The 254,826-nt window shown below is 35.0% G+C and overlaps 21 protein-coding genes and 2 pseudogenes across 23 annotated transcripts; 17 read left to right on the plus strand and 6 right to left on the minus strand.

Annotated features, from left to right (window-relative positions):
• The first annotated feature begins 15,277 nt into the window (after positions 1 to 15,277).
• On the plus strand, positions 15,278 to 16,748 carry LOC136813273 (ferrochelatase, mitochondrial-like). Its single transcript, XM_067069783.1, has one exon. It carries the CDS (start codon positions 15,290 to 15,292, stop codon positions 16,496 to 16,498), a length of 1,209 nt encoding a protein of 402 aa, XP_066925884.1. The 5' UTR covers positions 15,278 to 15,289; the 3' UTR covers positions 16,499 to 16,748.
• Positions 16,749 to 17,004: 256 nt separating this feature from the next.
• LOC136813274 (LON peptidase N-terminal domain and RING finger protein 3-like) lies at positions 17,005 to 48,964 on the plus strand. Its single transcript, XM_067069784.1, has 21 exons — positions 17,005 to 17,161; positions 17,318 to 17,367; positions 17,531 to 17,566; positions 18,493 to 18,618; positions 18,986 to 19,135; positions 19,769 to 19,854; positions 20,030 to 20,086; positions 20,633 to 20,794; positions 38,181 to 38,848; positions 39,748 to 39,866; positions 41,323 to 41,445; positions 41,702 to 41,819; positions 42,208 to 42,295; positions 42,486 to 42,600; positions 42,774 to 42,794; positions 43,027 to 43,127; positions 44,601 to 44,768; positions 44,899 to 44,995; positions 45,399 to 45,477; positions 47,975 to 48,051; positions 48,530 to 48,964. Exons 1-21 carry the CDS (start codon positions 17,071 to 17,073, stop codon positions 48,743 to 48,745), a joined length of 2,748 nt encoding a protein of 915 aa, XP_066925885.1. The 5' UTR covers positions 17,005 to 17,070; the 3' UTR covers positions 48,746 to 48,964.
• LOC136813275 (DNA damage-regulated autophagy modulator protein 1-like) lies at positions 24,487 to 25,974 on the minus strand. Its single transcript, XM_067069785.1, has 2 exons — positions 25,364 to 25,974; positions 24,487 to 25,126 (listed from the first exon to the last, which is right to left on the minus strand). Exons 1-2 carry the CDS (start codon positions 25,724 to 25,726, stop codon positions 24,647 to 24,649), a joined length of 843 nt encoding a protein of 280 aa, XP_066925886.1. The 5' UTR covers positions 25,727 to 25,974; the 3' UTR covers positions 24,487 to 24,646.
• A 12,846-nt stretch (positions 48,965 to 61,810) lies between the features above and the next one.
• On the plus strand, positions 61,811 to 72,904 carry LOC136813276 (cyclin-dependent kinase-like 1). Its single transcript, XM_067069787.1, has 10 exons — positions 61,811 to 62,194; positions 62,604 to 62,798; positions 63,014 to 63,104; positions 63,587 to 63,677; positions 63,934 to 64,046; positions 64,519 to 64,655; positions 69,375 to 70,009; positions 70,304 to 70,566; positions 70,850 to 70,965; positions 71,553 to 72,904. Exons 1-10 carry the CDS (start codon positions 62,027 to 62,029, stop codon positions 71,601 to 71,603), a joined length of 1,860 nt encoding a protein of 619 aa, XP_066925888.1. The 5' UTR covers positions 61,811 to 62,026; the 3' UTR covers positions 71,604 to 72,904.
• On the minus strand, positions 64,672 to 65,479 carry LOC136813233 (solute carrier family 22 member 3-like; annotated as a pseudogene).
• LOC136813278 (uncharacterized) lies at positions 65,594 to 66,642 on the plus strand. Its single transcript, XM_067069789.1, has one exon. The coding sequence runs from the start codon at positions 65,673 to 65,675 to the stop codon at positions 66,570 to 66,572; it is 900 nt and encodes a 299-aa protein (XP_066925890.1). The 5' UTR covers positions 65,594 to 65,672; the 3' UTR covers positions 66,573 to 66,642.
• On the minus strand, positions 66,704 to 68,441 carry LOC136813277 (uncharacterized). The gene is made up of 2 exons (XM_067069788.1): positions 68,266 to 68,441; positions 66,704 to 67,945 (listed from the first exon to the last, which is right to left on the minus strand). The coding sequence occupies exons 1-2, from the start codon at positions 68,277 to 68,279 to the stop codon at positions 67,234 to 67,236; spliced, it is 726 nt and encodes a 241-aa protein (XP_066925889.1). The 5' UTR covers positions 68,280 to 68,441; the 3' UTR covers positions 66,704 to 67,233.
• A 1,864-nt stretch (positions 72,905 to 74,768) lies between the features above and the next one.
• On the plus strand, positions 74,769 to 94,582 carry LOC136813280 (septin-11-like). The gene is made up of 14 exons (XM_067069792.1): positions 74,769 to 74,917; positions 80,067 to 80,181; positions 80,358 to 80,417; positions 80,582 to 80,635; positions 80,843 to 80,924; positions 90,862 to 91,002; positions 91,458 to 91,503; positions 91,617 to 91,688; positions 91,932 to 92,021; positions 92,424 to 92,520; positions 92,720 to 92,873; positions 93,035 to 93,167; positions 93,502 to 93,579; positions 93,814 to 94,582. The coding sequence occupies exons 1-14, from the start codon at positions 74,885 to 74,887 to the stop codon at positions 93,910 to 93,912; spliced, it is 1,254 nt and encodes a 417-aa protein (XP_066925893.1). The 5' UTR covers positions 74,769 to 74,884; the 3' UTR covers positions 93,913 to 94,582.
• On the minus strand, positions 84,488 to 89,694 carry LOC136813279 (uncharacterized). 2 transcript variants are annotated; one of them, XM_067069790.1, is made up of 4 exons: positions 89,519 to 89,656; positions 89,240 to 89,323; positions 85,062 to 86,264; positions 84,488 to 84,632 (listed from the first exon to the last, which is right to left on the minus strand). In XM_067069790.1, the coding sequence occupies exons 1-4, from the start codon at positions 89,571 to 89,573 to the stop codon at positions 84,562 to 84,564; spliced, it is 1,413 nt and encodes a 470-aa protein (XP_066925891.1). In that variant the 5' UTR covers positions 89,574 to 89,656; the 3' UTR covers positions 84,488 to 84,561. The 2 variants fall into 2 exon arrangements, with proteins under 2 accessions (XP_066925891.1, XP_066925892.1); XM_067069791.1 differs by lacking the exon at positions 84,488 to 84,632 and having other exon boundaries at positions 84,890 to 86,264; positions 89,519 to 89,694.
• A 2,328-nt stretch (positions 94,583 to 96,910) lies between the features above and the next one.
• Positions 96,911 to 100,051, minus strand: LOC136813281 (protein downstream neighbor of Son-like). Its single transcript, XM_067069793.1, has 3 exons — positions 99,164 to 100,051; positions 98,342 to 98,784; positions 96,911 to 97,807 (listed from the first exon to the last, which is right to left on the minus strand). Exons 1-3 carry the CDS (start codon positions 100,023 to 100,025, stop codon positions 97,505 to 97,507), a joined length of 1,608 nt encoding a protein of 535 aa, XP_066925894.1. The 5' UTR covers positions 100,026 to 100,051; the 3' UTR covers positions 96,911 to 97,504.
• Positions 100,052 to 105,114: 5,063 nt separating this feature from the next.
• On the plus strand, positions 105,115 to 111,057 carry LOC136813290 (syntenin-1-like). The gene is made up of 6 exons (XM_067069805.1): positions 105,115 to 105,303; positions 108,548 to 108,628; positions 108,854 to 108,943; positions 109,294 to 109,806; positions 110,020 to 110,111; positions 110,685 to 111,057. The coding sequence occupies exons 1-6, from the start codon at positions 105,259 to 105,261 to the stop codon at positions 110,737 to 110,739; spliced, it is 876 nt and encodes a 291-aa protein (XP_066925906.1). The 5' UTR covers positions 105,115 to 105,258; the 3' UTR covers positions 110,740 to 111,057.
• A 4,864-nt stretch (positions 111,058 to 115,921) lies between these two features.
• On the plus strand, positions 115,922 to 145,754 carry LOC136813245 (dual specificity protein phosphatase 16-like). Its single transcript, XM_067069758.1, has 5 exons — positions 115,922 to 115,975; positions 129,047 to 129,413; positions 144,181 to 144,516; positions 144,786 to 144,899; positions 144,957 to 145,754. Exons 1-5 carry the CDS (start codon positions 115,937 to 115,939, stop codon positions 145,661 to 145,663), a joined length of 1,563 nt encoding a protein of 520 aa, XP_066925859.1. The 5' UTR covers positions 115,922 to 115,936; the 3' UTR covers positions 145,664 to 145,754.
• Positions 145,755 to 149,609: 3,855 nt separating this feature from the next.
• LOC136813283 (uncharacterized) lies at positions 149,610 to 153,233 on the plus strand. Its single transcript, XM_067069794.1, has 7 exons — positions 149,610 to 149,690; positions 149,869 to 150,169; positions 150,409 to 150,537; positions 150,654 to 150,836; positions 151,518 to 151,691; positions 151,988 to 152,255; positions 152,946 to 153,233. The coding sequence occupies exons 2-7, from the start codon at positions 149,870 to 149,872 to the stop codon at positions 153,134 to 153,136; spliced, it is 1,245 nt and encodes a 414-aa protein (XP_066925895.1). The 5' UTR covers positions 149,610 to 149,690; position 149,869; the 3' UTR covers positions 153,137 to 153,233.
• Positions 153,234 to 158,255: 5,022 nt separating this feature from the next.
• LOC136813288 (uncharacterized) lies at positions 158,256 to 163,174 on the plus strand. Its single transcript, XM_067069803.1, has 10 exons — positions 158,256 to 158,347; positions 158,518 to 158,817; positions 158,971 to 159,153; positions 159,701 to 159,883; positions 160,249 to 160,422; positions 160,805 to 161,084; positions 161,306 to 161,581; positions 161,811 to 162,074; positions 162,380 to 162,631; positions 162,902 to 163,174. The coding sequence occupies exons 2-10, from the start codon at positions 158,518 to 158,520 to the stop codon at positions 163,093 to 163,095; spliced, it is 2,106 nt and encodes a 701-aa protein (XP_066925904.1). The 5' UTR covers positions 158,256 to 158,347; the 3' UTR covers positions 163,096 to 163,174.
• A 72-nt stretch (positions 163,175 to 163,246) lies between these two features.
• On the minus strand, positions 163,247 to 164,551 carry LOC136813291 (uncharacterized). Its single transcript, XM_067069806.1, has 3 exons — positions 164,309 to 164,551; positions 163,808 to 163,982; positions 163,247 to 163,418 (listed from the first exon to the last, which is right to left on the minus strand). The coding sequence occupies exons 1-3, from the start codon at positions 164,505 to 164,507 to the stop codon at positions 163,406 to 163,408; spliced, it is 387 nt and encodes a 128-aa protein (XP_066925907.1). The 5' UTR covers positions 164,508 to 164,551; the 3' UTR covers positions 163,247 to 163,405.
• A 1,821-nt stretch (positions 164,552 to 166,372) lies between these two features.
• On the plus strand, positions 166,373 to 168,446 carry LOC136813293 (glutamic acid-rich protein-like). Its single transcript, XM_067069807.1, has 5 exons — positions 166,373 to 166,593; positions 166,864 to 167,100; positions 167,465 to 167,710; positions 167,849 to 167,984; positions 168,274 to 168,446. Exons 1-5 carry the CDS (start codon positions 166,449 to 166,451, stop codon positions 168,287 to 168,289), a joined length of 780 nt encoding a protein of 259 aa, XP_066925908.1. The 5' UTR covers positions 166,373 to 166,448; the 3' UTR covers positions 168,290 to 168,446.
• Positions 168,447 to 175,682: 7,236 nt separating this feature from the next.
• LOC136813294 (NAD-dependent protein deacetylase sirtuin-1-like) lies at positions 175,683 to 189,919 on the plus strand. Its single transcript, XM_067069808.1, has 11 exons — positions 175,683 to 175,838; positions 180,751 to 180,836; positions 181,041 to 181,196; positions 182,082 to 182,234; positions 182,384 to 182,531; positions 182,828 to 182,907; positions 186,554 to 186,623; positions 187,433 to 187,500; positions 187,766 to 187,826; positions 188,228 to 188,749; positions 189,020 to 189,919. The coding sequence occupies exons 1-11, from the start codon at positions 175,715 to 175,717 to the stop codon at positions 189,739 to 189,741; spliced, it is 2,190 nt and encodes a 729-aa protein (XP_066925909.1). The 5' UTR covers positions 175,683 to 175,714; the 3' UTR covers positions 189,742 to 189,919.
• A 6,311-nt stretch (positions 189,920 to 196,230) lies between these two features.
• LOC136813295 (fibroblast growth factor receptor 2-like) lies at positions 196,231 to 204,218 on the plus strand. Its single transcript, XM_067069809.1, has 12 exons — positions 196,231 to 196,372; positions 196,518 to 196,844; positions 197,098 to 197,373; positions 197,600 to 197,781; positions 197,929 to 198,073; positions 198,357 to 198,511; positions 198,955 to 199,249; positions 200,053 to 200,354; positions 202,077 to 202,270; positions 202,458 to 202,698; positions 202,965 to 203,167; positions 203,365 to 204,218. Exons 1-12 carry the CDS (start codon positions 196,303 to 196,305, stop codon positions 203,453 to 203,455), a joined length of 2,481 nt encoding a protein of 826 aa, XP_066925910.1. The 5' UTR covers positions 196,231 to 196,302; the 3' UTR covers positions 203,456 to 204,218.
• Positions 204,219 to 206,549: 2,331 nt separating this feature from the next.
• On the plus strand, positions 206,550 to 218,186 carry LOC136813297 (G/T mismatch-specific thymine DNA glycosylase-like). Of its 2 annotated transcripts, none has more exons than XM_067069811.1 (2): positions 206,550 to 206,697; positions 217,133 to 218,185. In XM_067069811.1, exon 2 carries the CDS (start codon positions 217,139 to 217,141, stop codon positions 217,886 to 217,888), a length of 750 nt encoding a protein of 249 aa, XP_066925912.1. In that variant the 5' UTR covers positions 206,550 to 206,697; positions 217,133 to 217,138; the 3' UTR covers positions 217,889 to 218,185. The 2 variants fall into 2 exon arrangements, with proteins under 2 accessions (XP_066925912.1, XP_066925913.1); XM_067069812.1 differs by lacking the exon at positions 206,550 to 206,697 and adding an exon at positions 206,762 to 206,897 and having other exon boundaries at positions 217,133 to 218,186.
• Positions 213,340 to 216,905, plus strand: LOC136813296 (b(0,+)-type amino acid transporter 1 pseudogene; annotated as a pseudogene).
• Positions 218,187 to 218,917: 731 nt separating the features above from the next.
• Positions 218,918 to 219,849, plus strand: LOC136813299 (methenyltetrahydrofolate synthase domain-containing protein-like). Its single transcript, XM_067069814.1, has one exon. It carries the CDS (start codon positions 218,925 to 218,927, stop codon positions 219,813 to 219,815), a length of 891 nt encoding a protein of 296 aa, XP_066925915.1. The 5' UTR covers positions 218,918 to 218,924; the 3' UTR covers positions 219,816 to 219,849.
• Positions 219,850 to 223,954: 4,105 nt separating this feature from the next.
• On the plus strand, positions 223,955 to 226,214 carry LOC136813300 (uncharacterized). The gene is made up of 2 exons (XM_067069815.1): positions 223,955 to 224,591; positions 225,761 to 226,214. Exons 1-2 carry the CDS (start codon positions 224,043 to 224,045, stop codon positions 226,070 to 226,072), a joined length of 861 nt encoding a protein of 286 aa, XP_066925916.1. The 5' UTR covers positions 223,955 to 224,042; the 3' UTR covers positions 226,073 to 226,214.
• A 389-nt stretch (positions 226,215 to 226,603) lies between these two features.
• LOC136813298 (endothelin-converting enzyme homolog) lies at positions 226,604 to 243,821 on the plus strand. Its single transcript, XM_067069813.1, has 17 exons — positions 226,604 to 227,419; positions 227,798 to 227,860; positions 228,046 to 228,162; positions 228,388 to 228,468; positions 228,927 to 229,057; positions 229,282 to 229,504; positions 229,804 to 229,905; positions 230,818 to 230,895; positions 236,471 to 236,574; positions 237,078 to 237,136; positions 237,881 to 237,935; positions 238,230 to 238,297; positions 238,538 to 238,668; positions 239,032 to 239,097; positions 242,574 to 242,675; positions 242,889 to 242,965; positions 243,340 to 243,821. Exons 1-17 carry the CDS (start codon positions 226,688 to 226,690, stop codon positions 243,437 to 243,439), a joined length of 2,289 nt encoding a protein of 762 aa, XP_066925914.1. The 5' UTR covers positions 226,604 to 226,687; the 3' UTR covers positions 243,440 to 243,821.
• Positions 243,822 to 254,826: the final 11,005 nt, after the last annotated feature.

The following is a 254,826-nucleotide window of genomic DNA, read 5'->3' on the forward strand; positions in this document are numbered from 1 at the left end:
AGCTAGTCATCAAACTAAAATCAGACTAAGAACAAGCAGACTTGTAGCTATAGACTAAATTATTTCAATGTCATGGACAACATTTTTATTGTCATAAAAAGCCATTTTATTTCAGACAGACCTAATTCTCAGACTTCACCTAGCATGGTCAAAAATAAGAAGGAAAAATATAAAAAATGATAACTGTTGTATAATTGTATGCTTAGTAACATAAGCAAAATTTTTGAGTTAATATGGGAGTTACCTGAGCTGCAAGTTTAAATGTCATCCTATTTAGTCGATGTTTTCTCTTCTTAATTTGATCATGTAAAGCCCTGGGATTATGGTATTCTCGAACTCCCAGAGTTGTACCACACGGATCCAACTGATCGAGTGTTTGTCCAGCTAAAAGGAAAGGAAACCTTACAATTTCAATCATTTTTTTGAATTTCAACACCTGGTATAGTACACCTGGTAGTGATAATACTATTTCAAACAAATCATCATTAATAATATCTAAGGTATCATATCCTCTGGAAATAATAGACAAACCATTGATTTACAAAAGTTTTTGGTGCTTCTATTTCCATGAGAGTTTTCAAAATTGTTTTGTATACTCACAAATGAAATAGAGCTTTCTATCCAAAGCACATCAGATTAATACTGAAGAAATGGACTTCATCTTCCTTATTCTTTGAGTTTATAAAATGAACGGTTTGTACAATGCTCCATCAGATACCAAACACCTGACCTTCAAACTCAATATAATTCCAAAACTTTAACAGCTCCCAGATTACAGGAAATAACTCATCACTTGAAGCAGATGCAGTAGGGAAAAAACAAAAACAAAAGTAAATCCAGTGTAGATACCTCGTAAGTAGTACAATAAAAGCTAAAACATGTGAGGCCGATTGTCTTGCTTGTTGGCCCTCCTCATAACATTGCCTTTCCAACTTACAGATTTCCTCATTTATTTCACCCAATAACAAAATAAAAAGTCTTCAGCATCAATAACAATAATTAGACAAGCCACACGGTCTCTTTAATATTGTGAAATTTTCTCTCCATCAACAAAATCTGCGAAACCACCAGTATCAATATATACCTGGTGTTGCTTTAACACGCTGAGTTGAGTTATGCTTGACTTTCTATTTCTTCCTACTTTTTCAGCTTGGGTGCTTCTGGGTGCCTTTCAACGCTGATTCAAACTTCGTACAAACAACTCTACACTTTTCACAGATTTTCTCAGGATGAAAATCAACAGATTCATTAGTATACAGTGCTGCAAATAACGGCCGGTGACCGGTAATTACCGGTCATTTCGTAGTTTCTACCGGCCATTCTGAAGCTCAGTTTTTCATTTTGTCCGGTTAAAATTTGAAGATTAGAGGCTTAGATTGATACTTAATAGCGCTTCTATTTAAAGGAGGAACAGCTTTTAAATTAAAATAGGTGTTTAGTCAATCTAATAATCCAATAAGTCAATCTGTAAAATAAATGACTACAAAGATGCTCGTTACATTCGAAAAATTACCGGCCAACTGAAATTGCCTTATTTGCAGCACTGAATAACATCAACTCTCAAAGCATTGAAAGCATCAAAAGAAGTTGCCTCTTTAAGTTTTCTACGGTCTTACTTTTTATGATGAATTGGCTTATCATGCACCGGCCGCATAATAATCTACACTACGTTTTTACTAAGCCAAACCAAAGGGTAGGTTTGTTCGATGAAATTCAAATTCTTCTAAGAAGAAGAAGACTTCCATCTCTTCCTTCAGTAATAAAAAAAACAAATCAAGAAGCAAACTTTTCGAAATTCACTGCCAGAGTGAAAGACAACAAGAACCTGAACCTAGTCAGTCGAGTTGAGTACATGAAAAATGGGCTGAACTCAAAGAGCCAGACCACAGTGAAAAGAGCCAGACCACACTAGAAACTTCAGATATACATACCTCAAGGCATCCTCTACCAAGGAAAATTATTTCCTATTTGAGAAAAAATGTCCATCTTTTCGATTTCGAGTGATTTCCATCAGTTGGTGCTGTTAGCTACTCAACAAGACAGGCCATCTTTCTTCGATGATAATTTCACTGTATCCTTGATCAAAACGTAAACAAATCATTTGATTGGTTGAAATAAATATATCCCAAAGCATTTGAGATGTTTCAAACAATGTAGTACTTGCTGTAGACGTTGTTTTAGTCATAACTCGAATAGACATAACAAAAATAACAGCAGAAAAATCACCGCTTCGACCCGCCATGTTTGCTTCCTTCTCGATTGGCGGCATAACACAGCTCGCGTCAAAGGCGATTTTTCTTTGTTGCAAAACAAAGGAAATTGAATAGAAAACAAGAGTCGCCCGGCTTTAAAGCAGTTGCGTGCAACCTCCTCTATTTTCTATCTCTTTGATCGAAACAACAAATGCTGTTTACTCGTGCACTTTTGCTATGGTTGTTATAATAGATTGAGTAGTGATTCACGAGGTCCGTCTTGTAAGCCTCCTATTATATTAGAAATATGTCGTTCTTTATTGTCGTTTTTTCGTTTTTTGCCGTAATTTGTCGTTTTTTGTCGTTTTTATTCGTTTCTCGTTTTTTTCTTCGTTCTTTCATAGTCTCTTTATGGTGGTCTCATTTTGGCACTTCCACTCCCTCTCCTCTGGACCATCTGAATGCTTGATGTCATTTTATTAATTTATCGAACATTTCAAACAACTCCGAAAATAGTTTTAACGCTAGACTTAGGACCTAGAATCCAAAAGTTCAAAAATAGTCCAATAAGGCTCAGAATATAGCCCGCCCCCCGGAGAGAGCGGAAGTCTGCCAACCCATCCCAAATTGAAATATTTGATTAAATTAAACTTTAATAAGAATAGTGTACTTTGGATGAGGGTCAAATATTGTTAAGAAAGTTCCAAAATTGAGGTAAAGAAATCTTTTATTTTTTTAAAGTGGGCGCTGGGCGAAAGGCAAGAGACGCGTTTGGTTTTGATTTCAATGCCCCCTCGCTTTTTTACACCTTTTAGAATTTGCAGTTTTCAGCCAAAAAAGAGAAAATTTACCCAAAAATTCCTTATTTATGCGCTTCTTTTTTTCGCTCTCGCGCGTTTTTTTCATTTCCGCCCTCCTATTGGCCGCCCTTTTTAATAAAACTTCCTCTTAAAATTTTCCGCTGGAGTCGTTCGCTTCGCTGTTTGCACCTCCTTTTTTTATGTACTAAACTTTAAAAGAACACGTCATTGGCTCAAGCAACGATCAGCCAAAACCATCCACATCGAGCAACGGTTTTAAAAAGTTTCAGCAAGTTTGACGTTTGACAGACCACAGAACAGATGTTGCTAGACCGTGTCGACGTATCGGTTTAAGACTCTACTCTACTGGTGTATTTTGCCAACCTCTTCTCCAAAAGAGTCAGCATGACATGACATTTGACTTTTTATGTAACATTACAGCATAGTTGATTGAAGATATCGTTATATATGTAAGAGTTTGTTTGTTTCCCACTTTGTCTGTGTCATCAACACTGTACTGTTCAAACCTTTTGCTTGGTAATTTTTAGATAAGATGCATGTTCATGTAACAATTTAAAATGTACCTGAATCTGATCTGTGCATAAAGTGGGCTGATTTTTCCTAATAACATTTATAAAAATTTAGTATTTTCTTTGTATTTATTTCTACAATCAGACAATTTCTTCTGACGTTATACTTGGTGAAAAACAGAGTAATAAAATTGGAGAAATGCAATGAACTGCCTGCCTCCTGATGAATGTTCAAGTTATAAAAAAGAGAGTAGATAGTACCGTGAGCGTGAGATCAGGTAACTTACATCAGTATAGTGGAGGCTAACATGCATAGCCCTCAAATGACTGACCTGGCTGTTCATTAAAATATAAAGTTAAATCAAAACAAAAATGGTAGAGTAGAGTTGCGAGCGGAGCTGCATACCGTCTAATAAATCTTACAAACCGATAGTAATCGAATTAATCGAAGAATAATCGAATTAATCGAAGAATAATCGAATTAATCGAAGAATAATCGAATTAATCGAAGAGTAATCAAATTAATCAAAGAGTAATCAAAGGGTCTTCGAACATTCATCGAACGGTAATCAAAGAAGATGCAGATATTCTGAGGCTGGTGAGTATTCGATTATTTCAAAATTTTGGTGTAATCGATAAGTCATCATTTGATGACGTTCGATTATATTCGATTATTATCGATTATAATCGAACGTTGGGAACATTTGATTAGTAGCGTCTGGACTTGGTCTAATGTCAACATCCCTCGTATAAATTCGACACCCTTTTCTAGAGCTGAAAATAATAGAAAGGTAGAAACTATTTTTCTTTGCTTAGAGGTAGCTAAGAGAGGATAAATTCTTTTTCAATGACCAATTCCAATTTTCATATTATTCCTATCTCTAAAGAAGGGTGTCGAAATTAGAAGACGGATGTTGAGATTAGACCAACTTACAATAGTTCATTTGTTTTGAAACTTTGCTGCTTTGAATGGTCAGTCATTTGATGGCTATGCAAGTTTGCCTCCACCGATGCAAGTTACCCAACTTCACGATACCACATGATTTTACTTTTAATTAATCTCGTGATGTGACTAAATTTCAATTGAATAGAGCATAGTCATTATAAAAAACCCTGATCTGGCAATGTTATTTTAGCTTTTTGTTCAATTTTCTTTTGTTACAAACAAAAGACAAGTTGCGATTTACTACATACTTTTTGATCACGTTACCAAAATCTCCTCTTGGGATTGGTTGATTCTCTAATCATATGATCAAAATGTTTGCAAAATAAATCGATTTTGGTACATAAGCTCTATCTTTTAACAATAAAAAGAGACAAAAGCCTTCTAGACCAGTGTTTTTATAATGACTATGAATAGAGAGAGAGATCATGGTAGTCAGCAAACCGCAATGAGAGCTTTGTTGAATACTTACCCCTTTTACTTTTAGGCGAAGGCAACAGTCTATTTTTGCATAAACTAATTACAGTACTCCATACTTCAGTGAATGCAAGTAAAACAAGCGGGAAACTAGATATTACCTATAAATGAAAGTTAAAGGAATATTTGGCGAGTTACTGCAGCCGCAATAAAAAAAATCAAAACAGCGCTCATCAAAAATTACGTTCACATCTTGTTTTAACGTTTTTTGCCTAGACGATGTAGCAAGCATAGTAAGTATAAGCAGACTGTGTCTTTAATTGGTTCTAAAAAAATTCTGCGTTGGTAGAAATTTCTCCAACTTTCAACAATGATAGAACAAACCTATTTAAACAAAATTAACCAGCGCATTTCTTTTCTTTTTCCTTCTTCATCTTCAATAAAGGACTCAAAGTGAAACAGAATTAAGCACATAGGATATTCTTATAACCGTAAAATGCTGTTTGCTGTTCTTTATACTGTAGTGGAGTGCATGACATAACTCGCACGGCAACAAACTGTTGGCTGATCATATTAGAGAGTTTCCGCAGTCACAACCGCAACTGCAACAGCAACATGAAAACATCAAATTCACACCTTTGAGTTGAACGGCAAATCACTCATTTTGGCGTTGTCAGACAATGTGAGATTTCTACATAGAAATCAACATAAAAGCAAAAAGTAAGACATTTTTGAAAAAATATTTCAGAATCTTTAAACTTTTTATCATTTTTAAAGCTTTTTTTCTTGTGTTATATGCGTGTAAGTTTCAAGTATTGAATTTTTGAAATCCTGATTTTAAGTTTGTACAGTTTGTTACTAATAACATTACAAAATAATTCTGATCATTACAATATTTTTAGTTTGCATTGAAAGAGAAAAGCTTTGGGATTTACTATTTTTTGTTACTTTAAAAAAAATGATAAATTGTGAAAAATAATTGATTGAAAAATAATTGATTGAAAAATAATCAAAAATGAACAACAAAGGGAATGCTGATTTTTTTAACACCTAAATGCAATTTCACATGTTTTCACGTTGCTGTTGCAGTTGCCATTGTGACTGCGGAAACTCTCTATTGGGCGTTACCATCCTCAAAGCAGTGAGCGCCTTTATCATCCCACAACTCTGTCCACCATTTTAAATGACATAGTGTCCTCCAGGGTTTGTTCCCCCCACCAAATTCTTGATTTTTTTAAATCTCGCCCCTCTTTTTTTTTCCCCTATGACTTTTCGGTTTTTTAGTTTCCCCCCCTCTTTTTTGCTTTCCCCCCAGAAAGTTCTGAAAATATCAGTTGCCCCCATATATAAATTTCTCAAATTTCAACCCGACACAAACGTAAAATTTTGCTGCAAAAGGAATACTAGACAAAATAGAATCATGATCTAATCACATGATATCATGTGGACTGACCTTGGTTGCTGAGATAAAGTTGAAGTCATTTCATACTTCCCCCCACCACCAAATTTGCCAACTATCAATGTTTTCCCCCCTCTCCCCCCCTTTACTATTCAAATTTTCATTTTCCCCCCTATCACCCATTCAAAATTGGAAAGTTGGTTCCCCCCCCTTTATAAAGGGGGGGGGGACTACGGACCCTACGGACTGTGCATTTACAACATTGGTTGCCGAACCATTCCAAGTATCCAAGTATTCCAAGTATCAATGCTCCTATAGTAAAGTGAATTTAAGTTTGGTATCCTCTAATGCCGTCTTCAGCGAAATTCCTCTTTAATTCCTCTTCGATTTCGAAGGACAAGTTTCTGACATAGGAAGATTTATCATAGACATTAAGATGTTTATATACTTCCATCATGTCCCTTTTTTTACACCTGATCTTGTGGCTGGGTAGGTTCATGGCTTGTAAAGGTTCTTCATATGAATGGTTTCTATAACCACCAACAAGTCTTGTGGCCTTACCTTGGATACTTTCAATTGCATCAGAGTGTTTCATCAGCCCTGGATACCAAACTACTTGCGCATACTCAAGGGGAGGTCTCACAAATGCAATGAAAAGTGTGCGGAGCATCTCGGGAGAAAGGTAGTCAAAGCTTATGTTAATCAATCCAACAATCGATTTAGCCTTCTTGATCTTGGTGTAGATGTGCTCTTCGAAATTCAATTCACTATCAATAATCACCCCAAGATCCTTCTCTTGATTGACATGTTCTAGGACAGGGCCAGCAATCTTGTAAGGATGTGCATGTTGAATGTTCCAGAATTTCCCTAGTGTCAACACATGACACTTGTCAGGATGGAATTTCAACAACTAGTCATCAGACTACTTTTCAATTGCCTCAATAGCGTGCTGAAGTCTAATTGCATCTTCAGCGTTATTTATTTCTTCAACCAGCTTTGTGTCATCGGCAAAGAGGATTATTTCTGAGTTGATGACTTTAGCTGGATCATTGATGTAAATAACAAAAAGGAGTGAACCTAAGACACTTTCTTGTGGTACGCCACTATGCACCTGGCAATTCTTAGATAACTTTCTATTGACCTTCACATATTGGTAACGATTGGACAAAAATGCTTTCATCCAACCAAGTACCCTTCCTCTGATACCATACACTTCGAGTTTTCTTAGTAATCTGCAATGTGGAACGGTGTCAAATGCCTTTGTGAAGTCAAAATAGATTACGTCAACAACCTTATCATTGGATATTGAGTCTGCACTTTTGTGTGTCTAAGTAGTGAAGTAGTTGTTTCACTGTCAATCGCTTACCCATGAACCCATTTTATTTAGTTGATAGCAATTTCTCATTCTTAAGGTGCTCTATTATTTGTTTCTTTAGGATTTTTTCCATTACACTACACGCAACTGATGTTAAACAAACGGGTCTGTAGTTTTCTGCAAGGTGCAGTCTTCCAATCATCAGGTAGCTTACTTTCTACAAAGGACTTGGCCATGATAGTATGTAAAGGACCGGCTATGTAAAAGGCCACCTGAAGGACAGCTTTTTCAGCATGACTGAGTGAATCTCATCAGGTCCTAGCGATTTATTAGGATTCAAACCTTTCAGTTCCTTTCTGACCATGTCGATTGTTAGATCGAATGCTACATTTGTGTCTGTTCGTGATGGAAACTCAGGTAGTGATCCAGCAGTTTCATTCGTAAAAACACTGCAAAACCTGATCCTGTAGGATGTCAGCTTTATCCTCATTAGTAAAACGAAGTGATGATTTATCATTTGGATCAAGGAGAAGAGGGGAAATTCCCAATTTGGTCTTCATTGAGTTGCGGATATGCTTCCAAAATTTCTTACGGCTTCTTTTTGCTTGACCACAAATTCGTTCTTGTAGTCTTCTTCTTTCTCGTCTGATCTTTCCTGTAACCTTGTTATGTTTCTTGCAGCTTAGCGTAAATAGCTCTATTTCTCTGTTCCAAAGTTGTACCTATTGATCTTACCCATTTGCAATAAAGGCGACGTTTTTCCTTTAAGCTTTGTTGAATATCTTGATCAATTGCAAAACTTCCCTTTTTTCCGTAAGCATGTTTTCTCTTCGTACTAGGAACGTATCGATTCCTAAGCTCAAATAATCTATCTCGCAACATCTTCCAGCAATCATTTACGTTTGCATTATCTGCTTTTTGATGGAAAGATGTCCTTTCATTGCTTCAAAATTTGCCTTATGTAGTTACAGTTTTCATAAATGCTGTTTTAAAGTAACATTCGAACGTAAATGATAGAACACTGTGATCACTTTTATGAAGTGGTGAAAGGTAGGTTATGTTGCTAAACCTGGCGTATCGGTACCTTCAGCTCTCGTTGGTTCATCGACCTGTTGGTAAAAGAAGGAGTCTCTTAAAGCTCCGAGAAATTGTTTGTCTTCCTTCGTGTCATCGTGAGGAGTTGACCAATTTTCCCAATTGATATCTTTATAGTTGAAGTCTCCAACGATACACTTATGACTGTATTTCTTATTCATTGCTATTTCCTTCAGAAGAAGATTAAGTGCTGTATTGTTTTTTTGCTGATGTTGGCGTGTTGATTGGACTTCTATACATACATCCGAAAAGCAAAGAATCGGCTCCTTTGAGTTTGATTGCCAGCAAGCATACCTCCTGAAATTCACTATTGGGTGTCACTTCGACTACATTTTTGATTGATTTATGCGTTAAAACGATGATTCCAGGTCCAACATTATTTAAGGCATTTGTTTCGTAGGGTTGGGAGTAGCCTTCAATGTGGTATGAGACGTTCTTTTTTCAAATGTTTCGGTTTTACTTCACAAATTGCAATGATATAGGGTTTTTCTTTTGAACTCACTTCATTTAGTTCTCTTTTCTTTATTTTAGTTAGTTGGTCTGCATTAGAATATAGTATGTTAAGTACTATTAAGTATAGTATATAGTACTATTAAGCATGATTATGCATGACATCACTTTAATGATTGGGAGAATTCATGGCTGGAACCCCCCTGGCTGCAGGGGGGGGGCTAAAAGGTCGAGCAGCGATTGGTACCTGATTTTAGCCTGTGGCTAGGGGGGACTAACCATGTTAGGGGTCACCTAAATTTTTTCAGATGGACCTGGGGGCTACATTCTATGTTTGGTGATTGAATTATAAGCAGCCTACCAGACCATAGGTTGGCATTCCTCAACTTATATTTTAATCTAAGCAATGCTCAAAAACTGACAATTTGGTATCTAATATATTATCTGTAGTGCCGTAGCATGGGGGGGGGCAAGGGGAACTATAACCCTAATAATTTTTTCAAAAATGGCTATTTTGCAAAGTTTTTCTTTTTGAATTTGTCATAATTGTCTTATAAGTGCATGCTTTGAGTGCATTTTCAAGCAATCTAGAGCTCAAATTTTCAAAATTTTCCCCCTTGGGCCAAACCATGGTTGGCCCTCGCGGTATCACTAAACTTCAGCCCCCTAATATGAAAATGCTTCCTACGGCACTGATCTGTAAAAATTCTTTAATCATTTTGCATTTACTCAGATAAAAAATCTGTCGGCAAGGGATCTGCATCCTGACTTGATAATCTGGCAGTAACCTTTCAGTACTTAACTTATCTCTAATTTCTTAGGGCATTTATTCTATTTAGCAATAAGCTAAACTAACTGTTGTATTTGTTTGATAGTTTGAGAAGGATTTTCGAAAGAATTTGACGTGTCATTGGCTTAGGGGTCACCAAAAGTATTTGGCAACCAGGGGTTACCTAAATCTTAGGGGTCACCTGAATTCTTAGGGGGCACCTAAAACCTGCTGCCAAGCCATGGAATTTCTTTTGATTTAACTTTGTATTTTGATGAGGGCTATGCAAGTTTCCCTCCACTGATGTAAGTTTTCCCGCCTTCACGGTATGCAGGAAACTGATTCAATAGGTTGTTGCATTCTCCCAAATGACTATGCTTTAGCTTGAACTAAGGCTGCCATCACAAAACTTGTGTTCCAGCCATCTGACCCACTGATAATTTTTCTTAATTTTCCAATTCTTTTGAGTCGGAAAGTCACAAAATTATCTGATTTTTATCCAATTGAATTGGCAATCCCATCCTTCACTTACACCCGCCATCTTTACTTCGAATTCAAAATATGATAATAATATAATATCTGATAATTATTCCTGTCTCTAAAGAAGGGTGCTGGAATAATAAGGGATGTCAATATTAGACCAACTGAGGGTATAATTTGTATCTGTTTTACACCTCAAAATTTGTCTGTCTGTCGTCTGTTACCAGCTTTTCCTAGGATAATTTTGTCTTATTTGAGCATTGGAAGGGGATCACTATCCCCTATCCCCTTTCAAAATTTGATGGAACAGAACCCCCCTCAAAATCAGGGTGTCATCGGGATTTTTTTCCCATTTTCAAGACAATATACACCACTCATCTATATATTAATAGCGGTGCTTTGTCTGTGTGTCACCACTTTCGTTTTCGCTTTGTTTGTGTTTCAAAATTATGACTTTTAGTCTCTTGCTCCACAAATTTGTTCTATTGGATTCGCGCCATTTGCAAAAGATTGAATAGAGCTTGGTTTAGACTTTATTCAGCCTTTGTTTTGAAATTTAAGGCCCATCTACATTTAGTGATTTTAATTTCTGCCCAGACTTGCCTTTTTCTCTCTTCTTTTGTTTTAAATGTTTTCGAATGTATTTAACGATCGTATTTATTAATGACATTCAATTCTTTTCAAAACAAAACAATCTCATTTCATAGAAAAGAATATTTCAAAAAAGTAAAGTAAATCAAAACATAAAAATCAAAAAGTTTGTGGACAAAAACAGCATTCAAAGGGCGATATAAAGCATAAGAAAAAATTAGTTCACTTCTTTCTTCTTATAAAAATATTCAAGTCGTCGTTACTGTTAAAAAGTGTGTAGTCATTTTTTATGTTTAAATTCGAAAAGTTATGACAATGGTTTAAAAAAGCAACTTAGAATTGCCTAATTTTTTTTTTATCTGATAAAAACAAGGCCAAAAAAAAAGGTGTTGTTTCGGGAAACGCGGGTGACGAAAAAAAAACTCACCCGGTCGCCCGCAAAATTTTTTTTTTTACATTTTTTGGATTTTGGAGGGGGAGAGAAATTAAGAAAGAACAAGAATGTGTGATTTGTTTTTTTTTCCTTTGCAGAAAAAAAACTTTATGCGTTTCAAAAGACAAAAATCATTAAGTTTTTGAGCGTAAAATATCCTATTGTAAAATACGAAATACTAGAAAAAAAATAACACAGCTTTTATCTGAAAGATTGCCCTGGGTGGGAAAACTACTTGTACAACCTTTATGTTTTTAAAACACTACACTTCCATCATGGTATGAGATCGATAGACAGTCAAACGTTTTTCATTATTTCAAAATAAAAAAGAAAGGAAAAATCTATTGACGTTACCAGGGGGGGGTACATGTTCAGTGTAGTAACCCATGGGGTAATAATCAGATTTTCGGTAATTTAAAAAAAATCTGGGACCACCACCCTTTTTCAGTACCATGTACTAAAAAAGGGTGGTGGCCCCAGAATTTTTTTAAATAGTACTACTAGTTTTTTCTTGGATTTTTTTAAGGGAACCACCCCTTTTACTACCATGTAGTAACTATTACCATCAATTCAAATCCGTATACCACCCTTTAGTACCTTGTAGTAGATATCACCGCCCATATAAATCCCTATACCACCCTTTTAGTAACCTTTAGTAGCTATCACCACCCATTTCAATCCTCATACCACCCTTTTAATACCCTTTAGTGGCTACCATCACCTATTTTGAATCTTCACAACACCCTTTTAATACGCTGCAGGAAACTAACCACATCTGTACCATTTACTTTGTCTTTATTTTAACACAATTAACCATTCTTTCTGGTTCTTTTGAAAAAGTACTGAAAACCAATAACAAATATAGCCATTGATACTAACCATGATTTTTTTTCTAAAATTTTGGGTTAGAAAAGCTTTCGCAGGCTCCTTGAACCTACATAAACCTATTGAAAAGTGAAAACAGAAAACTGAAAGATTTCTTACTTAAAAGTATAAGGGGAATTGGGGAGGATCAAAAAGAATAGTAAGTTATTGTAAGTTGGGGTACAACTCCCTTGTCAGGCAGTTTACTAAGCAATGAACAGAGTTTGAAAGAAGTTTCGTTATATCAATATAGAGTTTTTTTGAGTTACATAGATGATTTCGTTTGTTTACAAGTCAAGGTTTGTCTCGACCCTCAATACTCTCCACTTCTTTGGCTACCATTATGAAAAACAATAACAAAAATACACACGGCACCGATTTATGTAAACATTCGAAATTCGAATATTTCAAACATTCGAAATTGAAAGCATAACAAAAAGAAATTAAGAGAAAAATAAACAAAGAAAGAAAGAAAGAAAGATTTTAGTTATGGCACATGCAGTACAGTGCAGTACGATAAAATACAACTGGCAGTTTTTCGATTTAGTTTGATCAAATCTAGCTGAATTGATACATTGTACTATCCTTTAAAACTAAATTTTACTTTGGTACCACCCAATTTAGTACATGGTAGTAAGTTTTTCGGGGATTTTTTTCAGGGGACCACCCTTTTTACTACCATGTATTAAATAGAAATAACTTCGAAAAACCACCACCCCACCAGCCTGACGTCACAAAAATTAAAAAAAATCTACTTTCGTCTTTTCTTTATATATACATGTTATTTTACTCTTTTACACAAAAGAGGTCTTTAATTGATGAACAGGAACTTCCGTTTTCGTTTAGTTGTTTGAAATCTTTAGTTAAAAATTTTTTTTTTCCTCAACTCCAACCCAAAAAAAATAATTTTTTTTTAGCGGCCGGGTGACTCTTGAAAAATAGTTCACCCGGTCGATTTCCGGAAACAAAACTTCTTTTTTTTTGGCCCAAAGAGTTGCAATATTCTTTGTGACCTTCCCACTTTTTCCTGAAAAATTGTCATTTAAACTGGACAGCATACTTTAGCCATACAAACTTTTGCCAGCAGAAACTTTCGCGATTATGGAGAATTTTGGCCCTTTTTCGCTGAGTAAATGTCTTTAAAAATTCTAGGAAGGGCCATTCGCGAAAGTTTATGCTCGCGAAAAATTCTTGACAAAATAGAAAATTTGTAAAACTTCAAACTTTGAATAAAATGTAACTTTTATGGCGCTTTTTGGCCTGCTAAAAAACTAATAATAATAAGTCAAAGGACAAATGTTTCAAGCCAATCCAAGAAGTATTTGTCCCTCTAAGCCATTTTTTCATGTGAAAATTCTCAATTTTACGTCTTGATTCGCGAAAAATATTTTCCGATAAATTCGCGAAAGTAAATGTTGTGAATTTCGCAATTTTTCGTCCTCGCAAAAGTTTGTACGCCTAAAGTATTTAAAGCGAGCGAAGCGAGAAAAATAGCTACCTGCAGAGTCGTTTCAAACGACACTGGTACAGTAAACGATGCTCTTTCTGATAACTTTTGACTTAAACAAAAAATTATGTCACGGGGGACAGTACACAATCCAAATATGGTTAAAAGATAAGACACCTGGGGAAGGTTAGAGTTTAAACGTTGTAGAGATTTCTTTTTTTCATTTGATCGCTTTTTTGAGCCAGCTTCAAAATCCAAAGGACTTTTAGTGCGTTCAGCTACAGCTACAGCTTAACCGGCGCCGGGTACCGGCTAGTATTAAATAAAAAATGATATCATATTCATTCTTGAAGGTGCTTTTGAGTCTATTTGCATTTGCAGTATCCGTATTGAAAATTGGTTAAAATTAAAATATTTTATAGGATTTTAACCCAGTCCAAGACTACAAAAATAGAAATTTAGAAAGATGGGTTCAAAGAACTTATTGCTAACGCTTGATAAAAGGGGGGGGATGCAAACTTGGTTGTTACTCTGAAAGTATTAGTCCTAGATAAGAGATCTAATCTTTTCATATTTGTTATCAAAGTGTAACCTTACAGTTACACAAAATTTATTACTTTTACCTGAATTTTAGTATATGTTTCTAAAGTTTATTTTGAAGGTGTCCCGTAAATACCTCGAAATTTGGGGGGTAATTATGGGACACCCTTGGGGAAAATACGGGACAGGTATAGAATGTTACTGAGCAATCTAGATATCTTTCCAAAAGGTCATGATATTTGAGGTTTTGCATCCACTGAGTGACTTGAAGTCCAAGTGCTATCATTTATTAAAGGACTTTCAAATTAGTGATATGGTTCCATTTTTACAGCAGCTTTTCTCCCTTTTGGGGTAGTAATGGGACACTTCAATCAATAATGTTTGTTTACAACAATCTAAACCAATTGAAGTATAGAGATTAGGTGCCTTGATTGATTTCAAAGCATAATATTTTGATGAATTCAGTCAAAATATAATCAAAGTGATTGCAGCTCTTCCTGAAACTAATTCTTGAAATGTTCTTTCTAACACTACGCAAATTGATTTTTATGGTGACTTGCAAAACTTTTTTGTTGAAACACCAAAATAATATGTTTTAAAAACTAACTAGACTATTTTTAAATAGCTAGTTAAGGAATCCTTCAAAATCCTCTCCATCTGAATCCAAATTTATAAAAATAGCACCATTTTTAGGGATTTCCCATATTTACCCCTTCATTTTAACTATCCTGTAACTACCTCAGATGACTATATTTTGAATTCTGTTTTTACTGAAAGAATAATTTTGTCCTTTTTGATATTTTATAGTGACATACTTGACTTTTGAAAAATTGAAAAAAGTGATTTTGCTCATAACAACAAAGGAATTTCGCCCTCTCGGCCCTGCTAAGATTAAAAAAAGGTAAGCTCAAGTAGGGTTTATGAAAACCATGCAAAATGCAGTTGAAATAAGATGCGGCACCTGTCCCAAGAGAAAACTAACATACAACCATTTATTTTCTATTTTTTTTAGGTTAATAGATAAATGAAAATGTCTTTGGCTATAAGGAAAGCAAACTCCTTACAGATTCTTCGAAAATCATTTACTTCACAAGCTCAAAGGTCACTTTCAGTAAATTCTGCATTATTATCAAATGATAAAACAGATGTGAAACCAAAAACTGGTATACTAATGTTGAATATGGGAGGTCCATCTACATTAGATGAGGTTGGAGAATTTTTAAGTAGACTTTTCCATGACAAGGACCTTATTCCATTACCTGCTCAAAAGCAATTAGCACCTTTCATTGCAGCAAGGAGAACACCTAAAATCATTGAACAATATCGTAAGATTGGAGGTGGCTCTCCTATTAGAATGTGGTCAGAATTGCAAGGTGAGAGAATGGTGGAGATATTGGATAAAATATCCCCTGAAACTGCACCTCATAAATCTTATGTAGGTTTCAGATATGCCAATCCACTAACTGAGGATGCTTTATCACAAATGGAGAGAGATGGAATCGAAAGAGCAATAGCTTTTACCCAATATCCACAGTATTCATGCTCTACAACAGGGAGCAGTCTGAATGCAATGTATAGATATTACAATAAATTGAATGTTCCCTCCAAAATCGACTGGTCTGTTATCGATAGGTGGCCAACTCATCCAGGCTTGATTCAAGCTTTTGCTCAAACCATTACAGACGAGTTAGAAAAATTTCCACCTGAAGTAAAAGATGATGTTGTCATCATTTTCTCAGCGCATTCTTTACCAATGTCTGTGGTGAACAGAGGAGACCCGTACCCTCAAGAAGTTGCTGCAACTGTACAGAGAGTGATGGAGATGCTAGGTTTCTCTCATACTTACCGATTATGTTGGCAATCTAAGGTTGGTCCACTCCCTTGGTTAGGTCCTCAAACTGATGATGCAATCAAAGGCTTAGCTGAGAATGGAAATAAAAATCTTTTGTTGGTACCAATCGCTTTTACTTCTGATCATATCGAGACTTTGCATGAGCTTGATTTAGAATATGCAGAGGAATTGGCTGAAGAAGTTGGTGTAGAAAACATCAGGCGATCCAATGCAATGAATGATAATACAATCTTTATTCAAGCAATGGCTGATCTTGTTCGTAGCCATATCAAATCTGGAGATGCTTGCTCTAAACAACTAGGCTTACGATGCCCAATGTGTGTCAATGCAACTTGTGGACAAACCAAAAAGTTCTTCAAAAATAGGGGACAAATGGATTAAAAACACATTGCAATTTAAATGATGGGTTTTTAGATATTTTGCTAGATGAATACATTTTTACAACATATTTCATTCAAAATACAAACTTTTTTATTTTTAAGCCCAAAAGCAAAAATGTACATAGAATTAGCTAACATACTTATTTTTTGGATTTTGCGGGTGTTTGTGACAGTTTATTTTTATTAATAGCCTAGTGCTATATTTATGATAAGAACAGTATTACGAAAGGAAAGATTTATCTTCAACGGAATTTTACGTCTCTGAGACTTTCTTTAAGATCCTTTACTAAATGAAAGCCCTTTTTAAAATTATTTAGATTATCAAGGATGATAAAATGAAAGATTTTTTCTTGTTTTTTTTTTCTTGCCTTCTTTTTCAACATCAATATGGGCCTTATGAACATTAGCGTTAAGAAATCTATTTAAAATTTCACTGAATATCATGACATTTCTCCTGAAATCAAACTTAAAATAACTCTTAAACTTAAATATTTTTCAAACTTTAGAGTCTAAAAAGAAAAACAATGTAATAACTATACAATCATCTTAACTTCTGTTCGATGCAATGTGAAAATGGGGCAATTAATGTGTTGTCAGTATGTTGGCAAATCAGTCACCGTCAATGGGACAACATATTCAGTTGATAAAACCATCGGAGAAGGAGGTACTAAGATTCCAAAGTTTGTTTATCGAGCCACAATGAAAAGAGAATTTTTTCCATCTTTGGAGATTGATTTGTATTTGTTATGATCATTGTGAAAAACTTTTTTTTATATATAATAATCCTTTCGTAATATTGATTTCTCTCATTTCACTTCAGCTTTCTCATTTGTTCAGCTAATGTCCAAAGGCTCCAAAAAGTACGCTTTGGTAAGTTCTTCCGTTAAACGGCTTACAATGGTGTGAATTTTGAATTCTAATGCTGTTCATTCTCATTTATCAACATATAAATCCAAATTGCTATACTAATACCCTGTTCCATATCTTGGATACTCCAGTTAGGTCTCTAATACAATTTTTTGTTTGTTTTTAGAAACGTGTTTTGATTCAACTACCGGAACACAATGAGGTACCAAAAATCTTTCAAATGAAAAGCTAATTAGAGCTAGCATTCATCTTGCACATTCTCAAGTTATCTATTATTGCAAAAGCTCTTTTAACCCTATTAGCCCCAAAGGGGGGGGGGGTAGAATCTACCACGCTGGAGTTCTTTTGTTTATATCTCGGAGAAAAATTTTTCAAACGACTTGAAACTTTCTGACTTTTAATAAAATCTTATTAAGAGTACTTGTACAAAATTTTAGGGTCATAGGTTGTCCAGATCAGGTTTTATGACTTTATTGTGAAACATGACATAAAACCCAGCTAAAATCCTTAAAACTCAAAATTTTAAAGTGCTGATAACTTCTAAACTATTTATTCAATCATTTTCAAATTTTGCCACGTGATAGGCATTGATAATACAAATTTAAAAAATCTAAAGAAAATTTTTGAAAATGATGACGTCATTTATGACGTCATCAAATTTTGAAAATTTTACTCATCTTCAGCATAGATTTTAAGAAAAAATCTTCATGGAAATTGCAAAACAGGCAATTATGTTAAAGAACAGTCTTTTACCTTTCAGAATCTTCAAACAGAATCGAAATATCTTTATTGGTTCGACTGTATATAATAGACATTTTTGGTAAACCATATATTTGGGCTTTTTTCCGACAGGTGGAAATTTTGTGATGACGTCATCAGTTTTTGAATGACGTCATCAATTTTTTTTTCTTCCTGGAAAATTGTATCATGATGGAGAACATCTGTACCAAATTTCATGGCCATAGCTCTTCTAGATCGAAAATAATCGAGTGTGGTAGATTCTACCCCCCCCCTGGGGATACAAAAGTCAAAAAAGCTTGAGGCTAATAGGGTTAAAGGAAGATTCGTGGAAACATAAGCCATTTATATTTAAATCCTGTCCTAATGCCATTTTTCTTCCATCTTCAGATGGTTGGTAGAGAAACCAAAGCTCACAGAGCAATCAACAATCGCTATGTGATGCCATTAATTGACTCAGAAGTTGTAACCAAGAGTAACATGAAAGAAGCAAGGCTCCTCTTCCCATACCATCGAGTAAGAAAAGTGTACAAAGATATTAGTAGCCCCATCGTTTAGTCTTACTACGGGTCTTGAATATTTGAATAAATAGAACTTTTATTTTGATTTGTGCTTGATAATCTATTTTACTGGCCAAATAAAGTTTATTTCTTATTGATACAGTAGAGTCCTTATAACTCGAATGTCTTCTTAACTCGAACAAGTTTTCTTGTCCCTTCAGTTAAGAATGCCTTATAAACCTTACTTCATAATTCGAAATTTAATTAACTCGAACAAATTTGTGTTCAAGTTATGGAGACTCTTCCACTGTATATCAATATCTTTAATCCTTAAATTCTAGGTTTCCAGTATTATTAAATGTCCCTCATTATCCTCTTTTCAGTTAGGATCAGTTCAAGAAATGATTGAGGTTGCCCAGATCTCTAAGAATCCAATTGCAGAAAAAGAAATTCTTCAAATTTTTAAAACGCTGTGCGAGGGTGTTTTAGCCTTTCACAAACTTGACCCTCCTCTTGCGCATCGTGATATCAAGGTAGGTTTTTTATGACTAAGTAACTTTGATTAGTGTAAGCTTTTTTTTCTTTATATTGACCTACCTTAAGTGGATAAATTTTGGCGTGGATTTAATTTGGCGAATGACCAAAATACGATTTTCTGTGGGGATTTAATTTGGCGATCGATCAATTTCGTAAAATTTGGCGGGGATTTAATTCGGCGAATTGGAAATTTTGTCACACCGAAATGGGTGAAAATTACTCAAAAATATACTAAAAAGTTGTGATTTTTCACATAATTTTCCTTTTGTTAAATTTGGCGGGGATTTAATTTGGCGGATTGCCGAATTTGGAAATTTTGGCGAGGATTTAATTTGGCGAATTTTGCCAAAATTTGCCAAACTCGCCAAATTTAATCCCCGCCAAAATTTATCCACTTAAGGTATTCCAAGGAGTTTTCTCCTTATTGATGACGATACTATAATCTTTTTAGCGCTAATATACCAATATAGGTTCAAAGTACAGGCGCCCTCCAATTTAAAAATATTTGAAATGGTAATTTGCTCGGAAAACCTTACCTTGAAAACATTGAAGCATGAATCTCATAGCGTGTGATAGCGTCCATTTTAGAGTTTGGTTAAAATAATTCACTTAGGACTATTTCTCTTTAGCCACATAACATGTTGATCATTGAGCGTGGTGCCATTCTGATGGATCTGGGAAGCGTTCGTCCCGCTCGTGTGCCAATTTCATCAAGGTATACAATCGCATTACCTCTCATTTGCCACTTCGAGATGCTTCGAATTAATCTTCAAATTTCTTTTGTGTACTTTTATTGTGGAAGACATGTTTCGTACTCGCCCTCCTGGCTCAGACTGGTACTCTTACAAGGAAGATTTAGCTATTAATCCCTCGCTTTTCATTCTTTTTAGAAAAGAAGCATTGGCTTTGCAAGAGTCGGCTGCTCAAGAATGTACAGCTGCTTTCAGGTATTCTCAAAAGAAATGACAATTAAAGGAAAGATTTGCAATATCTTCTCCTCGAATGAAAAAAATCGTCCCCCTCCAAGTTTTGTCTTGCCTCGAGGATGCTTAACTAGCTGTAGTACGCATAAAATTTACGCGTAAATGACCACGCTGACCGAATGCTGAAGGTACATTTTTTACGCGTAATTTATGCATATTGGCCAATACGCATAAATTACCTTTCTATAGCAAGTCCTGTCCTTTAGAATCGTAGTACAGCTTTTCGTGTTACATTTGGCTACATACTTGTAACAAGTTCTACATGGCTCCTTATTTCATCACTTGACTGCCATAGATCCTTTCCAGCGAGTGCACAAACTCCGAGAAAAAATTCTTCCTTTCCATACAGTATTATAGCTGTTATTTCATGATGAGATAACTGATATGTGATAATGTTAGCATCTGTAAACTAACGTTCTTCAGTTTTTCTCTTCTAACCTCACATTCGCTTAAATATATTAATCCATTCAATTGTTTCTTCATTCAGATTAATGATTCTTGTTGTTGTAGAGCACCGGAGTTGTTCGAAGTTCCCTCCGAATGTATGATCAACGAGAAGACAGATGTGTGGTCTTTAGGGTGTACCTTGTTTGCTTTGTGTTATGGTGAGAGTCCGTGTGATGGAAGTGCATTGTCCGCTGTCAATCCTCAAATCAAAGTCATCGAAGGAAAGTAAGTCCACTTTACATTATTTGTTTCGAAGCTTAGATTACATGTTTACTTATTGAATTTGTTATCTATTCATGATATGCACCACTGGAGAGTTCTTCTGAGAACTTTTAAAATTTTCCACCCAATACGTCACTTAAAAAATAGAAAATGACGTATTGCTGAAACAAAAACAGAAAAGTTGCATAATTTCGTGAAGTCATTGCAGTGGTGCATATCATGAATAACTTACAAAGTTTTTCTTTAATATTCATGATATGCACCATTGCAATGTCTTCTGGCATTACATCACGGACCCAATAGCTGATTGGTTGTAAGTGACGTAAAGTCAGTCAACACGTCACTTTCAACCAATCAGCTGTTGGGTCCGTGGAAGACATTGCAATGGTGCATATCGTGAATTGCCAAGTGGTCTTTGATGCTAGAATGAACAGCATAATCTTTTTTTGGTTGTGTAGTTTACATTGAATCGGTCTAAATTTATGATTGTTGAGCGAAGAGTGAAACGGAAACAGGTTTAATAGAGAAAGCGAGTCACCAAGAGTCACAAAGTCTGAAGTATTTTAATGATGTTCAAGATAGTAAAGACTGCAGCAAAGATTTCTCGGTGGCAGAAAATTCCTAGGTTAGTAAGTTATATCATATTTTGTTTAGATTTGTGCGTTTGTTTTGTTCATTGCGTGGTAATTTCTCTTTATATCATCAACAATACAAAGTAGTAGGGTATGGTACAGCCTACACTTAAAATTACCTTAATTACGATAATTAGATAACGCGAAATGTGGATGATGAATTTTACATTTTAATTTTTTCAGATATTCGATGGACTTGCACAAGTTGATTTTCGCCATGCTCAAAGTAGAACCAGAAGAACGACCTTACGTAGAAGATGTATTATCAATTTTGAATGAGATGCAGCCAAACCTATAAAGACATTAGCCCGGAGTAGAGAAAAATGTTATCTTGGAAATACCATTCAGATTATAGGCTGATTTTTTGCGTACTGAGACTGCATCATGATGAAACTATTGATACGTCTAGATCTAAAGACAATTCAGCTAGGAATTATCACGTCGACGCCTTTTAATTTTAAAGACTTTGAATTTGATGCGTACATCGCATTCAATTTTAGGATTTTTTAAATTTTGTTCTCAGCTAGATTTTTATTTTATTGCTATTTGTCAAGATCTATCATATTGACTCTTTTCCGTCATACCCTCTGCGATACACCTTCTTCTCACAGACCCGGTAGGATTTTTTTTACCCTGGGGGTAAAGATAATGGACTGATTCTCGACGGGAATTAATCCACATGTTTTATATGGCTGTTGATTTGAATTCAATTGTTTAATAGTCAGAAAATTCAGTGGAAATGGAAAAAATGACACAATATTTTGCAGTGAGGATTTTTTTATTGAGGAACATTGAAACGTCATTTTCCACTGATATTTTAGTCAATTTTTCCAGTGGGAGGGGTTCCAGTGGATCTGTGAGAAGGGGTGTTGCTAGAGAATGAGAACACAAGAAATCTATGTGAGCAAACCTTTTTTTGAAGCCATCTTGTCAATAATAGTATTGTGTAGTTTTTCATCCATTCATTCTTAAGTTTTTCTCGCCTACTGATGGTTTCAGTGGAAAGCAGATGATGAGAAATTTTTTATTCTGAATCTTTGTTCAATCGTCACCAGACTTATTTATTTGAAAACTAATTTTTTACAAAAATTTATATTATTATTTTCAAAACTTTAGAATATCTCTTTTATTTTAAAGGGGAAATACTAATCAAATTTCTACATAAAGAATCGATCACTATCTTGATTAATCAATGAAACTGTCATTCTGTGGCATCGTCATTCCTTGTCTATAATGTGGCTTTGTTACAGTATTTAAATATGAAATCCCATGGCATTGGGCAAAGTTTAAAACATGCTATAAAAATATTTTAAGTTCAAGATATTTTATTGAAATTACGTAATGTTTCTTCTACTTTTTATGTAGCGAAAACTTTTGATCACGTGACAAATATTACGCGTCATTCTTCATTTTCGAATAAATTTCGTTTTGCGTATATCAATGACATTTTGTGTTCATGTAGCTGATCCTTCAAGTCGCCAATGTACATAAACTGTTCTTGTATCAAACCCTTATATTTCAAAATTTCCATACTGATATCGTCCATTTTGCTATCTATTGTCAACTCATGCTCAAAGTGTTGTTTCAAATCAAGGTTTAGGTTTTGTAATTTGTCTCTAAGAATTGTGTTATATTTATCTTTCGTTAAGGCTTGTTTGATTTGTCCCTGTTCTTCACCACTTGAATCCAGTAGGAAAGCACATGATTTCATTTTCTCTTGTAATTCTTTGTATTCACCTCGTAGCTCTGTAATTTTGTATTTCATTTCTTTAACTCTCTCTTCCTTCTTTTCTATAATGATTAATTTTTCCTCAGCCATCGTCTTAAGGTCTCGGTAGTGATCAACCTTACTCAAAGATTTCCCTTGGTCTTTATCAAATGACATTTCGAAGGTCTTTTTGGTAATGATAGCAAACGATTCTGTTGATCTATCATTCCCTATTCAACCAGTCTTTTTAACAAATATTTCAACTTCAAGTACATTTTCTTGATATCTGCTAAAATCATTAAATAATTTCAGTTGAATTCCCTGTACAATTATCAACCGGATTCTCTGATTACTCTTTCAAACTATAGATGTTTTTCATATTTTGTTAAGTTACGTAACTTTCACCATTTCATTATGGAAGCAATCGCATGACGTATTCTTCTACAGGGTGTCCGGAAAAAAAGTATCAAGTCGTGCTACTTCGATAGAAAGAAAGTTCTTGTGTGTGTTTCACTAAATTTACAATGTTTATCAAAGTTTCTATCTGTGTCATATTAATTATCACGAGACATCTTTTATAAATAACTTTTACAAAAAACAATTCTCAATAACTTAAACGTCATGAAAATTGTAAAGAAAATTAATTATTTTTCATCATGACTGTTGTAAAAACAATTATTGTATTATGATACTTTCTTACATTTTATTAAACACAGGCAACAACCTTCTACTCAGAATCATGTTCGAATATTTTTTTTCCCTGTATAATGGCAGAAATAACGTAACTTAATAAAACATGAAAAACTACTATCCATGTTACAGCGTATTTTGGTTTTACTCAACCGTCATAAGATTGGGCAAAGGATACACGTTAACAATTCATTCCGCCTAAAAAATCACCAGTGAAGCCTTAGCTTTACAGGTTCTTATTGTTATGAGAATAAACTCGATAAAAAATTGGCTAAAAGCTAAAGGATTTACATAATACAGAATCAAATGAGATCTCTGGCAATTACAGATACCTTTTACGATAGCGAATTTCGTTAGATATTTTAACCCCCATTTATATTACACTGAAATAAATTCTGAAAATACTCAATAAAATATCAATTTACAATAGATTTATGGTAAAATATGTAAGTAGTATTTTCTCTGCCCAAACTGATGATGTTCGAAACTGAATCTCCACTCTGGAATCTTGTTCTCACCCACTTTTGGATTACTGTTGCTCAATAATTTGCTGATAAATTGCTGGCAATTCTGTTTGTGCGAGAGTTTTTTGTTACTGTAACTTCCTCCATTGATCCAAATTCTTGAGGACGAGGTTAAAATCTTTCGTTTGTTAACTTCATCTATTTGTTCTCCCACCGTTAATTAATAATCTTTCGGTGTTTTTTGTGGCAGTTCGTTGTCAGTCGAGAGGTTCACCTCTTTGGATCGGTCATGTTGAAGGGCCCTGATGCACGACCTGTGTGCGATTCACTCGTTTACCCTAATGGTCCTTACCAGACCTATCTATCTTTTAGCTTCGTCATCATACAGATTCAATTTCATTTCTTCGTACTCTCCAATGCCATCATACGAAATAATGGTGGGTGATTTCTCTTGACAATCGATCAACATAATCACTTGTTGAAATTCATCAAAAAATGTCAAACTCGACCCCATGATAATGAGAAAAGCTAACCATTCTGAGGCGTTACTGACCACGTGTAAAGTATAACCCTCGTCACCGGGCTGTAGATTTGCCAATGAATTATAATATTGATGATGCTTGCGGAAGCTATATGATGATATAGCGGCTGTCACGAAGTATACACCAGAGCAAAGAGATAAACAGAATGTCAAAAAGAATCTCAAATGACAAAGCCATGAGGAGTAGAGACCGTATAAGGCTGTCTTGAAACTGATGTATGTTTGTAACCAGAAGTAAATGGAGGTGAACGTGAAGAAGATGACTGCTCCAGCATCGTGCACTTCCAAAAGGTAGAATTCCTATAAGAAGATTGAGAAATTTGTTTTTGAGTAAGTCTAATGTTAATATCTCTGTGGTTGAGAATTTATTTTGGAGTCATGGTGCTTGAAGGTTTGACTTGGGGACTTGTGTGCAAAGGGTAAGGCTAGCTAGTGTCACGAAAAATATCCCAAAAAATAATTAAGATCGAAACAATAGAGTTTTTTAGGAAATCTTGAGGAATTTCTAATATGGGACACTCTGTATGTTGGACTTACTTTTCTTGCTTGGATATTTGCAACCAGGAGTGCACCACCCAAGCTGACAATTGAAACCACCAAAGAAAACTGGTTATACCGGTATATCAATTCTCTATTCTCTCCACAATGTCTTGCTTGGTGTTGACATTGAAAATAGCGTGTGAAATAGTTGGATGCTGCTAATATTATAGAGACGTTCATTAGTAAGGAGAATATGTTAGATTCAGGAATATTTGATCCGGTGGCACTGATTGACGGTAGGAAAGGATAAACGTGGTTTTCCATTACAGCCATTATGTAAGATACAGCTAGTGCAGCTATGGTGAAAAAACTCCATAATACTGGCAAATAACCCAATCCGAAACTGCAATCAAAAACCATGGTTGTTAAGTATCGTAGTTAAGAACTTACAAGTTCTTTTGTTGATATATTAGAATTGATTTCTCCAGCATCTTTCTTTTTGCTCTTTCTCGTCAACCTGGTTTGTTTTCCAGTACCAATTTCTTCTTCACTTTTTGTGTTTGTCTCTCAAAAAGAAGCGAAACGAGACACCTAAATGATTTTGAGCTTCGACAAGATTCGAGTTCCCTTTCTTTGTGTTTTGATTAATTTCTTTTACTGGTTAACTGATAAATTGAATTTCTTGGTCCCAAAAAAAGGAACACGAAGGAAGAATTTTCAGTAAACGTATCCTGTATGATTGAAAATGCAGAAAAGGAAGAAAAGAAAAGAGAAAAGAAAAGAAAGAAGAGAGAGAGATAACAAGTTTCTCCGATTTTATTTTCTTTCATGCAACGCAAACTAATTTCCTTTGACGAAGAAGAAATTTTCATTTTCATTCTCATTATTCCCAATTTTGTTCATTACCCTTCGTTTTGATTCAAACAGAAAAATTTGAAGAAAGGAATGAAATTTTTCTCTATGAAAGAAACTATTCAACTACCCTCCATCCAAACCCTCAAAAACCCCAATCTCGCGTCTGGAGAAAAGCCGCGATTAATTTTCTTTATTTTTTTATTTCAGCCCGATATTAAACATCTGCCCGATGAGTACTCTCCTCCCTATCCAGTTAAACAAACGCCTCTTACTTTTTATTGATTGAAATATTTTTTTAAATCTTTCGCTCGCCCGTAAACCTTGTAACCAAAATATTCTGCTAAATACTACTTTACAAAGCAAAGCTGTTTTTTAGAAAAAGAAATTGATGGAATTCCGGTCATCATGGTCTGACGATGTTTGTGTACCTCCTCCAATAATGTGATGTGCGTTCGAAGCAGAACAAAACATAAAATCTTACCCGGCGAAGTCTATAAAGAGGCTTTTCAGTTTCAAATTCTGCATAATTCACCAACATTTTAAGAACGTCTCAGACGAAAAAACCTTGCTTTGGCCACTGCATAATGCCGAAATGAACGTTAAATGAACATTAAAATAACACTGGGTAGTTGCTGGGATTGTTGGATCGTTGGATGTTATTTTATTGTTGTGAATATTAATTAGATCATATTTCTGTCAGTCGCAGTGGAAGCAGTTAAACAGGAATACAAAACCTGTTCCGTCTAAGTTCTAGATCGCTATCCGTGACCCTCTCCTATTCTAGTATTACACATATTACCAATCATAACCACACCTAATGTCTTAACCAATAGAGGGGGTTTGCGATTTCCGAAATACTGAATAATTTTGCTAAAATTTCCGAGATTCTGTAAAAAATACTTGCAATTCCGATACCGAATTTTTGGGTATTTTTCCTCGTTTTGACTATAATTTTTCATCAAATTTGATTTTTCATATATGAATTCCAAAAAAGGGGGATAGATACTTTATAATACCAAATTTCCGAAGCAAAATTTTCCGATACCGAAACAATTTCAGCATTCCGAAATAGCGAAGGAAAAAGGGTCGATTTCTACAATTCCGAAATACCGTACGCCCCACCACACAGAGAATAGAAAGAGACATTTGTCTTTTTTATTTAGGAGAAAAACTTGTCTTCCTTCTTATCTATATTTCATTTCGCTCTTTCATGCTGGTATACCAGTGTTATGTCTCAGTGTTAAATTTATTCAACAACACTGTTTGAAAAAAAGCACAACAATATCTCCCTTCTCCCAATAGTTTTTTTATGTAACCACTATGAATTTTGATGAAATCAAAGATAAAGATCTATTTCTAGAGAAAACCAGATTTTGAAGTTGCTTCGTATGTCTTCCTTTGATTTTTTAATTAATACATTACCAGCAATATTCGAATGTTCCCCAAACATTGAATTGTTATAAAATCGACTCGGGGACACAGAAAACTAAGGGGTGAAATTGGGAAAACGGAAGAATGGGTCTTAATCGAAAAAGTAAATCTGCCTTCCTCTCTAAGCCTGCTCCTCTATCATTTTTATTTATTTTCCACCTGTACCATATAGCCTTGTTTTTTAAATATATTTAATGAAAATCTTTATCGATTGTTTTCATTCTCTTTATCTAAAAAAAAGGCGAATATTTCGATTGATATATTTTTCAAAAATTGAATCAACATAATATAAATCGTAAAAATACTCAAACTTTTTGCAAAGGGCTGTAAGATCATGAACATCGCAAATCTTTTAACAACAGTATCCCTTCATTGAAAGAAGGCTCTTAGCGTAATGCCTTTTCTGCATCTCAAAGCTCACAGGGGCTACAAACTACACGCTTTTTTTATAAGAATGTTGTAAATCCATTTCATCATGGATATTCTTAACTTTTTTGGGAAAATCATCCTGAAATATTCTTACAGCATTCTTAGGTTAGGATCCTAATTCAGACTAGATTTAACATTTAGTACATGTGTCTCAAGGAACCTTACTTAGGGGTAATTGGTAATTTATAATTGAAAATGCTCTAAAAATGGCATTCTTAGCTTGAGTAGCCAAACTCCACGATGGTGATATTCTTAGCACTCACTATTCTTATTTTTTTGGCCATTTTCATCATTGACATTCTTATAAAGTGTATTCTTATTAAAAAAAACGTGTATTTTAGAAAAGGTACCAACTCACGAAATTTCAAGGGGCTATCAAATCATTAAAAGAAAAACTTAGCTTTCTCTTCCTCTGAAATCCAACGTCTGTAAAGACTGTATGGTTGGATTTGAAGAAAAAAAATTCCGCCCTAAACCCCCCTCCCTCAAGGATGACAACAACAAAAAACACGCAACACAAGCGACCTACCAGTACCACCAATTTGAACCACTCTCGAATCAGATTGCTAGACCATTTTTTTAGAAATCTTAGTGTGAAGAATCTAAAACCTTTTGGAACTTGTTATATAACATCAAAGGTTCCAGAAAAGTTTTCCATTCTGGCCATTTTCTATCCACTTACTCGTTTCCAGGTCTTGAACCTCAACAAAAATGGTCATGTTATTAACGTTGGATCGGAAATTTGATGTGGATTTGAAAAAAGGTTTATCTCATAGGGTGAGCAATATGTTGTCATCAGAATCATTTGAGAGTCTTTGATCTTGCCGCGAATTCGAGATCAATTGTTTGATGGTTAACAAAAACTTAATCAAACACTTTTTTTTCTTCTTTTTCTTTTTTTTTCCTTTTTTCCGGAAAATTTTTCATCGTGTCAATGCAAAATTTTTAAATAAGAGAAAAATCGAATTGGACCGGTGTGCCCTGGCCTTCTCTGTCAGTTTGCAGAGTATGGCAAAGCTGCACTCGACTTTGGAGAAAGACTTTGGATTCAGCGGATCTGTGTCATCCTTCCGATATTTCAGTAACATCTGAAAACGGGGGACCGGAATACGGATTTGCAGAAATGCCGAAATCGAATAAATATTTTCTCTATGAAAACTTGACCTCTGGGTACCCAGGGTAAGTTAAATCTTTAAGGAGGTTTGGGTTTGATTACAATCTTTTTTTATGAGCATATGGGAAAATCCGGTCGAGGCTCAATATGCTTAGCCAAATCTCATTTTCAGCCTAAATTTATGCTTATTTATTTGCTTAGACTTCGATTTATTAATTTTCTTTGGATTTATGATGGTTTCGACACATTGATTCGGCTCAAAGAATGAAAATTATCTTTGTAATTTGGCGCAGCAGGCGAAAATCTTTGGTCTAAGAAAGCTCAAACAGCTTTAAAACTAACCCTAAACAGGTCAGCGTTTTAGAAAAGCAGCACGATTTTTTTTTGTATTTCAGCTTGGAGGTATGCTTAGCAGTATGCTTATTTTTTTACCGAATTTGAGCCCAAGTATGCTTATAAACGTTATGCTTATATAAAAGAAAGAGTTAAACAGTTGAGCCCGAATGACATTTGGACACCCCCATCTAACAGACCCGGTAAGATCAAAGGGGACAAAGGAGATTTTCCTGCGAAATTTTAAACACCGCAAATAATTTTTAAGCGCGTTAAGCTACAGCTAGAAAGTAAAGTTTTAACAGGAGACTTAAGACTTACGACCTTAGGATCTCAGGATTTAAAAGCTCAAATTTGCTCCAATTAATTAGGCTTGGAATATAGCCTAGAAGCCACCGAACCTCTCCAAAATCGAAATATTCAATAAAAGCAAGTGGAAGTGCTAAAATAACAATTCTCGCCCGAACTTTAAACGTCAAATACACGAAAATTTCAATATATTTTGACCATGATTGCGGCTAGGTCGCGATATAAGTGTGTCTGAAAATGTCGTTGCTATTGTAGGGGGCGGGTGTTTTGGTGGGCGGCCGCCAATCCGCCGCATGAAATTCGATTTTCATAATGTAGAAAGGGCTTTATTTTTTTGTTTATGTTTTATGTTGCGTAAGGATCATTTGCCAGGCTAGTCAAAAGTGAAAGTTGTGTAACTTCAGGTAACTTGAAGACCAAACATGAAAGAAAAGTTCATTGTAGAGCAAAAGTGAAGGCTTATAGAAGTGAATTCATCAAATTCCTTCTGGAAAGTTACACAAGATTAAACACAACATAACATAGGATATTAGAGATTTTTTATAAAGAATGATTTGCTGAAGTAAAGTTGACAAATGGATTCCTGGGCGCTGGAAAGACAGTAAGTTTTATAATAATAAGTTACATTAAATTTTTTTTTCCCCAAACGACTGTACGACACTGCTCTTTTTCTTTTTGGACCTACGTGGGAGGTCCTTTAAATTATCTTAAGTCTATACCGTGAGATTGGGTAACTTGCATCAGTGGAGGCTAACATGCATAGCCCTCAACAGTATAGACCTAACTCTTCATACAAAAATTACGGGAAACACATATTTGGACTTTGAACCCTATGCTGCACTCAAGCACTTGAGCCAAAATCCCGCAAAGGCGGGACAAAAATCAGTTTTTCGAAGTTTGCAAAAAAACGCCACATAGAAGATCTTTCAAATTCAGTATGTGAATAGGGCAGTAAAAAATACAACTTTTCTATTTTTCCTTTTTTTTGCAAAAGTTCTAGGAATGAAAATAAAGGGATAATGATAATTGAATACTATCCATTGATGATCCGCGGCACTATCGTAAAGCTAGAATCACTTCGCGTACACTTCGCTTGAGAAAATGATTGACAGATTGAAGTTTTTCATCCCCGCGGCGCGCGCCGCGCGGGAGCTCGGGCGCTATGCAAGAGTTCTCGGCTCAATCCTCGGACCGCGCTAAAATGGTAAACTGAGCTGTGATAGATCATTTCGATGGAAGTTGTTGGAATGTTTACAAGGCTCTTGACAGAAAATCGTTTGTTTTATTGTCAATGATGACAGTGTGGTTATTAATTTTGTTAGATCTGACAAATTGATGTTTGTAAGTGCACTTTATAGTTTTGATTCCCATTGAAGAATCATATTCTGGTTTTCATGTTATTAGATGCTGTTTAGAGCTTTAGGTCTACACTGCTCAAATGAAAGACCTGTCTGGTCATTAAAATAAAAATGGTAGAGTAGAGCTGCGAGCGGAGCTGCGTAGTTGTATTTTAATGACCAGCCAGTCATTCATTTGAGGGCTATGCATGCCTCCACTGATGCAAGTCACCCAATCTCACGGCATATTTTCGTGGGTACTTAATTTTATTGGATGCAAAACCTTTTACGAGCAAGTAAACAATTGTTCTTAAAAGGGCGTGGCCAGTGGATTGTTATTGTTTCAAAAATAAAGAAAAAATTCAAAATGTCTGTGACCAACATTTTGATATGTTTCTTAGGGTGTTGATTCCAAATTTGAATGTTACCAAGCTTGAAAACCCCCAGTTTTTGCGTAATACACCTTCCCCGTAATTCAAAGTTCTCAGAAATGGCCCGGGAAAATGTGCGCTCCACCGTTGTGTAAAAAAAGTGTTTTTGCCTGCGACGGGTTAGGGAAAGTGGGATTTGAGCCTCTAACTTTTGACAGCGATCTTCTTTTGGCAAAATATTTTCAGGGTGGTATATGAATAGATTGAACATACTAAAATTTGAGGGGATTTTGTTCGACAGAGCTTAAGCAGGGGTGTATCTAGGATTTTTAGGATACGCTGCAAAAAAGATTCAGCTATATATAGTGATTCAGCTATATATAGTGTCTAAGGAGGGCCCACCATGGTTGGGCCGGACGGGCTAGAAAATTATTTGAATTTCGACCCTCTAGATTGGCTAAAACAGCCACCATTTTATGCCCAATGTACCATGAACCAGAAATAAAGAATTAAAATTCATTTCATTTAAACACAAAATGAAGCTGGTAAAACTAAGATAGTTTTTTGGGCTAAAGAGTTTTAAAAACCAAAAAAGAGTGGCCTCTAAAATATGGAAAAAATGAAGGAAAGAGAAAGGAGGTGTAAAACATTAGCAATTCATTATATCAATGACAAAAATCATAACTATCTTTACACAAAAAAGTGAAAAATGATATCAAAATAATACATTAGCACACAAAAAATTATAAATTATACAAAAATCTTTATCTGATCGTGATAATAGCATTAACAATAATAATAATATTTACCAAACTGTCTAAAAATTTTTAATATAATTTTGATTCTTACTATGTCAAATTTATTTATCTTATTGCTGCCAAAAGGTGACTTAATAATTTTAAGCAGATTAATAATAATAGCCTTTTGCCATTTCAAATGAAAATTTAGAGAAAAAGAGCAAAACTATTTTATTCAGACTGCTCAAGAAAAGAGTATTTCATTAGAAAATTGATTAATGTGATGCATTAAAGTATCCAAAACTAGAATTTGTACTGAAGCTGAAATCTCTATAGTTGGTTCATCTTGAAATTGTAGTCTAGCCCCATTCTGGTGTCTCGTTTGGAACTGTTTACCAAATCAAGCAGGGAATCCTGTACCAGGGGTAAAAAGCCCCCAATCCGAATTGAAAACAAACCATATGTCATCAGAAACTCATTTATTCATTATGTACATAATGCAGCATGGTTATTTTTGGTATCAAAATTCAGTTGTTGTGTTATAAATTTTATACTTTATATATACATTTATGCATCCAAATTCATTTGCATTGGCAATTATACATGTCAAAATCAAATCAAGATGTACTTTCATGGCTGGAACCCCCCCTGGCCGTAGGGGGGGCTAAAAGGTCGAGCAGCAATTGGTAGCTGATTTTTTACTGTGGCTAGGGGGGACTAACCATGTTAGGGGTCACCTAATTTTTCAGATGGACCTGGGGGGCTAGATTCTATATTTGGTGATTGAATTATATAAGCAGCCTACCAGACCATAGGTTGGCACTTTCTCATCTTATATTTTAATCTAAGCAATGCTCAAAAACTGACAATTTGGTATCTAATATATTATCTGCAGTGCCGTAGCAACTGGGGGGGGGGCTATGCCCCCAATAATATTTTAAAAAAATGGTTATTTTGCAAAATGCAAAGTTTTTCTTTTTTAATTTGTGATAATTGTCTTATAAGTGCATGTTTTGACTGCATTTTCAAGCAATCTAGAGCTCAAATTTTCAAAATTTCCCCCCTCGGGCCAAACCATGGTTGGCCCTCGCGGTGTCACCAAACTTCAGCCCCCCTAATATGAAAATGCTTCTTACGGCACTGATCTGTAAAAATTCTTTAATCCTGTTGCATTTACTTAGATAAAAAATCTGTCTGGCTAGGGATCTGCACCCTGACTTACAAAACCTTTATAATGTGTAGCATGAACCTTCAGTAGTTAGCTTATCTCTTATTTCTTAGGGCATTTATTCTATTTAGCAATAAGCTAAACTAACTGTTGTATTTGCTTGATTGTTTGAAAAGGATTTTCGAAAAAATTTGACGTGTCATTGGCTTAGGGGTCACCTAAAATATTTGGCAACCAGGGGTTACCTAAATCTTAGGGGTCACCTGAATTCTTAGGGGGCACCTAAAACCTGCTGCCAAGCCATGTACTTTCCAGAGATGATTTACATGACAAATATTGATATCCAGTTTACAGGAAAAATTTTGAATCCAAAAACTTTCAAGAAACTAAATGTTAGGTACACATCATCATTTTGATTGAATTATTCCATTCTGATGTTTCCTTAAAGTTAAATATGGTTCCACTCATCTTATTATAGCAGACTTTGTCAGTGTTTACAAAGATTTCGTACCAACCACGTGAAGGTGCAAAATAATCCATTGGTCTAGGGGCTACTGGACAGTATGATGGCCACTAACCTGAAAGTATATAATGAAGAGAGAATTAGGATCTTTGCAAGCTACACCTACATTAACAAACACAAAACAACAAAATTTAAGTCAAACGACAACTGGACAACCAATGAAATTAATCTTATATAATAACCGGCTGACTGTGGGTAACCGCCAATCGCAATTTGCGACAAAATAGATAAAATCAGGACTGTCTATTCTGTTTTTTCTTCTCCAAGCATCTAAAGCCATTTGACGAGTCTTGACTTTTCACGTTTTGACACTAACAGTCATCAAATCCCGGGCAAACCCTGCATTTTGACCTCATCCAGGTCTTTCTGCAAAACTTTGCAGGGTGCAGGCCTGCAAAACTCTTTTGTACACAAAATCTAAAATACAGACTCGAATTCACACTTCTTGTAACGCGACTTGATAAACAGTTTTCTTATATTTACCGCGGACTTTAAGTCAGTAAAATAAATCTAATGAGTACTACTACTACTACTACTCCAGGTAGGCTAAAAACAAGCTGCGACAAAAAAGACTCCAGAGCATACCCTGCGAGTGCATGTTTTGCAGGGGTGTCGCACCGCCCCTGCTTAAGAAAAGCTAAAAAAAGCAACTTTCCCTTAGGGAACGCAGGCAAAAACAGGTTTGTTTACCTCCAGAGACCAAACGGTGGAGAGCATCAAAATAATGCATGCGCATTAGTTTTACAAATTACGGGAAAGGTGTATATATTTGCGATTTTTTGCGTTTTTAGGTAAAATTGTAAGCCCTGAAAATTTGTGATTTTTGGGGGGTCTTCAAAATCAAAAAAGACCTATACCACGTGATAGAGCTCTTCAAACTGAGCAAAAACATGTATGATCAAAGTCTCAACTTTTCTAGATCAAAAGTTATAGACAATTTTATGGTAAAAAATTGATTGAAAACAGGGAATTTCCCCACAATTTGCATAATTTATGCAAAATTTTAGCATTTTTTTACCACAAAAACGCCCATAACTTTTGATGCGTGCTGACAGTTAAGACAGTTTTTATATTCAAGATTATGGGATTTCCAGTGTGTGGTCGATTTTACTTTCGTTTTCAATAGTTTTCATTTTCGATTTCAAGCAACATCTTAGCAACAGGGTGCTTGCCCATAGTTACAGGGGTTTGTTAAAAAAATCAAGTATAGAAAATTTTCCGAATCCCACATTTTCAATGAAAAATTAAACTTTTGTTTGTGTTTAATTTTTTTGCACTCTTTAAAATGAAAATATTTAAGATTTTAAAAGCTCTTCTTTTGTTACCGCACTTTGTTGACAATCTAACACTCGCATCAAACTTCCGCATTATTCAGTTAATCAAAGATGAGAAATAGTATAATAAATTGAAGCAAATAAAAGAGGTGTTATAAAGGGTGAGATTTTACAGCCGCCCATCGTTCAAGGCACTTAGATGCTACGGGTGCCCATAAGAAGGGCCGTGTGAAATGGGGCAATCTCATTGATGGAAATTTGATAGACAGTCCACAAATGAGCGCCAGGAAGTAATCAGTAAAAGAGACCACTTTCGTTTTTGTTGCAGATTTTGATATAAACTTCTCACAGGGATTACTTATCAGCTGTGTCAACTTGTCAGCATTGTATTGTTGCAAAGGGAAAGATTTAAGAGGTAAGACTAGCCAATTTTCTAATCCTGATATAGGAGTTGAAGTCTAGCCTGCCTGAGCTGACAATTGCTTAGGCAACCATCAACAATATGTTCTGTCCATGTTGCCTGACAGACTCACCTTCAAAACATAAATACCGAGTCAGCCCAGTTGCAATAATGTCAGAAATTTTTTCGAAAGAACAAGATTTGCTACTGACCGACCAACCGACTGGATTTTGGGATGTTTTATGATGCAAACAGAACATATTACCGATATACACCTTACATAGTTGACACATTGTACACATTGACAAAAGTATTCCCAATGCAATATTAAAATCTGCAATAAAAACAAAAGTGGTCTCTTCTTCTCGGTGTCCGGACAATTCCCCCCTGGTGAATTCCCCCGGTGAATTCCCCCCCAGTAAATTCCCCCCCCCAGTAAATTCCCCCTGGTGAATTCCCCCCCCAGAAAATTCCCACCCGGTGAATTCCCCCCTCGTGAATTCCCACCCATATATTTTCATATGTGTTTTTAAGTATCGAAATCATGGACTGTAACCCGGGGGGTACTAGGGTTGGCAAATGAGAGGTATGTGCAAACAGGACCTCCAAAAACCAACCCTTAGAGAGACTGATTTTTGCTGAAAAGGTGACCCTTAGAGAGACTTTTTGAAATTTTTTTTTTTGATTTTTGAAAAAAGTCATACCCCTACAGTACAGAGACTTTATTACAATTTTTTCTCAGGAAATCAAAAAATTTCGTAAAAATCCTCAATTTTCCGACCCTTAGAGAGACTAATTTAAAACTTTCAATCAAAACAAACCTCCAATTTTAGGTTCAAGGATTTTTACATGATAGTCTACAAAGTTTTAAGAATCACAACGCCCATTTTTTTTATTCTGAGAAAAGAACTGAAAGATTTTTACATGATAGTCGTGTACACAGATTTTTATATAATAAATAGTAAAATCGCTTATTTCAAATTACTGTACATGATTTTTTAGTTCACCAGGGGGGAATTCACCGGGTGGGAATTTTTCGGGGGGGGGGGATTCACCAGGGGGAATTCACTGGGGGGAATTCACCAGGGGGAATTGTCTGGGAATCCTTCTTCTCAGTGGCTCCTGTATGGCGCTCCATCAGAAAGTCTTTTTCAACCAATGAGATTGCCGTGTATGATGTAGGTTAATGTCTGGTCCTAACATCTGGCGCTAATGGCTTTTCGGCACCTTGGATGACGAGCAGTTGTATAACTTTATTTGTTTCAATCCTTGATTATGAGGGTCTGAATTTTTCTTATCTTTAGTTCTCAAAGGAAAGCAGGAATTTGATTTGAACGTTTCTTTTCAAAGAATCCTGATTGTATAAAGGCTTTACCTTAATTTGGTTGGACACTTCTTTTTAAAATATCACACAACAGTCATTTTTCCCACCTATGGCTTTTCTTTTTGATCTATTATTGGTTTCTTTTGTTGATTACATGCGTAATCGATGACTTGCACGTCATTTCTTGAAATGGAAACGCACGATAACACACCTCTATTTTTTGTATGTTCCTGTAATTCAAACTCAAAATTAGTCCCCTCAGAAGCTGTAATTCAAATCTTTCTCTAATTCAAAGAAAATTTTTGGTCGCATGAGTCAACTGTAATTATTCCTTTCCAACATTATAATGTAGATATCAGTTGACACAAAATTTTCAGATAATTATTCCCCATGCAAACGGCTATTCCATTTATAAACTGGTGGATTATATATATAGCTCAAATTTGGCTAAATTTTCTCAGCACTGTAAGGGTCTGGTTTTGAGACCCTATTTCTTTTTGTAATTATGATGGTCATTTTCAAATCAGTTGCCTCCATAAAATAGTCTCATTTTGGCAAAAACTTGTCCCCAGGCCAGTCTGGGCCTAAAAAAATAAGAATTTTCAAAAGAATTCCACCAATCTGAAGAGGCAGGTGTGTCAAATTTCAGCCAAATCTGACTATTTTTGAAGGTATCACCTGGGCTGCTCTTGACAGTTTTAACAAAAAAGGTTTTGAAAATAGTAGTATTTTTTTTAAATGGTCTTATTAGATTAGACAGGAGAACAAGCAACAAGCAGATACAAAACCTCCTGAATTTTTTTAATGAAATTGTTATCTAGCTTCAATAACTACCATAAAAAACTAAAGTTTATTATTATTATTATTATTATTATCATCAAACTTTAAAATCCTACATGAGCGATTGCTGTTAATCATCTAGCTGTCCAAATAAAATTTGGAAGTTTTTTGCTCCAGATCATGTCATCATGGCATGTCATCATGTAGTCTTAAGCTTAAATGTTTTAATTTTTTACAAAATAATATTTTACTTTAAATAATCTTTAAGACATTTCTTCATTACAATAAGAAAATTAGACATAGGAAAAGCGTTTGTTACACCAAAGTTACAAAATATAAATATTAGAAATAACTTGCATAATATCAAATGGGAAATCTCACTTGAATTCGTTCTCTTTGTTACAAGACTTTTGTAATATAATGAAGGGTCAAATTAATATTTTTTCCTTGTACCCTATGTATGAAATTTATATTCACTTCTTTTTGTAGACTGGTAGATGAGGATAATCCATTAAAAACTGTCAGTGTTGACTTCATGCATAATGAATTCGCAATGAAAAAAGAGAGGATGGTCGTGTTGAACGAAGAAGACGTTTCATTCATGGATGACGATTCAAACCCTCAATTTTTAGTTGATCCTGCAAAGATGGAAGAAGTATGGAACCAATTTCAAGTGATTGCTTCAGAGCTGGAATATGAATATGCTTCTAAAGACTTCTTTTCAAAAATGATTGATTTTTTTGTTGATAGTTTGAGATCAACTAAGAAGACAGAGTTCCCTCACCTCACCGAAGATAAAAAAAACGTCGGAGAATTTTTTATATGTGAAATCTGTATAGACTTATTCATTGATCCAGTAACTCTCAGCTGTGGTCATACGTTTTGTAAAAAATGTATACAAAAGAGAGAAACACAGCTTCACCGTGAACTTTGTTTAAAATGTGACCAAAGTAACTTGAAATTGGCAAGGTGGAAAAACTTCTTTCGGAGATCTGAACTAGAAAAGTACGGGGTTAATGTTTTAGTGAATACAATAGTCAAAGACAATTATCCAAATGAATTGAAAGCTATTCGATTGAGACTGGATGGGAATACATTTTTCGGCAGCCAAGATTTCAAGAAAGCTGAAGCCCATTACGAGGAAGCCATCAAAATAAGTAAGTCGCTTTGTATTTTTACGGTATCGCTAATTCTAATGTGATAATGGTTTTGGAGAAATTTCAAGAGGCATGAGAGAAGGAAATATTTTTTTCCTTTGTCTAAAAGTGCTGTGTAAGCAAATGATGGGAGATGAGTTGAATGATTTCTTTTAAGTGGTACTTGTAAAATCTGTATGTGCGTGTATATTTTATGATGCAACCTACATTATAATATCGAACTCCGTTTTTGGGAACTACCTTTTAAAATTAGCCAAATCCGTTCGTTGGAAATTGTTCCTTTCTTTTTTTTCTAAGAATTTGGGAGTTTGACAATCCTTAAATACAAGGCACTGGGACATGATCTGCTTCTTTATGATTCTTTAGAAAATAGTTTTGAAATCATAATTCTAACAAACTTTTGATCTCTTTGACCCTTGTAGAAATTTTTTGACTTTGTTTGGTAACTTCTAAATGTTGAATGCATATTATTGAAGTGATGTAACCAAACGAAGAGGGTTCTCTTAAAGATAAAACCACCTTTCATCATAGGTTAATCTAACAATTCTCACAATTGATATTTCTAAAAGGTTATCTTTTAAAGTCACTTGAAAATGTCTGCACGCCATGGTTTTATGTATGGTTACATAACTTTGTCATAGATTTGTTTACGTTTTCCTACAATCTATTTTTACAGTATCACGTAATCATGGACCTCTCATAGGAAAATACTTGACAGTATTTGACCACAAAACGAGCTCTGGACACGTCACATCCACTTACATGTCTGTTAAAGGATAAGGCCTCTGTTACATTATGATTATGAAACTCTCTCGTTTAATTACCATGGAATGTTATTATTAATTTTCTAAGGGTGGCCAGCAGAGTTTCCACCAATTTATAATAAAGTTTCATTCTAGGCCCGAGAAGTTTCTTGAGCTGGTCCAACCTTTCACAGGCCAAACACTCGCAACAACTCTTTGCAGACTCCTTGATTGCTGCACAAAGGTCCATCAAAATCAGTCCAAAATGGGCAAAGGTATAACCATAACTTCACACAATAATGATGAAATACCTTACCACGTTCAATCTTTAACCCATCTGAAACGACCTTGCTTTAACGTTCTATTTAACGTTTTAAAGACGTTAAAAGTGTTAGATGGACGTTGAAATAACACTGTGTTCAAGTTTGGAACTTGCATTATCATAATGGTTCTAGGAAAATTGCCCCCGAGAAAATTGCCCCCCGGAAAACTGCCCCCGGAAAACTGCCCCCCGGAAAATTGCCCCCTAGGAAAACTGCCCCCTAGGAAAACTGCCCCCCCAGAAAATTGCCCCCCAGAAAATTAACCCCTAGGAAAATTGCCCCCCGGAAAATTGCCCCCCCGCCATCTTTTTTTCCACTTTTTTATAAAGTCCAATGAAACTTCAAATGGCCATTGTAGCTGTAAAATTAAGTAGTTTTGAATTACTCTTAGGGTTCCTAGTAAACGGGGGTCAGCGGGGGTGGATTGGAAAAAAGGCTATAACAGCATAATCCGTACAAAAAAGAAGTTTCAGATTCCGAAAAATTGATAAGCGTTGATAATTTCAGGGGTTATTTAGCCAAGAAAACTGAAATTTTAATTTTGGTGGGAACTTATTTTGGCGAGTTAGTAAAAATTAGTTCCCTTAACTTAAGATAGCACGGATAGGGCGCTTAGGGTTAAGAAATGGGGAAAGATTTTTTTGAAAGTGATTTTATTACTCGACTATCTTTCTCCACCTCATACAAAACTTGTAAAAGTCGTTTTTGAGGCGTCTTTTTTCTTTAAGAAAAAACTAAAAACTAAAACATGCAAAGCAGATCAATGGTCAGCGTGAGGAATATAGTAAGAATGAAGTTATCCATTCCATATGACCAAGAAATTTTGTAAAACCATAAAGAAAATACTTGAATAGCGAAAGAAATACAGTTATAAAACACATTGAAATTGACTATCGCTAAACAGAGAAAACGCTTTCTCTGTATTCCATGGTTAAACCACATTATTCCTTATAAAAAGCGTCAACTTAATGAAAATTACGGCTGCAACCTGCAACCGTTGGACCAAAATATAGCCCCAAAATATTCTAGATCTCTTAATCCGTTAAGATGCGATCACGTAAAATTGCGTAATCCATAATCTCCCAAATGTTGAAAATTGAGTTAGATTTAGTTTCGAAAAATGGAAAAATAGGGGGCAATTTTCCGGGGGGCAATTTTTCCTAGGGGGCAATTTTCTGGGGGGCAATTTTCTGGGGCAATTTTCCTAGGGGGCAATTTTCCGGGGGGCCGTTTTCCGGGGGGGGCAATTTTCCGGGGGGCAGTTTTCCGGGGGGCAGTTTTCTCGGGGGCAATTTTCCTGACACCTATCATAATGAATATAGAAATGTTCGATATTTATTCGCACTTCGTTTATATCATTTTGGGAAACTGGTTTTTATGTGATTATTATGTTATTGTTTATTTTCAGGGTTATTATCGAGAAGGAATGGCATATAAAGGCCTCTCCAATCATTTAGCCAGTTCGTTCTCATTTTTCAAGTATCTAGTTATCGAGCCTGAAAGTTCAACTGTGAAAGAACTCTTCTCCGAGGTGATTATTTTTGCTTGATTGCAGTTGGTTTTTCTTGTGTGATCGCATTTAAATCTCTCTCTAATTCGAACAATGTTCATCTCTATTTCAAGATCGAATAAGCGAGACTAATTCTGTAAAGAAGTATGTACATACGAACAATGTTTTGTAAAGTTAGTTCTGCTTTCACATGTAAAAAGAAAATAGTAATTGGTTACTTATAAAATTTAAGTTTCTTAAATCATGTTTATTGTCTTAATGTGTTGTTGTTTTGTAGAGCTTATCAAAACTGTTGAAAGAATGCGAAGATAGTCACCAACACCAGGAGGCTTTTGAGCGTCTAATGAAAACTGTTTTGCAAAAAGGATTCGAATTCATTTTGTCTGAATCATCAGGTAAAAGTAACTTTATACAAAACACGAAATACATTTTTTCTTGACATTTCTTGACGAGAGAGTGAGAGTCTAAATTGACAAATTTTTGATTTCCTTGCTTATTTTAAATTGACTTTTCATATTATCTTACTTGTGTAATTAGGCCTTTAAGCACCTCAGAGCATCGTTAAGTTTTTTATAATTAAGTGTTATTATCGGCGAATCTAGACCTCCCAACATGCGTCTCTCAACCTGATCTATGAGAATAGTTTCAGTAATTGCTTTCTGGTTAATGACAGTCCAAACCGCAATATTAATATACTCTTAGACCAATTTTATAATCGATGCAAGGCTACTGTCATAGGAAAATTCTGTTCGCTTTTTAACGATATCTTTTTTCTTTCAATAGCCGATGGTGCACGGTATGAATTGAATATAGCTGACAAAACCACTTCAGACTCTTTAAAAAGTCGATTCACGTGTGCATTATGCTGCAGGTAACACATCTGATCTGTTTATCACGTGATCATTTCAGCAGGAAATTTACCTAATAAGAAATTTGAATTGGAAACGTATAAAACTAATGTAAAAAATCAAATCATTTCTGATTTATTAACCCTTGTCATTGAAACGAAGGTTTTATCTACCCCTCAGAACTAAAATAAATCTTTTCGTATAATATTTCAGGGTTTATTACGCTGCGACGACGACGCCATGCGGCCATACGTTTTGCTCTCTATGTTTGGAACGATCGTTAGACTACAATACCGTCTGTTCGATATGCCGTACACCAATTGGAGATGTAAGCTCCTTCATTATACATCACTATTTTATGTTACACTGTTTATTACCTTTATCTTAAGTACATTCTTTCCCAGTTTGGGTATTTTAGTTTAGCTCACAAGTTATATCTGGTATACTGTACGTCTTTCAAGGGCGAGCTCTATATTGATTTTCTTTTTATTTCATTTTCAGCTCATCACTATAAAACCAAAGGTAAGTGGTTTTCAAATCTGTTTTTCCAATTTCAGTGTCGATCTAGCATTGCGAATGATTGTAATGCAGTTACATTCTGTCTACTACGGAAACGTCGATAGTTGATGGATCCGAGTGTTTCTATCTAGTTTGATTCTCCAGGTTTGAATAAATAATGGAAGATCTTACAATCGAGCAATTTGGTTAAAATTTAAGAAAGGTTATTTTAGAATCCATTTCTTTTCCATTACAGCCCGTCGACGTGATAGTTGATATGATGGTGAGAACATGTTGGCCGGCTGAGTACGAACAATCTAAGCAAGCTGCCATTTCGGAGTCTACTACCTTGAAATTGTAAGTTAAAATTTTTTTTATAACGCATTCCAATGGAAACCCACTAAACTATAAAGCAGGATGTCTTATCATGAAAAATTTAATCTTACTCGAATTTTGGCCGCAGTGCTTGATGCGAATTGTGATGGTTATGCCACGACCAAAAAAAAGTATTGTCTCGTGATACGAGATGACTTCTTCTAGTGTGTAAAGGGCTTTAAGTCAAGAGAAGATCGGCCGACCAAAAAGCATAAATTACTTCTTTGAAATTCCTTTAGTTCATCTTGTTACATAATTTGTGTATGGTATATTTCAAACATAGACATGTCGCTTTTTAATCTAAATATTTCCTTCCCTCTATTTGTCATTTTTTTCAAAACGTTTAACTTACGTAACTATATAAAATGATATGAGTACAGTATCACTTTAAAAATCTTGTAAGTTTACACTATAAACTTATTTTTCTTGGAAACTTTTCAAGAGATCCTCTTCTCATTAAGTTGCGCAATTTTTTGCTTATAATGGAGATTTAACCTCAGTGATATTAAGTTATGTAAGAATCTTTCATGAATTGTAATGACGATGATTATATTTTATGTTTCATAAATATAAAACAGTACATCTAACATATTCTTTCTTTCTTACATAATCTAAGACGATTTCTCTCTTGTCACGGAATAATCACTCAATCTTTTGAAATGTTCCTTTTCTAGAGCTTTTTTTGCATTGCACATACTTCTATAAACCATCTTATGTTATGAAGTAATTATTTTTCCCTTCCTAGCTCCCTTATGTTTTAAACCTTTAAGCTAATCCGTTTCCTTTATTGTGAAATTTTCATTCATTTTTTTATAAGAACAATTTTATGAGAACAACGAGGCTCAATAAGGCCGAAAACGATACTTTAGAACAATGCTTAGCCTGAAAATGTAAGGGTGCAAAGCCTGAAAACCTAAAAAATCGCTCTTGAGGCTCAAAGTGCCAAAACGAGAAAATCCGAAATATTTCTTGTTTCTTATATAAAAAAGTGTATTTATGATCGATTTTAAAATTTCATTTTCCAAGAGGCAAGGTGCATGACCATAAGATATTTTTACTTTGAGCGACCTTTCTCCATGATTACGAAATCTCTAATATAATATGATCAAACTTCAGGATACTCCCCTAATATTTAAATCTTCAATGTTGGCAAAGCCCCTTCCCCCTTGGTGCGAATGCAACATAATGAAATCCCGGTCTCATTGTCCCTGGTGAAATTTTGATTACGACTACAACGAAAATCGCTTGTTCAGTTTACGGGGATTTTAGATTCTATTCTTTTAAACTCAAAAATCTAGTGAGAATTCACAAAATTTTTAAACTTTCCATGGGAATGAGAGGGTAGTTTTCAAACAGGATATGTTCTCACAGTTTGTCGGCACTTGGTATGTGCCACTACAGGGGTGTTCTAAAGTTCGTCTCGATTTTGAACCAGTATTCTCTCTCTTTCACCAGTGAGAGCGACAATATTGTAACGACACCCGTCTTTGTGTGTATGGCAACATTTCCAATGTTGGAATGCCCGTTGCACGTCTTCGAACCACGTTACAAGTTGATGATGAGGAGATGTCTAGATTCCCCTCAACGATCTTTCGGAATGTGCATATATGATGAAGCTAATGGGTAGGCAGAATTTCTTTTATTATTAAAGAACATCCTTTAACCTCAATGTAACTAGTTTTGGTATTCGGAAATTGAGTTCAGTTTCAAGGACATGTTCTTCATCTAATAGTGCAATGTCTTTTTTTTTCAGTTTCAAAGAATATGGAGTTATGTTAGAGATGCAAGATCACCAGCTGTTAGACGATGGTAGGATGCTTGTAAATAGTATTGGTGGTAGAAGATTCAAGGTATGAATTGTTGTGTAAACCCTCCCCCCCCCCAATAAAAGTAAACGACCGATCGTACGTGGGCCCTTAAGGGTCCTTTTTCCCAAAGTGCACTGTGAGGGTCTAAATGAGCAAAAACGAGAATAAGTGCACTCTAAGTGTCTAAAATTTGAGAAATCTGACCATATTTTGCCTTAAAATAGTCAAAGATTTTCAAATACACTCAAAGTAAGGGTAGATTTTACGCCCGAATTTACTCTGATTTTGGACCGCATTACGGTCGTAAATCTTTGTTGGGATATGACTTCAGTTTGGACAAGTTGCCCAAACGAATGAATCAAAATAAGTCAGCCAGAAAAATTCCAAATTTGTTTATATTTTTATATTTTTTTAAACCGTTCATAATTTTCTTCATACTTGACAGGTTTTGGAAAAAGGTTCGCGGGATGGATACTCTACAGCCAAAGTTCAATTACTTTACGATCAGCCTGTCGAAGTCAATGGTAATTTCTTTAAACTTAAACTTTGAGATGGTGTTGTTTCACACCTTTTTATTTCCAATTGCAGATCATAGAATTCGGCTTGACTCGCCAAGTAATAAAGTCTGTCTCAATATAATCTTCAACGGAAACAAAAAAGGCTCTACCTCCTGAAAGAATTCAAATGTAATGGTTTGGTGCTTGTTGAAAAGATTAACATGTGTGTAATTTATTACCAAAAAGGAAAAAAAATTCAAAAAAGATATGAAAATGAAGATTTAAAATGAAGAACAAAAAAGCAACTTTTTTTATAATTATACTATAGTTTTCATTTTCGCACGAGCGATTCTTTGATCTAAGAAAAATTATTCTATCGGAAGATTTAGCCCATAGTTAATCTCTGACTGACTTCCTAAACAATAAAAAGGAGCCCCTGTTCTCGCCAACTAGGGAATAGTTTTAAGCTGTATTTTTTGACTCAATAAATATTTTTTAAATATTTTTTCGCTTTTATGACGTTCAAAGACTAAAGAGTTTCTGATACAAAGATGAAACTTACAGCACTATTCTGCAAGAAGTTCATTTTTGGACCTACCCCGGTGGGGTGGAGGTCCTATAAATTGACCCGTGTTCGTTAGTTAGTTAGTTAGTTACCAACTTTTCTCGAGATTGGCTCATTCAATTTTTCTGATTTTTTGCACAAAGGTGCATTACTATAAACCCTCGAATGTGACGGAGCCCGATTTTCGAAAAAAAAATTTTTCCGGCCGGTAGAACCGGAAATGTCCCGAAAAAAGCGGTTTTTTGAGATTTTCTCGAGATTTTATCATTAGTTTTTTGCGATTTTTTGCACATAGATGCACATTAGTACTGCCGAAAAGGTGTCGAAAACCGTTTGCCGAAAAAATTTTTTCCGGTCTGTAGAACCGGAAATGTGCCGGAATCGTCGCTTTTTCACATTTCCGTCACATTTTTTCAACTTATTTAATTGTTTCTTTACAGAAAAATGTCTTTATGATGATGCCCAAAACTTAGCATCGTTTGATTTCCAAAAAAATCATCCTTTGAGGGAACTCCTTAAAAATCGCCGGAACAGCCGAAAACCGGCGTAAAACGGTTTTTCCTTCTTTTTTCAACGTATACTCAACAGATTTTCATGATTTTTTGCACAATGATGTAAAATGGCAATGCCCAAAATGTGACAGAGCCCAATTTTCGAAAAAGAAATTTTTCTGGCCGGCCTGTAGAACCGGAAATGTCCCGAAAAAAGCGGTTTTTTGAGATTTTCTCGAGATTTTATCATTAGTTTTTTGCGATTTTTTGCACATAGATGCACATCAGTACTGCCGAAAAGGTGTCGAAAACCGTTTGCCGAAAAAAAATTTTTTCCGGTCTGTAGAACCGGAAATGTGCCGGAAATCGTCGTTTTTTTCACATTTCCGTCACATTTTTTTCAACTTATTTAATTGTTTCTTTACAGAAAAAATGTTCTTTATGATGATGCCCAAAACTTAGCATCGTGTGATTTCCAAAAAAAAATCATCCTTTGAATCCGGAACTCCTCCTTAAAAATCGCCGGAACAGCCGAAAACCGGCGTAAAACGGTTTTCCTTCATCTTTTCAACTTATACTCGACAGATTTTCATAATTTTTTGCACAATGATGTAAAATGGCAATGCCCAAAATGTGACAGAGCCCAATTTTCGAAAAAGAAATTTTTCCGGCCGCTAGAACCGGAAATGTCCCGAAAAAAGCGGTTTTTTGAGATTTTCTCGAGATTTTCTCATTAGTTTTTTGCGATTTTTTGCACATAGATGCACATTAGTACTACCGAAAAGGTGTTTCTTAATTGCTTTCTCCGTTCCAATAGATATATAAATCGAAATTTAAAATTATACATTACTTCCATTAAATTCTAATTATTCGTTTTATAAATAGGTAGGTCCATTAAAGTATTACTTGTCTTCTCCATTTTTCATCTTCATTTTTGAATTTTTTGAATTTTGATAGTATTCCACTTGGGAATATACCTTTTTTACGGGATCTACAATCGGTGCCATAACATATTGGCACTTTTGGCTAATTTACCATTTTTCGAAAATTGAAGTTCGAGCGAGAATGTCAATTCCAGGCCTTCAACTTGATTTCAACGATTATTTCGATCTGGGAGGGATTTATTGGTTTCTAGGCTATATTTCAAGCCCTACTGTGCCATTTTTGAACTTTTGGATCCTCAGAACCTAAGGTCCTAAGTCTTAAGTCTAGCGTTAAAACTCAGAGTTAAAATTCTACCCTTCCAACCTACTTTAGAGCACTTGCAAATCGATTGTGGTTTCAAAACACCCCGGTGGATTTCCTTTTTGTGCCAAGTATTTCGTAACCGATTGTAGTTCAAATTCTATAAAAAATTATAGCCTTTTTGTCTCCGCTGCAGATTATGTTGAGATAGACAGACATAGGTAGGTCGATGACTATATTATATGCTTGATATTTTTCTGTGACCTATATTTTTGCCTTTTAGAAGAATTGAAAGACTTGGAAAACACAGTTTACACTGAAAGTAAATCCTTCTTCAATATGTTACCTACAGTCATCAAGGTAATATAACCAAATAGTATCAATCTCTCTTCACATTATCATGATATCTTTGTATCAATTAAAAAGGAATACATATATGTATATACCTTATGTATTTAGCTGAGACCCCTCTTTAAACGTTTTAAACGTTGCCTCTTCCAAACCCTTAGAAGGAGGAGTTCAGAAATGTTGATGTCTTTCTCAGCGATCTAAAAACAAGTAGATGTAGTGAGTTTTTTGAATAGAGGTCAATTTCAGGCTACGACTTTCCTATCGACTTTTCCAATAGAGATTCGTTACATTACGAGTGTATGAATAAAACCAGTAACCCATGCAATGTTGTCATACACCCCATAAATTTCTAAAGGTCTACGTACGTCTAAGGTCTACGGTACGGAGACATTCAACATAACTCAAAATGTGAATCTACGTTGATGCTCTAAAGAAAGAATAAATATTACACTATCTACTATACCATACAAATTGTTTTGTTGTTTAGCATACAATTCGCATGAAATATGGTGACCTTCCTGAACAGAATCAGAATGAATTGACCAGTGAACATGGTCCAAAATGGATCTGGTTCATGATTCGCTTGATGGTACACAGCGATGATGATGCACTCGCTGCGCTGCAATGTCAAAATGTGACGGAAAGATTAGAGCTTGTTCGCAATCATATTGTTGCCACGCGTGAGAGGATGAATGCTCCATGAGAGAGAGAGGTTTACTGGAGAGTTACCTTCTGGAAGGAGTTGAAATTATTTGGTGAGAAGGACAGCTGGTTCGAAGACCTTCATTAACTTTGGAGAAATCTACTTTAAAAATGACTTAATTTATTAAATGGTTTAAATGAATTAATAGTTAAGTTAAAATCATCAGAATTTATAATTTTATTTGAATCTATGGTATCGAAAAACCACCAAGAAAAACCACAAAGAAAATTTGGAACCTGGTTAACCTGGGATTGCAAAGCAAGAATATCGTACAACGATTGCAACGTGAACATACTACAAATTTTACAAATTCTCGAGGGAAGAACCTTTTGTGTTACCTATTTAACTAAAAGTCTTGAAACAATCATGATCTCTGTCTCGAGGGAGTATTATTTTTGTACTTTTCATTACTCCCTTACTTGTGTAAATCTTGTAAATAGTCATTAATAGTTTCTTAAAATTGGAATTTTTATTTTTTTGAAAAAAATATTGATTTTTGTGCCAAATTCAGCGATTTTGTTAGACCATGTCATTCCAAATGCTTGCCTTTGCTAGACGGTTTTTTCTCTCCACGGTAGCGTCTAGTTCTAGCGAACAAGCGAAAAAGGCTTTAAAGAATTTTTTCCCGAAGATTATAGTGGGAACTCACAAGCTTAAAAACCCTATTCTTTGTTTGTTTGTTTTAATTATGAAAAATCATCTTATCTTCCTATCCGATGAGACTTTTTTATGGCGAGGATCGTGAAACTAAACTAACTATTGTTTTTAAATTCCAGACGGATAAAAAAAGCATTAAAGATATAACCGAGAAATGGGGGCATGGTACGAGTTTGCATAACTTTTGCCATTATGCACCAACCCCCAAGGGCTATTTTACGGCAGTTTTCCTAATTGTGACGAAAGAATATGATATATGTTCTAGTTCTAATAAGCGATAGCATGACGACGTTCCAGATACCTGTTTCTTGCATACGTGAATATTCACATTTTTCCTCGATGATAAACGGTCATCTACTCAGAAGTTAAAGTTAACGATCCCCAGAGGGGGTGGGGCGATTTTTGTTTTTTGGACAATTTCAGGGTGAAAATTTGAAAACAACTTAATATTTCGTCTACTTTTCCGCTTTAGTTATTTTCGCCACTTTTCAGCTCGGAATTAAGAAAAATTCTGACAGGGGGTCAAATTTACTAAACAAAACATTTATCTGACAGGGTCCACTTTTCGAACTCCAGCGGCACTTCCCCGCCGCCGAACGAAACTCCTGGGTAGGAAATGAAGCCACGAAAAAGGAGCCAGGCTGAAGGTCTTTTAGCTTTCGAGTCGGAAAAAGTTGTCGGGGACCAACGCGAGAAGACCAAAACAAACATGGCGGACAAAAATCAGGGTAATCTGTTCATTTTTTTTAGTTTTTTTAAAACTGTTTCTTCTGTTGTTGTTTTTTTGCAGGATACATTTTGTTGTTGAGTATGAGCTTTTTTATAAAGTATTCTATATTGTTGATTACAATGTATAGCAATGTGCCCTCCCGGTTATTACCATAATGGCTTGTTGATTAGAGATGGGCGGGATAGGGGCAGTGTGGTGGTATAGGACCCTGCCGACGCACCGGACTGTCCACTGTATTTGTCCGGTGGCAAAAAGTATCCTTTCGCTACACCGGACGCAATAAGTCCGGTGTCAGTCCGGTGTTGCATACAGGGAATTTTGGACGCCGGACATTTATTAAACAAAAAATAAGAAACACCGCACCGGACGCACCGGACTGGTCATGTCCGGTGTTTTGATTGTCCGGTGGGAAAAAATATCTTTCTCCGACACCGGACATCCAACTTCCTTAAGTCCGGTGTAGAAATTGTCCGGTGGTAAAAAAAATTCTCATTTTACACCGGACTTTCGCGTGTCCGGTGTTCGTTAAGTCCGGTGCGTCGGCAGGGTCCTGGTGGTATTAGCCTAGCCCAGTCGTCCAGATAGATAGCTAAGCTAAAAAGGCTTCTTTGTTTTTGGTGATTTCTCATGCTGCATCATTTGAGGCGTTTGATAGCAAGTCTCTGAATAGTTGTTTAGGAGAATGCAGCAGTCTATTGAATAACAAATTACTCCATATAACATTATCTCCCTCAGCAGTAAAAACAGGATAAATGGGCTATTCCAAAAAAAAATTGTACAGGGGGTATTGACAAACTTTTTTCACTATAAATCCCCTGGAAATTAGGAGTCGACACCCCTGGAAAGTGAAATTTTGTGAAAAAGAGCCTGGAAAGTGACAGGACCCTCCGTGACGCCCGTACAGCCCGGCCCGTTCATTTGTACACTGGCTGTACGACGGGTCGCTATTAATTCCCCCAGAAAAACGCCATCACCTTTGATAAAATTTTGTTGAATCGCACTGCCGACGCAACGCCCACTCTGCGAATCGAGACACACAACCCACCCTTGTACTTTATGTGTTGTGTACAAACTTTTTAAATTTTGTGAAAGTAACCTTCATAGAATATACAACTCAGGATTATGGATATGTTTTTCTTCTAGATTTATACTTATTTTCGATTGATCTTAACAGGACCATACTACGGGCGTGTATGGGCGTTCAAAGATATAAATTTAAAGTACCACCCGTACATAGTACGGGCTGTACGGGCGTAAATGGAAATCATATCCTCTGTGTCGCCCGTACACACCCGTACATGTACGGGCGTCACGGAGGGTCCTAAAGTGACTATTGATGCCAGTTTAGGAGGAGAGAACCGCCTGGAAACCTTTAATAACCCCCTTGGAAAATCTGAAAATGACCAAAAGCCCCTTGGAAAATCAAGGCTCAGACCCCCTTGGAAAAGTTTGTCAATATCCCTGTATGGTTTAAAAATGGAATAGCCGATTGATCTTGTCCCTCTAGCACTACTCTCTTTAGGAACATTTGGCGAGTTCCTGTAAATGGCCGCAATCAAAAAAATTATAACATCACTCATTAAAAAACTATATTCGTGTGTTTTCGCACTTTTTCTAAGCCTAGACGATGTAGTAAACATAGTAAGTATAAGCACACTGTGCTTCTAATTGGCTGAAATTTTTTTTGCGTCAGAAAAACTTTTTCAAACTTTCAGCAATGATTGACCAAACTGTTACAAAGAAAATTGTCCAGCGCATTTTTTATCTTCTTACCTTCTTCATTTTCAATGAAGCACTCGAAGTTTACTGAAGGTAAGCACATATAAGATATTCTTATAATTAATGATATTCATTGAAACATGCTTCGTTAAGAACGCTGCAGTGGAGTGCATGACGTAACTCATGCGGCAACTAACTCGCCTTCTGTTGGAAGATCATATTGAGCGTTTTGGCGTTACCACCCTCGAAGCAGCGGGCGCGTTTGTCTTCCCGCAGCTATTTCCGCTATTTTAGATAGCCTTAACAATAGATCCAAAAGGGCGCCATTATCTTGGAAGATAACTTGTTTTGGTCTCCGGCTTTGGGAAGTAGCAATGTTTTTGGTTGTTTTCGATGGAAAATGGTAAGAAACTTAAGATTACAAGTGGCATTTAGTTTTTGCTGGCTTATAGAATGGCAGGATCCTGGATGGTTTGCCTAACTGTCTTAAAGCTCTAAAACAGCATCTAATAACATGAAAACCAGAATATGATTCTTCAATGGGAATCAAAACTATAAAGTGCACTTACAAACATCAATATGTCAAATCTAACAAAATTAATAACGGCATTGTCATCATTGACAATAAAACAAAGGATTTTCTGTCAAGAGCCTTGTAAACATTCCAACAACTTCCATCGAAATGATCTATCACAGCTTGGTCTATCAGCTTTACAATAGTGCTGCAAATTATCAGTGGATAGTATTCAATTATCATTATCCCTTAATTTTCATTCCTAAAACTTTTGCAAAAAAAAGGAAAAATAGAAAAGTTGTATTTTTTACTGCTCTATTCGCATACTGAATTTGAAAGATCTTCTATGTGGCGTTTTTTTGCAAACTTAAAAAAACTGATTTTTGTCCCGCTTTTGCTGGACTTTAGCTTAAGTGTTTGCCTGCAGCATAGGGTACAAAGTCCAAATATGCGTTTCCTGTAATTTTTGTATGAAGAGTTCGGTCTATACTGTCTAGGTAACTCTGACAGTCTAAACTTAAACTTCTATATCAGGATTAGAAACTAGGCTAGTCTTACCTCTTTTATCTTTTCCTTTACAACAATACAACGCTGACAAGCTGACATAGCACATGTGTACATGTACATTGACAAGTAATCCCTGAGAGAAGTTTTTATAGAAATCTACAACAAACAGTTAACTTGTACTGATTGCTTCCCAGCGCTCCTTCGCAGCTGTATATCAAATTTTGACCAATGAGGATGCCGCATTTCAAATGGCCCTTCTTTAGGCACCGTTGGCCTTTCAGTGCCTTGCACAACGAATGGCCGTAAAATCCCATCCTTCATATATTTGTTTCAATCCACGGTTTAGGCTATTTCCCATCTTCAATTTACTGAAGAAAGCGGGAATTTGATGCGAGAGTTGTCAACAAAGTGCTGTAAAAAATCATTGCATTGAATAAAAGAAGAACTTAAAATCTTAAATATTTTCATTTTCAAGAATAGGTGCAAAAAAGTGAAACATAGAAAAGTTCCATTTTTCATTGCATTAATCGAAATGGGGGATTTGGAAAATGTTCTATGTTTAGTTTTTTGCACAAATCCCTGTAACTATGGGCGAGTACCCCGTTGCTAAGATGTTGGCTTGAAATCGAAAATGAAACCACTCAAAACGAAAGTAAAATCGCTCCGTACTCGAAATCCCGTAATCTTGATATACGAGTTTAAGTCTATACTGTCTGATGTGTTGTAAAAGACAAATCCAATAAGATGTTGTAGATATTTTGAATTGATTTTGGTGAGTTCCCCCCCATGCCTAGAATGAAAATTTTCCATTCCCCCCTCCCTCGTTCCCCCCCCCTGGCTTCAAAAAAAATTCTTTCCCCCCTATATGTCCTTTTGACCTCAAAACCCATTCCCCCCCCCTGAATCCAGGGGGGGGAGGACACTATGAATTATTTATCCGAAAACCCCAAAAAATGTAATGAAAAAGTATAAAGCTTACAACTGACTCCTGTGCTGTGGTTTACTTTTTTCCAACCTTGCAACCCTTCAGACTGTCATGGCGAAGACAACTAAGTTGTCTTCTAAGCCTTTTGTACCAACTTTCTGGATTTAAAATCCAGCTAAAATCAACTCGATTTGCCTGTCAAATGTCTAATTCAAACATTACACATTTGGTTGTGATTATGGGATGATTAAAGTTTGATCGATAAACTTGGTTGAAGTATCAAACAGTATAGACCTAACTCTTCATACAAAAGTTACAGGAAACACATATTTGGACTTTGTACCCTATGCTGCACGCAAGGACTTAAGCTAAAGTCCAGCAAAAGCGGGACAAAAATCAGTTTTTTAAGTTTGCAAAAAAACGCCACATAGAAGATCTTTCAAATTCAGTATGTGAATAGAGCAGTAAAAAATACAACTTTTCTATTTTTCCTTTTTTTTGAAAAAGGTCTAGGAATGAAAATAAAGGGATAATGATAATCGAATACTATTCACTGATGATTCAGAAGATGATTGACAGATTATAGTTTTTCACCCGCGCGAGAGCTTGTCTGCGTTCTGCGGACATTCTCGGCTCGATTCTCGGACTGCGCTAAAAATGGTAGACATAGCTGTGACAGATCATTTCAATGGAAGTTGTTGAATAAATTGTCTAATGACCCGGCGTTTCATGCTGTCGAATATTTAGAGAGTAAACTGGAAAAAAAACTAGAAACCTACCGAACGCAAATCTTATCATCATTGAAAGAGGAATGTAAAAAATCGTATGCCGCAACCACCTCTGCCAATGTCCAAGGGCCTAATGACGATATCAAGACCGCTGTTAAAGAGGTCCACGAGGAGGAGGCAGCAGAAAAAAGGGAAAAGAACAGAAGATCAAAGAACATCATCCATGGTGTTGAGATCCAACGACAGATGATGCTACCAAAAAAGATGAAGCATGGGTGAAAACACTTATTGAAAAGCTCCACGTCAAAATTAACATCAAGTATATCTCAAGAATGGGTAAATCACTAGACGATAAAAAGCGTTCCCTCATTGTTACTCTGAACAGTGAGGAAGAGAAAATGAATGTTTTTGGAAATCTCCCTGTGCTAAAATGAATCGATGCCTATAAGGGGATCAGCATTTGCGAAGATCTAACTCAAGCTCAAAGAAAAAAGTACAAAGAGATGCTAAGGCACGAAATCAAAATGAAAAAGATGGAGTCTGGAGAGTGCGAGTTTTGCAAAAAATGGATTTCGGTGTAAAGAAGATAAACGCCAAATATCGGCGATAAACCAAACACGAAAAAAAGACGTAAAAAAGAAGAAAGACAAACAAACTAACGAACGAAAAAACCTTAACATACTATATACTAATGCAGACCAACTAACTAAAATAAAGAAAAGAGAACTAAATGAAGTGATTTCAAAAGAACAACCCGATATCATTGCAATTTGTGAAGTAAAACCGAAACATTCAAAAAAAGAACGTCTCATACAAGACTATCACATTGAAGGCTACTCCGAACCCTACGAAACAAATGCCTTAAATAATGTTGGACGTGGAATCATCGTTTTAACACATAAATAAATCGATCAAAAATGTGGTCGAAGTGACACCCAATAGTGAATTTCAGGCGGTATGCTTGCTGGAAATCAAACTCAAAGGAGCGGATTCTTTGCTTTTCGGATGTATGTATCGAAGTCCAACCATCAGCAAAAAACAATACAGCACTTAAAATCTTCTTCTGAAGGAAATGAATAAGAAATACAATCATAAGTGTATCGTTGGAGACTTCAACTATAAAGATATCAATTGGGAAAATTGGTCAACTGTTCACGATGACACAAAGGAAGACGAACAATTTCTCAAAGCTTTAAGAGACTCCTTCTTTTACCAACACGTCGATGAACCAACGAGAGCTAGAGGTACCGATACGCCATCACTTATTGACCTGATTCTGACAAATGAAGAAAGCCAGGTTATAGCAACATAACCTATCTTTCACCACTTCATAAAAGTGATCACAGTGTTCTATCATTTACGTTCGAATGTTGCGTTGAAACAGAATGCATTAAAAATAAAAATAGCCGTCCCCCCCCCGCTAATCAATTTTTCGAAAATTTTCCACCCAGGACATTCTTATTCCAACTCCCCCCCCCCCCGCTTATCAATTTTTGGGAAAATGTTTTTGAAAGTTCCGTTTTTTGTCCCAATTATGCTGTATTAGCCTCCTTTTCAAAAATTTTCCACCCAGGACATTTTTATTCCAACCCCCCCGCTTATTAAGTTTTGAGATTTTTTCCAACCCCCCCCCCCCGTTTATTCCAATCCCCCTGGCTATTAGGTACCCGAGAGTAGAAGAACGAATTTGTGGTCAAGCAAAAAGAAGCCCTAAGAAGTTTTTGAAAGCATATCCGGAACTCAATGAAAACCAAATCGGGAATTTCCCCTCTTCGCCTTGATCCAAATGATAAATCATCACTTCGTTTTACTGATGAGGATAAAGCTGACATCCTACAGGATCAGTTTTGCAGTGTTTTTACGAATGAACCTGCTGGATCACTACCTGAGTTTCCATTACAAACAGACACAGATGTAGCATTCGATCTAACAATCGACATATGGTCAGAAAGGAACTAAAAGGTTTGAATCCTAATAAATCGCTAGGACCTGATGACATTCACCCAGTCATGCTGAAAATGCTGGCCTTTTACATAGCCGGTCCTTTACATACTATCATGGCCAAGTCCTTCGTAGAAAGTAAACTACCTGATGATTGGAAAACTGCACATGTGTCCCCGATCTACAAGAAAGGAACAAAAAGAACCTTGCAGAAAATTACAGGTCCGTTAGTTTAAAATCAGTTGCGTGTAGAGTAATGGAAAGAATCCTAAAGAAACAAATAATGGAACACCTCACGAATGAGAAATTGCTATCAACCAAACAACATGGGTTCATGGGTAAGCGTTTGACAGTGACACAACTACTTCACTACTTAGACAAATGTGCGGACTCGATATCCAATGATAAGGTTGTTGACGTAATCTATTTCGACTTTGCAAAGGCATTTGACACCGTTCCACATCACAGATTACTAAGAAAACTCCAAGCGTATGGTATCAGAGGAAGGGTACTTGGTTGGATGAAAGCATTTTTGTCCGATTGTTACCAATATGTGAAGGTCAATAGAAAGTTATCTAAGAATTACCAGGTGCATAGTGGCGTACCACAAGGAAGTGTCTTAGGTCCACTCCTTTTTGTTATTTACATCAATGATCCAGCTAAAGTCATCAACTCAGAAATGTTCCTCTTTGCCGATGACACAAAGCTGGTTGAAGAAATAAATAACGCTGAAGATGCAATTAGACTTCAGCACGCTATTGAGGCAATTGAAAAGTGGTCTGATGACTAGTTGTTGAAATTCCATCCTGACAAGTGTCACGTGTTGACACTAGGGAAATTCTGGAACATTCAACATGCACATCCTTACGAGATCGCTGGCTCTGTCTTAGAACATGTTGATCAAGAGAAGGATCTTGGAGTGATTATTGATAGTGAATTGAATTTCGAAGAGCACATCTACACCAAGATCAAGAAGGCTAATTCGATCGTTGGATTGATTAACAGTAGCTTCGACTTCCTTTTCTCCTGAGATGCTCCGCACACTTTTCATTGCATTTGTGAGACCTCACCTTGAGTACGCGCAAGCAGTTTGGTCTCCACGGCTAATCAAACACTCTGATGCAATTGAAAGTGTCCAATGTAGGGCCACAAGACTTGTTGGTGGTTATAGAAACCATTCATTATGACGAACGTTTACAAGTCATGAACCTACCCAGCCTCAAGATCCGCCGTAGAAATGTTGTAAATGCGTCTGTAGGGAAATTCAAACTAGAATTGACAAACGAATGGAATGATAAGATCTATAAATTGTAAAGATGTAAGATTGTTTCAGAAAGGTCAATAGACCTGAGAAATACATTTCTATAAATGAAAAATTGAACCAAACCAATCTTTCAATAAAACTTCATTTTTCAAGCAGTTTCAAGGCTATATTTTCAAGCTTTCCAAAACTTTAAACTTGATTTAAGAGATTTTTTCTCAACTTCAGTTGAGCTAGAATCTGAGAATGTCTGTCTGTCTGTCAGTGTGTGTGTGTGTGTGTGTGTGTGTCTGTCACAAAAACTTTGGGGCAGGCTGGAGACTTCAAAAATGGTCCGATTGGGCTGAAATTTTGCTCACTTGATCCTTGGGCAAATTTCTGGGGTTTTTTTTTTCATTTTTTCAAAATTTTAATTTTTGGGGCCTGGGGACGAGTTTTTCGCCAAAACGAGGCTAAAACCCAAAATGCTATAATTTTTCTTAAGCCATTAAGTTTACAATTGGGCCTACGAATGATTTCAAAGATACTGAAGTTGAGTCAGTGCGGTTAGCACGTTCGACAGTATGTTAACCATATGGGGGAACCGCAAAATTGTCAAATAACTGGGGGAAAGCAAAAGAGAGGAGGGAACCAAAAAAGAAATTAAATATATTGGGTGGTAAAAAAAAGGGAGGGATCAAAAAAAATTTAGATTTTTAGTAGGGGGAACCAACCCAGGAGGACACTATGTATACATCATTACAACATTGGTCAACAGTCAATAATTGGAGATTTTATAATTTTCGTCTACTCCCTTGGTTCTATTGAATTTAATTTAATTTGAAATCAATAAAAAAGATTCTTATTTTGATTACTTTCTGCATCTTATGGAATATCATATTTATGCAACATCAGAATGCAATAAATATGGAGCAATAAAGGACTTGCAAACAGGGTGATAATTACTTGTGAATTCCTTCAAGTCTACCGAAATTCTCACAGAAAGTAATGTCTATCCCAAAGTAAATCAGTGTTGTGATGGAGTAGAATACTGTATATAAAAAGTCAACCATTTACGAAATGGCATTGGAAAGCTAACTGTATTTTATCTTGATGATGTCTCAGGGGTAGTAGTCTTGAAATTGCCCTGAAGGTACAAGGAATTATTATGTATTAGTTTTGTTGACTACTCCTATTGTGAAAAACATGTTTCTAGTGATGAATATTTCATGAGGTTAGGAAACAGTGTATAACTATATCAAAACAGTTTTAATATTCCTACTTCATGAAAATATTTATTCCTTTACTGTAGAATCTCCATTTATCATTTTAAAAACCATGTTGTTTCACTATTCATAATTTCCTCCTTTTTCCTTGTTTTTTGTTCTCATTCATTCATGATATCTTTAACCACAAGAATTTTGGAAGAATATTGTTCAGGATCACTTAGCCATGGTTTATAGGAATGTCTACTCGCTACATTGGGTAGTATATAATTCTAATATGGTGATGTTTTCAATTCCTCGTATTTTATCTCATTAATTTTGTCCATCATTTTAAAGTTAAGGATTTGGTAATGATATGTTGAACGGTGAAAAAGAATGCGGCTTTTATATTTTGATTTTTTTTTAAATTTACATAAAGTCTTTTTCAACATTCAAGTGAGTAGCAACTTTTCAAAAACTTTTGTTTTTTGAACATGATGTGTGGTGATTATTGTCACATGGAGAAGAGCAATTCAATAATCTTCATAAGTTGTTTCTTCTTCTTAAGAATGTATCGAAAGTTTGGAACTATCAATTATGTAGGAGAAACCTCTATTATTTGAAATTTGAATTATGTCCGCTGTTAATTTGCCAGGTCGAAATTAGTCGTAATAATAGTAATAATTTCTTTTAATTCGAGTTCTTCCTGGATTTGTATTCTGAAAAGTTTCTCTAAAATGTTTATCCTACATACAATACTAGCATGTGTGTTGTGATGTTGTTTGAGGGGCGTTGTAATCTTTTAGACTACCTTTGCCCATCCTACATACAATACTAGCATCTACTGATTTTAATAATAAAAGTGAAAACTAGAAATTTAATTTTATTCATTAATTGACGTTTTGGTGTCTTCTTTGTACCAGGTAATTACAAGTTATTAAATTTCACAAAGAAACGCATACATCTTAAATTTTAATGATTTACTGCTTTGTTTTATTCAAAGTTCTTCTTGGATTTGTGTTCTAAAAAGTTTGTCTAAAATGTTTATCCTACAATACTAGCAAGCATCATTTACTGCTTTGTTTTATTTAAGTTTCAATGAAAATCATGTTATTTTTTGTGTTCCAATGAAAAGAACCCCAAAGGAGAACCGTGGAGTCTCTATGAGGAACGGTCATATCTTTTTAAGTGGTTTTTATTCAAAGGGATTGGAAAATTGAAGTAACTGTTCCATCTTCTTTCATTCACATCAATCGAAACTTGAAATGGTCTTGTCAATGATTTATGAGCTATTGTTTATTTTTTGATTGTTATTCTTCATTTAGATCAAGATTGTTTTTATTTCTGCAATTTAAAGTTTCCTGTTTTCTCACATTATTGTGGAATTTGCTTGATTCGAATAAAATTTCACAAATTCTTATTATCTTGAACCTATACCTCATACCACGTTTATTATAATTCACCTTACAATAGAAAGATTACATTTAACAGGGAAGATTCACTTTCTTATGCTTTCGACATGAGAGATATTTTTTATGAAAAAATCACGTTTTCGAAACATTTCATTTCACATTTTTTTGTTCGAAAACAGCTTACATATTATTGATTTTTGAGAGGTCAGTCATTACTATTGTATTACATTAAGGACATGTTTTTTAATTCTTACCAAAATGACATTTTAAAAAATTCAAAATTTTGAAAAAAGCAATTTAGGGGTTCTTAATAGTAAAAAAGTGATTTTTTTATGATCACAGGACCTCAAAAATACTTTTTTCGAAATTCTAAACCGTTGTAGTGACCCGATATGAGCTACTTTTTAGCATTTGACACTATATTCTAAATTGCTAATTTTGTGCATATGAGCATGAACTTTCTTAATCTGACTGGAAAAAATGGTAATTGGATAGTTATTTTGAATGCAAATTGTTAAAGGGCCCAGATTTTTCCGTTCTATGGCCCTGTTTTGACCTAGTAATTAGCAACCCTATTTGAAAGAAAAGCTAATAATTTGCTCTAATTAAGGACCTTGGAACTTCAAAAGTGGTATATTTGAGTTTTCTACACACATGCTAATAGACTATGAAGATAAAACCAAGAATAAAAACCTCATATGGTTAAAAAAGAGCAAAAAATTAGCTTTATGGAAGAAATGCTAAATAATTGCTCATTTTGGGTCCATAACACAGTAGTTTTATTCTAAATTTATTAGAAGTTAGTTCCTGTAAACATTATAGAATAGAATTTCACTTAACAAAATGTAAGAAATTATAAAATGTTTCCAAATTTAATGACTAAAATAAGATATCATAGTTTCCAGAATTCGAAAATCGACTTAAGCTAAATTCTTGCTCGAAATTAAGCTTTTTATCAACAATTAAGGGTTGAATAAACATAATTGATCAAAATTAAAAGCCATACTGCAGTTATTTTTAGCATAGTGAGAGGTTTTCAAAAAGCAACAACCAGTGCTAATTATCTGCTCACAATTAGGCCCTACAACCATTTTAGATGCTAATCCATACGGGAAATTATTTATAAAAGGTGTATGGATGTCCCGGCAAAATTTCAGCTGCATAGCATTAGAACTGATAGAGTTATGTAGAGTTGAAGTTCAATGCTAATTTTTTGCTCATGCTAAAATGCTAAGTTTTAGCTCATTTTTTAGCCGCACTTTGAAATAGGATAACTTTAAGTAGAATTAGAATTGGAGCTAGATTTTTCAGTATGTTGTTCTTTGACTATTTTAAGATAACCACTATTATAAGATTATAAAATACAACTGGATACAAAAGCCGTATAAGGTTTTTTCCCAAAATGTCCATTTTGGCAGATTTTGGTAAGAATTAAAAAACATGTCCTTAATCGATGTTTAATTTTTCACGTTTTCATTTTCAGCAAAAGTAACAAAAATAATATTTTCGCCTTCTTTTTGGACTGTCAGAATGTGACAAAATAGAAATCGAATTTCGTCATATTATCAGTGTTGAAGAACGCGATATTAAATCATGTCATAATCTTAGTTTTACCAAAGGGAAGAATCTACCATCAAAATGTTCGAGATACCTTGTGGGTGATGAAAAAAGATTGAAAGTTAGAAATTATAGATTTAAACAATATGGAGCGTTACGAAAATATGGGCCTAGTTGGAGAAGGCTCATACGGAATGGTGTTGAAATGTAAGCATAAAGAAACAGATCAGGTTGTGGCTATCAAAAAGTTCTTGGAGTCTGAAGATGATAAAATGGTCAAAAAGATCGCTCTAAGAGAAATCAAAATGCTAAAGGTATTATTCTTTCATTTCATTTTCATTACTCGTTTTTATGTTTTAAACGCAAATAAATACCCTTAATCCAATTTTCTACATTCTTCTAGACGTCCTACAGAAATTTGCCCTTGTTGGGAAATACTGGGAAAGCTCTATTGTTTTCTGACGATTTTCTGATGATTTTCTGATATAAGAAATATTTCTGATAGTGTGTTCTGATAATGTAGAACACAAGGAAGAGGAAATTATTTATAGTGGCGATCCTTCAACTATTGAAAGGCCAACTTTTATAAACCAACAACAAAAATGGGAAAAATCCTATTTGGAAGGCCTTTGCCCATTATTTATTCACACATAAAATGTTTCTGCGTATCTGTATCCAGCTTACTAGATGTTATAACCAGAACCAACGCTTTAACCATTTTAGACGCTCCGGCACGAGAATCTTGTCAATCTTCTAGAAGTGTTTCGAAGGAAGAAGAAACTATTTCTTGTGTTTGAATTTGTTGATCGAACCATCTTGGACGATTTGGAGAGATTCCCTGATGGTTTACCGGATGGTGAAGTGAAGTCCATCTCTTTTCAAGTTCTGAGAGGACTAGAGTTTTGTCACAGCCATAATGTGAGATTAACCTATTTTCTTTTAAGTGCAAAAGTTGACAAAGAGAATTGCTTTTAAGTCTTTTAGAATCACCTTTTTGTAAGCTAATATACCACCAAAGCCTATTTTTATCTTATTTCCGGTGATTTTATAGTTCAGGCTAATTAATATACCTGTTTTTACCTTTGGTAATCAAACATGGGTTTTTCATTTTTAATCTTTTTTTCTCGTCCTAGGTAATTCACCGTGACGTGAAGCCGGAAAATATTTTGATTTCAAAGAGTGGTGTCGTCAAATTATGCGACTTTGGATTCGCTAGAACATTAGGTATATTAGGGCAAAGCTATAAAGTGTTGTATTTGATTTATGCACTTTAGTCAAAAATAATTTGATAGTTTTTTTCTATTTAAACATTTAACCTTAGCCCCGAAGAGATATCACAGCTATTGCCATTCAGTTGCAAGAGTTTGTGTCTAGGGGGTCGAGGGCGATTGCAAGTGAAGTCGACACAAAATAAATTCTATTGTTGATGTACGGCTCTATATCACCTTTGCCCACCTAAACAGACGGCGGTATTTTTGCGATCTTACCGTCTCTGAGCAAAGTGGAAGACAATTTTGGCTACATGTCAACTTTGGTTTATACCGTCTCCTTCGATTTGTCTTGATTACATAAAAACCCGCTTATTCTTTACACGAACCGTTATTTGTCCGAACATGTGAAAAGTATCGATTTTTCTTCTTAGATATGTTTGTGACATGGCAATGATAACTTTGTTATGAATAATTTATATTGCTTACTTGTTTTAGCCACAGGGCCTGGGGAGGTGTTTACAGATTATGTCGCAACTAGATGGTATCGTGCTCCTGAATTGCTCGTGGGAGATGTCAATTATGGAAAGTGAGAGAAAATTTTGTATTTCAACACGTGACTGAATATCGTCGTTTTTTTACATGAAATATGAATGACAGCTTTAACTAATGAACCTTTTCTAAAAACCAATTTTTTTAAAAACACCCTTCTTAGTTCATCTAATGCCACTAACAAAGAAAACCAAAAAGATATACCAATATGTCTAAGTAAAGTTTATCCGCGGGATCTTTAGGCAAGAAAGGACGTGTTTATTTGTAATGAAACCATTTTACTATTTTTCCAGGGCTGTTGATATTTGGGCGGTTGGTTGTTTGTTATTTGAAATGATAACTGGTGATCCATTATTCCCTGGAGACTCTGATATCGACCAACTTTTTCACATCACCAAGGCTCTTGGTAAGATACAAGCTGTTTTCTTCAAAATTTAACATGACTCATCAGTTCACGCAAAATCTATCCAGTTTAAGTATTCGTCTTGAAATTTTGCTTTTTACGGACATTTCATCGGAAAAAGAATCGAATATTTTAGTAGTGCGATGGATCAACCCATTCTTGTGTAAACTGAGGGGGCATCTTTCTAAAATTTGTATTTTGGCGCCCAAAAATAAGGAAAATGTCTTCAACACGGAAACTTTTTGAAATTTTTCCTAGTTTTGGCTAAAATCTTATAATAATTCTAGGGTCTAAAAAGCAGAGATTTGCCGAAAATAGCAATCAGATGCGCTTTTTGGCACCCCTTGTTATTGGCATTAAATTAGCTGCTCGCCACCAAGCCACTGGAATATTTCATAACAAATGTCGGTATACTAGGAAAACTTAAGATTGTTATCGAGGCCAGTTTTCTAAATGAAAGAATTTTTATCTACAGGAAACCTGTGTCAGAGACATAAAGATGTATTTCACAGGAACCCCTTATTCACTGGAATGAAATTACCAAATATACGTTTGGAAAAAGTTGGCAAGAAATTCGGAAATTTGTCAACCAATTTGAGTAACTTAATCACGGTAAGTGGGTCGTCTTTCAAACGTAAGTTACTTGGAAACTGAGCGATATGAGCATCTTACCAATCATTCCGAATGTCGTCCGAATAACACTGTAGCTCAAAGGGATGAATGCAACTGCGAGTGTTAAACCACCTGCTAAGAAAACAGCCACCATGGCAGTTTTCTGCCGTCCTGTCTTATTTTGAAAGTACACGGCCAGTAGTGAAGCAGGTAATTCAACAAAACTCCCCAAAGCAAAGCTGAGATACATAGATCCACCAAGATCACCAACACCTAATGAAATTCCCTAATAAACCATACCGTTAGTCATCCAAATCACACCCATTGGTAAAATCTTCCTCCTGGTTTCGCTCCTTTTGAACAACTCTATTGGATTGGTTTATTATGGGAAGTCGTATCTTGTTGCAAAGGAGCTATAGTAACATTCTCGTCCATTTCCTTCCCGTTCCATTTTGCTATTCTCTCAAACACTTGAAGAGCTTCTTCCATTCTATTCTTCAATCTTAACCAACGGATCGATTCTGGGAATAATTTCCAAAACAACATCAAAACAAAATAAGGAGCTGAACATACCACGTTTAAAGTCTTCCATCAGCGATCTGGGTACATAGTAAGCAATCAGCGGAAGTATACATAAAGCTGATGTGAATCCTGTCCATAGAATGATGCCAGCAAGGGGTCGTCGTCTGTGATGGTCATCAGCGAGCTTAAGCAAAGAGGACGGAGCGTTCTAGGACGGGTAAATTTGATGTTGACGTCGACGTCGACGCATTTAGAGCAAAATTCATTAAGCAAATTAATCTGTAACGCGCGCCAAAAATCATAACAAATATGGCGTCTTTTCGCGAAACAAGAGAGTTGTTGCTCTTAGCTTACAGTCAGAATCTTATTTCTGACGAAGAATTCCTGATTCTATTTGACCTTTATACAAGCAAAAATCCTGACTTTCCATTTTGGATTTACAACCCTTTCGATTTGTTGGTTGTGTCTGAAGCAGAATGCTGGGCTGAATTCAGAATGTACAGAAATGATGTTATCTTATTGAGAAATGTATTGAACATTCCAGACACTGTTAGATGTAAAAACAGAACAATTTGTCCAGGATTAGAAGCATTTTGCATGTTCCTGAGAAGATTTGCCTACCCATGCAGATATGGTGATATGATCCCACGTTTTGGTAGACCTGTACCTGAAATTTGCATGATAACAAATTACATTGTTGAGCATGTTTACAGCCAGTTTGGTAACAAACTAACCGACCTTAACCCAATAAATCAACCCTGGCTAAGTCCAGTCAAGCTTCAAGAGTATGCAGATGCTATCCATGCAAAAGGAGCAGCCCTTGAAAATTGCTGGGGCTTTGTGGATGGAACAGTTCGTCCTATCTGTAGACCAGGAGAGCATCAAAGAATCGTTTACAATGGACATAAAAGAGTTCATGCTCTCAAATTTCAAAGTGTAGTGGCTCCTAATGGACTGATAGCTAACCTTTATGGTCCCATGGAAGGAAGAAGACATGACTGTGCCCTATTAAACGCCTCTGGACTTTTACAAGATCTACAGAATTTTTCAAATGATGCTGCAGGCAACCCCCTTTGTATCTATGGTGATCCTGCTTATCCTATTAGGGCCCACTTAATTTCACCTTTCCAAGGAGCTCGATTAAATAATAACCAGAAAGCTTTCAACACATCAATGAGCACTTGCAGGATTTCAGTTGAATGGGTGTTTAATGACATTATCAATTATTTCAAATTTATGGATTTCAAGAAAAACCTCAAGATTGGCCTGAGTCCAATTGGAAAAATGTACATTGTTTGTGCTTTGCTACACAATGCAAGAAGTTGCTTTTATCCAAACAATACCTCAAAATATTTTGATGTTTTACCACCCACAGTCGAAAGCTATTTTGCTTAAATTATCAGAGACAAAATCAAATAAAATTTTGAGTAAACTGGAAGATTTGATCTTTTAAATCATGACTTTGGTAAAGTAACAAAAAACATTATAATTTAAGTGTAAATATGAAAAGTTTCAACATGTAAATAGTAAACTGTACTTTTGATGTCTGTAAAAAATATACAAAATAAGTCTTGATATCTGAATCATGACTTCAGGTAAAACATAAATTAATTTCAAAGTGTAAATAAATAACAAAATAGCCTTTCAAAGGTTTGTAAAAAAATCTAAAAAATAGATTTCGGAGCTGGTAGTATATACAAAGTTTTCTTTTTTCATAAACAAAAATAAAACAACTCACAGTTTCATGTAAAATGTCCAAGTATAGTCTTTCATATTTCAATTTCCAACAAAAATGTCAAAGATTGTAAACAAAATCAAAATAATCAGAAGTCTTTCATATTTTGTGAGTTTTTTCCAAAAAAATGTCAACGATTGTAAACAAAATCAAAATAATCAGAAGTCTTTCATATTTCGTGAGTTTTTTCCAACAAAAATGTCAACGATTGTAAACAAAATCAAAATAATCAGAAGTCTTTCATATTTCGTGAGTTTTTCCCAACAAAAATGTCAACAATTGTAAACAAAATCAACATTTTCGAGTCCAGTTAAGTCAAGTTCATTGGCCATTCTCACCTTTATCTGAATTTGTAAGTCTTTCGATGATGTTGAGTGTCATCTGTTGATTCTGTTGCATCTGATTTGACATCAGTGCAAACATGTTAATAAAATTATTTTGATCGTTTTGAATTTTAGTAGCTTCTAATTGAAGTCTTTGGTTTTGTACCTCAAGTTCTTTTTCTCGCATTTTTACATCAGCTTCAGATTTCTCTCTTAAGAAACAGACAGCATCACTCCCTGATGATCTTCTCTTTTTTAAAACCTCCTCGTCTGATGACTCACTTTTTCGTTTGAGGGTCTGGCTCTGAGATTCCATAGCCTTCTGACGAATGTCTTCTCCAAGTAACTTGTCTTTCTCGACATCTTTTGCAGCTTTTCCGCTTTCAGCGAGAATTCGAGTAAATTCATCAATTTGAAGACAAATCTCTTCGCATAGGACTTCTTTTTCTGTAGGGTCAGGGCTGATACCTGTGGCAGCAAGTTCAGCACGTTGAGTTTGACGGAAAGCGTGAATGAGTGCATTGGTCTTCTCACGAACTGCTCTGGTTGATGCTTTGTTATTAAATTGGTCTGATTTGTTTAAGTTGTCTGCAATTTGCTGCCACTTTTCCCCTCGTTTAGGGGTCTTTTCTTTGAATTGATGGGGTTGCGATACAAGAACTTCTCTCAATAACATGATTTCCTTCTCGTTAGTCCAAATCAGTGGTGAACTGTAAGAGAAAAAGAGAAAAATTTATTTTTCATTTGGAAAATCAAGAAACTGTGTGTAAACAAATTCAAAACCTATTGAATCTTATAAAACCCTCCCCAGATCAAAGGCAGACTGATCAAAAGTCGATTATAGATGTATTATAGTCTTTATTTGCACCAAATTGTAAAGATTTTTTGAGTTTTAAGAAGAAAAGTTCAAAACAAACATGTGTATCCCTCAACCTGTGTAAAAAATAGCCCACTTTCGAAATAAAAGCAAAATAAACACAAAGCAATGTGTAAAAGAGAGGATTATGTAGTAAAGCTTCATAAAACTTACCTTTTAACTGACATTTTGCAGGATTTTTAGAGATTTTCAACAGATTTTTTAACAAATTTTCAACAAGAATTTGGTGTCTTCTCTAGTACGTGATTTTGCTGTTTTGAAGTTCTCGAATCATCGTTGACGGCAAAATATCCAGGGAATCCCCGCATGAGAGAGCGAGCGGAAGCGTTGTTACCATAACAACGCCGTTCCAGAGCACTCCCGTACTCTTTGCTTAAGCTCGCTATCATAATAAGGCCAGGGATGAAGAACCCAACCTACGAATCGAAACAGAATAAACACGTAGACATTACCAATAAACGATGCTATACTGCTTGCTAACATGATGGAAAAATAAGAAATAAAAAGTGTCTTTTTGCGACCGTAGTTATCGGACACCCATCCCATGACCAATGCTCCCACCATGAAGAAAACCAATTCCAGAGCGAATTGAAATCTCCCATGCTCTCCAACAATTTTGAGTAATCATTCAACAGAAAGTTCTTTCTTGTTCGCAGGTGTTTCTTCAATGCTTATTTCCGCCATTTTGTATTTTGAACCTCAATTTATAGTCTGACAAAAAGTTCATTTTATGCGAACTGCAGAACTTGCAGAGAATAAATCATTCTATATATAATGGTGCCATTTGCAAAAGTACTCGACGAGTCTTGCTATTTTTTGCTCACCAGATGCCAGATCTCCTCGTTTCAGAATGTGGTGCTTACGTTGTGGGAAATTACTAACATGTGCAACATTGATCAGTCGATTCAAAAGAATAAAAACAGTTTATTTTTGTCTGTCCTGACAGTCGGATAGACTACCTGAATTATGCATCTAAAATTTTAAGTGACATGAACTTTATTTAATTGATCGATTTTCGTGACTTTTTGTCTTTCTTTCATAAGATCTTCTTTCAGGTTTCTCCCCTTCCTGCCCTTCCTTAATTTGCCTCAAATTAAGATCAAATGAATTAAAAAAACCTCATAATATTTATCACTTAACCCCTTGACTACATAGTATCTTCAAATTCAAGATAATAATTCTTTGCTCGTTCATCCAAACGCGTTGAAAAATAATATTTTACGGTATTTCCCTCTTAAATCTTCTTACTATTTGTATTTCAGGAATCGTTGTGTTTGGAAGTTCAAAAGAGGTTATCTTGCACCGAAATGATGAAGCACGCTTATTACCAAGAAAACGATTTCGCTACCAAATTCCTGGTGATTTTAAAAGAGAGAATTCAACGAGAGAGCTCTTCAAATCCATTTCTCAAATCCTTGGCTGCACAGAAACAAAGGCGACATTCGAACGCTCAATCGCAGCGAGATAAGCACTCACCTGGCACTAATAATACGAACAATAAAAACGTCAAACTCAAAGCCATACAAAATCATCAAAATGATAAGAATCTGAAAAGTGAAAACACCACAAAAGATAAGACTACGCCTTCTCAGCATTGTCCTGTCTTAGTGACTACAAGCTTGAAAACCGCTTCGAAAAAGACGCCTAGTCCGCGTAAAGCGAACGACATCGAAAATAACAATGAATTAAATCTAAAACACTCGAAGAACATTTCGAACGGTTTGAAACGGAATTCAGAATCGGATAAAGTTTTAAAGGATATGAGTAGATCTCAACTACGGAAGTCTGAAGGGAGTTCACCGGAAGTGAAAGGAGCCAGTCGAACCATTCTTGATGTCTCCATTAACCAACCTGGGAAAAACCTCCCGGAAATTTGCAGTTCTGTCAATATTAATCGGTAGGCCATGTTTTTTTTTTCATTAAACTTTCTAAATAAAATGTTTCTAATCATTTAACTTTTCTCGAATTCTGATAGTTTTGCTAAGTGAAAAGCTATTTTACTGCATTGTGACATCGTAGCAGCAAGGAAAATTAAAGTGGTTCAATTGTCGGATGTACTATTCGATTATTGAATTAAAAAATCTGATGTAATTTGGTGTAATGTAAACAGTCAAATGTATATAAATTAAGAAATCTACTCAAAGTCAAACGATGCTGTAGAGATTTGAAATTTATGTAATATAATTTCCAGGGCACGTGGCCATGACGTCATCAAACTTAAGAAAGGTGGCGGAGGAACCAGTCATGGTGGTGGTTCAAAGAAGAGCTCACTCAGTAGCAAACATATTGAACACGAGCCCACTGTACCTTTATATCCGGTTGCAGAAAAAGCCACCTTATTCACAGACAAGTCGAGTGAAGAAATCTTGAACAAGTGCAGTAAGAAGAAAGGAGGAGAGATTGGGTTGCCCAAAGTTTCCGGATTAGTTTTACCCATCGTCAAACAACAAGAATGTGAGTGGTGATATCTTCTTTTTCCAAAACTTGGGGGTGGCGGTAATCTTGCAAAATCTATCCGGTATTTCGGATTCCTAAAGTTGATTCGGTGTCTGTTATAGACCTATTTGTACGTCGAAATCACGCTAATGAGGAGATTTCATTATAATTTTTGGCAAAATGGCTAAACAAAAAAAGATAAATCGGAAAAAATTGGTAATGCAAACTTTTTTATCCTTAATTTCTAAAATCATGACGAAATTCTTTTACTGTATACTTTTTACTTGATTTTCATTCTTAGGTAAAACGAACAAAACAAGTCCGACCAGAGGAAGTCGTAAATTGACGGTCGCTCCAACCATACCACACATTCAAAACATCGATCCCTTTAGTATGCATTTTTCGCCCAGTAAAGAGGTTTGTTAAAGAATACACTGAAACTCCAACTTAAAAATTTATAACATTCAAACCTTCATGGAGCTATTTTATGACACAGGGCTAGTGATTAGACAGGGCTTACTTAGTGATCACACAGGGCTTGATTTACAGTTTAACATAATGTTAACATAATGATTAGTTTAAAGGGAATTTTAGATCAACACGATTGTGATTAGATCAGTGAAAGATTACAAATCCCTTCCTTCTAATGTTAATCGTTTTTTATAAACTTTTCGATCTTTTTATCATCCACATTCTTAAATTGTTCCTAGGTCTCGTTTTCTGGAAGAATATGTTAACATAAACCTTTTTACACTACAGTGTTACAAAATTGTGATACAAAGATTTGGAGTTTCAATCAAAGAAAATCATGAAACTCGTGGCGTTGCTAGAAAAGAATGTTTTGAAACAAAGTGAATGACGCAAATTCATAATTAACCTCAACAACATGACGTTTTTTCCTTCTTAAACCTAGGACATGATTCAGAGTCTTAAAAAAGTACGAACTACTAATTGTTCGTCCTTAGTTTTCATACCCAAATTTATTTCTCCCTTCTTTTTTTTAGCCAACAACTACAAGGAAATCGAGTCGTGACAATAACTTGCCAGCTGTTTGATGGTCCGTATACTTGATAGTTACTTATTCTAATACCAATCTAGAAATGTTCCTTTGAAATTCAAATAGCCCAAATATTTCACATCACAAATGAACCCTTTACTTGGTAACCTTCCAAAGGAACAATGGAATGTCTGACTTTTTGGGTTTAAATGTTATGTGAGAGCTAAGGTAAATCTGATTATATGATTAAGCAGAGTTTAAAAGCTTAAACTGGCCTAAAGGAACTGTTCAAATTTGTTCGATTTAGAAGATCATACTTGATTGGGTGTTCAACAATTTTACTATAAATGCTTATAGTTTACATATTGAGAATTATTTTGTATTTTTTTGTCCCTACAAATATGTATTCCAATTGTACATAAAAATGATAAGTAATTTTTAAATTAATCTAAATTTTGTCAATGGCGTTTTCTCTTAGAGTTATAGCCTTCAAGAACTAAATGCTCAGTTCTATAAAGGTATGATATAATTACTCATCTAGAAGTTCTATAGAACAATTTCAAATTAATTTGTGGTTAATTAAAGGGCACCACTTCGTCAATTATATGCTAATACCTTTCTATTGACTGGTAGTTACTTGTTATATCATAATCATTTGTTGTCAAGTCCAACTTCTCTTTAACTACCTTCGAAACTTCAAGCTATATTAGCTTTGCACTATAAATAGGACGTATATTTTGACTAAATTGAAAATTGAAAAGCCGCATTTAGAGTTGTTAATGTTGAAACCATGTTCCCTGGTTTACCGCAGCATAATATCTTATTACATAAGCCTTGTATAAGAATTTCTCTTAGAAAAATTTAAAGTATGGAACTATATATTTTTTTATTTCACAGTATTGCTTCTCTAGCTGGACTAAACATATAGTTGGTGCTTTTGCAAGATCAATGTTGCTGAGTGTTTATAAAATGTCATACTGTATTTGTTTATCGAAATGAGAGATAAATTAGCTGAATGATGATAAATTCTCAATTGGATAGGTCTGAAATTTTAAGTCTTCTTGTAAACTAAATCTTGTGAAAAGGCTATCTTTTTATACCCCACAATCTGTTAGTCAGCTCCATTATATACTATTTGGTTTTGCACCAAGACTTTCTTGAGAACTGTTTATCATTCCTCTAATTTTGTATATAGTGTATAAAGATTGTTCATTGTTATTTCCCATGATGCTAGCTTGTTCATAATATTATTCTGCTTAAACTATTTTACATTATTTTTTCTGCATTTTAACATTTTTATAAAGGTTCGAGTGGTATTTTAATTTGCATTCTAGTTATTATAATTTTTGTGTAAAAAAGCCTTTATTTTTTTCAGAACCATTTTGGTGTTTAGATTGTCTTTCGAAATTTATTCCCAGGACGTCATTCATTTGGAGTTAGACTAAAATTAACCCACACATGATATGGGAGTTATAGGTAATTATAACTATAATTTGGCTAAAATTTCATCCCCGGTGGGAAAAGATTGTACTCCGAAAAGATCCAGCCAGGAATCTTTGTACTGCGAACAATATGATTTATTTGAATCTATAGGTCATTTTAATTAGCATAATTTTCTAACTCATTTAATGTGTTACCGGGGGAGGGGCATACAATTCCTAAACGACCGCATGTGCCGCCGAAAATTTAACTTTCAAAATCGGAGCCTTGCAGTACATCTCTTGAAGTGAAAAGGTACTTTTACAGTGCATTTTACCGAAAGTTTCCTTACAGTATTGTTTGATTTTATATCTTATTTTCCTGAAGCCACCCAAAAATAAGCCTGTTATGTCGACACAATGTACAAAGCAAATCAAAATGGGTGCGAGTTAAAACTATAAAGATACATCAGATTTTTATTGTCAGGCTTGAAACTCAGCAGTCCCCAAAAACATCCTTATAGTGTATCCGTGTATCCAGACAAAAGAAGACCCTTGTAGTGCATTTTGAGGATCTCAAAAAACCTATCCTTAAGGGCGGCACATGCCGTGAGTCGGACCATATGAGCCCCCCCCCCCTGATGTGTTGCAGAGAGTGCACACTTGGTGCAATTTTCCTCTGTTACACTTGTGTGTGTATGTGCGGATGAGGGATTTCCTGATTTTTCGCGGGGATTTAATTTCGCGGATTAGGGTACAAATTAAAATCAAAAACATTGAAATAAAATTTTTCCAGGAAAATTAAGAATTCTTTTTCATGTAATAAGAGGGTGTTTTGGAATAGGGCGAGGAGATATATATTACAAAGAACACTGTTTGCAAATGCTGCTGCCAAAACAAAGCGTCCGAGTAAACCAGAAAACCCATCTGTTATCCCGAAGACATCTGATGCGCCTATTTTGATAGATTAGGAAGTTTTTTAACTTGTTAAAAGATGCAAAAGAGAGATAAATAAAATGACTTAAAATTGTTGTTTCGTTATTTTCACTCTTTCTTATCATTGAAAATAATAAATTCTTTTGTTTTCCGTTTTCCCTCCTTTTCTTACATATCCCTTTAAATGTTTAATTTCAAGCCAGTTGGATTACCCTCTTGCGTGCCCTCATGTAAAAAAAAAATAAAAAACGATAAAAATAGAAGTTTCGCGGATTGCAAAAAAAAAATCAAATTTTTCGCGGAAACTAATTTTCGCGGATGGGCCTTTTTCAAATTTCCAATGGGGCATATTTTCGCAGATGACACCCAAATCCGCGAAATCCGCGAAAATTAATCCCCGCGAAAATTTATCCCATTAAAGTAGCATGTAGTAATTTGCCAAAAAAAAATTGGCACGATAGCGTGATGGTGTTGAAAAGCAGTGTAAAAAACAGTACACGTTTTTTATAAGAATAAACTATAGAAAAACATAAGGCTCCGATGGCCAAGACATTAAGAACAAGTTAAGAACATTTTAAGAAGGTTTTTCCGGACTCTAAAACAACCGATTTCTTATCTTAGGAGGAAAATGGTAAAAATAGTCACACATAAAATGGTTGAAATGATAAGAGAAGAACATGTCAAGGACATTTTTAGGCTCAAAAAGTTAAGAACATCCGAAGGCTTCAAAAATTTTGGATGTTCTTATTAAAAAAAACATGTATAATATTTTTTCGACAAATAATTTTTCGGATTTTACAACAACTCAATAGAGGTCATGTAAACATTGGAACTCTTCGAAAATGTCTTGATGCGCATGCTCGAGTAACAAACCACAACAGGGCGGCCGAGTAGGAGGGCAACAGCGAGCGAAATAATTGTTTATAATTTTTGCTGTTCATTTTACATTTAAATTTTATACTTTAGCACTATCAAATTATAAAAAATGACTGGTGAAGTTGATGCACACAGGACCTTGGTAAGTTTCCATTCTAAAAGACCCATCAAAATACAAATTTGGTTTACATTTCAGGCCATATTTTTAAAAAGCAGGGCAAGTCAAAAGGGGGAATTTTTGTAGTGTTTTTCTCCAAAAAGGGCTGTTTTACTACTATTTAAATGATCACAAATAACTTATGTTTATATGATGGCGTGCCAAAGCGCAAATAAATACCGTGAGATCGGGTAACTTGCATCAATGGAGGCTAACATGCATGGTCGTGGCTTCTTTTCGTAAAGACGAAAGACAGATCTGGACTTATTTCGTACTTTCCAGTCTCTTGTTCGTAGTTTTTCTGACTTTCTGGTTCCATGTGATTTATTTTCTATGTTTTCTAACTTAATGAATGACTTACCGACAGATCGCCACCGGTGAGTTTCGAACCCACTAAATGCAAAGTTCCGATGTTTTGAAACCCAATGCCTTATCCACCACTGCGCCACGGTCACGGATTCATGCCAAGAGAGTGTTTCTGACGGCTATTCAGTGTAGACCTAAAGCTCTAAACCAGCATCTAATAACATGAAAACCAGAACATGATTCTTCAATGGGAATCAAAACTATAAAGTGCACTTACAAACATCAATTTGTCAGATCTAACAAAATTAATAACCGCACTGTCATCATTGACAATAAAACAAACAATTTTCTGTCAGGAGCCTTGTAAACATTACAACAACTTCCATCGAAATGATTTATCACAGCTTAGTCTACCATTTTTAGCACGTTCCGAGGATTGAGCCGAGTACGCTCCGCGAACTCCTGCGCGGGTGAAAAATTTCAATCTGTCAATCATTCTCTCAAGCGAAGAGTACGCGAAGCGATTCTAGCTTTACGATAGTGCCGTGGGTCATCAATGGATAGTATTCAATTATCATTATCCCTTTATTTTCATTCCTAGAACTTTTGCAAAAAAAATGAAAAATAGAAAAGTTGTATTTTTTACTGCTCTATTCACATACTGAATTTGAAAGATCTTCTATGTGGCGTTTTTTTGCAAACTTCAAAAACTGATTTTTGTCCCGCCTTTGCGGGACTTTGGCTTAAGTGCTTGAGTGCAGCATAGGGTACAAAGTCCAAACATGCGTTTCCCGTAATTTTTGTGTGAAGAGTTAGGTCTATACTGCTATTTATATTGTACAAACTGCAGACCAGACTATATTTAGAGAAAATCACAAAAGAGTGCTTGTTTCGAGCTCCAACCCTAACCCTAACTGATAATAACCAAATTCCTAGCCAATCTGATACGTAACCACACCCAAACCACACCCATACCCAACCCTACCAGGTCGTCTGCAGGTCCTGACACTATTCCTGCATGCCGGATCCGAAAAATAGATACATGTCTTTCGCTTTTACGAAGAAGCCTTCACCCAACATGCATAGCCCTCAAATGAATGACCTGGCTGGTCATCATTAAAATACAAAGTTAAATCAAAACAAAAATGGTAGAGAAGGCGCTGTGGTATAGTGGTCATTGACCTTGGTTACTGCACAGGCGACTGAGGTTCAATTCCCACTCGCAGCGGTTCACTTGGCAAGTGAATGAACCTTCGCCCAGGTCAACCCATGCCATGTGAGGGGAATTGGGTAGTCAGTCCAAGGTGCTGACGGGGCGCTCATTGAAAGCGTCAATAGTTGTGAAAATAGGCCTCAAAGCCTCCTGCAACTCAACCAAATAGAAATAGAGAGGAACCGCGTAGTTCATTTGTTTTGAAATTTTGCTGCTTTGATTGGTCAGTCATTTGATTGCTACCGTGAGTGGTCCTAAATCCGACAGCCCTGCCTAAGTCCGATGGTAGGGGGGGGTCAGTCGAAATTTCAAAATCATTTTCAAAATGTATGGGGTCTATCAAAGATACAAACTAAAATAAAAACAGACCTTTCGCTGTGACGCAACGAAGATACCAAAATGTCAACTAAACTGGGTGGGAGAATTTTTACACTGTTGCTTCTTTAAAAATCTTTTACAAAACATAATTTTTTATTCCAGACCCGATCAATCGAACTTGTCAAACCAATCAAACAATCCAACTAATCGAACTCCATCAAACGATTAAAGTTTGATTAAAAAAATTAATCGAACCTAATCAAAACTTTGGGTTATCCAACTGATCGAACCGCAACCCATTGATCAAACTTAATCGAACACTCACAATTTTGTTAAAAATCTTAGAGCTCGATTAATTTTTTAAATCAAACTTTAATCGTTCGATGGAGTTCGATTCGTTCGATTGTTCGATTGGTTCGACAAGTTTGATTGATCGGGTCTGGTTTATTGCCTCATGTCAGTTAGTCACACTAGAGCGTCCCGCCAAAATGCGTATCAAAGATTAATGCTGCGAAAGCGCTATACTTCTAAAGGGATTCATGGAAAAATAACCGGGTGCTTTTAAATGAAATTAACATTCTTAAAAACTATGAGAAATTGCCTAAAATTTGAGCCATAGATGAAATAATTTGAGCCAAGCCAACCTTGAGAACTAATTTGAAGATCAACTTCCAAAGAAAAAGATCTACGGAGGAGACGGAACCCACCTAGATCTGCGCACTGCCGGATAGGCTTTTTCCGGGAAATTTTGCCGGACCTCAAACACTGACCCATTTACATGTGCGGAATTGTTTTTACTTTAGTGTATAAACTAGGCCTTAAAAATGGAAGCGCTGTCTCGGGAATTGAATAACAAATTTTGGTTGGTTGATTTTGGCTGCTGCACGTTTTATTTTGTTTCAAACTTTCATGTTTTAATTAATTGTCTTGCCAACTTGATTCAGTTAACTCTCATCCTTGTTGTTGCAAATACATCCTGTAGATGACTGATGTTGTTTTTTCTGAAAGCTAGATTTCCTAGTGTGACTAACTGCATGTACAAGGTAATAAATGACAACAGCAGTAACAGTATCATAAAAAGTAATGAACTGATCCAGAAAAATACATTAATTGATATCTTGACATTATAGCCATCTTGTTAGATGTTGTTTTTCGAGAGTTCTTGCAATAGTTTATTGTTCAACTTGGAGAGGGAATGTTTGTAAACATAGAATTTTTTTTCATAACAGTTATTTGGGGGGTTGCATTTAGGCAGGGTTGTCGGATTTAGGACCACTCACGGTATGCAAGTTTCCCTTCACTGATGCAAGTTACCCGACTTCACGGTACTTCCTTTGATAAAACGACACTATCTTTGATAAAACAACACCATCTTTGATAAAACAACACTGTCTTTGATAAAACGACACCATCTTTGATAAAACGACACTATCTTTGATAAAACGACATTATTTTTGATAAAACAACACTATCTTTGATAAAACGACACTATCTTTGATTAAACGACACAGACGGGATAGATGGATCTCTTGAAAACAAAAGTGCCCAATAAATTAACCCATGTCCCTCCGTCTGTCCGTCCGTTCGTCCGTCCGTCCGTCCGTCCGTCCGTCCGTCCGTCCGTCCGTCCGTTCGTTCGTTCGTCCGTCCGTCCGTCCGTCCTTTTGTTACCAGCTTTTCTCAGGATTGGCTCATTAGTTTTTTCTGATTTTTTGCACAATGATGCAAAATGGCAATGCCCAGAACGCGACGGAGCCCGATTTTTGAGAAAAAATTTATTTGGGCAAATTTGGGCCAAAAACTACCTAAAAATAGGGTTTTTTTGGACTTTGTGCAAAATCCTGTCATTACTTTTTTCTGATTTTTTGTACAAAGATGGAGGGCAAGATTCTCTAAAGAATGGCTGAAGTGGTTTTTCCCGGAAAATTCTTATTCGCTTTAAAAAACGGATTTTCGTATTTTGGGGGAAATTCCCTTTAACCAAATAAGAAAATATAGCTTTTCTCAATGTTGACTCATAATTTTTTTCTGATTTTTTGCACAATGATGCAAAATGACAATGCCTAAAATGTGACGGAGCCCGATTTTCGAAAAAAAATATATTTGGGCAAATTTGGGCCAAAAACTACCTAAAAATAGGGTTTTTTGGGTCTGAACGGTTTAAGTGATTTTCGTATTTGGGGACATTCCTTTTTACCATTTTACATTATTCAACACACAAGCTTTATTTTTCCATTCTGAATTTTTGTACAATTATTGTCACTTTTTTCTTATTTTCATCTGATGTTAATCAGTAGGTAGGTCCATTCAGCATGTTGCTTGTTTCTCTTTCTTTCACATTGCTATAAGGAGACTTCATATAACAAACTTCATCTCTTTATGAGCACTACTTAAAGTAGATACAAAGGAAATTAACCAAAATAATCCCGATTTTAAGATCACTGTGCAAGGTAGAATAAACTAAACATAGAAAGGGGGTATTTTTTAACGCTATATAGGATCATGATGGGTTTTTTTTTCAATTATATGTTTATATATTTCTACCCAGCCCTGCTGCTATGTACGCACATCCTGTTGCTAAGACCTTTGCTTGAAATCGAAAGCAAAACCAAAATATTTAGCACAGTACTGCTGTTAGGGTACACTGCGAGCGTAATCTTGATAAATTAAAAAGTCCTGACTGAAGATAGTGTCCTTTAAAAAAAAGCATTATGTCCCCTTTGGCCCGTCATATCTGGTTGCGTTGTTTTTAAGATAAAAAAATTGAGTCTGTCGATGGGGTGTTAGCTTTTAAGTAAGTTTAACTCACAAGTAACCCCCTCTCCCCTTATCAATCAAATGGCAATAAAGAATTCGAAAGTTTTTTTTCAAGCAACCCTAATCGGATAAATACCAATAAAATATCACAATAAGAAACATAAATTTATTGCCTGCAAGTGCTCAAGTGCCGAGTCTATAATATATTAATTCCAGTGCTCAAACCTCTTAAAAAGGATCAAGAGCTAGGTATTTAAAAAAAGGTTAATATCAATTCAATGCCTGTTAAATTATTAATAGTTTTATTATAAAACTTTGAAACACAATTATTGGGACATTGAGGTGGTATGAATATAATTTGTTAAGTGCTACAAATTTATGTAGTGACCTAATTAATAATTGTTCAACATATAAAACTATGTACAACCAAACCAATCAACTAATGTAATCTAAAAATATTCAGTATGATATCATGTTGTTATATTAATTTTTAAGTGTTTTTCATTGTAGATCTGACTAAGGAGTCTATTTCCATTTTAGGGTCCAAATGGAAGAAGTTTACGCTTGACAGGTCATGTTGGTTTTGACAGTTTACCTGATCAATTGGTTAACAAATCAGTCAACTCTGGTTTCGCCTTCAATATATTATGTATAGGTAATTAAACTTTTATTATTTTAACTTTGATATCCTAGTAAATAAGTGAAAGACCAAAGAATTACAAATTTCTATTGTAATTTGTATATTTCATTAGGATTATTGACTGAACTTGGTGTAAAGATTTGAATGTCATGTTTTTGTAATAATGAAATTAACTTTTCTTTTCACTTTAGGTGAAACAGGTATAGGGAAATCAACATTAATGGATTCGCTATTCAAAAGGACGCTAGATGGTAAAAAGTTTTTTTATTTTGACCCATTTTTAATGAAGCTATATAAACCTGTTTTGGGAAAGAATGTCTCTGCCTTTCTCTCCCGACTCTTCGTTTTGGGTTTTCTTCAATAAATATGATTATAATGTCGTTTTTACTATTCTTTTATTCAATTTCTTCTTCAGGCCAACCTCACGAACACAGTACACCAGCAGTTGAAATTGCACATGTTACATATGGTAAGTAACTCGTCATAAAATAAGTGGAGAAATATTATATTCATCAATTCCAAATGTTTCTTGAATTTTGAAAATATTATCTTTGGCCAAAAGTTTAGTTGATTTGTCTAAAAAAATTAAAAAGTTAATTTTTTGACTTAACAAATAAATAACAATTATCTTCAAAAGGTCAACAAAAGGGTTAACAAAAATACTCTTCTTTTGTAGATCTTAAAGAATCAAACGTCTCATTAAAATTGACCATTGTTGAGACTGTTGGATACGGAGATCAAATCAATAAAGAAGACAGGTATGTTGTTGTAGCCATTAACACTTAGATTAATTCTTGATTAGCTTCGTCATATTTAACTTCCTTGAGAATTTCTCTCGCTTAGCATCGCCCATCCAAAATAAAGCGTAGTTAATTGTTGGAAAATCTAACCAATGTAAAAATTTTCAAAGCTATGCCAATTTTTTATTCTCTGCATAATAGTAACTAGGCTTGTTAAAGAACTAACATTATATAATTATATGTACGATTGAAAAAGGCAGATTATTGGGTTTCAATTGATAGCAGAAAAAAGGACTTCATTCTTGTTACACCAGGCAAGATTTAGATTTGATGTATCGCCGGATAGGATCGCATGTGATATTTTATTTTGTGAAAATGATATTGTATTTACATTGTTTGGCTTGAAAAATTAACACAGATGAAATTTAGAAAGTCATCTTTGTGGAAATGTCTAAAAATTGAAACTTCAGAATCTTTCAAAGAGAAACACTGGATAGGAAAAATATTCTTAAAACGTCAATTTCAAAAAGTAATATTTTGTTAAAGGAGTAAACGAAGTATTCCTTCTCTTAGCCCAACTTTTCAGTCTACTTGGGTTACTATTGATGTAAAGTTCACAGGCTGCAATAACCAGGAAGTAGCTTATTCAGAGAGCAACGTCGTTAATAGGGAAGAGGCTTCAGTTAATATTGATATATAATTGCTCGTCAAAATTTCTTTTAGTGGACCACGCTGTCAGCATCTTGTAAAAATTTCAAAGATTTAGTTAGGGAAGATCCAAAGTTTTAAAAAGTGTAATTGATTTTCATTTTCAGTTTAGTTTTTCCTATCAAATATGAATTTATATGTTAAATCATTACAACTCAAAGTTGAAATAATTGAAATCTGAGCCTCGGTTATCATTTTATTCATTTTCCATCTTCCGCTCCGTAATATTTGATCTTGTCACCGTGAACCTCATTTACAAAAATCTTTGTTCATAAATTCGAAAATCTCGTCAGGAGAGATTGTATTCTTGATTTCGTTATTATTACAATCGGTGATGGCCTTCCTCTTTGGATTGTTTTCATCTATTCCCAACCCATAAACCTGTTGCTTCTTCATAAATTCTTCACGGTCATTGCACAAACCATTTTTATTGGCGAAGTAATCTACTTCACTGAAAACATAAACAAATAGATTCTCTTTGTGGTTGGCCGTACCTCCGTAATAGAATGGGTGGTACCAAGAGTTTTCCACTTTGATATGTTTCGATAGAGGTTGTAAGTGCTTCAGTGTTAGCCACCAATCGAAGGTAAACATTTCAACGAATTCATAGAAAATGAGCTCCAGAGGTGCAGAGCCAGTCGTTTGCCTTCTTTTGTTTTCATCACCTACGATTTTAAAAGCCATCGGTAGAAACAACTCGTTCATTTTGTGTAACGCGATGTGAATCTGTTTGACATGCCTCAAACAGGTCGCGTTGAAGAAAGAGTTTTTCAAGGGAATCGATTGGTAGAATGAATATCTATTAAAATCCGGGTTCTTTATCAAATCGGCTACATTTTTAAGTAAAGATTTGACAGGACCATCGTCGTCTTTAGGTCTTGTAACCACTCTATGTACCGGTATCCAAGAGCTGCTCCACCCCATTGGACAGTTTCCTGACCAGCAATAAATCACAATATCAAATCCACCTCCATTTTGTAACACTTGTAGGTTTTCGTATATCTGGTTATCACGGATGCCGTCAGTAGAGTAGGTCAAATATAAGAAAATATTTTTCGAATTTAATTCATCATTCCTCGATTTACTTAAAAGATCATCAATAGTTTTGATAATGAACTTTTCAGGCACATCATTAAAATAATTTAGTCGCGAATCACTTAGTTCTTTATTATAGCCAACGTTGGTAAATGAAAACTTTGTCTCGATATTCTGGTGATCAATCATATCCAAAGTCAGATGTACGAAACCTTGATTTAAAGGCGAGTACATATTCAAAGTGAAGCATGACGGGTCATTAGCCAACAGTTCTTGTAAATATACTGTAGTCAATATATTGAAATCATATTTATCGATGCCATTTACAATGATGGTAACATTTCTATGTTGTGAACAACTTGATAGTGCCAAAATACTTGTGCTTTCTTCACTGAAACTCCAATTGATAATTAAAACGCAAATGTAGTAAAACGAAGAGAAATTTGTCATTTTTACCATTGTCGTTGTACAACACACATTGCTCAGTATATATCGTTCTCTTAGTTCAGCTTAGTTGACAATTTTTCGACAAATCTTAATTGGTTTCCATGGGCAATATGGTTTCAGAAATAATTAATTTAAAAAAAGAGTTTTAAATCCATTTATGCCTTTTCTAATACAATACATAAACAAAAGAAATCAACTTGATAATGACAACCTTCGAAACGTCGTACACACTAATGTTCACTTATATTAATTAATATATAATAGTATAAGTGGTGTATGATGGTGCAAGCAAAAAACGTATAAAACACTTTAGTACAAATACTTTATTTAATCTTTACCTTGAAAGCTTTGATGATAATATGAAGCCTACTATGGCTCTAACGACCCCCATTTTGGAGGTCCCGTTTTCAAACTAATTCAAATCTCCGCAAAGAATGCAGAGGGGTCGAGCCCATAGATTTATAAAGCCCGAAGGGATGTCGTGCTTTAAGCCATCGCAGGCAAAAGTATTGAATATCGCAAAAAATGTTGTTGTTATTGTTTTCAAAAACCCGCGAAGCTTCTGATTGGTCAAGCGCTGAAATTTTATTGTAATGTCACGTGACCTAGGAAGGATTTCCTACAGCCAAAGTACGTTATCTAGCCCTTCGGCCTTTATAAATCCATGGTTGAAAAGGCCCCGATGCAGGTTATAATTGCTGAATCCAACATTTAATTATTCAAATGTTAAAGATGGATCATATTTAAAACGTTAAAGCACCTGGTATTGATCAGCATGAAAAATTTTATTTTCTATTTTTCACGAAAAGATTAATTTCGCTTTGCCTTTGAAAAAGGAAGGAAAATTCTTTTGTGTAGGAGTGCTGATAAAATCTAGTAGAACAATGAGAATGCTGTAAGTTTGCACTTCACAGCACAGGTCCAGGAAAATGTTTCTCATGTGGCAGTGAAAACAAACAAACAAACTCCCGCCATAGCTTGTTTGGTTTGTCTTAGGAGCAGCCTAAAATGCCGTCTCCAGGGTTTATATAAAACTCAGTGATATAGCACAAAAGATAAAAAGTCAAAACTTTCCTGGTAAGACAATGTTGTTTATTTTTAAGAACACAAAAATTACAAAATACATACAAAAGTTGATAAATTTTACGATACTACGACCAGCGCTAGTATCATAGTATTAGAATATATAAAATCTAAAACTTTTATTTAAAGTACAATCTCTTAAAGATAAATAAATGAATTGGTCGGTGAAGAGTCGACATCAAAGGAAGAAATTTTCGAAGGTTTAAAATAACATTTTCGCCATTAAAAGCCTGTGCTAAATACAAAGTATATTCAAGACTGGAAGTATTCGAATTAAGTTTAATGGTCAAAGAAATATTTTTCTCCCATACAAGTTTAAGTTGATCTTGTTTCGTTAATCCATCTCCTGAAAATTATTCAACATTACAATACAATTTCGAGCTCAGTTTTTTCTTGGGGAATCATGACGTGTCCGTCTTCGTCTTGTGGTATGTCGGCTGATGAACAGGGGGCCTAAGTAAATGATAGAGAAATTTAACTTTTGTTTAATATCGATAAAGACATAATAATATTCGTAGTTCCTGCCAACTCGAATATGAAGTCGTTCTTGTTTGATCATTTTCATCTCAACCCAAATTGTCAGATCATTCTATTTACAAAAGCGAGTACCTTATTGGTATATATTTTCGCGTGTTACAAATTTTCGCGAATCGCGAAATTTTTTCGAAAAAACGTGTTTCGCGTGTATTAAATTTCGCGATTGCCGACTTCTGGAAAATTTTCGCGTGTATTAAATTTCGCGATTTTGTCATTTTGAAAAATTTAAACAGTATTAAATTTCGCGAAAATTGACCAAAAAACTCGCGAAATTAAGTACCCGCGAAAATTTGTAACACGCGAAAATATATACCAATAAGGGTAGATTGAAAAACTTATACTCACTTTCAAATTCTTCGTCTTTGAGATTCTTTGGCATATCTCCTCTGCTGAAAATCTTTTTGCCAGCTTTGATAACGTATGGTGCAAGGGATGCAGCGCCGAAGAGTGCAGGAAGGATTGGATCTTCTTGGTCTACTAATTCTTTGAGATTCTTTGGCATATCTCCTCTGCTGAAAATCTTTTTGCCAGCTTTGATAACGTATGGTGCAAGGGATGCAGCGCCAAAGAGTACAGGAAGGATTGGATCTTCTTGGTCTACTAATTCTTTGAGATTCTTTGGCATATCTCCTCTGAAAATCTTTTTTCCGGCTTTGATAACGTATGGTGCAAGGGATGCAGCGCCAAAGAGTGCAGGAAGGATTGGATCTTCTTGATCTACTAATTCTTTGAGATTCTTTGGCATATCTCCTCTGAAAATCTTTTTGCCAGCTTTGATAACGAATGGTGCAAGGGATGCAGCGCCAAAAAGTGCAGGAAGGATTGGATCTTCTTGATCTATTAATTCTTTGAGATTCTTTGGCATATCTCCTCTGAAGATCTTTTTGCCAGCTTTGATAACATATGGTGCAAGGGATGCAGCGCCGAAGAGTGCAGGAAGGATTGGATCTTCTTGGTCTACTAATTCTTTGAGATTCTTTGGCATATCTCCTCTGAAGATCTTTTTGCCAGCTTTGATAACATATGGTGCAAGGGATGCAGCGCCGAAGAGTGCAGGAAGGATTGGATCTTCTTGGTCTACTAATTCTTTGAGATTCTTTGGCATGTCTCCTCTGAAAATCTTTTTGCCAGCTTTGATAACGAATGGTGCAAGGGATGCAGCGCCGAAGAGTGCAGGAAGGATTGGATCTTCTTGGTCTACTAATTCTTTGAGATTCTTTGGCATGTCTCCTCTGAAAATCTTTTTGCCAGCTTTGATAACGAATGGTGCAAGGGATGCAGCGCCGAAGAGTGCAGGAAGGATTGGATCTTCTTGGTCTACTAATTCTTTGAGATTATTTGGCATATCTCCTCTGAAGATATTTTTGCCAGCTTTGATAACGAATGGTGCAAGGGATGCAGCGCCAAAGAGTGCAGGAAGGATTGGATCTTCTTGGTATACTAATTCTTTGAGATTCATTGGCATATCTCCTCTGAAGATCTTTTTGCCAGCTTTGATAACGTATGGTGCAAGGGATGCAGCACCGAAGAGTGCAGGAAGGATTGGATCTGCAGAAAAGGTTGATATGTTATTTTAATGAAAATTTTAGTGGTAATTATCGAATTTCCTAATAGTGATGTAAGCTCTTGAGTTATAAGACAGGGTGGCCACGCATGCTGGAAAAACTGGAAAACCTGGAAAAACTGGAAAATGGCCTTTTTCAAAAAATTAGCTGGAAAAACTGGAAATAGGTACATTTTTCAAACAGAAAAGCTGAAAAAACTGGAAAAGTTTTTTTGATAGTTTTCGATAGTTTTTCTTGACTAACCCAATTTTCCATTTTGAATCGAATCTTTTCATTCAGAAGACTTTGTCTGCCTTTCTCTTTTCACCCAGGTTGCTTCTTGTACACTGTAGTTTAAATCACAGTGAAGGAGAACAAGCCAGGAGAAGAATATATATTTCGCTGACCAAGGGAGTAACTCAAAGTTGGAGCAGGTTGGAGGACTACTTTAGAATTCTAAGAATTCTGAAAAATTTATGGGTACCAAAATTACTGGGGGTATCTGAACCCTGGAGGACCCTTTGGCTTAGATCTGTATAATCGATTTGAAAGAAATGACTATTGAAAATCTAGAAGTACCAGTGGATACCCCTTAAAACCTACTAGCCACCAAACTTAATTTAATATTGTTCAGTTCACCTTTTTACAACCTCTTATAAATGTACTTTCATAATCATAAAAAAACCTAATTTCGAGAATTTCACTTATTTCACACTTTGCGTTATAAGATTTGCAGTTATCAAAATTTTAGCAAGAATCCCTTCAAAAGTAAAGTTTTTCGGACCTCGAGATTACACAATTGTATTTAAGGTCATAAAACCTATACTTTTTTGGTACCTATACAGACAGGTATGAAAAAAATTATTTTCTTTTTCATGGTTAGACCCCAGAGAAATCTAAGGCCCTCAAAATTCTAATTTAGGTTTTAAAGTGTATTTTGATTCTACCATACAGTCTTAAAAATATTTGGGTCCCAATGATTTAATTGCAACATTACAGTATGTGGCCCCCAAAACGTCGATCAAATTTAAATTTTCTTTCAAATCTAGAGGAAAAGACGTTTTACAAAAATCTTTGCTGCATGAAAAACTTTAACATCTCTACTTTATTTCCCAGAAGTTCTTTTTCAAAATTTTTAATTTCAACAATATTTTTCAATCGCTTAAAGATAGGTAGGTTTTTTCTAATGGCCCCAAAACCGAGGTTTGCAATTTTAGCGACTTCTCGAGTTATCTTTAAGATATGAATACAAAATTTTGACCATAGTTTGGAAATGTGATTTAGAGGGTTTTGGGTATAAATTAGTTTGATAAAATTTTTACAGTATATCCCTGGTTGTCAAAACGCAGGTTTGGGGCCCCCAAAACGTAGGTGTAGTTGAAATCAAATTATTAAGCCCAGTGGGGGAGAAAATATGAACATATTTGTGTTTTCCCTTAAATTTACGACCCAATGAATGTAAAATTTATAATTTTTATAAAATATTTCAAGATTTTCAATGATGCAAAGTCCAAACTGAAAATTCAGAAATTTTCAGAAAGACAATTTGATTTAACGACTTCCTAATCAAGTTTCTGAAAGCCAATTTCTTTTGAAAATGGTTCCATTCGTGTATGGAATGTGCTGTGAAAATTTCAGAAAAAAAGATTAACTGAAACTGAAAATATTAAGCTTTAAGCTTTTTTCACATGTACTTAAAATCTTACTTTAGACCTTACGAAAAATCGTTCGTAAGGCTGTCTTTTGGGAATTTCCCCGACATTATGTAGAGTTTTTGTCTATAAGAGGGTCTTACGTGTGACTTTTCCTTCCGTTCAAAACTTTTTGAACGTAAGCAAACTCTACATAAGGCCTTAAAACACTACGTATGCTTAGGACAATTCCCCACTCTTCAAGGTCCTAAGTAAAATTTTACGTACATGTGAAAAAAAGCTTTAAAGGTATTTTTCTCCTATATTTTGAAAAAAAAAATTCAGAATTTGCCGTTTTTGCTGATTCAGCGAAAAATTTTATATATAATGTTAGTTTTTTGTTATAAACTATTAAGTCAAATTGGTAGGAACGGAATTTCAAGACTTTTTTATGTTACTCATAATTTAGAATTTTCGGTTTTATCAAAGCTGATTCTAAGGCCTCAAAACACTGGTTGACCTTTAAGATGCTATATCTTTTACTCATCTTCTAAAGTCACCGATGTATCTGCATTTTCTGATAGGTATTAGGTGTAGAAAGTTTCCTATACCCCATTTTCATAACTTATTTTCAATCTCCAAGGAGCTAGAGTGAGTTATAGGCAATTATTATCTAATTTTGGTGTTGAAATACTTCCTTCAGACGCAATATGTTATTTTGAATCTCAAACCATCAAAAACCTACTAATTGTTAAGTATAACCATCATTCTTTCAAAATAAATAAAAATCGTCTAAAAATCTACAGGTCAGAATCCTCATTTTAATGACGACCTACGTTTTGGGGGCAATATACTGTAGTTACTTTGCAGTGAATATGAATCACTGCTCAAAATTTGAGACCAAAAGGACTATTATATAAAAAGTTATTGGAGAAAAACCATTTTGTAGGAACCATAGACAGCGTACTTTCAACACAAAAAGTTTCAGCCTAAAATCCCACCTAAATTTTCAGATAGAGGGTGTCTCTATTTTTTGTAGGTTTTAAGGGGTATCCAATGGTAATAATTTTGCACTCGCTTATAGCTGGAAAAAAGTACAGATTTTTTGGGGAAGGAGCTCAAATTACCTGGTAAAAAGGATGTTTTTGACCAAAAAAAGCTGGATTTTTCATCTAAAATAAGCGTGGCCACCCTGTAAGAGCTTATTTCTATTTCGTGGCTAGATATCGACTTTTTTCGGTTTTTCTTTTTTCGACTGATTTGTCAGAAGGCTTTGTCTTTCCCAGCTTCAATGTTTAGTAAAAAAAACTTGTTGAGAATTTAGATAAGCCAGTTGACTTGATTTTACCTTCTTTTATGTCTTGAATATCATTTGTTATTTGTTTGATGTCATCAATGCCATACCTCTTTTCTTCTGAATATGTGCTTTCACCTGTGAGTCGATTAAAAAGTTTTCAATATAAATTATTCTAACTATATAAATACTTTGTTTCCCCTATATTCCTTCACTCATAATATACTTGATTTTGAAACTTTTTTAAAGTTTATTAAACATCAAAGGTGTAAACTTATATTCGACTCGTGCTGTTTTAGATTCACTATTAGATATATGATAGAATCCGCTAACCTTTTACTGTGTAAACGACAAAAGCCACCAAAAATACTGCTTTCAACATCTTCATCTTGAAAATTTTTTTTTCTGCTTGTTGTTGTTTGTTCAACTTGAGAATGATTTTTCGGAACTCAAATCCTTCATTATATATGTTTTGGCAAGGAACCTGACAAAGCACTTTAGAACTTATGAAAAAGATAAAGGGAGTTCATAAATGTTTTTTGAGGGTGTTACCTCTCATGTTTTGGTGGGATATGTGGGTGGCTTTATCTCCAAAGTGTAGCCTGAAGTCTTAAGTTGTTTTTAATTCAGTTTTTATTTGCCTCCTTCACTTCCCTACTAACATTTCATTGATTGGAAAGGCTTTTTTTTTTTGTTCAAGGAAGCGTATTTGAAAGTTTATTCTTGAATAGTATCAAGAGAAAAAGCATTCTCGAACTGAGGATACTAAGTTACACACGAAATTCGCTTCTAAAATCGTAAACTTAGAGTGCAGCAAAGAATCGGTGAAACTTACAGTATACCCTATATGATTAAATAGAATTTTATTAAGATCTAGAAAAGCAGTTGTGTTCCCTCCTAAAATTTCAATCTATAGAAAATATTTCTGGAAGGAATTGTTAATTTATCCTCGATTAACTAAAATTTCTACCTTTACAATTTGTTCTGCCCTTATCTTTTATATCTGTTACTCTGATAGAGTTTCAATACATTCCTTTAATTCAAGGACGTTGCGTGCGCAACGGCTAGTGAGAAATATAGTTATAAATAGAAAGCTTGTTATTACTTCCTTCTGCTTCCTTACAAACTTGTTTTATTTTAATTCCTTCCTTTTTATAATCATTCTCCCACTTATTACAGCTAGTTTTTCCAATTATAACGTGTTGATAGTAAAGTTGTTACAGGTTCCTTATGTGCATTTACGGGGTACATAGGGAGGATGGAGTGACGATGTTCACTGGTTGGGTTTTTCTTTCTCCCCCTTAGTGCTAACTTTCATTACCAAGCGATTTTTTCTCCCCTTTTTACTGATGAATTCTCTACTGATAAGGTATGAGATAAATATTTCTCCAATAAACCTGGAAATAAAAGTCTGGAGCCCAACAAACCTCTTCCCAAATAGAAATATTCAATATGATTTCAGACTCGTAGACATTTATTGACATAATGAAGTTAGTCCGGCTCCCATCCCGGTAGGTGAGGATCTAGGTGTGCCGCGACCTCGCTTGAGAAATAAATTTTATTGCGATAAAGTCTTCTGATACCAAGAAAGTATTCGAAGTTCTCGATGTGATGACAAATCCGCTATGAAGATACAATAGAATACGTAAGAAAATTTCGTTTTTTCTTCTTGTCAGCACGAACGCCATCCTCCAATATATCGATGCGAACTATGAGCAATTCTTACAAGAAGAGATGAAGATTAAACGATCACTCAACACGTATCATGATACTCGTGTCCATGCCTGTTTATACTTCATCGCACCAACTGGTCACTCGTAAGTTCCTATTAAATCCTTACCTTGGTAAAACTTTATATTGATTTGCGAAGGTTTTTTCGTTGTGAGAAGACTACGACCCCATGGCCGATTGCCTCTTACCAATCTCGATATTCAATGGAACATAGACCTAGAAGCAGCTTTGTTAGTGGTTGCTAATTAAAGGAGTCTAAAAATGGTCAAAAATGGGTAATGGGTACATTGTGCACTAACAAAACTGTGAAAATCTCAATACATATATTTTTGAAATCTGCGAAATTCGAAGCTTAAAAAGATTATGAATTCAATACTTCTTCATTTTCATTTTCAAGTTTTTACAAAATTTTAAACAATTTTAAAATCACCTCTCAAATAGCAATGAAGTATTACTTTTAGACGGCCAATTTTTTTTGGAACAGACTTCAATGATCGATCCACACTCTACCATGTATATTATTTCATTATTTTCTTTCTAGATTGAAATCGTTGGATTTGGTGTGTATGAAGAAATTGGATAAAAAAGTATGTTATTTCTTTAGCTAACATTCAAACTTCCTCTTCTTTAGAAAATATACCACACAGATATTATGGTTAAAATTTGTAATTGTTCTTATTTTCACCATTTTTTCTCTCAGGTCAACATCATCCCCATTATTGCCAAAGCTGACACCATCTCCAAAAACGAATTGTCCGATTTCAAACAGACCGTATGTATTATGGCTAAGCCCATGTCTGAAAATGTCAACCCTGACAATTGAGCGCAAAATTCCGATCATTAGTCTCAAACTATTTGACTCAATCCGGCTTCCCATATAATAGGAAGTGTAATAAAGCTTACAATTCCGCTATTTTAAGCATTTTAAACATTTAAAGCTCCGAAAGTCCTCGAATTGTGCCCCCTCTATTAGTAATTCATTAGTGATTTGATGTTGAATCCTTTTTTTTTTCAGATTATGAATGAATTGGAGAGCAACGGTGTTGAGATTTACAAATTCCCTGTTGATGATGAAACTGTCGCTGAAATTAATTCCCAAATGAATGTAAGTGTTAACCAACCCTAACATCGCCATTGGTTACATTCGAGTGCTCGTTTATAGATTTTAGCGAATGTCTGATTCTTTTAAGAGTTCAAGGTTTGTGAGCAACATGGGGTTTCCAGAGTAAATTATGTATTAGCTTGTATAGAAAACACCAATAAAAGGAGCGATCATTGAGCTTACTTGAGTTTCTACCGTTTTTTTTTTTTTCGTAAAGAGTACATATATCCGAAGTTTTCACATTTCCAAAATTTTGAAAATCATTTATAAGAATTATTCGTCTGCTAAAATTAGTTGTCATTAAGAAATTCCACCACCGAAGTGATTTTTTCGTCTCATTTTGTCGACGATTTATATGGATAAGTTAACGAGCTTAGATTTATTTTTGATTTCTTCTCATTGTAGAACCACTTACCATTTGCAGTTGTGGGAAGTCGCGATGAAGTTGTGATGGGTGGTGAACGATTCCGTGCTCGTCAATATCCATGGGGTACCGTCCTTGGTAAGTGTTCACATACTAAACACACTCGATGTTGGTCATTTTTTTAAGTTTAATTGCTATGCATATATTTTTTCTCGTTGTTGGAAATTGGGATTCGAAGTTTCTACTTATTTTCCGCATGTGGGCAATGTTTGAAGCTTCGTTAAACAGGGGTATATTACTATTCGTTATTTTATCTACTTGATTTCTTAAATTTCAGTCGAGAACGAAAACCACTGCGATTTCGTGAAATTGCGAGAAATGCTTTTACGAACAAACATGCAAGACTTGATCGAAAAGACACACGAACGGCATTACGAGTTATATCGAAAAGAAAAAATGGAACAAAAAGGATTCAAAGACGGAGAAGATAGGTAAGAGTTTTCTTTGGATTAGAGTATCATAAATTTATATTTTGTCGGAAATCAAAGTAGGCGTTTATTTACGTTACTTAGAAACTTAGGTTTTTCGTTAAATGTGAATGGTGAAATTTCAGGGAGAGAAATCGTTAATTATTGCTCTTTCCATTTGACAGTATCCAAGAAGCATATCAAAACAAACGAGAACAATACATGGCCAACTTGCAAAAGAAAGAAGAAACTATCAGACAGACTTTCGTGCAAAAAGTCAAGGATAAAGAAAATGAACTCAAAAAAGCTGAGCAAGAGGTATGGAAACGAGTGAAGGGTTTTTTATCATTTGTGGCTCTTGAAATAAACCCTCTACAATTTCATGCAAGAAGCGCTTTTTTGATGTTATTCTCATTTGAGGTTTAGCATGATGCAACTTTCTTTCTTTATATTTAAGTCATTTTTCGAATCATATCCCTTAATTTTACTTATATTTATCTTATATAAATAAGTAAGTTTGCGACCGCAGTCGAAGGCGACCCGAATGCTCCCTTTGCGTATAGCTGTCTACCCGAAGGTAGGAGAGGGCGCCACTCCTTTCCCTGGTTTTCTCCACTTATATAAAGTTTCCGTTAATTCTTTTCAATTCCAGTTGCAAGCACAATTTGAAGAGAAGAAGAAACGACAATCAGAAGAAAAGAAGGCCGTTGAAGCTCTAAGAAAACAACTGGTAAGAGATTAACTGCACTCCTTTCGACCTCTTCTTTATTCTCTATGTGGAGCACTGAAGTTTCAATAAAAAGAACCCTTCGAATGATCTGAAATCAATGGTCGAATCGTCCTATTTATTAAACTGTACCAAGGAAGATGACACTAGCATGAATAGAATTCTTTGTCTTCTCAATTCCTCTCGATTCCTCTGTCAAACTCTTACCTGACCCCTCCCTCTTATCTCTTTAACCAGGAAGAAGACATGGCATTGTTCAACCAACGAAAACAAGAAGCGGCACAGTACGCTGCTGATCAAGCCAACGTGAAGGGCAAGAAACATCAAAAGAAATAAGAATCCGCCAAAAAGATCAATCATTTGAAAATTGTTTTTGGTTTTTGTTCGAATCTGTCATTCGAACATGCGGGTGCGAGCCATCCTTTATTTATGAATTGTATTCCGGGACGGACTGGTTTTCACCACACAAAATAATGCTGTTGACATTGAATCAAAACTTTTGAAACAAATTCTCTCCAGCAAGGAAAATTATTTCCACTAAAAACTACAAGAGCTGCAACATTTTTATATTGTACTTAAATCTTATATTATTATATTATTATCATTTTAAAGAAAATTTTCGTGTATAAAAGTTTAGAGAGAACATTGTAATATTTTGAAAAATAGGCGGGTTGCTTTGAGGAGAGGTCACTTACATTTATTAAGTGCAGAGGTCATTTCTTTTCCAATTCTAACACATCAATGATACGGGGAGCACTTCTAAGGAAAGTGTCCGTGAAAGAAATTTCCCTGTCACACATTATGAGCAACATCATTTTTAAACTAATAAATTTTGTAGAAATATATTCTATATTTAGTTTCCTATCAAATTTTTGTATCAATTTTTCCTTTGTGCATTTGTTTTTCGTTTTCATTTTATTTTACTTTTGTAGACTACCAACTTGATTTTCTCTTGTCAAAAATACATGTTAAAATTTTATTTAAATATATACTTTTAAAAGCTTAACCTTCTTTCAGCCTCATTTTCTTTTCTGCAAACCTATTGAACCAATATGGATTGTGAATAGGAGAAAACCAATCGGAAACTTAGATTTCCGAGCTACAATTATGGCACCATAAAACCGTAAGTAGTTTTTACCCTAGGGTTGGAAAGTAGAGACTCATGAACTTAAAATATCATTCTTGCCCGAACTTTAAATTCTTCTAAACGCTAAGATACCCAGAAGTGCCATATGCTATAACATATTCTGACACGTTATTTCTAGTGAATCTTCTTCGGAAAAATATCAGGCTATATTTTCCAATACACCTATTTCCTATTAGCAGATTCATGCAAAAGTCACGAAAAAACGTCGAGTAAACAAACTTTTAATTGGCGGAGGCATGCAAAGATTACCTCATACTCTGCACATTTTGAAAAAAATGCTTGTATATGCAATATTTGAGCCAATCAGAGACTTTCTCGACGTTTTTCGTGACTTTTTTACATGAATCCGCTAATAGGAAATACGTGTATTAAAGGTTTTGTTTTTAAATATGAGTGATATTGTTTGCTTACTCATCAATTTTGATTTACAAGCTTTTTTTCACATGGAATTGACACGGATGTGAAGCAATTTGCACAAAGAAAATTTTGAAATTTTGCTGACATTAGCACTTTTTTGCAAAATTTCGTATTTTTCTGATTTCTGCTGACGACAGCAAAATTTTGAAATTTTTTTTTGAAAAATGATTCTTTTAATGATATTCAACATGGGTCCAAATTTCATGTTTCTACCATTAGCCAAACTGGAGATATTTAAAAAACAAGTTTTGCTGACGTCAGCACTTTTTGGTTTTTATGGTTTTTCGCCAAAATAAGGGCGTAAACAATAAGGTAACACCCCTACAGCGAAACTTTATCATGGTATCCTTCATAGCAAATCATTGGTTTCCTCATTTTCTGCCGGCTAATGGCCTTCAAAAATTATGGTAATTTTCAGGTTTTTGAGACATGCCATAACTTACCTGGGGGGGGGGGGGCGTACCAGTTTGTCGGTGTGTCGGTATTGACCTTTTTTTGCGTCGGTATTTCGGTGATTAACAAAAAATGTGACGGTTTTTCGGTGATTGAGATGCTTTTCGGTGACGGAAAATTTGAAAAAAATGTCAGTGTCGGTATTTCGTAAAAAATGTGTCGGTATGGCGGTAATTTTGTAAAAAACTGTCGGTATTTCGGTGTCCAGGACCCTCGTACGCCCCCCACTTACCTGCTGAGTTATGTAAAAACCAAACCTTTAAATAAAGTAAACTTTAGAGAATTGAAAACTTATTAATGACTTTGTAATTAATGTTATACATTTGGGAGTCGGAGAGAAGATTTCTTTCAAAGGTCACTTGATTTGCAAGTCTCAGTTATAAATTATACAATCTACTGAGCTTAACACGCGGGGATATGTGTGCTTTCCATCTTCGATTCTTTGGATATTAATGTGATTGAGACATGCGCGATGAAATTCTTACAGTTTGTATCCACAGAATAATATTCAGAGAAAGCTAATTTGGCACAAAGCAAAGTTCCTTATTGAAGTAAGGAATAACAAAAAAAAAATCTGCAGTTGATTCAAAAATGTTTGACCTTTTTTGGGGCATTTTGAAATGACGTCAATTTTCAGTACAACAAGAGAGAACATTGTACAGAGGTTTTCAAATGCTGAAGAAAAGACACAGAAATTCCTACTGACATCTTCAATATATCAACTAGAGTTCAACGAGGCAGGCCCGAATCACCCCCGTTATATAATCTTAAGCATAACGGTTTATGAACATTATGCAGGCTCATTTTTTGGTACTGATTGGTCAGGTTACTGTTCCATCCCGTGCGTTTTGCCGTACCAAGTTGACTGTTTTCGATAAAAATTTTCTTCGGTCAACTTGGTATACTTTCGACCAACATGGTACGGCTAAAAGAAAACAAAAATGGTATCCTTAATAGTGGGAGACTTTTAGTGGATAGTGGGACGACCTCGAATTCACAGACACACTTCGCTGGACTGTCACAATTAAGCCAATCTAGTCACTTAGTTCAACATGGTACAGCGTTTTTATACATACCAAGTTGACTGTGTTACAAATAAGCCAATCTAGTCACTTAAGTCAATATGGTACAGCGTTTTTGACCATACCGAGTTGGCTGTGTCAAATATAAGCCAACTTAGTCATTCCAGGTCAACATAGTACAGCGTTTTTGTTCATACCAAGTTTACTGTGTCACAAATAAGCCAATCCATGAAGCTTATTCATGAAGCTTTTAAGCAATTGGAAGGACAAAGTTAAATTCTTATTCAGTGAAATTAAATTTCTCAAAACAACTTTATTTTCTACTCATTCTAAGTTCGTTATTTACATTCATAAAATTTATATTGTTAATCATCCAAAAAATATACTAAAATTAAGATTTATTAAAAAACGAAGAAACAGGCAAAAAGATTCTTTAGTTACAATATCGAAAGAAAATTAAACTCAAATGAAGAACAGAAAATCTTTTAAATATTGATCTATAAATAACAATGTTAAAAGTGTTTTTATTTTTAGTTCAGGTTACAAGCTAATTTGCTAAGCAAAAAATTCATTTTATAAAAATTAACGATTAGTGAACCTTCTAGAATGTTTCGAAAAGTAATAAGTAAGTATATAGTTGAAAAGATGTTTCCAAGTGTATTGTGTTAATCTCGTTACTGAGTATCTAAAGACTAAATAGGTCAGAGTTCTCTCCAATTAAAATAGATAAGGCTCTTCGTTATATAAAAGCTCAGATAAAATGAGCATTTTTACCAAAATTTATTTGAATTTTCGTCTAAAGGCGGAAAAGTTGCAACCAGGCAAACCAAAGGAATCTTTATTCGTGAGCAAATTTAATTTGTGAAAAAATTATTCATTATCAAAAGAACTAATTAGAGATTTTAAAAATACCATCAACAAAAGAAATTTCAGAACTGTCTTTCACACGCAGAGGCTTTTGATTGAAAAATGATTGTAAATCATGAGACAAATTATTTTTGCAATTCTCAATTTGGTCCAGTCCATTTGTTGACGACGTCATCAGATTGTCCCCAAAGATGGGACCAGATAAACAATTCAATGATTCGAAAGACTTACATTGAATGTTGACGTCATTATGCTGAGTCAGTATCTTCGAGATATGATAAAATTGGCATGGTAACATGGTACCGTTGATGTCGACAGTATATACCTAAAATATCAAAGTGATTGCTCATTTCAATACTATCCCTGGCTGACATTGTAAAGGACAAATGAAACCTGTCGTCGCTTGCGAAACCTTAGATATGCACCACTAGAAAATCTTTCGAAATTTTCTTTTGATTAAATGATATATTTAGAAGATGAGATATTTCAAGAGATAGTAGAAGATTTTGAAAATTCTTAGAAAAATGGTGCATATCAATTAAGACAAAGCAACGAGACTATTCATGGTCGCCTATGGTGATCATTTGAAATAGATATATTGTAAACTTTTTAGTTAGTACTTCGCTCAAAGAATTTTGAAATTGAGAATACAAAAAGGAGAACTAGAAAATCTAATTTACAACCTATTGTGTATCTAACAAATTACCTTCTCAGGGGAAAGATGGACTTTACAAAACAAATTAGACCGGATTCGGTAATGTCTCTTTTTCACCTGACCAAGACCAAAATTTGTGCTTTAAACAGTGCTAAAAACTAAAAATAGCAAAAAATGGTCTCTCAATGTCAAAACATCACATACCGTATTACTGTTGACTTTCTTGGTTTGTTTTGGTGGAATGTTAGCTTTCAATTTGTTCAGTGTGGCACTTTCAAAAGGCTCTGGCGACAACAGAGTTGGCGGAACTCCAGTCATAGGTCCAGATGCTGCACACAGGAAATTTGCATTTAAGAGGAAGTTGAATAAACCATTACAATTCTTAATTCGTACTGTTGACTCAGGTCGACTGTCAAGTGAATTCAATTTGGAACGCAAAGCTCGACGTTGTTGTTGCTCCATCTGAGGGAAATGTTCTTTTTGACTCAACCCAATACTATCAAAGAAATCTTCATCACAACTTGTGTTTAGTGAAGATGGGGCTTTATCTGATGATTCTTTGTTTTGTTTGGCTTCATCTTCAAATCCATATTCGATTTCATCCACACTTTCTTCGTCACGTGTGTAAATAAAATCGAAATTCAAACCTATGAGATGGAGAATTTGAAACGTAAAAACAAAGGTTTTCAAATTTGAATAGATACTCTCACTAATGTTCTTATAAACTCCCCCCTCAATTTTCGGATAGTTTCCAACCCCGTTTATCAAATTTTTAAAGTATTTTCAGCTGTAAAAAGAGGACTCCCTTATTTTGCTCTAAAATTGCGAATGAAACTTATCAAAAATAGCTTGATTTTTAAGTTGGAGAAAACGTCTGGAATACAAGTAACCTCCTCGAAAATACGTAGAGCTAGAGGGCATGGTTACAACCCCTCCAGATTAAAAAAGGGACCTACAAGCTGAAATTTATCAGCATCAGTCTACAATCACGTCGAAATCCTCCAAAAATAAGCAATTTAGACAAACCTTCTTGAGAAAGCAAATCTCTCAATCCTTTAGTGGTTGGTCCTAGCACTGCACACATTCCATCATGTCCAACACTAGATGATTTGAACAACACTGAGAATTGATGACCACAAATATAAAAGTAAGGACAATATGATGTCTTTAACATGTTATATAATGATTGAAAACTCTTTCTCCATTCCTTCATTATAATATCACGAAGTTCCATATTATTTGCAAAAAGGTTTATACAGTTTTTCTCTTCTTTTGACGAGCCTCCCAGCACTGTTGTTTTCAAAGGGTAGTTTGGTATGCCAGGTAAAGATGGATGTATCCAATTGTACAAATGTTGATTCAGTAATGGTTCATCAGGTTGGTCGGAACTACTTGTAAAGTTATGAATAGCTTTTGGTTCATGTGATGATTTAATGTCATAAAGAAAAGGTTTCTTAGAAAAGAATTTCAATTTCTGTTTCAACATCCAGTTAAAAGGTACTTGTGAACTTTCGTAGATCACATTTTCACTATTTGCATCTTCAGTGACTTCGTCTTTTTTCTCCTTTATAACATCTTTAAGTTCATAGGATGGTTCTTTGGAGTCACTCAATCGAAGTTCTCTCTTGTCCTGCGATAGATTTGATAAATCCGTTAATAAATTGCTTTGATGAATATCTTTGGTATCATAATTGATGAATTTCTTGCATTTATCTTTGGATTCACAATCTGTCTTGGTTTTTGAAAATGGATTTGGTCGCTTTAATGATTTTGGTTGAGATGTGACACATTGATTTTCTTTTTCAGCACAAACCTTCTTGCCAGGTAAAGGCAAAGAGCTTCTTCTCTTTTTAACTTTCAATATCAATCGTCCATTATAAGTATTCATTATTAGTTCTAGAGACAAGAAGAGGTATAGAAAAATAAAGAATTTTTTTTTTAGCAAAATTGTGAGAGTCAAACTAATCAAAGCAAGCAACTTGTTTTATAGTTTTCCACATCGCCATGTCAAAAAAATGTTAGAAAAATAAATTTTGACATACAGTAAGGCTTCCCAAGACTTTTTGCCCTAAAATTCAGGACTTATGGTTGATATTATGGAACATTCTAAATGCTTATTTTTTTTGAATTGCAAAATACACCACTTTCCTATAAGAATTCTGTGGATTTGTGGCCATAAAACAGTGATACATTGTGGCAGTGTTTGGGAGTATTACAATAAAAATCTCTTAGGAATTCCTCGAGAGGATTCTATTTTAATACTCCCAAAACAACCCCATAACCGTCACTTTTTTAGAAAAATCAAAAACTTCAACATAGTGTCCTCCAGGGTTTGTTCCCCCCACCAAATTCTTGATTTTTTAAATCTCCCCCCTCTTTTTTTTTTCCCTATGAAATGACTTTTTGGTTTTTTAGTTTCCCCCCTCTTGTTTGCTTTTCCCCCAGAAAATTCTGAAAATATCAGTTCCCCCCATATACCCGTATAAATTTCTCAATTTTCAACCTGACACAAACGTAAAATTTTGCTGCAAAAGGAATACTAGACAAAATAGAAAGAAGATTGGTTAATTTTTCAATCATGATCTAATCACATGATATCATGTGGACTGACTTGGTTGCTGAGATAAAGTTGAAGTGATTTCACACTTCCCCCCACCAAATTTGCCAACTATCAATGTTTGCCAACTATCAATGTTTTCCCCCCTCTTTTTTTCCCCCTTTACTATTCAAATTTTCATTTTCCCCCCTCACCCATTCAAAATATTAAATTTACATATTACACATGTTACATACATTTTGAGTTAAGTTAACTCGAAAGATTTAGGTTCACCTTAAAATAACTTGCAAATTTTAGGAACGCCTTAAAAATCCTAGTTAATAAGGCAGCAATCACAAATATCTTCAATTCGCGTCGCCCGACCAACTCTTGAAAATTGAGTCAGATTAAGTTAGTGAGTCGGTAAATTTGTCAGACTTTTTCTGTCGATGATGTTTCCTTTGTTCATAAATTTTACTATTGCCAATTTTTTGCGAGCAATTTCTAGCGCATTTGCGGCATTTTGACTTTATTTATCATTACATGTGCAATTTTGGGTCAAAGGTCACAGTGTTCAAAAGCCATAATTTGAAACCACCCATAACATGCGGTTGTTTTGACTACTGGCTGGCTGGCAGTTTCCTTCAAGAATACACTTCAAAAATGGATGATGAAGGTTGGACGAGAAGAAGAAATTCATTCATTTTTACGACCGACCGACTCACTTTTTAGACCCAATGAGGATCACACGGATGCATCTCAAAAATCCGAGTTAATAAGTTAACTCAGAAAATTATAAGGTGTGCACCCGGCTAGTTCGAAACGCAGGTTCAGGTTTCAGGTTATATGTTTAGGTCAGTGAAGCTGGAACTTCAATTTTTGAGGATTACGATTTTACCAGCTTTTTAGCAATTTTTGCCTCGCTAACCCAAATCTTGCAACCTCTTTACCTTACGGAAGATCGAAATTATAGTTTTTCAGCGTTCCGAAAAAAAACACATAGCAGAAATCTTTTCATCTTCACAGGATCGATTCTCAACAACAAAATACATATTTTGGTCTTTGGGTTTGTTTCTGACGTTTCTCCTTCAAAGAATATCGATCACTTTCCTTTTCCCCTTGAGCGCGCGGGCGAATAAAGATGAGGTGGCGATCTTGCACTGAGGGTGCTACTTAGTGTCCACCCTATTTTGCGCCCACGATAGAATGGTCCAAATACGGGGGTATTCCAAATGATAAACAATGTTCTGTAGGTATTTATTTTCTGAGAGATACAAATAGTATATTAAATATCATTAACTTATTTACTTAAGTATTTTTGAGCGCAAATTTAAATACATGGTTAAATAAAAAGTAAATAATAGCAGTTCTGTTTTTTCCTCAAAATCCCAGTAAAAGTTTTTTTACCAACTTAGCTATTTTACAAATCTCGGAAAAGAACTCCCATAGGAATTCTAATACACAACCTGATTGGTTAATTTCGGTACGGCTTCAAGAAAGTCATAATGGCAGATAATTTTGAAAGTTCCTGAGGAAATGTGTGTAATTTATCGATGTTGATGGCTTGTTGATTCTTTAAAGAAAAAAGATAACAGGTATATCGAGGTTCCAGCTGCACTGCAGGTTACAGGTTAAGTCTTTTTGATTGAAATTTCAAAAATAAAATATCCCAACGTGTAGAGTGGAGCTTTGCGGTTTCGACAATATATAAATTATTCTATAATTGTTAGTAGTCATTGAATTATCATACAAAGTAAAATGTCTGTTTTTATTTTGAAACGCGTTCAATTTACTGACTTACTGTAATATTCATTTTACAGACGGTGTGTTTTGTTTTCTCGTTTGTATTTTAAAAACCAATAGCGAGAAAATATTACATAATCTAATTACATAACTTTTGAATATGAAAATAAAATAGCCACGAATATATTTGAATATAATAGAACGAGCCATTCTAGTTTTAATTTTTTCGAGTCCGTTAGGGGGTGAGAGTACAGTATTTAAAAAAATTGCCCAAAGTTAATTTAAGTACTTATACTTACTTTATTTTTTTTTTGTTCGTATTTTAATACGAAAGAGTTATATTTTGCTTATATTGTTTAGGAGTTTTTATATATCTATATATGAACAGGTTTTTATATTTTTAATAAAAAGATACTTTAAACATGTCAAATTACATGTCGTTCGTCTCTTCCTTTTTATAAATTCCTGCAGAGCCGTTCGAGTATTTAAAATAATCTTTCTCTTTTATCACCCACAAGACAAGAGGTGTACCAGAAATATTTACAGAAGAAAACTTATATACATGTTAGAAAAAAAAACTTTCATTTTAACATGCACAGAAAAGAGAAAATAAGTAAGAATTTTTTTTATCTGGTCTGCAAACTTCAAGACGAAATGATATATCTGGTCTGGCAATTATTCCGTTTTAACCTGTAACCTGAAACCTGTATATATGTAGGGAGGTCGAGGCTCGCGCCTGCCACAGTAACAAAAGCAGGACTTTTGAAAAAAACTCTTCAAACTTACATAAATCGAGGAAGGAAAGGTTTTCTAGCACAAATTCTTTTTCCAACTTCAAGAGAATTTATTCAGCTTTCTTTTGCAAAAGAAATTATCAAGATATGTCTTTTCGTTCTTTCAAAATTTGATAATGAGTACTTGCCGGTGCGCTTTTTCAAACGTCTTGTTCACGGCACAGGAAATTTTTTTACCGGGGGGTTACTAAAATAAAAAGCGCTAGCCACCTGAGTCAGCTACCGGGGGGGGGGCACTCAAGGTAAATGACCTACCAGACGTTCGGCCCTTAAGGGTAGGTTTTTCATAGTTCAGCTAGTGCACTGTAAGGGTAGGAAATTACAAAACTGCACTGAACTGCACTGTAAGGGTAGGAAATTGTGATAAAAGGCCAATTTTTTGGTAAAGTTGGCACAAAATTGGTCAATTTTGGAGGAAAAATTCCACATTTTCTTGGAAAATTGCAAAAATTTTCGCCCTTACGCGCGAGAAATTTGGAAAAAGTGCACTGTAAGGGTATGATTTTTCATGGAAATTCACTGCACTGTAAGGGTCCGATTTTAGAAGCCAAATTCTGGGCCGAACATATGGTCGTTTTCAGATCGAGTGCCCCCCCCCCGGGGTCAGCTATCAGCCTGAATTTATTTACATTTTCCCCCGTAATAGTTTAGCTTTCGAAACGTACCACGTTGGCTGACTAGAGCGTTCTACTTTTTTCAGGGAGTTAAAATAAGCACTTAAACTGCAAATATTGCCTTTAAATTTACAATATTTTTCAACCAACGTTATTATTTTAACAAGATAAATGTTTTTTCTTTCCAAATCTGAAAAAATCTTTAATCAAATAGATTCGGGTGGAAAGCACTAAGGGAAAGTTAATGGTATGGTGACCCCCGTCTGTAGCTTGCGCTACGGAAAAACCCACTCGCCCCAAACTTCTTGCAAGGATTTTTTTTGTAAAACACTTTCGATTTCGGTGCTGTGAAGAGGTTACAAGATGGCGGGAGGTTTTTGCACAGAAATCTTCAAAAAATGGAACTTCAAAATGGAATATCTGGAAAACTACTAAAGGTTTAAAGATGAGTGATCCCTGATTTTTTTTCTGAGGATAAGGGCTTTTCATTAAACTTGGTTTGACATTTTGCAAATGAGTTTGAAATTTTGAATGACCACCCTAATATATGTATGTAACCTCTGGCTCTGAAACCTGAACCTGCGTTTTTCGAACTAGCTGCACCATAAAAATCTGAATTTATCCTTTAGCTAAATGATGATGTCACAAAAAGTTAACTTGGGTTTTTTAACTCGGGTTATCAGGTTATCTGAGCCTCTCTTAATCAGGAGAGGTTTCTTAATTTGCAATAATCCTTTGTGCTTTGACGGCGCTCTGATAGTAAACAAAAACATTTTGCTCCATCCATCAGTGCTTCTCTTTCAGTCAGTCTTTAAACCATCCAAACAATCAATAACTTCTTTTTCAAATTCAAGACATACCGATAATCAATCGATATCCAATCTATCTGGTTATTATTGATTGGAAAAATTTATTGATTATATCAAGTGGCAGCAGACAGAGTCTGAACTGAAAGAGAAAAAAAAAAAGAGATTTTAAAAAATTCTTAAAAGAGAAATCGTTATTTGACTATTAGGTACAGAAGGGTCAAACAGTCAAATAGTATTTCTAGTTGAACATATGCCAAATAAACACAACACAAACACAAACAGGATCATACTGACGCAAACAGACACAAGTGAAATCTGGAGACTTGATGAGAAAAAAACACAAAAACTCCCGCCATTTTTTTTTGTTTACGCGCATTTTTTTAGTCAAAGGCGACATCGAAAAAACGCCCTCTTTATCACCCCCGCATTACGTAATAAAATGATGTCATCTTTATCACATGACTAATTACCAGTCCTTATTATGAAATTTTGTAAACAAACTTGCTTCGCTCTGCGAAATTCTTTCGTTTTGGGTTGACAAATAAAAGTTGACTCTACTGTCATAATCTTCTATTAATCGAATCGCACAACTTGCTGAAGAACAAGTGATCATAAAAATTCAAAGATGTCTCTCTACCCATCATTGGAAGATATGTCTGTTGCCAAACATGTAAGTTTTACTTTTTCTTCTACAGGTCGCTCTGCTGATGGGTGGCATCCCTGGCCTGCACTTTTTACTTTCACTTTCCTCTCACAGTGTAGCTCTAAAGCTCTAAAACAGCATCTAATAACATGAAAACCAGAATATGATTCTTCATTGGGAATCAAAACTATAAAGTGCACTTACAAACATCAATTTGTCAGATCTAACAAAATTTATAACGGCGCACTGTCATCATTGACAATAAAACAAACAATATTCTGTCAAGAGCCTTGTAAACATTCCAACAACTTCCATCGAAATGAATCTATCACAGCTCAGTCTACCATTTTTAGCGCGGTCCGAGGATTGAGCCGAGAACTCTCGCAGAGGACCGCGGTGATGAAAAACTTCAATCTGTCAGTCATTTTCTCAAGCGACACAAGTGTTTCAACCGGTATTCCAACGAAGCCATATTTTGGTTTGTACAGAAATTTTGCCCGCTCAAATCATCACAACAAAAATATGGTTTTTTAGAGGTTATTCGTAATACGCGATTTGCCTTAGGCTTAAAGCTTGTGGCGAAGAGTACGCGAAGCAATTCTAGCTTTACGATAGTGCTGCGGATCATCAATGGATAATATTCAATTATCATTATCCCTTTATTTTCATTCCTAGAACTTTTGCAAAAAAAGGAAAAATTGAAAAGTTGTATTTTTTACTGTTCTATTCACATACTGAATTTGAAAGATCTTCTATGTGGCGTTTTTTTGCAAACTTCAAAAAACTGATTTTTGTCCCGCCTTTGTGGGATTTTGGCTCAAGTGCTTGAGTACAGCATAGGGTACAAAGTCCAAATATGCGTTTTCCGTAATTTTTGTATGAAGAGTTAGGTCTACACTGTCTCATTTTATATTTCCCTTTGGTCCTGTCTGACATTTACAAACAAAACATTCATGCCAAGTATATGTAAGCTCGGATAAACTTCTGATTGTATAAACCCTCTCCAAGAACCCTTAGAGAGACTTTTCCCAAAATTTTGGTACAGACGATGATATTTTCCAAAAAATGTGTTGAACAATATTTAGACATTAGAGGGGGTGTCAGCGGGTATCTGGTTCTGGCTCTTACTCTTTTCTCTTGTACTTTCAACAAAGGAGCCAAATTACACCTTCAAGCCCCTTCTCATTAAGTTTTGAAGTGACCAATCTTCTATTTATTGGTATTTCTACTACCTATGATATATATAACCTAAACTTGCTTGAACTTTTTGACAATTTTGAACTTGAAAAAGTCCTGAACATGACCCAGTTTTTATGAAGGTGAAAATCCAAATTTTTGTGGCCTGACCATCAATGTTAGGACCGAAAGAATTTTTAAGCAAAATTGCTATTATGGCCTGAACATGACACAAAAAAGTTAATGGGTATGTTTGGGCAATACCTTGGGTCTGTATCTCTAAAGAAGCTTGAATGGAAAATAATAGCCTTTTCTCAACATTAGACCAACTTACAGTAAAAAGCAGTTGACCTTTTAATACAATTCTATTTAGAAAAACTTATTCCACTATTTTATATCTTTGGGTGGTACTAAAATTTGCATAAACTAATTTTCATGGATCTCAGTTAAAAAATTGTTCCCACAAAAATTAGTTTTTATTAAATAATTATATATATTAGTTAACCTATAGCATGATGTGTTAATTACTTAATTTTGAACTTGAAAAAGTCCTGAACAAAACCTGAGCTGGTCTGTGCAGATTTGGGCCAGGCAGATATCCAAAATTTTGTAGCTTCTGTTCAAATGTTTTGCCATTTTGGCCGGAACATGACCTGAAAAAATTTGGGCCATATGAGGGTCGTGCATCAAGGTTAAGCTTTGAGTATATTAATTTAGAAGAAGGCCTCGATCTATTGAATAACTGATTTCTATAGCATAAATTTTTTAATGATAATGCCATGATTGACTTGTCTTCTAGAAGACAGCCAGCTGTTACCTACCTTAAGGGAGCTGATTTTTGTTTTTTTGGCAAAACCGCAAAAATTAGAACCTTCGAATTACAAATATTGCTATTTTCCTTCAAAAATGTTTAGAAATCCATGGGAAAATGAAAGAAATGGGTCTAAAATAGGGCAAAACCGCAAAAATTAATTCCCATAAAATGCAATTTTTTCAATTTCTTTTCAACCACAAAACTTAGTTCCCGCTAAAATCAGTTCCCTTGAAAGGATTGAACCCATTTTTACTACTTGGAGTTGATAATTTACAGTGTAGTTATTAGTTAGTCAAAAGGCTGTCTCCTAAAGGACTAATAGCTCTGTAATTGGAGACAATTGGATTCACCTTTCATTAAAGTCGCACTATTTTTGTTTGCAGAGTGGACAACACCACTTTTACTCAGAAAATTGAAATTAGATAGATCAACAGGGCTGCAAATAAATATTTTTAGTCAATCGGACATCATGTCCGACAGAAATGAAATCCTGTCGGTCATTCAGTGTATATATTTTTTTTAAGTTACAGAGAAAGCGAGTAGGAAAAATAAAAGTTACCTTCGAACAGTTTGTTACTGTATATAACAGAGAAATTGATTCGTTAAAAGTGATCTTAGAAACACCCTTGGAAGTTACGAAGAAAGCGAGTCGATAAAAGTTAACTTAAAAACACTCTTGAAAGTTATGAAGTAAGCAAATTGATGAAAATGGTCTTAAAAAAACTCTTGAAAGTTACGAAGAAAGCGAATTGATAAAAGTGATCTTAGAAACACTCTTGAAAGTTACGAAGAAAGCGAGTCGATAAAAGTTAACTTTGAAACACCCTTGAAAGTTACAAAGAAAGCAAATTGATACAAAGTGATCTTAGAAACAACGAAGGTTACGAAGAAAGCAAGTTGACAAAAGTAATTTAGAAACACCCTCGAAAGAGTTACAAAGAAAGCGGGTTGATAAAAGTGATCTTAGAAACAAAGAAAGTAACGAAGAAAGCAAATCGATAAAAGTTAACTTAGAAACACCCTGAAAGCTACAAAGGAAGTGAGTATTAAAAGAATAGGCTAAGTAAGAGACAGGGGTGTAAGAGATTTATTTTCAACTCTCAAGTTAATGGTTTATTCCTTTTTTCATTCGGACATCATGACCGACACAAAAGCCGACACAGTCGGTCAAATAGCTTTTTCAGTCGGACATTGACCAATGACCGACGCTTATTTGCAGCCCTGGATCAAAATCTAAATTTTAAATACAGTAACATCTGATGAATTTTTTTTTTATTTTAGGTGGAGGCACAGGCATATCAAGAAACACAACATCATCAACAAGCAATTGCATCTGGGTCAATTGCACCTGATACTCCAATGGTAAGCATTACCAACTGAGATGAGTGCGTAGAAACCAAAAACTCAAACCCTAAAATAGTGAGAAAAAAATTTAATGTGATGTATAAATTGATTGTGTGGATATTTCGTAAAGGCTTTTCCTGGCTTTTCCAGGCTTTTCCAGAATCTAGAACAAAATTCCTAATCTTTTTAATGAATTATTATTCATTTTATATCTAGTTATATTATCCCCTTTTCATTTTGTAGAGCTCTAGTTTGTACCCATCATTAAATGACTTCATGGGCCTACAAATTTCTCAGGCTACACTCCAACAAAACATGCCATCTACCAGTGGGGTAAGTATCCAGATTCATTCATCTTCAAATCAATTATATTGCTAATATTTTGGAAAAAGAAATAAAACATAGAAACTTTGATTTGCTTTTCTTAATGAAGTTTTTAAATTCATTGACATCTGATAGCATATGACTAATGAAGTCTCAATGATAGCCTAAACAAGATCAATTTTGGTAACAAATACAAGATGATGGTTCTATATGAACAGGTGCACTATAGGAAGTCTATTTGGTGGGGTTAATTTTCTATGATTTCAAATTTTTCCTTTTAAATTTGATTTTTAGTATCGTGTATATGGGAAAAGACTTAATTTGTTATTAATATTTGATTAAATTTACTTTACCTTCAGCAAGTTGTACAGTACCAAGCTCCATCCCAACAGATGGTTGCTCCAGTCACTGGTAACCAAAACATGGGATTGATGCGATCAGAAATAAAACAAGGCATTCGACAAATTATCGCTTGTAAAGATCAAAAAGGAAAGATGGGAATTCGTGTGCAACACGTTAACAAAGGTGTTTTTGTCTCATTTGTACAAAAGGGATCACCAGCAGCTATGGCTGGATTAAGATTTGGAGACCAAATTTTACAGATTAATGGTGAAACTCTTGCCGGGTTCGACCGTGATAAGGTTATGAAATTGATCAAAAAACAACCAGCTGAAAGAATCGAATTAGCTGTTAGAGACAGGCCTTTTGAACGAGCTATCACGATGCAAAAAGACAGTGTAGGTCACGTTGGTTTTATTTACAAAAATGGTAAAATCAACTCCATCGTCAAAGACTCTTCAGCAGCTAGAAATGGTTTATTGATCGAGCATAATTTATTGGAAGTCAATGGTCAAAATGTTGTGGGACTCAATGTAAGATTAATTTCGTTTGGATTTTTTTAAGTTAAGCGATTCGCTAGGGATGTTATACACATTGGATTGGTTTATGGCAGTGTTAAAGTAAAAGTATTTTTAGCAATTTATTCTTATCTTATTGAATTTTGTTGACATTTATTAAATTTTAGAGTAGTTGTTATAGTTGACTGATTGATTTTATCAAAATATTTATTTTTGTATCTTTTTCAGGATAAGGAAATCTCAAAGATTTTATCGGAATCAGAAAGAAGTTTAACGATCACAATCATGCCAAGTTTCATCTACGAGCATATGGTCAAATGGTAAGAACTAGAATTTTTTGGATTTAAAATGTAGGTCGAAGAGGCTCTCTATATTAAAAGTCAAAAAATGACGAGAATTAATGTGCAGATTTTTTTATTTTACGTAGTATCTTTTCGTAAAGTATGATTTCTGCGCTATATGAATTTGGAAAGACCTACAATCTTTCAAGAAATATATTGAGAATTCCGGTTATTTTGACGTTTTTCGAGATTTAAAGTTCGGGCGAAAAAGCCGATTTTGGGCTATCTCTTTAATTTAATCGAATATTTCAATTTGAGACGGGTAGGCAGACTTCCAGGCTAGATTCGGAGCCTTACTGGACCATTTTTGAACTTTTGGATCCTCAGATCCTAAGGTACTAAGTCTTAAGTCTAGCGTTAAAACTCAGAGTTAAAACTCTACCCTTCGAACCTACTTTAGAGCACTTACAAATCGATTGTGGTTTCAAAACACCCCGGTGGATTTCCCTTTTGTCTCAAATATTTCTTGAAGGATTGTAGCAAGCATTGAATGAAAAAAAAACTGAAATATTGTATTTCTGACTAAATTATCTTAATTTCTTTCTTTTATAGTATGTCTGATAGTCTCGTCAAGAAGTTGATGGATCACTCTGTTCCTGACTTGTAAATTTTGCTTAAAAGGCTGAACACTCTAAATTAATTTTGGGGAAAAAATAAACTCATTGTTTGGAGACAGTAGAAAAGAATTGCTGTTTGTATATAATAAAAGAATCTTGTTTTTATTAAATGGTTATTGTTTATTACGTATTTGTTTTATTATTTTTCTATCTTTAAATTCACTCACCCTCTTTGATTGACTGATTGTTTTTTATTTGATTATGGAATTCTAAGTCATTCTTTTATAAATGACGTACCTTTCTTTAGAAAAAAAATAGTACTTCAAAAATCATTGTATATTTATTAAAAAAATAAAGACATCTTAACGCATTTAATTCTTTTTTTTTTTTTTCATTTCTTTAAACCGAGTGAATAATTCTATCAGTTTCACTTCATATCCAAACTCCCAAAAAACCTTCCAAGATTGTGAAAAATATTCTAAAATTTGATCCCCGACATGGAGAATTCCAAATATTCTCATCCGGGAAAATATATTTGTCTGGCAACAATTTGCTTAGAGGTGAACCTTGAAAGGGTGGGACAAGCTTGCTCGTACCGTTAGAAGCCGAATTTTATAGGAATTAATATACGATGAGGCCTTTGGGGAAAACTTTTGGTTAAATCAAAACAGAAGGGTACTTTGATTTCATCAACAGTTTTTCCAAAGAAGAATTCCAGACCAAGCTTCCAGACCAGTTTCCTCGACCATGTAAAGGCAAATTATTTTAAGATAAGATGACAGTCGAGAGCGAGGAATAATATGGTCGGTCGAGAGCATGTAAATGAGAGGTGATCTTACTGACCACTTTCAACACAAGAAAATATTTTCGAGCAGTATCATTGATGAGCTCAACTTCAGCTTTTTAGAAATAGGATCTCCAAGTTGTTTTCTTCTTGGGATTCGGGAATCGAATGACATCCTAGTCCGGGAGCCAAATCCTATATCTCCTTAAATAAGCACTTTTGCCTAACCTAAGATTCTACAGGATAAACTATATATTTTTGGAATCCTCAACTATCCTAGTTTAAGAAGTGGTCGGTCCCCAAAGCTAACTCCTGGTCAATTTTTCATATTGGGCCCGAGTTTAGGGGGTACTTTTTACCCCTTGTAAAGATTTGCTAAGGAAATCTTTCCATGTATGATATAATTTGCTATATCTCATGAATGAATTGACCAATTGCTTTGAAACTTTGCCAAAAGTTTCAAGATAGATTGTTGATCATCATTGGCAAAAGATTTTTGCGAAAAATTATTTTTGGGGGTTTACCTGGGGCAGAATAGGGAAAATTTGGGTATTTTCACTGAATTTTGACACTTTATAAGGCTGGGACCTACCAAAATAACTTTAAATGAGGCACAAACTTTGTGTTATGATAAAATTTGATGCGATACACCAGAAAAATTTCTTGTCAACTGTATTTAAAAAGTCTGTCTCGAAATAATTTGCAGCTGGAGACAAAAATGGCTGTAACTTTTGATAGAATTCGAATCAAGTTGCGATTAAGTGCTTGTTAAAAAGATATTCGTGAGTGGAATACTATCAAGTAAAAAAATTGAGAAAAAAAAGGAAAATGAAAATGAAAAATGAAGAAGAAAAAAATCAACTTTTTGTAGAAATGTGGTATAATTACAATTTTCACAGGAGTGATTCTTCAATCTTAGATCATCATCAATGTGAAAAAACTTTTCAAAAATATTCATTCAATCAAAAGATATCAAACAAAGTTTATTGCTGGTTGACTCTAAAAAATAGTAAAAACTGGTAAAAAACGACAAAAAAACAGCCTTTTGTCGATCAACCAGCAATAAACTTTGTTTGATATCTTTTGATTGAATGAATATTTTTGAAAAGTTTTTTCACATTGATGATGATCTAAGATTGAAGGGTCACTTCTGTGAAAATGGTAATTATACCACATTTCTACAAAAAGTTGATTTTTTTCTTCTTCATTTTTCATTTTCATATTCCTTTTTTTTCTCAATTTTTTTACTTGATAATATCCCACTCACGAATATCTTTTTAACGAGCACAAAATCGCAACTTGATTCGAATTCCATCAAAGGTTACAGCCATTTTTTTCTCCAGCTGCAAATTATTTCGAGACAGACTTTAGTTTTATTTTTGACGCTTCAGGGGGTAAAAATGCCCATTTTATTGAATTTTTACATAATCACTGCTTATCTCGCCTAAAATATCTTCGAAAATAGTTTTAACTTGATTTTTGTGTAATATACTCTGGAAAATTACAATTCTGACTTGAAACTATCACATTCAGAGTGCAACTGGACAAACCAGGGGGTAAAATTGTCCGTTTTAGTGGATTTTATCAATTTTTATTGATTTTGGGGCCCATTTGACCCATAAAAAAGTATAAAGGTGTACAAAACTTGATTTCTAACTACTGGAAACATTGATATTTTCTGATAGATAATAGAGGAAAGCAATCTGTGGTTTTCATTATCTGGCATCAGGGATACAGGTGTCAAATCAGGGAGTAAATATGCCAATTTCTAGTTCGCAGTTGCCTGAGTTTGGATGTTTTTCTTGAGAAGTTTCCTCAAAAACCTAAATTTTTAGGATAAAAACCAGCCCTAACAAACTTTAAATTACCATTAAATCATTTCTTAGTCCTTTTAAGGACAACTATACTACATTTCGATGCTTTTAACTGAAGTTATGGCTACATAGTTACAGTGATTTATCTTTTAAAACTTTCTTGATCATGGTAATATTACTTCGATGGAATGGAAATAAAAGACACAGATCTTCATGTTATGATTCCCTATCATCGCTGACTCTTTTTTTAAGCGTTGATGACATTTTTTAGTTGAGTTTTCAGCGACGCAGATAAAAAGATCATCTTTGAAGTGTAGTTTAGCATATCCTTATCGACAGTTCTTTGTTGTCATGATAGTCTACATCATCAAAAGGATCTTGTCCAACAAAAATATCCTAAAGCTCAAACATAAAATCAAAATCGCTAACCAGAGCATGGTTATTATCAATCTCTCCTTCAATTGTAATCCATTTCGATGATAATCAGTACTCTATACCCTTCTGCAAACCCACCGGTCAATGAATTCGGTTGCCTTGGAAACTCTCTGAATTGTGCTCAACAATAAATCAGCACTTTTGGTTACTCCTTTTTCAATCGTCTTGGTTTTTTCTTCGGTAAAGGACGTACGTTTGAAGGTTTGTGCAGAGCTGATCTTAGTGATCGTAATGCTTTTGGGATGGAAAATAAGTATCACTTGCTTTTAAAGATCTTTTGACAGAGTATCTATAAAAGGAAATGTGAGTCACGAGGGCTCCTTTTTTACACGTTCGAAAGCCCTCACGGCAGTAAAACCATAAATCTTTGGCAGGGTCCTAAAAGTACCAAAGCTGAAAAACTTTAGCTGAAAGTTGAGAGAAATTCTCGTCACATCGCAAATCTATAGGACCTATAGATAGTATCCATCGGGCAGCAGCCTCAAAGGAAACCTTCTTTCGAAAATTTTTTCGACGAGGTTAACTTTATGCCACTTGCCACTGCACTGAGATATTTAGTGAGGAAGTTATTTCAGTCTTGATGCTTTCAGCTCGTGTTCAATATAGCCCAAACCATACATTTCTAGTTATGAATCAACAAAGGTCGTTTCAAACCTGCTTAATCGTTGCAAAGCAATTGTAAAAACGATATGTGATACATTTCAAAATGTTCTTGAAGTGCTCGATTCAATATACTCCCTACTTTGGAGCAAACTATCTTTTCAGAAGCAGCCGGCGAAGAGATTTTTTAGAAATATGTGTTCTTGTCTTCTAGGAGACCAAATGTTATGACTTTTCAATTTCAAAAACCTTTATCGCACTGTTTGTCTTCCTAAACTTATCACTACTTTATGGTTTGAAGTGTTAAGACGCGTTCTAAGATCTAGGAAAAACAACTCACCGAGACAAACTTGTTTTTTTCCATGAAAGATGTGTTCCGAAAATTTCTAGGGTTACCTAGCCAACAAGAACACGTTAGATGTTGGGGGGCGTACAGGGTTTGCGATTTCCGAAATGCCGAATAATTTTGTCAAAATTTCCGAATTTCCGTAAAAAAATACTTGCAATTCTCTGATGCCGATTCTTTTGGGCATTTTTCCTCGTTTTGGCTAATTTTTCATGAAATTTTATTTTTCATGTATGGAATTCCGAAAAAAGGGGATAAAAACTTTCGAAGCAAAAATTCATTGATTTCCGATACCGCACCAAACAAAACAATTTCAGCATTCCGAAATACCGAAGGAATTTTGCCCGATTTCCGAAATTCCGAAGAAAAAAGGGTCGATTTCCGTAATTCTGAAATACTGTACGCCCACCCCCACTTAGATGAACTTGATTATATACCCCTGTCTCGTCAGAACACATCATCGATCATCATTTCTAGACATTTTTAGCTGATTAACTTTCGAAAATCTGATTAGAACAGATCAAAATTTCTAGCTGAAATATGCTCTCAGAACACATCGGAAAAACAGTTCGCCTCGCTGGCTGTTTTCGTATGAACAATATTTTATTAACTAACATAAAAATGTTGACAAAACATCTTGTAAATTTATGAAAAAATTGGAGAATAATTCTCTTGCTTGTAATAACGAGTAATGTTCAAGCTCGATCAATCCTTTTAGCTAATCAATTTAAACAAATAAAATTTGAAAAACATTCGGCAAACGAAGCTTGCTTCAAAGGGACAAGATAGACATCCAGTAGTGTCGTTTACGTTTAGTTAATATGTTCATATAATATCATGTTCATGCTTAACTTTACAGGAATTATTTATCTGCATCTTTTCGGCTCTTTGTTAAGGCGCCGCCCTTCCCACCCTTCCTCTATTTCGTCACAACCCGATAATTATACCCGATTTTCCCGAAAATCTTCAATTAATGTCAGTCGGGTACAATCAGCAAATGCCATGACATTATACTATTTCATATTATAAAAGCGTAACTTCACTACATACTACACAGTGTAAGTTATAGGCACTCCGAAAAAAATGACGATTTATCAGGTATAATTTATAGATGGACCCGACTAGAAAAGATGGAGGATAGGAAATAACTTGAAATAAGTTTCAAAATTGTGTAAAAAAAATAAAATCGTTATTGTATATGATGTATACGGTATGTTATCTGTAAAACATAGATTTGCCTTGTAAATGCTTACTTGTAATACTTGGATATGCTTTTGATGGTCTTCCTCCATTCCATAACACATAAGGTGAGCATTCTAATGTAGAGTAGCAGTAGGTACCGTGAGATTGGGTAACTTGCATCAGTGGAGGCAAACATGCATAGCCCTCAAATGAATGACCTGGCTGGTCATTAAAATACAAAGTTAAATCAAAACAAAAATGGTACGCCTGCATATCAGCATATCATATTCATGTTGTTGAACACAGCCAGCAGGACAGGCACAGGGTTCATCCAGTCAGGACCTCATTTCACTTTATCGATATTACGCAAACGGCAGTGTGCGCTAAAAAATCTTGGTTTCGCTTTCGATTTCAAGCAAAGGTCTTAGCAACAGGGCGCGCGTACATAGCAGGCTGGGTAGAAAAATCTAAACATAGAATTCAAAAAAAATAGCGATCATCGTATAAAGCACTAAAAAATACCCCCTTTCTATGTTTAGTTTGTTCTACCTTGGATTATAACTGAAAATATCTTCAAAAAAACCTTCGTCCGCTATCAGCCCCGCGGTAATCTTTGCCGGCTTTAATTCTTAGATAATGAATAAGAGAGGTGCGCTTAGCTAAGCCCTGCTCGCGGGCGATAAATTTATGTTTACTTATCTTGTATATTTTAGTGGTATTTATCCAATGAAAAGGATGTTGACAAAATATGCACGGCGCTGACAAAATATGCACGGCATTGATTATGACATCATTAAATATGTCAATGTTGATTCAACGCCCGTTAAAGAAAATAATTCGTAGATAGTTCTTTTTATCTTGAAATTTACAAATACGAGCAAAAAAAAGATCAAATTTAATATTTGTTTCCTATCTAGATTATATTAGCGTTAGATTACGGTAAATTTTCACGAAAAATAATTGGAAAGTTCCAATTTTTAATTATCGGGAAATCGGGGAAACCGGTTCACCACGTGGATAAAAAACGTACGGAATGAAACCTGATAGAAGGTTTTCAACCAGATTTATTCGGATAAAGCTATAAGAGGTTCATTACTTGTGGAATTTAAAACCTACATAAGCAAAAACGAAAGTTGTTGTGAAGGAAAGAGTAACGCAAGACAGAAGGTTTGGTTGTGTTGATCAGGTATGTTTTTATTCTATCTGAACTAATGTTAAAAAAGACCAAAGAGGTCCTGACTGGGTTCATCAGGAAACGAGAAGCAAGAAGTAACTTGTCTACCATTTTTACCAGGGCATCCACTTAAAATCCTCAATTATTTTAGGAGGGAGTTGAACAAGCTAGATTGACGACCCTGTCGACGCACCGGACAGTCTAGTGTTTTTGTCTGATGGTGGCAAAAAGCATCCTTTTGCTACACCAGACACAATAAAGTCTGGTGTCAGTCTGGTGTTGCATACGAGGAATCTTGTACGGCGGACATTTATGATTAATTATCGCAAAATTGTTACCCTTTGATAACTATATATATACACGACCCACGGCATGGCCCGAACATGTTCGGGCCTCTTGATTAATACTTTTTAAAAATGGCCCGCGCAGGCCCGCGCAGTTTCGGACCATGTTCGGGCCAGATTTTCGAAAGCTTGCTACGATCGCGCGTGTAATTTCAGGACCCAATATTTATATTTTAAATTCCTTATTTTAGCAAACAAATTTAAAAATCTTCATCTTTATTCAAATATATATTGTTCAAATATAAAAGTTATTCATCTATTTTCCAATTAAGTTAGGAAAATTATTAAAAAGTAAGAATGATTTGAATCTTACATAATATGGTATTCTTTTTATTCTTTATCCCGTCAGTTAGTCACACTAGCTTTCGCCAAAATGCATATCAAAGATTAATGCTGCGAAAGCGCTATATCGTTTACTTGACTCTCAAGCAAAAAAAGCTTTAGTAGTTTTTCTGACTTTCTGGTTCTTTGAGAGTTATTTTCTATGTTTTCTAACTTACTGAATGACTTACCGGCAAATCGCCATCGGTGGGATTCGAACCCACTAAATGCAAAGTTCCTATGTTATGAAACCCAATGCCTTATCCACTGCGCCACGGATTCATGCCAGGATTGCGCTTCTGACGGCTATCTATATTGTACAAACTGCAGACCAGACTGTATTAAGAGAAAATCACAAAAGAGTGCTTGTTTCCAACTCCAACCCTAACCCTAACTGATAATAACCCAATTCCTAGCCAATCTGATACGTAACCACACCCAAACCACATCCATACCCAACCCTACCAGGTCGCCTGCAGGTCCTGACACTATTCCCGCATACCGGATCCGAAAAATAGATACATGTCTTTCGTCTTTATGAAGAAGCTTTCACCAGTCTGTGATCTGCTGAAATCAGCAGATTTTGATTTTAGTAACCCCCGGTAAAAAAATTTCCTGTGCCGTGAACAAGACGTTTGAAAAAGCGCACTCGCGAGTACTCATTTTCAAATTTTGAAAGAACGAAAAGACATATCTTGATAATTTCTTTAGCAAAAGAAAGCTGAATAAATTCTCTTGAAGTTGGAAAAAGAATTTGTGCTAGAAAACTTTTCCTTCCTGGATTTATGTAAGTTTGAAGATTTTTTTTCAAAAGTCCTGCTTTTGTTACTGCCGCAGGCGCGAGCCTCGACCTCCCTAATATCAAGCGCACAAGCCGCAATTTCCAGACTGGATGTTCTGGCCAAGACGTTACTAATCGATAAAATCGATTATTGATTAAAATCGATAGCTAATCGATAATTAATTGATTGATTAAATATCGATTAAAAACGATAATCAATAGCTACCGTAGGATCGTCTAATATCGACATACGTCTTCTAATCTTGACATAGCTGTAGGCTGGTCTTCAAAATAAAAAATCAAACATAAACAAATACATACCAAAGTTATCAATCAATCATTTAATTGTACTCTCCCTATCACGTCACAGATTGTTAATATAATATGAAAAACTAGCCGGTATCCAGCGTGACGCCGGTTAAGCTGTAGCTGAACGCACTAAAAGTCCTTTGGATGTTGAAGCTGGCTTAAAAAAGCGATCAAAAAAAAGAAGAAATCTCTACAACGTTTAACTCTAACCTTCCTCGGGTGTCTTATCTTTTAACCATATTTGGATCGTGTACTGTCCCCCGTGACATAATTTTTTGATTAAGTCAAAAGTTATCAGAAAGAGCATCGTTTACTGTACCAGTGTCGTTTGAAACGACTCTGCAGGTAGTTATTTTTCTCGCTTCGCTCGCGTTAAATATACCGTCCAGTTTAAATGACAATTTTTCAGAAAAAAGTGGGAAGGTCACAAAGAATAGTGCAACTCTTTGTTTTTTATCAGATCGAAAAAAAATAAGACAATTTAAAGTTGCTTTTTTAAACCCTTGGCATAATTTTTCGAATTTAAACATAAAAATGACAGACTAAACGACGACTTGAATATTTTTATAAGAAGAAAGAAGTGAACTAATTTCTTCTCTTGCTTGATATCGTCCTTTGAATGCTGTTGTTGTCCACAAACTTTTTGATTTTTATGTTTTGATTTACTTTTGAAATATTCTTTTCTATGAAATGAAATTGTTTTGTTTTGAAAAGAATTCGAATGTCATTTATAAATACGATCGTTAAATACATTCGAAAACATTCAAAACAAAAGAAGAGAGAAAAAGACAACTCTGGGGCAGAAATTAAAATTACTAAAATGTAGATGGGCCTTAAATTTCAAAACAAAGGCTGAATAAAGTCTAAACCAAGCTCTATCCGATCTTTTGCAAATGGCGCGAATCCAATGGAACAAATTTGTGGAGCAAGAGACTAAAAGTCATAATTTTGAAACACAAACAAAGCGAAAACGAAAGTGGTGACACACAGACACACAAAGCACCGCTATTAATATATAGATGTGAACTGTTATTACTTATATTTGAAAAAAACATTTTAACGATGTAGTAATCGCTAAAAAACTAATTAGCATGCTTTCAACGAAGATGCCCAAATCACAACAACAATTTTGCATGCGAGGAATTTTTTAGTAGACCTTTTTACCGTGAACCGAAAATAATTAAAAGAACCCGGTTTCTTTATTAGTTTAACGCGGCCTCCTAGCGCCTAGAGCATGTGCTTGCAATAAATAATAAGGAAATGGAAACCAGGTCGACTAAGCGCGCAAATTATTTTTATCACGTGACTTGAAGCATAATAAAGTTGTAAAATTTTAATGATGGACACGAGAAAGTTACAAGGAAGTTTGCATGCGTTTCGTGTGTTCTGTAAAACTGCTTATAATTTGGCTGTTTTTTTAATTGAAAGGATTGCAATGTTTACTGAACTTCTAGTTTGATGGATGAACTTGTTTGATAAGAATGATACCAAGAATTTCATTCAAGGTTTGTTTTGATTATTTTACAGATCCGGTGTCCAGATTGGAAGGCGTATGTCGAGATTAGACCAACTTACACGGTAATCGATACTCACAATTTTTTAGCACTCAATTAAATTATCACCATAGATTTTTAATCGATAATATCGATTACAGTGTTAATAATTGATAATATCAATTAATATCAATATAATCGATACCTTGACCCTATCGATTTTTAATCGATAATATCGATGAAACTCGATATCTAATTGATATAATCGATATCTTATATCTGATCGATATAATCAATACTCACAATTCTTTAGGCGCAGATTATTTATAGATTATGGTTATAAATTCATAAAGAAACCGGGTTCTTTTAATTATTTTCGGTTCACGGTAAAAAGGTCTGCTAAAAAATTCCTCGCGTGCAAAATGTTGTTGTGATTTGGGCATTTTCGTTGAAAGCATGCTAATTAGTTTTTTTGTGATTACTACATTGTTAAAGTGTTTTTTTCAAATATAAGTAATAACAGTTCACATTTCTCATATTATATTAACAATCTGTGACGTGATAGGGAGAGTACAATTTAGTGATTGATTGATAACTTTGGTATGTATTTGTTTATGTTTAATTTTTTATTTCGAAGACCAGCCTACAGCTATGTCGAGATTAGAATACGTATGTCAATATTAGACGATCCTACAGTAGCTATTGATTATCGTTTTTAATCGATATTTAATCAATCAATTAATTATTTATAGATTCTCGTTTTTAATCGATAATCAATTTTATCGATTAGTAACGTCTGGTCTGGCTGGGAGTTTTTGGGCTTTGACAAAACAAAATCTACCCAAGTCTGGGTTGAAAAACAGGTTGTAAACCATCTGACAGGTTGATGTTTAGTACAGGGTTTTCAAAGATCTTTCATAGATAATTAGTAGCTTTTCAGCAGAAACAATACAGACATCAACCGAACAACGAACAATCAAACAATAAATATATTAAAGTAAAAGTTTGATTACTGTTTCGTTCTCTTCGGTACCATCAATCTGCCTCTAACTTGGGACGATTGGTCAAAACATGGACTGGTTGATATCTGGTCTGTATACTTACTGTTAAATCTCTTTGTTTTGAAAGTTATCACCTTTAAGGTTTTTAATTTCGCGCGAAAATCGTCCGCCATTTCCCCGAAGCAGCCCCCTTATCTTTATTCCCCCTTATCTTTCCCCCAATTTTTTCTTAAATTTTAAATGTTGAAGAAATGCAGCAAATTTAGAGAATATTGTGTATCATGAGTACGGTTTTTATCAAAGCAAATATTTTTCTAACAACAAAATAAGTAAAAGATCACTGCTATCATATATTAAAAATGTTTAAAGTATAATTTACTGTAATTTCTTCAAAATTCTCCATTTCCCCGACGCCTTGCTTAATGCCATTCTCTCCACCCTTTCTTTGTTATCTTTGGGCAAAAGCCGTTTTCCGAATTGCGCTTCTTGTGTCCTTTTTGCCTTTTTAAGGGCTGGTTCATCATCTGGAGCAGCATTTTCATTATTATTAGTTTTTTTTAAAAAGTTTGTTATCATACTAAAAAAAACAGATTACATAAAAGAATAAAAAAGAAGTCATTTGTCATCTAATTTAAAAAACACTCGAATTGCAAACCGTGTGAAGTAGACAAGACGAACAAGACAAACAAGAGTAGCAATGCAAAAAACAACAATTTTTCATCTTTTTTACCAACAGCAAACATAACTTGTAAACCTTGATAAGAATCTTATGAGCAGCTAAAAAAGTTTATTAGATTTTGCAATTTTTCTACACCATATTTGTAAATATTTCTCCATAACATAAATCTGACAAAGCGAACATAAAATATAAACAAAGGTTTGTTTTTAAAGAGATCATTTTTTCAATTTCAGGAAACATTCGATTTTAGAAAACATTCGATTTTGGAAAACATTCGATTTTAGAAAACATTCGATTTTAGAAAGCATTCGATTTTACAAGATATTCGATTAGATTTTAGAAACATTCGAATTTGAAAAAAAATCAAATTTTAATGCATTTGGCTGAAATACAGATTCTTGAGAAAAGAATTGAGTCTGAAATAAGAATAGGAAATTCTTCTCAACTGTCAAAAATTACTCCCCCCTCAGATAATATTTATTTGTTTCTTTGGTGCCCTTAAGCCCTAGCCCCCCTTACTCCGGGGGGGGGGGCACGCAGTTACTACAAGACAGTATGACACTTACTACCGTGGTGGTACTGCATTCAGAAGTTATGAAAACAGTTATTACACAGTGTAGTAACTGCTGTTTGGGGGTGGTACCAAAAACTAAAACTAGCACTTTTGGTGTAGTAAGTGCTTATATTTTAATTTTTTTAAAGAACTTTCAAAATTTTTCACAAAAAATGAATTTTTTTGTGAAAAAATTCTTTGTTAAAAAAAATATTTTTGTTATAAATGGACGAAAAAAAATTTCTCAGACCCAACTTTGAAATTATGCTTTCTCTAATTATCATTAAAATGTTCTCAACAGCTGTTAACCAAGTAAATTAAAAGAAAATCTAGCACAAAAATGGCTTTAGGTTGAAAAATAATCGCAATTTAGGGTAATTTTGAGCATGTTTTTGATGATATCACTCAAAAACAGGGGTGGTACCTGGAAATCTTTTCTGAAAACAGTTACTACCAAGGTGTAGTAACTGCAAAGGGTGGTTGTCCTGAAAAAAAGTGTTGAAAAAGCACTTACTACACATCATGTCTTGTAGTAACTGCGTGCCCCCCCCCCCTGCCTTACTTCAGATTTTCCAAAAATTTGACCCCTTAAAGCTTTTTTCAAAAATTTAAGTCCCCCCTTATTTTAAGGGGGGGGCTGAAACCATGAACACCGTTCATTAACTCAAATCAAATGACTTGGTTCGGTGCAATGGTGTCCCAATTGCCGTCCCATGTTTTTCAGATCGTCCCTAGTTAGAGCAGTTGACGGTAATCGAACAGTTATCGTTCGATTAGTTCGATGAAAATCGATTGTTCGATTACGAAAATTGGTTTGATAGCGTTCGGTTGACATCATCTGGTGAATACCAATCTCAACCAGTTATTATGTCTTTTCAGGGTGATAGATTTTTTTAATAAAGTAGGGAGGTCAGTCAAATTTTCAAACATCATAAAAAGAATAAAAATAGGCTTATCTGATAGCCCTAAGCACAAGAAACAAAATGAGGGGTCAATTTCTTTCAAAAGATGTATAAGAAAAATGCATTTTTCTTGGTTAGCGATAATACTACTTTTTTGGTAAAAACGCGTCCTTACCATCCAAAGCCAAATCCCATATCCTGAGCGCACCAAAAAGACTCAAAATGGCGCAAAAAATAGCCTACAAAGATTACATCATACCGTCATGCGGTCTGCTTGCGTGAGGTTGAAAATCTCTCAACCAGCATTTTTAAAATTGCAATCGATGGTAAAGCTCTTAAAATTGGAGAAGACAAACTTTATTTTTGAAAAGCTAGCGAGTGCTTGAAATCATCTAAAAAATCTAGTGGGTAAAATAAATAAAGAAAATTTTAAACCCTTGAAAAATCAAGATTTTCACTTAAGTTTAAAATATCGTAATGATCTACGAGAGGGCCCGTGGACCCACGGGTATCAAAAAAAAGCTTTTTCTTTAATTTACACGTCTTCTCAAAAAAATTGGCCCAAAAGAACAATTTCGCTTCAAGCGCGACAACCGTTTGAAGGCGACCTGTTGGAACTTTTTTCGGTGTTGTCATCTTTTTTGTTTACATTTTTTGCCTCGGGTCAGAGGATATATGATACTTTAGTTGGGGGGGTCGGTAGTAAAATCTCAGACATAATGACGTTTACTACGTTGGTGGTGTGACGAAAAATCGAAAAATATTTTACTACCCAGGGTTGTTAATACTAAAATGGGTGGTATCTATGTGTTAAATTTGAAAAAAAATTACTACCTGGGTAGTTAAAACTGGTAAAATTAGCAAATTTTAGCTATTTTTTGTAATTCTTTAAAATTTTTTGGATGACTTTTCTGAAAAAATCTGAAAATTTTTATAATTTGAAAAAATTTTCTGTTGGAAAGTTGTTTGCTGCAAACATAAAATTCTCGAAATTTTTTGTCAATATAAAAAAGACTTTAATTAAAACATTAATTTTTGCACTACGTGAAAAATGTGTCACAGAAATAATCATTTTTTAGCTTTTTTTGCAAAATCAGTCCGAAAAGCAACCAAAAAATAGGTGGTCTCCATGACAGATTGTCCCAAAAACTTTTACTACCAGGGTAGTAAAATACCTCTTCCAAGAGTCTGGGTGGTGGTATGTAAAAATTCGTAAAAATCCTTTTACTACTCATATATGTCTGAGATTTTACTACCGACCCCCCCTGGTAGAAGAGCAATTAACTTCATTCTTTTATTATTGTGCTCTAATAAATTTTCTACTGATTTAAAAAAAGAATGCACCATTTTGAGTGGATTATGGTAAAGATATGAAGAGAGGAAATCAAGAAATCTCTTTTTTTCTTTTTTTCTTTTCGCACAGGCAAAAGATTGTGACTTTTGACTTCCCTAAATAAAACTCCATTGGACTTGGACCATTTCAAGACTTGGTATATGAGCTTTCAGCCATTGATTCCAAAGTTGGTCAATATTCATAGTTTGGGAACAAGAGATCTCCGAAGAGTGAGCATTGGTGTAGCTGCTCTTGTTCTGAAGGTCCTGAGAATCCAGGATGAGGTTTTCCCAGCATTGTTAACAACGTTGTTTATGTGATGCTAGAATTTGCAGTCATTGAACATCAGCACTCTAAGGTCTTTCACATAATCATACTCTTGAATTTCTGTTGCTACTACCGTTAGATTGGGTAACTTGCATCAGTGGAGGCTAATATGCATAACCCTTAAATGAATGACCTGGCTGGTCATTAAAATACAAAGTTAAATAAATCAAAACAGAGTTACAAAAGTGATGTCATGCATAATTATGTCTAATATCATGTCATTAAATTTGAGATTACATGTCCAGCAGCCATCGAGAAACATCCTGGTATATTTCCAAGGTTTTTCTGCTACCGGTCAAAGACCATGCTTTTCTTGCTTTATTCTTTTTGGTGGGGCAATTTGCCAGGTGATTTTATAGAAACTTTCCAACATGTCGTTCAGGGTTTTCTTTCTGAGCGCCATATCCCAGCTATAGTTTTCTAAGCTAGCATTAAGGTCATGCCAACATAGCATCACTGAAGAAATTCAGAGAGTTAAAGAGTTAAAGTTTGGGATGGCTGTGGATTGGTTCAGTAGTAGGATTGGGTTGGTATAAAGTAGCAATTTCAATTATTGAATGGTGAGATATATTGTTGAGAGTAGTAAGTATATTGTGAGAGAGAATCAAATTATCATCTTCTGGTGTAGGGCTTTGAGGTCTTTTGGGGGGTTTGGAACTTATTTTTTCTATTGATTATTATCAGGAGGATCTTGAAGTATTCTTATTGGATCTTCGTCAAAAAGATTAATTTGTTCAATATTCCCAAAATCTGGGTAGATCCTTTCTACCTGTACATTTACAGGAGGATCTGGTTTGAGTGGATGTGGTTTTGGGTTTGAGTTTCTGATGGGTCACATGATTGTGAGTGGTTTGGTAGAGTGTATTGAGTCTTTATTTTTGCTAGACTTTTTCTTTTTGTCGCAGTCATCTTGTGGGATTTTGATTAGTTCGCATGGTTGGCAGACATAATGAAGCCCAGGAAGTTTGAAAGGGCTAAATTCCACAGAAGACGCATGATAGGAGTGGGGTGTCCTCAATATTGAAGCAATATGTGTTATTGCATGAATTACTTTCGTCAGGAAGGAGATTTTGGAGTCTGCAGATAAGAGCATTAATGGTTGCTGGTTTTACATTTTGTTCTTGATTCTCAACTTTAAGGTAGGCTAACAAAAGAGCTTTGTTGCACTTTTCAAAGTCTTTTTCAAGCTGTTTAAGGGATTAGCCATATTCATAACATCTGAAGCAAGACTTAACTTCATCATCTGGAGCAGAAATACACAATTCAGCAATCAGACTCTCTGCAGCTTCAACCTTGTTTTGTCGTTTGACATTGTCAGACATTTACGATTTAAGGTTTGACATACGGAGTAGAAAGTATAAGGATTGTTACCTCCTCTGCTGCACATGGAATTCCAAACTCTGCCATGTGCAGCTGATCCTACAATTTACGGGTTTACAATCCTTTTTGAAAATAAGTAGTGATAACCATATTTTCCTTTCCACGCTGAGCCAGGGATACTTAATAATAAAAGAGATTTTAAGATTAATGTTGAAAGTATGTATTTCTTCGATAAATTTCGCAAAAATAAGGTGGTTCTAAACCTTCAACCTTAATCTTTTAAACTAATTGGCATTTCTTTCTGTTCTATTATATGCAAATCACGTTGAAAAAAGAATACATTTCCGCCTTGACTTTCACTTTTGCTTTCGTTTTACGTGAATCTGATTGGATGAGCACCGATTATTCTTTGTTATATGATTCAGAGAAGGTTGGTCTAAAAAACAGTCTTAGGATTTTTTTCGAACTGTTAGGTTCTGACTTTTTCAATAAAATATCAAAAAATCCTTTTTTTCTACTAAATTGCAAACTACAAATTAATGAGACTACAAGAAGGAAAATCCTAAGATAGTTTTTAGACCAATCTTCTGGGAATACATTAAACAAAGAATGAAGTTAAGAGCTCAAAGCTAAAGGTGACTTTAAGTCAATCTTTTGAAGTTACCATGGTATTGCAAAATCTGATTTCTACCTACAGTGATTTTGAAATTTTGAGAGAGATGATTGGCTGTTTGATTAGTATTGCAGAGACATTGATTTTGAAAAGGTGCGAAAAGAAATTATAATGTTCCTCTTTGTCTTATGCGAATAGCCAATTATAAGGTCAAATCTGTTCTAAAGTTTAAAACGGCTAATATCTCGGGAACTAATCAAGATTTTAATTTTATTTTTAGACAAAAAGAAAGGTTGGAGCATTCTTTTCTTGATCGGCCAAAAAAATCTTTTTTGAAAGGTGGACTAAGTAAAATCAGAAAGTTTTTTACCCCATGGAATTTTAAAATAACTTCTTATCCCCTGGAAGCAAAATGAAACAACACAACTTTAGAACCCCTGGAAATTCTTCTTGAATACCCCTGGAAATGTTATTATAAAATGGAATGTCCAAATTTTGCACAGTCTTTTTCTGCTGATTATGTCTCTTTTTTGAGGATTTTTGTAATTGTTTCTTGGACGATTTAGTTGTGGAATTTGGCTGGATATTATTGGTTACGTTTTAAAGTATTCTTTTCATTTTTGCTTACGCTTTTGTGGGTATTGTCCAGGAACTACAGGTTTTGAAAATTCAATTATGACACTGCTCCAAGTTAATAGGTTACTGTACATTCAGATCGGATTGTCTTCATGTCCAGAATTGGTAAACAGCTTTTTGTTTTGTGTTTGCAAATTGCAAATTTCAGATGAAAATGTACATAAAGCAAAGGTTGCGACGACCCTTTTTAAGAAATTTTGATATCAAATAACTCGAATGAGATTTGGGGTAGTAATAGGTAAAAAAGTTGGACTTGTTTCTCAGGAGAGGACCATAGATAAAGAAACTATCACATTAAAATCTCTTAATTTGAAAATGCCATGAAAATTATTTTGCTTTTTCTTCATTCCTTTGGCATGAGTCACTGTACTGCAAGTCAATTACTAAATAATGTTTTGCGTCACTCTACTATTCTTGTACAAGATTTAAAGTGTTTCCTTAATGACGATGTTCAATTATCTGTTTTAATTGTGTATCAAATGAATCAAGGGGATTGCTGTTTTGTACGTTGCTTTTCAATATTGTGTCAAAATATCATATTAAGCTTGTTTAATTTTTTGTAATAATTGTAAATTTTAAGTTTCTTTTTAATATAATGAATTGTAGTTTGCCTCTTTACTACCTTAAAATTCTTTCTTCGGTTCTTTTGACCAGGGAGTCAGAATGTTTACGCTTGTCTTTGAAGAGTCTGTGCAGACAAACCGAGAGGTAAAAAGTTCTCCAGAGAAGTGATATAACAGAATTGACTCAAGAGTCCAGACAACCTTTTGAAAAACCATTAAGTGCAGAGAGTCATAACTATAGGGGAGAAAATCATTAAATAGGTCAAAACTGAGAAAAAGGATGAAGTGAAAAGAGTCCTTCCTTTCGTTTTCTTCACCCCTTTGGATAGAGAATGTTTGAAAAAGTCATCAATTATTTAATTCACAGATCTTTCACATTGGTCATAAATCTCATTAACTATGAGTCACTCTGCTCGGAATATATACTTGGGAATCCACAAGAAAAGTACAATTTCAAGACGGCAATTTTTATGGTTGCTATTATGTTATCATTTTTAGCTATTCAGTTTGTGTATCAGTTTGCTCAGAGGTAGAAGAATTAAGCAGCATATCACTTTAATTGACTTACAGATTATTTTTGACTCGTGTCATGACTGGTTTTGAGATTGAACCTAAGCGAAGCTTCGTGTATTGATGTATATAGAAAATCAATGCATTACCTTTATTGAGAGTCACTGACTTCTTTATGGCTGAGCGATGTGATGTAATGTAGGATAATTTGAAAGTGATGTCCTTTGGGGAGTGCATAAAAGAAAAATTGAATCAATCATTGTGTTTTTACACCTGATTGGCTCAAGTGTATCGTAAAGTTACCTATGTTGTTAACAAGTATCTATGTATTTTTCAGATGAAAGTAAAAACGATATCGTGCGACGAATTAGCCAATCAGATATGCAGTTTGGCGTATCACGTGATGTGTATCGACACTCGATCCATGCTCCAATACAACGACAACCACGTGCGTGATGCCATCAATATATGCTGCTCGAAAATCATACGTCGTAAATTACAATATAACCGAATCTCAGTGGTTGATTTGATTAAGAATAATAATGAGAGTCAGGAAGAAGATTTGTGGAACCGTTTGCACCAAGTTGTACTTTATGATGAAGCTTCTTGGTGGGGAGATGGTCACAGATTTAATTCCCAACATGCTCTGTATATCTTGGTGGAGAAGTTGAAACAGTTTGTACCAAGTGTGGCGCTTTTAGATGGTAAGTTTACAATACTCTTCATGTTCTAATGTGTTTTATTTATTTTGCTTTTTCATCACTAAGCTTTGGGGAAATGACACAGAACCAGGAAAATGCCGTGTCAAATAACTTCGCTAGCCTTTAACGCATTATCTGCCACCATATATGTAGTGGTACTTTTGTTGAACCTGATCACTTGCAATTCACTTTTGCTGGCATTATAGCGAGGTTAAGTATTGATGGTTAACTCGCATTATAGAGATATGAGGGTAAATTATACTTCGAACGTTGCTCATTGGTTAGCTTAAAATCTCCAATCTATTTGTAAGAGTCGTTGTTTTCATATGATGTTTGAAATTTATACCTCGTTAAACTTTTCACCACATCTTTGAGACTGGTCTTGCTGGAGAGAATTCTTTTTTGGTTCTAATTTTGTGCAATACACGTTCTTTTTTTTATAAGAACCTAGTTTATAAGAACATATAGGCTGAAATTCGTCGAAAAATTAAGAACATCTTAAGAACATGCCTAGCCTCAGTTTGGAAAAAAATGACGAGAAACTACAATTTTTCCCTCTTTTTAAGCAGTTTTAACCGAATTTAGGGGTGGATCTTCAAAAGTCGAGAGTCGAATATTGTCCAAATTTTTCCAAATTTAAGTGCTCTTTATTTTGTATCATATTGTCGATTTAGAGTAGTCTGAAAAATTAAGAACGCATTTAAGAACATTTTAGGCTGAAAATTGCTAAAAAAAATAAGCACATTCAGGCTGCGCCAAATTTTAGGTGTTCTAATAAAAAAAAAACGTGTATCATTCGTTTTGTTATAGAAAAAATGAAACATTCTCATTGTAACGCTTGCCTTGATTTGATAAACCATGATTTGAAAAATTTGTTTATTCTGTACACGTGAAAAAAAATATTAGCACGTGTTTTTTTTTTTGCATTTAAAAGATTCCCAATAGTTTCAAAAACAAAACATACCGCACGAGGATAAAGCTTTGAATGCAACGCAACAGTAGTACTAATCCAAGGACTTCATTCCATTCTTGGCTTGAGGTCTTGGTACGAGCGCTTTAAGGATAGAAAATTTTTAAAAAGGCATTCCATTTAAAATTTTCTTTCTGATTTTCCTTATAATGGAGAAGTATGCGTTGTTAAGGATTTTGATTATTTATGTCCACATTCCTTTCCATTTGGATGAGTTCAGTGGGAATTGCGTGGGAGGAGTAAGGAATTTTTCTCTCCCCGTGATGCATTCCTCTGAAGAGATGTCAAACCGATCTCTTATCACTATCTCTCCATTTAAACAGTAAGAAAGTCTTCTTATCCTTCAACAAATTATGGCCCGTGATAGATAACTGAATTAACGTTTTATCGTGTGACAGGATTTCTGATTTTGACCCAGTTCCCGGGGGGGGGGGTAGGGGCAGGCAGGCAAATTGACCGACGGGTATGTGCGGCGGTTAAGGGTATGTTTTTCAAAATATCAGAAATGTACTGTAAGGGTGGACTTTTGATAAATGCACTGTATGGGTGGAAATTTCAGCAAATCTAGGAAAAATTGATAATTTTTGATCGAAAATCTTGATTTTTTTGCTCTAAAATAGTTTAAAATGTGAAAAAATGCACTGTAAGGGAATGAATTTCACCGATTTTTTCTGCACTGTACTAGTAAGGGTGCGATTCTAAAAGCCATTTTTTTCGCCGCACATACCGTCAGTTGGTAAACCCACTGCCCCCCCCCCCCCGGGACCCAGTTACCTACCAAAACTGCTGTGTTGTGATGTTGTGTAAGTTTAAAGACGAATTCACCGTGTAAAGAATCCAAATTTCTAACCCACCAGTAATTTGCCACAGCTATCCAACGAGCATTTAAGTGAAGAAGCTAAAAATGCAAATAGGAATTATCCCCAAAATTTTAGTGTCATTCCTAATTCAGTCCAGTTGTCTATGTGTTAGATAGGGATCCTGCCGGCAGTTTGTGGCACAAGAGTATTTAGACAAAGGATCTCACTGCGGAACTGTGCTCTAGGGCCTATATTGAAAAAACGTTATTGCTTTTTATAGAATTGGAGTGACTAATGAGGTCACAAAATCACATTTTGATTATCTTTCATCACGATACAGCTTAGCCTTTGATGTGTTCTTTCAGTAGGATAGTTTAAGGTTTTGCTTTCAGAAGCTATTTTGAAATTATTGCGTCATCGAACATACTGTCTCTCTTAACCTCACCTCTGTTACTACATTTTGTTCATATTATTATTTTGGTGAAAATTACTAATAAACCCAATATCCGATTAAGGTTAGATTAATGTAGACTTCCGATTTGCCTTATTGAGAAATTATAGAATTTATTTTTATGATGATGAATTTTTCGTCTGTGTGACAAGTATTATTATGATTTGCAGACCGAAAATCTGCTGCACTAAATGAGCTAGTCTTTCGATAAATTTTTAAGAATTGACTCATTCTTGGGTCACGAAATGACACTTTTTAAAGCTATCTTAACACTTTCCACACTATTTCGTGTTACTAATAAAGTAACAATTCCGAAAAGTTTATATTTACTTTAAAATCAATATTAGTTTTTTAAGTGAGAGCCAACATCCTAGTCATCTTAATAAATATTTCCTTTGCTAATGACCCAATGACACCGCGAATTCTCCTTTTATGGCTAATTGAATGACCTTTTACAAAGTATTGCTATGTATCATGTTAAAGAATTTGTTACTAGTTCCTGACCTTCGTACTATGATAGTAACTTATTTATGAGTAATCGTGAAAAAGAGGCTTTTTGGGGAAACATTTTGACAATGAAAATGAAAAGAAAGTAAATTTTCATTTTTATAAGGTGTTTTAATAGATAGATCTAATCCAGGATATGTTATCCAATTTTCTGGCTTCGAAAAAGTTGTTGTCAGTATCTATTTTTGATTTCATGACCCTCTTTCTAATGCTCCTCCCTCCCTCTTTGTTTTTCAAACATCTTTCACTTTCGATTCTCAACACCCTCTCCCTTGTCCTAACTAAATTTTAATTCTCTTTGACATATCTTTTATTAGAACAACAAACTAATTCGGTGGGCTTTTTGTTACAAGCTGACTAGTTTAGGGGTCTACACTTTTTTGGAAGGGGAACTCGCTGAAACTATTTGGAACAATCAGTTTTCGCCAAAATGATTGAGTACGATAAATGCGTTAAACACTTTATTAACCGTCTCCGCCGTCAGGAAAGCAGGATACATAAGCCTGCTATTGCAGACACCTCTGTGTAAAAATTGATAACTTTCTAAACCATACGAAGAAATAGGAAGCTTAGGACAATCTGTTCCTCGAACGACTTCAGATGCGTCATTTCTTCGTCATCTTCTCATTCTAACGATCTTTTAATATTTTGTTTAGACGTCAGCCTCGAAAATTAGTAAACCTTTTAAAGGAAATACAACAATTAATTTCCCACTGGAACGCAGTATGATTCATCTTCTCTTATGGTCTTCTTCTAAGAAAAAAGAGACTTTTACATGAGATAGAAACATAGAAACCACCTCAAAACTGTGTTTTTTTGTTATAAGGTTTTTAAAAGCTCAACTCAGAATTCTTGTCGTCTTGTATTCTTGAATTTGATGATTTTTATGGCTTTCCAAATAGCAAGGTTTAATTTGTGTTCGTAAAATTCCCTTGGAAGTATTCTTGAATTTTTATGCATTTTATTTTTGTGTGAAATAAATCATTCATAGTACACCAAAAGATGAGTTTCTCTCCCACTCCACTCCACATTTCTAATAGAAAACACTCTCTATCAGGAACGCAGATATCAGAAAAAGCTCCAAAGCAAAAGTTTAGCAAAATTTGTCATATATCTCAGCTTCATTTTTATTTCATAATATTTTCACTGACATTGTGTAAGTGACTCATGGAACAAGAAGAAGTTTCTTCAAACATAAAACGCGCGTTAGTTTCAATCTTTAAAACGTTGACATGACTAATCAGAAATGTTTTTCATTCTCCATGTGTCTTGAAGGCTTGTCCTATCAGATGGTTTCGACAGTTGACTCATGATCAAAACTTTCTACTCTATGTGATGTTGCCTTGTGTATACTGTGTTTTCCACGTTTCATGCAGTGCTCATTGTGATCGTGAGAGAATTTAAGCGGAGCTCTAGTATGTATTGATGGGTGTTTAGTATAAAACTCTTCAGTGATTGCCTTTCCATTATTAAGACTTAAATATTTGGAAGGGTCACAGGCAAGAAACAACAAAAATTCATTTATTGATTGATAAATTTTCTCTCTACTCTATGGTAGAGCATCTTCAGATCGAACATAGTGTGTGGTGTTTAGTAGTTTCGTTTTAGGTTTATAATAATTCCTACGAGCTAGGCTACATGCTTTCAGTACTAAAATAAACATAAGGAATAGTAAATCTTGCATACAATTGCTTCACTTGCATTCATTCAGGAATTCCTCAATGCGAAGATTCTGTCGTTATATTAGATTTGGACAAAGCACCCTGTCTATACCCAAGACAATCTCTCTCACGCTGATTATTCAGACCACTCCTTTCTTTCTTCGCCCTTAGGGCAAAATTGAGGTATTTTCTATGATTTTGCTCCTTTGATCCTTGATCTGTTCTTATTTCTTCAACTTCTTGAGCCTCATTATTCTAATAAAAAAGTAGCGATGACCTTTATCTATATAGAATGACAATGAAAAAGATAACCTTTTATCATTTCACACACAACTGGACACTGGGTGACTCATAACACGCTTGCATGACCTCAATTCAAAGCTTTGCAAATATACTACAGCTTCTTTAAAAGATCAATAATGGTGCAGTATTCGTGAAATGTTGTGGCTTTTTGATCATCAGTCAGTCAGTGAGGAACAGCTTGATCCAACGGTCTGTATGAATTAGTAATCTTAAGGAATGTCTAGATGTATTGCTATATATATGTACGCAAGTCAATTTCTTTGGAAGTATAGAAACTAATGCATATGAATTGTCAAAAGATCTTTTTATTAGAAACTTTTTGCAAAAAACTCTGATTTCTGGTTTACACATAAGGAAAGCTGAAATGCTCCATGAATGAGTCATGCAAAATATTTCATCCTGTAAAGGCTGTGTTGTACATTGTACTATTAATTTATTGCAACAAATGAAAATAAAAATTCTCATAAACTTCTAAATGCCATTTTATTAGATTCCGAAAATTGATAATGCGATAACCAAAATAATGATTCTGAAACCACATGCTTTCATTTCAATTAATAGGAAAACAAATTAAAAGCTTTTTTGTTTACAATGGAGAAAGGACTATGGTTAACCACTTGCATTGTCGTTGACATACCCTTACCATGAGTGTCCAGCATCGGTATTAAAACGATCCAGTTTTTCCCACGGATACTCCTATCGCCCCTGAACGAAATGAAGCTATTCCATTTGTTAATTGAGGGTTTCGTCAGCCAGTAGGATGACTTCTTTTAATTTTCTAACGACAAAATACACCGTAGAATGTCAATAATTTTCCATCCCCGTGGGACATGTGATACCAAGAGTACTACTAAGTAGAGGGCACTCTCGTTCAGGTAGGATGTTAATGTTAAGGAACCATCGGCTTGATTGGTTTGTGTCTAGTGGATTTTTTGCTAATCTTTTGTTAATGTATTTCTTCAGAAATTAGTCAGTCTTACCTAAAGGAAATATTTTTTACCTAACCGCGAGCACTTTCAAATTTTCGTAGATTTTTACAAGACCCATTAGAGTTTTTCTTTGAGATGGATGACGTCAATTATTAAGAAAGCGTGGGAGTATTTCGATTATCAAGGCGAAGAAAAAGTCGCTCGTGTGAATTTCACGAGTGCCGACAGAGCTTATAAAAGTAGTTAAGTGAAAGCTCTTCCAACCATGATGTCATTTCGCGTGGGCGAAAACTTTTTGCAGGCTCAGCAAATTTTGTGACGTTAATAATCCAAAACTAATCTAGCTTTTGATTGGAACATGACGTCATTTCGTAACGATTAATTCGGCGTCAGTTTATAATTGATGATGCGTGTGATATCGAGGGAATATCTGGAGCTTCTCCATATTTATTTTCTTAGGTCATTTTTGTACTGGGTAGATGTGTGTCTCGACTGCCAAGTATCGCTGTGAAAAAACTATTTTTCATATCAGTGATTGGATTTTACTTTCCCTTGTGATGCTTGTCGAGTCGCTTTTTTAAATATTTTTTCTCGCCGGTATTTCTCCTTCTATCGTTGCTGCTATAGGAAAAGGTTTTAATGCGACGCTTCTCGATCTTCAAGTATCGTAACTTCTCCAACTGCATTTTTTGCATGATGTGAATAGATGTCATGAGCTGATAAAACCCTAGAGAGTCTTAGATCGTTTTGTGGCATACCTTATACCATATTGAACTTAAACCCTCGTTATTATTAGGTTTTCGTCTTGACTGTTATGACTCACTAAAGTTACACTCTTACTCTATCGACGTAGGTGGTAATGTGTTCCATTTAAAGGATTAATGTTTTGAAAGTTTCAATCCAAACCTGTAGGCTGTAATCTTCCAAAGCACCATTTTTCTTAGCTACCTGACTTTGCGATATATTGTGATGTTGCAATATTTTCTTCCGTGATTGAATGTTACGAAAGAGTAAGAGACTTTGAGATAAGAGTTTTTAATTTTTTTTTGTGTGGGATACCTGGTCTGTGCCATTGCCTTTCCTTGGGATATACAAAGGTTTATTTTTTTAACTGTTGTATATGGTGAATCTAGTTTTTCGGACATAATTGTTGAATGGTGATCTTGCTTATTATCGACCATTTTTTTAAATTTGTCTAGCACTATGAATTGCTAGGTTTTATCTTAGGCCAATTCCCCATGCAGGGGTGGTACATCATATCAAGGTAGCCAGATTAGAATAAAATCAAACAGTGTTTTAGAGACTCTATATTTTAAAGATGCAGTTGCCCGATCTAAATCACAGCTTTGAGACCTTGAATTGACGATAAATATAAACTGTCATCTTGCTTTTCTTGATCAAGTTAGTGACAAGAAAATCGTCAGGTGTTTTTGTAAACAAAGATGATGACAGGATCCAAAATAAAAGTTGATTAGACATCATCATAAAATGAAAGTCATTTTCATTCACTTGGGTATTTTTGAATAGTTAGCCATGTGATTACTCTTCATGTGTGTGAAATATTTCCAAATTTACTACCAACTACGAATAATATGTTTACGTAAAGATAACAGGCTGTTCATTTAGTTTGATCATTTCGTGAATGGAAAACAAAGGGAGAAGCTATTTTGGGTCCGTTATGTGACACTTGTGAATGAATACGATTGAAGATTTTGTAAATCATATTCGACTAGATCTATAAAAATAAAAACTATGTATGAAAACAGAAAACTATAAATAGAAATGAGAAAATAAGAAGGGAAAACCAAGGGGAAATGAGAAGATAAAACGGGTTCTGAATTTTTCCCCATCATGAATTGTGACTAATATTGAATCATCACAATCATGGCCTATAAATTATTCAGCATTTTATTTTTTTGCCTATTATAAGAAACCCTACCAAATTTTAGCGAGATTTATAAAAATATTCTTAGCGTGCTAAATTTAATGGTTTATAGACCTGATAAATTACTAGAGCTGGATTTTATTGGGGTAAATTATGGTGAATGAATCTTCTAGGTGGAAGCATATAATGTAAAATTGATTTGAAGCTCTAAGTGTTTCCGAAGTATGTATTATATTCTTATAACTCAATCTAAATGAAGAAGTAGTCATGAAAAAGGCTTTTTTTGTAGTCACAAAAGAAAAACTCAACATTCTTTATCGCTGTTTTCTTCTTTTAAAACTTTCAACGTTGTTAGCTTCCCACGGGGTTAACAGTGAAGTTGTCTTGGATACTTATGACTTTGAAATTATTTAGGCTGGTCCATCTCTCTTGGTGCTAGATGATGAAAGGTTTTTCTTTAAATTTCTGTCCATGTCTCTGAGGGTATTTATGAAGTGATTTAGCGTATTCAGTATTTTGATCAATTTACTTAATTTAACCTTCTGATTGTTTCATTAATTGAATTGCATTCAAAGTTCATCTATGATTTTTGCGAAATCTTGTAGCAATTCAAACGATTTGCAATTTACTGATTTGGGCAACATTATTCTCTGTGTGTGGTAATTTAGCTTTCTGTTGAGGTCATCTGAATGTCTGAAAGTTTTCAAAGGTTCTCGTAGACCTTTGTCTTGTGAATTTTTACATAGGCTCATAAAGTTGTGCGTGTTCATGTGTTGAATTTTATTTTGGTGATGATGGCATCAAATTTTGATAGTCATGTTTGATTCAAAATTCAATTTGTGCTTTTCATATATCTGAAAAAGCAAATTGAAACTCAGAAACAACGTATGTCAAGCTAAAAGTCAAAAACATTCAAACCAAAAAAGGAGCTATGATATGCAAGGGCTTATCAAATAGAAAAATTCGGCCTCTGGCAAAACAGACCGACTCTCCTTTGACGAGATCTCCATCCTTGTTACAGCAAACATATGAAAAGGATATAACCCGGATCAATATGATAAGGGTCTTTGCTTTACTTGGCATTGGTGGGCTTTCTTGGCTTTCCATCAAAGAGTAGATTGATTGAATAAAGAGAGCTATTTTGATCAGGCGGCAATAAATAAACGGAATCACTTTCGATCAGTTCCTGTAGAGTGAATGATGAATGAATGCTAATTTTAGTTTTGTTTATATTGGTGGTAGTAGAGAAATTTCTACTTTTTTGGCAGCCTTATTTTGGTTGGATAAACTTGTGACGTATACGAATGCCTTGCTCGACCAATAAGGATGGAAATAAATCGTTTAATTTTTTGTTGATTGTATGGCAATGATTACGAAGTTGTTCTTAATGTTCTTGAGTCAGTTTCCTTTTGTTTCTATATTTGTGCTTGTTTCAAAAGCCTATTAGTGACGGGTGAATGAATAAAAAAGCTTTTGTCGTTATATAATATAAATTGTTTCCTTTTTAATGATGTATCTTATTGTTCTATGCTTAATTTCTCTATTGTTTTTTACGAGAAGAAGTCATACTCATTTTTACATAGTTTCTACAAAACATTATAATATGCTTAGGCTCTTTTTACTTCACATTATACACGACAAAGAGGCTAGTCACGACATCTTTGAATTTTAAGTCACAAATTTACTTTAGAACTGCTCATTAGTATAATTAAAGATTTCTTTATCTTATTTGAGCTGAACTATTAGGTATATATTGTAGTGCTGGGTATGTTAAACCAAGCATTTATTCGAATGTTTCATTAGAGGGTTGGAACTAACTAGACCAGAAGTAATATACCATTACTTGATTCTTGCCTTTACAATGACTTTTGTCTTATAGTAAACTCTAGTAAAGCTACTTATATATTTTGATATGGTTTTGAAAGAGATAGAGAGAGAGAGATTGGTTGTTTATGAGTCATTTGTATTTTTGTAGGAATTTTTCTTTTATGTTATTGAATATCAAGTATTACGCAAAAGATAAAAAAGCTTGTAATGGAATTTCGTTGGGATGAATTTTTAAAGCATACCAAGGTTTAATAGGTAGTGGTAATGGTATTTGAATCCTTTGATCCTTTTTTTGATTGGTTGATTGATAATGATGAGAGATGTCAAATTCTCGAGGAGTGCTGATTGATTGATTTTTTGGACAGTTAGTATTGACAGTATTAGTCAGGGACTGCACAAAAAGCCATTTGAAATATTTCGAATTCTCTTCTAATGTTAATGCAAGGACAATATATAAAAATATTATATAAATGGAAGGATGTTTAAAGGTAAAGAAAACTTCCTCCTTCTCTCTCTCACTTCATCAAAGACAAAAAGACATATTAAGCAGAAGATTACTCATCTGTTTTATTTAAGTGATTGTTAAAACATTTGTTTTATTTGTCAATATGCAACCTTTCTATCCTCTATCTCCCTCATTCTCTCTCTTTATCAAAGAAATTTGTCAGTTCACTTTGTCAACCTACAACGCTAATACCATTTCACTCTAAAAGGTACTTTGGTCATTTACTTGGAAATTTTCATAATAATAATTTAATATCGAAAAAAAAATTGTCTTTTTTCACTGCTGCTCTGATTATGTCATCCTTGTAATGTTATATACCAGGTGTTGTCGGGACATGTGTAAATCTGGGTGCTGCTTAATATACTGACTGTGTGGGTGGGGTTTAAATTTTTTAAGAATTTGGAGTGCAGATTGGATAACAATGTAGAATTAACCAGTCAATTAAATATATAACTGGAACTCATTTTGAAGCTATTAGAATACAAATTGTCTTTACATACGATCAGATTAGAATGTTAGATTTTACTGAAGGGTCAAACTGCAATGATGAAATGTATCCATTTGGCATTCCAATGTGTCCACTCATATTTTTGCTGATAAATGCTCGAATGTTGTCGTTTGTTATAACACTGCTAAATTACAATCTTGATTTACTCTTAGAAAAACAAATTATTTCATATAAATTAGAAATCAGAAATCGATTATTTTGGTTTTGGCTACTAATAACGTGTGTAGTTTGATTTGGTTCAACTTGACTTCTTCAAATAGTTTTCTACAACACGAATGTCACCATTAACTCCACAATTCGATGGTGGTGACTTCAACTCAATGATGAGACCAAAAGTTCCCAAGTCTCTTGATCTCTTTAATTCTTCAACATCTAATGATATTAATTGCTCGTGTCCAACCTCCTCACCGTCCAAGAAACGTCCCTTGAAGCGGATTGAAGGTATGTCTTCTAGTTATGGTTATACAACCTCGTGCCCGTTTATGCTAGGCTTTGTTGACGCCAGAGAGTTATTATCGATCAGTAAGCATCAAAACCCCGATAATACACAGGGAACGACGTTGATGGTTATTTAGGACAATTTAGGACGCACGTCTTGTATTTTACTGCTCCCTTGTGTGACCGTTTCCTAGCTTTCTGTGTGGAGGGGAACTACATCTTTTAGAAGCTTGGGTGGGGGTTACATCAATTTTCATAAGTAAAAGCTGTGAAATATATCTCTATCTTGATAAGTCAATCAAGTTAAACATGCAATAAAAGAGAGAGATAATTTCTAATCATATTATTAGAAACATTTTTATCCTATGACTCATACTTCATACAAGTTCCAACTCTCGAAATTTCTTTGAAGAGGAGTTTTTCGTCAGATTTTCTTTTTCATGAATTTTTGAGAAGTGGAAAAGGATTACTCAGCTACTCCTACTCAATCTTCCAACATTTTCCTCTACGAAAGGTGGAAACCGAGGTTTCGTTTCACAACTTCCCTAACTATAACTTCCAAAAATGTATTTTTACATGCTCAGTGAAATATTGAAAGAATTTTTGTGGTGTGTCATTCTCCCTATATTTTTTATTGATGACTACTTTTAAATTTCCGAGTTGGATGAAACCTGATTTCCGGTCGCTGATGAGTCGTTAATTATTGGATTATGGGAAAAAATTCCGTTCTTTTTTGGTTTTGGTTTTTTCGTTCTGTCATCGTTTTTCATGTCCTATCCCAAATTTGAATTAAGTTTTCTTTTGTCATTTAAACAAAAAGGTCTTACCATCCATTCTTTTAAAACTTCTATGATTGTCTTTTCCTTTGGATGAGCCATCCAAGAATCTTCCTTTTTTCAATCTCGGAAATGTGTTGAGAAAGCGGTTTGCGACGATTATGTGTTAGTGGCTGAGTAACTAAGCCACCAAACACACGGTAGACGAAATTTTGCGGCCACGCAAGAAATGTTTTCTCAAAACAACAACAAGAGATTGATTTGTGTACATTTCTGTAAAAATGGACGTGATCTTGTCCAAATTCTTCACCTCTTACTCATAAGTATAAACGTCCTAAATTGAGGTTAAATCACTTTTTTCTTCCATATGACATTTTGTGTAAGGAATTTAGCGCGATTAGAGATGCTCTATTTTATGAATGCCGAACCCATTGCAATGAAAGAACTTTTAGAGGAGATTTGGACCATAGATGGGATAGGGATATAAGATATTTTTCAAACGTTTTTGGTATTGCTGTTTTACTAGTATTGCACGAGAATGAGTAAGAATTTGAGATGTTTTGCTTTTATAGCTTTTATAGCAAGTGGCTTTAAAATTACTCATTGCATCTTGCAATGATTTCCTAATCAAAAACAGGTGTCGTCAACAACTTTGCCCTATCTTGCAAAATTCTACTTTTTTATGCAATCAGTTATGGAAATTTGAGCTTTTCTGACCCTCAGTACGAATCTTATTAGTTTTGCAAATTTTGTGTGTGATAAAGAAAAACATTAGCGAAATTTCAATTGAACGTACATTCAAAATATTGTGCAATCCGTTTATTCAACGTAGGAGTTAGGACAAAAAAACACGATCAATGAGACTTGTGAAAAATTTATCTCTTCTTAAATCGAAAGTGAAAGACTTCTTAAGAAGAACATGCTAATGTACTCATATCTAAACGTACTACACGAAATAAGTGACTCATAAAGTTTGAAAATGGAAAATTTCCCATCTGAGAAGATATGAAGTGTTTTGCTATATATAAAGTTCGCACAAGGATAAAAAGAAGAACTTTTTCCCTCTATTTCATCTCCTCTGATCGTTAATATTTAATTATTTCAGGTTTTTTTCTTCGTCATTTTTTGCGGGCTTCTATGTTCAGAGTTTCTTCTTGTAATCTCAGCTCACACATAATGGGGAAAATATAGACAGCTTTATTAGACATGCAAATTTTATGTTTTTTCGACATCATGACCCCTTATACCTTTAGATGACTCATGTGACTGGTTTTCAGTCTATTACGTTATCACGGTTTTCTCTTTATAGATTCTCTTATGTCCAACAGGGCTCTTGTCTAGTCGTACTAATAGAAAACATTAGCCACAAGCTATTATCAATGGACTAACCGCGAAAGTGTACTTTCAGATGCAGCTTTTTTTTCGTTCATCTTTGATGTTCAACAGAGTGTGCTTAATTAACCTTTTTCAATTTTTCATGATAATTAATTGCAACCTTTTCTTAATTAATTTATCTCGTGTCGCCAGGTATGACTCATCGGTCGGCCATCTTGGATAAAAAACAAAAACTGAAGAAAGAAGCATCACGAGCTTTTTATAGCTCATGTATTGTTCTTGACTTTGAATTCGTGCTGTATTGTCCCTATTGTGTTTGCATCTGTTTTTCACTTCCAATGACGTATTTCTTGATGCAAGAATTCGTCATGGTCGATAGATCGTTGAATAATTTGTGAGCTACCATTTACATTGTTTCGAATGTGCTATTCACTTCTATACAATCGGTATACCTCTTCATCACGCTTTCGTTCTTTACAATATGCATTTTTGATGATGCTGTGTTATTTGTGTGTTGAAGAGGTATGGTGAATACAGAACAGAACACATGCCTATTTTTTATTAGAACTTTTATGTGCATTAAAGAATAACTCCTATAAAACTACTGTAATCTTTTCACTGCGAATTTATTGTATGCTTCGAAATCTCCAAATATGGTCAGGTCATCTTCATTTGTTGGCCTTGCAAATCTAATTATTCTGATAAATAAAACTCGTTTTTTGATGTCTCTTTAATTTTGACCATATTTGATAAAACCAGTTTAACCACCATAGACATGGAAAAGGAAAACGCTTGTATAGGGTTACTACTACGTTGATGTGTACTTAAACTGTGGTCAAAAAAGCGTCATCACATCAAAACACGTCAACACGAGAGAGATAAAAATAGCTGATGTTTATTGCGTGCTTCCTATGGTTTTTGTTGTTATCTGTCCTCGTCAAATGTGTATTAGGCGTTTTCAGATTATATTTATACTTCAAACGTTCTTTTCTAACACGCAATCTATTGTGATGCTTACAGGGGTGACGGATGACAACGGTCTGTTGCTAAACTTGCTGAAAGGAAGCTGTGATGTTTTGACTTTCGTACATAGGGTGACTCGTTTGCAAAACCGTTAGTTAGCTAGAACTCCTTTATTTCTCACGCATTGCTTTTTCGGCCGAATTTAAGATCCATGAATCCACTGTCCTCTGAGAGCGATGAAGGGAGAAGAAAATTTATTGAATCATGATTTGAGTTTCTTTTTAAAAATAGGAAATTCACTGTTGCGGTCACCCAGCTCGTTTCATCAATCATCAAATATTTAGGAAACTGTGAATAAGGGAAGTTGAGCGAATTCGATTTCTCATAATCGCATCAATCATATGTTGTCTTTTAAAAGAATTTTACACTTTTGACTGATATCGACTTTGACCGAAAAGGTGACGTAACCTTTATGACGTCAACTAACGTATTAGTAACACTCATCAGTTAGTGACGTCACTTTGGTTTTATTTTTTTTGTTCATTTAGCAGATTATGTTTCCCCTTCTCTCTCCTATTCATCAATTATTAGTAAAAGCGCGAACATTTCTTGTTTTCAGAGGGAGGAATATATAAAAAGATCTGAATTAGTATTTGGTCTCTTCATTTTTCACATTCCACGTTCAAGTTAAGTCATGGTCACTTCTTACAGAAGAAAAAGAATACATCAGATTTCGACGAAGCCTTATTGTATGTTCGTTTTTGTATAATTTTTCACTTTAAGACTTGAATTACATACTTTCAACTACACATCTTCTTGGCTGTATAAAGTGGTACTACAGCTGCCTTTGGTGACTGTACTCTGTGTATAATTCAGATTTATAATGTTGTTTTCTTTTCTCTATCGTTTCAGGCGGCTTCTCAGAATTTGCATACAAGTTTCCGAAGTTGTGCGATTCCAAGATTAAATCCAACTGTCCCTTACTCTCTATCTCAACGCCATGCGCGTCCGCTGGCTCCATCAATTGTCCGCCGACCAAGATCCTCCCTTTCTTATATCTCGGTTGTGAAGAGGATGCTCTTTCCGAAGACATTTTGAAAACGTGCCATGTTAAATACGTGTTAAACGCAAGCCATTCAGCAGTAGATTCGCCGTATTGCACGACGGGACGTTATCTGAGGATACCCATCAAGGATAACTCCAGTGAAAATATTGTGGCGTGGTTTCAAACAGCTTTCGACTTCATAGGTAAGAACTACACAGCAAAAGTTTTACTTCCTAATTTCAAAAATTTAGAATGTAGACTACAGTACCAACTAAAGTCTTCTTATCTTGGGTGTTAGTTTCTGGTCATTCGCTGAGAAGTCTTTAAATATATTTTTTGTTCTCTATAACTGGAGTTCTTCGAACGACGACTTCTGCCCCTTGGTGTTCGAACAACAGAGTAACTCATATGTACTTCAAACTCATATAATCTGATTCTCATCTTCATTTTCATTTTCATTTTCTTCCAACAGACAAAGTGAAAGAGAGCGACGACCACATCCTTATCCACTGTGTTGGAGGTGTTTCACGATCAGCTACCATCGCTATCGCTTACGTCATGAAACATTTCTCCCTTTCACTTGACTAATGCGTACAGGTTAGTTTGTTAATCATTTTTCCAAAAGTTTGTCAACTGATATGATATTGTGTTGCCTGTCCCTCTTCGACGTTTGTAAATTTTCAACAACAACAAAATGTTTGGGTGATCAAGGCTAGTCCGGAAATTTCGTACACATCTTATTACTTCAAAGTTAAATCGCTTGTTTCTAAATTCTTGAATTTTCTTCTTTCTAGATACGTCAAAAATAAGCGACCCACCATTTCACCAAATTTGAATTTCATGGGACAACTAGTACAATACGAACAACAATTATTGCAAGAAACAAGTTTGATAAACGCACCTCTCTCAGAACTCAATTTAGACTCACCAACAGAATCTTTGCGTAAAGGACTTGTATTAAATGATGACGTTACTGATGATATTTCTGGATTTCCTTCTCCGTTAAGTGACGAATGTTCAGTACCATCACCCGCATTGGATGATAAAACAACTGTTTCATGCCTCGATAGTGGTGCATTTACAGACGTAGCCTGTGGTTACGCAAATAGACTTGAAATTTTTCCGTCACCCGGTTCGGATGACGTACCGTCACCTACGGGAAGTGAATTGAGTAATTGTTCTGAATTTTACGACATGACGGCGTCAAATAGTACGAACAACCTACCTACGAGACTTTCTACCGCCACCAACGCTCTTCATAAACCCTTATCGTTAGAATTGAATTTGAAGAAGAAGAAAGCTCCAAGTAGGACAGGATTCACCTTAGAATTAGACACCAAGAAGAGGTAACAGAAACAGAAGAAGAGAGCATTATATCACAACACCGCGCCGCGCCATGCAGAATTTTTTTCCGCCCTATTAAGAATTTTTTGACATTTTTTATATATGATATGTGAATAGATTTTTTACCGATAACCTTTAGATAAATAGATAGTTAAATCAGTGACGTTTTTTTAATTCTTCGAAAAAATTCCTTTCTAATGTCTTGAAAAATTAGATACGTTTTAGAGCTGTTGCCGGTCAACCGTTTTGACCATTTGATTTGGGTGCTGACTCTCGCCACAGTCAGGCCTCATGAGCAAAGAAGTCCACAAATCTCATAACATTCTACGTCATACGCTTGAATAACGAAAGGAAATCTTTTTAATTTATGTTTTTTTTTTGCTTAGAAATATTTTTGATTTCATCTTTTTTTTCGTTTTCGTTATGGCTTATTGTACATATTGACACATCAACAAATCAACAAGAAACTGAACGTTTTAAACAAAAATATTTTGACCTAAGTTACGTTTCTGTTGACTTCTCATTAGATAGTGGATGACTCAGCATTTTATCTTTTTTGTCCGGATTCAGCGTATACATTTTCAAGGAACGGCTGGAAAATAGAAAATAGAAAAATTTCTTCCATTTTTCTCGATACTTTTTTGATAAATATTGAAATTGCTCGCAAAAAAAGTACGGTTCTAGAAAGCACTAGACACGGTGAGTGCTTCAAACCAATTTCCAATAAAAGAGGAACGTCGTCAGAATTTTTAGACCCCTCAGCATTATATCAATCACTATTAGACCTTTTAGTAAAGTCGAAACTTTCAGATCTTTATCTTACTTCATGTTTTCTGTGGTATTTCCTTAACCTTTCAAGCGGGCAACATTCTTTGAAAAATGTGAACATTTATCTTTTTTTTTCTAAATAAATCCAAAATTTCAAACTGCCATAACTTGTAACTTGAGATTTAGACAATGGTTTTGGCACCAAAGGTATTTTGATACTCTTTCTAAAAACATTCGATTAATGGCCTTTTAAATCAAGTGGTGAGAAGTTATAGCCTTAAGTCTGGGACTCGGTATATTGGCAAATTTAGAACGTTTATACACGTCTCCCTGGTTTGAAGGGTTGATGAGGGGAGTTAGTAACCAAAGAAGAAGATCCTTTCATCTTTAAGGTTGAAAATACTAATTTGAAAGAGCCACGTTTATTTATCTATTTCTTTTTTTAAAGATAATACAACCTTTAGCCTAAGGGCTAGAATAATCTAACTCATATTTACAGCTTTTAATACCTGGGGGCTACCCTGGCTGATCGGCGGATGTGTGCTGCTTAGGAAACCTGGTCAGAAAAATATAGATCTCACATAAGATAAATTTTTTGAAATTCCTTTGAGAAGTTTGCGATTAATGATCTGAAACTGGTTTTTCCATGCGCTAGCTCAAATATTTTAGAAGCAAAATAAGAAAGAGAATCGCAAAAGAGGGGACAATATGAAGCGTTATTGGATAAACAGTGTGTAAAAAAGCTTTATATGTACAAATTTAAAAATATTAAAAAAATATCCACTAAAGCCCAAATTTGCATTACACGTTTTTTTTAATAAGAAAAAACTATATAAGAACATAAGGTTTCGATGGCCAAAATACTAAGAACAAGTTAAGGCCATTTTAAGGCTTCGCGGACTCTAAAACACCCGATTTCTTTAGGAAAATGGACAAAAATACTCAAAAAACTGCGAAAATAAGAATATTTTTAGGCTTAAATCTCAAAAAGTTAAGAACATTCGAAGGCTTCAAAAATTTTGGATGTTCTTACAAAAAAAAAACGCGTAGTCTTGAAGTAATTAATAGTGTTGGCGATACTATTAGATACGAGCGTTGCGTTAAAACCAGTAAAATAATGATCATAAACAAAATAATTCTTCAGATGAAAGATTTCCGTTTCTTATCATCGAGTTTTATCATCACCAAAATCAACTATGACATACTCCTGATAATTTTCAGTCTGTTGCTGTTTGCACATCACCGTTTTTATTGTTCGAAGTTTTATTAAACTTTTCCAAAAACATTCGCGTGATTGCATCAAAGATCTCATGCTCGGTAATTTGATCGGTAATAGATTTTCGTAAGCCAATTTCCTGGTCTACCAATTCTCGATTTGTCCAGTGTCCAAGTTTTGGTTCAAACGCAGGTTTACATATCACAGATTGCGGTGAATGTGTCATCAAAATAATTGAAGCAATTAAAAGAAATCTCAGAAATGTTTTAAAAGTAGCCATTTTTATCTCGAATTATCCCGCCGGTTGCTGGTTTAACTAATACTGTCGCTCCATGGACTATCAATGTGAGTATCAAGCAATTTAGGACTTGAATCATAAGCTTTTATATAATGCGCAGAACTTTCGATTTTCACATTCTTGACCTTTTACACGAATATTTGTTTGCAGGGGAATTCTGCATAACTTAATTAGTATGTGCTGTTTAGACTACATAGTTCTTTCGAGTCCATTTACAGAAGAACATGTGACACGCTGACAGGTCAATTTGTTCGTGAGAAATTCAAAGTTATGTATGAATTTACAGCAGTTGCATCACCTCGTGTTGTTATACTATCATCTCGATGTACACCCTACCTAAACGACATGAATTTTTTTCGATGTTTTTATCCAATAAAATCTTATTAAATCACAAATCATAACAAGTGTGGTGAGAAAATGATATCTTCAATACCAATAACGCACTCCCTATGCTGTTCTTCATTTTGTAGTCTAGCTTTCTCGATAAGTTGATCCCTGGACTATACGTGATTGACAGCATGTCTATATTGTATATTGTGGTCTGAGTCCCTAATCTATTAGAAGCCGTTTTTATTGACTTAAAAAGTTTGATACATCATCAATTAGGCAAGGGATTTTACCTTCTTTGAAAGGTTTTCACTCCCATCGTACATCTATTTAAGAAAAACTTTGATTGAAGACCTTCTTGTATATCCACAATAAGGTCTGTTTTACACCGGTTTTACACTTATCGGTGGCATATTCGCCCGGGCTGCCTCAGGCAAAATTGGGTATGGGGACGTGCCGCTAGTCAGGGTTCCTTTTTTAGGGTCTAAAGATATCTGACAGGGTCCCAAATTTATTAATTTTTAGGATTTGTATCTGACAGGGTAAACTTTTGGTTATTCTGGGCAATTTTCAGGGTGGAAATTAGTAAGATTTTCAATTTTTCATCTGCTTTGTCTTTAAGTCATTTTTGCCACTTTTTAGGGGGTGAAAGTAGAAAAAATTTTCCAATTTTTGTTATGGCAGGGCTTCAAATTTACCAAATACTCATCTGACAGGGTCCATTTTTCGAACTCCAGCGGCATGTCCTCGTCGGTCGTCAAGTTCAGTTCTCCACGGGGAATTTTCGGACTACTGGTGTAATAAGGGGAAATACGAAGAAAGAGACAACCTTTACGGCGCTGAGCCTATTGACTTCATCCAAAGTACTTTAGATAGTATCCATACATATTACAATAATAACGTTTAGCGCCCTCGAATTTTCGGCGTCAAGTATCAAAATATTCAGTAAACTTCCTTTTGTTTCAACACGTATTATTTGTTATTAGAGAAATAAAATGTAACAATTTTCACAACAAATATTGAAAAGTTTCTTCAGTTGAACTAATATTTTGAGTATCATAAAGTAATAATTTGAAAACCTAAAGTATATTCAGATGAAAACTGACCTAATAAAGATTTGATACATTTTCTCAATGGAAATCTTCATTCGGGGCCCTACGAAGAAGAGACATTTTGACCCTTTCTTGAGAATAAACAAGCATTTACCGATATCCCCTGGAGAGGATTTATAAGAGGAGTTTCCATGGGAATAAAATCATAAGATGGTATCAGAATCAAAAAGTTATCAAATATTTGAAAGTCCTCGAGATATTTGGTTGATGTGTAGGTGTTTTATCAGACTATTGTTTTATGAGATCCCTATAAAACGTCGAATGTTGAAAGCTGTGAGGTCACTTGGATTTGTCAAGCTCAGATAACTCAAGGTAAGTTGCCACAGTATTTGAAATATCTAATTCTCGTGTCCAAAGCTTTATTTTTGATTACATTAAGGTCGATCTTTTAGTTGCAATACAAGAATTTGGATAAGGATTTGGCTATGGCCCAATGTTCTGCTTATGCTTCATAAATTCGATCAAATTCATTTAAAACCTTTGTTTTTAGAATGAAGCTTCTCTTGTTATTCGCCTTCCTCTCCGTGGCTCTTGCCACCGACGGTGTGCCACCGCTCCAATACCAACTCCACATCCCAGACAAATGTGAAGATGTTCTTGCCATCAAAGTGTGTGACAGTCTCCGTAAAACTGCCACCGCATTGAAATTGAAATCCGACGAAGTTAAGAATGCAGTTGTTGATGCTTACCAAAAAGGATTGGCAACTACCACTGAGATTGCCAATGCTGCTGAAGATTTCTTGGTCAACAAAGTCATGACAAAGAAATGTGAAGACTTCACTAGTGCTGATGTAAGTGATGATTTAGATTGAAAGTTGAAACTTGGATATATAGATTTTATAACCCACGATATGAAAAAAATAACTAAAACACTTTGGCACTACTTACACCTTTTGAATTTTATTTTCCTACCCTCAATAAACACACTCCACTGAGTCCAATGTCCAATGGCCAACTTCGCCTAACGATTACCAGCCCAGCTGTTTCGTGAATTTGATATGAATATTTTGCATTTATATTTTCTTTTTAGAACTGCCAAAAACTCCGTGATATGGCCGCCAAAGCCAAAGTCGAAGCTTCAAAAGTCAAAGCTTACGTTTTAAAACAAGTCGCCGTGTTGAAAACAAAAACATGCGAAGATTTCATTATGTCCGTCGATGTAAGAACTTTTTCTTATTACACTTACAGCTGTAAATTTTTTTCATTGCAATCGCAGACTATTATTGGGAAAACATAAATTTTCCGAATTTGAAATGTTACATTTTCACACATTAGAAATGCACCAAATTGAGAGACTTGGCCACCAAAGTGAAAGTCAAGGGTGAGGAATTCAAAGTCATGGTTTTGGCTGCTCTCCAAGAAGCTCAACAGAAGGGTACTGATAAAGTGAAGGAGGTTTACAACAACATCAAAAACTACATTGTTTCTACAAGATGCGAAGATATGTTCAACCCAGACGTAAGTAAAAATCTCTTATATATGGACCCGCTACTGGGGGAGGACTCGGCGGCTGGGATTAGGGATTAGATTGGACTAAAGTCTACGTCTGACTGACTTTTGCTTTCTAGTGATTTTGATGACACCGTGTCCAGTGAAGTAGACTAGAGGATATCACCATCTTGGAGTTTTTCACCTTCGTTTTCAAAAATTATGTGAAAAAAAAACAAAGCAATGTAATATTCTAAAACCCAGGCAATGTTTATGAAACACGATATGAAAACATGAAAATATCTCCAAGATTTAGTCTATTGGTAATCGTTTTATGTTTGTTTTCCTCCTAAAAGAGACTGGATCTAGTGGCACGGTCAAAATGGAGTCTGCCAAATTACACCGGGCCACTTATCAGGCGCCATCAAGTCTATCAAAAAGCTATAAGTGGCCCCGGCTAGAATTATATTGATCCTGATCCGGACATTTTCCAAGTACGGGCAACTAATATTACTTTAGTTTCAATCCGTGAAAATATTGGAAAAAGAAAGACACCAAAAGTGCTTTTGTCAACCAAGAGGGTCAAGATTTTCTAGCCTCCTTCTTCCTAAACCTTTCATATCAAAATTCACGCAAAAAAGTGGACTTCCATGTTGTTCAAGATTACGCGTGTTTAAATTATCGAATTATCTAATATCGATTTCCCTTTAGTTGTGTGCCGCCATGAGAAAATATGCTGCAAAGACCAAAGTTGCACTTCCAAAGATTTTGGAAACCTCATTCGAGGTCTTGAAGAAAGGAGTCAGCGTTGGAAAAGCTATGGTTGAAAAAGTTTTCGATATTGTCGACTATTTTTATGATTGCGAAGATGTCTTTGATAAGGGAGTAAGTATCTTGCTTGCTTGATTTTTAAACATATACATTACTGATTTCATTACTTAGTCGGTCTAGAATGTCCTAGAGAGTCGCAAACTATAAATTAAAGAACACCATAATGCAGCAATTTAAAAGCTAATGTCGAAATTAAAAAAGAACTTTAGGTTGCTAGCATCCTCTAACGAATCTGCACTCCTTTACACTACCTCAAGCCTTGTATAGTGGTCTACGAACCAACTTCTTAAAACTCTCTATCACCTTTAATTTCATGATGTTTAATTGTAATCCTCTATTTTTCATTTCAGTCTTGTGATCGTCTCAGAAACTGGGCTGCCACCTTCAAAATCAAAGCTGATGAATTTGAAGTTGCTGTCCGAAAATACGTTCGTATTGCTGTCGAAAAAGCAACATCTTTCTACAAAACTCTCAAAGATTTCATCAAAGAGAAATTCTACTGTAGAATCTGGCCATCATCCAACAAATGTCAAATTTCTGACGCTGATGTCATTGCTATGATCGCTGAAGACGATATGGGAACGAAAGTTGAAGCATGGAAACAAAAGATCTTGGATAGTAAGTTTGCATATTGCTTTTCCCACGTTTTTTTTTATACACGAAAATCCAAAATTATGTAAGCCTTTGAATGTTCTTAACTATTTGCGTTTTAAGCCCAAAAATATTTTTAGCATGTTATCTTCGGCATTTGTGAGTAATTTTGTCCATTCTCCTAAGAAATGGGGTGTTTTAGAGTCGGGAAAGCCTTAAAATGCTCTTGTTCTTAATATTTTGGCCATCGAAGCCTTATGTTACTTATGTTCTCATATAGTTTGTTCATATAAAAAACGTGTTTAATATTAGAGTATTATTCTCAAAGCAAAAGGGCAACTCTTATGGGCAGAGGGTCAATTGTAAAAGCAAACTTTGCAGATTTCTTTAAAACCTAGACTTAAGCACGGGTTTACACAAGAAACTTGAATAAAACTGTTTTATTAAAGTTCCTTGGTTTACAATAAGATTTGTCGGATAGAATGGACCTCTGAACCCATGACCTTTGATGAAAACTTTAGTCTAATTAAATCACAATAAACCCCTGGGTTGGCCAAAGACAGACCACAAGGATAGGTTTTTCTGAGGGTTACAAAAGCAACAAAATATTAAAATGCTAAAACCACTAATAGTTATCTTTCTACCAACTGAAGTACTCCGGCAGCTACCTGTTTGATAAATTCTAAAAATAATCGGCATTAAAATTCTCTATTTCAGTTCTCAACAAACGATTCCCTGGTTTGGACCAAAAAGTACGTGAACACATCAAGACCATCATCGAAAAATCAAAATCTTTCTGGCAATTGATGAGAAATTTTGCCAAAGAAATCAAAAACCAGGGACAACAAGTCAGCCAAAAAATCCGTGAAGCCCTCCGAAAATTAATGGTTGAAATCGCTACCATGTAAATAAATTGGAAATATCTTTATCAACTATATCTTTATCAACTATCATTTGAAAATACAATTTTCATTCAGAAAAAAATTTCTCTCCATTGATCACTAGCATCTGTAAACCCCTATTAACTTTTACCCCATTCACGAAAATTCGTTAAAAGTCTAAAAGAAATTACATACAGTAGACCCCCAGTTAACTTAAGCTCGATTGATTGAATGGACTTTTCTGAAATAATTGAGGCATTGTAGCTCATTTGAGCTTAATAAACATATGGATAAGTACGAAATAACTGAAGTTCGAATAAATTGTTTTTGCCTGAGTTGGGTAAGCAGATCCAAGGGGAACGAATTATTAGAATAAGTGCAGATTCGAATAGCCAGGAGTCTACTGTAATTCTAATATTATCGAAAGGTTAGTTATACCGTATACCGTTTGAAAATTAAATTAAATTTCCTTACTGCACCACCTTCTCACAGCCCTTCCCAATGGAAACACTTGCCAAAATATCGTCCCCGGTGGTAACTTTGACTCTAATTTTTGTCCCCGCTGAAAATAATCAGATAAGGCAATCCTCACTGCAAATCATTGTGCTATTTTCTCCATCCCCTGAATTGTTTTGCTCCAAAACAATGAATTGAAATCCCCAGTAATGAGCAAAATGGAGATATCAATCCCCATTTGTCACCTACCCGTATCGAAGACTCAATGGAACCCATCACCCACTGTTGAAATGTCCAAAAGTCATCCCAGTGATATAAATAAACAGAAATTTCAGTCTGTTTGGAGAACTTCAAGTCCCTCAGCTAATTGATTTTCAAGGCCATTGTTCTTTAGAAAATAGAAATCAATCAACAAATGAAAGTTTCACTCCACTTTTTCCGGACTCATTGTAAATTAAAGTAGTAAACAATAATTTGAAATTTTTAGCAATAAACTTCGTGTGTCACTTAAGTCATAAAGAGCCTACACTTAAAGTCTAAATTGTCAGAATTAGGTAAACTTTGTCGCATACTGATTTGTTGTTGAAGGAGGCTGTTAAATGCCAAAAACTGAATTAAGACGATGACTTACTTATGCTAAATTCGTATTTGAACCGATATTGGTTGAAAAGTTCTTCCAAAAAGTGAAATTTTGATTTAAGTGATAATAGCATCATTCGTCAATTTTATCATATTTACAAATTACAGAACTGAAAATCAAAAACAAAAATTAATACACATTAATATTGACCACAACTTTCTTTGGTTGTTTGGAAACTTTAGCGTCACCACCTTGGACGAACGACTTGGGGCCTTGAGCGTCTCCACCTTGGACGAACGACTTGGGTCCTTGGGCGTCCTTGGGCGACTTGGGCCCGTCTTGGACGACGACTTGGACCACGACGACCTTGGGCGGGACGAACGACTTGGGGCCTTGGGCGTCTCCACCTTGGACGAACGACTTGGGTCCTTGGACGGACGACGACTTGGGTCCTTGGGCGTCTCCACCTTGGACGAACGACTTGGGTCCTTGGGCGTCTCCACCTTGGACGAACGACTTGGGCCTTGACCTTGGACGACTTGACTTGGGGCCCTTGGCGTTGGACGAACGGACTTGGGGCCTTGGCGACCTTGGACGAACGACTTGGGCACCTTGGACGAACGACTTGGGGCCTTGGACGAAACGACGACTTGGTTGGGGCGTCCACCTTGGACGAACGACTTGGGTCCTTGAACGAACGACTTGACTTGGCGACCTTGGACGAACGACGTCTTGGGCGTCACCTTGGACGAACGACTTGGGGCCTTGAGGACGAACTTGGGTCACCTTGGATTGGTTTTGGGTTGGGCACCTTGGACGAACGACTTGGAAAATATCCACTTTACCATTTTAATAAATAAGAGTGTTGAAAACTGTTCAAGAATTTTCAAGCCATCAAATCTTATTTCAAAATAATTTTTCTGAAAATATTTTTTAAGAACTTGAACTTTGTGAATGAATGAGAGGAATTTAGAGGTTTCGGATGGTATATACATGCAATAATGAGATAATTTTTATTCGTATTTTGGGCCAAACATCAAGAATTACAATTACCCAAGTAAATGAAATCTTGACAGTTTTTAAAGTTTTAGAAATGTGATTTGCACATGTATACATGGGTTAAAAAAACCTCTCTAAATCCTAGGCTTTATCCTACATACCTACATCAGGCTGTGACCACAGGACCTACTGAATCATAATATTAAACTTCATCCGCCATTTTTTTTTTAAATGGAATGAAAGTTTAGAAAGTCCTTGTAAAGTGAAAGAAAGTTCGACTTACTTAAATCTTCATTGGTGATAATTGATTTAAGTTTCGTGGAGGAGAAACTTGCAAGCAGCAAAATAATGATACAAAACCCTCTCATCATGATAGAAAATCTTGATCGCAAGTCTCGAAGTTAGTGTTTGTTATACTTTGATGTTTCTTTTATTTTAATTCAAATTATTTATACTTGTTGCGAGCCGGTTGCGATTCCTTTCAATCCTCCCAAAGGAATAGGGTGGTTTCTAGAAAGAAAATCTCAAGGGGTTTAAATGCTTCTCCTGAGATTTGTAATTGTTGAAAAGATGTAAACAATATAATGTGTTTCTGCTCTATATTCTTAGTGGAAGATACAAGCATGCTTTTCCTATTGTTCCTTTGTGTATGCATAATTTCGAATGGAGCAGCTCATTTATTATGTAACCTGAGATCAGATCGTGATTGTTTCCTAGCTACCATGATGTGTCACAGCTCCACTGGAAAATTTTGCAAAAATTTCATCCCGATGGGAAAATACCCTAGAATTTCAGCCCCACTGAGAAATTGACTTCGATTTCAACCCCATTCGAAATTCCTTGTTTAGAAATTGCACTCCAAAACCATTCCCACTGGATTTTTTAACCTTGGAACAATATAACTTTTTTCCCCATTGAGATTTCAATCGAATTTTTTATCCGCGCTGTAGGAAAAAGTTACACCGGGGCTGTGAGACAGGAGTGTTCGTAAAGACTGCATATCGTCCGAGAAAGGGGGCACTTAGGCTAAATTGGGTACAGGGACATTACTGGATCCCTTTTTTGGGCTCTTAAGATATCTGACAGGTTCCCAAACTTATTTGATTGATTATTTTGGACAATTTTAAGGGTGTAAATTTTTTAAATTTTTGAATTTTTAGTTATCTTCAAGTCATTCTTGCTACTTTGGATGAGAGTAAAAATGGAAAAAACTTTATTTTTGACAGGATCCAAATTTACCAAATATTCATATCTGACAGGGTTCACTTTTAAAACTCTCGTGGCACGTCCCCGTCGGCCGTCAAGGTCAGTGCCCCCAAACATCGCCACGAGTGGACGAGGAATTAATTTTACAGGTTGAATCAGAATATAGTTTCGGACATTTTGACCAAAAAATTCATGTTATAGAATTTTACACGAGATAACAGTTGGCCATTGGGTAATGTGGAATCTTCAAACCTTTTCTGAGAAAAGAAAATTAATGAGATTAGATCGTCATTGTTTTCTACACGCCACGCAAAAGCTCTAAAGGGATATGTGAAAAGAAACTATCTGACGAATATGAATTCTCGATTTCTCAAGGATTGCACTCGCTTCAAAGGAATGGTAATGACAAAAAAGTTGTGTGATTGTCTTTAGAAATAGGGCGCCGTATCAGAAAAAAAAACAAATCTTGTCATCGCCGTACGTAACACGATTCTTGTCATGAAAGTGGCTATTTTCCTCAGATGGTTAATTTTCAAGCGACTTTATATCAGAGATATAATATATCAGAAGAAAATTATGCCCATCTGTTGTCAGGTATAGAATGTTCTTCAAAGTGCTGCACTTCACTTCATATTCGTCGAAGGTTGCCCTAAAAAAATGGTGTTTTTCGACTCTGAAAAGCTACCTACTAATGGTTGTAACCTTTAAGAGCTTAAGGGACAAATGAGTATATAGCTGAAATCAGAAGGCTTCAAAGCACCTGTATACCCAAAATGAAGTTTCTAGCTCCACAAGATAAAAAGGTTTTTTTTCATTTTCATTTTCTAAAATTTCTAGGATTATTTTTCTAAGAAGTTATAGTTCTCTGAATTATCTTTTCAACTGTATAGCATTTATAAAAGCATTTGTTGAAAAATAGCAAGCAAAAAAAGGGTTGGTGCACACTTAAACTTAAAGCGACTTATTCAGAATGACAGCTAGTGCTTTCTTTGTTTTCGCGCTACAATATACATTTTTCGAAATTTGGCGGCAATATGTATTATTTTCGACCCAACGTTTGTGTGAAAACCATGCAGGTCACGTCTTTTGGATGGAAAATAAGTAGCTAAATGATTCAACACACGAAAAATCCATCTCTGTTCCCTTCGGGGCATTTCTGAAAAAGAAAGGAACTGTGGTTCCTCTTCCTCCTTCAATGAAAGGAGTCACTTGCATCAGTAAAAGAAAAAAATATTCGAGTGGTTCAATTTTCATATTTACCGAATAAAATTTTATACTAAACGTGGAGTACCAAAGCGGGAATATTATTTTATCTGGACATTCTTGTAGAAAGCTTTCTTAATATAGCCATATAGGGATAGAATGGTATCCTAAACAGTCAACCTCTATATCAAAAACTTTGGCGAAACTTTTCCAATGATTGTTAGATCACGTAAGGGCTGTTAGACATTGAGAAGCTTAAGGACAGAACCATAGTTTCAGGCATATTTCAAAAAATCAATTTTTTTTCAATTATTGATAAAACATGACTTCAAAATTTCATTTCGAAATATCATAGATCAAAGTCCAACAAATAATTTGGCGAAAATTCTTTGAAGTTCGAAGAAATGAAGAACTAAAGTTGCAAAACTCTCATTTCTCAAAAAAATAATGAAGGTCCAAAAATGTGGTGCGTCATCAACACTTCAATAACAGTTAATAAACACAATGTTTCAATATTTCCCAACAAATTGAATTATATTTCTTGACACACCTGTCTTTCGTTTTCTCAAATAAGAAATTTTCACGAAAAAAAAAAACAATTAAAATTGAAAAATACAGTAATGCAAATCTTGACAAATGAAACATTAATTTATTTGTTCATTATCTGAAACATTTCAAAACATATCGACCTTCTAAATCAATATTGGTTCACTCTTGGAGAGGTATAAAAGTGGTACCAAGAGCTCTTAGAGCTCACTGAATGCGTCGAAGTCTTCTACTCCATAGAATTCAAAGTAAGTATCTCACTTGATCAGTACCCAGTGGTGACCAGTGGTTCTTAAAGTTTTGCAATTATAAAATCTCGAATCATAGGTCATTTGAAAATTTTCTGAGCAGCTATCTATAATGTAATTATCTAATTTTGAAAGTGTTCAACTTAAAGATATAATTCTCTCTCTTTTAGATGAAACTCATTGGATTTATCTTTTTGGCCTTGTTAGGCCTCACTTATGCCGCCCCACAATACCAAGATGGGCAACTCCACATCCCCGATAAATGTTCTGATGTCCTTGCTGTCAAAGTTTGTGATAACCTTGAAGCCATTGCCAAGAGATTAAAATTGAAAGCCGAAGATGTTACCAAAGCTGTTGTCGATGCTGTCAAGAAAGGAAAGACCAGCAGTGTTGAGATTTACAATGCTGCCAAGGATTTCTTGATCAATGAAGTTGCCACAAAGAAATGTGAAGACTTCACTACTGTTGAGGTACAGTGACATTGTCCTAAATATCCCTATTCTAAAATCTTTGCTCTAGCTCATTCTTCCAACTTAAATATCTATCATTTGTGTTACATAAATCTTTGTTAAAGAAATCTTTTGAAAAATCTTAAAGATTTATAATTCTTTCGTCATTTTCAGAACTGCCAAAAACTCAGAAAGGTCGCTGCTTTCATGAAATTGAATGCCGAAAAAGTTGAGGAATTTGTCCGTAAGGCTGTTGCCGAAGGGGCCGTCCAAGCCGCCGACATCTATGCCAAGGCTATGGAATACTACAAGAATGAAATCAAAACCAAGAAATGCGAAGATTTACTATCTGTCAGTGTAAGTCACTCAAAATTTGTTTCCTATTGCTTAATAAATTCGCCTACTTGGACAAGCCGTATATGTATAAAAGTTGCGAAGCGATCCAGAGCCTCCTTAATTCGCAAGTTGCAAGCAAAACATTTATGACATACAAACACTGTATATTTAACGGCATTTGTGCAGTCTTTCCGAATATCCTATCATTCGCAAATTTCTCTATAAGTATAAAAATGACATCTGTAGATTATCTTTCACTGATGAAAAGTGAAGCTTTAACCGTCCTATTTTTCATTTTCTATAATAATTAGCAAAAAGTTTAAAGAAACAGTTTTGAGAAACTCCGCTTGTATTGTTGAAACCTGCATCTGTATTAAGAGTGGACTATTTTATCCATCACTGGCATTGAATTCTTCATTTTATCAACCATGCCACTGCCTCAGAGATGTATTAAAATATCCAGCAATTCAACAAGAATTTTGGAAATCGGAAATTAAACTGATCCCGTTTTTCTCTTTCTTACTTTGAACAATATTTGACGAATCGTATATCACTTAAATTTTTTCAGCAATGCACCTACTTGAGAAACCTTGCTGGAAAATTGAAAGTCAAATTCGACGATCTTGAAGACGCCATTAAAGACGCCTACCTTGAAACTCTTGGAGATGCTAAAGCTCTGGTTACCAAAGTCGTCGCTGTCTTGAAAGATTATGCTTTGAACACCAAATGTGAAGATCTCTTGAACCCTGACGTAAATATTATTTTAAAAATTTGCTTGCAATTTTCTTATTATACTCTGATATAGTTTGAACTCACATCAATTTGAACGAAATTTTGATCTTTTTTCAAAACAACCCTTTATAAAAGCTAAGTATCCGGGATCTTTCGGCCTCCCCCCTATCCTAATTTGTCTTTTAAAAAGACCCGATATCTACGGAATTTGAATATTCATTAATGCAGAGTACATGCAATAAACAAAGAAATATATCTGGTATACTATAATTGCTCAACCTTTGTCATTCCCAACCCGCGGAATATTTATCGAAATCTAGACATGTTAGAACAAGCTAATTATAAAGAAATAAATTGAACAATCATTTATTTTTCCATGAACAGCTTTGCTCTGCTCTCCGACGATTTGCTGCAACCACCAAAGTTCAATTTCCAGTTTTGATGGAAAAAGCTGTAGACCTTTTGATCTCTGGATACAGTGCTGGTAAAAGCTTGTTGAATGGAATCTTCAAAGCTGTTGATTATTTCTACGATTGTACCGATGTCTTTGACCAATCAGTAAGTGCTACAACTTATCTCTGACTCTTTTAGAACCTTTGAAGACACCCATTTGAAGAATCTCAGAAGATGTTCTGCTTAAAGTTGTGTCTTATTTGTATGATGTACTGCATACATGCTTAGCATTGACCACCTAGAAACACCATATCTCTGTATCAGTAACCCGGTGGATAACTTGGTGAAAATAATTCCTAAAGACGTCCGTCCTGGTTTCAAACCAGACTCGCTAACGCTACTCTTGTAAAAAATTGTTGATATCGCATATTCAAACTCAGTGAAATTTTTCCCTTATTCACAGTCACCCCGGTGGACTATTTGTTCTTTTCTCTTTGATATTTGGACGATGTTTCTAACAAGACCTTTCTGTATCTTTTCAAAATAGTCATGTGACAAATTGAAGAAAGTTGCTGAATTCATTGGATTTGGTGTTCAAGAAGTTGAAGAATTCATCAAGAAATATGTCCCCATTGCTGTTCAAAAAGGAAAAGACCTCATCAAAAACTTCCCAGAGATGATGAAGGAATTAGGAAAATACTTGAAGGACAAGATCTGTGATAACACTATCCTATGTGATGATGCTCAACTGAGTGACGAACAATTCATATTTGCTGATCAAGTTGGAATCTTCGATTGGGATTTAATCAAACAAAAGATCAAAGAATGTAAGTGAAATGATTTTACTTCTTTGATTAGCGACGCTAGCACCCACTCCCAAATGCACCATCTCCCCTGTTAGATTTATGTTATTCAAAATCATTGACTAAATGTTGGTAACTCTTCTGGAAAGTATATTCTTTCTTAACTCTTCGTTTAGCCATCGATGCTTAGATTTTGACCTCGTTGACTGTTTCTTCAATCCTAACTGATTTATTTCATCTTCTAGACATTGAGATCAAATACCCAGGGCTCCAAGACAAAGTCAAGCAACGAGTTTTGGACATTATCAGCAAAGCTACCAGTGTTAGAGATCTTCTCTGGAAAGCTGCCCAAGAAATTGTCATGGTCGGTGGAGAACATGCTGCTACCATTAAACAAATTTTGAAGGATTTGGTCGCTAACATCAAGAACATCGTCAACCCACAAACCACCTACGATGCTGTTGCCGAAGATGAAATCGCCTTGTTCGATTATGACTTGATCAAACAAAAGATCAAAGAATGTAAGAAACTTTTTGTTGATTTCGTAAAGTAGTTCTGTAAACATCATATTTCCATCCGAACTGAGTGCAAATATGCATCGAGAGAGCACGGGACATGGGAACGTAATAATCACTGTACCATGAAATATGATATGACCATTGAAAAATCACTTGTGTCTTTTCTGGATCGTTATATCATAGCAGGCGTAAAAGTTTGAAGTTATCAAATACACTTCTCTCCATTTTCTAGACATTGAGATCAAATACCCAGGACTCCAAGACAAAGTCAAACAAAAAGTCTTAGATGTTGTCAACAGAGCTACCAACGTTGCAGATCTTGTCAAAGAATCTTTCAAAGAAATCTGGCAAGTCGGTGGAGAGCACGCTGCTTTCGTCAAACAAATCTTGAAAGACTTAATTGCTAACATCAAAAACATCGTCAGCCCATCTGTCCCACAAATCTCATATGATGCTGTCTCAAGACTCCAAGCTTTGAAAGACAAAATCATGAAATGTAAGCAGATGCTTATTGTAAATGTTTTAGGAACGGCCTTCCAGAACAATTGTTCTTTTAATGCAACGTGTTGATAGTACCCTATAAATCATGAGTGCGAAGGATTAAAATAGAATATCAAAACTCATTTGCGGCTTATTATTGACGATCGGTACATCTTTTTAGTTTTCGAGTGGTACATTTTTCAGAATCAGGTGGCAAGAATTTTATTTTCATTTCTCTATTGTGAAAAGCCATAATGCCCTTGCAACTTATGTAGAAAGTGACTTGCTAAACGATAATTACGGAAAACCTTTCCTTATTAGATATCGAAGCCAAATACCCAAAACTTACAGCTGACATCAAAGCCAAGATCCAAAACATCTTCGACAAAGCCACCAACATTGGCCAAATCATTGCCAATGCTATCAGTGAATTATTGAGAGTTCATGGAGATAATGCTGACATTGTGAAACAAATCATCCGTGATTTGATCAAAAAAGTCAAGGACGAACTTAAAAGTGGAATCTCCAAGAGAAGTGTTGACTTTGATGAACTCAAGAACAAATTGAAAGAATGTAAGACTTTTTTACCATATATTAATGGATCAATGAGATTAGAATCCCTCAGTTATGATTAGATCCCTTTAGAGGTCTTGATTCTCACTTTACATTACCTTATGTTATTTTCCACGACTTTTTCAAGACTGAATTTTATTTTAATCTAGCTCTTCAATAATATACGCTAACTGGAGTGCCAACGTAACAGTAGTTATATTAGCGACTTATCGAATGATAAAAGTTCATAAATCTTTAACGAATGATAATAAACTGCGCTTTTCATTTTAGATTTGGAAAACAAGGTACCACAACTTCAAGCTCAAATCAAAGAACAATTGAAGGCTGTTATTGATAAAGCTCAAAGCAAATTTCAACTCATTCGAGAATTTATCAAAACTGTCTGGCAAATGAGCAAAGACAAGAAAGATGAAGTTGTCAAGGTCGTCAAAGAATTGATCGAACAATTGAAGAACTTCAACTAAGAAACTGGTGGAAACTTTTGTAACAAAGATTTTTAATATGAATTTATCTTCTTTGAAAGAAAATGAAATATATTGTAAATCGATTGGTTGTTTTCCTTGAAATCTTTGCTTTTGGAAGGTTATATGGTATCTTGAACAATAATTTAAGCAGTTTGTTATTTTTAAGTAATTCCAATATATTCTAGTAAATGTCAAAATAACAAAAAACAAGCTTTATATTATAAGTCTTCTACGATTAATGATTAAATTTAGGGTAATAAATGAATATCTTTGTTTGACATTCTGTTTTTGATAAAACGCAGATCAATTTTCAGTTTCTTCTCCTAAAAAATAAGAAGTTTTATCATCAAGCAAAATTCTGTAAACAGCAGGACGGCTAAATTCTTTGAGTTGAATCAATGAGATTCGTGTAATTCCAACGATCCAGGGATTAAAAAAGATTTCCTAATCCCAACGAGATTCAATCATTGATAGGCACTGGGTCACTGACACAGGGGTGTCATCAAGTCATAATGATCTACAAATATTTCATCAAGTTTTCAAAGAGACATGAGTGTAAAGAATATTCTCTATAAAAGATCTCACAGTAGCTCCTCTATGGATTCGGCGTGGATGTAAAATTCTCACCGAAAATTTTATGAGAGGGAATATAACGAGAACCATCGAGGTCGAAGGGGAAAAATTTTTGAAATAATGCAATGTATTTTCTCACCTTCTTATCTTTCTGATGAGAACAGCATCGGCCACTGTAAACTTATGTCCTAGATAACCGGGTATATGACGTATGTTGGAGGAGAAAGGAGCCTGCGTTGTTGTCGTCGTGGTCGTGGCTCGACGTCGGCGTCGGCGTCGGCGTCGGCGTCGTCGACTCCAAAACCAAACAGGATCTAAACATAAACAAAGAATCGATTTTTAGTCTTTACCTACTCTCAAAAAGGAACAAGATTCGTGGACAAGTAGTATAACTAAGAATCGTAGAAATCGAAAACTGACCTAAAAGAGAATTACAATCTGCGATTGTTGTGAAATTCTCTTCTCTCAAAATCGTCGAAAACCTAAAGCTCCTTTTAGGAGGAATAAACTCTTTTTCGTCACTTCTTGGTTCTACCTAGCACTCGAGAAGGTATAAAAAAGATAGAGCAAAAAAAAGGCCTTTTAAAGCTTTCCTGGCTGAAGTTCAGCCGGGCTAAAATTGGTTTTTGCATTTTCTAACCTTTCTTGGCAATTCTTTTCAATTTTCGATCAACAAATTCTTCATCTTCCAACAGTCCTTCATCAACTTCATAATCTCTTTCATCTTCGTCAATTTCATCTTCATGGTGGATGAGAATGTCTTTCAGTTCTCTCGAAACACTCTGGTGAAGACCTTCATCTTTGGTGACGAGTGATGGTTGTTGGTTGTGGTGAGGCATCTCGTCCTCATCAAGATCGTCCACATCTGGTGGAGATTCTCTTTGACCTTACCGAAAGAAAAGAAGAGGGTTCATTCATTTGGAGTAGTGGACTTTGTGTGGACTACTTGTGTAGGGAAAATAATAGAATTGATAATGAAAGATAATTAGATGAAAGATACAGGAGAAATTCGCACAACAGCCTCTTGATTAGAAAAAAAGCTTTTGTTCACTTGCTTTCAATAAGAGTTTTTGTACCAATCAATAAAGGCTCGTCCCTAGTCCCTTTTGATTTTTCTTTCTGTTTTTCTTTGACATACGATTCAAATAATTTCTCCATCTTTTCTTCTTTCTCCTTTTCACTTTTACTCTCTTTCTTCTCTTCGCTTTCACCTCCTTTCGTCGCGTCAAACACTTTGTCGTATAAGTTGGAATGCAGTGCATCTAACACGATCTCGTTCTTCAACGAATCTGAAAAAAATGAGGCTTAACGATAATACAATAATGACCGATGAGTTGCCCGAGGTCAAGTAGAGACTGGGCCTGCGAGATCTTGCGTTGACCGATAGGGTAATAAAGCTGACGTCACAATGAATTTTCTTGACGACGGGCAAAATCGTTCTATGTTAGCCCGTTGTTATGCGAAAAGAACCAATTACATTCCGTAAAAACTCGTGCAGACCGCTTAAAAAACAAACCGGTTAACAATATGGTGGAGATCAGAAAAATCTATTCTCATAGATTGTGCATAATGCTTCTTTAGAAAATACTTTGCTGTCTTTTTTAATCTTTATGTGAACTTGCATGTTTTCCGACTAAACCCAAACAAAGAGACGGCACCCCCTGTGTCAAAGACCCGCTGGGAAAAAAATTTTGTCCCCGGTGAGAATATACCCTGGAATTTCAGCTCCGCTAGGAAATTGACTTTTATTTCATCCCTACTCGAAATTTGATGCTTAAAGATTGCACTCCAAAACCATCCCCACTGGATTTTTGAACCTCGGAACAATAGAATTTCATTCCCCATTGGGATTTCAATAGGAATTTTTATCCTCATCGAGGACAAAAGTTCCACCGGGGCTGTGAGACAGGGATGTAAAGAGTTTTTTCGTCCATGCATTTTTGCCCAAGATTACAGATGGAAATGCAAAAATATATATGCCCATAAATCGAGGCCGTCCAAAAATGCACATTGAGCTGACAAGATGGTAGCTAGCGCTCTCAATATTGAATATTCAATCTTTCTCAAGCACAAATGGGTTTGCGTCACAATCGGTACAGCGGATTGAATTTAGTGCTCTTTTTTGATTTTTTTTGCACAGTATATTTTTCAAAACCTGAGAATATTTGTTTACTTAACAATCTGACGTTGTCTGCAATCCCAGTCGCATTTTCGATTGGAAATAAGTGGTTTCCTTTCCCATCTGCAAGAAATTCTGCTCAAGCTTTAAATTTAATGGTTTTCAATGAAATAACTTACCATCCATAATCTTCAACAAGTTTTTTTCATTTTCATCCAAATTGCCTTTAATTGTTCTCTTCTCGACATTTTCCCTAATATCAAGTGCCTCAAAAAAACTGACAGTCAGCAAAAGAAAGAGAATGTAAACTCCTGGCCGTTGCAACATATCTTCTACCACAGTACACAATACAAACTAATTTCTGTTCTTGAAAAATTTCAAACTGATCAATTGCGATCAAAGATAGATTACAACATCGATTACTGAGGTTCAAGGTCCTTTGAGAATCATTCCTACATTCTATTGTTACATTTTGAAAAAGACAATCTATTTTTTGTTCTCACAACTTTAGTGACTTTCAAATAATGGAATGATGTCCCATGATAATGAGTGGATAAATGCCCTCGTTTTTCTTCTTGTGAAAAGTTTTGTGATGCAAGCTGAAAATACGACGTCTTGACTTCACAAGGTTAGAGAAAGGAGAGGTGTGTGTGAAAGCAACATGTCGTGGCAACTACACAGAGTTTTGATTTTGCATCTTTTACTGACTATCACCACCTCATTAAATGTTGAGAAAAACATCGAGAAGAGAACCAGTAAGGTTAATTTGGATGAAAATGAAAAGAATTTATTAAAGGTCATGGATGGTAAGTAGATTTGCTCAGACTAAGAGGAGGAGAGTGACCAGATTTTTTGCATACGAACATTTACCTCAGAATTTTTCTCAAAAAGTGGTTCAAAAAGCTTGTGTCTGTTATGTATCTTTTTATTTGGTTGTCGTTGTCCGGTCTGGTAACATAATCCAGGCAGGGGCGTCTAACAACGGTAAATCTATCTGAATCGCAATATTTTCTTGAGCTGCAAAAATTCACATCTTGTAAGACTTTAAAACATGCTTTTTTAAACATCTTTTTTAGAATCGTTGAAGAACGAGATCGTCTTAGATGCACTGCATTCAAACTTATACGACAAAGTGTTTGACGCGACGAAAGGAGGTGAAAGCGAAGAGAAGAAAGAGAGTAAAAGTGAAAAGGAGAAAGAAGAAAAGATGGAGAAGTTATTTGAATCGTATGTCAAAGAAAAACAGAAAGAAAAATCAAAAGGAACTAGGGACGAGCCACGCGAATTGATCGATCCGAAAACTCTTTATGAAAGTAAGTTACGCCAAAGTGGTACAGTTTGTATTTCTCGGACTAAGATTCCACTTTCATACCAAGCAAAAGGTCTCGGTGAGTCGAAAAATTGTTTTTGTTTCGTTGCTAACGAGTCTATTGTGTGTACTATTCTTTCAGTCGGGTATTGTAAGAAATAGTTCCAGAAGAGTTCCGGAGAAGTCTATCCAGTCTGGGAAAGACAAATTCAACTTATTTCGATATTCTAATTTGAACCTCGTATGCAGCTAAGTCGATCAGTTATGAGTGATTCAACTTCAAAAATCAGAAATTCTATATTTGTAGACGAAGCTAGGTTGGATAAATTATCTTCAAAGACTCGAGAGTTCTCTTTTCTTTCGGTAAGGTCAACGAGAATCTCCACCAGATGTGGACGATCTTGATGAGGACGAGATGCCTCACCACAACCAACAACCATCACTCGTCACCAAAGATGAAGGTTTTCACCAGAGTGTTTCGAGAGAATTGAAAGACATTCTCATCCACCATGAAGATGAAATTGACGAAGATGAAAGAGATTATGAAGTTGATGAAGGACTGTTGGAAGATGAAGAATTTGTTGATCGAAAATTGAAAAGAATTGCCAAAAAAGGTGAGAGCATGTTAAAATAGAAATACCTACCTAAATCGCGTGATTGATTGGTTGGTTGATTGATTGATTGATTGATTGATTGATTGATTGATTGATTGATTGATTGATTGATTGATTGATTGATTGATTGATTTTTAGATCCATTCTGGTTTTGGCGCCGTCGACGTCGATCGCATGTTGCAACAACAACTACAATAGTACCGTCTCATTATGGTTCTCATTCTTCTTATTATTATGGTAAAAAGGATGCTCTCATCAAAAGACTCAGACGAGGGTAACTATATATTTTCATTTTGTGGTCATCAAAAGGTCGAACGTAATCTTGATTCAGCTTGAATTTTGAAAGATGCTTTATGAAAAAGTATTCGTTGATCTGTTCATCTTATCTCTTGGAACCTGATTCCCTTTGAGCTGTAAAATAGAGAAATACGAAATAGTTTCAAAGCAAGTTTCATCGTGACTTTTTGGGAAAATCAAATTTATTGAACAGTTGCATATTTCCCACCGTGAATTTAACCAAAAAGAATTATCTTTAACACTATTTTCACTGTCTAATTTTATAGGAGGAGAAGATATTAAAAAGATTTTTGAAAAGATTTGGACTTTAGAAAATTGTATATTTTATCACATTCATGAGAGTTATTGGAGTATATTTATTGACTAATATTTTCATATAGTGTTATTGCGACATAGATTTATTTATTGAAATTCAAAAAATATAAATTTAGTTCTTGAAGGTGAAAAGTTACAAATCAGATACACCCCATTCTCACTGACCCGGTAGGCCTATTTCAGCCAGTGGGGGTAAAAATAACGGACCAAATCTCAACGGGGGTTGATATTCCCATGTTTTTTATGGGGATTTGAATTCCATTCTTTGTGGAAAATGTGGAAAAATAGCACATTGTTTTGTAGTGAGAATTTGCTTATTTTTTTCAGTTGGACAAAGATTAGAGGATAATTTCTCACTGGGGACGATATGTTGACCAATTTTTCCAGTTGGAAAGAGTCCAAGTGGGTCTGTTAGAAGGGGTTTTGATCAAAATATCGACGAAATATGACGACGAAATACCCTGCATTGGTAAAATTTTTAGTCTCTCTGATTTGATCTCGAAGTTGACTAACATGGAAAAAGATCGAAATATTTGCCTTAAAAAAGATAATTAACATGACATCCGAAATGTGGGAATTGTGAGGCATCTTTTTATTTGTTTTTGAAAGAGTGAAGATTCCTCCTCGAAAGATTTCGAATAGAGCCGTAAATTTAAATTTTTTCTTGTGCGAAAAGAGTTTCTTATAAGAAAAGTATAGCTATAGAAGTCTACAAATATCTCAAAATTTTGAAAAAGTAAATCTCATCACTGCCCTCCCCCTACAATCAGCACTGTGACTTCTGAATTTCCTGTTTAAAATTCACTGTGGAGAAAGTACACTTTAACATAGCCATCAATTTTGAACACCCGTCTCAGTGGACTGTCACTGATCCAGGAGTGTTTTCAACAAAGAGTATGTGGTCTGCGGGTGGTCTGCTCACGGCAATTCCTTCAAAAGTTCATCTTCTTGAAAAAAAATGCTCGTAATAAATCACTCTAAGGTGTGTTTTCGAAGCCTTAAAATGTTCTTAACTTGTTTTTAATATTTAAGAATAGAAGCCTTACGTTCTTATAGTTTTTTCTTCACGTGTATGATATAAAAATATAAAAAAGTACAAGATTTCTTTTTGTTAAAAATTAAGATGGATTTGAAATGAAAGTGAAGTGAAATATCTTCAGACGAGCTGGTCCATTTCACACTCAGTATCAACTTTTATTTGGTCAATTTTTGGAAAGCTTTCCAAGTAACCTTTAGGGAAAGGTTCAATGTACAAGGTAGGTGATTCTTTTGCTTTATTTAACACGGTCGTTGCCGCACTAAGTGTTCCACCTGAGTATTCTTTGAATAGATCGATGCGGGGTATCCAAAAGTGAGGACATAATCCATTTTCAAACGTGCTGATCACTTCATCCAGTAAAATATTAAAACATCTCGAAATATTCTCCTCGCTTCGAGACAGCCATATTTCCGGATCAGTTTTTTCCAAATTGTACAAAAAAATTGACTTAAAGCAGTAACCGGATATTATATGAGGAAATTTAGCAAATTGATCCCTTATTATAGCTTTCAATCCCATAAAGCACATTTTAGCAACAGGAGGCATTAAGTTTGCTAATTCAACTTCACTTTTTGAAAATGAAATTCTCCAAGTCATATCCTCTCGGTCACTAAGTGCTTGGGACTTTGGTACAAGAAAACATCCTAAATTAGCAATTCTTTCGACGTCTTGTGGCTTTGGCCATTTTTTGGGACGTCGTTCCCAGTCAGAAACCATACCAGGCCACTCATTACAATACATAGCAAACGTAATGTCAGAGTAGAAACCTTTCGATGAAAGAGGATCTATAATTGTAATTGCAGGACCACTAATTTTGATTTCAATAACTTCCATACAAGAACAACAATATATTTCCATTAAATACCTTGACAAACTTTTTTGTGATTTAAAATCATTAGGTTTCATTTTTAAAGCAGTTTTCGCGAAATCCAACTTTAGAAGTCTCGGAGAAAACTGTTCATTTTTTTCTTTGTCCAAAAGATACACAAAACCTCTGTCAAGGAATCCCTCATCATACACGACATAATATTTAGAATTGTTATTTCTTTCAAAACTAGCTGATGCGGTTTTGGAAGTCAACATTATATCAAAATCTGATATATTGGCATGTGTATAGTTTATTACACTACCAGGATAGAATGGCAAGCAGAAAGATTCAGCAACACTCCCAGCCATCATAAAGGTCATATCATTACCAAAGTTGTCACACTGACTCAATTCTTCCAAATATTTACCAAGGTATTGTTTTGCATATTCTTCCATTGCTTCACGGTCAACTATTTCTGTTATAGAGGTGTACAGTTCGTTTAGAAGTTTTCCTAAAGGTTCATTGTGTTGCCTTCGTATCCAAGATCTTTGTAGCCGTATTGAATTTAGCACGTTTTCTATCATTGATGTGATGCATAGGCATGTATATTTTAAAATGAAAATAACGATCGGAAGAAAAACTAAACTAACCAATGGTATCAACAAACGTAAATAATTTGATTCAGCATCTTCTGCAATGTCTCTTCTACAGTTAAAACCAATAGTACTATTACAATCAAAGACACTTGTACAGGTGCAGTTTAATGTGCCGCTAAGAGCTCTGGCTCTGGCTAAAAGTTCCGGCAAACATGAAAACAAAGATACTAGAGTTATGAAACCATATATGCTGATGGGTACCAATAGTGTCAGCTTTCGATATAATTTTGGTCTCCCTTCAATAGACGTATTGAAACACTTCAAACACATTTCAACAAGAGTATGATAGATAACAAATCAAAAAACTTTTAGTACATGAACACCAAAATATACAGTACTGTCTTTTATTTTTCAAAATACGAAGCTTGTTTTATTACTCAAGTATTTACTAACAAGAAAGAAATTACCTTGGTAATCCTTTCGTAAACATGACTTTTTTTCCGATTGCTTAAATAAACATTATGTGCAGACCAATTTCAAGTAATTAAACAGTTTATCTTCAATACATTATACTCAACTTCCTCATAACCTCGTTTTGAATAATTAGGTTACACAGCATTGATTACGTATATCTCCACTGAAGTTTACTTATTTATAATGGAATTCGAATTCGAAGATATATGGGTATCACTCTTGAAAGGACCTACATATCAATTTAAAATGGAAATTTCGAAGTTCCTTATTACGTGTCACGTAAACCATACTGTTGATAACGGTATTCATAATCTCAATGTTATTGAAGAATATTGCCAAGTAAATCGGCTCAATCATCGTATCAATTGTAATTGATAGACAGTTTATTGTTACGGTACTCAGTAAGAAAAAAACGGCTGGTAAGTTGGTTATTAGATATGGAATGGTAATATACAGGAGCGTTTTAACGGCTTCTTTCTTCCGTTTTTGTCCAATTTCTGTTTCCATATTATTTCCATCTGTATTTGCTACAGGTGGCTTAAGAATGCATAAAGACATCAGATTCATCAACAGTGTTGCCCCAAGAACAATCAACTTGATAACACCAGAATTGATATGAACCAACAAGATGTGTTTGCCAAACAAAAGGGCTGGTAGATAGATTGCTAAACTCCATACTAATGCCAATATCAAAATCAAGATCATAATTTTGATAATAATTATATATTTGATTCTAACCAGAGGTTTCCTCATAGAGAAATAACGTAGAAATGAGATGAGAAAAAATAATAAAATCCCAGTGTAATAAAAATAATTTGCAGCAAAATTGATAGTAAAACGAAGCATTATATTTTCATACCAATAAAATACTGTAAACATGTGTCCGAAATTTAAAGTTGATGAAAAGATGTCCGATACGCTTAACAAGATAAACAAGCGTTGGCTAACAGGTAAGGGACGTTTGTTGGTTTTCAAGATTCCAAGAATAAGCAAAATGTTTGAAGTAAATATCATTGGAAGTAGAAAGCAAGAAAATGTCACCAGAAAGATTTTCCATTCTCCAACATGTAAATGAACATTTTTGGCATCGAAACTCAAGCCTTCCAAAATGCAATGAGTTGATGCTAAAGTATTGCTGGATGTTAAATTTTCCATTCTTCAACTATGTTGATTCTTGACTGCGTGCGGGAAACAATCACTTGGTGATAGAATGATAGAAAGGATTTTGAGAGTTTGAATTTTTGATTTTTGTGAAAAGATTACTTCATCTCATATCTCATAATGATCCTAATAAAGGGTTCCCTTTTTAGAATTCAAAGAAACTAATGTTTAAATTTATCATTACTAACTTGGAGGTAAAACGTCTGCTTACATGTTTACCCGAAAAATTAATGAACCAACTAAACTGAGAAATGAAAACTCTACCTTTCTGAACAAACTGCAATTAGTACTGTAAGCTGAGAAAATACTGCTTTAAACTCCCCCAGCGTTTTGCAAAGATTATACGTGTCACACACCATCCATACTGCTGACGATATAGTAGGGTTTGTTGTAAGGTCGACGATGATTTCTTTTGCAGGGTTTTGTTCAATGACCTGTGCAATGTAAATTATATTAGACGCCCGCTTCACACGGATCCACTGGGAACCCTTCCCACTGGAAAAATTTGGCAAAAATATTGTCCCCAGTGGAAATTATACTCTGATTTTTGTCCCAACACTGAAGATAACAAGATAATCAAATCCTCAATACTAAATGTTGTGCTATTTCTTCCATCCCCACTTAATTTTTTTGACTAGAAAACAATGGAATTCAAGTCTCCAGTCCTTAAAATCATAGGAATATAAATTCCCATCGAGTTTTGGTCTATTATTTTTACCCCCACTGGCTGATAAAATCCCACCAGGTCTGTGAGAAGGGATGTTATTAGGCTTGGAAACGTACCAATCAAATTACCCTTGATCAGTGGCCGCGGCTTCACTTTGAAGTGACAGGGCCATTCTCATATACTGACTAAGGAGATGTAACCATGGTTTGCGCACGGGCAAAAAGTTTCAAAATTTAGCCCTATAGTTCGTCTGAAAAACTGTTTTAAGGTTATTAAATAGAATTTTACCCGATTTAGTAATTTTTGTTTTTTCTTTTAAAAAATTTGGTATGTTAAAAAGCTGTTCTGGAAGAAAGGATTATAGTTACATACTGACTTTTGACTTTTTGCATACATATTAACAAAGTTTCGTCCTCGAGTTGATACTTCTAAAACTACTAGCGGTCCTAGACGTTGTTTCGATGCTATCTCATCTTTCATTAACTTCATTGAAACGAAAATTACACTTCTTAAAATATATTTAGGTAGCCATCTCGGCCGTTGAAATCGACTTTATCGTCCGATCCTAAATTTTATAATCAGCTCTGATTGCAATAATAAATCACATTTAGGACAAATCCGTTGGGAAAGTATAATTTATTCCTAAGTGAAAATAAAAAAATGTAGTGTTTCCGGAATGCGGGTGAAGGAAAAAAGCACTCATGCGGCTGGCCTGAAAATTTTTTTTTTTGCTAACTACTAACGAAAGTCTGCGGGCGGGTCAGAAATGTCATGATTACTGACAAAATGTATTTGGAGTAATGCTGTTATTTTTTCTCTATTTTGCAATTAGTTTTGTCACATATCTATGATTTTCAACATGGGGATTTGATTATTCGTATTTAGAATAAAATAGGCAGAAAACTGTTGGTTGCTTTTTAAAGAAACAATACCCCCTAATAAAAGTCCCGTGTGGAGCTAAAATCGCTAGCGAATTAAAAAACGCTGCAAAAAAAGACACATACGAAGAATTGCCAATACATGTTTTTTTTATAAGCAAGTGTATGCCCCTTGGTCAGGCTCGTGTATGCTTAAGTTCTTAAAGCATCCAGGCGAAGTTTATGCTTATTATATGCTTAAGAATCATGCTTATGATTCACCCCGAGCCAAGTTTTTAATGAAATTTTGTAAAAAATTTGTTCAGATTTTGGGAGCAGTGGAATGTTAGCTAGCCGTGGAATGTCTTATTTTTCATATGACCTCTACCAAACCTTTTTAAACAGATAAAAATGACCACTTGAAAAATATTTTAGGCTGACATGTATGCTCATGTTATGCTTACGAATTCTGCAAATCTGAGCCTTCATATGCTTATATAAGCGTTATGCTTATAAAAAAACATGTATCATCTGTGTTTAGGCTGAATATGTTGATGCAAATCTTAATCATATCCCCGGACAAAAGATTTATAAAAATCTAAAATCGCTAGCGAAAAAAAAATAATTCTATTAATAGGCAGTTCTGAAATCTACATCCTAATACGCTATTTTTGGCGTATTATAAATGACCACGTCTGTAAGGCCCCCGATTTTCTGCGCCAGCAAACTTATGTCCTTTTTGGACATGTCATAATTTACACAAGTTCATTGTAATTTTTCGCATTTGCAGTGCCTGAAATTATACTTTGCTTTAATTAGGCCAGCCTCTGATATTTTACATCTGGGGCACCTGGCATAATACTTTTACGGTGTCTTATATTTTGAATTTAAGACGCCTGGTGGTATTTTGCATCTTCGGCACTCTTGACGTACGGCACAGTTTTAACTTAAAGTTTCATTTTGGCGCCCCTTTAATTAAAGCTCTTTTAGCGCCTCTCTTATCTTTATTGGTGGTGCATTCACACCTCGTATTCCGGGGGGAGGGGGGTACTTAAAGTTCTGAAATCTACACCCTAATGCGCTTCTTTTAACGTATAAATGACCAGTCCCTCCAGCAGACCCAAAGCAGGGCAAGGGCAAGATGGGTTACGGGGATGCTCCGCTGGTTAGGGTACCTTTTTTAACCTCTACAAGTCCCAGGTAGGGTCGCGAAAACACCAAAATAGAAAAATCAGTCCCTCGTAGTCGTAGGGTGTGCTAGGGTGCCTATTTTTGGAAAATTTGGGGAAAAAGTAGAAAATTTGAGAACATTTTGGAATTTCAGTCCCATTCAGGGTCACTTTTTTCGCAAATTTCGAGTCCCACGTAGGGTCCATTTTTCGAACCTCAGCGGAGCACCATCCCCATCGGTCGACAAGGGTAGTACCCCCCCTCCGGGAGTTGAATGTATGTCCTTTTTGGACTTGCCACAAGTTCCATAGCATACACCTATTTTCACCTAATTAATTCCCCACCACCACTCTCCCCTGGGCACTTTTTTAGGTACTAACTACTACAACGTACAAGAACAAAATGAAGGAAAATTCATCAATGAATGGCAAATAGATCAGCTTTTAACCGATGACGAACGGAACCGGATGTCGGAACCGGAAAAATAAAAAAGAGCATTCACGCGCTTCATCATTTTAGCGCGCAATATTTCTTGTTTCACCCTAACTGATTCCGAAGTGGCTTATTTAAAATGTTCTTAAACGGCTCGGAAATAAAAAAATAAATATTCTTTAAAAAAGATGGCGGAGGCAACAGCGTTTTCAACAAAATTTTCTTCTGAAATCGAAAGTGAAGAAAGAAATATTTCTAAAATGGACGAGGATTCTGACGAAGTCACAACAATTGAAGAAACAATGACAAAAGGTTTCATTTTTATTCTTGTTAAAGCCAACCTATACATCTTGCAGAACGTCCACAAGCTCCTGCCTCGTGCCTCGGACCACGCTAAAAATGGTAGACCTATCTGAGACAGACATTTGGCTAAAGCTTCAGATGAATCCGGGTGGACTTAGAATTTTTTTCAAGTTGAATAGTGACCAAAGGGGGTCTCGAACCGGGAACCTATAGGTTTTGAAACCAATGCCCTATCCACTAGGCCGAAAATTCGTTATTTAGGGTTATATACGAAGGTCTTAGTACTATTATATACCAGACCCCCGCGCTCGATAGGATCGATCATCGGAACGGCTCGATGACGGATCGATATGTGATCGATGGATTACTTATCGATCCGGATAGGAGATCGATGGAAGATTCAGCCATTAAAAAGTCTTGAGTATCGATCCTTCGTTGATCCATTATCGAGCTAGTATTTCAATCGAGTATATCGATTCGTCATCGATCGTTAATCGATTCGTCATCGATCGTTAATCGATTTGTCATCGATCGTTAATCGATTCGTCATCGATCGTTAATCGATTCGTCATCGATTATAAATCGATTATGCATCGATGACGAATCGATTAACGATCGATGACGAATCGATTAACAATCGATGACGAAGCGATATACTCGATAGAGTCGATAGGGTCGATAAGATCGATAAAAGATCGATGATAGATCGATAACTAATCATAAGCTTAAAAATATCTTGAGTATCGATCCTCTATCGATCTCCTATCCGGATCGATAAGTAATCCATCGATCACATATCGATCCGTCATCGAGCCGTTCCGATGATCGATCCTATCGAGCGCGGGGGTCTGGTATATATAAATAAGTCTGACTGACGAGTTAGGCTAAGATCGTGTTCAAAAATAAAGGCCTCTTTTGTGACATTTTCAAAGTGGCTGACAATTTTGTTAAGAAAATGAGTATTTTTGGTGGCTAACAGTTTATTTTTTCACCAAGCATAAGTAGAACGATTAACCTTTCCAATTGTTTTGGAGCGAAATTAAGTGGCTCACTAGGTTACAAGATATTTCAAGATAAGCTATGAGTCGTTTATGTGGCTGACAACACTGGTGTAGGGTGCGCACTCGTCGGGATTTTTTGCGTGGAAAAAGTCGAAAATCAAAATTAGAACATTCCATCCATCATAAGGCCAAAAAAAAAAGTAGTCTTGTTTCCGGACATCGGCCGGGTGAACTTTTTTTTGGAAAAAAATATATCTCACCCGGCCGCAAATAGAAAAAACTTTTTTTTTTGTGCAATCGAAGAAAAAAAACTTTTTTTCAAACTGAATATTTCAGACAAGTAAGCTAAAGAACGCAAAACGTTTTCTCAACATTATTTAGTTCTTCGTAGTAACAATATGTATTAGTTGTGCACGAGGCATTATGTGTGCAAAAAATTGTACGATTTTACGATCCATTTAACGATTGTATTCAAAGATTTACGTATGTCACTTGTGTTTTGAAAAAGAAAATCTTCTGTCACAAATGTTTTCTACTTTCCTGTTTTATGTTGTTGTGAATAGAATTACCTTAGAGTACAGCTTCTTCTTAAAATTTCGTTTTTTCAAGTAAAGAGACATCGAACCTGTATTATTTTTTCGTACACGTCAATTAGAGTTTTTCTAGGAAAATTGAAAAAAAAAAAATTTTCCGGCTGCCCGGGTGAGATTTTTTTTCGTCACCCGCATTTCCGGAAACAAAACTACTTTTTTTTTTGGCCTAACTTATCCTTAACAACTCCAAACTTGTTCATTCTTTTTTTTAAATACTCAGTATTTATCAGAGAAAACAAAGAAAAAAACCCCATCCCATTACCTACCTTCAATAAAAAGATATAATACCATTTATTAGACATCAAGGTGAAAAAATGGCGACTCGGAATTCGTGGCACCACCGTCTACCTTGACCACCATTTTTCAAATGGCTATCGCTAATGAGCTGGATTAGTTATAGACTCGCGTTTTTTTTTATAAAACGCGGGAAAGATAGTACTTTAGTTTGTCACGTGGTAGCCTTTTCGATAATCTACGGGCCGTCTTTAAATCGAGAAAAAAGAAGAAATTTCGATTTTTCGGCACTTTCCTGAAATTTTTATCAGGGCTACCATATATGATTGGAAAGCTAAGGGCTTCAGCTTTTCATTGGTAAAATTTGTTTTTAGCTATCATTTCCAGCTCGATAGGCTAAAGTTTAACAGTCATCGGGCCAATTTTCAGACCGCGCCAGCCAAACTCCTCACGCCCCGCCACACGGAAGACTAGATTTCATCCGCCATTTTTGGCGCGATTTTGGTGCTTCCGAAAATTATTTCTTGATGGCGTGGTGTAAGGAGGCGATTCTTTGAAAAGGTGGTTTTTTTGTGGTTTGAAAATGGAATAACTTTGAAACTACTTAACCAATTTTAACAAATGACCCCTCATTTTTCTCACAAAGGTAAGGACTTTCAAATAAAATTAGTTTGGTTTTCAAAATTTGAGGGAAAAATTTTGGCCTGACCACCCTAACTGGTGGCTTTTTGAAACCAACCAGTTTCAAAATGTTGCTCTTTTATCTGTTTTGAGATAATATGATACCTCTAGTTACCGATTCAAGTGTCATTTTCAAACAAACCATTTCCTCCTTTGAGGTGGCTGACAAAACACATATTTGGACATATTTGGACCTGGAGCCACACATTTTACTCATTTTACCATTTTTTTCATCAAAATATGTTCTTTGTGTAAATACCGATCATCATATAAAATTTCAACGTTTTATTTGAAATATTTCCCAAGTTATTCAAGAAATACTCAATTTTTGAGTTCCCTAAATGTCACACTATTTTTGAACATGATCCTAACTGTTATGATCGCCATTACTCCGAAGAAGCCACCACACGTGTGCACCGCTGGGTGGGTGCACCGCCGGCCGGGTGAGGGGTTAGGGATGTGCACAGCAAAGCCACCTTGGTGTAAATCCCTAACCCTAACCTATGCTACACGCTATGCACGTCGCGTATACGCGCGCTCCGCCGGATGCATCTGAAGCATTAGCCGAATCTTGAGACAGATTATTTCCAGACAACGGAATCGACGAACGAACCAGTCGAACCAAATCGAACGCAATCGACCGATTAAAATTCGATTGTCGAACGCAATCAAATCTCAATCGAATATTACCGCAATTTTCAGATTCGATTGATATAGTATAGGACCCTGTCGACGCACCGGACTTAACGAACACCGGACATGCGAAAGTCTGTTGTAAAATGAGAATTTTTTTTACCACCGGACAATTTCTACACCGGACTTAAGGAAGTCGGCTGTCCGGTCTGGAATGGACCATTATGTGGTTGCTAAATTCTACCATTTTATGCGCGGTTTGAGGATTGAGCCGAGAATGCTTGCAGAACACCCATGAGCTCCTGCACGGGTGAAAGACTTTAATCTGTCAATCATTTTCTCAAGCGAAAATTACGTGAAGCAATTCTAGCGGATCATCAGTGGATAGTATTCATTGATCATTATCCCTTCATTTTTATTTCTGGAACTTTGGCAAAAAAAATGGAAAGATATAAAAGTTGTATTTTTTACTGCTCTATTCACATACTGAATTTGAAAGATCTTCTATGTGACATTTTTTTGCAAAAAAAACTCCTTTGCGTACAAAGTCTAAATACATGCGTTTCCTGGAACTTTATATGAACAGTTAGGGCTATACTGTTTAGGCAAACACGGCGGTCTATTGCATTACTAATTACTCCACAATTCAGTGGATGCAAGTAAAACAAGCAGGAAATTGCCTATAAAAAAATTCTGTTTTGTGCAAAACTTAACACGCGACGTCTTATAAAGTATTACCTCAAGTATTAGGGTTTTATATCTGTAATACGGAGCAGATAATTTCCTGCCTGAATGGATGGAGTAATTTAATATGTGGAACTGAGTCAATAGGTTGTCACCTTCTCCCAAACGACTATTTCACACTGCCCTTCTTTTTGGCCCAAATGGCATTTCAGTGCATTGCATGATGGGCAACTGTAAAATCTCATCCTTTATAATACCTCTTTTCTTTTATTTTGATCCGTAATCCTAAGGCATAGGCTTTTTCTCATCTACAGTTTTCTGACGAAGGAAGGATTTCAAAGAGAGAGTTAGGCTGGGATCACAATAACTTGGGTTCGCTTTGTCCAACTGACTGATAATTTTTCTTACTTTTCTGAATCGTTTGAGTCAAAAAAATCCAAAATTGTCAGATTTTTATCCAATTCCATACTGTGCTTCACCGGTCATCTTTACTTCATATATTGATTGCACAAGAATTCCTCCCATTGAAGAATTATATTTTGACTTTTAAAATTGCAAAACATAAATTATAAAAGCTCCCAGCCATCAGTTATTTAGTTTATAAATGAGCTTGTGCTTTCATTTTCATTTGCCTTCATTTTTCACAGTATCAGCCTGTATAGTATAGCCTGCACATTGAAAAAAATTGACTTTAAACCAGAAACGGTGAAATCTTTTATGATCTGGATATCCAGGCTCTTTCTGTCATACTGATCTCACTTTTCATAAATCAGAGTTGGAAGACAATGATTGTTAAACGTCCTAATATTATCCATGTATAAACACCAATATAAGCGAAGAAGATATTCTTTACAGTCACTGTGTCAGACTTCCCAAGTAATTTGGAAGCAGTTTTTGCACTTCAAATCACTGGTCAATAAGTTGAAATATGACACTTTCAAAATTATTACTTATTAGCATTATTGTGTATCCATGGAAAAGCTTCACTAATGAGAAAGCTTCAAAAAATATGATATACGTATTCTTTTGTTTATTTATTTTTGTGAAAAATTATCAGGTCGATTCACTTTCTTTTTTTTTCTATTGTAATTTCAGCTCCTTTGGCTTGGATTCATAATCAAATTGCAAATAATGCCAACCCTCGAGATATACTCAACCAGCTAGTGCCTGAGTTGAACATTGTGAGTTCAAGATTTTTTTGAATCAGCTAAGATCTAGTTTTTTATTATTATGAATTCTAATGTCAATTTTAGACTTTTCGATTTCAAGAAACTTTTTTCTCTCAAAATGTAACTTTAGTGTCCTACATTTCCATCTTCAAAAAGTATTCTCAGCTTTCTTGAATGCACATGGTTTTAATTTTGTTGTACGAATGCTTCTTCCAGCCGGACCATGTAGACGACCTTTCATTGTGGAGACTGGCTTTGGAAATTTTATCAGAGCCTGCACCACGTCAACGTCTTCAAGAAGTCAACTCTTTGGAACATGTCAAGAACCTTTTACAAACATGCAAAAAGATCGTTGTTCTAACAGGGGCTGGGGTATGATAGTTTTATTTAAGTTTTCTGTACTAAAAATAGTGACCATGTTTATTTCAAAATAAAACAATCTGCTTTAAATGTAGATTTCTCATAACAAATATATTCATCCTCTGGCATATGGTCCTCCAGGCTTCAGGTACCCCCAATAAAATTAGGTACCCCCAAAATTGTTTGGATTCTTAGGTAGCCCCCAGGATTTGGTACCCCCCAGGATTTGGTACCCCATTGAATTATGCTTTTAGGTACCCCCTTTTCATCACGTAGCCGATGATAATTTTGTGTCAGTTGTTGAAAGTATTAAAGAACACATAAGAGTAAGACATGTCTTTTCCCACAAGTCCATGTGAAAAAATATTCAAAATAGGTGAAAATTATTAATATGAAAACAAATTAAAAAATATACTAAATTACATAACAATCAAATAACGTATGGAACTGCATCCAAAAGATTTTCACAAGTTATAAAAAAATGTAACAACTTCAAGCTACCATGTTTGTTATGATAGAAACGCAAAAATGCAAAATCGTTGAATTTTAATCTCCTTCACTGGGGGTTACTGTGGAAAATGATAAAAACAAAGAGTTTGGTTGAAAATTGAGAAATTGAGTAAAGTTAAGAAAAAATATCTCACACAGAAAAAACAGCCCCCACTCTCACTGACGAGATTACAGGTACCCCCAACCATATCAGGTAACCCCTGAAAGTGGGAATACTTCCAGGTACCTGGCTTTTTTGGGATCTTTTAGTTTTTAGGTACCCCCACTTAAGTTCGGACGCCATGGTGACTGGTGATATAAAACACAATGTAATATTGGGCATAATTTTGGTGACTGTTATTTTCATTCATAATTTCCTTATGCTCTTCTACATTCTGATAATTTCAGGTATCAGTTTCATGTGGTATTCCGGATTTCCGTTCACGTGATGGCATCTATGCCAGACTCAGTAAAGATTATCCTGATTTACCGAACCCTCAAGCTATGTTTGACATTCACTACTTCAAGTCAAATCAGTGGCCGTTTTTCAAATTTGCTAAGGTTGGTTATAGGTTAATGGATGCTTTTTAAGATTTGGAAGGCAAAATGTAAATTTAACGACTAATATCAGAGGGAAACTCTGAAAATTTTCTTCAAATCTTCTTTATTTTTTTATTTACTTTTACTGATGACTTTTTCTTTGTCAATAGGAGATATACCCTGGTCAATTCACACCCTCCCTGTGTCACAGGTTCATATCCTTCCTTGATCGAACTGGTCGTTTATTGAGAAATTATTCACAGAATATTGATACTCTTGAACAAGTTGCTGGCATCAAGAATGTGGTGCAATGCCATGGTAAGTAGTTTCATACAATGTTTAAAAGTTCTTTTGTCTCAAAGTTTTTTTGATTCAGTGAATTTTGAAATGAGTGATTTTCGTCTCAAAATAAAGTAAAATATCAAGAATCTGGCTGTATTTTTTTCTTAAGTCCATCTTCCGTCTTGCACGGAAAGTTTTGCTTTGTCCACTTATGATGTCCAATTTACAATATGTAGTGCAAACTTACGATGGGAAGTTATTGTTCAATCACAGGATCTACGTACGGTTATTCTCATTATCCATCATTTTCTCCTCTACATTTTACCTTATAGGTTCTTTTGCGACAGCTACCTGCATGAATTGCAAATTCACTGTCAGTTGTGAGGAAATTAAGAATGAAATCTTCAACCAGGTTTGTCTTTCTTTCTTTGTATTTTTGAATTTTCAATATCTCTGCTCAGCTCATTTATTGGCCCAGCGCTAAGCGAGTGGGCCTTTCATTTGCAACGTTCTGTTCGTGTGTACGTGTGTCTGTCCGTCCGTTTTGGTAGAAGCGGCGCTTAAAACCAGTACCACACTTTTTGCCGTCTTGACATGGAAAAGCTTGCTAAAGTCAGATACTGGCTATAAAAGATATATTTTCTGATTCCGCGCTCCTTCAAAACAATTTTCAAAACAAACAAGATGGCGGTCAAAGCGAGGAGGTCAATTCATACTTTCTTGAACATTTTCTTTGCTTTTAGTGGTCAAGAGATTTTCAAACCAAAGAAATTTTGTAAAGATTTTTCTTTATAAACCTTTTTCAACATTCTGCCATATCTTATAGTCTTTGCTCAAATTTTCATAAAGTTTTATGAGTGAAAATTCTACCTTAAATCACTTTCATTTTTAGTTTCTTGGTTTCAAAAAGACTTTATTTTTAGGAAATAATGGTTTCTGATAATAGAAATAAATAAACTGAAATGAAGTTGGAAGATTTTTCTTGATGCTACAGAAGAAAACAGACACTTCTGGATCTGCAATCTGTCGCTGTTAACAACGGTCAGTACAGCAGTGGTGGGACGTGGTATGATTTTCAAACCCAACACGTAATTATTTCAAGTTAACTGATTCTGGAATTTGGTAATGGACACTAAAATGGAGCTCGTGTGTAAATTGGAACAAGATTGGAACTTTTTCCACGATGCTACGCGTGCGTGAAAATGATTTTTTTTGGATCTGTTTCGTTTGACGAAAGGTGCGATGGCTTGATTTTTCAAACTCGACACAGAATTATTTCAAATAAGCTGATTATGGAATATGTTAATGGAAACTAAAATGCAGCTCATGTGTAAATTTGAACAAGATTGGGACTTTTTTCATGATTCTACACATTAAATAAAATGGGCATTTCTGGATCTGTCGCATTAAAACGGTCAGTCGGTTTCAAACTCGACTCACATCGATCACATAAAGTATATAAACTGATTCTGGAATCTGTTAATGGACACTTAAATGCAGCTCATGGGTAAATTTGAACTAGATTGAAACATTTTTCATGGTTGCAATGCATGAACAGTGAAAATGATCATTTCTGGATCTATCACATTAATTGTTCACTCGAATATTAATTGAATTTTATTAGCCTGGATATGCAGACCGTAAACTATTTCACCATCTAGTTTTTTAAAGATTATTTTTCTGGTTTACGGTCTGGTCCAACTAACATGCCTGCAGGGATATTTCTCCCTGCATATGTGAGTGCAGGTGAGTGCACTTTATTCGTTAAAAAGCGCCCACTCACTAAGCAGAATATTTGCGAGATTTTTTTATATTTTTCCAGTTTTTCTATGGGTGCGCATAATTTATGGAAAAAGCTGACCTTGCGATAAAAAAAAACAAATGAAAATGAAAACACAGGTTCATTTCTAAACAAAATGGCCGCTGGAAAGTAGCCTTTATAAAATGTGGCTAATGTTTTGATGTATGTAGTTTAAAGTAGTTTTGAAAGTTTTTTGAGTTTGTGAAAGAGGTTTTATGGTAAGTTAATTATGTGTGTCTGCCTGGGTTTTCAAAGTTTTGATAGTCTGTCAACAAGGGTTCACTCACAGGCAGTATCAAACAAACTGTACCCGACTTTTTTAGTTACACCGGACTCTAAAATTTTAGAAACTTTTAAAAACCAAGATCGAAAAGCTACAAAAAGAGGTGCTGTATTATCTCTTCAACATGAAAATTTCAACCCCTTATGAAGGGTTCCTAAGTGAAGTTGGGTTACGAAAAATAGAGCATGAAATAAATATAAGGAAATTCATGCTATTCCACAAATTCAAGAATTCAAATAATGAAAGAATTGCAAAACAAATTCTTGAAGAGCAAATAAAAAGACAATATGAACACAATTGTTACAGCCAATTAGAGGCTTTGAGCGTTAAGTATAAGTTAAATGATGACTTAAGTGAAGTGACGAATGAAACAAAAATGGCATGGAAAAAGAGAGTCGAAAAAGCAGTCGATGAGAAACGGCTCGTCGAATTCAACGAAAATAAAGGATCAAAATCAAGGCTGCTAACCAACCTCAAACGGGAAAAATATACTCATGAATTAACAAAGAACGAGGTGACTGATGTTTTAAATATAAGACTAAATATGACGGACTTAAAAGACAATTACCGAAACAACAACCTGGCTAATCAAAATTGTCCGTTCTGCAATGAAAACAAACATAGTACAGAGCATGTGATTGAATGTAAAAATCTGAAAGAACTGACAAGTCACAACTTAACGGTACAAAATTTAACTGATTCCTCAACAGAAAATGTTAAAAATTTAAGAAAATTTTTTGAAAAAGAAAACGAGCTGAGGAAAAGCAAAGAGGAAAGCATCTAATACGTCTCTCCGCCACCACCCCCTCCTGATCTTTTCCACTAGCTGAGACCGTATTCGATCGACTCCCCTATGCTATTCCACAGTATTGTTTTTTCTTTTTTGTTTTGTAGTTTATAAAAAAAAAAATAAAAAAAAAAGCGGGAGAAGAAACCAACGGACTTCCAATTTTCATCCATCTACGCAAAATGGGTAAAAAAATTGACGATTTTTGAAACTCGTACTCTTGGGTACCTAATAGCTGCCCCCTCCGCAAATTAATTTTTCGAAAATAATTTTCTACCCAGGATATTCTTATTCCTCAACCCCCCTGCTTATTGATCTTTGCGAAAATGTTTTTAATATTTCCCTCTTTTGTCCTAATTCTGCTGTATTACATGTTTTTTATAAGCATAACGTTTATAAGCATACCAAGACCTAAATTTGTATAAAAAATAAGCATATTACAAGCATATTACTGAGCTTGCTTTTGAGGTGTGTTAGTGAAATTTTTTTTTTCTATTAGAAAACGTAATGACAAATCTTTGTGTCATTACTTATTATCCTGATGTATAGCAATGGCAGATTTTGGAAAAATTGGAGACTCGAACTTTTCGGAAAAATAAGCATATGATAAACATACTTCAAGCCTGAGTCTAAAATATCTCTAAGCATAACTGAGCTTGTTTCCCAAAAACATATGCTTATAAAAAAAACATGTAGCCTCCTTTTCAAAAGTTTTCCACCCAGGACATTTTATTTTTGAGATTTTTTCAACCCCCCCCCCCCGCTTATTCCAAAACCCCCCAGCTATTAGGTACCCGAGGAGAGTATTTAACCGGATGAGCCTTATTCGCATGTGTAGTCCCGGTTGGTAGGGAACCATTCAATAAAATTTCAAGCGTCTAACCAATGAGAAGTACCGCGGTTATTTTGAAATTTTCTTTCCTGTCTTCACTTCGATCCATGTCAACGGGGTCATGCATTTGCTGTTTTGTACGCTCGATTTCAACACGTTACTTTTCGCTGGGCCTTCACGCCCGACGGGCTTCTTGTTATTTTATTATCCTTTTCAGTGCAACTTTTCGAAGTTACCATGAAAATTTCGGGGATTACAATTTCCTCAAAGAAACCCAAAAAAGAGTCGGTCTAGTAGAATAAAGTAAAGCGAATGCCTGGTTCGAAAATGATTTAACTTTATTTATTACTTTTAGAAAATTCCACATTGCAAGAAATGTAGCGTGAATACAGTAGAGGATGGACGAATTAACGTAATTAAGCCAGGTAAGTGTATATTATAGGTATCAATAGACAGCACTTAGTTTAATATTAGTTATTTGAAAAACTTCAACTTTTTTCGAAAATTTCGGTTGTACAAAAGTATACTTTTATCCTGTCGCTTAATTTAGGAAGATTTTATGACCGGTTGACAATAAAGAGTTTCCAAAATCACAACGAAAACGACGACGGCGATTTGAGATTAGTCTTCGCCGTCGTCGTTGCCGGCAGCAGTCTTTTACAATCCGATTTCGCTTTTTTTCTCTCACGTCACGTCATGTAAGGTATAATTCATTCTCAAGATAACAAAACATCTTTTCTGTAGAGATAGCTTTTAATGGAATTCAATGATATTGGCGGGAAAAATTAAAGCATTTGATTTTCTTTCTTTTAAAACACTGAAAGTTGAGAACACTTTTTTCTTTCAAAATTCTCAGTGCAATAAGTGTGGAGAGCTGTCTTTGTAGTCGAGTGTATTATTTGGATTTACATTACTAGCCATCTTGTCTTGTTTGTTGTTATTTTTGTCTGATTTGGGTTCACGTTTGTTACAACGTTACACAAGAGTTGAAGTCCCGCGCGGGAGAATATAACGTTTCAAGGGGTTTCCTCGGAGGTTCAAGCATGCGCAGAAGTATTAAAACAAAAATTCAAGTCGCCGTCGCTGTTCTAAAAAGTCTAAATCGTGGTATTTCATTGTGTTACTTTACCACACGGTAATAAAATCTTTCCTTATAGAAACGTCTGATGATCTTTGTATACCTTATTATTAAATCAAATTGAAATAATTTTCCATCCATCTTTTTTGTTTGCAGATATTGTTTTCTTTGGTGAAAGTTTACCAGAATCATTCCATCGTCAAATACAAGATGATAAAGATAAAGTAAGAAGCTTTTTCAAAAAGAATAACGCCCTAGAGAAATGAAATAGATGAATGGCCCATAATGATCTGATTTCACGTTGCCTTTTGATAGTTTTTAATTACGGATTTATTTCAACTCTTGGACCTAATTAGGTCCGCTAGTTTGTTTGAATGTGTGAATACTTGAAAATCGAAGAAAAAAACGGATTCTTCTTTACAATGTACCTAAGACTGAGAGTACAGGCTATGTTAAGTGTTTCATAAGATAATAATTTAATTTTCTCAGGCTGATTTGTTGATTGTTATCGGTTCATCGTTGAAAGTGCGTCCTGTGTCTCTCATTCCAAGTAAGATTTTTGTATTCAAGCATTTGTTGACAATTTATCCCTTGGTCCTGATTCGATTCTAAAGGTTCTAAAAGATTCAACTTGTTGGTTGCACGGCATCTCGTACTCTCTGCTACCAAGCAAAATACGTATACCTTAATCCCATTAATTTCTGCGCACTCGCCTGTGCGAAAATTAAAGGGCGTGCAAATATACCTCTGGAATGTAAGATCTGGTTAAAATGCGTACTAAAAATGAGTGAATCTTTTGATTTCATGCCTCTCCCTCTTTGCGTATATTTTTTAACAAAACACTCAAAACATACCTCAGAAATTATAAGATGCGCCAGGATGCGCGAATACGAATAGGTTTACGAATACCCTATTTCATGAGGTTCACGTTTATCGACCTTCTTTGTTTAGATTTGATTCGACCTGACGTACCACAAATTCTAATCAACCGCGAGCCCTTATCTCACATGAGTTTCGACGTCGAGTTGTATGGCAATTGTGACGACGTCATCGCCGAGTTATGTACTCAACTTGGATCGGAATGGACAAACGTCTTACAAGGATTTCAACATAGCACGTTAGACCCTGAAAGATGGAAAATGTTTTATGACTATTGCAATGGTAGTGTGACAACGAGTGCAGATGAAAGCGAGAGTGAGGTCGTAATAGAACAAAGTGAAAGTGACGTCACAAGCCCAAACAAGGACCACCCTATAAAACAATCACCCGAAACGGTAGAAAATGATACTGACGATTCAGATTGTAAATGTGGAAGTGAGATGGATACGGATAAGGAAGACAGCGGAAAACCTGGAAACAAGCGGAAATCACCAACGGCTTGCGAGTGTGCATCAGAGTCCACTCCAACCAGTGAAAATGGATCTAGTCCAAATAAGAAAACGAAATCAAATATTCATATGGATAGTGAGCAAGGTATATCGTTTATAATTTTCAAAAATTATTAGTATGGCGATGCTCTAAATTTTAATGACAATGATTTTTCGGTCTTCGGTTTCAATCTGGTTTCTTTCACCTACAGAGCTGTCTTTATTATTGATTACAAATTCTTGATAAACGTAAGAAACAACCCAATAAGCCGGAATTTGACCCGTTTTGTGGCTAAAAAAAGCTATATAGGGGTCAAGTAGGCTGTTTCTGATATGAAAATGGCTTATGATATATTTCAATTCTCTTCTCTTGTAGAAATGTACTATTTATCTCTGCCACCCAATCGTTATTTATTTCATGGTGCTGAACTGAGCTTCGGTGATGATTCCGATTCCGATAGTGATACAGAAGGTCCATTTCCAGAGCAAGACACTTCATCGCAAGACGAAGGTAGTTTGACCGAAGCTGATGATTCCACAGCTAGTAACACGTTTGAGGAAGTAGATAGCGGAAGTAAACAGGACCAAAAAAGCACTTATATGAATACTAGGGATGATAATCTCTCTGGAACTCTTAATGAGACTGAACATAAGGAATATGAAATCGCAACTCGGAATAATCTTTCAACGGATATATCTGACATTAAAGATGACATTAACCGACTTGAAACTGAAGGGAAGACTCGTGAAACTGATATTACAAGTAGTCAAATGTCCTGTACCTCTTCCTCCTCGAAGATGTTAAGTATGCAAGAACCGATAGAGAATCAACTTCAAGTTAAAGAATCTTGCAAAAAAGATAAGGACTGTGAAAGGCGGGAAAGAAAATATTCACACGATGAAACTCTTTGTTCAACTTCGAGTGACGTCGAGAAGAAGATATTAAATCTCTCTACTTCTCATCTCTGCCAAGATGATAAAAAGAAAAACGATGATAAAGCAGAGATAACAATTCATAAAGAAAAGAACGATAAAACTCTTGGTGAAGGATGCGAAGGAAAATCTGAGATACAAAATATGAAGGAAGAAGAAAAATGAGAATTATTTTGGTCGTTATAGTATGGACTGTTTTATATTATAGTAAAATTATTATCGCAAACCAGTGACTAAGTTTACATGCAGGAAAATTAAAAGAAAATAACTATTTTAACAGATTTAAAAACTTATTGATGTAATGAACTTTCACAAAAAAAAATAATTGCGTCACATGTCAGAAGATTGAGCGTTATCTTATACATACAAATTGCTTTTAAAATTATAGCCAAGAAAGTTAGGCTTGCGTTTTGTGTACACTGACCTTTATATACCTGGACCAAGTCTCCCAATCCCTGCCAAGCAAAATCTTTGATCGAAGTTTTTTGAAAAGTAGTACCCTATTGGCGGTACTACTCAATAGCGGTGTAAATGCATCGAGAGTGAAATCGAGAAATCTTCTTTCCCTCCAAAACTTTTGATGATGTACCGCCGTTAGACGTTAATTTTTAACACTGAAAAGGCTTCTTTACGGGTACCAATAGGCGTTATATGATAATATGATTATTGTTACGGGATTTGATTTGTATGAACCAAAATTGCTGAATTGTTCCCTCCATTACTTTTTGCTTTATTTCTACTATGTTTGAATTACTTTAATCGTAGAAATTTTAGCGAGACTAATTTTAGCGTATATTAGCGAGTCAGGAAAATCTTGATTTTTTTTGGATTTATTTTAGCGAATCACGATTTCAAAAAATTTCGCGTGGATAAATTTTACCGAATACTCATATTACATTATTGACTGAGTTCGTTTTTTAGCATTTCTCTGCACTGAAACCCTTCGTATTGATAAAAATGTATTAAGGCAATATAACCAGAAATTTCGCGCGGATAAATTTTAGCGATCTGTCGATTCGGCGTGTTTTAGCGAGATTTATTTTAGCGAGATAGGGAAAACTCGCTAAAACGCTAAAATTAGTCTCGCTAGAATTTCTACGATTAAAGTAGTCGTCTTAGACTACCAAGTCCCACACTCAGGCCCGACGGAAGCGGGAGACTTCTGAGACTCTCCACTTTTTAGAAAATGAGACTTTTTCTCAAATTCGTAGCAAATTTTATCTCATTTTAAGCCTTCAGCCTCCCCACTTTAACCGTTAAAGTTTAAAGAAGACTTTAGAACTTTACGTTTATTCAATTCGGATTATTCTTCTCAAATTTACCAAAATATTTCAAAGACATCTGCTATAGGAAACCCTACATTATTCGAAACTCAGCGGCACACCGCCTGTATTATTGAGACGGCAAGAGGAAGGGTACTTACTGAGTAGTACCCCGAACGAATCAAACACCTCTTCTCTAACCAATATCGGGATACGTCTTTAAAAAGGCGCCGAACTGTACAAAGGTGAGAAATCGCAGCCGGAAAAGATAAAGCCCTATCTAGACGGTTTCGGGTATATAGTTATACAATATTCAAGATTTTCCAAAAGTGTGACAGGTTTAAAAAGAAAATCTTGGGACTATTCTTAGAAATGTAATAAAATTTTAAAGTTTTCCCATAATCAACAGTGTGTAAATATTCCAAAGCTGAAAACTGTGCGAAAACTCTTTTTACAAAGTAGACCAGGCTTTACAATACGAACACTTTGACAAGAAAAGGTGAAAGGTGACGAACTTTCAAAACAAACGCACTGCTTCTGTCTGTCTGTTCTGCTTCTGGAAATGCAAATGGTGGACAGGTGAAATTTTTTTTGTCTTTTTAGCTTCCCTAGCTGTATTTACTTTTAAGTATTGCTTTTTATTTTATTTTCCATCTATTTTTCATGGTTGCCAGACCTGCTCAGCCATCTATTTTTCCATGTCAGTCAACGAATCAAAAGTACAGTACTTCCTTGGACCTTGCATGCAATCAATATCAGGGGACTAATTTCTGAATTTGACCAAATTTCTATGGAGTTTGATTTTTTCCAACCCTTAGTGGGACTTTGGAGGTTAAAAAAAAGTGCCGTAAGTTGGTCTAATATTGACATCTCTCATCTATTTCCGACACATTTCTTTTAGAGATAGATAGAAGGTATATAATATAAAAATAAAGACACTGTTTCTCTTTGAGCACCAAGCAAAAAAAAATAGTTCCAACCTTTATTATATTTTTCAGTCCTAAGAAAGGGTGTCGGAATTAGTTAGATGAGGGATGTCGACATTAGATTAAGTTTCAATTAAGTTTGACAAAACATATTAAGTTTGACAACAAGAAATATTTGACAAAAATCGAAATGTTGAAAAAGTCAGAAAACAAGAAAAGTTCAACAAATCAGAAAAAAATGTTTGACAATTCAATAATAAAGTCTGTTCAAAAACTTAAACCAAAATTCTGTTTGACAAAATTTGACAACAAGAAATGATATATGTTCAACAGCTTCGACGGAAATTCTGCTTTAAGTTTGATTAATGTAGTCAAAGTATAAATCGAACTATAAAAGTTTGATTATAGGTTAGATTTTTTAATCAAACTTTATCAAACTTTATATTTTGAAGAATTATTTGGGAGTATCAGTGTAGCTGGAACCTCGATATTCCAGGATTAGGAGAGGTCCTAAAGCCGACAGCCCAGCCTAAAGCCGATGGGGTCTTTCAAAGATACAAACTAAAATAAAAACAAACCTTTCGCTGTGACGCAACGAAGATACCAAAGTGTCAACTAAACTGAGAGATTTGATACATTGAACCAAATAACAATGATTTTGCTTCTTATAATAAAACATATTTTTTTATTGCAATATGCACAACGTCATAAACAGATAAATGACAACAGTAGTAACAGCATCATAAAAAGTAACGAGATGTTTTGATTTTCCAAAGCACACGAAAATATAAAAGAGGTCTGTGTACGAGCGTGCTCATTTTGAAACGTTACGTAATCAAGCCTGGTTTCTATTACTTTACACTGGCACTTGGCTTGATTGCAGGGCCAGGACTTTGTGTAAGGATACATATAGACGACGTATATTACATTATATTATATATTACATGATAAAAATACAAATAGACGACGTATATTACAATTATTATGTATTACATGACACCTTGCTCCTATTCTAGTAAAGATAATATATGTTGTCAAAGAGTACATATAATTGAAGAGCTGTCCGATTGTGGGCCTTCCGTAAATAAACATCCAGACTTATAGGTGGTAAAGAGGGCGTTGATAGTTGCCGCCTCATTGATTCGATGTTTGTTATTCAAATTAGTGCTAACGCATCCGCCCTTTTTTCAAATTCACGCCATTTTTACAATCTAGTCTGTTTGTTTCTTGATGGAAACCAGTCCAAGTTGTTTCGTATTTTTCCCGCACAAGTCACTTTTATTACAAAACTGTTATCGTTTTAAACATGAGCAACTGATCCAGAATAAAAGGTAATTATTTTTACAACTCGCACTTTTTAATTGACATCGTGACATTATAACCATCTTGCTAGATGTTTTGTTTCGAGAGTTCTTGCAATAGTTTATCGTTCAACTTGGAGAGGGAATGTTTGTAAACATAGAATTTTTTTCATAACAGTTATTTGGGGGGTCGGAATTAGGCAGGGCTGTCGGATTTAGGACCACTCACGGTACCTGTTATCTTTTTTCTTTAAAAAAGAATCAACAAGCCATCAACATCGATAAATTACACACATTCCCTCAGAAACTTTTAAAATTATCTGCCATTATGACTTTCTTGAAGCTGTTCCGAAATTAACCAATCGGGTTAGGTATCGGAATTCCTATGGGAGTTCTTTTCCGAGATTTGTAAAATAGCTAAGTCAGCAAAAAAACTTTTCCCGGGGGTTTGAGGAATAAACAGAACTGTTATCATTCGTTTTTTATTTAACCGTATATTAAAATTTGCGCTCAAAAATACCTTAATAAATAAGTTAATAATATTCAAATATACTATTTGTATCTCTCAGAAAATAAACACTTACAGAGCGACATAGTTTATCATTTAGACTACCCCCGTGTTTGAACCATTCTATCGTGGGCGCAAAATAGGGCGGAAACTAAGTAGCACCCTCAGTGCAAGATTGCCGCCTCATCTTTATTCGCCCGCACGAAAACGAGCTAGTCATTTTTTTCTCGCGCGCTCAAGTGGAAAAGGAAAGTGATCGATATTCTTTGAAGAAAAATCGTCAGAAACAAACCCAAAGACCAAAAGATGTATTTTGTTGTTGAGAATCGATCCTGTGAAGATGAAAAAATTTCTGCTATGCGTTTTTTTCGGAGCGCTGAAAAACTCTAATTTCGATCTTCCTTAAGGTAAAGAGGTTGCGAGATTTGGGCCAGCGAGGCAAAAATCGCTAAAAAACTGGTAAAATCGTAATCCTCAAAAATCGAAGTTCCAGCCTCACTGTGTATTCGATTAAAGTTCGACAACCGAACTTAGTCGAACATTAATTGGACAACAAAGTTTGATTAAGCTCGACAAAGTTCGATTAAAAATACCATTCGATTGGTTTGAATAATCACATCTGGCATAGTTCACACATAATACACATTGACAGAAGTATTCCCCATGCAATGTTTGTAATGGAAATCTGCAATAAAAATGTGTTCTCTTGTTCTTAGTGGCTTCCGCAATTCTCTCCATCTGAAAGTCTTTTTTAAATTTCAACCAATGAGATTGGCCGCGAATGATGAAGGTTAACGACTGACCCTAATTTTTGGTGCTAATGGCTTTTTGGCGCCTTGGATAACATAAAACCCTATTTGTTTCAATCATTGATTCCAAGGGTTAAATTTTTTTATCTTTAGTTTACAAACAAAAGCCGGAATTTGATGGGAGCGTTATCTTTAATCTGGGAAGTCTTCATATATACCACAGGAAAACTCATAAAACCCACCAATATAATTTTGAGTTTGGCAAATCCCCAAGATTGGCAAACAATCATTCCCTTGTGTAATTCCGACACCCTTCTTATACCAACGATTTCATTGTGCATCAGTTTGTAATTGTTTTAATGTTAGAGTTTTAACTTTCAGTGACAGCAAACCAATATTTTTCGTATCTTTCTTGGATAAAATGTTACAGCCCTTTGAAATAGGCCTAAAAACAGCAAAAATGACCGACTTCACAGAGCTGTAACTTTTTATCTAGAAAAGGTACAGAAAATCTGAATACAAATTTAAATCAACAAGTTTCAACTATTCTAAAAAGTTTCATATGTCATGATTTTTAAAATGGTAGAAAAAATTTTTATTTTTCATCTTTGTTTTTCTTTTTCATTTATTCTTGAGATTACCCTCCTTTGAAATATCTTTCAAAGGTGTATAACTATTAGCATGTATTAGCATGAAAGGGTGTTGAGAAATAGTCAAAAAGCTAAAGTCAGTTAGTGAAAGTACTTCAATTTGCAAAGCGTCTTTACGTCACATAGAACAAAAGAAAATAGCATTAAAGAACAAAGGAATTACCCATAGCTACCATTTCGCAACCATGGGGAATTGCAATTTTACGGAAATGGGAATCCTCATATCGAATAAAGCATCTTCTGAAAATTCATTCTTCCCCATAAATGCAAAAATGATAAACAAAGAAACTTTCCTTTTCTAATTGTCTTTTTAATCTGCCATGAAGTGTTATAAAATTCCTTATAGAATGACACGTTCTCCTACTTAGAGGTTAAAAAAATGACGTAGAAACAAGAATTAATGTTTATCGATTACAAAACCTATGTCACAACCACGGAGCGCTGACTTTTAGTTTAATGACTTGCTCTCACTCGTTTAGTTTCCGTAATAATTAAAGAAAGTCATTATTGTGAACTTTGAACATGCTTTAAATGGAGGTATTTCCACTAAAAAAAACTTTTGTATTTTGGGGTTTAAGGTCGTTATTTTTCCTTTTTAAGTCAGCTTCTTTTCAAAGGAGCAAGATGATTACCAGCTGACACACTTTGAAGGTAAAACAACCATGTTTCTTTGTTGTTAGTAACAGAAAATCAGGCTGGGAAACAATGCACAACGTGCTTATGCTTATAAGATAAGGCTCAAGACCAGTTTCACATCTCAAGGAACTTTATAAAGTTCATTCAATAATTTTTGATTATAAAATATTTCTTATATTATATAAAATATTCTTAATTATAAAATATTTCTTATAAATATTTTTCCATTCATCAGTTTCTTAAGAACAATAAGTTACATTATTGCTTGTAGTGTCATAAAGGTTGACAGTAGCAGCACAAAGAGTAATTTTAGATCATTAAAAAGTTACTAAATTGTTTGCATTTTTCTTGATGAATTGTCAATATTTACAGACATGAAAGAAAGGCATAAGTTTTTGAAAAGGGGAGCTTGTTTCAATAATAAGGATATCATTTTTCATAAAGTTTTTAATTCAAAGCATCTACTAAACACCATCATAGTGGAATTCTTTTTTGTTTACAGTGTACAGTTTGATGAAGTTGTTATCCTCCTTCTAAAAAAAGAGTAAATAAGTCATCACATTTTTTACAAGTTTACATAGCACCATGTCACAATTTGATATTTACAATGTGTTAAATTCTCTAATAATCTTTACACTGAATTCATTTAGATCAATATCCAAAACACATCACTGCTTTAGAAACAACTGCAACAATGTTGTTCTGGATATGTCTTTTGCTCTTGAACTCTGTCACTCTCCAAGCTCACACATCACTCATAATATGTAAGTTTCACTTAAAATATTTTTTAAATTTCTTTTCTTTGATTTCTGTTCTTTAATTTCTTTGATTTTCTTGCAAGAAAATACATTCAAACATAGATAGCTATAAGAGCATACTAATACTGAGCTCTTTTGTTTACTTTTTTAGCATGCAACCAAATTGAATCCTTCAAGTTGGCTGCTGTTTATACGCTTCATAGAAATCAAGGATTTTCCTTAAAATGTGTTACCAAAACATCACTCAGTGGAAATAAATATACACATCTAACTTGGCAAAAAAAATTGTTGTCCAGAGGAGTTACAAATTATGTCAATGTCAATAACACTAAAACTCTTATCGATAGACATACAAATCATTCTATTTGGGATGAAGAAGTAATCTCTTGGAAACACTTTTCGTTTTTTGATGCAGGATTGTATGTTTGTACAAATATCAAGTGTAACAAGTCTATAGCTGTTAAACTTCATATGATAGGTATGAAAACATTTTTTGAACATCATAAAACACCTTAACTTTTGCAGCATCCTACAAAATCTGCCATTTTCTATAAAGATGCAGCTGAATTTCAAATTAATAAGCTTTACACAAGCTGTGAAATTGATTATATAGGTTAACAAACTTGTCTTTTTACAGAATGCCAGAGGATTTTTTGAAGTCTCAACTTTTCAGGATTACAGGAAAATTGACATAAATTATTGTTCATTATGAATCTGATTTTTAATTTCAGAGCCCAAATTGCCACAAGTCAGATTATTTGGAATCAATCCTACACTTGTGGAAAGTCAACCTCATAATTTGACTTGTTCAGCTTCCGCATCACCTCCAGCAAATCTCAAATGGATTTCGAAGGGAAATGTTCTGAAAACATGCCAAGGAGAAACAAACTGTACATTGACAGTGAACGACCACAATGAGAATATCCATCCCTATCATTATAATTACACATGCAAAGCTTCAAATGAGCTGGGAACGGTTTCAAAATCAACAATTGTGCATGTCTGGTGTGAGTACTTTATAAATTCTTGCTGGATTCTAGATTCTTAATTAAAAAAACTCGACATTTTGTTTTATTTAGCACTTTTTGAATATCAGTTTGCTTTGATTGAACGTTTGCCCCAAAGTTGCCAATGTCAAAGAATTTATATTGAAATCGTCTTTTGTCGTGCTCAGTATCTTCATCCTGCTTTATTTTACCTTTCTTATTTCTTATTTATTATTTGACTTTGTAGTTGCTCCTGAGGTAGAACGTTCCCATGCTGGTATTTCGAGCTCAAGAAAGTTAAAATGTACCTTGAAAAAAGCTTACCCACCTGCTAAATTCAAATGGCAATATCAACCATTTGGTTGTTTCAAGCAAAAGAAATGTAGTCCTAATGAAACTTGGGCGGATGTCTCTGAAAAGCACTACAAGGTAACATACATTATACATTATAATGAAAATCAACCGTTACGCCTAATTATTGAATCATCCAGATTATACAAAGCTGCCTTCCAACCCAAATCAAGGTCAAGGACGGCTAGAGTTCGTGGTTGAATTGTTTTGATTTCGTATTTTCAGATTGAGCATTTGCAAGAATATGGATACAATGTAACTGAGCTGACAATCTTGAAACAGAGTGTGAATGCTTATTTTCGATGTTTGGCAATCAACAAAGCTGGAAGTGACAGTGACGTAAAGAGAGTCTTGATATCACCTCTAGAGGGTAATCTTTCACATTAATAGAATCTTTTCTAGCCTCCGATTCCTTTTGTAGTCTCCGATTCCTTTTGTAGTCGAGGCTTTATTATCACTACCGCCGATAGTCGGAAGCTAGCTAAACCTTTCTCCACTGTAGAATGTTTTGAAGGCTAGGATCGCATTTGACTTTAAAGGTTTGTATACAGTTGTCAGTTGTTATGAAAATAACTAACCAAGATATTCTACATCACTTTAAAAGGTCATTTTTGGGGTTTTTCTAAATAATCCAATTTCTTTATCATTTTTAGTACAATATTCAAGCAAGTTGAAATTAGAAGTGATTATAGCGATTGTGGTAGCATGTGTTTTGTTTGTGGCACTGAACATTTTCATTTGTTATTACCGGATGCAGAACTTGGATAAACGTTATGCTCGATTCCTCTCACCGTTAACAGATTATCAGGTAAGACAATGCTTTGACCCTGTTTGCACGTTATGGCTCCACTTGCGTAAAAGCTGATTGAAACCTGTTCATTATATCTATTAGCTAATTTTAAGGATGGCGTCAATTCCAACTTGTAGAAAAACTTCAACATGTTTTGAAATAGAACCAATGGAATCATTACTTGTGAAATTTACATGTGGTCTTACACTTAATCATTTTCTTTGCATGTCATTTTTCTTGGTGAAACCATAAATTATAAAAATATTTGTCTGCTGTTTGGCTCCGTATACCCATAAAGTCTCACAAATGATTTGATAGAAAATTTGTTAAAGATGTGTCACTTTATCACTTCGTATAAATCTATCAAAACGGATTTACACTTTAGGAGAGAAAAGTAAAAAAATAGGTGATGATATATGCTTTTGACCTTGTTAATTAACGAAACTTGTTTTTTTCTCCAGATTAAACCGGACGATAACATAACAGAACAGGGAATTTATTTACCATATAATCCGGCCTACGAATACCCTAGACACAAATTAGAGTTCATCAAAGTGTTGGGATCTGGAGCTTTTGGTCAGGTTTGGCTAGCTCGAGGCTTAGACGTGTATAACTGGGGGCTGGACATCAATCAAAACAATAATACACAAAAGAAACAAAGGAAACCTAGCCTACAGGAATATATTCGGAAAACAAGTCGAACGAACAATAACAAAACCAATTGCACCTCTTTTGTAGCCGTTAAAACTCTGAAAGGTCAGCACTTGTTTTCGTTTTGCATGGGAAGTTTTCCATATGGAGAATTAATCTGCTCACTCAATATCATTGTTTTTGTTGTTGAGATGCTGAGAAGAAGATACTTGAGGGTAATCTTCTTTTCGAAATAGAAACGAAAAAAAGCAAGATAAGTTTCTACAAATAGTTTGTGATGAATATACATTATCTCTTTTTTTCGCGGAAACTATTCGTTCCTATTGAAAGACTAATAATCCTTTTGACCTTGAAGCAAACTTCTTTTTATCACGTGTTCCTCGAAAGGAAACCTCAAGAATTATATGTGCGCCTTTGTTGAATTTTAAAGAACATCAGTCAACGTATATCCTACCATTTGCTTAGAAAGCATTTTTTGAGAAAAAAAACCAACTTTCTTCCCCTCTCGCGCTGTGCAAACATAAATTTTGGGAAATTCTTTTGTCAACAGGCGCGCCTCTTTTTCTAAACCATCTTCTACTACTACTATATATCTATATCCAATGGGCTTTTCCAGAAATCCCCCCCCCCTTGTTGAAGGATATCCATTTTTCGAGCTCCACAACCTCCTGGAAGTCTAGCTAAAAGGTAAATACCCCATAGATATCCAGGCATCTTATCCTGTACCCCCTGGATATCCTCTCCCTTTTATAAAATCCTACCCCTCGGATGTGAGATAGGATTGAACCCCTGGATGTCCGATATCCTCAACAGAGGGCACGAACTTTTCCTGGAAAACCCAATCCGGAGGGTTCTTTATTTTTGATGGAATCAGTTTATGAAATTAAAAGTTTTGCTTTTTGTTACAGATGATGCTACAGACGTGGAATACAAAGATCTAGCGTCTGAAATCAAAATCCTCATTTACATCGGGAAACACAATAACATTGTCAACTTATTAGGTGCTTGTACCAAAGGCGGTAGTCTGTTCGCTATACTGGAGTATTGCGCCCACGGTGACCTGAAAACGTTCTTGAAGAACAGCCGTGAACATTTCTCACAAGAATGGAAACTATCGACAGGCAATTTACAGAATGCCTTTTCAGTGGGTGACGCGATGCATTTTGCACACCAGATCATCAAAGGAATGGCTTTTCTACACGGTAAAAAGGTAGGAGTTATTGGTTATGACCGATCTTAAGTAAGTGGGTACTTAACATTAGAATTCAGCAATTTTTATGATAAAAATGGTATTCCTTTTTTTTGTCGGCGGTCCTAAAGCACGCTCATTCTTTTTGTCATAAAGCATGATGCACCGGATTTGATGATTGAGGAGAAAGAGCGATACTTTACTTCCTCCTGTAACAATTCCATGCTAATTTCCTTCATAATAAGAGAGCGGAGATAGAATAGTCAATCTTCCAAATCTCTCATGAGAATACGGATATTTGCTTTGAAGAAAATTTCAGCTTATTTTTGATATTTCATTGATTGGGTGATGAATTATTACATCGTGTTGTAATTTGCGTACGTGTACGGTTTTTTTATTGTAAAACGTTCGAAATAATGTATGACGTCATTTTATCAGCTGATTCATTTCTCAAGGGTATAATTATCAAGTTGATGGGAGTGAAAATTTATACCTGTCTACCTAATTCTTGTCGGAATCAACAGTAATGATAATGAATTCGAGTGCCCGAGGCTAAAATTGAATCAGAAACATCAGAAAAATTGAGATGTCTCTTTAAATTTACAGTAGCTGTAGGTTTTATAATCTAGAAAGCATGCTTTCTCACGCACCATACACCCATACAATGAATGTGCATTCCTTATAACGAGAAAAAAGCTGAAGAAAGATATGATATTTTTTACACCAATTTCAGAACGCGTGAAATGAGATATTTATTTTCTATTAGCACTGAGCATCAATGCTTTGAAAGTTTTCGCACGTATATTATTGCGTCCCTTTCAAGTATTTTGTTAACGTTTCGCGCTTTACCTTTCATGCTCGTTATTACATACTCAATAAAATATCCAGAAACTCGGGTCTCGGAAGCGTTCTTTCGGGATTCTCTCAAGATTATATTACCAGTTATAAATTAACCTTTGTCTGTTCGTCCGTCCATCTGTAACCAGCTTTTCTGGAGATCGGCTCATTATTTTTTTCTGATGTTTTTTGGCACGAAGATGCAGTATGGCAACGCCCGAATTGTGACGGAGCCCGATTTTCAAAAAATATTTTCCGGCCGGAAGTATGCCGGAAAAACCTGTTTTTTTTTGCATTTTTTAGAGATTTTACCATCAGTTTTTTCTGATTTTTTCTGACGGAAATCGCCGTTTTTGCAGATTTTCTTGGCCTTTTTTCTTTATAAATTGCTTTATTTATTCACACAAAAACATTATTGATAACAATGCCCACGATCAAGCATGATTCAATTGTCAATGAAACTGATTTTTGCACCCGGAACCTTCTATTGATTACTTGATCATTTCTTTATAGAAGAAGGTATTTCATGGTGATGCCCAAACTTTTGCATCGTTCGATTACCGTAAAAAACATTTTTTTCAAGCTGGAACTTCTAAAACAGCCGAAAAACGGCGCAAAACGAGTTTCATTGATTTTTTTAATTACACTCGACTGATTTTCATGATTTTTTGTACAGTTAAGCAAACTAGTTATTCCCAAATTGAAAGGGACCCCAATTTTAAAGAAAAAAATAGTTTCGTGTCGCCAGATCCAGAAATGTCCCGAAAAAAAAGTGGTTTTTCGGGAATTCTTCGAGATTTTCTCATTAGCTTTTTCTGATGTTTTGTTTATTTTGAATTTAATGATTTTCTGTTGATCAGCCAGGTTGGTCAATGAATGATCACTTGTTTTGCTTCTTCTTTCTAGCTTATTCACCGTGATCTTGCATGTCGTAATGTGCTTTTGGGTGAACATTTCCGTATCAAGATTTCCGACTTCGGACTTGCCCGGGATATTCAAGAGAATGATTGTTACATGAAGACGACAACCGGCATGCTTCCGGTCAAATGGATGAGTCCGGAAGCCTTGTTTGACCGGGTTTACAACACTAAGTCAGATGTGTAAGTTTGTGTTTTAGCGATTTTGAGTGATTTCAATGTTTAGATATTTTTTCAAAAGTGCATTTCTCGTTTGGAAAGGCTTTTAATGTAAAGTAATTGTACTTTTGAGAAAAACTTATCCTTGTTCCTCGTCTTCTCGACCAAAATTTCAATTTCTATCATGAGTATTTCAACAATTCAACGTCAGGTGGTCATTTGGTGTGGTGCTTTGGGAAATCAGTACGCTTGGTGGAACACCCTACCCTGGCATTCCCACCGAAGATCTATTCTCTTTCATCGACGAAGGTTACCGTATGCCGCAACCTGAAGTCTGTCCAAATGAAATTTATCAAGTCATGACTCAGTGTTGGCAACAAGATGAAAAAGACAGACCAGAATTTCATGACCTAATACAAACAACGGACCAATTATTAAGAGCAAAGCTGCCAGTGAGTTTCAATGAACTAATTCTTGGATAAGCTTCACTTCCTTGCAAAATTAGTATTAAGTTGATACAAGCCTATCATAGCTTCTTATAAGTGCCTTCGTTTTTTCCTACGTGTACAACCGGGTTTAAAAGGAGCCAAGACGAATACAGACAGGTGTCCCTATATGAAAAGGTTTCGGAACAGGCAAACAATTCTTAAAACAAAAACTGTCTTCATTGAATCTTACGACTTAGTCCAATGATACTATTTATTTCTCATATTTCAAGGAAATCCACTATCGGATGTTAGCCAACGACAGCTACATCATTAACGTATCGGACGAACGTTTACTGTCAGAGAATGGTGCATCTTATGCTGCCATGTCCAATAATAACTCTTCTGCTTCACAAAACAATAATGCTAAGCCAAGATACATCTTAGATAACATGATCCGCTTTTTATCACCTATGAAAAGATCGAGACCAACCAGGTAAGTCTGTCTGTCTGTCTGTCTGTCTGTCTGTCTGTGAAAATATAAAATTCTTTGGGGTAGCCTTGATACTGGCTAGAGCGTTATTCGTTTAAATATGGTCTTAAGTTGATTTTTTAGGCCTTGGAATTTTCAAAATTAAAACTTATGATTTTATTTCTTTAATTAATAGACTCTCTGTCTATCTTACATTTCAGTACGACTGAACATCATCTGTTGGGACGTCTCTCTTCGAGTGGCTACAGTGATGTAGTGATCGACCCTCCGGAAGCTGGCGCGTGCGCGTGAATAGCAATTTTATTGGCTGTCAATATACGTCTACCTGTACAAGAAATCAATTGAGTAATGTTGGAATTATCTATTCACAGAATCCATTCTTTTTCGGTGCTAGAAATAAAGGTGGTTGGTGTGAATGCACACATTATGAACCTATATTTATTAGTGGCTTTAAAATTACAATCAAAATTGACTTAAGATGTAAACTTTTGGTAAAATCAACATAAAAATTATATGTTTGGTAGTATTCTATGTGTTACTCGTTGGTTTCTTTCAATCGTCCAACGGTTTTGTTCCAAACAATGATAATTTATTAACATATTTCTGTGTCATTTTATACTTATTTTAAAAAGATTAATTTTGTTTCAGTATTTGAAATGTCATGTAGATAGATATTAATGTTTACCGTTTGAGTTTCTCGACTTTTTCGGGTGGTGAGAAGGTAGGATACAACTTAAACTACTCTCTTATTTTATGAGAACCAGTAAATCTCTGATGATTTTCTCATCCTATTCTTATTTCTAGAGCAAAACTGGAGTATAATCAGTTCACTATTTTTACAAATGTGACCCTTAGTTTGATTAAGATTCCAGGCTCCAGACTGTTCCTAAATTTCTTTTATTTTTCGGCTTTTTTGAGCCTCGTTGCTTTAAAAAAAATTATAAAAAGAGTGTATTGCAATACACAGGAATGTAGCCAATGCTGCTAGGTACTATATCTGAAACAAAGACTTAGATCTCAGGGAGGGGACAGTTACTATGTTACTTTCTGTTCGTGCCTTGATATTAATGTAAATACCGTAATGAAATTATTTTGAAATAATCTTAAAAATATACATATCGTATTGATATCGTGAAAGTTTCAAATACTTCCTATCGATTGTATTAGATGTAAAATTGTATCTTCGAGAAAAGTTTTGAAACTTTTTCGATAGTTCTTAAATTCTTAACAAATTTTGTACATATCTTAGAATGATCTCTAATATATATTAATTATTACGCATAATTATATAACGCAATAATATATTATTTTTTTGTAACATAGTTTTAACAGGAGTGTAAATTTTCTAATATTTTTACTTTTTTTTCTTAACGCAAACAAAAATTTTTAATTTTGTCTTAAAATGTTGGGACTTTTCATATCTTGTCAGGACCTTCCCAAAAAGGTCCCCTTGTTATTTTCTTCAAAACATGTCTTTAGGATTCCTCCATTTCATAAAATGCAAACTTCATATACTTCAGGTGGAGATCATCCTTCATTGTTGATGGATTTTGTTTATTTCTCATGTCATCGTTGTTTTGACTTTTCATTCCGCCTTTTTGTTTGGTTTGCTTCTTCCTTTTCAATTCTCGTTCTTCTTCAGCTTCATGTATTCTCATCAATTGTTGTGATTTTAAAATTAATTCAGGTGTACTTAAACCTCTATCAAATGTTACACTTTGATGACTCGTTTTCGTCCTTTCATAACTTTCCATAGGTCTTTCACGAGTGTCTTTTCTTTTGTGTTCATTTTTTGTCATGTTTTCATTCGAGCTGGCTAAACTGCTATCCAAGACATACCTTTCTGGATGAAGATTGGCATTTTCCATGATGTCTTTTTTCGATGACAAGTATCTAATTTGATCATTTTGTTTCTTAGTTTGTGTAAACGTTTCCTTCTTCTCTTCTAGCTTAGCTGAACCATTTTCCAAAGTTGTTTCTAGAATAATGAAAGTATTTTTTAATTTTCCATTGTTTTGTATGCTATTTTGAGCAATTGAATACAGTTGTGACACTTCATCACTGTGATTCTCATGGGTTTTCTTGTAATCATTATCCAGTCGGTTTGGTACATCAGCAAGCATTTTCTTGAAGCATTCCTGGTTATCAAGTGTTGTTCGTTTAGTGAATTTCAGCTTCGGGAATGATTTTGACTCGCCATTTGTGATTTGCCGGTTTTGTTGTAACAATAACTGTTTCTCACAATTGGTTAGTTCGTATTTTTTATGTAAAGTACTTTTATTACTTTGCAGCTCTGGTGGACTTCGAGGGCTTTTCGACATTTTTGACTTCTTGTTTAGCTATCCCCACGTTTATATTTTTATGATCTTTATTTTTCCTCCTCGATATAAGCAGTCTCCATTTCTTTTTATATTCCAGCTCTCTCTCTCATATTAATATGTCCAGGTTCCAAAAACTATATATATATTTTTTTATAAACCAATCAAGCTCTAAAATCCACTTATATTGTACTAGTAAGTCGAGATGTGATAAATAGTACCTTTCAATTCAACCTCTCGCAAATCAATACACACTAGAAATATATTATTAGTGCCAACATACTAGAAACATGACGCTTTCTTTTTGTATTCTCAATCGAGCCCTCTTTTCACTTCAAGCTTGAATTAAGCTAAGAGTGCGCTGTAGATTATACAAAGAGCACTAACCCTTTAAAACATATTTGTATATGTTAGATAAACAAACAGAATCATGCGAATTAGTAATTAAACTTTATTCGATTTGCGCTGTATATGCAGTTCCGCCAGACTACTTTTACAAATACCTTGATGTTGACTGGAGTTTGAAAAATGGACCCTGTCAGATATGATTATCTGGTAAATTTGGGACCCTCCTGTCAATCGAAAAATCAAAATCGAAAATCTTTTCCATTTTCACCCTGAAAAGTGGCCAAAATGACTAAAAGTGGACAAAAAAATTAAAATTTTCTAACATTTCCACCCTGAAATTTGTCAAAAACTACCAAAACCAAAAGTCGAGCCTGCCAGATAAACATCTTGAAAATTAGTAAATTTGTGACCCTTTTATTTTAATTGTGAGACATTTTTTAATTAACACCCTGTCAGATATCTTCAGAGCCTAAAAAAGGGACCCTGATCACCCTGACCAGCGGCACGTCCCCGTACCCAAATTTGCCTATGTCGTAAGTGCCCCTGGCTTTTTTCGCTAGATGATGAGCAGAAGTCGGAAGTCTAGTTTCGTGAAGTCCTCTTTCGTTCTATTTCTCCCGCCCAATTTAACACCTTTAAGTGTCACAACCGCCCCAATTTGAATTAACTTTTAGTCATAAGCGCAATCCTCAGCTGTTTTTGTATATTGAATTTTTTTGTGTCGTGCGCATTTTATGGAGATTTCTTTTTGTTGTTTTTTATATTGCATACCCTACCATTCAAACATTTGTTTTGTTTATTTAATGACCTGACATTGGAAATAATATTACGACCTTCTCCAGTTTCAAGTATTTGCGCAAGTTAACGGTAAGTTCGTATTATTTCTCAATCCATTTTTATGATAAAAATGATAACACAAAGCACAAAGAAAGGGAGAAGGGAAAGAAGGCAAATTGTATGATGTATGAAAGACTGTTGGTCTGGTTTTGAAGAGCTTGCAGCTTATTTCTTTGTAAATTGTTTCTTAATTTGTCAATATAGACAGCACAGGCTGATGGCAGACAAAGGTCATTTGAAGATATTTTCAGTTCTAATCCAAGGTAGAACAAACTAAACATAGTATAGAAAGGGGGTATTTTTAGTGCTCTATACTACAGTGAGAAAGGGTAACTTGCATCAGTGGAGGCTAACATGCATAGCCCTCAAATGAAAGGCCCGGCTGGTCATTAAAATACGAAAATAAATCGAAACAAAAATGGTAGAGTAGAGCTGCGAGCGGAGCTGCGTATGTGTATTTTAATGACCAGCCAGGTCATTCATTTGAGGGCTATGCATGTTAGCCTCCACTGATGCAAGTTACCCTTTTTCACGGTATGATTGGTACAGTGAAGTCGGCGCGGGTAACTTGCATCAGTGGAGGGAAACTTGCATAGCCATCAAATGACTGACCAATCAAAGCAGCAAAATTTCAAAACAAATGAAGAATGATTTTACGGATTTACTTTTAACCTCACTAGTCCAGACGATCTCAATCGAACGGAATCGACGATCGAACCAGTTGAACCAAATCGAACACAATCGACCGATTGAAATTTGATTGCCGAACGCAATCAAATCTCAATCGAATATTACCGCAATTTTCAGATTCAATTGATGTTCGATTGCGTTCGATTGCGTTCAATCGTCGATTCATTGACCCCCGGATTGTTCATCGCATAATTTCTACAGGAATTCGAAAGTAATTTCATTTGGCTTGTGATGTTTGAGAGCTTGGATGTTGGGAAGCTGCAAGAATAAAGCCAGACGATCTCAATCAAGCGGAATCGACGATCGAACCAGTCGAACAACAATCGAACCAGTCGAACAACAATCGAACCAATCGAATATTACCCAGAATTTTGACGTTCAATTGAGATTCAATTGGGTTCGACAATCGAATTTCAATCGGTCGATTGCTTCAATTTGGTTCGACTGGTTTGATCGTCGATTCCGTTCGATTGAGATCGTCTGGACTAGTATCCGACTTTTAGCAAGCTTTTCCCTCTCCAGACGGCAAAACGGCCAGTTTTAAAGCGCCGTTTCTACCAAAACAGACGGACGGACAGACGGACAGACGAACAGGCGGAAAGTTGCAAATGAAAGGCCCTATCGCTAGCATTGGGCCAATAATAGTTATAAAGAATAATAGATATAATAAAGAATAATTAATATACCCAGACATCTGACCTCAAGGAGAGCAAGTGTTGAAAATATAAATAAAATGAAGATGAAACATAAAAAGGGACTAGTATTTTTATAATTATACGTTTTTCATTTATCTATCAGGAAAATATATAGTTGTCGCTTAGGCAGTGTAGTAAGAAACTATGGGTCAATCAAGAGAAGTGAATACGTACGCTTACTCTACAAAAAATAGAGGTATTTAGGTGGAATTTGAGGCTGAAACCTTTTGTGTTTAAAGTACTTTAGGTGTACTTTCACGAGCAGAAACTTTCGCAAGGATGAAAAACCACGAAATGCATGACATTTACTTTCGCGAATTTGATGAAAAAATGTTTTTCGCGAGCATAAACTTTCGCGAATCGTTGGATAAAAATGAAAATTTTCTAGCGAAAATTGCCTTAAAAGTGAAAAATATTCCTTAAATCTGATAAAGACAGTTGCTCTTCAACTTTTAAAAGGCATTAAAGGATAAAAATATGCCGAAAATTCGATATTTATTACGATTTTGAGGTTTTATAGATTTCCACTTTTTTTGAGAATTTTTCGCGGGCATAAACTTTCACGAATTGCTCTATTAAGAATTTTCAAATACATTTACTTTCGCGAAAAAGGCCAAAATTCACAAAAATCGCGAAAGTTTCTGCTTACGAGCATGAATCTGGTAATGTGGCCCACTTATCGATTTATTAATTTTCCTACTTTAAGGCTTTGGTGAAATCTCTATAGGTATATAGTCATATCAAATCTTATTGTTTCTGGTCAATCTTGACATGGGCAAGCTTAAACAGTCATTTTTTCTGATATAACAGGTACTCAAATTTTCCTAGAGGGGGCTTTCTTTCAAAATGTGAACGGAAAATAAGGTTTTTAAAAAAACGATCAACATGATTGTATAATAATTCATCAACAACATGCTTTTTCCAGCTTGGTTTTTGTTGTTCTCACAGCCAGAGAATATGAAAAATGAAAAACACAGTAAGTACCGCCAAAAAAAGTTTTTTTGGCATATAAAGTCAAAAATGTTGCGGACATAACTTTTTCCGTTCACAAAGTTATGTCCGCACAGATTTGACACAGAAAAAAATTGAAAATCTTTAGCTCACTGGTTTTTACATTTTAAATCCTTCCCAGATAATGGGAAACTAGAGCAAGTTGCAAAAAAACGGCAGTTATCTTGGTCAACGCGAAAAATTATTTTGAAGTGAACAGTGTCTTGCTTCCGTTCACATTTTTGAGTTATGTCCGCACACTATTTAATCCTTTAAATTTTTCAAGGAGTTATCCTTACTCAGCTGAATCATTTTTCTATGTCAAGGGTTACATTTGGGGTCATTTTATACAAATTTGAAGTCTCAAAGGCTATTTGTTGGGAGACGGTGAAACAAAACAGTTTCTCCAAAAATCAGTTATGTCCGCAACAAAAAGTTACGTCCGCAACAAAGCATGAAGTTTTCTCAACCTCCAAACACCAATTTTAGGTTTCTTTGACAAATTATTGCATCTAAGGTCATTTTAAGTTGGTTACAACTAGAAAAAAGTTTCATAATTTTCCATTGGCAAGATTTCCAGTTTATTTACCTCTTTCATATGTATTTCATGTTGCGGACATAACTATTTTGTCTAAAATGTTGCTGATAAAGTGTATTTGCAAGCTGGCATGATGTTTTATTATATGGAAGTAATGCTTAGGCTATTACAAATAGAAAACAAATACTCTGATGCCAAGTTAAGGTCCAAAATGAAAATTTTAACAGAAAAATAAACTTTTTGTTTCTTTGAAAATGATGGTTCTGAACCTGTGAGCTTGAATAAAGGATAAATTATGCATTAATTTGCATATTAAATCCATTGTGTAGTGTTCACACAACATAATCTACTACACATTCACTTACAGACTAGTTAGAATTGCTCCAATAGTTCAAAACAGAGTCATATTCTGTAGCAAATTGTATGTTGCGGACATAACTATTAAAGTATTTATCAGATTTTTAACCCTCTTAAGCAGTTATGCTAACACTTTGACAATACTAAAGAGTTACATTTGTAAGTACCATGCATTTCCTTGCTTTTTTCAATTTTTTGTGTCCTCTAGAGTCGTTCTTCTACTAGAAATATTAGAAAGTTTTAATATCATTGTTGAGTCTTCTTTTGTTCTTTTCAAAGAAAAACATGTAATAACTGAAATCAAACCAAACCAAATCTTTTGGTTTTATATTGATTTAGTCTCAAATATTCCTTAAATTTTGGTAACAGAAAAAGACACTCCAAAATCTTTAAATAAATGATGTAAAATGTTCTATGGTTCTACCCTGGAAGAAAAAAAGTTATGTCCGCAACATAGTATTATTACCCATTTAACCCTTTCTATTGAAAAGGTTGAGTGGCTTTTCAAGGAAAAATCATATTTACTGATTATGAAGATGTACAACAGTTAATGTCAAGCTCAAAATTTCACTTTTAAAATTAGATTATGACAAAAAATGACATATGATTGGATTCTCTTTTACAGATAAATCTTCAATTTTCAGGAAATCATAGTTACAAAGACCTTTCAAGACAACAAATTTCAATGATTAAATTTTGGTTCAAGTACAGCAAAGTATTAAAAGCCAAATAATTACTCAGTTTAATGTTTATTGCTGATTTTAAAGTAAATTTGACAAAAAGTTATGTCCGCAACCAACAAGGTTTCATTTTCTAATTTTTTATTGATCAACTGAAATATAGCAAACTTTTGGTTTTTTTGAAAGCTTATAATGGGTCCTTCAAATCTAGAATGAAGTTACCTGATCATAGCCAGTTTTCTTTTCATGAAGTCAAACTTTATGGGAATATTTTTTAGTATTTTAGATTTTCTTCTGGAAAAAGTGTCAGAATTTGAAAAATATGTCATACTGGACGGTAAAAATTGCTTTTCAATGCAGCTTATTATATTAGCCATGGACTGAAATCTAAGACAAGTATTAGATTATGCATATTTTATCTCAAATGAAGTGTAAACTAAAAAGAGTTTTTTGCCAAATTTGTCTGATCATAACTACTCTAGGTCAAATTTCTGGACCAAGCCAGTTTGATTAAGCCCTGATATTTATGTTTTCTAGAATTGAAGTCATTGATAAAAAGATTATCCAGGAATAAAAGTGAAATTCAAAACTTTATTTTTTCCAAAGATTTTCCCCTATTTGGGTGACATTACCAGATTCATGCTCTTACGAAAGTTTGTACGCCTAAAGTACACTGTTTATGGCTTTCTACCCTAACAGTGGTGTTTTTTAGAAACCAGTTTTCAGTTTTTTACGAGGAAGTGAAAAAATGCCCTATTAGCTATTTACCCCTCAAAACCTACATAATGGTTTTTCTCACATAACGTCATAAAATAGTCCTTTGTTCTTAGATTTTGAACAGTGATTCGCTGCAAAGTTACAAATGTTATGATTAGATCATTGGTACCTGAATATTTTCAAAACTGCATGTTAAAATCAAATTACACCTTAAAACCTACACTATTACACCTTAAAACCTACAAACATTGACCCCTTGATCACAACTTGCCGAAATATTAAAATTGCAATATAGATGCTGAACCTTGATTAAATTGATCAAATACTTGCTATAAATCCATTCCCAAAACAAAACAATATTTGTATTTTTATAAGTATTTCATGCCCATAATGCAATTGCACCTGTTTTGTCAAAAAACAGCTTTGAAGGGTCAAACTTTTATTGACTTCGTTTTTGACATATGGTAATGTTTTTCTAAATCTCCATCAAATTTGTGATTTTTTGGTATGCAATATGACCATGTTTTGAGAAAGTCAATTTTCATATTTTATTGTCCACTAACCTTAAATTCAATTGCGTACTAGGTCCGAAAAACTTGATTTTTTGAAGGCATCTTTGATGAAATTTTGAATAATTTCGAATTTTACGAGACTTTGCAATATTGAAATTCTTGAAATTAGGTATTTTATGAAAGTGAATTATATACAATACTAGCCGGTACCCGGCGTTAAGCTGTAGCGCTGAACGCACTAAAAGTCCTTTGGATGTTGAAGCTGGCTTAAAAAACGATCAAATGAATAAAAAGATATCTTCAAAGTTTGACTCTAACCCTCCCTCGGAGATCTTTTTCTCGCTTTCATAGTGTCCTCCCCCCCCTTTATAAAGGGGGGGATTCTGATTTTGAAGTATGGGGGAAAATGAAAAATTTGAAATTTGCTGGGGGAAAATAAAGAGGGGGGAAAACCATAAATTTAGGAAATTTTGACTGGGGGAACTTCACTGATCTCAAGGTTATCTTATTGCAAAACCTGTTTAAGCAATAAAATCAGCCAACCTTTTTAAATAAACCAACTTTTCAATACAATTTCATTTTCCCAGCACTTTCAAGGCTATATTTTCAAGCTTTCCCAAAATTTCAAATTTGATTTAAGGCATTTTTATGTTAACCATATGGGGGAACCGCAAAATCTTCAAATAGCTGGGGAAATTCAAAAAAGAGGGGGGAACCGAAAAATTTTGAAATATGGTGGGGGAAAGAAAAGAGGGGGGAATGGAGAAAAAATTGGATTTTAGTGGGGGGAACTAATCCAGGAGGACACTATGGCTTTGCTTGCATTAAATACGCCGTCCAGTTTTCGACAATTTGAGAAAATGTCATGGTAAAGAGGAGTGAAATATAGAAATGACAATTCTTTAGGAAAAAGCAGGAAAGCCACAAAGAATAGTGCAACTTTGTTTTTATCAGATTTAAAAAGATAAATAAGTCAATTCTAAATTGCTTTTTTTAAAACCTTGTCATAACTTTTCGAATTTAAACATTTAAAATGACGTACACAGTTTTTAACAGTATCAACCACTTGAATGTTTTTATATGAAGAAAGAGATGGACTAATTTCTTCTCTTGCTTTTTATCGCCCTTTGAATGCTGTTATTGTTCGACAAACTTTTTAATTTTTATGTTTTGATTTACATTTGAAATGGTGTTTTCTATAAAAGAAACTTGTTTTGTTTTGAAAAGAATTCGAATGTCATTAATAAATACGATCGTTAAATATATTCGAAAACATTTCAAACAAAAGAAAAGAGAAAAGCAGGATCGGGCAAAGCTGGGCAGAAATTAAAATTACTACGGTTATTAATAATATAGATTAGATTAAGTTTCGTAGCTAAGAAAGAGAGCCCAAAGTGCAACTTTGTAGGGGTATGTGGTTTTAAGGGGTATCCACTGGTAATAGAAAAATTTTCAAGCAGTTTTTTTGAAAAATCAAAACTTAGTTTTTACTTTTAAGTCTCCTTTTCCCATTTAATATCTAGAAGAAATTCCAGCTCAAATAAACCAAGAGTATAGAGGCTTCAATCGTTTGTGAAGGAGAAAACGTTTTAAAATAATTATAAACACGAAGAAACTTTGAAACAAATGGTTTCCTTAATATAAAAAGGTGGAGGTAAATTCAAAAAAGTGGAAGGGGAGAATGGTCGAATTTTGACAATATTTGAGCGTACATAATTGTTGAATGGTCCCATATAAAAGATTTAAAATCCAAAGCCAAGTTTTGATCCAAAACTGTTTCTTGATCTTAAACTTCTATCATTTTAAAAATTATGATTGCTCTTGTGTAGGAAAATAAAAAAAGAAATGACTGCAGTGATTGCTGGAGATTTCCAGTCATCAATTAATAATGATGAATCAGATGACTTGCCCTTAGGACAGTCAGAACGTGCAGTCTACTTGTCAAACCACTCTATCAAGTTAAAGAAAACACTTGGATTTTCTCATGGCTTTTCACTCATTGTTGGGCTCATTTTGGGTAGTGGTGTCTTTATATCCCCTGGATTAGTGGCAAAGGATACCAGTTCTCCAGGAATGGAACTTGTCATGTGGGCAGCTGCTGGCATAATTGCATTACTTGGTGCTTTATGTTATTGTGAGATTGGCTGTATGTTCAAAATGTCTGGTGGAAATTATGCAAACATTTTCAATATTTATGGAGATGCACCAGCTTTCCTGACAGCTTGGGCAACATGCTTAGTAATCGATCCTTCTAGTGTTTCAGCAATTGCTTTAACAATTGGAACATATTTTGTAAAACCCTTCTATGCAACAGATGCTGAGGGTGAAATACCTGCAAAATTGATTGCTTTTGGGCTTATCATCCTCTGCTTCATTATCAATAGTTCCAGTGCCAAAATAACAAATGTGATCCAAAGAATTTTATCTGTTATTCAAATCTTGTCAGTTGTTTTTGTGATTGTCATCGGAATATGGCAACTGGCTAAAAACAAAGCTGCGAACTTTCATGATATGTTTTCAGGAACGATCGTTGATAAACACAGCCCGTTGCATATTGGGATTGCACTGTTTGGTGCATTATGGTCCTATGATGGATGGGCACAGATGAGTAATGTTATTGAGGAAATCGACAACGTGGAACGAAATTTACTTTTGATTATAGTCACTGGAATACCTTTTGTTATATTTTGCTACATCATGGCAAACATTTCATTTTTATCAGTATTGACACATCATCAGATGGGCTCTTCAGATGCTGTAGCAATTGACTTCATTGAAAACGCACTAGGAATCAAAACATCATATCTTATGATGGTGTTAGTTGCATTATCAGCTTTTGGGACATTAAATGGTACCTTTTTTGCTTGTCCTCGTTTGACAATGTCTGCTGCACGTGAAGGTCATATGCCTTTCATTTTCTCTCTACTTTATAAGAGAAATGAACTACCGGTTCCTGCTTCAACCCTTATTCTGGTTATATCGTCATTAATGTTGTTACCTAAAGCAAGCAATCTCAACACCCTGATCTTACTTTTCAGTCAAGCTCAATGGGTCATTTACACAGCTTCGATCTTTGGTGTGATCATATTGAGGTATCGGAGACCAAACCTTGTGAGACCTTTTAAAGTCTTTATTGGTGTGCCAATCCTTATCTCATTGATTGGTGTTTTTCTTGTCATTATGCCCTTTTTCAGAGACTTTTGGTTATCCTTGGCAATGATGGGCTTTATATTATTAGGAATTCCTGTCTATCTTGTATGTGTCAAGTATGCACCTCGACAGCCTATATGCTGCTTAAACTTCATGGATGCTTTGAACATGAAAGTTCAAAGTCGCTTTAATTTTGTACCTTGCTCGAAAGCATCTTGAATATGTAATATCTAGTAAAGTTGACGATAGTAAAAAAGATTTTAGATTTTTTAACAAAATAATCATAAAATTACTTGAATTATATATATTTTTATATCTTTTATATCATAACCTTAATATATATTAAAAATACCGAGATTCCTAAAACGATCATTTATGTATTGCAACCACCAAGAAATAGACTATCATGAAGCTTTTAAAAGTACTAAAAATTACACAGTGTATTTTTTAATGTTTCCAACACCTGGGGGCGGGGCACTCAATTTCTAAATGACTGCATGTGCCGCCATTTCTAAACGACGCAATGTGCCGCTAAAAAATTGACTTTCAAAATCGGGCCGTTGCAGTGCAGCTCTTGAGCAGTGAAAATGTACCCTTACAGTGCATTTTTCCGAACTTTTTTTACCCTTACAGTGTAGTTTGAATTCGTGTCTTATTTTGCTGAAGCTATGCCCGAAAATAACCCTGAGACACCACCTGACACGATGTGTGCAAAAGTAATAAAAAATGTGAAATAGGTTTAAGTCAAAACTTTAAAGATACATATCTTTACTGTCAGACTTACATTTCAAGGGTCTTGAAAAACCTCCCTTAAGGGCGGCACATGCCGTGGATCGAAAGTTATGAGTGCCCCTCCCCCCGGGGTTCCAACGTAAACAGAGCTTTCATCAAGAATCTTTGGCATACGGAAGATTTACTTCTATCAAGGAACTTTAATAATTTTTATTTAAGTTTCTTGGTTGGGTCTATGAATGGCGGGGGATACTACAGATAATTCATTTGGTTCATACATACACTTTGTTTAGCTTTTTTAAACGTATTTACAACCTTGGAAATTTTATATAATAAAAATTCATTGACATTAAATATATACACTTTGATTTTAACAAACATAGGTTGGGTGTATTGTGCAAGAGTGCCTACTATTTTAATAAGTTTTGTCAAAACACGAGGTCTGATTGCCAAAACAAAGAGAAACATGAAATATAACACTTTCTGTAATTTCATCCAGATTACAATAACCCCGATAACCAAAGTGCAATACGCGAGAGAAAGTTACACAATTTTAATCGCTAGCTAGATAGGAATTTTCTCATTTGCAGTGCAATATGTGGCGACTTTTTTATAACAATGATACTCAAAAATTCCAAAATATAATAACAATTTAAGAACAATGCTGAGCCTGAAATTGTGAAGTTTTAAGCAAATTTATGGTCAGAGTATTAAAATTAGGGTCGGATCATGTTATATCCAAAAATACAGTTTGATGCTCGAAGTGCTATAAAAAAATCAGTAGAGCCTCAATAAGATTTACTATATGAAAAAATAGTGAATCTCCCTGAATAAAATAGTGGAATTTGGTTTGCTTGCATTTCAAAGTCTGTCTTACAACGGACATAGGATGAAGTGGCATGCTTTCACCTCGTGTTAAAGTACATATTCGATTTCAATCTATTTTCAGAAATATATTATTGTATTTACTGTATCGTTGCTTGTAAAATGCTAAGCTCTTAAATGAAATATTGAGAAAAAATGCCTTGTTTTAAACAATGCTCCCAATTATTTTAATACCTCTTTCGCTTCCATTGAAATCTTGAATAAAACATTTTTAGAAAAATTCAAAATGACCTGTACCATCAGCATCACATGTGACCTTCAATATTTTGTAGAATCTTATCTTTTCTTCGAAGAAGATTTTGGTACAGGGTCGAATTCATCATTTCTTTTTAGACAACTTCTCCTCTGAAAAGACACTGTCTCTTTCCCTCTTTCTGAACTAATAGCCCAATATCTGCTAATTTTTATCCTTGATTACAGTATGTCCGCTAATAAGTAGAGGAGAGTGCACCTTTTTAGTTAACTAGTTGCGACAGTTGCGAAAAAGAACTCTAAAATATATTTTTTTTATTTTTTCAGTATGTTATGGAAACTCATATAGAAAGCCATGGCAACAGCAATGCTGGTACCAAACGTAAACAAGGCAAACTCACTGACCAATATCCAGTTGTCAAGAGGAACCGTTTTAATGGAATGACTGAAGAAGAAGTCATGAAGCGGGGACTACCGGATTATTTAAGAGATTCTCTAGATATTGTGTTCGTCGGAATCAACCCTGGGTTAGCGGCTGCATACACTGGGAACTACTACACTGGCCCTGGTAATCATTTTTGGAAATGTCTGCTCTTGTCTGGCTTTATAGAACAACCTATGACTGCTAAAGATGATACGCAATTATTTCGAGACTATAATATCGGATTTACAAACATGGTAGCACGAACTACGAAAGGGAGCAACGATTTATCGAAGAAGGAGCTTGAGGAGGGTGGTAAAATTCTGACCGTCAAAATGCAACAGTATCAACCGAGAATTGTCGTTTTTAACGGGAAAGTCAGTTATCAAGTTTTTTCAAAGAAAAAGAAATTCCATTTCGGTTTACAAGAGGAGTGTGTTGAAGGGACCAACACACGTATTTGGGTGATGCCTTCGTCTTCTGCTCGTTGCGCCCAACTTCCTAGGGCGTCTGACAAAGCGCCCTTTTTTGAAGCTTTGAAACGATGTCGCAATTATTTGAAAGGTGAATCTAATACTGTGGTGGATGAACAGAAAGAATTCGTTTTCGCTAATTTGACTTTAAAAGGATTTCCAAGGAAATCTACTGTGACATCAACGTAGGGATAACAATATCTTTTATTTATTATATCAGTAGAGTTTTATTCTACTCACAACCTAATGAGTATGCTTAGATAGGTTCAGGATATATATTTTAAATTTTAAAGAAAAGCCTTTGATTGTTAAAGTAAATTTAGATTGTCATGGGTAAGTACGGTAGTGTTTGTTATCCTCTGGAATCAATTTAGTTGAAAGTTTTTTGAAAAATAAATGAAATGACTTCCCGCGGCGAAGAATTTAAACAAACTACAGCTGTTTTAAATGCCCAAACAAAGTCCACTTTTAGTTGAGTTACTATGTATTATACTGAAATTAATTTATCCTTAATTTATAATATTGTATTTTATCTTTTATTTACGAATCCTAATTTATACTTTAATGAAAATGTCAATTTTTAAATTATTATTTTTTATTAGCGATAATTGGCAATATTGGCTTTTATGAAATGAATCGATTTTGAATCTTTCTTTGGAACATGAATGTTGCTTTTAAGATACGATTGAATTTGAATCATTAGTGCCCGTACTACTTCCGAATCGAGGCCCTATTCATGCAATGAAATACATTATGATAAAATTAATTATATTACCTGTTTTCAATTTTAATATCAGGGAACCCTCGAATCCTCAGCTCTTTTGGTATTATTTTTTTTTTACTTAACCCATTTGATTTATTTTAATTTAAATTCACCTCGTCAGGCATATTGAATTGTTCCCGACTTTTGATTTTCAATATTTTAATAGGTACTTCTTAGTGAAAGGTCAACGCCTTTTTTCCTCATTCTACTGACCTGAATCCTAATAAGAGATAGCTCGAAATTATTGCATGCTTTGACGAGGGGCGTCATTGAGTGTTATATATCTTGGTTTACAAAATCTTTTATTCCTCTGGTTTCGAAACGTTCCAAAACTTTTCTGAAATTTTGGTTAAGAAATCCTGTTGCCAATGTCTTAACAAATACTCTTTTCTTAAAAATTTTACATTTGCTTACCAAACTACATCATCCTTGTCAATTTTTTTTCAATATTTAGAAACAAATATGAACAATAAAAAAACAGGCAGTGAAACTGAAGAAAAGACCGAAGAATTATGCACAACTTTTCAGAGTCTTTCCGTTATTGATAACTTGACCAGTACTGCAGACCAAGGAAAAGCAATAACATCCGACCATTGTTCAAAAGAAGTGGATATAGGAGCGTTAAAAGAATCGAAACGTCAACACATATGGAAACTAATGGAAGAAAAAGATCTCATCAAACCCTATCCACCTTCTTGCTTCAACAAAATCCCCAATTTCAAAGGTTCTGGTAAGGCTGCTGAAAAATTAAGTAAATTGCGTGAATTTCAATCTGCTCGAATCATTAAAATCAATCCTTCCTTGGCTCAAATGCATCTTCGATTCTTAACATTACGTAATGGTAAGACTTTGTTTGTTCCAAGCCCTGCGCTAGGAGACGCGTTTATGTATGTCGTGGATCCAAAGAATTTAAAACAGTTTTGGCAGTTCAAAAGAGCTTCAAGTAAGGCAGGGGCAAAGGAATTCGGTACTGAGCTATCAATCTCAAGAGACTCGGAAAGTAAAATCGATCTTTATGTAGTGGCTTCAACAGTTGTTTCAGCTAACGGTGTACGTTTAGGGAAAGGTCTTGGTTATGCTGAGCTTGAATGGGCGATATTTTATATGCATGGTATGGTGACGAAAGATACCATTGTAGCTACTACCGTTCACGACAGTCAAGTTCTATCGCCGACTGATCTACCAATATCGCTTATGAAATGTCACGATTTACCCGTCGATATCATTGTGACGCCAACTCGTGTTATAAATGTCCGTAAAAAGTTGATAAAACCCTCAGGCGGTGTTCACTGGGATCTTGTTACAGAGAATCAACTTGAGAATATCCCTATTTTAAAACGTTTAAAACTGTAAATGCCGAGAGCGACGTAGCCTATACTAGACGTCACCCGCGTTTTTTTACGCAATTAACGTCTATTCCACTTTGCGATTTTTTCGAATGTTTTGAGCCCGGGTTTTCGGATTCTGTCCGAATTGTCACGGATTCCCCCGGATTGCCACGGATTGTTTCCGGATTTCCGCGGATTGCCACGGATTGCTTCCGGATTGCCGCGGATTGCCACGGGTTGTCTCCAGATTGCCGCGGATTGCCATGGATTGTCGCGGATTCCCTCTAAAAACGCTGGATTCTCTCTTTTTGAGCCCCAGATTCCCTCTAGAAACGCCGGATACCCTCTTTTGAGCCCCGGATTCCCTCTAGAAACGCTGGATTTCCTCTTTTAAGCCCTGATTTCCCTCTAGAAAACGCCGGGCTCCCTCTAGTAGAAACGCTGGATTCCCTCTCTCTAGAATAGAAACACCAGATAGGGACACCCTCTTTTGAGCCCCAGAATCCCTCTAGAAACGCCGGATACCTACCGTGAAAAGCACAGGTCGAAATCATATATCGAGGCAGTGCCGACCAATCGAGATTCTATTCAGCGCGCAATCAACGCAAACAAAAGTAACCATGACGACCATCCAAGATCTTGGATGAAGTTCAAAGTTGATATTTTTATTCCCGTCGTTGAAAACACAACTAAAAAATATCATCAATGCTTTTTAAAAAGAGTCAGTGATAGAGAATCATAACATAAAGTCTGTCTATTATTTCGATTCAATTAAAGCAGAGGAATGTAAAGAGATGGAAAAACAGCTTTTCTGATTACTCAAAGTTCAACGATCACTTCTATTGAAAATTCTATTGTAAAAACGTTGATTAGGTCATTAAATCAAAGTCCAGAAAAGACGGCTCGCCATACAAATCGGACGGTTTCTACATGATTTGATGATAAAAATGAAAATTTGTTTTTCCTTTTTTGCCGATTACTAGTTCAATTTTTAAGAATAAGGAGCAATATTTTTACCAATGTATAGCAAAAAAAATTCTTAATGCAATGATATTAATGTTTTGGATTTTTTACTGTTTTTTAAAACTGTTTTTATATTTTTCTTTTTAGATATTAATCTGAAGTTGAGTAATAAATCAAGATGAAGTTATAATTTTCTCGAGCTCTAGCTTTCCATATTATGGTGCGGTCATGATGCGGTTATATCAGTAGAATCGCTAGGAAGTACCTTTTCGTATAGGAGAGGTGTACCCAAAATATAAGCCCTAAAAGTTTGCGCATAATCAGGCTTGAAACAAAAGAATTTTGTCACAACACGCTAATTATGCAGATTTTTTTTAGCGACAACAAAAGAAACCTATTTACTCGACATAAACTCCCTTAAAGGCAAGAGACCTGGTATATGACGAGCCGTTTTTACATTGTTTTCAAGAAGCTGTTTTTCCATCCCTTTACATTCCTCTGATTAAAGTGACATTTCCATAATTAATAGTTTAGTAATTACTGTTATACATTTTGGGATCATCTAAAAGATTTCTTTCGAAAGAAACTCACTTCAATTAAACTTGGAGGTTTCTGGGGGATTCATAAATAGTAAACTGTATACTGATACAGTCTGCTAGACATTAATAAGGTAATATTTGCTCTTCATCTTTGATTCTTTCTACAGTGATTAGATTGACACATGCGCGATAGAATTTCTATTATTGGTCTTCAGAGGTTAATATTTTCTTTGAAAACTTATCCTCTGATACTCAGGGTACCGGATACTTTCTTTTAAGCCCCGGATTCTCTCTGGAGTTGCTGGATTCCCTGTGTTAAGCCTTGGGTTTTTTATTTAGAAACTCCTGGTTTACTCTACCTTATGACTGCAGTTTATGCTTGCAATTAAGTTCAGTGGCTTTCCAAACCACTCTCCCGCGGCAATTTATTCAAAGAAAGGCAGACGCCTGCTAGTCTAGGTTCCCTGTTTCAAAAGCCCCAGGTTCCTTCCGGATACCGTACGCCCACTTTTAGCTTTTTATCTAATTATTATGCTGTAGTAATGCCGTTATATCAATAGAATCGCTAGAATATTCAGAGTAAGAAAATCTTTTTGTATGAAAGAGGTGTTCCCAAAATATAAGCCCCTAAAGTTCTCGCATAACTTGACCTAAAACAAAAGAATTTCGTCACACCACGCTAATTGTAAAAAGTTTTTAGAGCGACAACAAAAGAAATCCATTAACTCGAAACAAACAGGAGTTAACTTAAGGACAAAGGACCAGGTAAATGGCGAGCCGTGTTTCCATTTTTCGAGAAGCGCTTATCCATCCCTTTCCCTGGTCTTCTTCCTCTTGTAGAGGAGATTTATATTCAACCAATACAAGGGTTAACCGACAAATAAATTGGTATGAAACTTTCAGCCGGGATGTGTTTATCATTTTGGCTAATTTTTAGTGCCGGGACAATTTTGGGGGCTCCACTGGATAGGGTCGTAAATATACCATAATGACTAACTGTAACTAATTTTTTCTGTATAATAATTTTTGTTTCTTATTCCTGTAGAATTATGTTCTAATAGGATGTAAATTTGGATCGGAGATAATTCTAATCATGGATAATTGGTACATAAATTGGTCTTAGGAATGGAGTAGTCCAATTTGCTGCTTATTATACTAGCGCATTAGGTTCTAAACACAGCCGTGATTTGAAAGCTGGTGGTAAGAGCAACCAACAACCAACAACTTGTCACTTGAATAAATAATACGAATGTGTTGGATAAAAAAGAGAGCCTAGTTTTCAGATCGAGTGCCCTTGGGCCTCTTTTTCTTCGTTTCTATTTTGATATCCTTTTGAATTCTGCTACTCATTTCTGAGAGAAGACTCGTTCTCCTTTGGGAGATTCTGGCGTATTTAGCAGGGGTGGGGTATGAAAGAGAATTTGTGCCTTAGTGGTAAAGAAAATGATTGGTTTGACGCATGATTAGTAGAGATAAGGCAACCCGGGGACCCGGTACCCTGAGTATCAAAGGCCGAGTTTTCAAAGAAAGTATCAACCTCTTACGTGTCTAGCTAGCAGACTGTATCAGTATACATGTTTCAAAAAATTGAAATGAAATGAGTTTCTTTCAAAATAAATCTTCTACGTGATTCCCAAATGTTATTACTAAACTATTAATTAAGCTAATGTTACTTCAATGGAATCGAAATAATAGACAAATCTTTATGCAAACTTTATGTTACGATTCTCTATCACTGACTCTTTTTAAAAATTATTGATGACATTTTTGAGTTTGTTTTTTTTCAACGACGCGAATAAAAATATCAACTTTGAACTTAATCCAAGATTTTGGATTGTCGCCATGGTTACTTTTCTCTGCGTTGATTGCGCACTGAATAGAATAGCAATTGGTCATCACAGGTCGGAATATGATTTCGGCATGTGATTTTCACGGTAGGGAACCGGGGCTAAAGATGGCGCGTACGCGCAAAGGAATTTGAGCTATTTGAGATATTTCGAAAGTGGGAACTAAAAGAAAAGACATACTAAAAGATAATATACAATATAGTTTCTAAAGAGAACCCAGGCTTTAACAGAGAGAATCTAGCCAATTCTAAATAAAGGGAATCCGGGGTTCAAAAGAGGGAATCTAGCGTTTCTAGCTAGAAGGAATCCGGCGTTTTTAAAGAGAACCTGAGCCTAAAAGAGGGAATCTGGCGTTTCAAAAGAAACTTCGGGGCTTAATAGAGGGAATCCGGGGCTCAAAAAGGGAATCTAGCGCTTTTATGAGGGAATCCAGCGTTTCTAGAGGGAATTGGGGTTTCAAAAGATTGAATGCAGCGTTTCTAGAGGGAATCTGGCATTTCCAGAGAGAATTTGGGGCTTAAAAGAAGGAATCCGGTGTCAAAAGAGGGAATTTAGCGTTTTTGGAGGGAATCCGCGGCAATCTGGAGGGAATCCGGATGGAATCCGCGTCAATCCGGAGGCAATCCGGGACAATCTGGGGGAATCCGTGACAATCCAGACGGAATCCGTGCTTATCACTTCCCGGTTTTTAGTGAGGTGCTCGCTAGAGCGACGAGATTTTGGTGCTTAGTTAGAATTTCTTTACTTTTTTTTCGATTTTTGCGTGTCAAAACATTCGAATTCGAACAAAAACATTCGAAAATTGAAATGTTCGAAAATATGAAATGGCGCGCTTTTCAAAACAAAAAGAAACAAACATTCGATTTGTAAATCAAAACAGAGATTGCGATCGTCAAAGTCATCATGAGCAGTGACAAAAAAAACTCTAACAAAACAACAATTTTCGACGGAGATGTTGAATCTGTTACCACAGAAACAAAGGATGGTAGGAAGTCTAAAAACCTTAGCTTGACCATCAAGCAGGGGGCTGCTGCAAAAAAGACCAAAGTTCAAGTTTGGCTGGGAGACAGCTCTGAGGGCACAGATGATGTGGGGATTTCTTTGAAGCTTGAGAAACGAAACATGACATGTCCTGATATAAATACTATGCAAATACAACAACAAGACAAAGCTACACCTGCACCTCGTAATGTACACTCGTTAAGTCTCTATCAAACGCAGAGCACTACTCGAAAATCCTTTTTGGGCGAATTGAAAAATATTTTGACTTTTAATAAGAAGCAAGACGACTCACCGCTTCAGGATGCACCCAGTGCTCATGTTACTGTCGAGAAGGAATTTGAAAAGGAGAACAAGAAAGTTGCATTACAGAATCGCAGGAAACAAGTATTTCAAAATCCTGAGGAACCTGAAAATAATGACCTCTCGACATTTTCAACAGTTGGCGTTACGGTAATTTATTTTCTTGTTTACTTTTTTGCTACACCTTTTTTTTCATAAGAACAATTTATAAGAACAATATTGCGCCTGAAGTTACCCAATCTCAAGCAATTTTTAGGGTCAAAATAGTAAAATTATAGGGTAATAACGTCTAAAATACCTCAATTATATACACCCTTTAAATAAGAACAGCAAAGTGCCAAAAAATAAGAACAGCAGAGCCTCAGCAAAATTGTACTGGTTCTTATAAAAAAGTATATTTTATCAAACTGACTGTTTTTATTATATTCATGATATGCAACACTGGAGAGTCTTCTGAGAATTTTCAAAAAGTTCAACCCAATACTGTACGTCACTTTTTCTATTGTTTAAGTGACGTATTGGGTTGAACTTTTTGAAAATTCTCAGAAGACTCTCCAGTGTTGCATATCATCAATAACTTGTGGTGTAGCTGTAAAAAAGTCCAAAATGTCGATTTAAAAAACTAGATATTCATTTGATTTTGAGCTTTGGCGTTTTTAAGAGCCTGCCTATACAGTGAAGTCTCCATAACTCGATCAGGCCCGGGGAATCGAAATTTATCTGAGTTATGGAAAGTTTGAGATTTGGAGACTGATTTACAAGGCGTTGTTAACTGAAGGGACAAGAAAACTTGTTCGAATTAAAAAGACATTCGAGTAAAAGAGGTTCGAGTGCTGGAGACTCCAGTGTATAAATAAATAAGTAAAACAAAAGTTAGTTGGACGAATGACTTGTTTGTTTCGTACCCGGTTTCTTATACACATTTTTTTTAAAGAAACACACTTTTAAGAAACATGAGACTCAGAACTGTACTAGTAATCTCATGGTTATGAGGGAAATTCGGGATAAATTTCCCTAGGTCAAGTTTGAAATTTTTTGAAATTTCACGAGTGCAACGAGGGAAATTTAAAACATTTCAAAATTTGACCAATGGTAATTTATCCCGAATTTCACGAAAACAAACATGGGATTGGAAGAATTTTTAACCATGAATTAGTATAATTAGTAGTATTTTTTTTAACCATGAATTAACCATGAGATTACTTAAGAAATATTGAGGCTGGTTGGCTTTACCTAGTTTCTTAACAAAACAACGTGTACGCTAGTACCTGGATTTTTTTTGGTACAACTGATTTTTCATTTTTACCCGAATCTTTCAGATTAATAAATTGCAAGCGTCGTTAAAGAAATGGAAAATCAAGAAGAACACCGAGGAGGTCAGGGATACAATCGCTGTTAATGTACATCATCAAAAGATTTTGGACGATTGGAATGATAAAATGCAAACAGAAATCCCTTTCCCACTTCAAATTATCATGAAGGAGGAGGCATTGGAGATCACTACAAGAGTTCATCACATGTATAAATCTATGTTAGGTAGTAAGCATACGTTAACAAAAGAAGCAGAACATCATAATGTTTTGATCATGCAGTCACTTTATGTACCGGATATCAAACCCAACAAAGACTGAGTAATTATATTGAACTCTCTTAAACGTCAATATTCAAGACAAAGATGTCATCTAGTTTTCTCAAAAATTTGAAATATTTTTGAAACAATTTTATAGCTATACCTAGCTATACCGGCTTCAAGAAAACTTAGAAAGAAAGTTATTGTTTCAAGCCTTTAATTTTCTATGCCTTATTTGCCCTTGCCTTCAATTTTAGCAGAATAATATACAAATTTCCTTTCTGAAAATAGATATTAAAGGTTTTGTTATTTTTTCAAAGAAACTGTCAGCATCTTTTATTGAAAATTTCTATTTGAAATTCTGCATCTAAGGAATCGATATTTTGCAATACAGTATTTTGATAGCAAAATTTATTGAAAGATTCAGAGGAAGAAGAAATAAATCAGTTCAACAAACACATCTTCTGAATTTATCAAAGAAAATTCTTTTTATTTGATACAGCATCTTTTGTTCAGTCAAGCGTTACCTGTTCTTCAAACGGCCAATATAACCGCGGTTAATTTGTTGCAAGCTGTTTGAAAAGATTTATAGCATTTTATTGGAATTTTATAAAATGGGTACGGTTTAAGATTGATTTGATTAAGTGGCTTTTTAGAGACTTAAGACCCCTTTAAAATGGGTGTCAGACGAGATTTCTTGTTAGTGTTTTTGTTATTTGGGCTTGTTCATAGTCGAGGTTTACAAGATGACGGGATTATTACAAAAACTGCTTTCATTTCAAACATCGATAGTGTAAACATAGCTACAAATCACCCGAAAGCTACCGAACAAACGAATGTTGACGAGAATGCTGAAACTCGGTCAACGATTAAGAACCGGAAATCATCGGAAACGACCGATGAAACACCGGTTTGTGACACGCAAGAGTGTCGTAATGTCGCTAAAGAAATTCATCTCAAAATGAACGAAACTATCTCGCCATGTGACGATTTTTACGAATTTGCTTGCGGCCGATGGATTAACGAGAAAAAAATCCCGAGTTGCGAGAACGAGATCACATCATTTACAGTTTTAACGAAAACTATCGAAAATCAGATTCGAAAATTAATAGAACAAGAGCCGAAAAAAGAGGAGAGTAAAGCATTACAGAAAGCTCGTGATTTTTATCAGTCGTGTAATAATACGAAAGAGATCGAACGTTTAGGTGCGAAACCCGCTTTAGATTTTATTGATTCGATAGGAGGGTGGTCGCTTTGTAATAAAGACAAATGGAAAAATGAGCAATCTAAAAAATGGAACGCGACAGAAGTTCTGAAGAAAATTCAAAGGGAGTTTTACCCGGCTCCTCCATTCTTATCTTTCGAAGTAACAAATGATCATTTGAACTCTACTAAACATCTGATAAAGGTTTGTGAGATATTATGTCTATTATCGCTATATTGTTCGCAGTCAAAATTTGTAAGAATGGACTCGCCAGATCTCGAACGGTGTATCGGAACTTTTAATGATAAAACTTCGCTATAACTCAAACCCTCGAAAATTCGAACAATTTATATCCCCCTGGTGCTCGGGCTATAAAGACTCAATTTTATTTTTGGAGCTGCTAGAACGGTCTATTTCTCTGGCTCAGGAACCTATCAACATTGAATATCTACAAGGGTTGTTGAAAGCCGGACTGTCTGCAAAGTCGACAAGTTTTGATCTGAGTTGACGAGTTGAAGCGTACTGAGTCATTCAACGGTACTGTTTGGGACTAAGGTTATCTTAATATAATTTTTTTTTTAGATCGACCAATCAGGATTGAGTTTGCAACGCGAAATATATTGTAAGCATGGAAAGAAGAAAAATGTAAGATTTATAAACGGATTTTGCGCAGCCATCTTCTATTTTATTATCCAACATAATGGTAGACTTCAACAGGGATAATAGACTTCAGTCGCGCTCTTAGTTTGAATTAGCTTTTTATCATTACTGACTTTATCCCTCATTTACCACATGCTTCTAACTGCTTCGAATTTATTTTTCACTTTTAGATTTTAGGGGACTATAAGAAATACATGACAAAGGTTGCTCAACATCTCGGCTATACTTGTGATACAGTTGAAGAAGAAATCGGAGAGATTCTAGAGTTTGAAAAAAAGCTAGCAAAGGTATTTCCAACTCAATTTTATTTAAGAATTAAGTATCTCGAGGATATTCGAACGAATAGCTGATGTATGCCTTTCTCAACTTCATTTGAGCTAGAAACTGAGAATGTCAGTCTCTTTTGTGTGTGTCCGTCCTCTCAAAACTTAAGGCTGAAGACTGTCAATAATAGTCCATTTTGGATCAAATTTGGAATCAACTAAAAAAATTTAATTAATATTTCTCTACAGCTGACTACTCCAGCAGAAGCCAAGCAGGCTGGAACTTTCCGTCGCATTAACATCAATATTCTTGGAAAATGCATATCACAGGTATAATGGGATCTCTCTTTATCGCCCTGTACTGTCGAGAGACAAAAGAGCTTTGTATTTTTACTGTAAAATGTTTTTACCACCGAACAGCAATAATACCTGGTTTCGGAATGAAACAGATTTCAAATTTCTTAGATGCGGATCTCACACTCTAACACTGTAAACTTACTTCGGAATCAAACCGCTGTCAAGAATTTTCCTCTGACTTGAAGCTTTTTTAGATCACGATTTCAGGCGAACTCTGTAAAAGTCCTAAATCAGGAAAATTAATATTTTATCGATCATTCAAGAATTCTAAGATTTCTAAGAAAACATATCTTTCAAATGTTTTGAGAGATTTTTTTTCCTCGAAAAGTTGGGATATCGAATATATAAAAATTATCATAATTTTAACAATTTTTATATTATATTATCCTTGTATTTTCACTGTGTTTTTTTTACATTCATCATGTTTCCAGTTTCCCTGGTATGAGCATATCAAGGCAATCTTTCCAAAGAGCGCCAATATAAAGCGAGATGATGTGGTACTGGCAACTTCACCTCAATATCTTTACAATGTTGCAAGTTTGATAACTAGTGTTGATAAAAAGTAAGCATTCTTTATCTTTAGATCACTCAACTATCCTCAATTTAAATTCAGACTTGAGTTTTTATGAACAAGCATCATTGTTATATATTACTTGATGCAGCCTTTTTTCATCTACAAAATCAGTTGTATTATTCGTTTACCCGTTAATCCATTTCATATTATCTGTGTAAGCTTGCTTGGAATCTATAACTACCTTGCTTCAAAAAATGAAACTTTTATTGTAGGCTACTATCAAAATATATTGTATGGCAAATGTTGCGAGATAAAATCTCGTTCCTTTCTCAACCATTTCGTGACGCGAGAGCTGCATTCAACAAGAAGATGACGGGTGTTGAAGATACAGAAGATCGATGGCGTTGGTGTACTTCGGTCACAAATGATAACATGGGTGTACCTATTGGAACACTTTATGTCAATAAATACTTCTCCGATGAAACTAAAAATAAGGTATCATCTTCACTTTGCATACTTGAAGTTATTTTTTTCTTTGGTCTTAGACTTTTCTATTTTTGTATCTTTTTTCAACTCACCTGAGACTCACGGAGCTGAAAAAGCATCCTGTCTAGTGGCACAATTGTATTCTCTTTTTTAAAATCAACATTCTACTTTTTGGGGTTAGAATATAAGTAAATTTTGACCAGAGGGCACGAAAAAAGGATCCCCTCCGCTCTTGGGGTGATCTCGCACATTCACAGCAACCAATGCATTTTGTCTTTAAAATTTCTGTCACTATTATTCATTTTTAGACTCAAGTCATGGTTGATGAAGTCATAGATGCATTCATAAGACGTATCAAAAATAACCATACGTGGATTGATAATACGACAAAAGAACACGTCATTGCTAAGGTTGGTTAAAAAATTTAATTGCTTGAAAATAAATATTCTTTGTTCAAATCCGCAACGTACCTCAGCCCCTGGGGGGGTACTACCCTTGCCGACTGACGGGGGTGCTCCGCTGAGGTTCGAAAAATGGACCCTATGCGGGACTCGTTTTTTCAAAAATGTTGACGAAATTTGCGAAAAAAATGACCCTGAATGGGACTGAAATTCCTAAATTTTCTCAAATTTTCTACTTTTTCCCAAAATTTTTCAAAAAAGGCACCCTAGGAGGGACTGATTTTTCTATTATGGTGTTTTTGCGTCCCTACCTGGGACTCGTGGAGGTTTAAAAAGGTACCCTGACCAGCGGCGCATCCCCGTAACCCAGCCATTACAACAAGTCATCATTGTTACTGCATAATGATCTAATAAGTAAGTAATGAATTTATTTGTCTTAATAAGCGAGACGAGCGACCACACTCGTGGACATAAAGCTAAACTAAGGAGGTGGCCGCACGCTACTGTTACAAGAAAAATCGTTTTTAAGATCTTACTAGGATACATTGAAAATAAATTTTTAAAATAAAATAGCAATAAAGAAATGAAAATTCAGAACCAAACTCGAAAATCGTAAAAATAAAGTAAATGAGGAGAGGAAATATAATTTTGTTAAATCTTTAAGATGATCCAATGTTAGTGTAGAGATGTCGTCGAAGAGGAAGAGGTAGCGTGTGATTTAAAAGTTTTAACAAAAAAATGTTATTTAGGTATTTGACAAAGTCAAAAAAGGAAAGAAGTTTCAAATCCAAAAGAAGGGGAAAAGAATGTGCACGAAAATCAGAGACGGACATAATTCTAAGAGCTTGCTTCTGGAGAATAAGAACTCGTTGAGCATAACTCTCAGATATATTATAAGTTCTTTTATATTTCCTTTTTAAGGCGAACGCTATGGTGGCCAAACTTGGACATGCGACATATATAAAAAATATCACTGCTCTAAATATACGATTTAAAGATGTAAGTATTTGGACTACCTCAGAGGTCCTTTAATTTAACCTTTGTCCGTCCGTTTGTCTGTCACCAGCTTTTCTCGGGCTTGGCCCATTATTTTTTTCTGATTTTTTGCAAAGTGCTGCAAAATGACAGTACCCAAAAAGTGACAGAGCCCGAATTTCGAAAAAAAAAAATTTTGGGCAAATTATTTGGGCAAAATAAAACGAAGGATGGGCAAAACTATAAATCTAACTCTGGGAAATTCACAAATATCTTGTTAAAAAGTAGAGAATTTACAGTTTGTTCTAAAAAATCGTAAAAAGTTCATTCAAAAAGATACAAATCCCTAGACGCTTTCAAGCCATTGTTTAGAACTGGCTTGAAGCGTTTGATATATAAAGCTTCTTTGAATAAGAGAGAGGAGGTTTTTACACAAACATGAAAGACCCGACACCTTTGAGATACAAATCTAACGTGGTTTATCAATTTGTTTGTCCTGGGTGTGGTGATTCTTATGTTGGAAAAACGGAGAGGAACTTATTTACTCGTTGTCAAGAGCACGCTACGAAGAAGGACAGTGCATTGCTGAAGGAGTGCTCTGAATCGAATATTTAACGACCCTCTTGACTTTCGGTGTATAACCTATTATCGTTCGAATTCATTGAATGACATACAAAATTATTGATTCAAGTGATAATGGTCCTCTCTTATTCAAAGAAGCTTTATATATCAAACGCTTCAAGCCAGTTCTAACATGGCTTGAAAGCGTCTAGGGATTTGTATCTTTTTTGAATGAACTTTTTACGATTTTTTACGATTTTTTACGATTTTAATTACTGTAATTATTCTCTACTTTTTAACATAAGATGCAGATTTGTGAATTTCAATTTTATTTCTCCTGAAAGATGTGTTAGATGTACACGAAATATAGAATTTTTAACAACAACATTTATCGTCATTTTTCTACTTAAGATTATGATGGTGAAATTTTTCGGATTATCCTTCGTTTTATTTTACTTTAAATTGTCAGCTGGTCATGGTATTTGGGCAAAAAACTGCCTAAAAATGGGTCTTTTTGGACAAAATATCAATTTATAACTTTATAAGAACAGAAAGAGGCTGTTCGGTTGATTTTGAAAAAATGAATTTTGCCGAAAGTCCTTGTTAAAATGCGATTCGAAATAGATTTAAACGATATAAGACTAAAAGAGTATATTAATTTCATAAGGACACATTTTTTGGCAGGCATTTTGTTAACATTGAGAGTTGCATCACATTACCATTGAAAGTTTCTTATCTTAAAATCTTCACGTCTAAGTGGGAAGCGGTTTTCATACTCTGACAAAATGATCGATACAAGGTTCCTAATCGTAATATGTAATCCTTTTTTAAATCTATCGATGGCTTTATGGGCAGCTTCCCATAGATTTATAAAGCCCGAAGGGCTAGATATCATGCTTTTGCTGAAAAGTGCGCCGAGGTTAGGTAGGAAATCCTACCTAAGTCACGTGAAATTACAATAGAATTTCAGCGCTTGACCAATCAGAAGCTTCGCGGGTTTTCGAAAACAAAAGCAGCAATATTTTTTACAATATTCATCTATGCAGCTTCCCCTAGAAGTTTGTGCTTATTATGTGAAGTTTTTTTTCAATTTTTCATGACAAGGCTATTATATTTCAATATGCGTGTTAAAAATGTAATGTCTTGTAGCGTATTGCTATCTAAATAAAAAGAACAACATTTGTTAAAAATTGAAGCAGAGGCTTTTCGGTCTTATGCCATCATCAGTGCTATATTGTTTTCGTCTTTACAATCTGCCACACGTGGAATATCGATGGTGATTCTCATAACATTTGGTGATGGATAAGTAGCTCCAATTTCAATAGTAACATCGTCACTTTCAGATGGAACTACTAATGATACTATTTGGTTAGACAACTCTGGAGATAATGATGTTTTGGGCACTGCATCTTCAATACAGGATATCGGCCCATTAACGATGTTACATATATCTTCTATGACCTGCGCGTGTAGCGGATGGAAAATCACTTTTTTATCGTACTCGGAGCTTTCATCTTCTTGTATATTTGTATCTCCGAACGAAGCGTCATTGACACTTAACTCTAACGGCTCTAACGGCATTACAAGCTCCGCCTCCTCTGCATTATAGAGCTCTAGTTTACAATTCATAGCCTCTTCTATAATCTCCATGGGTAATGAACTACTGAATGATTGATTCAGTTCTGGGATTAGGGCTTCCAAATCTTCATTCTTTTCATCAAGTTCATATTCTGTATCACGAGGTTCACTTCCTTGTCCTATATCAAAATTGCATTTGCTTTTTTCTGGAATGGAATTTGAATAACCTGCTTCTAGTTGGCATTCCTCGGTCGTTTTGATAAGCTGTTCTTCTTGTTGGTTATCTGACTTTTCATGATGCTTGAGATTCTGCGTGGTTTGTCCTTTCATTTTGCCACCATGTGGGTTTAAGAGGTTGTATTCAAACGTTTTCATTTTAAGTTCTTCCATAATTGCAGCTTTTCTCATTTCAGGGTCCAAATTCCAAAGTTTTGTATTATCGTCGAGATTCTCGCGTACCTTGGTCTTTTCTTTTTGCTTAGCTTTTTTGTCATGGCGTCCTATCCCTCCGTCTTGTTCATCCAATAACTTTGCTGTCTCTTCATTTTGACCGTCCTTCCCAACTCGCTTGTTTTTATTCCCTCTCTTCTTTTTCTCTCTCGTGAATGGCTCATCCATCATGGTTTCCAAAATCTCAGCTCGAAGTTCATTATATTTTTTTATGCTTTTACAGGCGACCAGTTTTAAGCTCAAAACTTTGAATTTCTTTGATGAATCCTCCTGGACATTTCGTTTATCAAAGGGTTTGAAAACTCCAATTAAACTCGATATGATCGTTGCTAAGTCCAGTGAAAATAGGAACGACATATAATGGAATCGATTCTTCTAGGACAGACAATACAGTAGCAATCGAAGTGAGAATAATAAGCGAAATATTAGCATAAGTATTCACTTTGTCCCAAAACAAGGCTTCTTTTTGATGGACTTTGTGTCTCTCTTTGGACAAATCGATGTAATTTTGGAGATTTGCGATAATAGATGACATTTTCACAGTTGACTAGTAAATGTAGTCTAAACAAAGAAAAAGTTTATGAGATTACTCTTAGGTTCCAAATAAACGGCCCCCCCCGCTTGTTAATTTTTCGAAAATTTTCCAACCCCCCCGGACCTTATTTGGACCCCCCCGTTTATTAATCTCTAAGAATATTTTCAGCTGTCAAAGAGAAGGCCCCTTATTTTGCTCTAAATAGCCTGATTGTAGCCTATTTTTACTTATTTTTGGGTTTCAGAAGTACAATTCCCAACCCCCCCGGCAATTAGGTCCCCCCGTTTATTAAAATCTAGAAAATTTCCAACCCCCCCCCCCCGTTTATTCGAACCCCCCCGTTTATTTGGAACCTAAGAGTAAAAGCTTAAATAATATTAACTGAATGTATTAACTTGTGACATCTTTATCCGCTTGGAATGGTGAGAATTTTGAGAAATTTTAAGGTTTCGTTAGGTAAAATCTTAATTCTTATATTTTTTTCCAAGAACTTACAATTTTTTATATAATATCATCATTTCTACACGGACTTACATTATTGTATACTCAACTTGGCTACCTACGTCTTCAATCGACCTTTTCTTGATTTCAAGGATACGATATTCAACTCACAAACTACAAGCCAATTTTTTTGAATCGACATTGTTCAATTTAAAAAGTTTTTTCAATTTCTCTGAATTTTTCTCATTTTTCTCTTCAATCAATAATAAATAATAAATCAATAAATTTTGATTTTTAATAAATGACCAATCAGTCGGAACCACTACATAGAAATGGCAACTATTGCCTTAACGGGAAATATATCCCGAACGGGAAGGTGAAAAACTTCCCGAAATGGATAGAGTTTCCGAATCAAGAAGTTGACCAGTATCCCGATCGGGAATGTGACCTCTGCGCACTCCGGAAATGGTCGTGGAAGGTAAATAACTGATGCCTATTGTAAAAGAGGGTAAATAAATACCTTTCACTGGGTAGTTAAGAAATCCACCGGGTAATCACTTCTTAATTCTACTTTCCCCATTCCTAATTAAAAACTTCCCGATTTGGAAACTTCTTCTCGATCGGGAAACAAAAATCTGCTTTGTTTACAAAAATTCAACTTCCCGTTCGGGAACAATGAAAAGTTCTTGATCAAAACGGGAAACAGAAAAGTGATGAAATTTTCAATCTGGAAACAGTTTCCTTTTTGCGGGTTATTTTCACCTTCCCGTTCGGGATATATTTCCCGTTAAGGCAATAGTTGCCATTTCTATGTAGTGGTTCCGACTGCCAATCAGAACCTATTCATTTCCATTTTACAACTTTTCAAAAGCGTTAAATTGAATTATAAAAATTCATCGTTTAACCAAAAAAATTTACTCGGAAAAGCTTATTCTCATTCGGGTGTCTTCTTGACGAGTTATATACTATGCTTTATTTCACTCACATCTATGGGGTCAAACTATTACTCAGAATTCTAGAATAGGCAAACTGCAAAAGAAAAGTTGGCTCAAAACTGGCTCAAGTTTTAATGCTGAATCTGGCTATAGTCCTCTTTTTTCAAATTTCCCGCACCCTTACCAAATTCTATATTCATTTGTAACATAAGACTTGTGTATGAAACTCTGAACAATAATTCTGGAATACCAATTTTGGATTTGTGGAAGTTGGTTCATTAGATCTTTATCTCTAAAGAGCTAGAGTTATCTTTGCATAAAAGAAGGGATTGTTTTTTGTTTGTGTCCAAAACTTAGCATGAATCTTTACCTCTAAAACATCGAAAAGCGGATGTGAAACAAGCTTCATCATGTTTTTCAAGCTTATGTACCTCTATGCTATACTGTCTTCTTCTCTTTTTCGTTCGAACATTTTCATGTTCATTCAGCATGTTTCCGACTATCTATCCCATCTAAGTCCATCCAGTATGTTGCTTGTTTGTTCTTGTGCTGGCGGCTTGAATCTACTTAAGAAAAGTTTGACATTACTTGTGAAACTAATATTCGGGGGTTCATCCACAGATTTATAAAACCCGAAGGGATAGATGTTATGCTTTGGCTGAAAAGTGTGCCGTATTTTGGTAGGAAATCCTACCTAAGTCACGTGACATTACAATAGAATTTCAGCGCTTGACCAATCAGTAGCCTCGTGGGTTATCGAAAACAATAGCAGTAATATTTTTTGCGATATCATTTTCTTTTGCTTGGAAAAGCTTAAAGCACGATATCTAGCTTTTCGGTCAATAAAGCCCTTCGGGCTTTACAGAAATTTGTGGGTTCATCCACTTGAGAATTACAATCGTGGAAAGTTGTCTATCAATGTTGAAGTCCAAATAATCTTCATCCGATATTGATTGAGGGAGGGAGGTTTAAGGGAGGTTTAAGCTTGAAATGGGTTATCGAACTCTGGTAAGCTGCCTCGAAAAGGTAGTCACCGCATTAAAGAAAAACATGAGAATCATTATTATTAATGATGAAATAACGGTTCCCTTTTTTTCAGTTGAATATTTCAAGCAAAGAATTCTTCAAAAATAATTTAAATGTTGATCGGTGGATTCGATTGCGACTCTTCAATAAACTTCGAAAAACTGTCGACAAATCAAAGTATGTATTCGCGAGAATGTGTGTGAGAATGCAAACCTTTTTGATCTACAGGCAACATCATTATCATAAATAACATCATTCTCGAGCCCTTTTTTCAATGAATGTTCAACAAGTAATAGATATCGCACGGTACCGAGTACAATATGGAATATATTTCTCGAGTTCAGATTTTTTCAAAACTTTCTTTTGATAAGTTGTTATGTATTGCAAGCGAAAAGAAAACATTTCTTATCATGAACTTTTAGAAAATATGATTTTGAATCCCTTTTTTGAACGCGGTCTTGTATTTGTACGGTACAATATGAAATACAGCATTTATGTACGCGTATTTAGCCAATCAGATTACTCATTCAGACTTTTCATGTTGACAATAGCAACTTTTAGTATAATCTTGAACTGTAATGGTCACGTTTCTTTGGTCAAGTTTCTAGGGTTTTCTCCCACATTTTGTCACAATTTTAATTAGCTCACGAATTTTTCAATAACGGATTTATTTTTTGTAGATGGCCGATGTTTCCTCAAACTATAAATGCTATGTATCAATTCTACGAAAATGAAATTGGTATGTTTCAGTATTTTTCAATCTCTTTATTTGTTTATTATATCGTACAGAATAATGCTTCTTGTCATTCTGTTTTTGAAAAAAAGACATGACAGTGTATCGTCAGATTGTTATTCGAGAGATAATTCCTACTTCCGATGAACGGGACACGCCCTACCCAGACCAGCATGCGCCATCCTAGGATAGGGTGCTCGCTTTTTTACTCACAATTTATAAAAACACAAGGTCCCATTAGGTAAAAAGCTAAGAAAAATTAAGAACTATCCCAGCATCATATTATAGGAAATACCAACCAAGAATTAAAATACTGATTTTCAAAGCCCCTAATCGACTGCCAAGTGAATTGAAAGAGCATAACCAAAGGGTAAAGAACAAGTGAGCCTTAAAATGAATAAACTAGGACAGCCAAGTCTCGGCCTTTTTTTTAACACGCCTGTCTCACAACCCCGATGGAACTCTTTGCCTCAGTGGGGATAAAAATTTCTATGAAATCCCGATGGGGATTAGATAAAAATCTAGAACGGATGGTTTTGAAGTGTATTTTTTAAGTATTCAATATCGAATGGAAATGAAATCAAGGCCAATACCCTAGTGGGGCTGAAATTCAAGGGTATTTTACCACTAGAGACGAAATCTTTGCCAAATTTTCAAGTGGGGCTAGGTTACCATCGGGTCTTTGACAGGGGTGTTTTACAATGGGCTTTATAAAAAGCTTTAAAATGACTGATGTTTTTGTTTTTGTAGTCATCCCTGCTGGTATTTTGCAAGCACCATTTTATTACAATGGCTCTATACCAATGTAAGTTAATTCAATTAAAAGTGCTCTCCCCTGTTATAGAAAGGTCTCATACATTACAAGGATAATTTGATTAAACCTAAAACCTTGGCCCTGTTTTTTAGAAATTTCATTTACCTTATGGGGGTTATATGTCCAAATATTGTGTCACTACACTGTGCTTAAATTTTACTGAATGAAATTTTCGCCAGGGTCTAAGGATAGTTTTTTTCACTAGAAATTGAAATTGAAACTAGAAATTGAACACACCATCATCTTCTAAAATGTAAAAAAAAGTTTTAACTTTTTATATTCCAGGCCACTGAGTTATGGAGCTATCGGCTCAATTATCGGTCATGAAATTACACACGGTTTTGACAATACAGGTATTTATTTATTTTAACATTTTAACAACCCTAAAATCGCCTCACAGCCGTTTCTGAACATTTTTTGGAAATTGTGTGTTTACTTCATGTCCTATCCAATAGAACCCAAAAAAAAGTATTTGTAAGCTATATTGAATTGAAATCATATATGTAACGGTTTGATTTCCTTCAGATTCACGCTGAGACCAAATCCTTTCTAAATCCTTTGTTCAATTAACTTTGGTTTAAATTTTTTTTCAGGCCGGAAGTTTGATAAAAATGGAGACATCAAGGATGAGCAATGGACGCAAAAATCCATCTCCAATTTCTGCGATAAATCTCATTGTTTAATCAAACAATATGATAAATTCAAAGTTCGAGGAAAATTCCCGGTAAGGATTCCCGGTAAAATTTCATATGTAATCAAAAAGTTCAGACCTTTATAGTGATTTGTAATTTGCTTGCTTGATATTTTACCCAAAGCAGTATTTCATTATTTCCTTAAAGGTTTTTTTCTGAAACATCTAGTCAAGGTTTTTCCTTGAGATTATTATTGCAGCAGAGTCTCATTAACTCGAACAAGTTTTCTCGTCCCTTCAGTTAGCAATAAACGTTACTCCATAAATCGAAATTTCCTTAACTCGAACAAATTAGCGTTCCTCGTGCGGGCTCGAGTTACAGAGACTTAACTAACAAGCACTATCCCTGATTTGAATTTTTATATTTATATTTTAAGTTTTATCTCTTTGTCTTAGGTTCATGGGAAGTTGACTCTTGGTGAAAATATTGCCGATAATGGTGGTGTAAAGCTTGCCTATTATGTAAGTTGAATTATAATTCAAACCATTTCGACTTGTTCAAAAAAGATTTCACTTTCATTTCGGTATGTAACACGTTAAGAACCAGTAAACTGTTACTAAGACTCGGATGTTCGAATTTTGTTCAGGAGTTTAAGTCTACAATTGCTCTTATTTTTGAGAAGTTTTCAAATATCCTTTTACGGTAATAGTAAAAGACTAGCCGTCACCCGGCGTCGCACCCGCCGAGGAGTAGATAAGCTGAACGCTTCATTACGCACGGAGCGAGCGTAAGCGAGCGGAGTGCGACTCTTTTGGCAAACGCATGCGCGTAAGCAAAATTTACAAAATTTCAATGATATGCGGGCCCTAAAAATGGAAATTCAGTTTTTTTTCACGATTTTTTTTGTCTAGCCGCTATTCAAACATGTTTAGCCTCTGGAATGGTTCAACTTTGAAAATTTCGTGAAAATTAGCGTTTTTAAGAGAAGTCGTTGCAGTGTCAATCTTTCGCAAATTTAAAAACCCACTTTCCCTTGGAAAAAATTGACGTTTTTTGGTTTTTTGGGACCCTTGGGGCATAAGGTACCTGTTGACCGCAAAAATTCCAAAATTTGCGAATTGACCGTTGATAACATTAGGGGTAAAGGGACCCAATGACGTCACGGGTTTGGGAAAAACTTCAAAATGCGATATCTCAAGTTTGAAGAGGAGTTGGGAGGTCGTTGACCCCTCATTCTATCGGGAATTTTACGGGGAATGAGATTGGAGGGTTTATAAGGCTTGAGTAGGACTTTCAAATTTGGCTGAATTTTCAGCCATTTTAAGTTGATCAAAACAAAAAAAATGCGATAACGTGAGATTGGAAAGGAGTTGAGAGGTCGTTGACCCCTCATTCTATCGGTAATTTTATGGGGAATGAGATTGGAGGGTTTATAAGGCTTGAGTAGGACTTTCAAATTTAGCTGAATTTTTAGCCATTTTCAGTTGATGACGTCATCAAAAAAAAATGCGATAACTCGAGATTGGAAAGGAATTAGGAGGTGGTTGACCCCTCATTCTATCGGGAATTTTTAGGGAATAGATGGATTGGGAAGGAGTTTGGAAATGGCTAACCCCTCTTTAGATCGGAAAATTTATCGAGAATGCAATGAGAGAGGGTAGTTATAAGGCCTTAGGACGACTTTAAATAAAAATTGGTTAACATTTGGGTAAGAAGCGTGAGAAAATCAAAACTAAACAGCCGAAAAGAACTGAACTCTCGAAATAAATAATGGAAAAGCGTTAAAAAACTATTTTTTGATGAGCTCTTACTCCATTCTTTCCAAAAAGTCAGTGAAATTAAAACTGATGAAATATATAGAAATTATTACAAAACTACTCGACACACACGTGACACGACCCAAAGTAAATAAATTCAGCTTTCGGCACTTTCGTTCGTTTTGCGAAAACCAAACAGTTCTTTTTATCAATGTACGGATAAAAACTTGAAATTCTTTAATACTTGTCAAGAATATTTTCCATAACAAAACGAGGGAAATTCAATGTCTTTTTCTTTGATTAAACCATAAACCAGGTAAAACGAGGGATTTGTGTAAAAAGTCTCTTGTGTCTCTGCCAATCCTCCACAAAACTGTGTCTTTGACTTTTCAGCATCAATTCTTCAACAATCAACACTTTTTACTTCGAAAATTCAACCCAATTAGATTTTGTTGCAAAAATGTTGTTTCAGACCATTCATAGCTTAAACCCAGTATGCATTTTCTCATCTATGCATCGAAACAAAAACATCGAAAGTGTTATCAATCTGATAGAGAAACTCATTAATGAAGAATTTCTTCTCAATCGAAAAAATTCAATGCATCTTCTTTTTCTGTGTTTACTGTAATGTATAATAATTTCACATCTCTGAAAAAGCTGCTGCATTTATTTTGAAGCTTCTGGATCGACAAAATTTTTCTTTATTTTGATGTGCATAATTTTGGCGGGAACTTCGGTCGAATGTTTTTGTTCGAATCAAAAATTCGAATCTAACAAGATTTTCGAACAAAAACATTCAAAATTAAAGAGACCCGGAAGTTATTTTTCATTTTTTAACTTTGGAATTTTGGAAGTTATTTCTGATTTTCTAACTCGGGAAATTGTGCTTCCTTTAACTATCCGAGTTATTTTTCTTTTTTTAACTCAGAAATTTTTGTTTCCTTTAACTTTCTGTAAATAGACTAAATCTATTAAATTTTACGTTTAATAAAAAGGCTCGCCTCGCTCGTAAAATATTTCTCGTATTGCACTCAAAGTCATGCGATAACTATTACTTATTGAGTCTTCATTGGATTGGTAATCATCGATAGAACCTATTGGATCATAGTAGAAATCGATTTTATTTCAGTATAAAGTTAAAAATTTATTACCCTTTCGGTGACGACATTATTTAGGCCTTAGGGCCAAAATGATCACAAGATTCACAGTATTTTGAGTTTTGATCCGTTTTAAGTTGTAATTTTTAGATTTATGGAATTTTGGATTTTCGGAATTTCTTTGGGGTTTGGGATTTTCGGAAAAAGAGTACGATATTCTTTTGAGCAGCACATTGATAGCCTTCACCTCTTCTTACATAACTAGTGTGGACTTAAGGCGTCTATAGAATCCTTTCGCTTTGCGAACACGAGACTCGTTCTCCGTGCGTAACCCCTTTTACGATTGATAAGCCCTTTGGGTTGTGGAGAGGGTAAAAAGAGTCGAAACAACGAAAAATTACCACTTTAAATGGTTGAAAACTAAAAATATTGCAAATTTAATATTTTGTGACGCTATTTGGGTCCTAAATGCCGTCATCGGAAGTGTAATAAACTTTTCACTCGACTGTAACTATTTCTTCATTGACCAAATAGATTCTCTTGATGATTTCCGATCCAATCAGGGGTCAATCATTGTTTACATCCTTGTCAAACTCGAGATTTCGCTTTTTCAGGTTTTAATGACGTCATCGGGCCCATGATGACCCAAATTGCATATACTCATGTAACTCCGAATATACCCTCCCAGCCTTTTCTCCATAAAATTTTTGACCCAATGAGGGGTCAACCATCTCCTAACTCCCTTCCAAACTCGAGATATCGCATTTTTCCTGTTTTGATGACGTCGTCAAGCGAAAACGCCCGAAAATTCAGCCAAATTTTAAAGTCACACTCAAACCTCATAACGCCTCCCATCTTATTCCCCATAGAATTCTCGATCCAATGAGGGGTCAACGACCTTCCAACTCCTTTTCAAACTCGAGATATCGCATTTTGAAGTTTTTCCTAAATCTGTGACGTCATTGGGTCCCTATACCCCTAATGTTGTCAACGGTCATTTCGCGAATTTTTGCGGTCAACGAGTAGCTTATGCCAAAGGGTCCCATTAGACTTTTATTATATAGATGATTAGCTTACTTTCTTTGGACAATCTGTATAGCTTGGAGTAGATTCAATGAAATATTTGTTAATCTAATATTATAGGCGTATCGGGACTGGGCAGACCAACAAGACCAAGAGACAGCTGCATTACCAAGACCATTGAAATACGACAACGATCAACTATTCTTCATTGGTTTTGCACAAGTAAGTCACATTCACAAACATTTTAAACAAGCAAGTTAAAAATAATCATTATATAAAATTACAATATTTTATCTTCTTAATGAAGAGTCTTCTGTTTTAAATGTTTACAAAATAGTTATAACAAACATAGAAAGTTTATGCTAAAATCGGGGGAGATGCATGATCAATTGACAAACTAAAAAATGAAAAAATTTGATCTTTTTTTTTCTTCAGCAATATTGTGCGAAAATTCGTGAGGAAACAGAAGAATTGGCCACCATGAGCGAAATTCATTCCCCTTCCAAGTTCAGGTATGATGATATCAACAATTACTGTTCATCTCTCTCTTCTATTTTGAATGATTACCTCTAGTCTAAGCATTGTGGTGGTTGCGTGTACTGTATAGATAGATCTAGGCTTCTGCTCCTGTCTGTGATTCAGACTAAAATATATCCGAAAAAAATATACAGACATAAAAAAACAGTGATTTTTTGTTCTCTTGGATTGCTTTTGTAATTGAAGATTTATTTATTTCAAAATCAACGCTCAACGCCCAAAATGGGTCCGAATCGCGAACATTCAGCCTTTTCCAAGCAAGAGAAAACGAAGCCTTTAAATATATGCGCCGGATAACGGATTGAATCTAGCACTTTCTTGGATAATTTGGATATCTTTTTTCTCACAGGGTGAAAGGATCATTATCAAATATGAAGGAATTCGCCAGCACCTTCAAATGTCCCGTTGGTTCTCCCATGAATCCTGTAAAGAAATGTGAAGTCTGGTAAAAAGACGGAAAGGACTGAGGAGAGGACTATTAGTGAACGTGAGCTTTAATTTTAAGCTGAATGTATACGGAACAGTAAATACCTTTTTTATTGAAAACCTTTTTTTACCATCTAGCTGTTGAGAGTAGAACTCGTGACTTGTTATAAAGTCTGTCCCATTAAAGTCGGCAGCGGAGACTCCACTCTTGAATATCTTTTCAACAAGCACAAAACTATTTAATTCAAATTTTATCCATTTTTCGCCTCCGCTACAGATTATATTGAGACAGACTTCATAACATCATTTTTAAAAACATTTAGTAGACTTTTATTGACTTTTTAGAGATATTTTGTACATTATTTAAAGCATTTTTTATAATTTTCCCCGTAGAAAATCTACATTAATAACAAAACCAAGACTTGTGTTACTTCATTCATAACATTCCATAACGCCTAGAAAAGTGAATCGTCATGGCAAAGAGCTTTTATTTCATGATTTTTTATGACACCCAATCTAGTTAAAGGAAACTGGCATTTGATAGCAATACCGAGCGGTGGAGCAGCGGTGAGGCTGAAGGCTCAAAATGAGAGAAAAAACGTCTCATTTGCTAAAAAGTGGGGAAATCTCCTCGCTTCCACCGGGCCTGTTAAGCCGTTGCATTCACTGTCTATAGTTATAGTATTGTGGAACGAATTGCCCTGCAAGTAGCACAATTTTTGTCTGACCATTTTTTTGCCCACCTATAGTATATTATTTTCCTTTTGAAATTCTTCACTTTCGCTTTCAATGTTTTCGCTGGTTTTGATGGTACAAAAGCAAAGAACTACAAAACAAAAAACACTTCGAGAAAAATTCTAATTTGTTTTTCTTTACCCTATTGAATGATCGTAATACCATAGAGGTAATAAAAGGGTGGTTTTTCACTGAGACTGTCTGGCGAAAATCGATTAGCTGAAACAGAAAATTGATAGGAAAGCATTACTGACTCCCAAAACAGTTGTCAAAGCGTTTACAACCCTTTGAATTTGAAGAAAATTTTATTAAAAATCATCAACTCACATATCAAGGGATTTAGAATTAACAGCCTTCTAACGCTGGAGTAACAACTTTTCGGTAATAGCCAAAAAAGTTATTCTGTGCAACGTGCAACGAAACCTTCCGAGTAACAATTTTTTTATAATTTTAAAAGAAGTTTTTCATTTTATCGGGAAACTTTCGAGAGGTAAACTTCTTCGAATTTAGCGAATTCTTTGTTGTTTGTGGAAGTTTCTTTGCTATAAATATCTTTAGATCTAAAATTGCAGCTGCCTCGAAATTTTGATAAAATGTAGTTGAAAGAATGGAAATGAGACAGAATAATCAACCCACATTTGGTACTAAGTCACTACCCTGCAGACGATCTCATTCTATTCCTTCTCACTGAATCTGATCTTCGAAAATCGGCGAATCTCTTGAACGAAACATTCACGAAATTCGGACTGAACATAAACACGCAAAAAACTGAATCCATGATCTTAAACCAATCGGAAGGTGAATACCCAAAGTCAATTCTCAACTTAAGGAACACTGTTATCAAAAATATTGAGAATTTTATCTATCTTGGCACATATATCTTTCGATCAACCTAACACAGGAGATCCACAGATCAACCATCGAATACAGTTAGCGATCAGTAAATTCACTGATATGGGCAACTTGCTCCAAAATATGACATAAGGATAAATCTTAAAACGCGTATAAAATTCTGAACAGTTTTGTACGAAGCACGCTGATATGCGTGTCAAAATTGGAACACTAACACCAACCAAATGGATCGACTTAGGCTGCATGCATCCCCAAATTAGTTTTGATATAGGGGATGCGAATCGGGCTCTGATATCGCTTCCGAGAAAATTACCGAATATCTATGTATTTTGCAGAATTTTGGCGACTTGTATTTTTCAAAAAACTCGATGTGTATTGTTTGAGTTATTTGATGACGTAAATAGAAATCAAATAAAGATTCAAATAAAAAGAACATATGGCTAGAAATCGGGAGTTTCTAAACATCGACCAGAAATGGCGACCACGACCAGCGACCACGACCGGCGACCAGATAAATTTGGGTTATCGAGTTTATCTGCTCTCTCCACCGTAGAGAACATCCAAATCGAGTCCTGATGTGGCTTTCAAATGAACCACTGATCACGTGGCTGAGAATTACTCTAGCTGAGAATAATAAAAGTGACCTTTGACGTTACCAGTCATTTTCTAGACAAAGTGACATTTTTTGACAAAAATATTGACAGGGTAATTAAGTCTGATGCCTGTAAACTTTATTACACCAAATATTTTAATTGTACCAAATGAGATGCCTTTAGTATGAATAGATAGAAATTTTCCAGTAGGCAAACCCTGGGAAGGGCAGTTTTAGAGATATCAATCTCATCAATTATTCTATTGCCCTTACATTGTCAAAATGACTTATTTTGACAAAATAATGATCTGATGATCAAATATAAAGCTTCCTAAATAAATTCCAGCACAAATTTTGCCACCAATTAATTTGATGCCAAAAATACAAAAGGATAGAAATTGACACTCTATTCAAGCTCCAAGAGCGTTGAAATGGCTACTCTACACGTTTTGCACGTGGCTTTATAATCACTGTAGGTGAGACAGGGGTGAGCTTTACTTTTCAATTCGATAAATAAATGATCATAAGAGAAAGACTCTACGGTGGAGAAAGAGGAAAAACTCGATAACCCAAATTTATCTGGTCGCCGGTCGTGGTCGCTGGTCGTGGGCGCCATTTCTGGTCGATGTTTAGAAACTCCCCTAGAAATCTCTCTTTCTCCTCTCTTTCTTTTTGTTTATCGAAATTAATTGAATTAGCAAACAAAACTCTCAAGATAACAAAAGACGACAAACTGTCAATCAAAGTTCTCTATCATTCGACTCTTTTTTTGGTTAGCAGATTTTTTGCTAAGCTCGGAACGGTTTTGTGAGCCTGATTCGCATCCCCTATATCAAAACTTATCAGAGGGGATGTGTGCAGCCTAGGATCGACTTCATCCGTGTATGAAAACGTCCATTCGATTGTTGGTCAATTTTCAATATTTTGAAAATTGAAAATTGATTTTTTACAGCAATTTTCAATATTTCAAAAAGTTCAAAAATTGAATTTCAAATTTTTATCTAATTTTAATTTTTTTTAACCCTAACCCTAAATTTATTGAAATTCCAATAGGGGTCAAAAGGGAATGGCACTTGTGGCAGTGAGGAGGCCTGTGAACTAAATCCACAACACAACCTTTTGTCTTTGGGGATCCTGGGAGTAAGAAAACATGTGTGCAGTTATGATACGATACAGAATACATTAATTGTTATATGAATCCAACTGTTGAGTCGTAGATTTATTTATTTGAAAACACTTATTTATAACACCTCTAAATCAGTGTCCCTGTCAGGTCCACCCCGGTGAATAACCTGGTGAAAAAATAGCCTAAATTTAAGCTCCAGTGAAGAAATGACTCACCCCAGGCAATTGAAGCTGAGTGATCTCAACCCCAGTGAGAAATTGAAATAAAAGCTGTCCACCCCCGGTGAAATTTTATATAACCCAGGCTTGGCTACCCGGTCAAAAAGCATACTTGCACTTGGCAAAAAAACAGGTAGAAAAGTGTATATATCAACTAAAAAATCCCCCAAAAAACTAGTGTCACAAAAAAGTGTACGTTTAGTAGATATGGAGATTTAGAACGCCATATGAGTAATCCCCAAGAACCTAATCGAAATTCACACCAATCAAAAAAGGCTCAAATTTCCACCCCAGTGGAAAGTTTCTTTAAAAATCTTACCGCAGCCGATTTTAATCTTTTATCAGACTCACTCCGGTGAAATTTTATCCGGGGGGGGGGCAGTCAGGCAAATTGACCGACGGGTATGTGCGGCGGTTATGGGTATGTTTTTCAAAATATCAGAAATGCACTGTAAGGGTGATAATTTCAGCAAATCTGGGAAAAATTGCAAATTTTTGCCCGAAAATGTTGATTTTTTTTGCTCTAAAAGAGTTTAAAATTTGGAAAAATGCACTGTAAGGGTATGAATTTCACCGATTTTTTTCTGCACTGTAAGGGTACAATTCTAAAAGCCAATTTTTTCGCCGCACATACCGTCAGTTGGTAAACCCACTGCCCCCCCCGGGAGTTTTATCTTCCACCAGGTCATGGGAACAGAGGTGTTTTATACGAAATAATAAATAGATATCCATCTGACCTGTGTTAATTTGTTGTGTTTTGGATTTAGTTCCCAGGTCTCCTCACTAGTGCCATTCCCTTTTGACCCCTATTGGGATTTCAATAAATTTTAAAGGTCAACATATTTTCTGAAATTAAAATTAGTAGACCGAAATTACATTTTCAATCTTTTTTGAGATTGAAAAATAGTGAAAACTGGATGAATATTCAATCCTCAATTTTTTTGGGCGTAAAAAAAAATTAAAATTGGATCAAAATTTAAAATTCAATTTTTGAACTTTATGAAATATTGAAAATTGCTGCAAAAAATCAATTTTCAATTATCAAAATATTGAAAATTGACCAAAAATCGAATGGACGTTTTCATACACGGATGCGACTTGACGCTACCTATCGTGGATTTCTACGACGTATGGTTCGAGGAGGTTATCGATACATAAATGAAAGTGAAAATGATTATCGATATTATATCACCAATGAAGAACTACATAACCTTTGTGGGACTTCAGATTTGTCGACTTTTATTCGTAAGCAACAACAAAATTATGTCCAACACGTTATTCGAATGCCCGTACATCGTTCCGTTAAATTGCTTGACTTCAATTGTGATAAGTACACAAAAAGAGGAAGGCCTTGTAAAACTCTTCTTGCTCAAGTGAGTTACGGCATGTCCAAGGTAAAAGTGAACCAGTTCCACTCACTTTCAAATTTTCAAACATAGCTGGAAAGAAGCGCCATATGATGTAGATCAACGTGATGGGTGTTAGAAAAATTTAACTTGAGGCTATAAGAAGTTATAGCCCAAAAACCTGTATTATGACGTCATAAACATTACGTAACATTACGTCACGAAACTTAAATTTAATAACTCATAAACTATTAATGATATCAATATGAAATTTTGACAGAACAAATATATCGTAATTCTCTAGAAGTGAAATTTTCAAAATCTCCTGAAAAATGATGACGCCAGCATTTTTAAGCCATTTTCGATTTTTGGCTATAAAAAATGACGTCATCATTTTTTTCAAAAGATTTTTAACTCAGAAATTTTCTTACATCAATATCTATTTGTGGTCAAAATTTGACGTTTATAAGACGAGATATTCAAATTTTTAGTTTTATGACGTAATGTTATGTAATGTTTATGACGTCATAATACAGGTTTTTGGGCTATAACTTCTTTCTTTTAGCCTCAAGTTAAATTTTTCTAACACCTATCACGTTGAACTACATCACAAGGCGCTTCTTTCCAGCTATGTTTGACATTTTGAAAGTGAGTGGAACTGGTTCACTTTTTCTTTGGATATGCCGTAACTCACTTGAGTGATCAAGTGGTTGATTCGAGTGGACTGTCTTTGGATGAGTTGTGCAACCGGGCACTTGCAAGGAAATGATTTCTGGTTGATAATTTATTATGATGATTGGAGTGTGTAGAACTCCCCTATATTACTAGGAATAGTATTTGGTAAAATTTATATATAATTATATATGCATTAGTAAAAATGTAAAAAATTAATAAATTTTGTCGAGGATTTCCTGAGCAGCGCACATTTCAAATTCCGAGTCAAATTCGATGTTCTGTGCTTATTCTTGCAGGTTTTTCTAATGTTCTATCAACAAAACAAATTCTCATACAAATTCTCTCCGACTTGAGTATTCCTAAAAGTAAAAGCAAAATTAATTGCTTTCTCCCAAAGCAACAGTTTACTTCAATGATATAATACAATAGAATAGTAGGATGGTATCTCCATCTATATTTTTATTACCTCCATGGTAATACCTTGTTCAAAAAGTAATTTTAGAGTGGATATACGTCTGTGGATACAAGTTATTAGAAATCGAATATGAAGATGAGAAATGAAGAAGACTAACAGGTTATCTTTATTTAAATACTGCACAACGGTAGTTTGAATCGCAGACCTCTACAAAACCCCAGGTAGTATATAAGGAGCTCGAATCCGTTAGTGGATGCCAGCAGCCTAGCACAACGGCGAACAATCAACTCAACTGATAAAATTAACACACCCCCGTACGAGACCCGCCAATGAGATCCGCCCCGCGATAGATAACCCGCAGAAAAAAATTGCCAAAACTCCCTAATTTCGAGCCCCGATATGATGTATATTTTTTTATAGGTATAATGCTTATAAGCATACGCGGGCGCACTTCTTGGTACCTAAGCAATGGCTCTATTGTCGAAGAACAATAGAACGCTAAGCATAATGCAAGCCTGATAAAGCAGAGGAATGTAAAGAGATGGAAAAACAGCTTCTTGAAAACAATGGAAAAACGGCTTGTCATATACCAGGTCTCTTGCCCTTTAAAGGGAGTTTATGTCGACTAAATAGGTTTCTTTTGTTGTTGCTATAAAAAATCTGCATAATTAGCGTGTTTTGACAAAATTCTTTTGTTTCACGCCTGATTATGCGCAAACTTTTTTAGGGCTTACATTTTGGGTACACATCTCCTATACGAAAAGGTACCTATATCTTCTTGCTCAGAATTTCCTAGCGATTCTACTTATATAACCGCATTATGACCGCACCATAATATGGAAAGCTAGAGCTCGAGAAAATAATAACTTCATTTTGATTTTACTCGACTTCTGACAGTTTAACAAGAACAAATTTTCATTTTTATCGTCAAATCATGTAGAAACCGTCCGATTTGTACGGCGAGCCGTCTTTTCTGGACTTTCATTTATCTAATGACCTAATCAACGTATTTACAATAGAATTTTCAATAGTGATCGTTGAACTTTGAGTAATCAGAAAAGCTATTTTTCCATCTCTTTACATTCCTCTGGATAAAGGGACACTAAAGGACGCCAAAATCGCAAAATAATGACTTTACCGTATTTTCGAATTTTGCAATTTTTATTGTCATAGGTAATTACGGTAAATAGTCAGGGAGCAGAATTCAATATCTCGAGTTAGAAGCGTTTTTGCTTAGCCCTATAAAAGAATGGGGTAGTTATATACCGTTGGAACGGAAATTTTATGATGATTATGGAAACCCAGGTCGTAAAATGTCTATCCTGGACGATTTTGAAAACAAGGCTGGAGTTTGCACTCCTCCGTGGTGTTTTTTCGATTTTACCTGTTTTAGAAAAATGCTGACTGTCAGCAAAGTAAAGGTTTTTAGAATTTAATTTTTTTTGAAAATTGCTACCAATAGAACTGCTTTTTAGCAAAAAATTCAAAATTTTTGAAAACATTTTTTTTTTGCACTCCTTCTTGGAGGTTTTTTGCAAAAATCAGCGTTTTTACAAAAATATACTGCTAAAACAAGTCTGCTGGCAACTGAAATCCGGTTCAAATGACCCCTTTAATGGTTTTGGCGGAAGAACTATATCCTATATCTTACCATGACAAAAAAACGAAAACTGCTGTCAAAAAACAATTATTTGGCTTTTTGCTCTCCTTCTTTGGTGTTTTTTGACAAAAATCGATTTTAGCCATTTTTAACCAAAATTCGACTTTTACAAACTATTCCCTTAATTTTGGAAACTGAATGCCTTCGTATCTCTAAAAGTTATTCTCCATTATGTAAAATGATGAAAAAATTAAAAATTGATCTCCTCCGTTGATACTTTTTGACCAAAAAGTTATGTTTTTGAACGAATTTCTGCCTGTCCAGGGGAATTTCAGGCTTAATTTAGGGAACCCCAAAATTTGCGTACACGTGAAATTTTTTTAATCGAAATGTGTTCATTAGGTCCTTAGGAGTGAAAAACCATCGAGTGACACTTTACACACCTTGGGCATTTTCCATAATGGTGGAAATTTCAAAATGGCAGGATTTTTTTGAAATTTTCATGTCTCTGAACATAGACATATTATATACCATTGGAAAGGGTTTTTTCATACTGAACAACTTTTTTGCTTACAAAAAAGTCATAAAATGTACTCAATGTGAGTAGGGGACAGAAGGTGTTAAAATGATGCCATCATCACCACCAAAAATTTGACATTTGCTTCAAATTATTGAAAAGAATTTTTCATTACTCACGAAAAAGTCTGAAAATCTAATAAGTAATGTGTAATGTACGAGTAAAAAGTGATAGAAGGTATCAAAATAACGCCATCACTGTCCAAAGCATTGACATTTGCTCCATTATATTGATGAATGTCTATATACCATTGGAAAGTATTTTCATGCTTATGTTGGTGCACCATAAAGAAGCACTGATTCGACTGTAGCACGAAATAGTAGAGGGCATTTTGTAAAATCGCTCGAATGTTTTGATCAAAGCACTTGTTATACATTTTTGGAAAGCTAAGGGTTTTTTTTCGGACACTTTGGTGTGATTTTCGGACAAATATGACGGTCTCAGGCGTTATTTCGATTCCCTTACCCGTTAGCTTTCCAAAAATGCATAACAAGTGCTTCTAACAAAACATTCGAGCGATTCCAAAAAATCGAACAAAATTCCCCCTACTAAAAAAGGTTGTGTTTAATCTTGCCATGAAGGTTTGATTCAGTAGTAATTACTTAATCATTTTGAGATTCTCACATTAACATTCCAGTGGAGGCTTTGTGACTGCCAAGGCAGTTGAATTCTGCTACATTTTACCTTACAAGAGTATATCCATGTATTCGATCTTTTTTGAGCTAACATGTAGAACTAGAACTTTGATAGTGTGGAAGAGTTTTTCTGCATCTTCGGAATTGCCCAGATTGTATCTGTAAAGTAGTACCTGCTTCTTGATCTTTGGGGAATAACACAGTGGCATATCCACGGGGGGATGGGCGGTTCTCCAAAAAAAAATAAAAATTTTCCCAAAAAATCGGGTTTGCATGAATTTGAGAAAAACTTGCGTGAATGCGTGAATTTTTGGTCCGCTGGGGGCCTCTTAGTTTGACCTGGTGATCAAACCTTTTAACCTAATCCATCGTCAAATAGGAGATCTACCTAAAGGGTTTAAGCGCCAGTACTACAGACAGGATGTGATGTGATGTACCACAGATGCAAGGTATTGTAAAAACACACAAACGTATAACCCCAGAACTCATATAAATTGAAAAAAGTGGACTAAAAAACCATCTCGATGATAAAAAAAGAGATTTGCCATTCCCGTTAGCACTTAGCCCCTTCAAGCTCCCCACCTGCTAAGAAATTCTCAGCGGTTTATTGATGCTACAGGGGTGTAAAAATAAAAGTGACGATTATTTAGTTTTCCTTGATGACACCGATGATTTCTTTGTAGCTGCCTGCTACGTAAGCGAACTAGATGAAGCGAATCTGCAATGAACTAGATTACCCTTGTGGGTCAAGCGAACAAAGAAAAGGTGGTCTAGAGAGTTAAAACCATTGGAATCTCTTCCACCTTTAATCAGTATTTCAGAGCATGCGTTTGGAATATTTATGTCGAGTGCTTCCCGAAATGTATCCAATCAAGTTAAATTTCAGCATTTGAGACGTCATTTTGACACCTATTGCTCATTGAGTTTAAGCCCGAAGGGCTAGAGGAGAAGCTTTAACCTTTCTTAGGCAAGAAAAAGTGAAGCCTTAAAAAGTGCGCCGAATTTTTGAGGTCGGATTGAATCTAGCGATTTCTTTGTTTTTGAGTGATACTTTTTCAAAAATTTGGCGGTAAATTTTACTTTCAATCCGGCATTTGTTAAAAATCCAGGCGGGTCGTTCTAGGCCGCGCAACTTTGGTAGGATTTTTTGGCTTCAAATCCTACCAAAGAGATTGACTTCTAGCCTTCGGCTTATATTTCATTGCTATTGCTTTATACTCTACATTACATCCTACATAACACATTACTCAGTAAAATTTCAGACTTTTTAGTATTAAGCGAACAAAATGTTCAGCTCGAAAAATCCTTTTCCGGGATGTCTACAGAATTGTTCTCATTAGTTGCAAGGTTTTAAGTTTTGTAGGGTCAAATTTTAGGTATTTTTCACGGTTTTTGGTTCATTTATTGAGTATCTTTAAGGTTTCTCGGGGCTCCATTTGATTTTGACTGGTAGTACAATACTCTTGAACGAGGTGTGTATAAAAGATTATTTCGTAGTATTCTCGAGATTACGAGAGAAACGAGAGAAGCAAGCACGAAATTTTTTTGGAAATATTGCTTGTATAGAAAGAGACTTCGGGAAAACACAAATCGAACCACAAGACAAAATGCTCTTTTTCAAGGTTTTTAAGGAATTCCTTTAGATCATGAACACTTTTCAAGGTTGTTTGGTCTACCTTAAGGGAAGAAATTTTCGCGAGAAGAAATTTTCGCGGAAGAAATTTTCGCGGAATTTAATTTCGCGAATTTGGGTGTAATTCGCGAAATTAAATTCCGCAAAACACACCAAAATTGTTAAATCGCGAAATTAAATTCCGCGAAATTTGGTTTTTTTTCTTCTTCTTTTATTTTGTTGTTTTTGACCAGGTATTACCGAAAAAGATGGACGCGATTGATTTATAAGCATTATAACGTGTATTTTTTATCAAATATAAACAAATATAAACACCTCCGTGATGCTTCAAAGTTAATCTAAGTTGATAAATTCTTCTCAATCGCGAAATTAAATTCCGTGAAACTTTAAAATCGGCTCATTCGCGAAATTAAATTCCGCGAAATTTGCCATTTTCAAACTCTGATTCGCGAAATAAAATTCCGCGAAAAATTCTTCCCTTAAGGTATTTTAAAGTTTCTTCATAAGCTTTTCAAGGTTTTCAAGGTCCTGTAGTCACTCTCTTTTCAAAAATTTGAAGCAAATGTCAAATTTTTGGTGGTGATGATGACATCATTTTAACACCTTTTGTCCCCTTTTACTCACATTTAGTATATTTTATGACTTTTTTGTAAGCAAAAAAGTTGTTCAGCATGAAAAACCCTTTCCAATGGTATATAATATGTCCATGTTCAGAGACATCAAAATTTCAAAAAAATTCAAAATCCGCCATTTTGAAATTTCCACCATTATGGAAAATGCCCAAGGTGTGAAAAGTGTCACTCGATGGTTTTTCACTCCTAAGGACCTAATGAACACATTTCAATCAAAAAATTTCATGTGTACGCAAATTTTGGGTTCCCTAAATTAAGCCTGGACCATTAGGCAGAAATTCGTTCAAAAACATAACTTTTTGGTCAAAAAGCATCAACGGAGGAGATCAATTTTTGATTTTTTTCATCATTTTACATAATGGAGAATAACTTTT

Source organism: Clytia hemisphaerica, unplaced genomic scaffold (assembly GCF_902728285.1).
Source record: "Clytia hemisphaerica strain Z4C2 unplaced genomic scaffold, Clytia hemisphaerica genome assembly, whole genome shotgun sequence".
In the NCBI taxonomy this organism is placed as follows: Eukaryota; Metazoa; Cnidaria; class Hydrozoa; order Leptothecata; family Clytiidae; genus Clytia; species Clytia hemisphaerica.

Bases quoted from the DNA above. Each gene is read 5' to 3' on its own strand.
- LOC136813273 (XM_067069783.1), top strand. From the start codon at position 15,290: ATGAAAATGTCTTTGGCTATAAGGAAAGCAAACTCCTTACAGATTCTT.
- LOC136813274 (XM_067069784.1), top strand. From the start codon at position 17,071: ATGGGGCAATTAATGTGTTGTCAGTATGTTGGCAAATCAGTCACCGTC. The intron at 17,567-18,492 runs GTACCAAAAATC...TTCCATCTTCAG, and splicing joins AACTACCGGAACACAATGAG to ATGGTTGGTAGAGAAACCAA. The intron at 38,849-39,747 runs GTAAGTCGCTTT...GTTTCATTCTAG, and splicing joins CGAGGAAGCCATCAAAATAA to GCCCGAGAAGTTTCTTGAGC.
- LOC136813275 (XM_067069785.1), bottom strand. From the start codon at position 25,726: ATGGTTTTTGATTGCAGTTTCGGATTGGGTTATTTGCCAGTATTATGG. The intron at 25,127-25,363 runs GTAAGTCCAACA...ATCTTCTTATAG, and splicing joins CAAATATCCAAGCAAGAAAA to GAATTCTACCTTTTGGAAGT.
- LOC136813276 (XM_067069787.1), top strand. From the start codon at position 62,027: ATGGAGCGTTACGAAAATATGGGCCTAGTTGGAGAAGGCTCATACGGA. The intron at 62,195-62,603 runs GTATTATTCTTT...TAACCATTTTAG, and splicing joins GAGAAATCAAAATGCTAAAG to ACGCTCCGGCACGAGAATCT. The intron at 64,047-64,518 runs GTAAGATACAAG...TTTTATCTACAG, and splicing joins TCACATCACCAAGGCTCTTG to GAAACCTGTGTCAGAGACAT.
- LOC136813278 (XM_067069789.1), top strand. From the start codon at position 65,673: ATGTACAGAAATGATGTTATCTTATTGAGAAATGTATTGAACATTCCA.
- LOC136813280 (XM_067069792.1), top strand. From the start codon at position 74,885: ATGACTGGTGAAGTTGATGCACACAGGACCTTG. The intron at 91,003-91,457 runs GTAAGTTCCTAT...TTTTCTTTCTAG, and splicing joins ATCGCACCAACTGGTCACTC to ATTGAAATCGTTGGATTTGG. The intron at 92,874-93,034 runs GTAAGAGTTTTC...TCCATTTGACAG, and splicing joins TTCAAAGACGGAGAAGATAG to TATCCAAGAAGCATATCAAA.
- LOC136813279 (XM_067069791.1), bottom strand. From the start codon at position 89,573: ATGAAGATGTTGAAAGCAGTATTTTTGGTGGCTTTTGTCGTTTACACA. The intron at 89,324-89,518 runs GTTAGCGGATTC...ATCGACTCACAG, and splicing joins TGTCGTTTACACAGTAAAAG to GTGAAAGCACATATTCAGAA. The intron at 86,265-89,239 runs GTAAAATCAAGT...CCTTTTCTGCAG, and splicing joins TATTCAAGACATAAAAGAAG to ATCCAATCCTTCCTGCACTC.
- LOC136813281 (XM_067069793.1), bottom strand. From the start codon at position 100,025: ATGAATACTTATAATGGACGATTGATATTGAAAGTTAAAAAGAGAAGA. The intron at 98,785-99,163 runs GTTTGTCTAAAT...TCCATCTCATAG, and splicing joins AGATTTGCTTTCTCAAGAAG to GTTTGAATTTCGATTTTATT. The intron at 97,808-98,341 runs GTATGTGATGTT...TTGATATTTTAG, and splicing joins AGAAAGTCAACAGTAATACG to GTATATACTGTCGACATCAA.
- LOC136813290 (XM_067069805.1), top strand. From the start codon at position 105,259: ATGTCTCTCTACCCATCATTGGAAGATATGTCTGTTGCCAAACAT. The intron at 108,629-108,853 runs GTAAGCATTACC...TTCATTTTGTAG, and splicing joins TTGCACCTGATACTCCAATG to AGCTCTAGTTTGTACCCATC. The intron at 110,112-110,684 runs GTAAGAACTAGA...TTTCTTTTATAG, and splicing joins TACGAGCATATGGTCAAATG to TATGTCTGATAGTCTCGTCA.
- LOC136813245 (XM_067069758.1), top strand. From the start codon at position 115,937: ATGCTTTTGATGGTCTTCCTCCATTCCATAACACATAAG. The intron at 115,976-129,046 runs GTGAGCATTCTA...TGTATTTTTCAG, and splicing joins TCCATTCCATAACACATAAG to ATGAAAGTAAAAACGATATC. The intron at 144,517-144,785 runs GTAAGAACTACA...TTCTTCCAACAG, and splicing joins AACAGCTTTCGACTTCATAG to ACAAAGTGAAAGAGAGCGAC.
- LOC136813283 (XM_067069794.1), top strand. From the start codon at position 149,870: ATGAAGCTTCTCTTGTTATTCGCCTTCCTCTCCGTGGCTCTTGCCACC. The intron at 150,538-150,653 runs GTAAGAACTTTT...TTCACACATTAG, and splicing joins ATTTCATTATGTCCGTCGAT to AAATGCACCAAATTGAGAGA. The intron at 150,837-151,517 runs GTAAGTAAAAAT...ATTTCCCTTTAG, and splicing joins AAGATATGTTCAACCCAGAC to TTGTGTGCCGCCATGAGAAA.
- LOC136813288 (XM_067069803.1), top strand. From the start codon at position 158,518: ATGAAACTCATTGGATTTATCTTTTTGGCCTTGTTAGGCCTCACTTAT. The intron at 158,818-158,970 runs GTACAGTGACAT...CGTCATTTTCAG, and splicing joins AAGACTTCACTACTGTTGAG to AACTGCCAAAAACTCAGAAA. The intron at 161,085-161,305 runs GTAAGTGAAATG...TTCATCTTCTAG, and splicing joins CAAACAAAAGATCAAAGAAT to ACATTGAGATCAAATACCCA.
- LOC136813291 (XM_067069806.1), bottom strand. From the start codon at position 164,507: ATGCCTCACCACAACCAACAACCATCACTCGTCACCAAAGATGAAGGT. The intron at 163,983-164,308 runs GTTAGAAAATGC...GTTTATGTTTAG, and splicing joins GAAAAGAATTGCCAAGAAAG to ATCCTGTTTGGTTTTGGAGT.
- LOC136813293 (XM_067069807.1), top strand. From the start codon at position 166,449: ATGTCGTGGCAACTACACAGAGTTTTGATTTTGCATCTTTTACTGACT. The intron at 167,101-167,464 runs GTAAGTTACGCC...TCTTTCGGTAAG, and splicing joins TCCGAAAACTCTTTATGAAA to GTCAACGAGAATCTCCACCA. The intron at 167,711-167,848 runs GTGAGAGCATGT...ATTGATTTTTAG, and splicing joins GAAAAGAATTGCCAAAAAAG to ATCCATTCTGGTTTTGGCGC.
- LOC136813294 (XM_067069808.1), top strand. From the start codon at position 175,715: ATGGCGGAGGCAACAGCGTTTTCAACAAAATTTTCTTCTGAAATCGAA. The intron at 186,624-187,432 runs GTAAGTGTATAT...TTTTGTTTGCAG, and splicing joins AATTAACGTAATTAAGCCAG to ATATTGTTTTCTTTGGTGAA. The intron at 187,501-187,765 runs GTAAGAAGCTTT...TAATTTTCTCAG, and splicing joins TACAAGATGATAAAGATAAA to GCTGATTTGTTGATTGTTAT.
- LOC136813295 (XM_067069809.1), top strand. From the start codon at position 196,303: ATGTTGTTCTGGATATGTCTTTTGCTCTTGAACTCTGTCACTCTCCAA. The intron at 198,512-198,954 runs GTAAGACAATGC...TTTTTTCTCCAG, and splicing joins CACCGTTAACAGATTATCAG to ATTAAACCGGACGATAACAT. The intron at 202,271-202,457 runs GTAAGTTTGTGT...ATTCAACGTCAG, and splicing joins TACAACACTAAGTCAGATGT to GTGGTCATTTGGTGTGGTGC.
- LOC136813297 (XM_067069811.1), top strand. From the start codon at position 217,139: ATGGAAACTCATATAGAAAGCCATGGCAACAGCAATGCTGGTACCAAA.
- LOC136813299 (XM_067069814.1), top strand. From the start codon at position 218,925: ATGAACAATAAAAAAACAGGCAGTGAAACTGAAGAAAAGACCGAAGAA.
- LOC136813300 (XM_067069815.1), top strand. From the start codon at position 224,043: ATGAGCAGTGACAAAAAAAACTCTAACAAAACAACAATTTTCGACGGA. The intron at 224,592-225,760 runs GTAATTTATTTT...CGAATCTTTCAG, and splicing joins TTTCAACAGTTGGCGTTACG to ATTAATAAATTGCAAGCGTC.
- LOC136813298 (XM_067069813.1), top strand. From the start codon at position 226,688: ATGGGTGTCAGACGAGATTTCTTGTTAGTGTTTTTGTTATTTGGGCTT. The intron at 228,163-228,387 runs GTATTTCCAACT...ATTTCTCTACAG, and splicing joins TTGAAAAAAAGCTAGCAAAG to CTGACTACTCCAGCAGAAGC. The intron at 229,505-229,803 runs GTATCATCTTCA...ATTCATTTTTAG, and splicing joins CCGATGAAACTAAAAATAAG to ACTCAAGTCATGGTTGATGA.